At 36.4% G+C, this 242478-nt stretch overlaps 9 protein-coding genes and 1 long non-coding RNA gene across 29 annotated transcripts; 5 read left to right on the forward strand and 5 right to left on the reverse strand.

The window, feature by feature from the left end:
- Positions 1-1673: 1673 nt before the first annotated feature.
- On the forward strand, positions 1674-32696 carry LOC147763324 (uncharacterized). The gene is made up of 3 exons (XM_087004713.1): positions 1674-1770; positions 23470-24268; positions 29460-32696. Exons 2-3 carry the CDS (start codon positions 23476-23478, stop codon positions 32105-32107), a joined length of 3441 nt encoding a protein of 1146 aa, XP_086860839.1. The 5' UTR covers positions 1674-1770; positions 23470-23475; the 3' UTR covers positions 32108-32696.
- Positions 32697-33489: 793 nt separating this feature from the next.
- Positions 33490-36993, reverse strand: LOC106161890 (small ribosomal subunit protein uS2-like). Its single transcript, XM_013538961.2, has 7 exons — positions 36912-36993; positions 36121-36285; positions 35453-35658; positions 34979-35137; positions 34544-34672; positions 33998-34138; positions 33490-33813 (listed from the first exon to the last, which is right to left on the reverse strand). Exons 2-7 carry the CDS (start codon positions 36251-36253, stop codon positions 33634-33636), a joined length of 948 nt encoding a protein of 315 aa, XP_013394415.1. The 5' UTR covers positions 36254-36285; positions 36912-36993; the 3' UTR covers positions 33490-33633.
- On the forward strand, positions 36833-48845 carry LOC106161893 (protein N-terminal asparagine amidohydrolase). 2 transcript variants are annotated; one of them, XM_087004715.1, is made up of 11 exons: positions 36833-37119; positions 37444-37567; positions 39852-39954; positions 40389-40454; positions 40941-41049; positions 41341-41414; positions 41702-41755; positions 42156-42209; positions 43256-43356; positions 43731-43844; positions 48094-48845. In XM_087004715.1, the coding sequence occupies exons 2-11, from the start codon at positions 37484-37486 to the stop codon at positions 48262-48264; spliced, it is 930 nt and encodes a 309-aa protein (XP_086860841.1). In that variant the 5' UTR covers positions 36833-37119; positions 37444-37483; the 3' UTR covers positions 48265-48845. The 2 variants fall into 2 exon arrangements, with proteins under 2 accessions (XP_086860841.1, XP_086860840.1); XM_087004714.1 differs by having other exon boundaries at positions 36835-37068; positions 48094-48844.
- Positions 48846-50058: 1213 nt separating this feature from the next.
- Positions 50059-177830, forward strand: LOC106156262 (uncharacterized). 18 transcript variants are annotated; one of them, XM_087004704.1, is made up of 41 exons: positions 50059-50078; positions 78504-83148; positions 104178-104294; positions 107298-107493; positions 109572-109646; positions 109872-109937; positions 110327-111541; positions 118396-119543; positions 133205-133359; positions 135423-135584; positions 137988-139390; positions 139661-139825; positions 142178-142378; positions 143305-144138; positions 144719-144860; positions 147005-147101; positions 150655-150843; positions 152817-153531; positions 157679-157852; positions 159560-159807; positions 161474-161560; positions 162462-162557; positions 162886-162912; positions 164245-164476; positions 165180-165337; positions 165890-166057; positions 166368-166504; positions 166694-166841; positions 167057-167202; positions 167564-167720; positions 167983-168155; positions 171926-172038; positions 172215-172384; positions 172790-172947; positions 173236-173549; positions 174010-174143; positions 174827-174982; positions 175483-175641; positions 175873-175994; positions 176256-176411; positions 176647-177830. In XM_087004704.1, exons 2-41 carry the CDS (start codon positions 78813-78815, stop codon positions 176731-176733), a joined length of 14736 nt encoding a protein of 4911 aa, XP_086860830.1. In that variant the 5' UTR covers positions 50059-50078; positions 78504-78812; the 3' UTR covers positions 176734-177830. The 18 variants fall into 18 exon arrangements, with proteins under 18 accessions (XP_086860830.1, XP_086860827.1, XP_086860823.1 ...); XM_087004701.1 differs by lacking the exon at positions 50059-50078 and adding an exon at positions 55695-55857; XM_087004697.1 differs by lacking the exon at positions 50059-50078 and adding an exon at positions 70954-71126.
- A 630-nt stretch (positions 177831-178460) lies between these two features.
- Positions 178461-184861, forward strand: LOC106156257 (uncharacterized). The gene is made up of 3 exons (XM_013531441.2): positions 178461-178738; positions 180328-184194; positions 184429-184861. Exons 1-3 carry the CDS (start codon positions 178620-178622, stop codon positions 184847-184849), a joined length of 4407 nt encoding a protein of 1468 aa, XP_013386895.2. The 5' UTR covers positions 178461-178619; the 3' UTR covers positions 184850-184861.
- A 3162-nt stretch (positions 184862-188023) lies between these two features.
- LOC106156258 (furin) lies at positions 188024-200241 on the reverse strand. The gene is made up of 16 exons (XM_087006901.1): positions 200047-200241; positions 199416-199521; positions 197585-197662; positions 197273-197383; positions 196704-196814; positions 196351-196403; positions 195366-195451; positions 194837-195015; positions 194137-194346; positions 193871-193971; positions 193317-193420; positions 192786-192918; positions 192361-192568; positions 191851-191947; positions 191141-191287; positions 188024-190233 (listed from the first exon to the last, which is right to left on the reverse strand). Exons 1-16 carry the CDS (start codon positions 200112-200114, stop codon positions 189998-190000), a joined length of 2028 nt encoding a protein of 675 aa, XP_086863027.1. The 5' UTR covers positions 200115-200241; the 3' UTR covers positions 188024-189997.
- A 2664-nt stretch (positions 200242-202905) lies between these two features.
- Positions 202906-208302, reverse strand: LOC106156259 (uncharacterized). The gene is made up of 6 exons (XM_087006410.1): positions 207032-208302; positions 206100-206267; positions 204947-205057; positions 204576-204759; positions 203729-203867; positions 202906-203493 (listed from the first exon to the last, which is right to left on the reverse strand). Exons 3-6 carry the CDS (start codon positions 204959-204961, stop codon positions 203367-203369), a joined length of 465 nt encoding a protein of 154 aa, XP_086862536.1. The 5' UTR covers positions 204962-205057; positions 206100-206267; positions 207032-208302; the 3' UTR covers positions 202906-203366.
- Positions 207153-227882, reverse strand: LOC147763325 (uncharacterized). Its single transcript, XM_087007160.1, has 8 exons — positions 227763-227882; positions 227451-227557; positions 226989-227106; positions 226098-226399; positions 225616-225801; positions 224909-225000; positions 217214-217357; positions 207153-207392 (listed from the first exon to the last, which is right to left on the reverse strand). Exons 1-8 carry the CDS (start codon positions 227798-227800, stop codon positions 207153-207155), a joined length of 1227 nt encoding a protein of 408 aa, XP_086863286.1. The 5' UTR covers positions 227801-227882.
- Positions 227883-228979: 1097 nt separating this feature from the next.
- On the reverse strand, positions 228980-235469 carry LOC106156260 (uncharacterized). 2 transcript variants are annotated; one of them, XM_087006273.1, is made up of 9 exons: positions 235374-235469; positions 234798-234881; positions 234407-234535; positions 234118-234243; positions 233861-233907; positions 233559-233647; positions 232894-233078; positions 230211-230325; positions 228980-229189 (listed from the first exon to the last, which is right to left on the reverse strand). In XM_087006273.1, the coding sequence occupies exons 1-9, from the start codon at positions 235395-235397 to the stop codon at positions 229050-229052; spliced, it is 939 nt and encodes a 312-aa protein (XP_086862399.1). In that variant the 5' UTR covers positions 235398-235469; the 3' UTR covers positions 228980-229049. The 2 variants fall into 2 exon arrangements, with proteins under 2 accessions (XP_086862399.1, XP_086862400.1); XM_087006274.1 differs by lacking the exon at positions 234118-234243.
- LOC147763326 (uncharacterized) lies at positions 230708-232158 on the forward strand. The gene is made up of 2 exons (XR_015333145.1): positions 230708-231278; positions 231774-232158. It is a non-coding gene; the product is annotated as an uncharacterized LOC147763326 (long non-coding RNA).
- Positions 235470-242478: the final 7009 nt, after the last annotated feature.

The following is a 242478-nucleotide window of genomic DNA, read 5'->3' on the forward strand; positions in this document are numbered from 1 at the left end:
CCAGTTCTCAGTGGTGTTAGCCCCTCCCCACTGGTTATCAGGGGCTGGGGCAGTACCTGCTGCTGACTGAGTGGGTGCAGACCAATCATCATTAGTGGCAGACCAGTCCTCTGTTGTTCCACCATAACCACCTGACATAGCTGCTGGGGCTGCAGGAACACCTTCAGTGGACCACTAAGGTAACAGATCAAATGTGGAGAATATAAATGTCAAAATATTTATTATTGAGCATTTACTGGTGACATTTGATAAATACTGAAAATCTCTATTGAATGAGTGTGTTGCTGCTAGATACTACTTCAGATACTACTTAACTTACCTAAGTGAAACAATTACTACAAATAAAATAGCTATCACTAAGCTATCATCTCACTTTAAAAAAATTGACTCTTGTACACATCACACCAAAATTGATATTTTATGAATGTATGGACTATCATCTCAATTTTAATGCCATTCTCCAAACACATCTTAGACAAATCCAATCCCGCCATCAATTAATGTTCACAGAATGTCTTTCTAAAAAATGTACCTACCAACTTTTAACTGTAATAAATATAACCAGCTGGGGTAGACTTACATCAGCCACCTTGGCGGGGGCTCCCCCAGGGGTGGGGGCATCAGTCCACTGTTCCTGGCTGTACTCTGGCCCAGTAGAGGGCAGGGCAGCAGCAGCAGCTGTGGCGGCAGCTTCACGGGCAGCCTGCTCTTCTTTCTCAGACTGGATGAAAACGAGATGGTATGTTACAGGAAATTAATGCTTAGAAAGGAAGACCCCTCCCCACTTCTGGATTTTCCTTTCCACCGGCATTTCCCGTAATTCAGTATATGATCATTTCATAAAAGGTCCCGCATCTTTCTAATGTTGCTTTCACACAAAGGGGACAAATCTCAACCCTAAAATTTCATGAACCAATAATGTTAAAAATGAACTATTATTGCGATCCACCATTCCTACATCACTGTAGTCATGTTACAGAATATACAATATTGAACAAGACAGCAAAATTGGAAAATATACTGATCTAAGCAAAATCCGGAGCACGTCAGTGTTATAATTCTTGAAAGGTTTCGATGCAGGGCAATTGTTTCAATATGATATACAGGCCTATGAAAACGTCTTTGTGAATGACGCAGGAAAAAAACTGTGAACATAATTATGAATATGGAATGCGGTCTTTTGCAGAGTCCATTTTCGTTCATAATCAATACTCGATAAGAGCAACATAAGACATTAATTCTGTATACATGTACATGTATGTTGATTAACTACACTTTCAGCGCGATGAATGGATCATAGGCAGTCAACATCAGAGTATCGTGTTAATTCAATTATAACAATTACCCATATTTTTCCAGCTTTAAGATTAAAAGGGGTTAATCAAAGTCCCTGTATCCATTATATTTAGATGAGGAATTTAAGAAAGAGGTATAAGAGAAAAATGGGCCAAACTTCCCTTTTATCTTTATACACATTTGCTCTTTGTAAGAATTCATAGCAAAGAGCAAACTATTTACCCATTTCTATGTGATTTGCAAGGGGGAATAAAACACTTGTTATTCAATCCACTACTTTGTTCAGGGACTTTTGCGTTACGGGACTTTTCTTGACTGTTATTGATTTTTCCGTTTCCACTGCTACGGCGTTAAATTGCGCAGTTTAACTGTTAGTTGACAAGTCGTTCGTGTTCAATTCAGACGATATTAGGGAGAGAAGAAAGATTCAAACTTATCTAAGCTGAGGTTGTGTGGCAACAAGGACGATTTCTGGTAAGTTCGTCAAAGATCTTTATCAATTTATTTCACTATCAACTGAATTAGGAAGAGGCCTTTCAACTAGACTATTTTTGTGTTGCTGGGATATTTTTGCTTGGAAAGTCCCAATTTCCACACATCATAAATTTTTTCTTGACTTAAAAAATAGGCTACAATTATTATTATTATGTTGTTCTTTCAACCCTTTCGTAATCTATAGATGAACTACACTTTTTTAATCCATGCCGTCATGCATCGACTTTCGGGAACATGTCTGCAACCGCATGGAACATGAAACCCTATAGGCCTAGGCGTTAAGACCGATGTTTTATGTTTTCTGATGTACAGTATAAGTGCAAACACGAAAACATAAAATGGGGAAAAAATAACTATAAATTTTTACAAACCGGCAAATACAATTCATCTAGGACACTATGTGAGGATAGCGCTTGCGGAGACATTATATATTTAATGTATTCTATAAATGTCATTATCATAACAAATGTATATTCCTATTTTAACAGCTATAAGGTTAAAAGGGGCTATTGATACTCCCTGCTAACCATGCTATTCGAGTAACAAAAGTGGGAAAGATGTAGGTGAGAAATACGGTGAAACACATTTTTGTTGGCTGGATCTTTACACGTTTATTGTCTTCATGTTTTCATTGCGTGTCCTGCTAAAAAACAAAGCATACAAACTTCAGTGTGCTTTGCAAGGGTGAAATAAAACACATCCTATTCAATCTAGCACACGAACGAAACGTAGTGCCTCGATATGAAATCAGACAACTTTTGTGTTTTTAATCTCCAAATACGAAAAAAAAATCAATTAAGCTAATAAATAGGCTAACGTTAAGAACGTATTATATCGTTTGTTTTATATTAATTATTATTTAAGATCATAATAATAAACAAGTCGCATTTCGATGTACTCCATGCTATGACCTTTATGTAAAAATAGCAATTTTTACGAGATTACAAATTGTATCGCATTGTTTGGTTCCATTGCCTCGCTTTCAAAAATTAGAACAGGCGCTCCAAAATCGTAAAACGAAGTTAAAAATTTTATATTGGCCGAGTTCCCCCACTGTTAAGAATATCCTCGAAGCATTATCTGCAGTTAACCTTCCTACGATTTTCAATGTATTTTGCAATATAATTTACAATCCTCCAGATGAAGAATTTTATTAATCAAGAGTGGGGGAGGTGTGAAAATCCCCATTGGGGCCACATATAACACTATAAATACAATGGGAATCCCCTTAAAATGAAGGTAAAATAAATGTTTTTCTAAGGAATTCAGACGGATTTACTTTTTACAACATAAAATCAATAGAACATTTCTTATATAAACTTTCAAAAAGACACCAGAGAGGTAATGAAATAAAATCAACCAGACGGTAAACACCGGCAGGCTTTGTCAATTTCACCAACTTGTTCATTTCATAGAAGTAGAGAAAATTCTATGTTCATTTCAAACAGCGCACGTTTCGCGCATGCGCAGTCGTTTGAATCCTGTGCTATTCAATCCACTGCTTTGTCCTGAGCCTTCTGGGTAACGGGACTTTTTTTTACTGTTATTGATCTAGCGGTTTTTCCACTGCTGTGACTATAATTGCGCAGTTATTTAGCAAGCCTTTTGAGTACGGGTTAAACGATATTACCCGAGAAGGCGGAAGGTTCCAATTTATCTGAGCAGGGGTTTTGTGACAATTGTTAACGGGGTGAATTTCGGGTAAGTTCGCCAAGGACCTTTATACAATTACAATATTTTTACCATCAACTGAGTAAGGGAAAAACAATGGTGGCACGCATGATGTCAAGGTCATTTGTTTTTCTCGGCTTTTGATGAAATGAAAGGAAACGTTAGCCATCTGCTTATTATGTAATTCGGAGTTAGCTCCTTCTTATTCCTCACGTTCCTCTCTAGCAACCAGCTGCGTCTGTTTAAGTACAGTGTGGCTTCAAACTGTATAATATGGCCCTACATCTCTTTCTAGATGTAATAGTACCACTACTCTTCGAAATTAAACCCGGGAGAGGAGCTTTTGTTGGTAAAATCTGCTTCGCATAATCAATGGCGAATTTAGGGGGTGTCGAGGGGATCCTGATCTTCCTTCGATTTCTGAAAAAAATCCAATAGTGCCCTCTTGAAATTGGAATTTTGACTAGTTGAATCATAGTTCTAAACCGTACCAAATGGTTCCGTTTGCCCTCTGAGATACCAAATTTTTTCGAGGAAATTCAGCGGGCCTGAACCCCAGACCAAGGGGGGTGGGGTGCAGAGGGCGAGGGTCAGCTTCTCATTCGCAGCCTGGCATTCCGAAGAACTGCACCCCCGTCAAATAATCCTGGACCCCCTCCCCGATCAGCATCGGTGTGCACATAATACTGCTTATAAAAGACTGTACTCCCCAAAATATCAGGGCTGCTGCAAATTTGCAGCAATGCAACAATAGTCAAAAGGATTGTTCCACCCTCAGTTTTATGTGCTTGTAATGTATTTATAGATGTTCGTATCACAAGACTTAATTCCTGTGAATGGTGATTTTCATTCCAGACACCATAACAAACGTGAATAATGGTATAGAAAACATAAACTAGAGGTGAAGTTGTCCACATTTATTCACATTTATGACATGTACCACCTCAAGTTCGATGTTTCACTGCCATTTACACAGAGGTGAAGAAATGCCCTTTAAATTAAAAAGACCACCAAATGTCAAGAAATTTACACACATTAAGCATTAGGGTGTGCTCGTTGAAGGCCACGTTTGTTAAGCCTTTCTTCTGGTCCTCAAATCATTTGTGGGGTATTGTCCCATGTTTTCTTAAAAGCTTGGCGGAATTGGTCCAACCTATTAGACGTTTGGTGGTCCTCTGGATTGCTAACTTCAATTCATGCCACGTGTGTTCAGAAGGTTTATTATCAGGAGTCAAAGATGGATTCTCCCGTCTCAAACCATTGTTTTTCCGCAACAAATCACTAACCGGACAAAAATGCAAAAAATGTAAATGTGCTGTCATGATGAAGCCTGGATCATTCCTGAAGTCACTTCTTGTAGATGGAGAGAGGTATCAGTTGAGAATGTCAGGTTCGGTGACCCAGGACTACCAGAACTTGGTCAACCATCACTAGGAAAAAGTTGATTTTGGCGAAAAATCAAGGTATTTATGCCTTCGATGGTCAAATGAGGGCCCGTAGACATGTTGCAGAATGCTTTTTAGAAGGTGCATACAGGATAATATTGCCTGAAGTGTCAAGTTATTCCACGTTTGGAGAGCATTCGAAGCCCATGGTTTTAGTACATTGTTCTTTCCGGAACAGAACGTTATTGGAGGGGGGTTTTCACTGTAATATTCTCAACAAATGTCCCTCCAAAAGTGTCACTTGCAAAAGGTGATTTCATGAATACTGCAGGCGTCATCACGGAAATGCACTTGCACAGTTCTAGTATCTTGAGTGATTTGTTGCAGAAACTCAGTGTTCTGAGGATTGAACAACCATCCTTAAGCCCTGTTATTAACTCTACTGACCATCTTTCACATGAATTAGAGTGTGCAATGCAAAGAAGAACCAAACCCCTAATTATCTAGGCCAACCCCCCTCTTTTGGAACAATGGGACAATATCCCAAAAAACCGGACCGTTACCCTTGTTGAAGGCAGGTCGCGCCGCCTACATAAGGTAATTACAGTACGCGGTAAACACAGAGTGACACGCTAATAGACGAATCATCTTTAAGAAGCACAATCTAATGCTTAATGTGTGTACATTTGTTGACATTTGGTGGTCAATTTTTAATTTTTTTTTAATGGACATTTCTTATCCTATGAAAATCACAGTGCAACATCGGATATGCAGGGGTACCTGTACATGTACATATTGAGGGGGTACCTGTAATAAATGTGAAAATGTGAATGAGTGGTATAAAATATGAATATCTATCTATTTTATATTTGCTGTACCACTAATTATGTTTGTTATGGTATCTGGAATGAAAATCACTACTTATAACAATTTGCACCAGTAGTATAAGAAAAACCCGGACAGTTCTTAAAAAGGATTGGCCCTGAATGGCCCTCTAAATATATAGTTTTTTTCCAAAAATAAAGATAATATGTTTTTTTACTTCACTAAAAATGAGATGTTTATATTGGTTAGAATAGTTGTTGTATACACAAGTTGTTGAAAGGGAGGGGTTTGTTTTAGTTTTTCATTGGATGAACAAAAAAGACCCGCATTTGTACTTATTGATCTAAAAAAGAGAGGTGGCATTGTTTGCGGTTCAGTTGATGCGGCACATAGTAAACAAACAAGGATCGCTAACAGTCAGGTGAGACTATTGTAATGCACAAAGAGAGCAGTATGCAAGCCAAATACTTAGAGTATTGTGATAGTGTGTGGTTCGCAAACACTTAATAGATTAAAACCTCCCATTTTATTGAAGTAAACTGTATTTGAACGATAGCATTGATTGAATGACACTATGAGCCAGGCAGTGTTATAGTAAAGCAGTATTGTTTGCTGGTCAAGCAGCTGTTGTAGTGGTTTATACGCACAGCCGCATTGAATATTATTTTGATTCATATGAAGCTTTCCCTTTATTTCTAAATGATCACCTTAGTTTGTACAACAAATAAAACAGTATTGCACGTTGTAAGTGTACATAATCTGTTAAGCACAAGGTGTTTTGGTGACAAAATTCAAAGCATTTTTAACAGTATTTTTATGATTTAAAACAAAATATTTTTATAGTACGATTAATAGATCATGATAGGAACATAGCTGAATAATGTAAAATTAAATGTCTAAAGGTGCAGTGGACACACCGTCTTCTAACACTTTACGTTTGCAATAGAAATAGGAGAAGGCGTCCCGCCTCTGCACGTAAGAATACATTGTGTTATTGAATAACCTGATGCCCCTGTTTATACCACTACCACTCTTTCTGTTTAATAAGACGTCGAAATATTTTGTTTTATCTATAGTATTGCAAGTCCTATTTACACCCTTGCAGCTGAACTTGGATTTTGTCTCTTCTCCGTAACAGTAGTAAGTCTTACTGCAAAGACCAACGATACCGTCACCAATCCACTCGGCTTTGAACAATCCAGGCTTTCTTTTGTCAAAGGCCTCGTGCTCTGGCGTATCAGTGCGAGGAAACCAAAGATGTTTTTCTTTTTCATACTGCTCACGCATACCAGGTTTTACAACGTCTTCTAAGCTGTCCGCCGAATCCGTGTCCATTTCACAATACTGGAAATCAGATGGATCCACAAACTTCAGCATGAAATCGTAATAAAACTCTAGCATGCGCAGCTTGGCATACTGATACACCATGACCCCGATTTGAATGGGTAAGTCGTATTTGACGACTTTTTTGTTTAGTTCGATCTCGTATGTGCTTTCAGCAATTTGATCTAAACGCCGAAACCTGGGGTCGTTGATCTTTCTAGAGGCCTAAGCTTCACCGCAATATTGCACATCGCGGTGTTTGTCTTTATTGGTAACCGTTTTACCGTACCCAGAATTACCAATGAGCTTCATGGTATCGGCAACGATGGTCTTTGTTTTGTCTTTGTCCCCCTCTCTACGAGCATCACTCACGGCATTTCCAAAATACTCGAAGCAGGCTTTAGGTGTGTACTCGACAACCTGATAGATTCGGGAGACACGAAGACCGTGGGTCAGATACCATTTAAGAAGGGGTGTGGCCAAAACGATTTTTTCTCCAAAGAAACTACAGATCAACGATTTTCTAGGGGTGCGCATGATATTATTTTCCTGGGCAAAATTTTCCATGTATGACCCAATGTCGTCTCGGGTAATCGTGGTGTTTTTGAAAATGGGAGGCATTTCGGCAAACATGGCTTTTAGTTCAGAGGGGACTTCTATATCACACTCAACGAACCCAAACAACTTATCATTTCGAACGGCGTCTAAAATATCGTCGAATTTGAGTTGATATTTGTTCTCAGTTGGGAGTGTGTATTGTTTTACAAATTCTTTTACTTTAACGTTGTCCCGTTGAAGTCTTTTCCATTCACACTCCCACATTTCAACCAGATTATACCTTTGTTCTCGAATGTATTCGCTATTTTTGTCTGTTTGGATTCGCAGTGAGGACATAGAAACCTTTTTGGTATCATTCATAACTTTATAGGTGCCATCTTTGTTTTGATTAAGGTGGCAACGGTGGCCGTGAAAATAACACCCGTGGTATTGATACACAGTCTTCGTTTTTCGACAAAATCCATCGACAGGTAGTCGGGGGAGGTAGCCTATGCGTTTTTCAGTGCCGTTGAACTGATGTCGGATGTTTACACCATCTGAATGGGCGATCCAGTCTAACCACATCGTGGCCTCTCTCCCACGTGGATGGGAATATTCACGTTTATACCCAGACACTTCGTGTCTACGTATGAACGTCCCCGTGGGCATAGGCTGCATCAAGCACCACAAGTAAAGAGCATTAGCATCGTAGCCAATGATTTTCTTACAGAGCTTTGGTGCATCTAGAGTGGCTTTTCTGATGAAGGTTTTATCCTTCTCGTGGTGACGATGGAATATAATACTGGGACCGCCCACGATGGCATTTTTCAGGAGGTAGTGGAGATCGCTGTTTTTGTCATCACAAAGAGTGAAATAAGCGTCTCCTACGTTTTGAAACAGGTACTTCAATGTCAAACCTGGTACACTAATACCATCTTTAAACATATCTATACCCCTCTCAAGGTAGAAGGCGAACATTTTAGTCACTGCTTCCAACATCGGCTCAACGTCTTTGTTGTTATACCAGGTGAGAAAGTCGCGCATTGTTTGCATGTGGTTTTCATGCCAAACGCGTTGACACAATGCATAATCCTCCTCACTTATGTCATTTTGTTTCAACTGTGAGAAAAATGCTTCGCGTGGAGGGAGACTTGCACACTCAAGTTTGTCTAGGGAGTCCATCCATTCATAAGGAAAGAACCCCTTGGATTCTTGGCACTCGAATGCCTTTAAAAATTGACTATAACTAAACCCTGGAGCTAAGAAATTTCTAATATCTAAGATTTTCAACCTATCCGACTTGAGCACCATGAAGTTATTGTTCCGCTTTACAACAAAGCGTATTTTTTCCGAATTTAACAAAAGCGGGAAAAACAACGTCTTTATGGCATTCAAGTCATAGTGTCCACTATTAAACCCTAAAACGGGTAACTCCTTTAAATAATTGCTAAATTTACCACTAAGTTTTGATAAATAATGTTTGTTTTTCAACTCGTTTTCATCCTCTCCCTCGTCCTCGCTGTTTTCATTTTCTGATCTCTTTTCCAAGTCTTTTTCTATTTTTTCATCTAGAGTTTCAAACACCCTAGTAAACTTTTGTCTTTGAATAGTTTCGGCTGCGCGGCTTATGTCTTGTAACGTATCAATGATCCGTTGCACAGCTAGCAATGGCTCACCATTGGAAATAATGCACTCAGGTTTGGTGTACCCGGGTACATTGCTACACACACTGACACTCAAAAACTGGTGTTCGTTTTCCAAGTGAAGTTTTTTTGCTGTGACCAGGCTGCTGATGTTTCGGCAACAGACACTCAATATCGAAGGTTGCCCTGTATGGGTAATATCTGTCTTTTTCGGGGACCACGATGCCTTCATCTTCCAACTGTTCAAATATTGTCTGTTGGGGTGTGTAAGCTTTTCCAGGGAAGCGGTGCTCGACGATAGCTTCACATGTCCGTTCGTGAGCATGTAGGTTACCTTTGTGCTTGAACATTTTGTTGCATTTTGAGCAGCAAAAAGACTGAGTGTATTTCCCCATGTCACGTATGTACGAAAAGTGATTTTCATACACATTAAGCGACATGGTTTCCTTGTTCGCACTCAGCGATCGACGCACAAGTTCAGCAAAAGTCGCACCGTCTTCTGTTTCCTGCAGCTCGTATACCGTTATGTTGACTTCGAACAGCTTTTCAACTCGCTCCAGTGGGTTGAGCGACACACCCTCAAATCCTTTTATCTTGCACCTGGTCTCAGCTCTGTATTTTTCAAAAAGGTGTTTAGTGGTTTTTTCTAGTTGAAATACAGGCCACCCCCTGTGCAAGGCTAAGCAGCGGAAAACGCACAAATTGTCTTTATAACAACCATTCTTATCTCCTTGCAGTGCGACCAAACCCTTGTTGTTGGAGATAAAGTTCGGTAGAAGGCCAGCGCTGCCGATCGGATGACCTACTAGCTTGGTCACGTAGAACGTAACGTTAGTGATCATCTCTACTATCCATCTGGAGTTGGGTCTCTCCTGCCGGGCGCACTCCAAAATATCCCTGACAGTAATACGCTCGAAAAAGCCGTCTAGATCGTCTTTGTTTTGGATCAAATACGGTTCTTCAAGGAAACAGTGATTGTTGCTGCTGGGGTGATAATACCGTATTTCCCGTGTCTCGCTGTTTCTTTAAAAAAATCCGTAAGACACATTCAGCTTAAAGACAGTCTTTTGGTCTTTAAACACGGCAGCTAACCCTTCTCGAAGATCGTCAGGGTTAATAGAAGTCAACCGAAAGTTGTACCAGTCTTGTAATTTGTTTCCCCTAGAGAATCGAGTGCGGATGCTACTCCAATGTTGCATGTAGGCGTCGCGTACAACAGGCTCAGTATCAGGAGGAAGAAGATCTTCAGGCATGCTGACTGGATCAGGGGAAAGGATATTCGCAGCGCCATACCCCATTTGTAGTTTTTTATGAACGATGCTGGATTGAGAATCTGCTTTTCTTTTGTTCGAGGGCCCTGGTTGCGGATGAGCTTCAGCCTGGTGGTTTAGCCGGCCCTGTGGGGTGGCAAATACTTCGGCACACTCGGGGCATCTTAAGGTCGGTTGTTTTAGTCTGGTCGAGTGTAAGCGCATGTGACGAAGCATGTTGCTTCTGTTCCCAAATCCTTTTCCACAAGTAGGACATTTAATGGCATTTTCAGTGCTGTGGCTGATGCGATGCTGTTTAAGTTGATCGAGGCGACTGAATTTTGTCCCGCAGATATCACATTCGTGGGTTTTAAAACCGTGATCAACACCTTTATGGCGGATCAGATACTTCTTCAGGAGAAACGTTTTCTGGCATGTTTTGCATGTGTAGACCATGGTTGCTGCAATGAATATATAACTTGTTATACATACCAGATATAGAACTATGCACTCAAATATAATTGGCTAATGCAAAAATAAATGATCTATATATTGCAAGGAGCAATCCTATTGGTTGATTATGACATCATTCTAAAATTAGATTTATTTCTGAGGCATTTGATTGGTTGAAATGATATGATACTGCAATTTGATTAATTGATTATGACATAATATCTAAAAATAGATGTGCTTGTGAACATTTGGTTGAAATAACATGTAACTGCAGAATGTCACTCATTCTAATGTTTTATGATTGATTGTAATAAGACGATACTGATTGGTTGTTTAAAAACAGATATTTTCTGATTGGTTACTGAACAGAGTATTAAAACAAACGTTTTAGTTACATCAGACAGTTAAAGAATGGATGACAGTGAAGTATTCACCGATTGTGCACCCGAAGACAAGCCCTTGTTTTTTGAAGTGCCTTATTGTAGGGAAAAAGATAGAGTTCTGAGTTTTCTAAATTGGCCTGGCAAATTATTAATCAATCCTATACCTTTAGCCATCAGTGGGTTTTACAGGGACCCAAATGCCCGAAATACAAACGACGCGGTCCTTTGTTTTAATTGTCGGGTCAGTCTTAGCAACTGGGACCCATTGAGGGATGCGGCTGACATTGAGCATGAACGCCACAGTCCACAGTGTACTATGAATACAGTAGAAAAAAGATTGAAGAATCCACTAAATGTTTCACTGACGCCCGAAAATAGACACGAATTGGTACAGTTGTTTGTCGCACATGAAAAGAAACCAAACTACACACCCAGTACAGTGAAAACACTTTTAAACATAGGCTTTGATGAAGTAGACGGAAACCCCGTAACACCATTTCAAAAAACATACACTCTATTTTAAAAATGCAGTGTTCGAACAGGTGAGCTTCATTTACGCAAAACAGTTGAAATAGGAAGGATGAAAAGAAGACACACTGATAAAAAGAACCGTAGAAGTAAGGGGCACGCGGGAGAAGACCCAGGAAAACTCTATCATAACCCTGCTAGTCTAGAAAACACGACAAAACTGAGCCATGATGCACGCAAAATTAAAAAGTTATTAGCCAAACGAGGTGCACAAACAAGGAAGCGATTTCAAGCTGACGATAAATGGCAAGTGGGTGATCACAACATGGCAAAATATAATTGCTTGTCAGCATTGCTTGATATATTTTCAACATACGCATGGGCCGTTGACATAATCGAAAAGAGCAGATCAATGAAAAGAGTGCACCCGAAGATAAATAGACCATTACCCCTCAATCAAATGCTGAGACAGAATTTACAAATAGGAAATTTCAATCACACCCTAAACAGCAAGGGATAGCTTGAAGTCTGAAAGAAGTTGAGAACTAAAGGCCACGTTAGTGACTAAGCATTAACACTACGAATATGACCCAGGCTTCAACCAAGAAAACAAGTAATAAAAAGAGAATTCGAATTTAGTTTAATTCGAAAAACCGATAGGGTATTTAGTTTGTGTGACTACCAGAACTATATTTATATCGCAAAACCAAGTTTAAAAATGTATAAGTATCTGCAACTATTTAGTTCAACCCGAAAGGGTATTTATAGTTCGTGTGACCACCATAACTAATATCACAAAGTCGAGTTTTGAAAAAATATGCAATCAACACAATGTGTATCTTGCTTGGGCTCAAAGGTGTTTTGTGTAACTGCATCGCTTCACCACCGTGTAAATAACACGTCGTACGGGTATGCCACATTACATTTTAAAGTGTTAAAACGGGTCTAAATATCAACAGAAATGTAAAATGCAGTTTCGAAAGCATGAATAAATAAAATTGATCTAAAATTATATAATGAGTTTTGTAAAATATAAAAACTGATTGTGGTTTCAAATGTTTAATTTTGACAACAAAACAAATGTAATATGATCTTAACAGATCAAAACATAAAAATCTCCATGGTAAAAAAACTTAAGCGAGCTACATTGTACATGAACAGAATTTTAAGTGTCCGAGGAAAAATATTTTTAAAAGGTTAAAGATTAACAGCAGAGTTGAAAATAAATCCTAACAATCGTTATGACCAGTAAGCATTCTTACATAAGTTGCTTATTTTATTTTAACTTATAACTGTTGTTGAAACAAAACTTACGTTTTATGTTTGAACGTTTTTTCATTTCAACTCTAATTTTAGTCCCCTTCTAAATTATTAACTACGAACAATCTGAGGTATAAGTTTTTACTTAATTTTAAGTTTTTTTTAACGCTGTGCATGTTCAGGTTATAATTTATAATCAACTATTATTCCACACATTGCCTGGAAAAAATGCTAGTTATAGAAATTAAACATACATTGATTTTCTATTCCTTGCTATAATAAAAAAGAACCTACCTTGTATCAAAACTTAAATATTTATCGAATAATTGGTCCTTCCTCTACTGCCTGTGCGTCTTGTACTGTTCGCAGCTGTAGTATGCTGTATGGATAAGCCCTGTCCCAGACCCCGGTGAAGTTGATTCCTGGTTCCTTATTCCTTATTCGGTTACTTATTCAAATGTGAAGTTGGTTACTTATTCCCGGTTCCTTATTCGGTTACTTATTCAACTTTTTTATGTTTTTTTATGATTTTGATGCTAGAATACCTGTTTCATCATACTAGCACCCCCTCTTCATCTAGATGACACCCTAAAAGTGTTAAATATACCAATAAAAACACAAAATATAACCCATTCCTTATTCAAAAGTCCTGTTACTTATTCGGTTACTTATTCCTTATTCGGTTACTTATTCCTTATTCGGTTACTTATTCAACTTTTTTATGTTTTTTTATGATTTTGATGCTAGAATACCTGTTTCATCATACTAGCACCCCCTCTTCATCTAGATGACACCCTAAAATTGTTAAATATACCAATAAAAACACAAAATATAACCCATTCCTTATTCAAAAGTCCTGTTACTTATTCGGTTACTTATTCCTTATTCGGTTACTTATTCCTTATTCGGTTACTTATTCAACTTTTTTATGTTTTTTTATGATTTTGATGCTAAAATACCTGTTTCATCATACTAGCACCCCCTCTTCATCTAGATGACACCCTAAAATTGTTAAATATACCAATAAAAACACAAAATATAACCCATTACTTATTCAAAAGTCCTGTTACTTTATTTTACTATTCTCGAGACAGAGAATTAATCATGAAACGTCATCCATTGCTAGGCTACTTTGTTCTTTTTGACAGATCATCGCCAGCTGTGTTTGTTTACATCTGGGGTCAAGGTCAGTCAGTAAAATTTTACAATCAGGTATTGAATTGTCCGAATGCGGTGTGCCATATTATTGACCTCATACCGCTTGAGAGATATCATGATTAAAATGTTATTTGTGCAATGCCGTTAAGATGGCATGCACGGGGAAGATTAGAGCCGAGAAAATCTACACCGTGCATATTTTCAATGTACGGGCGCCCTTTTGATTTCGCCCATAGGCGGCCATAATCATCAACAGGTTTATACTACCTCTCCTTTCATAGTCACCTGCCATCAATTTCCGTTTTAATCAATAATTAAAACCGGTTTTATGTCTTCCCTTGATTAAATACTGTTTATTTATCAATTTTACTATTGTAACATAGCCTTATTTGCAGTTTATACACTTAATTTCTCACACCCTTCTAATTCATCTACTGCTTGTATATTCTTGTCTCTTCAAAATACTGTTAATCAACCTGAAGTTGAATTACAAAGAATTTCCTAAATTCATCTCCTTTTGTCTTTTGGATTTTATTGTGGGTTTATAGTTAGTCATGTGGGTGGGGAATCCCCTTTCAAAGCGAGGTTTGGGCTCTGGCGTCATAGTAAAAATGGGCATCATTGGATTTATATAGTTAGTCTTTAAGTGCTTTTTTGATCTCATATTTTATGGATTTAAATGGGAATCATGTCATAGTGTACCAATCAGCAGGCAGCAAGTCCACGGATGATCATTGTCACAATGACGTCAGAGCCTAAGCTCCTTGGAAAAAAGTAACCGAATAAGGAATAAGTAACCGAATAAGTAACAGGACTTTTGAATAAGGAATGGGTTATATTTTGTGTTTTTATTGGTATATTTAACAATTTTAGGGTGTCATCTAGATGAAGAGGGGGTGCTAGTATGATGAAACAGGTATTCTAGCATCAAAATCATAAAAAAAACATAAAAAAGTTGAATAAGTAACCGAATAAGGAACCGGGAATAAGTAACCAACTTCACATTTGAATAAGTAACCGAATAAGGAATAAGGAACCAGGAATCAACTTCACAGGGGTCTGTCCCAGCTATATAACGAGCTATATACACACGTCTGGGCTTGTTTCTTCACATTCAGCAAGCTTGCCCAAGCATGTTCCTGTTTATTCAAATGAAATCAGCTGTTCAACAAACAAATTACCGGTCAGATGAGATAAGCCTGGTTTCGGCTACATAGCGTTCAAGATCATGTCCAGGCATGTTCTGTTTGCTCAAGTAATACACACAAATACTCCTTTGGCCATTTAGCGTTATTCAAAGTGTTGCTATTGTAGCACATATAAACGCGTAACGATGGTATTGTCTCCTACTATAGTTGCTACGCGAGGAAGAGAATACAATACATTCCACTTATTCATGCCATTCTTTACTTAATCCCTCCGCATTCTCAAGTTCCTTCCTGAATATCAATTACCAGCATTACCAACATATTATCTGGGACCAACTTAATTACGAGTTCTATATCTATTTAGGCCTACTGCTTGTGATTTTATTCTTCTGCAACTACAGGTAGATTTGATTTATAGGCTTTATTAAGAATTTATCTTACACACCGGTACGTAGGAATATAACTATAATTCGGTATTGAATCATAAGACTACAGGGCAATTAAAACTCAACTCGTTAACTACTATATAACTACAAGATTTCACATTAAACTGCAACATGACATCTTTAGCTGAGCACGATCTTAACATTAACTCTATATTACATTTTCACCTATGTAATTCGGAGTGCTAGATGGGGAGAAGCCATCCTCATGTCAGAAATTTTTTGAATAAAGTAAAATAATGTTTACTGAAGAATGTCACAGACTAATTGAAAGTTTTGTGAAGCACAGCTCAATCTTGTGTAGAAATTAAAAAGTTATAAGTTTAGGTGACATAAACCTACACAAACCCTCCTATAGTGACAGTTAAATCATCTGAAAATATTATCAGACAATCTCCATTTACAACCCAATGATCAATCCATAGATAGTTTGACTCATTAACTTCACACACTTTATGTTTAGGAAACGTATTTGCACAATGTTTATTGTATTCTTGGTTAATGTGATTAGTTTAAGTTAGAACAGAGGTTTGCTCACAACGGTAAAATGGTGATAATAAATTGCTATACGTCACATTAAATGTTGGATGTGACTGAGATTTTATCTAAAAGCAATAACTTTTGAGCACGGATACATAAAATATGTACATTTATTTTATCGCGTTGTTAATCCAACAGAATGGTGTGTAACAGACGCATGTTTGCAGATCATAACAACTTACAAGGTCGACGTGAAAGCTTATTACATAACTCTACTTGTGTTATACCTACCTTGGCAAGCTTTTGCTCTTTACCTAAAGTCAATCCTGCTCAACAGTTAGCACATTAGATGTGATGGTCATTGTAACAGAGAGTGTGTCAATTACCACCTTGTGCATAGAAATGAAGAATACTAATAAAAGTACATTTCATCCATATGACATGTGTTTTCTTGAATTTATGGTTCTATAACATGACTAAGCAGACAAAAACTACACTGTTTTAATGCGATCTTGTGTAGAAAATTTCTTGTGGCACATTTTCATCGGTTCGTTTTCTGATTTTCAAAGATGAACAGAAAAAAAAAGTTGAACTTGAATAAAAAAAAATATGCTGATTCTTATACTAAAGGTGAAAATACTTCTGCATATTATGTTGGTGTTTCATTTTTACAAGGAAACACTAATTTTCACAGTCAAACAGGAAAAAATACCGCACTGTTTGACTTATATTTAACAAAAAAACATCTACATTGGCGTTTTATTTTGATCAGGAGATTTTCTGGTATTCAAAGCCGAACAGAAAAAAAATACTGCACTGTTCAACTTTAAACAGACGCAATAACTGTTGTTTCTTGTATTAAGGAGAAAAAAATACTTCTACATATGACACTATTCTACAGATCAGACAATGTAAATCATAAATCGGCGCATAGATCTTATAAATAAGAATCATAGGTTAAATCTTTGTCCCTGAAGAAGGCAGAATAGCCGTAAGCATGGGAATTATACTTTTAAAGCAGAATAATTTTAAAGACGTATTTAAATTTTAACTTTAAATTTAACAAGGAAAACACTTATGTTCAAAGATGGCCAGAAACAACTACAATGTGTGACATTAAATCGGTAAAATGCTAACTTCAAAGAGAAAATTTTCATTTTATTTTAAAGAGGAGAATACTCCCATATTTAACTTTGAATTGAAAAAAAAAAATGGTATGAAGTGATGGTTGCAGCTACAAAAGGTCCCGCTCTGAACAGATTGTTTATGTACACTAACCACCTGCATTAGTGATTTGCATGTTGTAAACCAAGGCGTTTATTTAGGGATAAAGAGTCGGGCGGCTTTAGATGAATCAAAAGTATTTAATGCGGCGTTTAAGTGCGTCTTGGCCTAAAACCCCACAGATATTTCATCCAAGTGTGCGTATAGACCACTACAACATGTTGCTTGACCAGTAAACAATACTGCTTTTCTATATAACACTACCTGGTTCATAGTGTCATTCATTCAATGCTGATCAGTCGATCATTCAAATGCATTTTACTTCAATAAAAGGCAAAGTCAATTTACTGAGTGTTTGCGAACCACTCACTATCACAATATTATAAGTATTTGGCTTGCATACCTCTCTTTATATATTACATTAGTCTTACCTGTGTGTTAGCGGACCCTTGTTTGTTTACCTCTATGTAACGCATTCAACTAAGCCGCGTGTCGCCTCTCTATAGACCAATAATAACGCACGTCTTTTTGTTCATCCAATGAAAAACTAAAACAAACCCCTACCTTTCAACAACTTGTGTATACAACAACTATTCTAACCAATATAAACATCTCATTTTTAGTGAAGTAAAAAAACATATTATCTTTATTTTTGAAAAAAAAACTATATATTTAGAGGGCCATTCAGGGCCAATCCTTTTTAAGAACTGTCCGGGTTTTTCTTATACTACTTGCACCTGTGATGTGATCATTTATAAATAAAAGCATATGAAACTGGAGGTGAGACAACCTTTTTTTTTTTCTTGCAAACTCCTGCATTCTCTTTACCGCAATCTTTAGTTTGCGGAAATATTGCTACAATATTGCTACAAACTTTTCATTTTAACAAGGGCTAGGGCTCTGAATGATGGCACTGTCAGCAATTAGGTGTTGTTGTTTTGTTTTTTTTTTCTTTTTAACAACTTCTGCAGCATCTGTTAGTGATGTCAATAAACTGGCAGGCCTTGCTCCGATATATTTCCACTTTCCATGCCTCATCTGGAGGGCAGAAAAAAATAAGTTTACAATTCTTTTTTTTTTACAATAATTTAGGTCAATGAAGGGTAACTTGCGACAACCAAATTTTCCTCACTTAAAAACCAGGCAGGTGCCCAGCATCACCTGTCTAACATAGATGAGGTTTATTTACAGGATCAAAATAATTGTCAACTCGAAGGCTGTTGTCATAACCCAAATATACAAGTGTACTTATATACAAATATACAAGTGTACTTATTTCTTATATGCTTTTTGAAAAGGAAATGAAACGCTTGTCATTTACTTTGCTATCGATCGCTGTGTTGTAGGGCTATTTAGTAGCTGGGTTATGTTTATCGTTTAGGGGTTTCATTGACATGGCAGTTTTTTCCACTGACATGACTAGATATTGCGCAGTTAGATGACAAATCATTCTAGTCCCTGTAAAACGACATTTGGGAGAGAAGCAGTTAGATTCCAAATTAGCTGTGATTTTATTGCACCAGAAAAAATTGACGGTGAGTTCACAAAGGACTTTTAAATTAGGTAGAGGTGGGAGTTTACTTGTGGAAGATAGAAAATACAAAATAAAATCTGCATTTGCTAGTTGCAAAGAACTCACCGACATTCTGGTCTCACCCTTTATCTTGCACTAGGTAATAATGGACTGGTCACCTCATCACCAGAAAAGCTGGTTGAACATCCTACATTCAACAATAAAGGGGCCTCTATCAGGTTTCACATCTTATTCATATAGGACGAGGCCCTAGCGACATTTTCTAGTTGCATGTCACTAGATCCATGTCATTATTTAATAAAAGGTCACGGGATGATGTGACAGGACCATAGGGTTTGCTGAATCTCCCTTTGTTTTTATATTTGTACGTTTCCAATTCGTGGTGTAATTTATTCACACAGATCTGTTCATACATGTACATGTAAGATCACATTTCTGTATACTGGTAACTGTATATATAATAAGGAGAAAACGCGTTTCGCTACTGTAAACGACCTGAACTGAAAGCATTTTCCCAATTTTTATGTACAGACACAGATGTGTCTGTACATATTGCCATCACCTGCGTCTGTCGTCGCCGATGCCGATGCCGATGCCGATGCCGTGCACTTTCCTTGTAAACACGATAAGTGGAGGGCAGTTTTACTTTTTGGCTTTATATTTACAGAGCTCGTGAATATTCATAAAACGCAGGTCAAGTTCGAAAATCAGCATGATCGGGCCATTATTGTAGAAGTTATGCTGTTTTTTCACTTTTCAGCATTTTTTTCACATTTCCTCAGATTCAATTCTTAGGCATGTTAACAGTCTCATTATTAAACTAATAAGATACGTAAAAGTTTTTGTTTGATATTTCCTGCATCTTTACAACATTGTTAGTTGATTTTGTAAAAATGATGGTAAACTTGTTATCGTGTATTGTGTAATAAAGTTTCAAAAATGGAAATAAACTCATATCATTGCAGTTTGTCAGATTCAATCATTCAATATGTTCAGAATCTCAGAATGGAAGAAATTGGACATTTAACACTGCTTTATTGATATTTTTCCCATCTCATCAATTTTCTTATTTGATCATATAAAAACGGCAGTAAACTGTTAATTTTGTTTTATGTTAAAATTGTTAAAAATGGGGAAAAAAAACATTTCAGAACAGTGCTGTCTTGTTTACATTTTGGCATTTTCAAGTTGTGACTTTGAAGTTCCATGGGCCTGAAGACCTTTGCTAGTCACATTTTCTGAATATCCATGATACTAATATTTTATGGTCATTATGCTGTTAAACATTATGTAATATTGCATCAAAATTTGAAAAAAACCTATTTTGGGCACTGCTCCAATGATGACCATTTAAGAAAAACCATGTCACTTACTGTTCTCAAACAGTACAGTAAATATATATATATATATATATATATATATATATATATATATATATATATATATATATATATATAGATGTGTCTGTATACATATTGCCATCACCTGCGTCTGTCGTCGCCGTCATCGCCGGCCCCGGCGCCGTGCACTTTCATTGTAAACATGATAAGTGGAAGGCAGTTTTACTTTTTGGCTTTATATTTACAGAGCAGATGAATATTCATAAAACGCAGGTCAAGTTCGAAAATCAGCATGATCGGGCCGTTATTGTAGAAGTTATGCTTTTTTTTCACTTTTCAGCATATATGCAACACTGTTAACACATTCCAAGGAAAAGCGATAGGCCTGTTGTCATGAAACTCACAGGAGTAATCAGTCTTACTAAAACGCAGGTCAAGTTCGAAAATCGGCATGATCAGGCCACTATTTCAGTAGTTATGCTTTTTTTCACTTTTCAGCATATATGCAACACTGTAAACACAATATACGAAAAACAGATAGGCCAATTGTCATTAAACTCACAGGAGTGGTCAATCCTGCTAAAACGCAGGTTGAGTTAAAAAATCAGCATAATCGGGCTATTATTTTAGAAGTTATGTTGTTTTTTCACATTTCCTCAGATTCGATTCTTAGGCATGTTAACAGTTTCATTATTTAATTAATAAGATATTAAAAGTGTTTGTTTGACATTTCCTGCATCTTTATAACATTGTTAGTTGATTTGGTAAAAATGATGGTTAATTTGTTATCGTGTATTGTGTAATAAAGTTTCAAAAGTGGAAATAAACTCATATCATTGCAGTTTGTCAGATTCAATCATTCACTATGTTCAGAATCTCAGAATGGAAGAAATTGGACATTTAACACTGCTCTATTAATATTTTTCCCATCTCATCAATTTTCTTAGTTGATCATATAAAAATGGCAGTAAGCTGTTAATTTTGTTTTATGTTAAAAATTGTTATAAATGGAAAACAAAAACATTTCAGAACAGTGCTGTCTTGTTTACATTTTGGCATTTTCAAGTTGTGACTTTGAAGTTCCATGGGCCTGAAGACCTTTGGTAGTCACATTTTCTGAATATCCATGATACTAATATTTTATTATTAAAAATTGATGGTCATTATGCTGTTAAACATTATGTAATATTGCATCAAAATTTGAAAAAAACCTACTTTGGGCACTGCTCCCATGATGACCATTTAAGAAAAACCATGTCACTTACTGTTCTCAAACAGTACAGTAAATATGTACAGATGTGTCAAAAATGTGTCTGTACATATTGCCATCACCTGCGTCTGTCTTCGCCGTCACCGGCGCCTTGCACTTTCATTGTAAACACGATAAGTGGAAGGCAGTTTTACTTTTGGGCTTTATATTTACAGAGCTCATGAATATTCATAAAACGCAGGTCAAGTTCGAAAATCAGCATGATCGGGCCATTATTGTAGAAGTCATGCTTTTTTTCACTTTTCAGCATATTTCACATATTGGCATTTTCAAGGTGTGACTTTGAAGTTCCACATGCTTGAAGACCCATGCTAGTCACATTTTCTGAAAATCCATGATACGTATATTTTATTATTAAAAATTGACGGTCATTATGCTGTTAACCAATATGTAATATTGCATCAGAATAGAAGAAAACAATTATGGGTGCTGCTGCCATGATGACCATTATGGGAAAACCATGTTACTTATGATTGCCAAATGTTCAAAAAAGAAATGCAGGACTAAAATGCAGCCTGGGTTGGAAAAGTAGTCTAATTGGCTTCTTTTTCTGGAAGTTATACATTTTCAAAGTGTGAACTTGAACTCCCATGGGCCTGAAGCCTTATGCTTGTTACACGTTTTACTTACATTGGTATTACCTGTTGAGCATAATTAAAATTTGATGTTGAATTTGCAGTTTAACATAATGTACTTTTGCATCAGAATTGACAGTAGCCTATTTTGTGCATAGTTATTTCCTGCTTTTTGTCTGTACATTTGACAGCTTTGCTGCCTTGTTTCTCTTGAAATACAAGAAGTCACATTTATTTCTCTTTTAAGTAAACAGTTATGTATTTTTCTAACCGATTTTAAAGATGGCTTTTCTCGATCGACCATTGATTTTCAATGTAAAATATAAGAGTATTTTTCTCTTGAAATACAAGAAATCAAACCTTTTTTGTTTAACGTTTAACAGTGCAGTACTTTTCTTAAAAGCTAAAAAGTGCAGTATATTTCCCTTCATCTTTGAAAATCAGTCTTTTACCTTGTTCAAATGAAACATCAACATGATATGTAAAGGAAACTTTTCTGTAGGGCAAGAAAAACAGTGTCAATTTAAAGTTAAACAGTGCAGTGTTTTTTCTGTTCATCCTTGAAAACCAGAATGTTTTCTTTGTTTAAATGAAACGCCCATGTAGAAATTTTTTTTATGTTTAGTGCAAGAAACAACATCTTTTTTGCTGTTTAAGTAACGCATGTAAACCACTTCTACTAGATTCTTATATGACTCAAATAAATTTGACTTGCCAAGGGATAAACTGAATAGATCACTCGATCAGCCATAAAAGACCTTTAGACTGCTCCTTTCTTTAAATTTTTGGTTGTAAATTTAACCTACTTTCCTGCCCCTTTGACATACAGCTTAGAATGCCAGCAGAAAAATCCGTTCAAACATCATTTTGGGGTAAAATTAAACAATGCCTTTTGGTAATTCTCTTAGTTATACTACTTGAAACTATATGCTGGCATTTGGTTGGTTTTTGTGACAAAAAATGACTGCATGCATCTGTAAAGGTTAACAATGCAGTATTATTTTCTTCTGAATATTTCCTAATGAAAAGACAACATGAGAGATGTTCTGCAGTGGGTCATGTTTAATTATTGTAGTTTTCGTCTGCTCAGTCATGTTATAGAATCGTTAACTGCATACTCAAGGATACACAGATATTAAAATGTACATTTATTAGTACTTATTAATATACAATAACCTCTATGCACTCGGTGCTCTTTGCAAACTATAAAAAAATACGTTTTCTATAAATTATCAAAGAGTTTTATTTTTTGAGTTTAATTACAAAAAAAGCTTTATATCTCAAGTTTTACTTTACTTTGTATTTCAGGTCACGATGCAGTACTACGCCAAGTTAGGGTGTCTTCTCATTGACCATGGAACAGAGGGAATCAGAAATTACTTCCGTAACCACATACTACGTGGACAGACACCACAGCAGTTCTTCACTACAAACAAGACACACATTGACAATCTCCATCATGGAAGACATGGGTGCAAAAGACTTATCAACAAGAGGCAATACGATCTGATCTTCCCTGCCAGTAATCAGCCGCCTGATTTGAAGGAATTTGACATCACCCTCATCTTTTTATTAATTCGACAGTTCCAAGTGGGGAAAATTCGTCCTAACGACCCAATTTGGGATACTCCAGCAAAAGCTACAGGTGCCCCACAAGACATGCAGGACATCATTCTTCTCAAGTTTGAACGTAATTCACTTGCTCATCGTGAATCAACTGACATCAGTCTCAGTGACTTTGAACAGAAGTGGACCACCATCTCCAGTGCAGTATTACGCCTTGGGGTGTTGACTCCGACAGAGATACAGCAGTTGAAAGACAAACAAATTGAACCTGAGAGGGAAATGTCCTATCAAATATACATCTTACGTGGCTTTCTGGAAGAGATGGAAATGCTAAGGTTGATGCAAAATATGGTTGTGAAATTAGACCATATGTATGCAAAGTTGGAGGATTTGTGTGAACGACAAGAGACGCTAATCTACCATAACGAAGTTCAACAAAATTTATCGTTCCAACAAACAACCCTTCACGTTGAACACCATACCCATCACGTGCATACAGAGGTACGTCCAGAGAGGAAACCAGAACAGGACATTTTGTCAGGTAATTATTCTACTTATAATGATCTTATTTTTATTAAAACTGTTATGCTACAGGGTCATGTATATTTATGTACAGACACAGATGTGTCTGTACATATAGCCATCATCTGCGTCTGTCGTCGTCGCCGTCGGCGCCGTCATCGCCGTCGTGCACTTTTACCGATAACACGATAAGTGGAACACCGTTTTACTTTTTGGCTTGAAACTTACAAAACTGATGAATATTCATAATCCGCAGGTCAAGTTCGAAAATCAGCATGATTTTCTGAATATCCATGATACTAATATTCTATTATTAAAAATTGATGGTCATTATGCTGTTAAACATTATGTAATATTGCATCAAAATTTGAAAAAAACCCTATTTTGGGCACTGCTCCCATGATGACCATTTAAGAAAAACCATGTCACTTACTGTTTTCAAACTTACAGGAAAGAAACATGGGGCTAAAATACAGTTTCAGTAGGCAATGCAGTCTGTTTGGTAATTTTTTCTGGCAGTTAACAGTTTTTTGTGAAAATTTAATTTCTCACTTATTGGCATTTTCAAGGTGTGACTTTGAAGTTCCATGATCCTGAAGACCTTTGCTTGTCACGTTTTCTGAATGTCCATGTTACTAATATTCTATTATTAAAAATTGATGGTCATTATGCTGTTAAGCATTATGTAATATTGCATCAAAATAGAAGAAAACACAATTTTTGGTGCTGCTGCTATGATGAGCATTATGGGAAAACCGTGTTATGACTGTCAAACCTTTAAAAAAGAAACACAGGACTAAAATGCAGAATGAGTTGGGAAAGCAGTCTAATTGGCTTCTTTTTCTGGAAGTTATACATTTGAGTGAAATATTCCTTATCTTTTTGGCATATTCATTGTGGGACTCGGAGCTCCCATGGACATGAAGCCGAATGGTAATCAAATTTTCTACATGTCCATGCTATTTATTGTCAATAATCAAAGATTGGTGATAATTATTCTATAATTTATTATGTAATGTTACATCAAAATTGACAACAATATTTTTGCATTGCTATTGCAAACATTATGAAAAGAAAACTGTGTTACTTATTATTATTTTTAACTTACAAGTATGATTTTTAGGATTGGCATGCAGTTCAAATTAGAAAGCCAGGTCAATTGGGTTATCATTTATTATTGAATTTATGCAATTTTGTGTGAAATTTTCATTTTTCTCATTCTGGCACTTTCTAAGTATAAACTTGAACTCTGATGGGCCTGAAGCCTTATGCTTTTACTTTCGTCGTTGTTACCTGTTGTGCATAATTAAAATTTGATGTTGACTGTGCAGTAAAACAATGTATTATTGCATCAGAATTGGTAGTCTCCTATTTTGTGCATTATTGTTTTGTGCTTTTCTTAAGATGTGACTTATGGGCCTGAAAGACCTTTGAGAGGGTCAGTCTGTTAATATCCCTTGGGTATCACGTAGCTAATTTCTGAGTTATAAAGTCATTTGCCTAATTGATAGGCCATTAAAGGAGATTACATAAAGCACACTTGCTGATATTTCCTTGTTAACTCCCAAAAGTTAAGCTCTCTGCTAGATTAATAATAAGGAAGCAGTGATAATTATGCAGGTTATTATATATATATATATATATATATATATATATATATATATATATATATAATCAAAGATTAAAAGTTTGAATGGCAGCTTCATTGAAATTTTATTTACCTCAGGCTCTGCCTAGGAGGTTATATTTTCACCCCTGTTTGTCTGTCATCAACATAACTCAAAAAGTTATGGACCGGTTTTGCTGAAATTTTCAGGAACTGTCAGAATTGGGCCAAAGAGGACAATGATTAGTTTTTAGTGGTGGTCTGGCTCAATAATCAACAATAATCAACAATTGCTGCCTTGGCAGAGGTCTGCACTCTCGGTGGTTTTCTAGTTTTGTTAGGTTTTCCTTTACAATTTTTTCTCAAACACTTGCATTTGTGACTTTTAACTCTCATCCGCTTGAGGCTCTGCACATTTTCTGTATTTCCACATAAGCAATTATATTTTGTTTTTTATGTCTTTAAACATTATATAAAATTATTTTATGCACTGTCATCATTTTTCAAATATTGAGACTTTCATCATGTGACTATAGTCTCTCATGGTCCTGAAACTGTAATCTTATTGAAGGGGTGGATTGAGACCATCTTCTGGGTCTTCTTGAAGACAGGTTATTAAGTTTATATTGACTGGTATCTATTTTTTTCTGTTGGAAGACCATCAAAATGGAGGATGGATTAACATAGATACTTTGGAATACTGTCAGAAAATATCTCAGTGTCCGCTCCTGTTATTGACCATGTTACCTGTTGTGCATGATTAAAATTCAGTGTTGACTGACAGTGCTATTATAAGCATTATTTATTATTGCATCAAAATTGACAAAATGACCTTTTTTTGCATCTTTATTTTCTGTTTTTTGTCTGTACATTTGACAGCTTTGCTGCCTTGTTACATTAGTTATGACACAACTGGATTACTTCTATTTTTGGTTAACAGATACAATGGTTTTACTCCAGTCTGTATGTGGACTAGGTCTCACCCAGTCTATATACCTCTACCTGACTCTTCAATTTTTATGTACAGACACAGATGTGTCTGTACATATAGCCATCATCTGCGTCTGTCGTCGCTGTCGTCGCCGTCACCGTCGCCAGGTCAAGTTCGAAAATCAGCATGATCGGGTCACTTTTAGGGAATTTATGCTGTCTTTTCACTTTTTTCAGCATATATGCAGCACCGATAACACGATAAGTGGAAAACCATTTTACCTTTTGACTTGAAACTTACAGAACTGATGATTATTCATAATACGCAGGTCAAGTTCGAAAATCAGCATGATCGGGTTACTTTTAGGGAATTTATGCTGTTTTTTCACTTTTTTCAGCATGTACCTGTATGCAGCACCGATAACACGATAAGTGGAAAACCATTTTTCCTTTTGACTTGAAACTTATAGAACTGATGAATATTCATAATACGCAGGTCAAGTTCGAAAATCAGCATGATCGGGTCACTTTTAGGGAAGTTATGCTGTTTTTTCACTTTTTTCAGCATATATGCAGCACCGATAACACGATAAGTGGAAAACCATTTTTCCTTTTGACTTGAAACTTACAGAACTGATGAATATTCATAATACGCAGGTCAAGTTCGAAAATCAGCATGATCGGGTCACTTTTAGGGAATTTATGCTGTCTTTTCACTTTTTTCAGCATATATGCAGCACCGATAACACGATAAGTGGAAAACCATTTTTCCTTTTGACTTGAAACTTATAGAACTGATGAATATTCATAATACGCAGGTCAAGTTCGAAAATCAGCATGATCGGGTCACTTTTAGGGAATTTATGCTGTTTTTTCACTTTTTTCAGCATATATGCAGCACCGATAACACGATAAGTGGAAAACCATTTTACCTTTTGACTTGAAACTTACAGAACTGATGAATATTCATAATACGCAGGTCAAGTTCGAAAATCAGCATGATCGGGTCACTTTTAGGTAATTTATGCTGTTTTTTCACTATTTTCAATATAAATGCAACACTGATAACACAATATAAGAAAAACGGATTGGCCAATTGTAATTATACTCAATCAATCTTAGTCAATCTTAGTCAATCTTACTAAAACGCAGGTTGAGTTCGAAAATAAGCATTATCGGGCCATTACTTAAGAAGTTATACTGTTTTTTCACATTTCCTCAGATTCAATTATTAGGCAAGTTAACAGTCTCATTATTTAACTAATAAGATGCCTAAAAGTGTTTGTTTGATATTTCCTGCATTTTTACAACATTGTTAGTTGATTATGTAAAAAACATGGTAAACTTGTTATCATGTATTGTGTAATAAAGTGTCAAAAATGGAAATAAACTCATATCATTGCAGTTTGTCAGATTCAATCATCCACTATGTTCAGAATCTCAGAATGGAGGAAATTGGACATTTAACACTGTTCTATTGATACTTTTCCCATCTCATCAATTTTCTTAGTTGGACATATAAAAATGGCAGTAAAATGTTTATTTTGTTTTATGTTAAAAAAGTGTTAAAAATGGAAATAAACCCATTTCAGAACAGTGCTGTCTTGTTTACATTTTGGCATTATCAAGGCATGACTTTGAAGTTCCATGGGCCTGAAGACCTTTGCTAGTCACATTTTCTGAATATCTGTGATACAAATATTTTATAATTAAAAATTGATGGTCATTAAGCTGTTAAACATTATGTAATATTGCATCAAAATGTGAAGAAACCCCCATTTTGGGCACTGCTCCCATGATGACCATTTAAGGAAAATCATGTCACTTACTGTTTTCAAACTTACAGGATAGAAACATGGGACTAAAATACAGCTTCAGTAGGCAATGCAGTCTGTTTTTTTTTTTTTTTTTTTTTTTTTTTTTTTTTTTTTTGCAGTTAAACAGTTTTTTGTGAAAATTTAATTTTTCACATATTGGCATTTTCAAGGTGTGACTTTAAAGTTCCATGATCTTGAAGACTTTTGCTTGTCACATTTTCTGAATGTCCATGTTACTAATATTTTATTAATAACATTTGATTGTCATTATGCTGTTAAACATTATGTAATGTTGCATCAAAATTTGAAGAAACCCCTATTTTGGGCACTGCTCCTATGATGACCATTTAAGGGAAATCATGTCACTTACTGTTCTCAAACTTACAGGAAAGAAACATGGGTCTAACATACAGCTTCAATAGGCAACGCAGTCTGTTTGGTAAATTTTTCTGGCAATTTAACAGTTTTTTGTGAAAATTTAATTTTTCACTTATTTGCATCTTTATTTTCTGTTCTTTGTCTGTACATTTGACAGCTTTGCTGCCTTGTTATTACTAGTAGGTTCAATGACACATAAATGTACATACATATACAAACCTCCATGTGTAGTTGTACACATGGGCATTAAATACACACCAAAAAAATGTAGATCTATCCTATTGTTCTTCGTGTTTCATTTGTGCAGTAAAAGGGAGCTGCTGAAATGTTTTTTATGCTAATTATTTACAGAATGTTTCTGTTTTTCTTTTGCATATTTAATCAGGAACTCCCAGAGCTTAATTCAAATGTCTATATACTCAGTAACACATATGCACACCCACGCACTTATTACAATTTGACTTTGTTTATTCTTCCAGAAAAACAGCTAACATTGCTTCAAAACCACCTGGCAGAAAGATACAACCGTGAGATGAGCTGTGTGCAGCGGATCCCCTGGGATGATACAGACACCATGAACATTGATGATGTGTTTGTAGATCTGTCTCTCATCCAAGAACAAAAGGAAGGTGGTGGCGTCAAAAAGGAATCACTCGAGTCTTACCAGGATATCTTCAAACCAGAAATAAGACGGAAAAGAATCATTGTCAGAGGTAAAGCTGGGTGTGGCAAATCAACAATTGCTGCAAAAATTACAGTTGATTGGGCAAGGTTTAAGATTCAGAGTTCAAATAGAAGTTCATCAGAAATATGTCTCTATAGCAGAACAAAATGCCCCAAAACAGAAGAGAGTCCTTTACATTATCTTGAAAATATATCTCTTCTGTTTCTTATCAGGTTAAGGTTTCTTGACAAAGACCAGACTCTGCTTGAATCAATCAAAGATCAGCTGATTGACCCATCCCTTGAAATTTCAGATGAAGCTCTGCAAATGTACATGCATTCTAATGCTGATAGAATCCTTATCATATTAGATGGTTATGATGAATATAACATAGATAGTGCCAACCCCCAGAATAACATATCCAAACTGATAAAAGGGGAAACATTTGCTAATGTAACAGTAATTGTCACTTCACGCCCATGGAAAGCACATGAGTTGTCCAAACATAGGCCCACTGACGTGCATGTAGAAGTAAAAGACATGTCCCAGTATCAAATGAATAAATTCATCAGAAACTACTTCACAGGTAGAGATCCAGGTCTTTGGTCTGTTTTGGAGTATGTGGAGGAATTCCATCTATCCTTATCACCCACCCCATTACTTTTACTCTTTGTATGCATTTTATGGGATATAAAAACTGCAGAAGAAATGCCCAATTCCCTCACGGCACTTTATCAAGAACTTGTAACCCTACTGTCGGACAGATATGTAGCCCGTCAAGAAAATCAAGAAACTGCAGAATGTTATCTAACAGAAAAGGCAAATATTATCGGTAAAATGGCTTTAGATGGACTGCTTTCCGGTAACCTTACCTTTGATGAGACTAATTCAAACATTAAGGATTTAGGGAATCAGATTTTTCACACAGGTATCATGTCTCGTACAAAACTTAGTAGCATTAGGAGAAAGGCTCACATATCAAGCTACTCATTTATCCACAAAACTGTGCAAGAATATTTTGCTGCAAAATACATGGTTGAAAGTTGTAAGGAAGTCTCTCAGTCAGAGTCAATTAAGACATTCTTAAGCCATGTTAACTGCTGGGCAAGGTTCGAAGATATGATAAATATCATACAATTTGTTTGTGGACTGTCTTCAGAAGTGGCAGCAGTGATCTTTTCTCATTTGCATAGCCTGGCTGACAAAGATGCAGATTTTAAATCTGCATATTTTGGATTCCTTAATCCTACTTTTATTCATCTAATAACTGAAATGTTGACAAACAATCGTGTTGTAGCCCGTGAACATATGCAATGGCTGAACCATCTCGAAAGTGAAGAGATCCGTAACATGCATCCCCCGATAGCAAATTGTATATTGCAATTCGCTCATCAGGTTACAGAGTGCAGCTTTACTGGCGAAGTAGATCTCAATGTTCACAAATTACAGTACCACACCATCTTCCCCTCTTTGAAGAGGCTGGAGATCATTGCTGAGTTTAATGAAGAAAGTTGTCGTAATTATCAATGTGCTGATCTAGACTCAAAGTTCTTGTTAGGTAGTCCCATAGACCGTTTTGAAGTGTTAGAAGGCTTCGAATTTTTACTGTCCCTTGAACCTCCATTTCCACCTTTGGAGGAGTTAAGTATCCTCGGTTGCCTTCTCGTTTGGAATTTGGTTGATTTGTTCCAACTGTTATCTACGAAGAGAATGGTCAACCTTATTTGTCTAAATCTGGAAATTTCAAGTATGACTGAGTGCTTAACGTGTCCGGCAGTAGGTAGGAGGTCCAAACCTAAAATAAAGGAAAATGTAAGAAATAAAACAGACCCATTCATAGTTACAGTACCTTTCCATCAAGATTACAGTCAACACCATATTTTAATTGACACCCTTTGTGACCTGGCCTCACAGCTGAAGCATTTGCCCAACTTAGAACGACTTGGACTTAGGAGTACTGATATAACACCCGTAGGACTGAAGTCACTGACAGACAATTTGCATCATGTACCTAGGTTGCATGATCTTGACATTTCTGGTAATTCTGTACACATGGGTTTTGTTTCCAACATTGACGTTCCAACTGTTATGACAGATCTTTTCCGTAAACTCCAATCAATGAACATGACACGTTTAAATATACGTGACTGTGACATTGGATTACTTGGTGACATGGCACCAGCAATGAAAGCTCTATCAGATAATCTTAAACAATGGAAGGAACTGTGGTATTTAGACATTTCTTATAATTCCATAGGGGAAAGTATCTCTCATCTAGTCGAGTCGCTGAATAGCACAGATCTCCCTCTTCTTGAAAGATTGTATGTTGCTCAAAATAACATGTTGAGTAAGTCATTGCAAAACGGACTTGCTGAAAAACTAAAAGCAATGCCAGGCTTGAGGCATGATGTCCCAAGTTCGATTTCCCTTCCTCTTGCATTATCAATTACTCCCGATGAATGATGTGTTTCGTAATATTGATCTAACTGTTAACTGACTGACCGTAATATTGATCTGATTGACCATCTTGTTCCCCTGAAAACTACCGACTACCACAGGCGAATCCTTCCACTTTACGGACCTATCAGTTTTACAAAGAAGAATTTCCCCCTCTGTTAAAGACGTACATGAATCAGTCATCAACAAATCTGCATGTCTAGTTTAAACTTGGACCCATTCTGTGTGAGTCCAAGGTTATCTCACACAAGAGGTGTGTATTGGCAAGTTTCCTGGTTTATTAGAACTTCTTTGAGAATTTGGCTTTATGTTATGTTATTGTATATACACATGTATATATACTGTTGCAGGTAATTCTGTTCACTAAAGCAATATCGGACAAAAAGACGTGCAATTTTAGCAAATACATGTCAAAATGCTTTGTAAATATCTATGTACATATAATTTAATCTTCATATTGTAAGAGTTCATAAACGTCATATGAAACAATTTTATTTGAAAGTGCATATATTGAACATTACTATGAGACGTATACTGTGTAATATTCCATAATAACAATAACAACAGAATTAGTAATAAAATTAACATTGTCAGTAAATAGCCGTCTTAGAGTTACTCTCATATACGCCTTATTGGACACTGCAAGATCCCTGTTGGTTTTTTTGGAAGGGGAAGGGAGCCGAACTCAATTTTTTCTTCTAAATACCCCCTCCCCATCACTGCCTTCATGTGAACAGAAATTACTTCTGCCATTATCAATGCGCAAGCTGCAAGATCCACGCTTTTTTTTTTTTTTTTAAGTGGACGGGAGTTGCATTCAATTTTTTCTACCTACTCATCACTGGTTTCATGTAAACTGAAATTTGTTGTTGTTATCAATGTACAAGCTTTAGTTGACGAAAGAAATCCCAACTACAACATTGAGTTATTTCTTCTGATGACACTTTCTGTGCATGGAAGCTTCTTCGAAAACCTGTCACAATCGATTTTAAGCAAATTTCATTTAGTACTTCTTTATAAAAATGCAAATAATTACATAATAATTACAAGCCACGTAAATGATAATACAAGCTTGCAGATATTAACTGGAGAGGGACTGCATGCAAAACATGTTGGGAGACGCTCTCACATTCAAATTTAAAACGACCAAACGAGTAACAGGGAATCCATAACTTGATGTTTATTGTTTAGTTTTAAATTTATCAAAAAAAGGTAATGCGGCTACCAGTCGGTTGCACAAAGTTCAAATATTTGACTGAAGTCGCCGCTTTTTTTTTTTTTTTAATACACTGCCTTCACATAAGGACCATTCCACGGTAGTGCACCGAAGAATATTTTCCATCCTTTAACTATAAAGTCCAGGCATAGCATCAATAACACCAAACAACTCATTTCATTGTTCTCTTTATTTCTCTGTCCACTTAAATTTTTTCTATAGTCCTTACAGTAACAAGGAACTTCTTTAAAGTCTTTCCAAATCTCGACAGTTAATAATCTTCACAGCGTTCCCCCATACTGTCCACTAGACCATGTTAACCCCAGTTCTCAGTGGTGTTAGCCCCTCCCCACTGGTTATCAGGGGCTGGGGCAGTACCTGCTGCTGACTGAGTGGGTGCAGACCAATCATCATTAGTGGCAGACCAGTCCTCTGTTGTTCCACCATAACCACCTGACATGGCTGCTGGGGCTGCAGGAACACCTTCAGTGGACCACTAAGAAAACATTAAATGTGGAGAATATTAATGTCAGAATAGTTATTATTGAGCAATTAATGATAAAATGTGATAAATATTGGAAATCTCTATTGAATGTGTTGCTGCAAAATTCGTTCTTCAGATGACTTATCATATCATAAATGCACCATCCAACAATACAATTAAGTTATGTTAGACTTACATCAGCCACCTCAGCGGGGGCTCCCCCAGGGATGGGGGCATCAGTCCACTGTTCCTGGCTGTACTCTGGCCCAGTAGAGGGCAGGGCAGCAGCAGCAGCTGTGGCGGCAGCTTCACGGGCAGCCTGCTCTTCTTTCTCAGCCTAGAGGAAAAAAAGATGGTATGTTACAGGAGTTTGACCAGAGGATGCTAAGAACCTAAGACCTGCCCCCTTCTTCCTGTTTTTGCCCTTTTCTAAAATTCTATATAAAGGCCAAAAACTTTTTAAACCCTTTACCACACAAAGGAGGGAAATCTCCAGCAATGTTTAATCTAATCTATTATCTCAGCTTAATTCCTCCATCAAGGCAATCAATTACATAATGTTACACAATTCATAATATTAACAAATGCAACAGCTCTCTTCGTGTTTAACTGTTATCAGAACAGATACAACAGATATTTGTAATTTTTAAAACAACACAAATAAAACTGAGAGATTTAAACGAAAATCAAACAATATGTGAGAAGTACCAAAAAACTTTTCCAAAGTGTTGGGAGTCATTACCTCTTCTGGGTCCCTGTAGAAGTAGAGATCCACCATGACATCCCAGGGGACATCACGGCTGATTGTGCCACGCAGACGCAGGACTTCACGTGCCAGCAACCACCACATCAGACCAATAGAGTGAGGACCCTGGAAATATTACATTTATCTTTTATCAAATTAATGATTTTGGATTTCCAAGTATGATTTTCACATCCTAATTACAATATTTATCTTCACTATTCCAAACTATTCTAAACCACCTCTCACACTTCCTTTCAGTCATCAGAATACAATTAGGAGACAGATATGAGGAGTTACAATGAAATCATTTAAAGAAATTTCAAGTTTTGAAAAAAAAAAAGGCCTCCTCAAGCAATGTTCATGTAACAAGCAGTTAAATCATTAACATCTCAAAACCTAAATACTGTAGACTCATTCAAACTTCAGATGTACCTTGTTGTTGCATGGGATGGCAATATCCACATATCTCAAGGGGGAGTCAGTGTTACAGAAGGCAATGACAGGGATGTTCACATAGGAGGCCTCAGTGACTGGCTGATGGTCAGTACGTGGGTCTGTCACAACAAGGAGACGCGGCTCACGGAATGCAGCCTTAAATATAAAAATACATTCATCATGAGATATTTTAAATGTCAAAATAAATAATTGATTAATTTTAACGTTTTTTTTTCAAATGCAGTCAACTTAACAGAAATTGTTTGAATCAAGGGTTATTATGTATCTAGATACTAAACAACAAGAGTGGAACATGAAGGTTGAGTACATTCACAAGACTTTGATCCACAAATGGAGACCCCAATGCATTTGACTCATGTTGTTTGGCCTTATAAGTAAAGAAAAACTGTTTCCTCATCCTGTTTCACAGCAATAACTCAAAAGACCAATTGCACAACTGTGTTTCATTACCTGGATTTGGTTAGTGAATGTTCCAGGGGTAAACCTGCCAGCTACAGGGGTGGAGCCCGTGGCCGAGGCAAACTTGAGCACTGCTCTCTGGCCGTAGGGTCTGGCCGAGATGACGCAGACTTCTGCTGGGTTCTCAATGGCTGCGATGGCACGGGCAGCAAGCAGGATCTTCTCCCAGGTCTTCTTGATATTGATGATGTGAACGCCTGACAAAATGATTTAGATCAGCACAAATGAATTAAGTGAGAAAATTCAAAATTGTTAAGAAATCCACAAGTTTCATGTACATGTGCAGGATTCAAAAGGACAGCAGTGTCAGAAATAAACTTTTTAAACCCCTATTTTGTTTTTCTATCCTTCTAGGTACAGATCAAACACTCACTTATTATCCAGTGCTTGTAAAACTATAACAAATGTGAATTTGTTGAGAAACCTTTCTGCTAAGTATTACTTGCTTTTTCTATTTTTAAAGGGAATTTATTTACAATTCTGTATTTGCAGTAAGGTCCATGTGACAGCAGCTCTAAAGCAAAAAGATTTTCCTAAATATATCTAAAACCTGCAACATATCTAACCAGGTTGAAATCCAACAAAAAAAAAAAAAAAAAAAATTATTATAAATCATTGGCTAATAATGAGTGAACTTCAACACACACAAACACACTCACCATCAGGTTTGCGTTTATAAACATACTGCTCCATCTGGAAGTCCACATTGGTGGAGCCAAGATGAGCACCACTGGCTAAAAACTTGGTGACATCGTCTTCTTTCAAAGCGAGTACGTCTAGACCTCCAGACATCGTGGGTTGATCGGTGAGTTACGGTGATCAACCTGAAAGTAATTACACCCTATGTTAAAAAACCTTAAAGTAATATAGTTAAACTACTAATATATTTTATGTAGTTGTATGGACAGGTGTTGAAAAGCAAAAAGACAATCCACATATTACTGGGCATGGGTGGTGGGGGACATCACTTCTCAAATGAGAGATGTCCCAGGCTAACCACGCCTATGACCTAAAATTTAGTTTTTCTCTTTAACTAGTAAACCATTCCCTTTAGATCACTTAACGCTAGGGCTATTATCCCATTCACAAATGTCATCATAAAAACAGTTGTAATGCCATAATTGACACGTAGAGTTTAACCAAAAAATATATAAAAAACCAAATGAACTGGAGGACTACAATTTGAAATGTGCCACAGACACATCTCTAGCAATACTTGTGTTTTTAATGTTGCCATTTTTCACGTGTGCCGCTTAGCTTCAAGGCTTTTCTAACATGTGGCCGAACTCGGCTGTCAAGATACTGGTTATCACAAAAAGTTAGGGTTAATTTTACAACTAAAACAAACTGTCACGAAGGGCAAAGTTTTCTTATTTGTTGTCCACTTAATGGGATATTTCCAAAGCAGTCAAAGCACTCGTTTATTTGGGTAAACTCTGAGAGGACTTACAAGTAGGCAATGCCAAATGGAGTGTCCACCGGAAAAGGAAGAGTGAAAAGTGCGGGGTTTCTCACAAGGGCATTCTCAATGCGCACGCGCAGTGCGTAAACGGAAGTCGCGTGGGAAAGAAAATAGTAAGGAGGCTCGTGCTACTCGGGCATTCGTGGTAAGAATTACATCTGTTACCGCTGCAGTTTGACTTATTATATCTATGGCAGTATGTCGATTTTTTAGTAACGATGTTTCTCTATAATTTAAAATTCACACTACAAGTTTAAACATAAGTGTAAATCTAAAAGCAGTGTGTGAAATCGTTTGTTTACCTGATCCCGAAGCCATGAACTTGAAGGCAAAATGGGAGTGTTGTCGCGTTGAACATAATGAAACCGCGACACCTTTTTTCGTTTTCCTCATTCCTGAAGGCTACATTTAACTTGCCTGTAAAAAAGATTGCTTAGTATCTACAATGTGATGGTAATTTCGTGCATAGCAATTGAATTATATTGGGCCGTACTTAGTTTTGTTATCACTTTCACTTTAGGTTGGAAACCATTTTTAGAAACAGTCGCCGTGTTGGTCTCATGCCATTGTTAATCAAAGGAGGAGCATTAAAACGGGTTCCATCTTGTATACGAGATTTTTTTAATAAATACAATCATTTTAAGGTGAGTACTGTTTCTGTAGTTGTTATAGTTCTTTAGTTTAAACAATGTTTTGTTATTGTTATTTTGGAAGCCACCGTAATCTTTTGTGCAAAGCATTTTTCCCAATCGGAAAAAGAAAAAAAAATTAATCGGTTTCAATTTCAGGAATAAGCACATTATTTCCAATAGTATTGATAACTAAATTGAAAAGATAATGAGTACTGGAGAGAACAGAGATACGTACCTAGTATGGCAGGCCGCAGGGGTTGTTACAAGGAATATGCCAGTACTTCTAAAAACCAACTGTTGTGTATCTTTAAATCACTCTGGTTGGTGCCTTAGAAAGGGATTTGAATCACTTTTTTGGCACTTTTCCCTTAATGCGAACTAATCTTTTTAAAAACAATGCATTATTGCATGTTTTCCATATTATTTATAGATTTATTTTTGGTCCCCATCAAAATTCATTGCTCATCATTGAACATTGAATCTATTTCAGTGCAAATGAAGTTTTAAACAATTAATATTTAAGAGATAACAACTGTTCCTTGTGGCAGGAAAAGTGTCATAAAATGAATTTTTCATCAAGACAGTCACATGTGCTGGTGTTAAAATGGAATTTATTATATTTCTATGAGTTGTTTACAGTGTATTTATGGTGGATTTTAATCTGTTATGAAGAATTGTTATCCCTGTAGGTGATTTAATGTTAATTATTGTTTTATCAAAATTTTTTTTATTGTGAAATTGGTCTCCTATGAGTCTATGACTTAAATAAAAATAGCAAAGAACATTTCGTTTATTTGAATAATAATTTTATTGCTGTGCAGATAAATAAAGAATTCCTAATATAAATTGAAAAAGATATTGGTGCTTTACATTATGTATGCTACTCATTCCTTCATTGTGTACTATTGTACATATTGTTATCGAATATTGGGAACAGTGAGTTGAAAACAAATGTCTACATTTATGAAACCAATTTTGACTCCAACAGATGAGTGAAGAACTGGAAAAAGTGCAAGAACTAAGAACGTACCTACGAGAGCGTTACCTAAGAGCCATGAACGCACTGGCTAGACGACCTATCACAGTGACTATGTTTGAGAAAACAATTGTGAATGCTGTTTTTGGCAGCAGTGATTTGGATGGACTACTACTACAGGTGACAGATCTGGAAACACCCACTGGAACTCATCCAAACGGACTGCTGAGGACCAGTGACATTCTATCTATTAATATTCATCCTCTCCAGGAAGAGAAATCATAACACATTGGTGACTACTCTAATATGTTTGCCAGGGAAGCTCATATAATTAATGGAAGACAATGCAGCATATCTTATTCAGTTCAAATGTGGCATTCCTGTGGATTCAGCAGAGCTTAAATAAGAATTTAGAATGAATATGTGCTACAAAAATATTTTGTATTTGTGTGACGTGCCAGTTCAAGTTAAAGAATTCTCAACCCAGTTTGTGAATTTAAAACATTAATGTTTCTGATAAATTTTCTTTGTTCATTTTATAAGGATCTTCTAAAGGTCAGATTCAAATATTATTTCTAAATATTTCATATCCCTGATATTGTAAATTGTAACAATTTTTTTTAAATTTCAGTATTTTTATTGAATTTGAGTTAAACTATTAATATATGAAAACCTGTTGGTTTCATAAGACAGCATATTAAGATTCATAGATTATTGACTGAAAAATATGTTCTGTGAAAGGGAAACATTTCTTACTACTTCTAGAACTACAGCTGTTATGAATTCTGCAGAGTTTTCTAAATAAATGGATAGCTGAATTTGTAAATAACTGTGTTCTACCAGTGCATACTTATTTTATCAACTCTTCTCACTTCTGTAATATTTCATAAACAAAGTCCAAGGTAAGGGTATTGCAGGTTTACAGTTATACCAGGTATAAAAATTTGGTTTTGACTTGAAATCCTGCTATTCAAAGTAAATCTAAATGTTTCTACCCTTACCCTTTCCCCTTTTAGTGCTGGATCCCCTAATAGCATTCATGAATTAATGACAGTTTTTATTGGGGAGGGGGGGGGGTAAGGTGAATATTTATCCCCTATTGCAATTTCAGCAAATTGAATGAGGTGATGGTTTTAGTCCATTGTGACAGTTACAATATCATGAGTAGGATTTCTTCTATAAGGAGCTCTCTTTGTAATTTTTCTGTATTTTACTTGGTGTGTGTCTGTGTGTAGGGGGGGGGGGGGGGGTGTCCAAAACTTTTACCGCCATGAAATCCTGCTCATTCTACCAGAATTATGAAGTTTTTGATTGTTCAAGGATGAGGTAGTTTCCAAAAGAAGTCAACCAGTAAGCAAGGTCGGAGCCCAGGGCTTGTTGTATGTGCTACAGAGAGAGTATGCAGGAACTGCACCAGAGGATGGTGAGTGCACAGGATCAGGATGACCTCAAGGGGTGGATGTTTTTGATGGTGATGTTAGTTTATCTGTCTGTTAGCAACATGATGCAAAATGTTATGGACTGATAGTGAAGAAATTTTCATGATAGGTCAAAAATGGGTTAACTTGAAAGTGATTAGATTTTGGTGGAGATCCTTAAATCAGTTAATGATTATATATGTATAGTCTAGCAAGTTAATTATTTATCTTGGCAGAGGTATGCAGTCTGTGATATATTGACATGATGATGGTGATGATGTTTGAGTTGATGCAGATTTCATTTTATTGTGAATCTCACTTGATCAGAAATTTTTTCACCTTAATAAAACTCTAGGCTTTAATTCAGCTTCTGACAAATATATTTAATTAGATGAATGTGTTCTATCAAACTTCTATGTCATGCTCCATTATGTTTCAGATGTGATATCTGTCCTGGGTTCTGAAGATGCCACTACATGCCACATTGTTATTATAAGGCATACAGGTTTGTTTTCCATTTGATAAGCTTACTACAATTTCTTTCACTTGTTTATATTTTGTAACTTTTACTCCTTGGGACAAAGTGAAGTAATAAATTGTAACTGTATTTGATTTTCTCCATTTAAAGGTAAATTATATTTTTGTAATTTAAAGATATATTGCTACAGTAGTATACATGTTAGTGGTACTTAATTTTGAGAATAGTTGATGTTATGGTATAAATATTTTTGCCGGACTTCTATTAAGGAAATATTAAGGAATGGGAAATTTTGTGAATTGTGCTGCATGTGTTATGGACTGATAATGACAAAATTTGCATGAAAATGGGTTAACTTGAAAGTGATTAGATATTGGTGATGATCCTTATATCAATTAATATATATATATATATATATATATATATATATATATATATATATATATATTTATATATATATATATATATATATATAAAGAAATGGATAATTTTGCATAATATCCATGGTTCCAGGTTCTGGAGCCACGTCTCTTGGACACTTTGATGGCTGTGATACTGAGAGGGCTGTCAGAGACATGGTCAAGTTGGTCACAAACCTCTCAGAAGGAAAGATGAATGGAAGGTACAGTAAAATAGTGATTAATGTTTGAGAAACAAATGATGTCTTTACCATATTTGTACCATCTTTCAAATTCTCACTTAAATTAAGGCAATGACTCTTATGTCCAATTAAGTGGTGCTTCCCAAGGCATGAAGGTCCCTTTTGATGGAAATTAAAATGTAGAAAAATTTTGTAAGATGGTGAGAGTTGGGTTTGCAAACTGTCCAAATAATGAATGCAATAAATGTATAAGATGTCAGAATAGTTCTGTGAAGAATTCGGATAAATCTGATACCACCGGGGTTATTTCAGGATTGAGGTACACATGTATGGTGGCTTTATTGATGACCGGAATACCTCGGCAGAGCTGTCATTAAGTTTGCTTGGTAATGCTAACCAGCATAGTAATTAATCACTTGATAAGAGTTATTTGCTTTCATTGGTGATCAAGTTTTAATGTAACTGAATTTATGATTTAAAAAAAAATTTTTTAAGTTTTTTGTAAATCTAATGTAGTTGAATCTCAAAGCTTTAGACATGGAGTTAAATTGAAGAAATTCAATTGCAAATGCAACTGAGTATTAGCGTGTATGACATCTTGGTTTCTAGATGTTTTATTCCATTAACTCCCTTTTAAATCATCAGATAACTATCTTGAAATTTTGATTTTTAGATGCACTTCACAAACAACCAGAAGATATCCATCTGATGACTGCTTGCATAACAGGTAGGGGGGAGCATCTGCAGGAGCATATTTTCTGTTAGATTATAATTGTACATCTGATTCTGTACAATGATGATATGCTGTTTTCCTCTTATTTCCGTTTTGTAAAACCCTCAAAGTAGGATATGACAGTATGGATAGGTTTATAAGCTGGTGAAAAAAAACTTTTTTTATTCTGTCCTCAAAATATTTACTGTCAATTTATATCAAATTTAATCACATTTATCAAATACATGTAACAATAGAATGATTTTTATCTCATTTTCTTAGTTAGAGGACTCAGTGCTTGTATACATTATAACATTCAGACTCTAACAATTGTTAAATGTGGCCATAAGCTGCAAATGCCTGTTTAATTGACTAAAATGGACTATATCTTCTCATTGAATGATTTGGATTGCAGATCTTAATGATGAAGTTAGAGGTGGAATTCACTGGCCAGTGTTCTATGGAGTGGGTATGTGTTCCTGGAGCTTGTACAAATTTTAAAAAAATCAGAATGAGCATCATAAGTTGAGACAACCCAAATCAACTTGAAAAATAAACTGGCCCCCGTTTCACAAAGAATCTTAAATCCGTAGTCGACTAGCTCGGGCTGGGTGACCTAGCTAGGTCGACTACGCTGCAGTCGACTTCAAAGTAACAGTTAAACATTAGCTTGTCATGGAACACTGCTGACGGACGTCTAGCGGTCAAAAACTTAAATCCGTAGTCGACTAGCTCGGGCTGGGTGACCTAGCTAGGTCGACTACGCTGCAGTCAACTAGGAGTGTTTCACAAAGATTCTTAAGTGGTTTTTTTCTTAGCTGCTAGTCGACGATGTCTAGCCTCCTCGGGAGGAGACTTAAGTCTGCAAGCTCAACTGAAACTCGGTAAATGAGAGCATACACAAAAATTTGGAAAGAACATACCTCCTTCAAGATATTGTGTTATAATATCCTTGAATAGCACTGACATTTATGGAATATTGAAATAAAAAATAAAATGCCACTTCACCCAGCCGATCGCGTGTTTGTTTATGTTTTTGGTCACTAGACGTCCGTCAGCAGTGTTCCACGACAAGCTAATGTTTAACTGTTACTTTGAAGTTGTATCGAAGTTAAACTAATCAATAAAGTTCGAAAATAAACTTTGTTTGTGTTTTGGCTGATTTTTATTGTTGATAAACGATCATTCCCGGTCGAAAGAGGCCATGAAACGTCATGTCTTGTGAAACTTTAGAAATTTTACACCTCCTTTTCTTGAAGAGTTTCTCATGCGTCGACTATGCTAAGCACACTAAGCTAAGACGTTAGAATCTTTGTGAAACACTCCTAGTCGACTGCAACGTAGTCGACCTAGCTAGGTCACCCAGCCCGAGCTAGTCGACTAAGGATTTAAGATTCTTTGTGAAACGGGGGCCTGTGCTGATTTGAAAATCCAAGAAAAGTTATTTCTTTACTGGGTTTCAATATTTTGTGATGAAAAATAAGAAACAACTTTAATTTTATATTTAATTTCCAGCTGTCAATGTGAAAACTGGAGAGACTTTCAAAGCGTCGTTTCCTGACAAAGGTCCTGATATTCCCCTGAGGGCTGGTACCCATTTTACAGGGATGGAAGAGGTAGAAATTATACCTTTTGCATTCTGTGAATAAGAAAATTATCATACTTTTTTAAATTGGTTTTTGGTGTCATTATGGATTTGTGTCATTGTAATTCTAATAAAAATCTGTCCCGTAGTATATATAATATAAATTATTTGTAGATAAATTATAAATTGTTTAAAAAAAAACAAACTGTTTACTGTTTAAGTATATTTGTTAAACATTTACATTTTTATTGAAACATTATTATTTTAAGACAATTTTGATGTGGCTGTATCTTTTTATGTCAAGTTCAAATACTCAGATGAACTATTATGCATTGCATGCAATGGGATGATAGTAAGATGGAAGAAAGAATACTAAATCACATAAAAGATTTACAAATGTTTCAGATGATGAACATGTATGACATGGAAAGAAAACTTTTAAAAATTGGTCCATTTTCTTACGGACCTTTTCCCTACATTGACCGCTTACTGCTGCTACCAGATGAGTACTACAGGATGGTGAGTTTCTTTTTTAATTTCACAAAAATCATCTTTTTTATAAAAGAAATAATTTTGTATCATTCAGATTTCTTTTTTGTCATTGCAGTTATAATGAAGATTTACTGTGTAATTTTTACATATAAATTATACATTGTTTGCAAATGTACAAATCTTACAATTACAGTGCTATTTAGATTTAAGCTTCTCATCCAGAAAAATGATGTTCATCTAAACAAAATAGTGTGTACTGCTATAATGTCTTTAAATAACAAGGCAGCAAAGCTGTCAAATGTACAGACAAAAAGCAGGAAATAACTATGCACAAAATAGGCTACTGTCAATTCTGATGCAAAAGTACATTATGTTAAACTGCAAATTCAACATCAAATTTTAATTATGCTCAACAGGTAATACCAATGTAAGTAAAATGTGTAACAAGCATAAGGCTTCAGGCCCATGGCAGTTCAAGTTCACACTTTGAAAATGTATAACTTCCAAAAAAAGGAGCCAATTAGACTGCTTTTCCAACTCGGGCTGCATTTTAGTCCTGTATTTCTTTTCTGAACGTTTGGCAATCATCAGTAACATGGTTTTCCCATAATGGTCATCATGGCAGCAGCACCCAAAATTGTGTTTTCTTCTATTCTGATGCAATATTACATAGTGGTTAACAGCATAATGACCGTCAATTTTTAATAATAAAATATGCGTATCATGGATTTTCAGAAAATGTTACCAGCATGTGTCTTCAAGCCCATGGAACTTCAAAGTCACACCTTGAAAATGCCAATATGTGAAAAATTAAATTTTCACAAAAAAAAAACTGTTTAACTAGCAGAAAGCATTACCAAACAGACTGCATTGCCTACTGAAGCTGTATTTTAGTCCCATGTTTCTTTCCTGTAAGTTTGAGAACAGTAAGTGACATGATTTTTCTTAAATGGTCATCATGGGAGCAGTGCCCAAAATATTTTTTTCCAAATTTTGATGCAATATTACATAACGTTTAACAGCATAATGACCATCAATTTTTAATAATAAAATATTAGTATTATGGATATTCAGAAAATGTGACTAGCAAAGGTCTTCAGGCCCATGGAACTTCAAAGTCACAACTTGAAAATGCCAAAATGTAAACAAGACAGCACTGTTCTGAAATGTTTTTTTTTTCCATTTTTAACACTTTTTTAACATAAAACAAAATTAGCAGTTTACTGCCATTTTTATATGATCAACTAAGAAAATTGATGAGATGTGAAAAATATCAATAAAACGGTGTCAAATGTCCAATTTCCTCCATTCTGAGTTTATGAACATAGTGAATGATTGAATCTTACAAACTGCAGTGATATGAGTTTATTTCCATTTTTGAAACTTTATTACACAATACACGATAACAAGTTTACCATCATTTTTACAAAATCAACTAACAATGTTGTAAAGATGCAGGAAATGTCAAACAAACACTTTTACTTATCTTATTAATTAAATAATGAAACTGTTAACATGCCTAAAAATTGAATCTGAGGAAATGTGAAACAAGACAGCACTATTCTGAAATGGGTTTATTTCCATTTTTAACACTTTTTTAACATAAAACAAAATTAACAGTTTACTGCCATTTTTATATGATCAACTAAGAAAATTGATGAGATGTGAAAAATATCAATAGAACAGTGTCAAATGTCCAATTTCCTCCATTCTGAGTTTCTGAACATAGTGAATGATTGAATCTTACAAAATGCAATGATATGAGTTTATTTCCATTTTTGACACCTTATTACACAATACACGATTACAAGTTTACCATCATTTTTACAAAATCAACTAACAATGTTGTAAAGATGCAGGAAATGTCAAACAAACACTTTTACGTATCTTATTAATTAAATAATGAGACTGTTAACATGCCTAAGAATTGAATCTGAGGAAATGTGAAAAAACAGCATAACTACTAAAATAGTGGCCCGATCATGCCGATTTTCGAACTTGATCTGCGTTTTAGTAAGATTGATTACTCCTGTGAGTTTCATGACAACAGGCCTATCAGTTTTCCTTGAAATGTGTTAACAGTGTTGCATATATGCTGAAAAGTGAAAACAAGACAGCACTGTTCTGAAATGTTTTTGTTTTTTTTTTCATTTTTAACAATTTTTTTAAACATAAAACAAAATTAACAGGTTACTGCCATTTTTATACAATCAACTGAGAAAATTGATGAGATGGGAAAAATATCAATAGAATAGTGTTTAATGTCCAATTTCCTCCATTCTAAGATTCTGAACATACTGAATGATTGAATCTGACAAACTGCAATGATATGAGTTTATTTCCATTTTTGAAACTTTATTACACAATACACGATAACAAGTTTACCATCATTTTTACATATTCAACTAACAATGTTGTAAAGATGCAGGAAATGTCAAACAAACACTTTTACATGTCTTATTAGTTAAATAATGAGACTGTTAACATGCCTAAGAATTGAATCTGAGGAAATGTGAAACAAGACAGCTCTGTTCTGACATGGGTTTATTTCCATTTTTAACACTTTTTTTAACATAAAACAAAATTAACAGTTTACTGCAATTTTTATATGATCAACTAAGAAAATTGATGAGATGGGAAAAATATCAACAGAGCAGTGTTAAATGTCCAATTTCTTCCATTATGAGATTCTGAACATAGTGGATGATTGAATCTGACAAACTGTAATGATATGTGTTTATTTCCATTTTTGACGCTTTATTACACAATACACGCTAACAAGTTTACCATCATTTTTACATAATCAACTAACAATATTGTAAAGATGCAGGAAATGTCAAACAAACACTTTTATGTATCTTATTAGATCAGTAATGAGACTGTTAACATTGCCTAAGAGTTGAATCTGAGGCAATGTGAAAAAACAGCTTAACTTCTAAAATAATGCCCCGATTGTGCTGATTTTCGAACTCAACCTGCGTTTTAGTAAGATTGACCACTCCTGTGAGTTTAATGACAATTAGCCCATCTGTTTTTCTTATATTGTGTTTACGGTGTTGCATATATGCTGAAAAATGAAAAAACAGCATAACTACTAAAATAGTGGCCCGATCATGCCGATTTTCGAACTTGGCCTGCATTTTAGTAAGATTGATTATTCCTGTGAGTTTCATGACAACAGGCCTAACGGTTTGCCTTAAAATGTGTTTACAGGGTTGCATATATGCTGAAAAGTGAAAAAACAGCATAACTTATACAATAATGGCCCGATCATGCTGATTTTCGAACTTGACCTGCGTTTAATGAATATTCATCAGCTCTGTAAATATAAAGCCAAAAAGTAAAACTGCCCTCCACTTATCGTGTTTACAAGGAAAGTGCACGGCGCCGGCGCCGGCGACGGCGACAGCGACGACAGACGCAGGTGATGGCAAAAAAACAGCATAAATTCTACAATAATGGCCGGATCATGCTGATTTTCGAACTTGACCTGTGTTTTATGAATATTCATCAGCTCTGTAAATATAAAGCCAAAAAGTAAAACTGTCTTCCACTTATGGTGTTAACGCTGAAAGTGCACGGCGACGGCGACGGCGACATGATCGGCGACGGCGACGACAGACGCAGGTGATGGCAATATGTACAGACACATCTGTGTCTGTACATAAAAACAGCATAAATTCCCTAAAAGTGACCCGATCATGCTGATTTTCGAACTTGACCTGCGTATTATGAATATTCATCAGTTCTGTAAGTTTCAAGGCAAAAGGTAAAATGGTTTTCCACTTATCGTGTTATCGGTGCTGCATATATGCTGAAAAAAGTGAAAAAACAGCATAAATTCCCTAAAAGTGACCCGATCATGCTGATTTTCGAACTTGACCTGCGTATTATGAATATTCATCAGTTCTGCAAGTTTCAAGTCAAAAGGTAAAATGGTTTTCCACTTATCGTGTTATCGGTAAAAGTGCACGACGGCGACGACGGCGCCGACGGCGACGACGGCGACGACAGACGCAGATGATGGCAATATGTACAGACACATCTGTGTCTGTACATAAAAAGGGTTAAAGGTTCCATGAGTGATATCTCACTGCCTTTGTTAATGACATTTGTTAGTGTCAAGTCACATGCCAGTGATGACATGGATAAAATACTGTATCATGTATGGTATGTTTACAGCCCCTGATTCTTGAAAATATTTGAATTGGACAGGATAAGACAAAAATCAATAAATTTTGTTCTGTTATTTCTCAGTTTTTAATGATTTTTTTAGCATCTCTCCACATCTCCAGCCCAGGAACCTTCAGGCTTTGAAGCCGATGTCAGGAAAACTTTGGAGCAAATCAAAAACCACCCAGACCCCATGAAAACAGTATTCATTGATGGAAAACCTAGGTTCTACAAAAAGGAAAAGGATGGTAACTGGGTCAGGGTCGACGGATGAAAACCTAGAATGTGTTTCGTTGAAATGGTTTCCTACTTACATTAGTGTTAAATTAATTCTATATGGAATTTCAGATAATTTTTCTCTGAAGTGAAAGTGTACAGTGTGCAATATATGAAGTTTTCATTCCAAATTAACTTTTGACATCTGTTATTTGCCCTGTCAACTGTATATTCTGTGCTGGTTTTAAAAAAATATGTTTGCATTACATATAACTTTTTGTTCAGCAGAAAACCTCAACATTAATTTACTTTTTCTGTTTACATTCATTGACAAGGGATAAGTGAATTTTATAATAATGCAAGTTTTGCTGGCAAATATTTATTATTCAAATTGGAGTTTGAAGTTATGTTTCTCTTAACCATGTATTATGTTCTTAGTGTGTGGTGTTGGATAATATAATGAAGTCCATAATGTTGATTTTGCATACAAAACAATTGTTATTAAAATAACTATAAATAATTTTTGATAACTGTTTTTGTCTGTGTTGCTCATACTGATTTAATGTGATTTTTGTCACTGAGTGTAGAATAATGCTCAAATAATATCAATAAATGATCAACTGACTAAAAAGAAAGTTTTAGGTTCAACTGACTGCTACCTTATATCTTACATTGCAGCTGTATATTTCCCTTAAAATTTCAATTTAGTTTAACAATCAGCAGCTATATTTGGTATAACTACAAAACCACCATGTTCTTTAGATGCCTGCCATGTCACTTTCTTCTGGAAAAAAAACTCACTTCAGACTGAACACCTGACTTTCATTCCTCATGTGCTAAAGATCCAACTAAAATTAAAACCTTTAAAATATTGGTTGTACAATGATCTCTTTCTTAATAATTAATCCATTGTATTGGGTGGCTGTTGACAGGTATAAGGGGGCAGGGTATGGGAATGGACCACAGCACAGTGTAACGTTTTTTTTTTTTTTTTTTAATATTAAAACTTTTTATGTATTTTCCAAAATAATATTTTTGGGACATGCTGGTGGCCTTCTTTATTGAATCCTAAGTTTAAGGAGTGACATGTCCCAATGAAAATATATTACATATGATGATGGCAGTTTTTAAGCCAGATATACCTAGTGTTTTGACCTTGTCAAAAGTCTGGTCATAATGATAATTTGATAAATATTGTGAAATCTCTTTAGAATTCTTTCAATGAAATTAATTATTTTAGGCTAGTAGCAGTATTTGTATGTCAGAGTTAGCCTTGGTATAAGTTATTTTACAAAAGTGCATATTAAACAGGTGTTGTATGATTTTCCAGGTAAGTTAATTTTATAGTAAAAAATTAGAGCTGCTGCACCCTGTGAAAATCTTATTATCCCATCAGGAATGTTGACCAATTTAACAATTGACATAAAGTGTATGAATTAATACAATCTGTTGCCTATAATATGTTAATGTCTTTATCGTGTGGGACTAATTTACATGATTATAGTTTCTCTACCTGGTCGCCATATGTGGTGTATGATTATTCTCCGAAGCACTTTGTAGTTCAAATTGATAAGTAATAGTACGTAGCTGGCTACACTTTCAGGGAGTTAATATAGGACAATGGACTTTAATACAGTCAAGTGCTGATTAATTTGTCACTGGACTCCCGCTCACTTTAGTAGGGTGAACCTGAAGAGATAATGACACCATTGTGGTTTTAATCAGTTTCAAGATCATTTAATTGTTATGGGGAGTAGAACACTCTGAAGAGATGTCTATCTGAATGATACTCTGCTGTACTAGTGTAGAATAGCATTGGAGAGCTGCAAACCACTCCCCCAAACTGCATGTACCATTGGGATAACATGAGAGGTAAATATTACAGCATTTCAAAATATTACCCAATTGTTTGCTCTGGTCATATTTGAGATATTTGCCGTTTACTGTAGTGATAGTTCTGTTGTGATGAGTGAGTGTTAAATGGACTAGAGGGTATCAAGGAAGGAATTATTGTGCTTCATTTACCCTTAGTATGTGGTCCTCTGTTCGATGTTGAACTAGCAGTGAAATGAACATGATTGAAGTGTAATGGGAAACTGGTAATGAAATGAGGTATGTAATTCTGAAGCTGTATTTTGCTGGTGTCTTTTTGTTATTACAAGGAAGTATTTGGGAGTAATTCACTCCATGTAAAATACAGAGAGAATATGCAGTTCTACCTGTTAATATACTAATGGAGATATATATGTATGGATGAATGACATTACTATTTCCGTGTAATGAAATTTTATAATATATAAACAGACTAGACTGTATGGACTTCTTGGACCTAGAATTTGGTCTTTTTGATAGTTTGCAGCATACGTATCTTATTTTTAATACAACCCTTTTTATTTTTGGTGAGTTGAAATTTTAATTTTTTTCTTATAAAATTATGCTTTGCTGCCAAAATTTTGATAAGAAAGTTATTTTCTAGTGTCTAATTAAATAGGTGAAATTTTTTGAAGGGTGGTATAAATATTTGAAACTTTTTCAAATGATGACTTTACATGATTGAACAGGGCATATTATAACAAACCCTGAGTACAGAGAGTCAGTGAAAAATTCTAGTTAATGCAGCTACACTGTGGCTTTGTACACCAACATCTAATCTCCATACTCCGTTACACACCATAAAGAAAAGAAGAACCACTTGAAATACAACACATTTAGAGTACACAACCTTAGTATGTAACCAGCAATAAAGAAAAGGAAAGGCACCTGAAATGCAAAACATTTAGAGTACACATTTGGAGGTTTATGTAGCAAGCAGGCAAGTTATTTCTCAAAACAGCGGCTCACTGTTTGCAATGTGGACCTGAATATTGTTGATGTCTGTTTGTAAACAAGAGGCTGGGTACAGGCTAGCTCCCTCAGGTGAGAGGTTCTTGATCTGTAAGTATGAACTGGGGCTTTTTTTAGATTAATATTACTGTTGGAGATTTGAAATTGGATGGATTCTTAACTGTAAACAGGAGATCTCTTATTGACCAGTGATTTCAAGTACAATGCACTGTGGGGTCTGTCTGTCTGTCTGTCTGTCTATCTGTGGAAGGACTCATTTTCTTATTGATCGTACTGTATGTCCTTAAGCCCATCTGATAATTTGATGGAGATGATAGGTTTAAGGCTTGTTGTCAACTTAATACCATTAGTTTTTATCTTAAAAAATCTCCTTAAAAGCTCAGTGCATAAAAGTGAAAGACATACATGGTTTATACGAAGTCATGTAAGTAAGTTCAGTGCACTGACACTTGCATGTATATTTCATTCAATATCACACCACGTCTAACAGCATAATGAAGGTGTCAACCTTGACAGATTGCAATCAGATTTGGGGCACATCTCAAGTGATGGCAATTCAGGTTGAAACCTTTTGTAAATGTTTCAGAATTGAACAAAATTTATCAAATGTGAAGAGAGATTTTTAGCAAAATGGGTGTAAGAAGGTCCTGACCATGTATGTGTCTTTTCACTTCAAAAGTGATTTCATTAAGAGATATATTGACTGCATGGAACATAGCATAAATATATGTCTGTAATGTGAAGATACATTCATGTGAGGATGTAAAACTAAATATGCTGTCATGGTATATACCACAATGTGGATCTCCCAGGTAGAATGGCCATATAGAATGTAGAAGTACATGTATTTATGTATACAGTGCTGGTCTCAACCACAAATCAAGGTCAATTAATGGCTTAATTAGTCCTCAAAGATGGACTATGGTCTTTGGCTGTTGAGTCTTAATTCAATCCATTTAGGATATGTCCATCTCTGTATAGCAAAATGTGTGAAAAAAATTGACGGTTATATTGATTGGCACATCATTGGCATATTGCTGTGTTAAAGAGGTAGAATTCTGGCAAATGGGATACCATCCAAGATAATGAACGAGTGTTTATGTATTCCTAAGATATGCTTGGCCAAAGATCTTGTTTATTTATAACTAAATACCTAACATTTTCATAAGAATATATTGGCTCAATTAACATGCTTCTGTATAATGTATGCTGCCTTTGATTAATTATGAACAAAATATATTTGTCTGAGAAAATGAAAAATTAAAACTGTTTACTTGGTTTTGACAAGCTTTCTGCGAAAGTGCTTTTGCTCTCAGGCAGTTATCATTGCATGAATGACAGTGCACAAGCTCACTGCCATAACCTTAGTATATGGGACTGTCAACGAGGAATGACAATTCAAGTGTAATGTTTTTTTTTTTTTTTTTTTTTTTTTTTTTTAATTAGTCTGATGTGATGCTGTGGTAAAGACCGATTTTTGAATCTTGGAATGGAAAAATTATCAAATGATTTCAAATGCTCCATTAATTATAACTGCGAAGCATTTACATTATTTGAGATGGAAAAAATAATATTAATATTTATATTTGTAATTTAATTTATAAGTATTTTTCTCATGTTACTTTCACGTGTGATTTGCTTATTAAGTGGTGATAGTAAGAATCAATTAATATGGAAAAGCATTTTGTAGATTTGTTTTATGCTGGTGCTTTTTATATGCTACATCAACGTCTATTACTCTGTATATAGCTTCAACAAAAGAAATGTTTTTGAATACTCTGATATCACACTAATAGTAGACTTTGTACACCCTCACCATCTTAAGCTTCTAAATAATATTATATAGAATACATGTTATTATAAAATTTTTCATCAGTTATCAAGAAGGTTATTCTCCTAAGGTAGGTGTCAGTATTAACATTAAGCTACTGTACAGTTATATGAAAGCTTTGGTACATGTAAATTGTATGCTATTATATTCTGAGGCTGAAAATGATTGTGCATTGAACTGCCTAACTCATCAATTTACAGGATTTCTTTATTACTTAATTAGAACCCAGTAATGTCTAGCGAAGTAATATGCCCAGATCACAGTCAACTTGCTCGCTTGCCACTATTGATGATATTGCCTTCGTTAGCCAAGGGTTTTCTTTAAGTGAGGCGTAGCTGTCAGTTTGTCAAGATGAGTTTCATATTGTTCTAATTCCCACATGCTTCATAAGTTGTGTCATTGACTGAATGTCTGCAGGGTCTGTAGTCGTCAGACGACATTATTGACACAGGGTACTTCATATTTGGATGCAGCCCCCACATCAAAGAATGCAGTGTGTGCATTTCCAGCCATTACTGATAATGTGCCAAGAGAGATATGGGAGAGATAACGTTGCATTAGAAGATGAGCTCCATTAGCAGGAAGCAAATACTGCAAGATTTCTCACGACTAAAAACGCTTTCTTCGTTTATTTTCTGACATTGCATCTATGGATAAAATTACCAGTGTTTTACTACTGTGCTGCAATGCAGACAAGGTAGGAAGATATTGAATTTGAGAAGTATCAAAGGTATAATGTGGTTGATTTTGCAATTGATTTATCAGTTTGAGATATAAACTGTAGCATCCATGGGTCATGGCACAGATGCGTTTCTGCTGTGTTAAACATGGTAGTACAGACAGAGTAGGGGAAAGTGATAATTAAGTGAAGAAGAACAACTTCTGTAATACTATATGGAAAATATTAGTTGGTCAATTCTGTAATTATCATATGATTCTGAATTTCTACATCCAAAGATAAAATCATCCACATCAAAAAAGTGTTGCGAAAAATCTGACAGTATGAGGAATATATGATAGTATAAATTAATCTATATAAGCTATAATTTTGTAGCCTCTATAGGGTAATTTTATGACCCCTATGACATGATGGCAACATAAATACCCCAATATTAAACATGGCCAGTTTTGCCATCCTTGCTACATGGATACATGATTAATGAAGAAGCCTGTATCGTCATATTCTATGGGTTTCAATAATGTGGAATATTAATTAAAAATGACCTGGTCAGTGCATGCAGAGTGTGCTGTTTGAGTTAGTGAGTTCCATACTCAATAATTACATTGAAGACTAAAATGTCTGTGTTGCCATAGTATAAGTCTAACAACACCTGCTCCTCATAGAAGGTCTCATTTATATAAATACAACTGAGGTGTGATGATGTCTTATATGTTATAATACATATAATTTTACCAGGTTTATGAAATATGGATTCTTTTTCTTGTTCGATTGTAGTTTTCAATGGAATCAGAATACACAGAATATATAGAAAGACTGGCTACTTCTGCTAATTGCATTTAGAACATACCCAGGGTAATTGTCACATGACAAGGTTATGTTAGTGTGGATATCCCTGGACTTGGTGGTGTTTGCCAAGATGGAATATTGTGCCATTTGCTTCAGTCACCATGTGCTCAGAGAAAAGTACTATTTAAGGTTAAAGAGAGGGGGTGGGGTGGGGTGGGGGGGAATAACTGACCCTCCATACTCTCCTTTCCTATCTCTAGTGAAAAAAAGGATTTCCTAAATTTTCAACCCTTGTGAAGCAGTGGAATACCTTTTTATATAAATTTAATGGTAAAATGATGAAAATGTTGAGTGCATAGCTGTAACTACTGCCATACATTACCAATGCTATCAGGAATCTCTGCTGCATTTGTTCTAATCCTAACTGTTCTCTCTACTGCATTGTGATGCATGTGTTCTGTTTGTTAAAAATGGAGAGAAACCTTCAGTGTTTTACTACATGGAAACCATAAAATATTATATTAACTCAGCTCAAGCCATTGATGTTGATTTAATTCACTCTGAAGTATGTATGCAATATCATATAGTTGTGAACCTAACTGCGTCAAGTGCCATGAACAGCTGTTGACCATTACACTAATTATGGTGATGTTGTAGAGGTTTCCCAAACAAAACTGCTGTAAATCAGTAGTCAGTAAACATTGAGAATGATCTTTATACTTTATAAAAGTTAAGTACACTTCAAATTAAGATTTTCAAATATGGGGGTGGTTGTAACAATAGTGTCATAATGTTGGGCTCAAGAAAATGTCCTCAGACAGATTTTTTTTCAGTCAAACCAATAGAAATTTTCAAAAAAGAAGGCTAATATTTAGCTTAAATATTTTAAGTCTAAAGATCCATGTGATGTGCCATTGTTAACCCAGAGTAATGAGTAGGTCAAATAAGGCACACATTGTGGAACATGGTTTGCAATATGGAACAATAGTTGATGAATGATATGTCATTTTAGCTTGCAAGTTGTTATCTTACGTTTTATCTTATCATACTGTTCTGCCTGCTTCGTCTCTCCCGTTCTTGGATGTACCAGGTGGAAATCATTCTCAGTCAATAAATCAAGACATTTTCTATTTGTTTTTCTTAGGGAAAGTTATTTCTGTATTGTGGGTGTAACTTGAGGTTGAGAGCTTTTCAGCTTATCTACTTAATTCTCCCTCTCCAGATGCACAGCATATCAGCAAATAAGAGTTCATCCTATCTCTTATGCAGACAACAAACATAAAAGCTAATAGTCAAGGCTAGCAGGTATGTACAAGTCATCTTCATTGGCCTTGACACTTGGGGTGGTATTTCACACAGGAGTGTTCAGACTCTCTGAGCAGCCTGGTGACCTTCAGTGTATGTGTGTAATGTGATCTGTGCCATGTGACATAAGCTGTATATTCTGGGAGCAAGTGGCTGGCTGGTTCCTGTCCTTTGTTTCAGACAGTTGGAGGGAGTTTTGTCTGGTAAGAAACGTGCAAAAGTGGAAGCATGTGAAATTCAGCGAATCCTGATGGGGATGTGGAAACTTTACAGACAGACTGGTTCCATTTTAGATGAATTTGGCACCAGTTTACTTGCATTCCTTCTGAGTTCAGATTTAGAACAGCTAGTACTGTAGTGTTTTCTATGGGCTACTTGCACTCCCTATTGCAGCCTATTTCAATGTATATGTGTTATCTTAAGGTAATATTATAGCTTGGCTGTCTGTCAAACAACAGGTACCCCAGAGAAGGAGGCACTTTGTATGTACACAGGGGAAGATTGTGTGGTATGAACAGCTTTAGGGTCCAGTAATATTCCAATGTTTTAGTAGTGCATTGCCATCAGGCTCTTGGATGTGAACTTGATATTTGTTTATCTGGCGAGTTTATATTTTTTGTTATCCTTACCACAGTGAGCCAATTTTCAAATTAATTCCCCAATTATAGAATGTAATGCAGACTTGGCACCAATTGGTGTAGTTTAAACAATGGACTGCAGGGTAACTGAAAGTCAGGAATTTGATTTTTTTTCTCAACATGCCATTTGCTTAAACTTTATTTCTGTCTAGTAAATTGAAGACTTTGGAAAATAATTTTATGCAGCACGTAAATAAGTAGTAGTACTGTAAAAATTATCAAATTGTCAGAGTTAGCAACTGGGTGCTTTTAGCATGTGAATTCTTCGAAAGGAAGTAAATATGTAGAGAATTTTTTGATGATGTCACTCTTTAATAAGAAAAGTTATAATGTTTGAGGCCAAAGGCTGTCAAATACAAATCAATCCATTACACTTGCTTACATGCTGGCAGCCTTTGATGCTGAGAGTAAGAAATAGGCTACTGGTACTGGTAGTTCTCTCGGAACTTCTTTGCTGATAGTGAAAGCTGTCGCTGTAATGCACCACCAGCCATTAGTATGGCCGCATGGTTTTGCGCGGCGTGTGAATTGAGGTTCTAAATGGCTGTCACCTCCTGTTCCAGCTTGCAGCCTGCTGGGTGGGACCCCGTTTCTAATGTCATTAAAAGTTTTCCTGCCAGATGACACACGGAGTGGCAATAAAACTGGTGATTGGCACATAGTTTAGAAATGTTTATGTATGTCAACCTAGTTCATGACATGTAAGGTGCACAGTAGCAAGTATGTGAATATATCTAATATGTAAACGTGTACATATTTATTCATTTATTGTTTTTGATTGAAACTACTGTCACATTTGCAGACACCATCAATACCATAAAGGTTTCCAATATAGGGCAACGTTTCAGTAAAGTCGCTGACATGAGATTGGAAAGATTTTTTTTGTAATTTTAACCTAACTAGATGTTAACTGAGTGCAAAAAGAAAACGGGTTTGCGATTTATTTTTTATTGCCACTAAAACAGTAGAAGCCATTCACATAACATGTAAAAAATCCTTTTTTCTCATGTGCCCACTGGCACATATTTTGGGAGGTGAACTGTGCCTATTACATAAACTAAAACAGTTGCAGTTTTTCATCGTACTGCCTCCCACTCGGTGGCAGTCATTGGGATTCTGGAAAATTTACCAAATTCTTTTTCCATGATGAAGCAATACTGCTTGGCCACAGATACATAATTATAGAGATTCTTTATTGATTATCCCTAAATGGCATACATGTTCAATGTGTAACAAAACGATTATAGTAGAAATAATTTCTCTTGAAATTTATTCTTTGCCATTTCTGCCAATGAGGACATTGACAAAATTAAAGACTATAAAGTCCTGTTTCTTATTTTGTAAATTTTGAGATCTCATTATGGAGATGGAGACTGGTGAATTTCACCTATAATGATAGAAATTAGACATTTAAACCTTGGAAACTATCCTTATTTTCTCAACAGTTTTGAAAGGAAATGGGGCTTAAGGGAAAATTGGTGAAATCCCTAGGAAAATAGCAATGATTATTATAATTTTTTTTTGTGCTGTGCCAAGGCTAAACATGCTGTTGCACATTTTATGCCTTTAGATTTCCTATTTGAACTTCAGAAAAAAGTTGGATCATAATGAGAATATGCTATAAATTGTCTTTTAGTAGAGTCCTTGATAATATCTTATACTGTAGCCCTACTATTAATTGGACCATTGATAATCATAAATTGGTTTATCTAATTGAAATCACATGTAAATGTGTGAACTGCACTTCTCAAATTCTAGCATGTAGTAAGTGCCCTGTGTGAGGTTACAAGGTAATTGAATTCATGTCAGGTATTATGCAGAAAAATGCAGCAATGTTTCTGATTACAATGTTTCTCAATTTGTTCTAGGAACATATTGTCGGAGACATTTAATAATTCATGGACGATGTCTATAATTTCAAGTCATAACTTTTATTATTCTCCATAATACATTGTGTCAATTTTGAAGAGGCTGAGTAAGGCTTGTGTACCTGTCGCATTAAGAAGCCAGTGATAAGAAGTGCATGAAGCCATTGGCTGGAGTATGTACTAAAAGTGTGTAATATTGAATAGAGAATCAGAATGTACCTGAGCAGGCAACGAGTTCACATTAAACGATTGAAACTGGTCATTTTTGTCAGTGTGGATTTCCTCTGTAGCGTCTAGACGTAAAGATTTCGACCGCGAATCTGGAAGGCTATATACTAAAGCGTTATCCTAACTAAGATATCCAACGGTGTCCGCATTTCGAGCTCAAGTCTAAATTACGTTTATATCTAAAATTGCGTGGTTCCGGACACGTTTTGGCGTCGCTCGCCAGTTAAATTTTTACGTTTCGCAAGAGGAATATCTGAGCTTACACAATGGCCGAGGGGATGCAGCAACTCGTGGAGACGCTGCAAATAATTGCACAGGACATTCAAGGAGGGCATGTGCGTTCTATCAAAGAGAAGAGAATAGAAGAGGCGGCTAAAGGTATAACAGTCTGCGACGGAGCGGTGGTGTCGGAGGTAAGATCGTACCTAGACGACTTAGAGGTAATGTATGCTTCTTTACATGATATTGTCGGGGGAGCAGTTAAATTGGTAACGAAAACGTCAAGGGGGGCCCTCAGGAGGGAGATAGAGAGGTTTTTGCAAACGCAGCCAGAAAGGTTGGAAACCCCGTGGAGAGTTATTAAAGAACACATTCAACGTTCTTTTTTGTCTGCGAATGAATCCGAGCGCCTTAAATCGGAATTGGAGGTTTTACGTCAAGCATCGTTCGAGACGTTGTTGGAATTTAATAGAAGGTTTAGGGAGGCGGCAAGTCGCGCGTACGCCGCTCCACGTGGCGCGGATACGGAAAGATTTATAGTAAGAGCCTATACGCGCGGATTGTTGAATCAGCAATTGGCTGAGGAATTAATTGTCAGGGGCCGACCTGAGACTCTGGAGGCTGCCATTCAGTGGACCGAAAACGAAAATTGCGGGAGAGAAATCTTTAGGCAAATGACCACGCAGGGTCACCACGCGCCGCAAACTAACACCATCACACAAAACAAATTCGCCGAGAAAGTTTTTTCACCCAGAGTAGAGGAAGATATGGACATATCTTCTGTTAACGTGGTCAATAAAGATACTGCACTGCTTTTATCTCAACTACAGGAAACCTCTAAACACATACAACAGGCACTAAAAGCACAGGAGCAAATGCAAACGCGTATAGCAAAAGTGGAAACGCGCGTATACAACTCCCCAAACCCCACTCCAAAATCGCACAAACATACACAGAGGCCACACCAACAGTCGCGTTCGCAGGGAAGTTACAGTGTACCGCGAGGGGTCCGAGATAATACTGGCAGGCGTGAGGAGAGTACGATACGATGTTTTCACTGTAACAAACCGGGTCATAAAAAAGCGGAATGTTACCAACTCAGACGACAGAGGAACCATTTAAACTAGTTACGGCAGGCGCTATGACCAAACCACTAAGTTATAGATTAGGCGTTTCACTATCCGTTAGCGGCGTGCAGTGCAAAAGTTTGATTGACAGTGGTGCCAGTTGTAGTTGCCTGCGTTTAGACATGTTTTTAAAGATCTGCAAAGCAACGGGTAGAACGTGTTTTTTAGAGAAGACAAACGAAATTTACAGTGTGTCGGGAGAGAAACTCGAGGTCAAAGGCAAAGCAAGAATAAAAATTGACGGGGCCAGCATTTTCGAGGTAGTAGTGATCGCGAATATTGAGCATGAAATGATACTGGGGATCGATATTTTAAAGAGCGGGAACGCGGAAATAAATTGTGTACAAAAAACAATGGTTTTCTTCGGCAAAGAATGGTCTTTGACCGACTACGGACGGCCAGGTCTGATCGCGGAAATAGTTCAGTTGCCACCGTCATCGGGAAATGACGATATTGACGCGATGATCAACGAATACCGCGACGTATTTAGTTCTACCGAGAATCCCCTAGGCAAATGCGACCTGTTGCCGATGATAATCGACACCGGAGACAATAGACCCGTTCAACAACGAGCTTATCGCGCACCACTAGCAAAAAGGGAACTCATAGAAAAGGAAATACAAAATTTGCTCGATAATGACGTGATTAGGCCGAGTCACAGTCAGTGGAGTTCCCCGGTACTTCTTACGCCGAAATCGGACGGTTCCATGAGATTTTGCGTCGATTACCGCAAAATAAACGAGATAACAAAGGTCGATAGGTACCCGTTGCCACTTATCAGCGACATCTTTGACAACATGGGAGGAGCGGCGTATTTTAGCGTCCTGGACCTGAAACAGGGGTTTCACCAGTGCACGTTAGACGAGGCAGATATGCATAAAACCGCTTTTATTTGCCACAAAGGTCTATTTGAATACAAACGCGTCCCTTTTGGTTTGGTTAACGGACCTAATCACTACCAGAAGCTGTTAGATCGCGTTTTAAACGGCCTTATTGGGAAGTCGGTGTACTGTTACATAGACGACTGCGTGATTTTCTCGAAAACAATGGAGGAACATGTCGAACATGTGCGTCAGGTTTTAGAAAGATTCCGCGAAGCTAACCTCAAAATCCACCCAAAGAAATGCGAATTTGCCAAAGGTGAAGTACATCTCCTTGGTTACATCATAAGCAAAGACGGGATTCGCAGCAATCCCGACAAATTACAACCAATTAAAAACATGCCGACGCCGCGGAAAGCGAAAGATGTTAGGTCCTTTTTAGGCACCTGTAACTATTATGCGCGTACGGTCCCTGATTTTGCGAGAGTAGCAGCCCCATTGTACAAACTAACGAAGAAAAACGAGCGATTTGAGTGGAGGGAAGAGCATCAGAGAAGTTTCGACAGATTAAAAGAACTGCTGATGTCCAACAAAGTGATGGCACACCCGCGAATAAACGAGCCGTACAAACTTTACACAGACGCTTGTAATCACGCGATAGGCGGTGTTTTGGTGCAGACGGACGAGCAAGGGGAAGATAGAGTGATTCAGTATGTCAGCCACAAACTGTCACCTAGTCAACAAAGGTATTCTACCATCGAAAAAGAAGCTTACGCGGTTATGTACAATGTCAACAAATTGCGACCGTATTTGTGGGGCGCGGATTTGACCATTTACACCGATCATAAGCCCTTGAAAGCGCTATTTTCTTCTAAACTGCAAAATGCGAGATTGCAAAGATGGGCGGCAATTTTAGCTGAATACAATCCTAAAATTGAATACATAAAAGGCGCGAAAAACGTGTGCGCGGATTTTTTGAGTAGACTCCCATCAGAGCGCGAGGAAATAGCCATTATCGACACGGAAGAGGATTGGGTGGATCCAAGGTCATTTCCGGATAGCATGGCTTTACATAACATCCCAATTGAAGCCGATGGGTTAAATGTTGATGATATAAGACAACACCAAACCGCGGAATTTCCGGCGGAGATAGCTGAAGCCCAAAACGAAGACTCAGATTACGAAATTCTCCAAGGGATTCTTTACTCGGTCAGACCACCTAATCCGACAGAGCCCGATTATCCGCGTTTATTGCTGCCTAAACAGTTCAGAAACAATATCATTGACCGCTGCCATAAAGATGTGGGACACATGTCCGTTTATAAAACCCTTTGTCGTGTCAGGGAATGTTATGTTTGGAAAGGGATGAGGAAACACATTTCTAAATGGGTAAAACGATGTCCGACTTGTCTAGCCCATAAAAGCACCCCCCAAAGAACGACCCTAGGTGAATTGCCAATGCCCGCTTACCCATTTCAAATAGTGGGAATGGATTTGATCGGTCCGTTTCAAGAGTCACCAAAGGGGAACAGGTATTGTTTGAATGTTATCTGTCACTTAACAGGCTGGGCCGAAAGTTATCCCATTCCGGACAAGTCTTCAAAAGCAGTCGAATTGGCTTTAGCTACAGATTTCTTTCCCAGACATAGCATACCAGAAATTATCATCACAGATAGAGGGAGCGAATTTAGTGCGGGGGAATTTCGCAATTATCTTCAAACAATGGGTGTAGATCATAGGCGGACTACAGCTTATAATCCCAAATGTAATGGCAAAGTTGAAAAATTTAATCAATGTTTCAAAGGATTATTGGCCCGCCTTGTTAACAACAATACTCGCACCTGGGAAGAACAGATAGCTAATGCTTTGTTTGCTTACAGGAATAGCGTTTCCTCAGTGACGGGTTTCACACCTTTTTTCCTAGTTTATGGCAGGAACCCAAGGATGCCATTGTCAACATTGGTAGGTGCAACAAATAATCACCATCCTCTGAAAGGTCGGCTTAGTGACCTATCGGATTCTTTAACGGCAGCCCGAGATAATCTTCAGGCAGCTAGACTTGAGAACAAAAGGCGATTCGATGCTAAGGCGAACGCCAACAAAATAGAGGTAGGTGATTCTGTTATTATCTTCGCACCTGATAATGTGACGTTCGGATCTAAGTGGGACCCGATGTGGACAGTGACTAGACAAAGAGGCAATGTCTTCTGGGTAAGCCACCAGCAGACAGGTAAGTCACGTGTGGTAAACAGGGACAAATTGAGACTCGTGGACAGGGGTTTGGCGTGGGATCAAGTAAGACCACGTGCCCGCCGTGTATTTAAGAGACGACCCAACCCAGTAAGAGCTGAGTTGCAACTTGGTACCACGCCAGTCAACATCAACGCTCCCAGGGCAGAGGTCACTCAGCACGCGGCGGTAAGTAAGCCCGACAGGCGTAGACACATAGCCGACAGGGACGAATCCGAGCTACCGGTAAGTGTTACAGGTGAGTCACAGGCAGCTTCACGCAGGCCGACACTGCATGCAAAACGCACGCACAACACCATAACACGACACCATACGCCTACGCATTCACATAATACCAGGTTTAGGAAGCGATGTCTTCAGGCGACGGAACAGGGAGACGCGCTGTTGTCGCAGGTGGAAGGGGACGAAACAGGGGGTCCCCAGCCAGTCAAAATGTCAAGGATAACCGACAGTGGGTCGGAGGAGCATATGGAAGTCGACTCCATACAGAAATAAGAGGATGGGTTTCTAAAACGATAGTTTTAGGTTTATTGTTTTTGATTTTAACTCCAGGGATAAAAGGGGAGTTACAGAAGCTACCTGATGGTGTCCTAGTGACCCAGAGGCAGCCATTGAGGGTAACGAAAGCCGTATGGACGGTATTGGTAACCATAGATAAACCTCGGGTAATGAGGGAGGAGATTATGGATCGGTTCGGCAGCATTGAAGCCGAGTTGCGTAGAGCACGAAGGGGGGAGTATATCACCCCAGAGGACAGGGAACAGTGGCGACAGAGGATAACTAATAGCCTTAACCTTTTCTACGAGTTAGAGGACTCTCAAGCGGCCGTACCAGCTCTGGCCAGGGCGGGTTCGGTCGGTCCGGGCGAAGGGCGTCATTCGTCTCGGACAAAAAGAGGGTTGTTTGACTTTGTGGGATCGGCGGCTAGTTTCCTTTTTGGCATCAGCACGGACAAAAGTGTTGACCAATGTCGTAAGTTAGTTCAACAGACAAGACAGGAAGGACGCCAAATAGCCCATCGGGTGGGTATGTTGGCGACGGTAGTAAATAAAACAATCAATACATTAAACACAAACATACAACACCTTAACTCGGTGCAACATTACTTAAGAGAAAGCGTAGCTAATCGTATCAACAGTCTCATCCAGGGATTAAATACAACGCAGAAGAACTTGACCAAGTTATTGGTGGCGTTCAATATTGAAAGAGCGGTAAGTAATTTTGAGAAATATATAGATCATCAGCGGGAAATCTCGGAAAGATTTCATCGACAAAAGATGTCCCTGGAATTAGGTAGGTTGACGGAACTATTATTGCCACCAAGGAAACTCAGGGAAATTCTATTAACGGCAACTTCCGGTAAGGAATTGAGATTTATTAATGATTTATTTTGGTATTACCGTTTTCTCACTGTTTCACCCATTCATGATGTTGACACATTAATTTACAGGGTTAACATACCATTGACACACAGTGCTCAATTTTGGCTTCACAACATCCTCACTTTTCCGGTGCCCTATAATTCAAGCGGGCTGTCAGCACATGTTCAATTACCTTACGAAATGGTAGGCCTTAACCCCAAAACAGGTCAAATATTTTTTCCCGATTCTTGCATAGGTGAAAATCCAGTCATTTGTGCGTCGGGTCCCTTTTATAAAACGGGTTTAAAATGTGAGCGCGCAATCATAACGGGAGACGTAAAACATAGGGAAGCGTGTAACATTAAAATATCTAAGAAATTAAATAAAGGAAAAGCAACAGAAATTAATCCCGGTCATTTTGTGATAATAAGTTGGGGCGAAACGTTATACACAAGGTGTGATAATTCGGAAGAACATTCCTTAAAAATCGACGCGGGTACTTACTTGATTAATGTCGATAACGGTTGCGAAATACAAGGGAATGATTACACATTACCGGGCATAATTCATCAAATCGGTAAGGTCGAAATTCGCCCTATTTCTATAAACATGACTAAAAGGTTAAATTTGAAAGACATCATAGCGGAACAAGACGCCATCAAACTGCTTAAATCATTTGATTTAAAGGATATGGCGCTTGAATCTACTGTCCCATTGCAGAAGGTTTTGTGGGAAAGGGAAGACCCCTGGACAAAATGGGTACCCGATCAAGATAATATTTGGGGCTACCTAGGCACGTTTGCTTTGGTTTTTCTGGTACTGGGGTTATTAGCGTTCCTCACAAAACGATATTGGCTAATGAAATGTAAACATAGTATTTTTCAGAGAAAGCGGAGAACGGACGAGGCTAAACTGCAGACGATAGATGAAACCAGCCAGGAAGCAACTGCGAGTCAGTTGACCGTAGTGCAGCCTAGCGCACCTCCGTTGGCTGAAGATGTTGTGTCACTGCAGACTGCAACGGGGAAACCCTTTCGCGCCTTGTACTCCAGAGATCCACTGGGGGTTTTAAAATATAATGATATTGAATAATTTCTTTTCATTTGTAAAGTAATTTTTTCTTTACATGGCGAGCTCGTAATTAGATTCATTAATATTAAATCATGTAAAAGGGGGTTTAGGGTATATCTAGCAAGAGCGGGTATACCCACCCCGCAGTTTGTCACGTAAAATTATGAACTATCACGAATTACTTGTGGGGTAGATAACCTGATTGGTGTAATTGACGCGAACAAATTTTTTTTTCTCTTTTTCCGTTACGAATTGCAGGGCCCAGCGACAGAGCGATTCCGGTACACGACGCTAACGACTTTCTTTTTTATTTCCGTTAGAAATTGCAGCAACTACACAAAAGGATGACATATGCCGGCTTCCAATAATTGCTTTCCATTAAACCTTCATTACTTTCATGAAATTCACCATGCAATGTTTTGAGTGTACTTTTAGTGCGCAAGGAAATTCCCATTTCCACAGACCAACCACCATGTTTGGACAGATTTTAATTCGGGGGCTACGATGTGACAACGCCAGAGTGTGTGAATTGGTGTCGTCTGTGACCTACGCTGCACTCCGACGGTCTTCATCCCAGCTGCAAGTCTCTATTATCATCAGTACTCCGAGCGTCATGGTGGGCTACGATTCGTCTGTGTTCGGCTGGACGTCGTCATTTCGCATTGGCTACGCGCAATATATATAGACTCTGATTATAACAAAAGACTCATATTCTAGAAGGAATGAATTGTTAAAAGCAAATGGTCGAGAGACAACTCGATAATTTTTTGTGCTGTCTGAGCATTGGATAAACCTATGTCCCTCTTCCTAAAATGAAAAAAAAAAAAAATTAGGGAGAGGCTGGCGCAGCCGGCTCTCAGCACCGTTTTACATTTGCTCCACGAGGTTGCTTGCTCTTACTCATTATAATTATAGAAGTATTGAACATCCTTAAACCATATAGCGTACCTATGAACATGATGCGGACGACGTCATCATCACTATAAACTGGGAATCTTTCAATGCATTTACCTTTTGGCGATAATGCTTATGTTTAAAAATATTGAAGTTTGCACTGTATATATGTTTACGGAGTTGATAACATTTCTATTGTAATACCTATCTCTCAATGTATAATATTTTAGACTGTTCTTTATATTGTTACTTAACTATACCTATTCTGGTGTAAATATTTCATTCTGGTGTAAATATTTCATGGCACATAATTTCAACACACTGCTTACATTATTATTAAAACTTAAGGTACATAATATAACCCATTTAATGCAGTACATATTAAGAAAGAAAAATGTCATAAATATTCTATTTTTCTTTGTTTGGGAAAGGGAGGAATATGTCGGAGACATTTAATAATTCATGGACGATGTCTATAATTTCAAGTCATAACTTTTATTATTCTCCATAATACATTGTGTCAATTTTGAAGAGGCTGAGTAAGGCTTGTGTACCTGTCGCATTAAGAAGCCAGTGATAAGAAGTGCATGAAGCCATTGGCTGGAGTATGTACTAAAAGTGTGTAATATTGAATAGAGAATCAGAATGTACCTGAGCAGGCAACGAGTTCACATTAAACGATTGAAACTGGTCATTTTTGTCAGTGTGGATTTCCTCTGTAGCGTCTAGACGTAAAGATTTCGACCGCGAATCTGGAAGGCTATATACTAAAGCGTTATCCTAACTAAGATATCCAACGGTGTCCGCATTTCGAGCTCAAGTCTAAATTACGTTTATATCTAAAATTGCGTGGTTCCGGACAATATGGCAGAAGGGTTTTTGAAGGAAATGGGTAAGGGGGGAGGAGGGTAGAAAAGTGACTCTCTTATCTAAAAGAAACCAGGGCCAGATTGATATTTTTTTGCCTACCACATGGCAGGGAACAATATCCTTACGACACTTTAAAAGACTGCCGGGTAAACTCATGCCAGTTACTCATTTTTGTTTCCAATCTTATATGCCAAGATTGGGTCACAATTATGCAATTTGGCATGAAATTGTACCAAGGCCCTACACAATCAGGATTGGTGTGACATGCCATGTCATCTTATACCATGTTATCACGTGTAGCAATGTTCCTACTTACCTCAGTTGATGTGTTACACATGGAGGGATTAGTTTTCGATTAGTTTTAGATAGCTCCCGAACAGATTTGTTTTCATTTAAAGGGATGTTTACGTTTCAGTTTCCACTCAGACTGGTGCAGAATAGGCAGCATTTGCCATACCATGTGAAGCTTACCTCCCCCCCCCACCCCCTACCCCCCCCCCAAAAAAAAAAAAGAAGGGGTGGGTGGAAGGGGGGGTTTGAAGGCACTTTTGACATATTTGACATATGACATATTTGACTCTTATATATTATGACTTTTATATACTTAATCATAATACTGAATAAGATTAGGGGGTAGAGCATGAACAAAAGTGGGTAAGGGGGGTGATAGAAGCAGAAGGTAAGGAAGAGGTAAAAGTTCATTCAGTATACTAGTTTTGTTTCATATTAGATAAGGAAATAATTAGAACAGAAATTGATGTTGATGTTTCCCATTTTCATTAAAGAAACAAGTCTGGCATGATTCAACTGTTGATGTTTGCATAGCTCACCCCCTGCCAAAAAAGGCTTAGTCAGTCTGCATCACTTTGGGCAGGTAATAGAGGCTGGTGTTTTTGCAGTTACCCGCATATTACTTCAGCAGGAGAGAAGACATTTTTCAGAAAGTGAGTGTTTTATGTTGTTTGTTATTATGTAATTAGCAGTGATGATATACTGGTACTACTCATACTAGGTAGATATGATCAGTAACTGAGCAACCCATCTTGCAATATGAAATCTTGATTGAAAGCAAACAGACCTGTGTTTGCTCTAGATCTGGTTACTTCATGTTCAAAAAGTGAAAAGCAAAAAAGGTTTGCAGTATTTATAGCATGGCGTGGTTCTCATTCTATTTCAGTACCTTTATCTTAATTTGAAGCTTTTCTGAGAGAGGAGTTTGAGTGTAGTATGATAAAAGAAGGTTGATACCTGTTCAAGCGCAGTTTTCAAAATATTGTGGATAAAAGAGGTACAGATCCCTTATTTTCATATTTACAGTTTCAGAACTGTTGCCCGAGGTTATAATTTTCTGCTAGTTTGTTTTCTATCTCAGATCTGTTAGTTAGGTAATGTGTTCTTGCTCTTCCATGCACTGAGGGGTGGAGGGGGACAGAGGGGGATACCCTAGTGGGCAGAGGGGGATACCCTAGTTTGTTATAAATTGTATTGCAATTTATTACAATAATACATCCCTGATATTTTTTTCCTCAGGTTCAGTAACCAGCTGCTCTCATTTTACAGGATTCCCACTGAAATTTGTAAATTTTGATACAGAGAATGTCTGGGAAAGAATGCTGTGGTTGCTTTCGTTTTGTTAGCTGATGACAGATGATTGATATTCATGGATGACATAGATTTCTTCACACTTACAAAGCAAATAAACAGGATAGAAATTCAATTAAAATATGTTCTGTTTTATATTTTACTTATATTAATATTATGTAGAATATAACTTGTAAACTGGGCAGAAACGATCTGATCTTTTTTTCAGATACCAAATTTCTTAGCCTTTCAGACTGGCTTTATCCCATGACTAAAACTGTATTGAGCCATAAGGCTTGTTTACATTGGAGATGGGTCCACTTAACTTAGTACATCAACTTGCTGCCTGATTACATTCCAAACCTTTAAAAGGTAATCTAATCTATCAATTACAGTAGTGGATGGGGGTGGGGCAAAAGCGGGATTAGATTGGCCTCTTTTGATTACAGTGTAATCCTTTGGAAGTGCACTGTCTGAGCTGTTCCTTCTCTCTAAATTTTTCTTAGGCTTCTGAGCAGAGAGGTACAGGTGTGTCCAAAAATGGTCTTTTGGTCAGAAAAAATCTAGTCTGAATCAACTTTTGATCTGCTCCTAGTACCTGTAACTTCTCTGCCATTTCTCAAGTTAAGCCAACTAATTCTGAAAAAGTTTAACCTTTTCTGAAAAAAATCCTTTTAAAATTGAAGCATGGTTACAGGCCTGGGCCTAACTCAACTGTAAGGGAGCATTCCCAAAGACTATTGAAATTGTTGCGTCTGTCCAACTTTTACTAAGTACAATTGATTTAATTGAATGACATGCCTCCTTGAGCAGCTAGGGGATAATTGAATCAGGGTAAATTACCCCCTAGCTGAGGCATGTCACTCAATTAAGCTGATTCCATTGATTGCAATTACCAAGAATCCCTCTGCGGAGTTGGACCAACCCAGCTAGCACAATAGGTGTATGGGAATGGGGTATAAGATGCCTCTGTAGCCAGATAACTGAAGGTTTTTTACTAAAAAACAGGAAGAAATTGGATTGAGATATTGAATGACCATAAGGTGATCAGATATGATCCATAATGTTCTTCACCTTATTTGTCTTCAATGGTACGACATATGATTATGTCTAAAGTCTCGGAAATCAACATCCATCAAGGCTGCATCTGACATTTATTAGGGTTATAGCTACACCTTGTGGTCTGTTTATGACAAAACTTGTTCACTCTGAGAAGTGTCTGCCCAGTGCAATAAGATGAAAGATAACAGATGGTGATCATGCTGTGAGCGTGGCATTTTCAGGGTGATTTGTTCTGATTCTTAATTTCATAAACTAGCTATATATAAGATCGAATTAAAAATGTTATACATTGAGTTTTGTTCACGAAAAAAGTCAACTCCTTTAAATGAGAGTTTACAAAAAAATTCCACCCCTATCCTAGACTTATTTTATTATGTTATTATCATATTTTAATGAATGTTAAAATAATAGTAAAATAAAATAAAAAAGTAATTGAACCTTCAAAGGGAAGATATTATAATATAATATGTCTGATAATGTTTATTTTGAAAAAAAACTTCTAAATATTGGATGTGGCATAGAACCTGCCCAGTGCAGTGGGTGTCACCTGTTTGTTTCTAGGTTTTCAATAAAGTGTCTTCACAGTTAAAACTTTTGAACCCAGGCTGGTTTCATGTCTTTGCTCTAGGAGTTTTTATGTTTCAGCTGCTGTGGGGGACTGGTGATTCTGCTGCAGTTAATGTCACCAATATCTAAATACCTCATTCTTCAAATTCTCACACAAGGGGACTTGTACCAGTAAGGTATAGATAAACAATCCATTTTTGTTGAAAAAAAAGTTGAAAAGAACCAGGGGGTGTATTGCTGGGTGGCAACATCTCACTGAACTCATGGTTACTTAGTATCAACAAAAATGGTGTCTGTTTAGATAAGTTTTAAGGCTTATGAACTGGTACAAAACAATTTGGCCATACTTTTTAGACACCAGCTGTATGTGTTTTGATTTTTTAGAGCCCTGATCCTGTGAATATTAGATACATAAAGAAAATCCTAGAATTTACCAAGAATAAAAACAGCACATAGCTGGTTTTATTATTTTTTTTAATCTTAAACTAAAACTAACACTTAAGCTTAAAGCAGTAGATGTCAGTGGTCCCTGGGTTGCCCTCAGGGGATATGGGGGGTAACGATGACCTGGGTATTAAACACCTCATCCATGAGTATGCTATTATCAGGGGGAGGAGGTAAAAATTTCAGGTTGGTTGCAGGTATTGTTAGTTTTGTCAGCTACGTGATGGCTATGGGAAAATGAAGGTGTTAATGTGGGCCTTGGTGTACAGTAATAGCAACACTGGTGTTGGTGTAGTTAGTAGTTAGCAGTTATGTTCTCTGACCTCTCCCAAATCAGCATTATGGAGTGCACACCTTAGTGTTGCACAGGTGTTGTGGTCTTCAAATGAATGCCCAGTGTCCAGGTAAAATGACCGCCTGTTTACTGAATGTAGACATATGGGAAAGATGTTAAAGTTTGTCTCTTTAAGGGTAAGTCTTTTTATCTATAATATTTTTGTCTCTTTGATAAAAAGGTCCATATTGTCCCTGGAGGTATGTGTTAGAAATAGTTTTGTAAGGAAGGTGGGGTTGTCAATTTTGATTAGTATGAGTACTAATAATAAGTTACAATGATGGCAGGTTCTCAAATCTAATGGAAGAGAAATGAAATTAAGTACAAGGAAAATTTTTTTTTATTGGCACTGTTGAATTTTAGTATGATCTTAAAGTATGCAATGGGATTCATCCTAAATATAAATGAGAGTGTAGCATTCCAAGCTGGTCAGAAGAATTTATTTTCTGAAGGAATCTTTTTTTTCATCAACAGTATTGTCAACAGAATGATTTTAACCACAGAGATATTCAGAAAATAACTTTCCTGAATTCTTTTAAGTCCCAAGACTATCTCAGTTCCTATTACCAGTACCCCTGTATAATTTTACCAAATCAGTGATGGAGAGAGTAATTGCCAGGTAGAGGAAAGTCAACATCAGTACTCAGAAACTCAGCGTGGTTGGCCAGTGAGTGACCCCACTGAATGCTTACACAGCAAATGACGGAACTGAAACATGTTTGAAAGCCCATGCTGAGCTGTACTTACATTAGGTAGTAGAACATGATCGATTTGCACAGAAACTTCTTGCATCAATACTTTACTCTACTTAGGATGCAGGTGGAATATGGGAGTGCATTAAACAGATTGGTGCTAGGGGATGGTAATATAGTCAACTTTACATTCTTTTAATGGTGAAGAGTTTCATTAGAACTTGCTATGTAATTTCTGAATTGCGCCCAAGAATTCTGATTACATCTTGGATTACTGACTTGTTTCATAACTTTTAATCTTTCCAACTCCCATCTGTGGAGGTAGTTTTGACATTTCATAGTCTCATCTTTCTTTCAATTAAATGTGTGAGAAGCAAGTTATTTTTAGTGAGGAAAGGAGATGGGATCTGCACCAAAAGAAAGTGTCATCAGGGCTTGTGAGAACATATGCACCAAATTTTCCTTTTTTTTTCTTTAAATGTAAATGATAAATCCTTTCCTTTCTTTTCCTTTCTGTCACCATGTCACCCTGGTATAATGACATCTCTACGGATGTTTATCAACTTCCAACATTTACATGTAATTTTCAAAAATCATCTGAAACTCTGTGTGACAGTATCTCTTAAGTCTTTAGAAGAATTCTACATTCCTCTCCCAATGACATGTGGCAATGGTAAGTGTTATCAGGCAGATGATTATAGCTCCACCTTCTGTGGTTACAGTTTGGTCCCTGTTGTCATGCCTTTATGTCTAACATGCTGTCACTGTGGATTAAGGATTTCTGCACTAAAATGGCTTACTATGAGAAAATGATGAAAAAAAAAAAGACTTCTGATATAAGACATTGTAAAGTGGAGGGTTTGTTTTTCTGAGTTTTTGCACCGAGCTAGTAAGAAGCTCTTGTGAAATTTTAAGCATTCCAAAACAAGCTTTACACAAAAACATTATTAAGCAATTACTTCACAAATTAAAAGAACAAATGAATAGAGGGGGGGATAGTTGTAATTCCTATCAAAAATACTTAAAATTTTCTCCTTTTTCAAACACATGATATTGCATCAAGCAAAGCAATGACTACAGACATGGCCATTTTGATAACCAGTCTATGATAACAATCAGACATACTCTATCTGACAGACACAGAAAAAAAATGTGTTGAAAGTAAAATTGTTTCTTATTTTTCTTTTAATTTGTGCATTTGGTAGAGAAAACCATTTCAGCAGCAGGCCACAGCTGTTTGCTTGCAAGATGGCCACAAACACTGAAGTTTTCTCTGCTGCAACCTGCAGGATTCCTACAACTCATTGCCAGACCAGCGAAAGTAAAAACAAACCACAGATAAGATTAAGTCAAAAAAGTTTATATTGTTTAAGTTTCAGTTGACAAATGAAATACGATATCCTGCATCTGCCGCTTTTTAGTACCATCACCATGGAAACACTTTATCTTTGGGGAGTATGCTGGCAAGAGGGGTATGTGCGTGTGTGTAACTCTCCTGTTGATTGGCTCCAGATTGCATAAACTGCCTTGTTTGTGTGGCCTGGCAGTTGTGTTTGGATGGTGGAAGGGAGCAATATTGTTCTAAATTGGCCCAGGCGCTGCTCAGAACACAGCAGTTGGCGGTGCTGACCCGTTGGTGAAGGCCTTTGCTCATCCTATTGTTTAGAAAGTTGTCAAGGTCCAAGGGAGCTTGGTGTATACATATATTTCATACCCCTGTGATTGACTACCTCAACTCCTGTGTGGTTTTGATGGTTTTATGGACAGAAAAGAATGCCAAGTTTGTCTGACATAGCACTGCAAGAATGCCCAGTCAGTCGGCACCCATGCTGCTGCTGCTGCCAGTGAAATTTAAAACAGCATACCCTCTCTCCCTCTGGACTATCTGTTGCTGTCAGTTCCACCTGAGCATGATGGGATCAGTAACCATGGTATCAGTAGCGAGAGGAGGGATGTAAGCACTGCCTCTTGGTTCTTGTACTGTTGTTGTAACAGTACTCTGGCAAATGGGTAATCAAGGCGGTAAACCTGAGGATTCTAGACTTCAAAAACCAGCTTCAAAGGCATCAGTTCACAGACGGGTAAGTGGAGCTGTGTCTCACCTGGCCACCCTATAATTTTCCAGTCCAGTTGTAGTGATTATAGCTCTTCCTTTCAAAATGAACCATAGCATTTACTGTACATGTATGTTTGTTCATGGATGCTGTCTTTGGTAATATTGCTGATATGTAGAGGGTTATTTAGTTGTGCATGTATTCCTAGATGGGATCATTGGGTCTGGCTAAATGTCTTGAAAAGTTTGAGGAGTAATAATAATTCTTAAAAGAGTCCATAAACTTAAAATATTTGAAATGCACCTAAGGTCTTCCAAGTTTATCATTAAGGTTTTATTGCTGAAACATGTTTTTTCCATTTAGTTTTGGCATGGGAGTCTAGCGAGTTTCCTTTTGTTTTCCGCAAATGGTTTGCTATATCTTTATAAAAAATGTGCTCAGAACTATGTCTTCAGAGTTCTGTTCTCAAGTGACTGTTTCCTGCTTATTAAGAATGATTTATATCATAAAATAATACAAAAAGAAGCAGTTGTACATTTTCAGGAAGGGTAGAGTACTGGTAATGGGGCAGTAAATGTTAGGATTTCTTGGTGTGGCCACTACACAGTATATTTTAAAATCTATAATCTGCATTAAAATATGATTAAAAATTTTAAAACTATGTAACTGAGGCACATGGTTTGTATTTTATGATGCAACAGAAGCATCAAGGGTTAAGATTAATAAGCTGGAATAGTTAAAGCCTAATCCTTATTGTCTTTAGTTAAAAAACAACTTAAGTATCAAGAAAATCTTGTCATTTGATGTCTTTCTGCTTTCAAACAAAGCAGTTTCAATTAAATGCCATGTCTTAAATGATTACAAAGTTTTGAAAATCTAATTGTATTGGAAAAATTAACTCTTTCATCTGATATTGCATTTTTGACCAATTCACCATTTTGATGAGAACAAAAAACTGTCTGAATGCAGTTCTCAGATAGCACATCTTGTCTTAAAGTTACAAAGAACTTAAAATATATGCCAAAATGGCTATAAACCGTAACTTCAACACCTCTGACCTTTCTGTGTTATTAAGATAAGCACCGCTCACCTGTCATTACACATCTTCCTATATACTTTTCACACCATAAGGGCCAGTGCTGGAACCTCAGGTACATACTTTTCTACATTATTGAAGGGTGTAGACTTAGGTAGTTATTTTAAATCAAATGCCAAAAAAAGTAACTGATGGATGATTCATATTGGGAAAATCTTGGGTAAAAAATTTTGGGAGGCTCTGATAGTGCAGGTATTTTGGGTATTTATTTGTAGGTGATGATAGTATTTAGAATTGAAATATTTCTGGAAAATTGACCGAGGTTATGCATGTTTATTTTTAGTGAAAATGATATATTTTAAGGGTTTTAGGATGAAAATAGGTTTTTGATGTAAGTATGGTAGGCTGGAGTGTGTGTGTGTGTGTGTGTGTGTGGGGGGGGGGGGGGGGGCACATGTTAGGATCATGTAAAAAGATAGGAAATGGCTCCTTCATTAATTTGAACCAACAGGAAATAACCCTTTTTACAAATATACACAGAAAAATCTGCTTAAAAATTTAAAGTGTTTAAGTCCTGGATAAATTTTCTGAAAGTTGTAAGTGAAAAATGAAGATAAGCCATATGGGGGTTGTTCATCCAAAGTGAGTGACATGACAATGTTAAGGTGACTGTCTTGTAGCTATATATGTATAGGTACCCATTGCATGCTTGTATACATTATCATTACCATGCTATGAGGCCAAATTTTTCATTTCCGTCCAGCAAAACTAAATGGATAGTACAGGAAAATCATTTTGAGTGGTAAATTTCAGTCCATGATGACTTGATTTGTAAAATTGTTGAGATAAACACATTGCATGTTTGTTCAATTTAGATTATTCCTGTATGAGAAAATTTGAATGCATGGGTCTTAGATCTGACCTACAGAGACCTGCTTTGTGGCTTAATTTATGGTGTCAAAATGGAAAAAATGCTTATAGCCATATAAAGTGTTGGCCAAGTGTGAAAAAGTCACCTCCTGAAGTTAGGCAAGTGCAAAAGTTTTTTAAAAAAAATTTAAATTGTTATACTTAAAACAAATGGCCCTCTGGGAACCATGAATGCAAGATGAAAATCTCATTGAACCAGGATCGAAAGCTTAATGAGAATTTGTTTATTCTGACCACTTCAACACACTCCCTTTTTCACAGCAGGACACATTCCGAACAAACTTTCAATATTTGTATTTTTGATTTAATCAGCTCTTCTGTGGGGGATTGGTAACTTTACTATCACTCTAAACTGGAGACAGTTGGGAAGATTTTATCAACAGGCAAGCAGAACTGATTGACATAGTGTATATAATACTCCTTCTGGGTGGTAGCTATGCATCATGTATTACAGTAGTGTGGATAGGTACCCAGGCATGTACTAGTACCAGTACACTGTTCATATCAATCCACGTGGCTATTTCTCAGGAGATCAGAATCCGCTTGGGTTGATTCATGTAGCAATTAAGCAATGGATTGCTTGATAACCTGTTGTAGGTTAATTTTAAAACATTTGTGTCATCCAAGTCTGTGAAATAAAGAGTCCTTTTTACATCATAAACAAGGCAATTGAGGGAGTACAGTATTAACTACTCTGTACCTATACTAAGGAGATTGTGCATTTATGCTTATGGAGACAGTTACTTTGTTATATGATCATCATAAAAGGTCTTAATTGATTCAGAATTCATGTACTGGAGTTAATTGTGACGGAGCCAACCCTGTTAGCATAACCACAATAATATACAGTGTATTTGACTTCTATGTAAAAGACTTAAGTGGACACTTTTGGATCCACATTCTAGCAGAAAGCAACAAGAAATTGATATACATCAGCCATACACAAGACGGATAATTATACATTCTGAAATTGGCATCTATTGTTTTTTTCTGATCCTTATCATCAATAATTGTTTGTACCTGTACATGTTAGTGATCAGTGTAAATACAGTAAGTTTAGGAAGATGAGGCCAAGTACAAGTAGCACTTATTTTTTTATATAACAAGCCAGATAATGATACATATGTATCATTGTATGGGGCACTCTGCCAAAAATGGCAGGTAACGCTATATGCCTACAGTTAATTCACTGGTTACTATCCCATTACTGAAGATAATCAGGGTGGGGGAAGTATTTGAATTAGTTTAATACCTTGAGGTAGTGGATTCTTTAGTTATGATTTCACACAGTCAGCCACAGTCTGGCAGTATAGTTGATACGGTATATTTTATATAGGACTCAACTTTCCATGTGCTTTTGAAGTACATTTGAATATAAAGCATGTATTTTACCTGAAGGTTTTAAAGGTTTAAGCCATGTAATTAATGAATGTCAGGACCCTGTTGAATCCTACAAAATCAGTTCAATATTGCAAATCTAATACTTTCCAATGGTGGAAAAGTTAAACAAAGTGTCTCCATTTTGCCGGTACATTCTGCTACAGGCGCTAAACCATTTAAACTGTAGGCCTGGAAGTGTGGCAACATTTCATATGTACGTAGAGCCCAAGGCTAACTTTCAGAATGCAAATGTGAAGTTTTATAGCAGGTGTTTGGTATGCAATTGTCTAGAGATAACTAAATAACACACAACACAGAACAGGGGTCTTCATAACTGGTTCAGCTCTCACCCTCTAAGCATGGACAGATTTTTGGGGTGGAGAAAGCCAAACAAGTGGAAAGTGGTAATTTATTTAATTGAAATCATCTGAGACTATTAACTTTAAATTGAATTCATTTGTGATTAACATTAAGGTCAATAGAAGGTGATGGTTAAATTTAATTAAGTTCTTTTAAGTAGGTTAAGAGACTGTGCCTTCTCCCCAATAGATACTCTCTGGGGTATGAGGTAAATTGTCCATTAAAGGGCAGTCAGGTACACAATAGGGTCAAACAGCCATGGTAAATTGGCCTTGGAAGCATAAATGACCCGAGGTCGCGGTGATTATGGCCCAGCTGTCCTGTGATCTTATTGTGACTGATACCAGCTAATGTTAACTTGGAAAATTTATTGACCGGTGGAGTTTGTCAACATGCAAGTTTGAATAAAGCAAAGGTTCGGTCCTTTAACAGTTTGACAGAGGTACATGTGCTGGAGTTGATGTACTTCTGTTTGTGGCCTCTCTGTACATTAAGCAGGTGAGATGATAAGGGACGGAATCAGCTAGATATCATCAGCTAGGCCAGTCAGCTTGGTGGAAGGCACACTGTATCTCACGGACCAGTTGTGGTGTTGTCTGAGAATGTTATTCTTCCCTTGTATGATGTGAAAAAAAAACAGGATTTGAAATATGAAGAGGTTATTTATTTTTAAAGATTTCATTGTTTTGTTTGAATGGCAGTATTTATCTTTCATTGTTTGATTAGGGGCAAGATGAGGGTTACAAGAGCACAGTGTTACCATCAAGTTCCAAAGTCTGAAAAACATTTTTTTTCTACTGTATGAACTTCAATCTGTTACAAAATAAGTGCATATATTATCTTGTGGATAACATATGTGAGTAAGTGTAGGAATTGTGTCATTAATGAATGAATACAGCTATTTTGTATTCAATTGAATGTTTCCTTTTAGCAAAACTGCATTTTCATATTTGGATTGAATATGTGCTATTTTAGAGATTACACAACATTGAAGATTTATTTGTTGGTGGTTTGGTGATTATTTAAATTTCATGTAATTAACCTTCAGAAACTTTTTTTCAGCATCCTGGGCACTATCGCCATGACAGAATAGGGCATCCTCCACAAAATGGTTATCGTGACTATGGTCGATACAGTTACCATGACAACCAAGCTCAGTATCTAGCTCCTGACGGAAGGCGTTATGTTTATGGCCCCCCGAATCAGCCTAGTCACAAGAGGCACAAATTACCAAAATCAGACATAGAAGATGCCCGTTATCAGTCACAACCAGCTATTCACTTAGGTGGACCAGCAGATCAGCATCGATACTCCCAGGTAGACCAATATGCAAGTTTTGACCGTAAACCATACTATTACTCACACACTGATATGCATGCAATGGATAGGAGAAATGATCTGTACTGGCACCAGGCTGGTCTCCTTCCACCTGTAGATAGTAAAACAGCCACCAAGAGATCTCATCCTTTATCAAGTGATTCAGATATGGATAGTAGTGCAAAACGTTTGTGGCCACAGGATCAGCGTGGTGGGATTCCTCCACCAAAACCACCCAGGCTGAAAGAGCATAATCCATCATCACCAGCAGCTTATCGAAGGGAAGATAAATCACCATCTCCGTCCATGAAGAGAAGGTTTCAATCACCTTCGCCAACTCGCCATGGTGACAGAAGGTCACCCAGTGGACGACCTCCTTCTCCAAAGCGAGGCCAGGTGCCCAGGAGCCGCAGTGCCGATATCAAAGAAAAAATGGATAAATTTGCTGAATTACAACGGCGGCGACGTGAATTAGACACTGCTTCAGATGAGGCAGCACCAGCATACCGTCGAGGTCCACCTCAACCCTATCATCCAGGTCCACCAGATCCCAGCATGCCTGATAACTACTATCACCCCTCAAGTCCATATCATAACTACTGGAAGCAACACCAGTACATTGATACTGACTCAGAGTTTGAGGAGGTGCTTAGACATAACATGGACTACAACATAAGGTATGGTGCTGATGGATATGGGTATAGACCACCAGTGAGGAGGAGGGAAGATGAGTATGTTCATCTGAGGCCACAGAGTTATCCAGCCTCGGCCAGGCCTGGGGAATTACCTCATGAGAGAATGTATAGACCTGAAACAGATTTGGAGGCCCCACCCAGACCACCCCCACCAAGATACCCACCAGATGCTACCTGGGAGAGGGGTGGCGAGCCCCCTTACAGAGGTCATGTGGCCCGTTCACATGACTCAGATGACATTTTATTTGATGATTATAAAAAACAGCTGCAGGAGTTTCAGGCCATTCATAAAGCAGAGATGGGACCTTATGTGCAATTAGAGAACAAGGAGAACCAATATTATGGTTATCAGCCTGCTGCTTCCAGTCAGAGGTCACTTAACTTGACAGATGATCCTCCTGAAATCAATTATCAAAAAGAACTGGAGTTATTCCAAGAGAGTCAAAGACAGCAGAAACAGTCCCCTGGTTCAAAAAATTATGATGATCCTTATTCATCTGAATTTCAGTCAAGGCCACTCTCTTCTGAAGACCCAAGAGCAGAATTATATAGCAAACCTAATAAATTCAGAAAATCAGGATTACCTGATCCAAGACAAATGCCCCTAGGGGAACTTAGTGTAGCTATTCCTGGAGAGTTACCACCCACTTCAGAGGAAAGAGAAAACCAGTATCCTTTGGAAACAGCAAGATCCTTTGATCAAATGGATTATGTAGAAACTACACCAAAAACTAAAGGAAGAAGCAGGGATAGCTATACATATTCAGTCAATCCCCCGCCAGAAGACCTTAGAAGCCCTCAGCAGCTGGATTTTGTTGAATCTCTTGATGATTTTCCATCACGCTCCCAGGAGATTCTTGTCGTAGATAGGGAAGGGGAGTTGTACACATATGTGGAAGATGGTTCTGAAGATCACGGAAAGCTTCTTCCTGTACATACAAGGCAAAAGAGCATGTATGTGTATGATCCATCAGAAGGAGGAAAAGGAACCCATAGAGTACACCCAAAGAACAGACATCATAGGGATCCCTCAAATGTTGGAGAACTAGACCATACTTATCACAGTAGGAGTGAAAGTGAAGCTGAAATGCAGCGTATTTGGCATTACAATCTTGTGTTTGGTGACGAATCAAAATCAGAGCCTCCACACCAGAATGGGAATCACAGTCCTTTTCAGCCAATCAAACATGACCGTGATGGTTCCATCATTGAGATTCAGTCTCCCAGCCAGCAAGCCGTCAAACCTCAACAGATGTATGCTCAGAAGGTAAGACCTGTGCAATCAGAAGGTTATTCTGGACCTATCTATGTATTGGCAGCCAATAAGAATCAGGGGGAGATGCCACCTGAGAAAAAAGAATCGTCAAGAAAGGTGTTTCAGTCGCCAAAACCAGCTGCCAAAGTGCCTTTGCAGTCCTCTGAACCTAAGCAAACTTCTAAGGATTTGGGTGTGTCTAAATCAAAAGAACCTGTCCAAGAGGTAGACAAGAGCAAAGAACTAGCCAGAGAGAACCAAGAACCAGATGAGGTCCCTCGAGTTAATATTGCACAGATTAAAGCAAGTCTCATGATGGCAGCTGCACACAAAGACAATGTATCTGATGCCATTGATAGTTTCAGGAAACTACCAGATGTTGAAGAACAAGTGTTCCAAATAAAATCAGGAAATATAAGCCATAAGCAAAAAGAAACTGAAAAGGAAAGACCTGTGCCTAAACCAAGAATCTCAGTTGTTAAAATGTCCCCTGCAGATACATCTGACAAGAAACCTTCCAATCATTCAACTGGTGCCACAAGTTCAGCAACAAAAGAAGCTCAAAAATTAAAGCTTATGAAGTCAAATGTGCCAAAGTCTGAACAGTCTAGTCAGAAGGAAAGGAAGCCAACTTCTCCCATTGAAGTTGCAAGTAAAAAGATTGACTCCATTATATTTGGCCCTTCGAATCTAAAACACAGAGCCAAGGTATCGGATGCCTTGACAGAACTTGAAGAAATGTATGACAATCTTGATCTGAATAATGATGCTATTTTAGATGGTGCTGCCAGAAGAGATTACGTCCCCTTCAGAAGTCCGGACAATTTAGCTGGATCTGATTCAGGGTCAGGATCTGCAAAATCAAACCTCTCTGCATCTAATTTACAAAAACATCAAACAAAAACTGAACCAGCAAATCAGGGTTCTGGTAATCTGGAGTATACTAAAAAATGGCTCTCTGATGACGAGGTGAAGGCCACAGAGTCCAGACATGACAGTGGGTATGCAGAGCAAGAGGACATAAGCCCCAGAGGGGATGTCCAAGGAAACATGGTGTTCATAAAACCCATGCCTAGAAAGGCAATGGAGAACTCTAGTGATGATAACAGTAACAAGCCTCAGAGCAGATCTGGGAGCTACTTGTCTTTACCCTCTGGGGTGTCACCCAGTGTATCTCAAGACAGTTTATCTCAGAGATCACGCGGAGGATCTCCAAGAGCGAGAGCAGTTGTTGCTGATGCAGTTTTCGATGACATGAGTTACAGGAATGCTCAACGATCAAACACTGCTCAAGTGGAATGCCCGTCACCTAATACTCCTTCTCCAACTTCGGCCGATTATTTACGACCACGTCACACAGAGCCTGCTAGAGCACGCATGCGTCTTAGACCAGAACGAGAACCAGATGTTCACCATGATGACTTAGCATATCGCAGATTGCGTAGGGATGTGTCCCCAGTACAAGCAAAGCTACCAAGATCAAAATCATCAAATAAGCCAGTGGTTTATGAAAGTAGCCTTAGAACAAGGTCTTCTTCATTGGGGGAAATTTCTTATAATGTGACAAAAGAGAAACCACCAAGGCCAAATAGTGGTAACTTTGAGAACAAAGAAAAGAAGAAGTTTGAACCCAAAAAACCTTCTGGAACAGGGGTGGCCATGATGATAGAACTGTTTAACCAACCAAATGCATCAAAAAGTCTTCCTGATTTGACAGATCAGTCCATGTATAATGTTGAGTTGAATTCTTATGGCGACATTGTGTCAGATGAGGGCACAAAAGAAACACTTATTCAGAAAGAGACTCATAAATCAGTACTCACTATGGCACCATTAAAAACTCAGACCCCTCGCACTGTCAAACAGCGCAATGAAAAACGAACGAAGCTCATTAAAATGCACCAGTCAAAATCAGAAGAAAAATCTGAAGATGATGGGTTTGATCCAAAGCAGTACAAGTGGCTTGTACTGATGAATGCTCCACGCAATCCTGTTCATCCATGGCGAAGGTTGAGAGAATCCAGTCCTCTCAATAGTAGAACAGAAAGTAAAGAAAGCATCAGTTCTGTTGGATCAGAGGGATCACATGGTAAGATGATGTCACATGAAATGAGGGAGGGGCTTCCTCGCTCTTCAAAAACTTTTCTCAAGTTCAATGGGCCCCAGTATGACAGCTGCTCCTCAGATGACGAGATTCTCTCTGAATATGACAACACTCGCAGGGTCTCTCTTAGGGTACGTTCTCACAGTACATCTGATCTAGGTGCTGACGATGGGAGTGAAACACACCAGAGCTTATTTGAGCTGGTGCAGCTTTTTGAAGCCAAAATGAAAGCCCAGCGCCAAGCGTTCCGTAAAGAGATCAACCCAAGGGATGCACGCAGTCTGAGGCAGATGTATGGTTCTGATCCAAGTCTGACCAACAAACGCAGTAAGCAAGGTAGTGTACGATTTCGCTCAGTTTTGCACGTGCACATTCAGTAGCTTGCAGCGAGGGCTAATTGGATTTACCCTAAATTTTAACCTGTTACTGTCATGCAGTATTGTTATTATTTTGAAAAAAATTAAGCACGTTTTTTGATGCATGAAAATGATGTTTGGGGTTGTTCATTATGGGCATTTGATGTAAAGAGAGCATAATCTGCACTATAACCAATCACCAATTAAGGTTGCACTTTTTTCTCTAACCATTACCAAGTGGCTAACTGGGACACATTCAGATAACCAAAATGAAAAAAACGATAGGATTGTTTTACAACTTTATCTTATTCTACAAATCAACTCAATAATTAAGAATTTTATAAATCTGTTAAGTTATGATGCCAGACTTCAACAAATGGGCAGCTCTTTTTAAGTAACAGATGTTTAAAAAACTTGAACAATAAACATTATTTTCCTACCCTTTCTTTGATTTAAAGCACCATGTATCTGCAACACAAAGGGTGAAATTTATTATTTTTTTTTTTGGTATGTTGATATAAATAAAAAAGGAAAGAAGAGTATCAAAACATGCTTGCAAAAGTTTTTTTTTCACAATTGCCGAATTACTAAGATAAGGGATGATGTACACTCCCATTTTAGAACACTTTATTACATTTTAAAGAAATATTAAAACAGTATTGTGTTTACATATGGGTTAGGTGACTTCATATTATTATTAATAGGAATGCCTTGTTAAATGATTTACCCTAAGACAACACTATGATAGCTGGTGAACACTTAATATTTGAGTGGAAATAGAAAAGAGTACTTGAATTTTATACAGTGTACCGGTAGAGTGTATAAGTCTTATTTTTGATAGATGAATAGTTATTGTTAATGTCGAGTATTAATCTTCAATACAGTGATGACTATTGTAAATCTTGCTTATCTTGGACTGCGTCTCTCTGTATTAGCATACTCGTTAACTTGGTATGGTGGGGTATCATGCATACTGCTCATATGGCTTACTTCCTTAACCATACATTATTTCCAGTTTTAACCCTTTATTATTTCCCAGTATATGCTTGCATGCCTAAGGAATTGAAGACTGTACATTTTGTTTATTTCATTGTCAGCTTATCATGTGAAGCTAATGGTTTTTATGACAAGTTATTTATTGAATTTTCTTTTGGAAATATTTTTCTTTGCACGTAAACATTTGGTTACTAATCCCCTCTTTGTGAACAAGGAGTTTATAATTGATGGAAGTTTACAATTGTTTCTACTTATCTGCATTCAGTATGAGGCCTGTAGCCTTCTGTTTAAAATGGGAGGGGGTCTCTTTCTAAAAATGTGGACCCCTTTACCCCCTTAGTTGACCCAACTTTGGAAATGGCATAGAATATGGATCAAATTTTGATTAAGAGCAGACCTTTTTTGCCAAAAGGGTGATTCTTTTGACTCTCCCCCCAAACACCCTTGACTACAGACCCGAGTCTAAGGCTTCGTTCACATGGAATGTCTATTTTCTAAAAATCTATTTTCTATTCGCGCTACTTTATGATCACGGTCTGTGCTCTGAATATCCCGCCGCGTAATTACTGGCAGCGCGAGCCAGTTACTTGTAGTAACTTATAGTAACTGGCTCGCGCTGCCAGTAATTACGCCGCGGGATATTCAGGGCACAGACCGTGATCATAAGACATACCGCGAATAGAAAATAGAATTTAAAAAATATACATTGCATGTGAATGAAGTCTATGGCTGCATTCACAACTAGATGATCCATGGACTAACAGATTGCCTGCAGGGATTACATGACAAGCTTTATAATTGGTCTGCCATATTGGATCTGCCGATATGTTAGTTTTCAGATCAATTGTGGTTGTGAATGGGGCTTATCAGGGCTAATGAATTTCTGCATGCCTTATTTGGTTCGGTTAACTATATTTTCTAAACCTTCACATCAAAAATACATAAACAGTCATGACTGTATCTTTTGGGTAACATTTAGTTAACCCGTTTTGTGTTTATGATTCAGATTTTAAATGTTGTGCAAACTTCTGTTTTACCTATGTCTTTTTTGCCATAAGGTTAAACTAATAGTGCAACTGCTTTATTCAAACAGATGCTTCCCCCTCTAACGTGTGAAAAATGAATTTTTTTCTTAATTGTTAAATGCCTTAAACTAAGAACAATTCACTGATTTTAAAATATGGCTCCATTTCATTCATAACATCATAATTTTCATAATGATGTTGGACTTTACTTAATTGTGTTAATTAAATAAACACTTCATTTAAATAATGTAGTGAAGTTTGTCATGACTTTGATCAAGTGAAAGTGTTTTTTGGGCTCATCGAAATGACAGTTGAACTTCTGTTTGAATGTTTGGAAATTAGAAAACACATGAAAAAGATTATTTATAAACTGTACGGAGAATGTACTGCTCCCAACCTGTAGATAATAAAAAGTATCCAATTTGGACTTTTTCAGGACGCACCGAGGAAAGACCAACTTAGTTGTTCTCCATATTGATACATATAGAACTAAAATCATTAAAGCAGCTTTGATGTGGATGATAAGGCTTATTGGAGCTTCAGCACTGGTTAAATAATGTTTTGTTCCATTTCTAATATGGGTTATTTTGCCTTATTGCCTTATATTAATACCATTGTATTATGTTTATATTTACTAATTAGTTAAATTACAAGGTGCTGAGCAGCAAAAAGTAATGCAAAACATATATCATCTTTTTTATTTGTGACAATAATTTTAAAATCCAATACTCACATTGTACATTTTACAATTATTTTTGATTTGCAATGCAGGAACTATTTACTAGCTAGGTTTTCTCTTTTGTCATACATTTTTTAGAATATATATTCTTTATCTTCAGTTACAATACAGAGAAGCGAGTCTTCATAAGCCTTGATTTTATTTACTTTGTTGAATTTATGACAAACATGTTGCTCTCTGTGGATGTGCAGAGATGCCCCTGTTAATTGACAGTGGGTAAAGGAATGATGAGAAGGTATAACCAATGGGATATGAATATAAGGTAGAATTTGTATGTGTAAACTTCTGATATTTCTGATATGTGAGACTTCATAAACAATGTTGCCTTATTTGGGTTCTTGTTAGTGGTTTCCATATGTATAAAAATTAATCAAATTAAACTAAAAGGTTTTAGGAGAGAAGCATGAAAGGGTGTCTTTTTTAATACTGTTAAAGTGACATGATTTTGATGAAAGATGGGAATGTTTCAGCACACCTTTGTTCAATCATATATTAATACTTATATATATCATGCATGAAAAACTTAATATATATCATTCATTTTACACATTTTTATTTTATATTACTTGTTTAGTCTTTAAAAAAATATTGGTATGCCAGTAATAATAATATACTGTTAAATGTACATATGCTCATTATTAATCAATATGGTAGGAAGTTACAGGTGTATTTGCTTTTGCTGTAAGCAATTTTAAGGTCGGTTTTTGATCTGTTATTCTTGATATGAGGTGAAAAGTTAAAAAGGTTCTCAATCCATATCATATATCTAGTGGGCAAAAATGTATGTCACCTTGCAACAATATCCATTTCCTGGTTTCTCACCCTGGTGCTAATTTTGGTGTATGTTTGTTTGGAGAATAGTTAAAATATTTTGGTGCAATATTTGAAGATTGAAATTAAGAAGTGAGATGGAGTTTGTAAATTCTTCTAATTTCATATTCTATCCTGGGGTTCTTAAAGCATGTGCATAATTGATACTTTAGCAATTAGATATTTTGGTATGTATTTCTCTGTCTAAATAGTAATTCTGGCTCATGAAGATCATTGCCTTTGAAAGTTTCAGCCATTGCGATAGTGCAGATTTGAAGTACATCCAAGCACAATCATTGTCATTCAGTGCATGGGACTTGGAAGTTGAGGACTGAGAATACTTTTTCAGCTGTTATTGAAGTACTTCACTCAATGAAATGTATTGTACTCAGCAGCATTTTTTTATTATTTGCTAATGTATATTCAGATTATTAAAGCTTTGAAACTGAAGATACTTGTTGTTCTGTTGTATGTATGCCATTGCACCTGTATACATTGAACCTACTATAAAAGCTGTCACCAATTTCCCCAAATATTTAGTTTAGAAAATTTCCTGAAAATCCTTTTGCCTTACATCTACTGAATGGAAACCAGCTATGATGTGCTAACATTAGAATAGCTAGATTAATTTATCCTTCAAATTTCTCTCCTTTGCACATTTTCAGGCAAAACTATATTCAATAAAATGTAAAGTTCTTCAAAAAATCACATTGTTTTATCTTATTTTCTTATTCATGTTACAGGTGAAAAACTGACAACATTTGCCTTTTGTGAGAAAGTGAAATATTTGTACTTTTTGTGTCTGTTGTTGGATGTAGATGTTTTTACTCAATATTGTGTTGTCTACTTGTATTTTCTTTTACCTGCTTGTAGTTCATTCACTAGTGCTTACTATGAAGCTAACATTGACCATGCAAAACATTTTTATTTCTCTGTAGAATTTTAGAATTACAATTAACATTTGAATTTTGAGTGAATTTTAATTTCCATAAACTTGAGATGTAGTGTGTAGTGTAGTGTTTAGAATCAAAGTGTAACAGCATGATGGTAGATAGGTGCAGTGGGATACGTACAAGAGCTTCAAGGCCGACTAGTTTTTTTTTTTTTTCTAAAATGTCTCCAATGATGCTACAGACAGATTTTCATTGTTAATACTTTAATGAGTTGTAGTTTTGCTGTTGTTTCAGGAAGGGCTAAACAGCTTTAGTGGTGCTTGGTCAAGTAAGAGAAATTTTTACCGTTGATTTTTTTATTTAATTCTGCTGCATGTTGCTATGGACACAAACAAGGCTTTACATTGTTTCATAAATGATTTGTGCCGTTTTGGAAAGAAGCTTCACATTTGTATGTGTTGACTCTAGGAGGTTTTGTTCTTTTTCTAAGATATTTTAATTTGTTAATGGTTTCAGTCTTGACTGCTGTGAATTGGATGTTCTTTGTTGTCAGCGTTAACTTAACTGTCTGTTTCAAAGGTGTTGCACACATTGCTAATGGCTAAAGTGTTGTGGGGATGTTTCCTAACATTTGTGTTGTCAATGTCTGCAGGATACTGTTGTTGCTGAAGTGTCCCATTGTTTACTTGTTTGATACAGGTGTTGTTAGGTCTGTTGTCCTGATTATGAGGTGTTCAAATTTGATGATTTGATCGTTTGACAAAAAAGTAATTGTACCTTTAATAACAATTTAAACTACCGTAAGTTTGTTTGGGATTTGTTCTTTTAAGCCTGGAAGTGCTGCATTTTGTGTTTGGTTTCAAATGTGGAACAAGTAACAAAAATGTAATAAAATCCACACATTGCATGTCAGTGTCAGAAGATCTTGGGGTCATGGCAGGTTTTAGATGAATAATAAAATGAAAATTAACTCAAAAATTAAAAACTTTTAATCAAAATAAAAATATAATAAAAAATGTAAATGAAAAAATAATTTTGATTTTCCTAACAAAGGAAACAAAAAGAAGACAAAAAGTATATGGATAAAGCAACAAAGAAAAATCACTGATATTTCAAGGATAACCATCTCCCAAGATGGTGGAATGTTAGGAAATAACAGTCTGGCTGGCCTCTAAGTGTTTTCATATCTCTGAAACCTCGGCTCCAGGGAAAGGCATCCTAGCTAATTGGAATAAATGGGCTGATCACAGATCTTGTGTTTTAGCAACCTTGCTTAGAAACATTGGTTGGAAACCAGCTAGTTGTGTTTATAAGCCATTTGGTATTTCTAGGAGGCTGGCAGACGTCCATATTTTTGGGTGTGTTGATGGCACAATTTCTGGGAATATAAAGGTCCATGCACTCAATCTATATCAGGTGTTGCCTGTCTAAAAGCTTTCTTTGTTCTTAAACTTTTTTACGTTGTTGAGAGGCTGGATATTATGGCTTGTGCTGTCGGTAACATGCCCAGTCACTTATCCAAATTTACTTAAGTAGCCAGGTGATTGCTTTTAACATGGTGTATAAATGTGGAACCTCCACACGGTTCTTGTAGAACAAGATCAAAAAGATTTTATACTAAATAGAATACAATAATCCAAAACATTTCTTATGTAAATACAGTGAAGTGCAATCAAATGAAGAGGGCAGATTTTAAACAGTCAAATAAAAACTTTATTTAAGAAATAAATACCAAAGTTTTATCATCATACAGCACAGTATTGGCCTTACTTTGACAGTGTGCCAGAAAAAAATTTGTGTAAAATCTGCATTTGTTCTTCCATCAGCCAATACCCTTCCAACACACGACATATTTGCAAGATGTCTGTGGTGCATATAGTCTCCATCGCTCTACAACTATCAAACTACTTCACAGTTTATCTGACATTTCAGATTTTTCTTGAATTAGCATCATAATATATTAAGTTTCACTTCATTAATTATACAGCAGCTGGAATTTTTAACATTGCTTTCCATCGCCACCCCCTCCCTGCCACTATACGGTGCCAGGAGTGTTCAAAATTTAGTATTGATCAAATCATATTTATTCTCAGGTGTCTCCCTGTAATAATGTAATCCTACCAAAGTCATACTTATCTTTCACAATAACAGCAAACTTGAAAGGTAGAATTAAATATGAAGTCAAATTTTAGAAATAAAATAAACAATTTAATAAATAAAGACAATAGCAGATACACTTCAGAATGCACGATTTGCATAAAAAATTTCCTCTTAAAGTTAGCAGCTAGCAAATTGAAGCATTTTACTGGTTTATTTACAGTAAAAGTTTTTCCAATTTGCCTCTCACACATTTTACAACCTGATAAATTAAGATTTAGTGTTATAGGATACGAAAAATTACAGCTTTTGATGATAAATATGGGTGTTAGCCTATCTCAGAATTGTTGGGGTCATTTCATGGCCTAAAACACCCATATATGAAATTAATGACTTTTTGATTGTGTAAAAAAGAAAATGGGATCAGTTAGGTAACTTTTGATGATTTATGTTATGCACACATTTCATTGAACATTTTTTTGTAAAATCGCTGACTTAGACATGGAAAGGAAGGTATTATCTTCTGATATGAATATAGTTACAAACATATGGTAGAACGAGGTGTCAGTATTATCCTTTGAAGTAATGCAGGTTTCAGGTAAACAAGGTCTATTTTTCTAGTTATAGGCTATTTAGACCGTAACGCTCGTTTGAAATCAAAGATGCAAGCCGGGTATTACCTAAAAGAATGGAATGACTCTTCAGATAAAGAAAATTTATAGAGATGTTCGTTGCATTTTACTAAACTAAGAAGAGAGATGAAACACTTTTGCCACTTTTGAAGAATAATTTTATTGTGACAGAAATCATTTTGACTAGCAATATATAACAGGTTAATGAATGTTTTTGTCTGGTGGCTGAATTGATCTGGATCTAAACAGGATCGGGTCTCAGTTTAAGTCTAAACACACCTAGAAATACTCACATTACCATTTAGTCAATATCACTTCATTATCTGCTTCTTTATCAGACACATATTTCAAATCTGGTGACAAGAATGCTCCTTTGAAATGGCACCTTGAAGGCTGTGCATGGTTGAGTTAAAGCAAGGAGATGCCCTCACAGCCCAGCAGGTGAAGTTCACTTTCTGAATAAAGAACTTGCATTGCTAAAGCCCCTTTTACACTGGAGGGCATCCTTTCTGCATCTCGCAGTATGGCCCCATTTAAGAGTAAAAAAAAAAAACTTTCCGTTGACAACTGGCTTATCATCGAGCATTCGTTCTGCAACCAACGCGATGCCAGTGCTTCCTTTTTATGACCATAGCGATGCCAGATTCATGGTCAGACAAAGGATGCAGAAAGGATGCCGTCCAGTGTAAAGGGGGTCTAATGAACGTCCAGGAGTTATTCACCCAACCTGCCACAACTCATATGCTATAGCATTTTCTCATATATCATATGAAATTGTTTAAATTACATTATACATTTTGCGCAGTTTTATCTCTAAGTGAGTCCCCGGTTCAAACTAACTAAGAAATGTAAAGAAATTGATTGGAAATACATTATGGACAATAATAACCAAATTTCTGAATGTGATCCAATAACCCATCCGTGCCACATATTAAGGATAAATTCCTGGCACAATCTGATAACATGTATGAACATTACCTGATTCCAGTAATCTTTTTTTTATCAAGTCTTGAAGATGACAAAAATAAGTTTACACCTGTGGAGCTGCTGAGCTCATACTGAATGTTTTCACCAGTGTCTAAAATAATTTGTCTAGTCAGAAGAAAAAGAGAATAAATACCATGTACTTTTCAAAGACTTTACCACCAGCAATTTCACGTTTTAATGTTTTTTCTGAGAGTGCCGAAACAAATAATACAGTTGAGCCAATATCTCACCTTATCTCATACCAAGTCCTCATATAAATAATAATAATGTTAAAAAAACAAGGCAGTATCTTTGAGCTGGTCCCTAATGAACTTCTGCATTACCTGGCCTGTGTGCCGTTCTCTGTGGGTTCCCCATCTGGCAGTATACATCAACAGCGTTCTCAGCCTTCACTGAGTCACGGCACAGATGCAGGGTTTTCCTCTTTTGATTTCCAACGTCAGGTTCACCAACACCACCACCACCAACCCAGTTTGCCAGAGAGTTCAGAAGTCATTATCAGCGTTTCTTGGTCTGTGGAGTTCAATCGACCCCCTGTCCCTATGTGTATAGGTAATCTCCTGCCCAGTAACTGGAAATCACGGCTGGATATTATGAAATTGATGTGGGATGAAATGGTCTATTAAGTAACAGAACCACGTAGCCATGTGTAGACGAGATGGTCTGACAGGATTTCTACTTTGATCTACAACTTGAGACAAGCAGTTTTTGCACCATCTTAAGCCAGATATTCATTCATCATGTTTTATGACAAGAAAGGTATGGCATGTTACTACAACTTTTTAACAACAGCTATCACTGTTATAAATCATACGGTACATATAGTTTCTAGAGCAGGCTTGAGTAAAACTATATTTAATTAATCACCTTTTAGATACCTGCTTTCTTAACTGAGCATTGGCTAACATACTTCATATGGACAGGAAAGTTTCAAACAAATGATTGATGGATAATTTAAATTCCTCTCCTAATTCTCAAACCAGCAATATTTTGATGCATGAATGGATATTATACTTTACCACTGAAACAAAAGTTTGTCATAGATGCTTCAAGTATTGAAAATAATGTACTTAATGTTAATTTAATTTGGCAGATGCAGATGCCATTAGTGAAGCAAATATCACTTTAAAGCATGCGCATGGCAACAATTTAATATACATGAACATCTCTTAATTAACAAAATTCAATTTTATAGTGATCTTGCTTTTATCATTTTCATAATCCTTTTTAAATGTCCTTACAAAATGAACTCTATAAATATTCAAAGTTTGCCAGTGTTACATATATGGTAAGGATCACATTTTCACAATTCTTGGTGTTAAGAGGTGTCAGAATATGAGCCTTGCATCTTAGCGTAACCTCTACCTTTTATCTGACTGCGCAGACTTTTTCGGCTGTTAGGTTGCCTCTCGAGATGTGAACCATTTCTGAAGTAGCTCCAGGTGGAAATGCAGCACTACGAGAGGAATAAATAACATAAAAAATGAGGGTAAAAAACTAAAACATCCAGGAGCAGTTTCTGCAGGTGCTGGAGGTGTTTTTATGGGGTTTGCCATGCAGAGATTACATGCATGTTTTGTTAGTCAGTGGCTAATGCTATTATGGCATATATTATAATGATTTGCTTCCTTTCAATAAATTGTCGATATATCATTTATTATAAAAAAAAATGGTTTTGAGAGATTCCAAGCTCATCTACGCACACTAGGTCACCGAACTCCCTAAATCTATTAGTATCATTTAATGGTTTTATAAGGCTCATAAATTGGTGAAACTTATAATTTTAGTTAAATTTTTTAAAAAATGATTCTCTTGAATTTTAACAGCTTAAACGTCCTTGCAACATCTGTATAATGCTAAAGACCCGTGATTGATGTGTAAGTGCTTTTGATATCTTGACCATTTTGATTATCATCATTCCGCAGAGTTTTGTAAATGTCAGTTGAACACTGGACACCACAAGAAGATGCTCTCCTAACCTTTACTTTCTAAGTACTGGATGTATTGATTCAATCCCTCCACTAGTGCCAAAAAAGAAAAAAAAAGAACAGCTATACCCATTAACTGTATTTATATTTTGTTTGTTTGCTGCTTTTGCGTGTGGAATTCAGCATGTAAACATACATCACACTTTTGATTTCCCCAAGATGTCAGAGAAGCTAAACATGTATTATTAGCAGTGATATTCTGGAGGGTCTATGACTTTCTGTTCCTGTAATTTCTTTTTTATTATTGAATGTACTGCTCAATTCAAGTGAATGACTTGCTATATTATGATCGAGGCATGCAATAAAAATGTTTTATTAGTAAAGCATTACTTAATGGAGCTTGATCCATGTTCCAGTGCTAAACATTTACACCTGCTTCTAACTATCAAACAACAGCATAAGGACTATTTCTTCAAATAAATGAAAATACGAACTTCACATAAATGCAATGCTTTAACTAAGAGAAGAAAATAACTAAGCCTTCCTTGCAGTTTTACTTCTACATAAAAATGCTGTTTATATGAACAAGTTTGAAAGCAAGAGTAAATACATAATCATCAAGAGTAAATAGATAATTACTTCACATTTGATACCCCCTTGCCATCTTGATGTCTGAATTTGCTTCAATCAATTTTTGTACCCAAAAAAAATTAATTAATGGGAGATATGACATACTGCATTCAGCTGTGGGCATGCTGGATAAAAATATCAAGAATCAATGAGAAGAGTTCCCAAAAACATTACTTGGCATTTATGACCTAGGCCCGTTGAGGTTGTAATTTTGAATGCCCAAAAATGATACAGTGCTCATCGTACAGTAGCAGGACGCTTCATGCGTTAGCACTGATTTGCGGTTTCTAATATGTTATGTGCACCTAACAACGTTCTTTCGTGCGTTAACACAAATAATGCATATATGTGAATAGGAGCGCTAAGCCCCGCTTTAAACGATTAAGAAAGAAAATGAGTCGTCGTCCTTGTTGATTTTTAATATTTTCAACCCTGTTTTTTTTCTTGACACCCCTTCTCCACCTGTCTATCACACGTGGTCTTGGATGACAAGTGATCGCGGCGTCACGTGCTGCACTTGTCCCTTTTGTTTACATGGGAGTTCTTTGGGGAAAGGAGAACGGAATTATTCCTGCTGCGGGGACGAGCAAGAAAGTGAAGGGGGAATTTTGAATATCGAAAATGTTCTTACAGTAACCGTTAAAAACATCGCTTGATTTAGCAGTGTAGCTATTCTCAATAGCACGCAACATCTAGAAAATTCACAGACGCTCCGTGATTTGATGATCACGCTGTAATTTTTAAGGTAAGATCGTTTAGAACACTCGTTGATTGATTTTGAATCTGATGAAATTGATGAAGGGTTACTGCATACTCGGCATACGGTTAACCATGAAAATAATTAGCAGTACGTTTTTCTCAGGTCTTTCCCACAGCACTATACGTATTTGAGACGCAGTCGTATCATACTCTTTTCTTTTTGAAAAAACCTACTTCCAAGAGCTTGCACATTCCACCAAACCGCTGTCCTTCACTGCTTCAGGTGAAATGCTTTTTGTAGAAAAAGACATACAATCTCATGATCTTTGCCATAATGCCTTGAACAATGACTTGTCTAGCCCCAAGTGGAATGGTTTGAAAAAATGCGCGTTATAAATGACATGTGCAGATACGGTGCAACGCTCTTAATGTATTTAGAGAATTAATGGCCAAGTTTAGTACATTTAAATACTGTGAATGTAATTACTGCTTGCACAGATTAGTCTGTCACTGCCACATATAAAATGGATTGCTTGGTAAAGCGAAGAGTAGCGGCGTTTGAAGGTTAGTTACTTTCTGGTCATTTCAAACCGCACTTACCCTTCCACATGGTATGTCTGTTATGTCAATGAATCAGAGTACATGTCCATGTAGTACAGTGGATGATTAGAGAAATCTTGAAGTCCTGTGTTTATTCCCACCCTTTTGATGTTGAAACATGGGCCTGCAATATTGATTGAGTTTCCTTGTAGGTGAAATCCTGTTTATTAAAAAAAGCCAGTTTCTGACCTGTGTCTTAAGAAATACAGGGACTGGGTACAGTATGGATTATTGCCTAGCGTTATTGTTCACAGTGGCCAGATTAGGAAATTTTGGAGATCTATGGGTTTAGAGGGGGCGTGTCGATAGTCTGAAGGTTCTTTGGTCCGAAAAATGGAAGCATTTTCATTGGTTTTTTAATCAAGGGTTCATTGGTCCGAAGGTTCTATAGTGAACATTCGGACCAATGAACCTTCAGACTATTGCACCTTCGGACTATTGCTACGGCCCTGTTTAGAGTATCAACTTGTTTTGGTGATTATACTCCAGTGCTCACGAATATTTTGTACAAATGAAAAATTGGTTTCATTCCAGTGGTTTATTTCTGAACATTAAAAAGCAATTAGGGAACTGTTAGGTAATTTGGTCCTGAAAGAGTACATGATTTGTAGTATTAAATGAAACACTCCTGCTTCTGTTTAATAAATTAACACTGTTCTTGAAAAGGAACTTGGTGCAAACTTATATCGTCAGTTTTCACTGTACTGTATTTAAACTGTGTTCTTCATGGAAAGCAAGGATAGTGAGTTTGAAAGTCAATAGAAAATGTATCGGATTGTGTTGTGCATCAAATTTTGAACTTTGGGACATATTGGATGCCAAAGAAAATGGGATTGTTTTTATGTCACTATAAGGTTGCTAGGTAGTTCTGGTACTAAATAGGTACGATCAGATGAATATGCTATATAATATAAGAACCCCTCAAAAGTATATTAGAGGAAGCCTTAATAGCATATAGCCTTGAGTGAATCCGTAAAGAAAGTAAATTTCTGTTCTATGGTCTGTTTGCTCTTTTGAATTAAGGTTAATGTAGCTTAGCATCCTTATATTTATCTAAAGCATCAGATTCAGAGAAGTAATGATACAGTTTAAGTTTTCACATAATTATAATTAAATCATTTTATTAGGATATTAACAGGCTTGATATTTTTATCAATACTAGTACATACATTTTTGACAATTTATCTGCTGTTTACCACAGATATAAGATATTTCCCCCTTAGTTCTGTGCCATTCATAATATTACTACAGAAGAAAATATTCCGACAGTGTCCGATTAAAAGTAAGTAGACTTTGGCTGCAATTTGTTGATTTCCTTAAAGAAAATACTCATTTACGGAGGAGCCTTTAGCTAATGCATATTTTCTTGTTGCACTCAAAATCAACAAGTTTCTGCGTGGGTCATATTTATTGATTCAACTTAAGAAATGGGCTGGGAGTGTCAAGACTATAGCACAAAGGCAGGGGTATGAACATGAAATGAGCAAAGAAATGTACACATGAAATGTACATGCAATATACACACGTGGCCGTGTCAGAAACCATATCTGGGATAACAGCAGCCTGTTTTCTTCACTAACAAAGTTCTGAATGCAAATAATTTTCAAAATTGAATGCATAGTTTGACTTGGATATGAGAGGAAATCTTCTGCAAGGGAAGTTAAATACTGATTGCTTTGTTCACTCTCTCTCTCTCTCTCTCTCATTTAATTTTATTCATAGAGATACCCTTATAAACAATAAAGGCAACAAACTTTTCAAAACATTCTAATCAACATTTCAAGTATAACTTACAAAAACATTGTTTTGACAATTGTAGAAAATTACTGATTTACTAATTCTTGTAATTGCATATAAGTGGGCATATTATGTATCTAATAATCTCATACAGGTATCACATTTTACTGTCATTTTATCTAGTATTTGAAAGCCCCTGTAACTTAATAATTGATATATTGGTAAAATCAGACTAAGGAAGCACTATAACAAGAAATTTGTTTTTAGATATGTATCAAGGGGTATGTTGTTTATATTACAATATGTGAAAGCAAAGATGAGAGTTTCTGATGTTGAAGATGTATTTTACTAGAGGCCAATGTGCTGTACAGTATGTACAGTATTTCTATGGAGTAATTATGCTGGTTTTGTGGGCATTAGGGAAATTAATTTGTCTGCTTCATGTTTGTATGCATACACCATCTTTAGTCTCCACTAAGTGCCAACATTTCTCCTATTCAGTGAAAATTGACAGTTTTTATATGCAGTTTTTTCCCTTTTATACATAGGAAAATGTGTCTAAAATAATTCAGTTTCATTATCATGTATCCCTGTATAGAAATACACAAAATACTTTATGGGCCACTATATTCACAGTCAAGAGTTTGTCACTTTCACAAATTTTTCATTTTGACCAAATCCGTGATATCTTGGTAAGAGTAGATTTATTGAAAATAAAATAATGAAGCCAAAATTATTAATTGTCTTTGCTATACTAGACCTAAATGTATGTTCCATGATTGTGTGAGCCTGTATATATGTGTGTGTGCGTGCATGCATGTGCGTGCACCCTGAGAATTTGAGGATGGATGATGACACTCCTGTAACAATCATTATTTATGTTGAACCAAAATTTAAAATGGAATCTGAATATTGGAGTGTGCTAGCTAGAGTTTAAAAACATCAGTTTTAAAACTGTCTTCATTTATATAAATAGTAGATAACCACAGCAGTGCTTGCATGATAAAAGCCAATTCCACTTCCTTTATTAGGCAGAACTTGTGCATTGTTGTAGGCTGATAAGCAGAAAATAGAAGATGGTCTGTCTTCGTGTCCTAGATCATTAATAGTGATTGTCACCAAACCCCTGTGTCATCTTGCAGGTACCATAGAAATCTATATATCACATTTTAATTGTTATTGGTGAGTAACCTTGTGCACAAGGAGTAACATTAGAGCATATGTTGTTGTCTTTTTGAATATAAAGGAGCAATAGAGGATTACCATTAATAAGCTTGATAGTCTTTATTATTACCAGTACATTTGTGCCCCTGGATTAATTGTTTGTAAACCACATCCAAGTGGAAAAACTACTTAAGAGAAGTATATGAAACAGATGAATATGCCAGTTGTCTGTGTGAGGTAAGTTCTCATCAAATAGATTTATTATTGATGCAACTAATGGCAACTGGCGGACTGCTTATCAGAATTTACTTAATCGGGAGGTTTAACGTGAAGGTGTCCCTGATTGTGGGTTTTATGCTGGTGAAATATGTGTGTCTTATATTAAGTAGTCACAAAAGAAGTCTTTGGTATGCTGACTGAACTGTTTACTAAAGTCTGAAGAGGTTTAAGCAGAATTTCGCACAAATATTTGTTGTCAGTGTACCACATGTATATCGAATTGCCAGTTTTTCCAAAGAGGAAATTTAATTTTTGAAAGGCAGATGCATGTATATCAAATTGCCAGTTTTTTCAAAAGAGGAAATTTAATTTTTGAAAGGCAGATGCAGCAAGATCCGTTCAGTATTACTAAGATATCTCATTCTAGGTGAGGTGTTTAAATCCCGAGTATACATGATTCTAGTTGTTGAATGACATTCAGGCTTCACTACGGTCTCAAATTGGACCAAGTCTGGACACGCCTTGGCTTATCACATACAAGCTACATATAGATAGGCCACAGGATATTCTAAAAAGATAAAATGGAAGTGAAGATGGTGGGTTATTGACCTGCTTTCTCCCTATTTTCCCAACCAAGTGCAGCTCGCCCTGTGGAGTAACCTGTGGATATCAGATGTAAGTGCACAGCTGTAGATGATACCTTGTTTAGTGGTATAGTTTTAATGTCCAGCTCATATCTATGGCAGTCTACCTGCTTCTATTTCAATTGGTATTGAGAATAGCTGTTTACTGTAGTCTGTTTGGGGTTTGACATTTGCTTTAACGTGTGGAAGTTTGGGACAAATTATTATCAGTTTGACATGAAAAGTTTTACACTAATGTTGATGTTGTTTTAAGTGTTTGTGCATGTGTGTGTAAGTGTATGCAAGCAGGTGTGTGTGTATATATATATATGTTCAGGGGCAGATTTAGGCCGTCTTCTGGGTCTTCCGGAAGACGGTCAGATTTTCAAGTTTACATTGACGGGTATCTAATTTTTTTGTCAGAAGATGGTCAAAAATTGAGGGTTGATCAATGAAGATGATTTGGAAGCCTGTCATAAAATATATCTGGATCCGCCCCTGATGTTTATGTGCTAGCAAAGTTTTATAAATTGGTGGATGAAGTTAAAGGGGAGACTTATAGATTGGCATCATAATATAGATGGTAAAATTTCCTTAGACATATATCAATGGAGTAAATCATAAGTTCCTAATAATTTTGCAATGCCAGTAAATGAAAGATTCATATTTGTCTTTAAGAATTTAATTGAAAGGCACTTTTCTAGTATTGTAGTGTTGGCTTTATAACATCTAACTTCTATCCTGTAGGCAAGGGGGTTCGGGGAGATACAAAAGAACAGCTTTTGTGGGTAGAAAAGGTTATCTCTGAATCTGCTGTAGGTTCTTGTTGGTCCACTTTATAAAAAAGAAAAGAAAAAGAATCCTTTGTGAAATTGCTGGCTACAGACAAGAACACTCATGGATTAGACAGCATTGTAACTATTTCTAACCATGAGAAACCTATCTAATCACTCTTTTGCCCCCCCCCTCCCCACACACATACACATGCACACACACACACAGTCGGCAGACACTGTCATTAGAAATGGTATCGACGAAGTTGTCTTTTATGGTACGTAAGTTAATACAGTAGTAAGCTGTATACTAGTAACTAATAGCTTGCATGGTAATGTTGCTACAATCTGATAAAAATCTGTGGCCTGAATTTCAGTTTTCACACGGAGATGAAACTACAAAAAAAAAAAAAGAAAAGAAAAGACATGCTTAGTTATCATGTTTGCAAGGTCATCTCTACAACTCTGTCTACACCAAGAGAGTTTCCGTCATGCTGATCTTGGGTTAGGAGATCCAGATTTCTATCTTTTCCCAATACCTCAGGTGTTAGTCAGGGTTTTGCCACAGTATCCAGGTTAATTTGGTCTTCCCAGGCAGCTTATTTATATGTTAGGACAAGTGTTGTTCCTAGTTTGTGGTCAGCATGGTGGATATTATGGCAGCAGGGAGATAGAAAATGATTCATAAAGCAAACAGAATGTTGAGATAATTTTTTCTGGTATACCAAGACCATCTAGATGAGATATTAATGTACGAGGATGTACTGTATACTGAAGGAAAACTCTCTAAGATGATGGGTTTCATGATCTTTGTTATGGAGCTTGATTGCTAAGTCTCCATTTCTAAAGACACGTTTAAACTTGGCAAACAACACTGTGACAACAACCATAATCTAACAATGGCTTCTTTGGACAGGGTTTATTGTTCAGCATCATTGTGATACAACATTGTTTTCTGACTAAGTACTTTGTTCACTTACCAGTGAATAAATTTCTTGAGAAAGCCCCAAGACAAATCTATGAACCTGTTTCCTTTATCATTTGGAAATTATGTAGCTGAAATGAGTTCTTATTAGGTTATTGTCGGCATTTGTAAAGTCAATTACAAAATCAATAAACTCATTGAACTCACTTGACCAGGCGTCAGCTCCCCCCCCCCTCCTCCCCTCCTCAATCAACAAAACCCAAACCTTTATCAATAATATGGCACAAACATTTGTATTGCTTTGCATGCATTCCTCTTTTGAAAGACCTCTCCGTCCTGTTAAATCACTAATATTATCCAACAGTTCAATTGTGGTCAATGCTTGAAAAGTGATTGTGGTCATTTCATTGGGAGTTCCCACAGGCTTTAACCCATATTTGTTACTGTAGACCCTGCAAGGGATATCTAAAGTTAAATCAGGCTGTAAAGAAATGACCAAATCATAGTTTGGCTATAAAGAAATGACCAAATCATGACCAGGCTGTAACGAAATGATCAAATCATGGCCAAGCTATAAAGAAATGACCAGACTGTGGTGTCCATTGCGTGGCCAAGTTAGATTAAGACAGTGACATAGTCTGGTTACTGTGATAAATGACACTAAGACATGAAAGCCCAGATGGAGGTGGACATGGGAAAGTCTTGAGGTGAAAGCACCTGTATCTGAAGGTATCAAAACTTGTTGGAATACACTTCCTCTGGCAGGATTAACAAGCAGCAATATAAAAGTTATGTCAAAGGATGTATTGTAGTCTATCATGGTGTGGTTTTTGCAAAGCTGTGGTTATAGCTGCTTATGTTTATCTTTATAGTGCTGTTTGGTAAATTTAGATATAATTTTATGCTGGCCACCTGAAACAGGTCTCTTAGTGGAAAAGTGGAAATAAATGTTAACAGACTTTTTGCAGCATTATTTGTGATCAGCTGGATTGGAATATACGAGGTATGTTATGGAAAAACTATGTGAGATTTTATTGACAAGGAGCATAGAGCATCTTTCAGAGGATTTATATACCAGTAATGATGTCCTCCAGTACCTTCTACTAACATCAGAACAGGATTTATTGCCATTAATGGAGGGGAATGTTTCACAAGCTTGAAGTAGTTATATTCACTTGTACAGCGTGCATTGTCATATGCTCAGACATGCTACACATCCACACAAGCACACACTCATACCTGCTCATGCACCCTTACATGCACATACACGCATGCATTCACACGAAAGCACATGTACACAGTTTTTTTCTGTAGGTTTGAAATTTACGAGAAAAAAAGATATCCCTATGTTATGGTTTTTGTGATTACTAGTAAAAAGGCTGCATCATAAAGAATAAATTGATATCAACACAAATCTTAATTATGACTTTTATGAGAGACGGGTATTGCAATTGAAAACATTAGTCATCTAAACAATGGAAGGGTTGTCATAGGACATTTATTGACACAAAATTATAACAGGTAGAGTCATGTTATTGATAACCTAATTGTTGAATTACTATACCATAATGGTGTGATAACAGATAACAGGCCACTTGTTGGAACTGTTAGACTTAATTACTTAATTGCTGGCTGAGTAAATGATTATACCTTTGTCACTGGCATACCTATGCTGGACCTGTTCAGACAGGATAATTTTAGACCCGACCTAAGCTTGCTGGCAGTATAAATGGACTAGACCTGTAAGTTTTCACTAAAACTCTTATCCAATCACCTGATTATGTGATTAAGACATATTTCTGGTGTAAAGTAATCCTGGTTTGAATGCGACTTAAATCTCAGTGTTGTTTGCCTTTTGTGAAATGTTTTCCCATCTTTTTTCCTGAGGGGTAAGTTATGACATAATGTGACCACTTCAGTGTGGAGAAAAATTTCACTTGCAAATCCTGTTGACTAGACTACAATGGATTGAATATGTAATGGTGACAGCACATTTGAATGGGTCTATTCAAAGGGTTTGTGACATGAAATTGCTTTCAGTGAGTGTAGGGTCATGGAGAGAGGTTAGAAATTCCCACTGGCACTGTAGTTTGCTGAGTAGCACCATTTCAGACAGACAATTACAAGTGACAGAACAGTAATTAAATTGTGTTGGTAAGTAGTGACATTTCGTTTATATGGTTTGTTATTTGGGCTTGGTGGATATGTGAGTTTCTAAATTTATAATTCTTTCTCTGTTTAAGAGACTTATTTGTGAGCTAACCAGTTTTTGCATTCAAAGTAATAAGGCAGTGGTTCAGAGTTGATGGTAACTGCAATTAAACTTCTGTCCACAGCATGTAGTCCAAGCAATCAGTAACACAAATCATGTACTCGGACATCATTTTCTATTCAATTAAACAGTCCCAATCCCCAGGTGCAGGTTGGGCTACCTGTGTGTTGTTTAGAATGCACTAGTTTGTCTTTGTGATCAGGCTGGCCTCGTGTTATACTTGTTTACCAGTCAGGTGCCATTGTAAGCACTTACTGGCGTGTTGTGGTTCATTACACTTTGAAAATAAAGTCACCCTGCACTCCTGTGCACTGTCTTATTTCTCCAGTACAGAAGGTGGGTGGTCACAGTAGCTTTATAAGAAATGACTGAAGTGTTGTCAGCTGTAGTGTATGTTATGCATTTAGGGCACAAAGCTCTATATACTTAACTTTATTTTGAAATTACACACACACGCACGCACGCACACACACACACACACACACACACACACACACACTAGAGAACTATCCAAAATTGTCAGTTTTACACATTTAGAGAATTCTATTCATATTTGCCAATTATTGTGATTTTATAACTTACATTGTAACACAACAAAACCAGGCCTTGTATAGATTTTCTTTATTGCAAATTTTATTCTTTGTCAATTTATAACAGAGATACCCTTGCCTTGACTATAGAGCTATGTGACAAGCATTGGACTTCACTGCACCATGTTACAAACCTGATGTGATAAAACATTGCAGTCAGTGTCAATTTACATGAGAATAACATCCATCAAATCAGATCTGACTGTTAAAAAAAACTAGGCCCAAGTTGTGGAAGTGGTGTGAAAGGCAGTGTGTCTATCTGCCACCAGTTGACCTGGGAGGAATAACACACCGCGCTGATCAGCCATGCGTGCGTGCAGGGCACATGCACATGGAATTGAATTATAATTGAAATGCATTGACTTGACATTCATTTTGGCTTCCATCATTTTGGCAAGGTGGCTGGGTGGTATACAGCCTTCTGTGCAGTCTGGGACTTAACAAGCCTAGGGTTTAATTTATGTGTGGGAGGAGGGGGAGATTATCACTAAAATGATGAAAAACGGTTTTGATAAATATCTTCTCAATCAACAATTCAAAAGTGCACTTAGCATTTTCACCAGTGAAATAAAAAATGGATGGAGATATGGGGATTTAACACATCTCTTCGATATGATTATTAAATTTTGTTAACTTTGGTAGTAAATAGAAAAGTAACTTTTATTTACAGGGCGCCGCCGTTACATCACTCGTTCTGAGTCTGAAAAATACTCCAGCCCTAGCACTGGCTACGACAGCGGCTATTTGCGTTCCAAATACGTTTCAGGAAGTGGCGACTACAACACAGGTAAGGACGGTGTGTGCATGCATGCATTTTTTTGTGTGTATGTGTTTGTGTGAGCATGCATGTTTGTTTGTGTGAGCATGCATGTTTGTGTGCATGTGACTGTGTGTGTGTATTAATAAGATCACTCTGCACCCAGGGAAGTAGTAAGACAACATATTTACACATGTCACAAAAGAAAGTTATTAATTTATTCTACAGTGGAGACATAGGCATGCATGGGCTGGTGTAAGTATTATGGAACACACTTCTACCATATGACTTGAAAAAAAAATAAAAGTGAATGTGGTTTGATAAAACTGTGATGATTTTGCAGTTGTTCTTTTGTTTTCATGTGCTTTTCAATGATTCATGTGCTTTACAAAATATTTGGTCTTTGAGGGATGAGATAGAAGAGGCCTTTGATATTAGCTTCAAGTTTGCCTAATACATGTAGATGTTCTGTGTTCCATTTTATCCAGTAATGTTCACAGATATTAAAACCATAAATAAGGTGAAGCAGTGAGACATTCAAAGTAAATATATATATTAATTTTTAAGAGTTATCCAAGTTATGTCATTAAAAGTTGCATGTAAATTGTGAACACTATGTCCAACTGCTGCTGTTATTTGTAGGGTTTTAAGCAACTGTTGTCAGTAAGTATTCTACATTTTAACGCTGAAGTCAGCATGAATGATCAATATTTATTCAAGGTATGATTTCGTAAGTAAATATCCAAATGCGACAAGCAGTACATAAACGGTGTATGCTGTCTACAGGCATGAAGTCTTGAAGTGTATCTAAGTTTTAGGTAAGATCTGTTCTATTGTGCAGGTGCTTGCAATAGACGCATTTACACCTGGACAGACTTAGATTGGAAATAGACTGAATGATGTCACTAGATGACCAGATAACATAGGGATTGCCATCACACTATATAACTTAATGTAAATCCAGTGTAATGCAATCTGGAGATTTGGTGACTCAATGTAGTCAAGTTCTGGTTAATGTTAGACCAGGTTTGAACATGCCCTGTGTCTGTCCTTATGTGTGTTGTGAAAACCCTCTCATGGCTCATTTTGAAGGTGGTATAGGGCCTTGTATGTATGCTTTTTATTACCTCATATTGAAACCACAACCTTTGTTAAGATGAGAGATCCTTTGTTAATTAAATCTGCTTCTCAGACAGATATTACTCACACCAGTTTGCACATCCGTATTTATATAAATTGACTACTTACAAGCTAACAAAGGCTCACTGGAGATGGAGATTTGACACGTTCAGGTAAGTCACCTGGTACAGGTACATCTCAGGTAAATGTACACATAGCAGTAAAGAATAGCACAAGACTTCTAGTCCTTGGGACTTTTCCATTAATAAGCAAAGAAATGGATTCTGAAAAGTACACTCAAAAGAAATGCTAATGCAGTTGAAATGATATTTGTTTTGGTAAAAGGAAAAGGAAATGGCAGTACTAGTACAATTAATATCTGTTGCACATTGCATCTTGCTCATTGAGGTAAGTGTATTGCATTGGGCTAATGAATTAAGATAATTGCCCTACAGGTGTGAAACAATATTTGTGCAATTTTATAATGGACCATGTATGTAAATAAGTTTAAGAAGTATTTGAAAATTGTAAATTAATTGTCACACCGTTTGTAAAATGTTTTTTTTTCTATGTATTTTACATTCCTTGTACTCTGTGTTATTGACCTTTCACTCCCCTCCTGTAAGACTAGTACCAGCTTCTGTTCAAAGCACCCAATTAAAAAAAAAAATTCTTTTGCATGAAAGAGGTACTATCCTGCATTTGGCAATAGCTAACAAATCTCATCCTCCATGCTAACTGTACTATCCTATTTTTTCAGAACTTATTGTATTTACTGAGTCATAAAAGCATACGTACAGTTGCAAACTGAACTTTTTCTTTTTTAAGAACTTTTAAACAATCTTTTAAATTATTACTGGAAAAAACCTGATTTTGGAAAATACAATTCATCAGTTTTGTTCAAATTTAGTGAGTGAGTGATTGTGGTACCTTTAAGGTTGATACAGAACACAATGAACTGATAGCAGGTCATGACGAAGACTTGGTAACCACTCGTCCCCAGCGTCTTTGTCAAGTTTTATGTACGACTAAAATATCATGTCCCTAAAAAGATATCAAGTTTTTTTGTCAGACCAGCTATTGACTATAGAAGGCAGGCTTTGACAGTAGCCTTGTATAAACAAACTGCTAACAAGGTACTTTTATTCCCAACCTAGATAATGAAATTCCCAAGCTAGATAATATAAAAGGAAGCGAATGTCTTGTTAGGATCTGTTTGGAATATTTGTTATTCTTTTTCTGAGTAGAGGTGCCAGAGTGTGCAAGTGAATCTATTTAGTTTTTTGGGACCAAATTTTCTCCAGAAAACAGTTAAGGTTTATGTTAGGTGACTTATCTGGACTGTGGTGTTATCTTGTATTATCTACCTAATATTCAGTTGTTTTTCAGTGAATGACATTCTTTTCAGAATAGCATTAAGATAAATTGGCAATAAAATTTTCATCTTGTAGTATAAGATAAGATCTTTGCTTTACAATAGTGTCTTATGACCTGACGTTACAGTTTAGAGCAGTAATTTCAAGGCAACATGCACAATCCCTGTTTACATCGTCTTCTGATTGACTGAGACTGATTTGGGTTTTATCAATGCACAAAGTCTTGACGACATCCTGTCCAGGTTTTTCCTGCCAAATAAACATTTACAAAAAAAAATAATAATAATAATAATAAATACTTAGCTGTTTTCTCCTATTCAGGGATAATTGTTCAGAAGGAAATATCAAAATCAGGTACTTTTATTTTAGGGCTTTTATCATTTTCAGTCTTGAAAATCAAGAAAGATAAGTAGCTTTGAAGCAAACATAGGAATTGTGATGATGGTATATTTTAGAGGTGGATTATGGATAGAATACCTTTAATCAAGAATGGAAATGAATTAACTCACATTATATAACACTGTCTTCATATTTTCAGGATCCAGTCTAAGAACTCCATACATCAATAGAAGTCATACGTTTGATGTGGCTGACTTCAGCAATGACAGCACCATGAGCTCCAGATACAGCAGTTACGATACTGGCAGGAGTTCTCGGGGGTCTGGGCGATCTTATGATACATCTTATACCTCTTCCAGGGGGACTGAGCCTCTGTCCTCCGCTTCTAGGTCAAAGTAAGTTATCTGTTAGGACATTTAGACAGTTTTATATGTTGTAGACTTGCTTTAGAATTTATAAATGACTGGGTATATATTTTTATAGTAAACTTTCATCAAGTCCTAAACATTTTCTTTTTTTGCTCATAAAGGAATATTTCACTGGTTTTTGCCAAAATTTCATTGCCTTAGTTTGTTTCTGTTTAAGCCAATCCCTGGATAGTTTACAGCAAGTAAAGAAAACTAATATAGAAAACTTTTTTATTATTATAGCAAAGTAAAAATACAGCTTTTCCTATCATCTTACCTTGTGCTCTTATATAATGCAATATTTGACTATTGAAAAAGAATCGGATAGGAATTGGTTAAGTTGCAACAAGTATTTTGGATTAGAGCTACAAACCAAAAAAATGCTTCAGTGTGTCACCCATTTTTTAATAAAGAAAATAAGCTTGACACCTGAATATAATTAGCCATTAGATGATTAGGTTCATGCATATATTGTAAAAGGTAAAGCTAGCTTCTCATGCTAGATTTATATTACAGCCCTTACAAACAAAGTTAATTTTTTTAAATACAAAAATGGATATTATGTCACAGTGAAATGTTTTTTTTTAAATTGCATCACAAATATCTTAAGACATGCTATGATTCTTATTTTAGATGACTAATGCAGAATTTTATATTATTATAATATGACGTGACAAATATGTTGCAGAAACATAAAGAAACTTAGGATATTTTCCCCGCCTGTCTAATCTCACCAATTATCCTCAAAATTGCACCATTTACCTTATGATGTTACAAGCTGTACAAAAAGTGTGACCTATTATTAGGAGAGAGGTACAAGTAAAGTCTGGGTAAATGGCTTATCCTCAGCCAACCCAGATATGGGTAAAAGGCCAGTTCACATCAGGTGTAACTTAGCCTCTACCAGGTGTCCTTATTGTTGAGATCTACAGAGCCTACAGAGGTAAACATTTTTGTACAGAATAAAGCAAGTTTTATATCTGATGGGAATTATGTGACTTGAAATGCCTTGTATCAAGTACATAACCTTTAAAAGATGTTAAAGAAAGAAGGTTATAATGACCAAAGAATGGTGAAATTTGGTTTGGATAACTGCAATAAAAATTATCAGGAAAGTGGGTTTGGATCTAGTGTTTGAAGGTACAAAAATAGATTTGATTGGGTATAAAGTAAAAAGTTTCAAATGGAAGATAAATATCTGGTATGTTAGGCACTTTGCACAAATGATTTAGGGTTTTGAGACCGTGTTTGGGGAGCCATATTTGATGTGTTAATGCAGTGACTTATTCAAACCAAGTGGTATTTAAGTTGGAAATGATGTGAGAGGGTCCAGAATACCTGTGTTCACAGAATCTAGCAGTCTTGTCTGACAGTAAAGGAGCTTCTTGTGGTGATAGTAATGATGTTCACAGGTGTAACCCTGATATGGTGCCAAGCTGGGGTACTGTAATTGTGACTTTCTTGTTTCCATTTATACACTATCACAGGTATATTTAACATGGAGCAAATATGTTTGTGTTTGGTTTTGCCCAACAAACAGAGTTTTGTGTAGCAATTTTTTTATTGTTGCCTTTGCTAAGGAGGTTGTTTTTGCCAAGGAGGTTGTTAATTGGTTGTTAGTTAACAGTAAACAAATACTCAGAAATTGATAGGTGGATTTTGAAATAAAAATTCAAGATAGGTCAGAAATAGGATAACATAGAATTGATTAGATTTTGATGGTGATCCATTTATTACTCAGTTCATAAATATTTAGAATTAAGCTGCCTTGGCGGAGGTCTGCCTCTGAGTGCTTTTCTAGTAATGTATGTAATTCTCTTACTCTATTTGTGATCATGTCATATTGTTCATCAGTAGTTTCCATCATGTTTTTCATGCCTGGCATTCTTTCTTCCTCAGCTTGGTTTTCTGATGCTTACCACACACAGGCTACATGAAACTTAACCTGTTTGATTTTTTGCTGAAAAATACTTCTGAAATACATCTGCTTATGGCCCTGATCATCTTATTTAAATGAAGATGTTTGTAATATAAAATGAACACACATTTTGTTTCTTTTCTTCCAGGCTGAGGGCTGATGGTTCCAGTGGCTCATCCAGAAAAATAAGTGAAAGTGTCACTGAAAGAAATGGATCTAGCAGGTAAAATTGTCTCTGTGAAAATTTAAACACCATAATCATATGAAATAACAATTCTGATGTATCTGATGTCCTATATATAATTCCCTTGCAGTCTAAATAAAATGATGAGTCATTTTGCTATAATTGTGCTGAAAGGATATTGCTATTTCAATTGCTACATATATTTGATATTGAGAAGATTAAGAATGTGTTTAACAATTACCATATGTTTTTCTTTCTCTTTAGGTTGCGACCAGACAGTTCTATCAGGAAGAGCAGTGAAAGTGTCACAGAGAGAAACGGATCCAGCAGGTAAATAAGTGCATGAAAGAATGAGAAATTTGGTCCTATGATATTTATATTGATGAGATGATGATGTGTGTTCTTTAATGAATTCATCTGGAGCCATTATATCTATATGCTATTGTGTAATTGAGTCTCTGTCTAAAATATACACGTCTTAGGATCAGAATCAGACATTTGGCCAAATTATTTTTACTTTTTTGCATATGAAAGAATCCATATGCCTAATTTACTTTTACAAGAAATATGATTTTAGGTATTTTTGATATGCCCAATGTATGTTGTAGCTCGTCTTTGCAATTGCTGCATTGCATTTTGGTAAATTGTGTTAGTAGTTCATGATTGAGTTTTCACAGAGTATGATTGTGTTTTCAAAGATTGTGATTGTGTTTTCACAGATATTCAAGGCAAGGATCTACAGACAGTAAAGATTCAGACAAGGGGTCAGATCGCTACAACTGGAGGTCAAGGATAAAGGAATATTCCACAGAGCAAGATGGTGGGACAGGGACTGGGACGCGAAAAAACAGGTCCACAGTAACCCCACCAAAAGAAACATTATCTTCAAGACTTCGAGCTGCCAGAAATTCCAAGTCATCTTCAAAAACTGAAGAAAGTGCTGGACCAGAGAAACAGTCCAGTTTTCTAAGTTCTCGACGACGGCAAGCTGAATCGAGTAGAACGACAGGAAGCAGCAGTGCTGATGTTTCCAAGAGTTCTCGGGTTTCTCCGCCTTCTTCTGGCACCAGCGAGAGCTTGGGAACTCGTTCTACACGGGCATCACGAGGAATATCGTCAAATCACGAGAAGTCTACAAAGACTCGTGTTGGATCTTCGCATTCTTCTGTTGACTCAACAAACGAAGATAGTAAAGAGAAGGTTTCCAGTACATCATCTTCACAGAGGTTGTCTTCACAGCGGAATAAATCTAGGCCAGTTTCAGAAGTTGCTGAACATAATGGACAGGTGACATCACTGAAAGATAATGCCAAGACTCAATCAAGAACAGCGACCACAACTAGACGTGACAGAATTAGCGACAGAAAATCTCAGGAGTCAGATTCTTCCTCTGATGTTGTAAAAAATGAAAACACTGTCATGACCAACTCTGAAAGCCGTACAGAGAGGAGGTCACGCTACAAAGATGAAGGTAAAAAGCCACTTTCTGAGGACTCTGATTCTAAACAAACAGTAGCATCTTCAGTTAAACATGGCAGCAGCAAAGCCCAGGAGTCAAATTCTTCATCAGATGTTTCAAAAAATGAAAAGCCAACACTGACTGAAGCAGAAAAAACTACATACTTTGACACAGAGAGCCGAGCAGAGCGAATGTCTCGCTATAAAGAAGAACGTAGAAAGCAGCTGGCAGCTGTGTCTACAAAGTACGGACCAGAGACAACGTCTTCCAGTGAACCTGAGGCAGGTCTGCAACCTTCCTACCTGCGATATTCTAAACGTTGGAAAAAAGACAAAGAAAAAGAGGAATCAAAAGAAGAAAAACCTGCAGAAAAGTCCACAGATAAAAGCGAGATCACTGCCCAAGAAGACACACTTGAAGACAAGCCTGATGAAAACCAGAATGTCAAGGTTTCAGTGTCCAGCGAAACTGACAGGTTTGTAAAAAGTGTTTGAGAATAAAATCGTACATGATTTGAAATTATTGAAGCTCATTATTTTTTAGGTTGTTTGGGCTTCATTTTAATGCAGGGAGACAAAGTTTCTTGTTCCAACATGATCGTTTCATTTTCAGCCCAAACTTTGTTCCATTTTGAATATCTAAAATTTGTCAATTCCTAGATTATTTAAAAAATTTAATTTTTATACAAACATCTTAACTAGAAAATGGAGTGTTATGTGAATAGAGAAATGAAAATTTTCTTCTGACAGATGTCTACTAGGTTTTAAGCAGGGGTGAAAACATAACCTCCTTGGCGGAGGTAATAAAAAATAAGAGAATGAAAAAATTCAGAAGTTCACTGAATAGGTAGGGATAATAACCGCATAAAGCATGTACAGTGACTTCTATATCACTTTGAACTTCCTTTAGGAAAGCTTGGCAAAAAATTATGAAACGAAATGTAAGGAATTTAATGAGTGGGCTTAGACATTTAACTGATGTGTCTAGCACTTAACGTATATCTTTTAAGACACTCAGGATAGGAATGTGAAATTAATGTTTAAAAAAAATTGAAGAATTCAACGAGTAGGCCGAAATATTTTGCTGACTCACCTGCTTGCATCAAGCTAGTAGTGTGATTAATTCGAGAAAATTATTTTCCATCTTTTTTTTCATTTACCTAATAAAAGTCCTATGCATTAGGCAAAAACTAGATAAAGACCAGTGGGATACTGTATCTGAAATGAACTGCTGTGCACTATTTTTAACCATTCAGAGATGTCAAAAGATATAAAAAGTCAGGTGAGATACAGGTGCACTAGCTAATTAAACCAGATCCCCACCTCTCTACTGCTGTGCCTATGTGATTAGGAAGCAAAGCACAGACTTGCTTCATACTTGCTGCACACATTACTGGCAGTTTATATCCCCCCACCAAGGAGGTTGTTTTATTTATTTATTTATTTATTTATTTATTTATTTATTTATTTATTTATTTATTGGTTAATAGACTAACTTAAAATGTTATGGATTGATTTTGATAAAAATGTCAGGATAAGTCAGAAATGGGCTTATTTAGATTTTGGCAATTATTTATTAATTGATTAATTTACAACAGTGAGAATTAAGCTGTCTCAGGGTTTTTTTTTAGTGAATTCCTTGTATTAAAATTGCTTTTATTTGCTTTCATTGAACATCGTTTGTTTGCTTTTATGATGTTATTTACAAGCTATAATGTTTTATCTCAAAACTGCAATAATGATAGAGGCTTGTGTACAATGTCATTTGGTAGGGTAAAAAATTGGATGACAATTCTGTACAATGAATATTTCAGTCAACTTTTTTGGTTATCTTTAGTTATTTATTCTATAAAGCACAGCACATTTAACATCATGCTAAATTGCATGTACAAGATGAAAAAGGTGAAATATTGTTGGATGGGATTAGGGAGAGCACCTTTACCATCAGAATCTCCAGAATGTTTGCTAATTATGTTCTCCCGACTCCCCACTGTGGGTAGTTTTCTGCCTGTCTAAGCCTCTGAAATCTGCCTGTAAATACTAATGTTTGCTGCTCACTTACAGCACGGACTCCCCTTCACAAGGTTAATGGTAGTAACAAGCGGTGAACCACATCTACTTGGGGAGTTGTAATTAATCAGATGTGACTACCTGAATGTTACACCTGGATAAATAGGTGACAGGTAGCAGGGAACATGACACACGCGTCCATTGCTGAGGCAGAGATTTAGTTGCTTTTCTTTTTTTCTTGGCTTGGTGACTTTTTCTGCCTGCCTGCCTGTCTTTCTCACTTCAGGTAGCAACAGCACCGTATCCCATTTCAAGTGGGAGAACATTAAAAAGAAGTCGAGGCAAAACTCAGTTCTCCTAAAGCTTAGTTTGCTGTGTAAGCCCTCGCTGAGTTAACCCTCGCAGGCAGTTTACTATTAAACCAGCCAGCTAGGAGCAAAGTAGATGTTTATTAGTTGTGAATGTTAAAAGACTTGACCTGGGATTGCTAGCAGTGGATTTTTTCTCTGAAAATAACTTATGATGTGAGCACATGAGATACTAGCTGACTGTCTGCTAGCAGAAGAGGACTCGCAATGGGGCACTGGTAACTATGATTTCCTCTGGAGTGAAGGTTGGCAAGTTGATAGGAGACTCGATATGATGATTTGTAGCTGATGGTGGTATTTATTAAACAGAACAGACAAAAAATGAAACAGGAGTTGTGTGTGATTATTTAAGACCATCTTTCCTGATCATAATATATAGTTATTGATGGGCTTTACTTCTTATGTAAAAAATAATCATCACAGTTGACTTTAGAAAGTGATATACTGTTGTTTTATCATAACAACTGTAACATGCAATGGTAGACATGATATTTATTCTTGATACTTACTACAGCAATCAACCCAAAGGAGAAACATAATTATAAATCACTGTTGATAGTTGTTAAAAATGACGTTGACATGTTAAGTTGACATCTTTATTCTTCACTAGATAGCCCCTATTGCTTACTTTACACATGGTTCTGTTTTTATTTGGGGACAAGTTATTTGTAGCATTTGTATGTAGCAGTGTCATACATGGTCTACACCAACTTGTGCATGTAGGTATAATGGTAGTATTTTGAACTTGATGCCAAGTGAGATCATAGTTTTGATTAGTGTACAGAAAGGACTTAATATTTTAGTTTAGCAGGAAATAAGTGAAAAGTTGTTTGCTGCTCACTTACAACACGGTTGATGTTATGAGAGATTTATTTATTATTTTAATTTAATGAGTTTTTAAATATTTTTATTCATTTATTTATTGATTATTTTCATCATAGATTTTGCAGGGCAGTTTGTTCTTGTTGTACCTAGATAGTTTCTCCTTTATTTCAACAGTCAAATGGTGAATGTTTTGGTTTGTGGTTGGTTAGTTAGTGACAAAGTTGGTCTTATTTCTCATTCAACTGCCTTTCTGTTTGTGCTTAGGTATATGTTCAGAAGCTTTAATGAGTTCAGTAAAAAAAGTTTTTATTTTGAAACTTTGGTGGCAACTAAAACGGGCATTGTTTCATGTTTGTGAACTGTAACAAGAAGTTTACATTTCACTTTGAATTTTTTTAATGTTCCATGATTTATCAAAAGTCCAAAGATGCTCATTTTCCCATAGGTTCAAAAATAACATGTAGCAGATTGTGGATTTTTTAAAAATTTGTTTCATAAATCACTGTTAAGATAAAAGATATTGAAAAAAGATATGTAAAAAAAATCCAACTTTTCAGTGTCAAATGTTAAACACTAGCTAATCCAGCAGGAGTTCTCAGCAGTTGCTGCTGCCAAATTGCACATAAAGCAACCACATGGAAAATACACATGGTTCTACATGCTGAAAACCGTTTTCAAGTATTATACACAGGTTGACATGATGTGTGTTTGAGCTGGCATTGTGGAGTGTGCATTCATTCCAGTCAGTTTCTTTGCATGCTAAAAGTCATCTGAGAAGTTTTGAGAGTCTGATAGCTTCTAGTTTTTGACAACAGGGTTGGTAATAACTTGCTGAATTTGAACAAAGCTGAAAAATACTATTTTAGAAAATTTGTTATTGCTTTCAGAAAAATATGGTGTGAAAAATCCTTAAGCTCTTGTCAAAAATTAATTTTTTTGTGATAAATTGAAAATACAAAAACTTGAAAATCAAGAAAAAAAATATTAGTAAGGAGTTTGAAAATTGTGATTAATTACCGTATCAGATGGGGTTGCCCTGCTTGTTGCAGGTTATATTCTATTATATCAATTTCTACCAAGAATGCCTGATGTTTGCTGATTACAGCTATTAACTGTCTTATCGGATTTAAATGTTATTTGAAAGAGTTGAGTAGAAGGTATGCCTCATCATGGCAGTATTTTATGTTAGGGTAATTTTTTTTCAGCTGGTTATTTTGCTGTAAAATCCTGGCTTCTGTTATCCTTGGTTACGGGGAAATGTTGAAATTGATTTAAAAACTAAAAAAGAAAGAAAAAAATGAAGACAGGGAAGCAGTTAGTATGTTTACCTATTTGAGTATATAGGCGGTGGAGGGGGTGGGGGCACTTGTTATGAAATAATTCTGGAGCATCAAATTCATGTGGGCTTCACCAGTTTTTAATCCAGCCTCCGAGGAGAAGAATGAAGGTATGAAATTTTTGATACTGCTCTCCAGATACTGGTCATCAAGACACAAACAAGGCTGCTATGGAAGTACTGCCTAAAGTCCTATTCATAACTTGTAGATCAGATGAAAAACAGAAAATGACCTTTCCAGCCATGTAAATCGGGTTAAAAAGGATCACCATCTGTTTAGCTCCCATGTTAAGTAATCTGGCTGCCTGATGAAGTAAGATTGCCTATTTATGATCTAATTTAGACCTATTGTGAATGTGATCCACCCATGCTCATGACTGCCTTTATGGACCTGTTGCTGTTCCTATACATGTAAACACAGCTGGACATTTGCAGTAATAACCCAAACTCCCTTTCACTGGGTTTTGTAGTTCTACCATGGACTAGGTCAAGGGCATTTTCATTGTAGTCTATCATGTCAAACCACAGGTATCACAGCTGTGCATATTTCTAGTTTTTCCAATTATTTCTTTTATGGGAAAGCATGCTAAGAAAAATGTTGTTTTGTAGTGTTCCTGTTATTCTTTAATATATAATATGTACATTAGCAATATGGCCACTCCCTTGACCTTATCAATATCAGTAGCAGTCATCAATTTGAGTTGATGTCATGTTAAAGGAGATCAGAATTTCAGTACAATATAAAAGTTATTTGTCATATAGAAATTGCCTTTTAAACTAAAACAGTATTTTTTGGGAGTCAACCAACATGACCTGTATTATTCTCCTTATAAACTGGTTCTTCATGAAAAAAATCTTCAAAGCCACTTTGAAGGGCAATATGTACAAGGAACATGTACAAGGCAACCCCAAGGCCAACAGCTGGCTGATGATTTTTTTTTTTTTTTTTTTTTTTTTTTTTGATTTAATTATTATTTTTTAAAATATCTCACAGGACAAAAATGCGTACAAAATTTGCCAGTAAAAATATCTGTGATCATCCAGTGAAAAAAAAAAATGTGGCCCTGATAGGTAAATAATGGACTGTGTTAACTGTGTATATATCTCTGTCTTCCTCAAACCTTCAAGGACAACAGTTGGGTTCTTCCATTACATTACAACAAGGACTGTATTTTAGCAACTTAATCGATCCCGTTTTAATGGCAGTTGTATTGAGTTACTAAGTCGTAATAAGGTGTAATCTATCACTCTGATAGATAGGACTACACCCCAATACACAAACCTCCAAACATAAAAAAGATTTACAATAAAGTTCCCATTCACAAACTTTTAAATTTAAACCATCATAAGATTCCAAAGAAAGTGATCTGATTACAGACTTCAAATAAAACGTGTTTTCCATCACAGACACATTTTCTTTAATTGCACTGTTGCGCCTGTTTATATCCCATGGTTTTCTGATTAAGCAGGTGTCCGCTTGAAAATTTGCACATTGTGTAAATGCTTGTCTGTGATGATATATTTCAAACCATGGAGGTCCTTCCATGACATGTAGTCTTTCCAGATTGTTCATGTGTTTTGTCCAGTGAACATTTTTGTCCTGTGGGGACTTTTGATTAAACAGGTGTCTGTTTACGCATGTGCACAATGCGAAAATGTGAAAATGTTCGTCAGTTGAGATATCGTTGTTGTTGTTGAAACCCTGGGAAGTATTCGTGTACTGGTGTACTGGCAGCCTGTGATGTATGAAATGTCAGCTTTCTGCTTGACTGGAGCAGAGAGAGGGTGGAGTTTTTTTTTTTTTTTTTTTTTTTTTTTTTTTTTTTTTTTTTTTTGATGGATTATTTGAAGTGGCCAAATTTAGTATGAATAAATTAAGCATTCATTTACTTTGATATGATACTGAGAAAATTTTTTTAAAAGACCTTTTGTTAATTGATGTGTATGAAGGATGAAAGGATTTATTTGTATGGACATTTTAATCAACCATGGAAATTTAATTTAGTCAGGAATACTGCAGATGTTTTCCTAATATTAAAAAATTCGATTTACAGGATTTATTTTTTACATCTCAAGAATTTAACTGTGTATAATATGGCTTAAATAGTCTGAACTAGACAAAACAAAACTGCAATGTTTAAATTTTCTTAAAACAGCATGAAAAGGTCTCATTGAAAGCGTGTCTAAGGAAGGAAATGATAAACCTTTATAGCTCTATATATTTTACCATTTACTTGATAGAAAGGGGAAAAATGAGAATTTACCAGATATACTGAGATTAACACCTGCTTCTACCTGATAATAGCAATATGTATTAAGAGCTGATTTAACAACCACCCCTTAAGGACATAATAAGTTTATGGTTGTATGAACTGGAGACTTAACATGAAATTAGTAGTTTTTTGGTCTTGGCACACATATTGTTCTGTCAAAAGCAGTTGATAATGTTTCATGAATATGTATTTTTGATTAACCCTTGTATGGTGCAAAGAGCTCTTATTGTGATTTATGCCTAGAAGTAACAGTGGGAATTCCATAGGGAAATATACTTAAGTTCTGAAGTCATGAGGCATAGTTTTATATAGCTTTTCATAGTGTAAGAAATATTTGAGTATCTTTGTATTAGATATAGACTTATGCATAACAAGGACTGATACATTAAATGTCCTCTTTTCCCAATATGTTTTTGAATGGTTAAATCTTCCAAAAACTGATGTTCTCTTCTCCGCTAATATAAAGATATTATCTGTGTTTTACTTTTAATGAAAATGTAATATTTTCCTTCTTTCAGTTTAAGTACCAAAAGCGAAAAGGCTAAGCGCACAGCAGACTCCTTAGTTGAATCAAGAAAAGAAATCATAGGAAGACGCAGAGCAGACGACAAATCAAAATCTTTCATCCTTGAAACCCAAAATGATGACTATTCACACAAAAACCTTGACGAGGAAGATAGATTAGGAAAAGAGGAAACAAAAGTGGTGGGAAAACAAAACAAAGATTCTGTTTCAGAAGACATCATCCAAAGATCTTCCATTTCTGATAAGACATCTCCCTTGCCAAGCCCTTCTGAGGAGAAAGGACAGATCTCTTCTTTCAGAAGTGGATCTATCGGGAGGAAGAAACCTGTGGACAGTGACGTGCCTTCTGCCTTGAATTCCCACAAGATGGCACCAAGAGAGGAGCAAGTGATGGAGGAAGTCTCCTTACCATTCAAAAAGAGCTCTGCCACGGACACACCCAGTTCATTTGACAAGACCTCTCCAGAGCAAGGTCCAGACAAAACCTCAAAGACAAGTTCTCTTGAGAGAAAAACAGATAAGAGCAAACCATGGATGAGTTCTCTTGACAGACAGGCAGATAATGAGAGCAAGTCATCTCAAAATAAGAAAAGTGACGCACCAGTTAGGAAGTTGTCAACGGAAAGAGAAAAGGAGAAAGATAGCACCAAGTTTTGGTCTATTGGAAGAGAAGCAAAAAAAGAAAACATTGATATTTCTGGCAATAAACAAGCGATCACAAAGAGTGACAAAAAGTTGTCTGAGAGAAATTCTTCTGTAGAAGGTAGTAGAGAGAGTTTGAAGACAAAAGACACATCCAAAAAAAGCAATACAATTACCAACAATAAGAACCTTATTGAAACACACATAACTCCTAGAGCTGAGAGTGCTAAAAAGCCACTTGAAAAGAGCATCTCCGCAGATGGCAGAGACATTGTAAAAGAAAAAGACACTTATAGCATACCAGACACACAACATTCTACACCTGACAAAAAAGCCAGTGAGAAAGATGAGGTGGTTCCCAGTGCTACTTCACCCGTAGATACTGGTAAAGAAAAGAAGACCAGGGATGCAGATGGTGTCCATCGGCATGTGAAGACCAGGAAGGACAAGAGTGAACAGCGTAAATCAGAATTAAACAAGTCTGAAGACTCTGTTTCTGGTAAGTTTTTCTAATGTGTTGTCATAAAAGGAAATTTACTTGCCTATTGTCAATTTTTTTTTATTTTAAGTGCATTTTTTATTATACAGTCTTGGAAGATAATTCTTTAAGTAATGAATTCCCTTGTGAATCTGTTAAATGTCATACCCAGACTGAAGCCAATGGTTCTGTCCATTGGAAAGGTTGTTAATTTCCAAACCTGCAGGCATAAAAGCCATGGCTATGAGAAGTATTTTCACTCAATATTTTTGAGTCTGACCTTTCTTACAGATGGGTTAAGAAGTGTTGAAATCCCAGCACTGATTGTGTGTGTGTGTGTGTGTGTGTGTGTGTGTGTGTGTGTGTGTGTGTGTGTGTGTGTGTGTGTGTGTGTGTGTGTGTGTGTGTGTGTAAAAGTGTGCATGAGTTTGTGTGCATACACACATTAATTTTTTAGAGTTTTTTATCTTTCAATTTTTATGTTGTTACACTTCCTTTCATAGGTGTTATAAAGATATTTTTATCTCATATCACTGGCTGACTGATGTTTAAGTATTATGGATTTCTCAGAAAAGAAGTTTTTATTTAAAAATTGTGTGAGTACTTGGATGCCCTCCAGTTCCGAAGCTTGAGGTAAAGATTGAAATTGCAGATGTTAGCTTTTCTTTGACATGATGATGCTTAAAGTTGCTGTTTTATTTCAACAAAATAGCCCAATCAAAAGTCAGCATTTTTTACTGAATAAAAAAAGGTGTGGATATCTGTTTGTTAATTTGGCATAACTTTTGCAAAAATGTCACTAAACTATGGTTAGCCAAATGGCAAGCAGGCTAGCAAGGTCAGGTGAGGTAGAATGTGCCCATAGCAGACATGACACAGTTGCAGCAGGCTTAGTTTTTTTTAAACCAGTCTGATTGCAGTTGTTGTGCTTCATTCACTTTGTACCCTGTACACAATGGGGACTCTCAGATAGGGGTGAATGATACCACTTGTACAAAGTTCCACTGCTGAGATTTCTTTCAAATATTTGAATAAAAAGAATTTACTTTTGTTAATGCCAAGAAGAAAAAATGAGACACGGATTTAATTTTCAAAGACATATAGATATATAGATGTATTTCATGAAAGTTCTACAGGTTTATTTTTACTCAAAGTGGACTTAGGTATTCAGTATTTAAGTTTAGACCAACTTTTCTCTTCAGACGTTCATTTAAGGTTGCTTCATGTCCTGTTGTATAAACCTGACTGGATTTCTCCTAGTTCTGTTGTATAAACTTGAACTGTTTCACTAAGCTGTTCCAAGTTCTGTTATGTCACCTGTACCCGCCTTCCACAAAAAAAAACAAAAAACAAAACGTAAATGTTTTAAAAAACCCTGATGTAAACCTGTTCCCCTGTGTGGGTACCTGATGTACCAGGTGTGGTGGGTATAGACCTGATGTAAACCTGTTCCCCTGCATGGGTACCTGATGTACCAGGTGTGGTGGGTATAGACCTGATGTAAACCTGTTCCCCTGCGTGGGTACCTGATGTACCAGGTGTGGTGGGTATAGACCTGATGTAAACCTGTTCCCCTGCGTGGGTACCTGATGTACCAGGTGTGGTGGGTATAGACCTGATGTAAACCTGTTCCCCTGCGTGGGTACCTGATGTACCAGGTGTGGTGGGTATAGACCTGATGTAAACCTGTTCCCCTGCATGGGTACTTGATGTACCAGGTGTGGTGGATATAGACCTGATGTAAACCTGTTCCCCTGCGTGGGTACCTGATGTACCAGGTGTGGTGGATATAGACCTGTCACCGTGCCAAGGTTATCTATGACAGCATTACCTGCCTTTAACACAGTGGAGATAACAGTAGGAGGTCAGGCCAGGTCGGGTATGTTTTATACTTAATGGTACAAACTTTTGCTAGGTTTTGTAAATCGCAGGCGTAGGTACCAGGTAAATAGTCTGATAAAAGGTCACCAAGGTGTGTGATGTTGATACCATGTTGTTACTGTCAGCCACCATCCTGGCCCTGCATCAGTTACATCAGATGATGTAGACCACACAGGCTGCTGCAGAAGAAAGTCAGTTTTTTTCTTGAAAGTCAGATTTTTTTTCTAGTTGAATGTGATCTGTTATCCAGAATTAACACTATTTTAAAAAAGTTTTGTTTATTGTACAGAGTATTCTGTTCTATTTTGAGTAACATGATAACCCACCAGTGATATCACTGTGATAAACTGTAATACTGGTGTCCCAGAAGTTTATTACACAAACTGTTATATTTTCCACATGGGACACTTGTGTATCACCCCTCCCATGACTAATGGAGGTCTCTCACTCTGTGGTGCATATATAGTCTACCAGGGGATCAGCTGAAAGATTTATGTTCTTAACCAGGGGAGCTTATCTCAGGTAGAAAGTGATGACAGGTAAGGATATTTTTGTTTCAAATTACGTCACCAAAGCCAGTCTAGTTAATTATCAGGTGCACTGCCTGAGTCTAACCAACAAGCGGACGGCCTGGATACACTGACAGATTTAACGCAGAGATTTACAAAACGGGCGGAGGCCTTTGGTTTCTAAGGTAAATCTTGAAGCTACTTTAACACACTTGGGTAATTGACAGTGTACTGGGGTAATTTATATGTCTATTTTGTGTCACTGTTGTCACAAGGTGTAGGTGTGATTTATTATGGCTCTCCACGGGACAGAAATAAAAGGTCTTATTGTCTGTTTGTTGGCGTGTCCTGTGTCAACATCTTGGACCTAACTGATACTTAACTTAGTCTTGAAGTATTGTTTTATCTCTTGACCGATACCAGGGTCTCAGGATGAAAGTTTGGTATGTGGTATGTATGTATTTATACACGTACATTTTTTTACTATAGAATGACTGTGAACAGGGAAGTGCCTTGTGGGTCCTTTTGTTAAAATCGTGACTTTGAAGAAGGTCAGGTCACAAATTCTTTAGACACAAAAGGAATATCTAGTATTGCTGGGTATTTTTAGAGGTTGATTTAAGATTTTTTACCTCTGTGTTTGGATACATGGGGAATGTATTAGGCACCCTGACCAGAGGAGCTGGAGCAGGGTTAGGATCACTTTGCCCATGTATATGTAAGTATAGTGTACAGTGAAGGTGCTGATCACACCCCTCAGCCATTACAGTGTATATAGTCCTTCTGTCTATTGCATCAAACTGTTAACTAGGAGGTTGGGCTTTACCTGCTTGTGGAAGGTATGACTATGGAAAATATGTTGATTTCTTTTGCATTGGAGATTTTGTTATTGATATCATTTACTAGGTTCTTGATTGGTTTTGTATAAAAATTAGTTATTGAGTTGAGCAGAAATAAAACTAGATGCAAGTGAACCCAAGAAGTCTTTTTCATATAATGGCAAGATTAAAGTGAAATATCATTTGGCCCAAGGTTAGACAATGGTGATAGTTTAAGATTAATGTTTTTGAAGAAAATATCAAATTTATAAGGATGAAACTAAACTTTGAAAACTGTGATTTAGATTCATGATTTTGAAAAAAAAAACCTAAAGAGATTAATTCAAAAATGAAACTAACTTGATTTAATTTTGAGGAAAAAACATGTTGAGGAAAAAAACAAATGCATAAAAAAAGATATTACTCCAAAGATGAAAACCACTGATGACTGTGTTTGTGATCAGGTTGATAGTTATCTCTCACCTCCCGTGATATTTGGCATTTATACCTTGTTTTCTGTTCCCCCTGCATCCTTCTGGGTCAGTAATTTTGTGAGGAAAGAAACAGGAGTAGATGAGTTCCTGTAGAATAGCCTGCGGTTCTCCCTGCTCCTATTCCACAGTATGGTGTCTGCGGTTACAGGCTGTGTATACACATAAATATATATCATCTCTTTGTGACTGTCCTCAACAATAGGGAGGATGCACTTAACACCATTCAACGCAACAAAAACTCTCCTGTTGTTTGCAGTAGTAAGAGGCGGTAGTAGACTCAGTGAGCTTCATTGATGGGCTATTGTATTTTGGAGGCGGAACCAAGATGTGTATTTTGGGTCCATAAGCATGGGAAATGCCTTTGTGGCCAGAGATGTGACTGGGACGTGTGTTTATTAGCGGATTATGCAAGTGCGGTCAACTGACTTAGTTTTCCGTCCAAACACTACATTTTGATTTACGTAGGAAAACATGCTTGTGAACTGAGGAATCTTTTTCGGGGGTATTATTATTCATGTGTAGCTGACTAAGTTGGGTTTCCAGTACTTAGTGTGCCATACAAATACCAAGTCATGATTTGTGGCACAGCTTACCTGTGAGCCTGAATCATAACTGTTACAGCACTTTATCACAGATTTTGGAAATACAACAGACTTTTTTTCTTCATCTTTTCCAAACAGTGGCTTTAGTTTTTGGAAATTGGTTATTAACCCAAGGACCATGTCCCACGGATTATGAAGGCGTGTCGGACATTATTATAGCTACTGAAGTTGTGTTTTGTGATGGAGAATATTTCTTTAAACAAAAATTCACAGAGGGTACAAGTGCAGCTGACTCAGCCTTACTTTCCGGTATTATGAGGTATTAAGAACCACTTCATAGACTGAGAAAGAGAAACTGACTGACTCAATTAATTCTTGGATGCCGAGGTTAGGAGTTGTACCATAGTGAGCTATACTTCTAAAAGATCAACTGGCTCACCTGTGGGGAAATCATTAGGATGAAAAGATCCTATGTTAGTAAATAAAATGGCATCACAGAAATAGACTTAGTCCAAGATACAGAAGATGGAGCTGGATAGAGTTGCATTAACCGTTGTTTGGACTTTCGTTTTGGCTATTTTGGGTGTTTTGGTATGGTTTGTGAAAGGTTAGTAGATGCACACACATGAATACATGCATGTGCACGCATGCACACACACACACACACACACACACACACACACACACACACACACAGCTATGTAGGTAGGCTTTATCCTGGTTAAATACACTATTAAGAGCATGAATATAGTATCACAAAGTCTGTTACGGGACATGCTATAACTTAAACTGTGGAAATTTTAAGTCTTAAACAGTCTTGTTCACTGTAATCATGTTACTACTAACAAACATTGTCATCACGGTGCCATATTGTATCGGAAATTTTAAAATCACAATCAGGGTTATCTGGTGACATGGGGGAGGGTGAGGACAGTCTTATGAAATGAGTCTGTCTTGGTAATAGAATATATACACTTCAGACCCTTGTCATCATCCAAAATTTTTATTTACTTTTTCATAAGTTTTTGCTAGATTCTTTAACAATTAATTAATAATTTAAAAGTTGATTGATGGAGAATCAGAATTCAAATTATCTTATTCTAAAGCAAGCCCCAGGTTTTTCATGCTTGAACATGCTCAAAATCTTTTTCATAAGTTTTTGGTGAATACTTTATATGTACAGTAAGGAAAAAAGCCTAAATTCTATTTTTCTCTCTAGATGTAAATAAGAAGTACATCCTGTTTGGAAGGCTATATTTATTCTTGGTTTACCTGCTCAATCTCCCTGGTATTCTAGTAACCCATGAAGTTTGTAAACACAGCTCTCTCTTTACATGATTACTGACTTAAAAAGGAGGGTGTTTCCTTCTTAATCAAATATCAGGTGCTCTCCTCTGAGATATATGGGCAAGTTCTTTTACTCTAATGGATAGGGCACTGGTAAGTTATGTTACCTCACTTGACACAAAAATTATTATGGACGTTTTACATTTTAAAGCAGACTATTTATAATATATTTTATTTATTTGTATCCTATTTCAATAAGGCCACACTTTTTTAATTTTATGGATGACATCCTGCGCGCGCACGGATTTTCGCCCGTTCTCAAAAAAAAAAAAAAAAAAACAAAAGCCCCCCCCCCCCCCCCCCCAGCCCCCAACGAAGTCGGTTGTCGCAAACGTTGTTATTGAATTTGCAAGGAAATGAGCTTTCTGCGCATGCGTATTTTCGCCACGTGGAAATGCGGCCACTTTGCTGTCAAATTCATCTCTAGGATTACTTTCAAATTACACAACAATAAAAGTCATAAAGAGAACGGGCGCCATCGTTTTGGATTGGTATGCCATTGATATTGGGCATGGAGATATCACCTTTTTACAATTGTGCGAAAGGCTGGCGGCGGCCGAAACATTTCTGTGACATTCTGTATAAAGCAGCACATTAATACCAGGTTTTCTGTAGCGAAAAAAGGGTCGACAAGGGCGTCGAGGTATTTGGTGGGCTGAAGGTCGGACAGGCCACCTGACAGTTTAGCTGCTTCGTGTGAGTTGAAGTTGACAAAATGGCATCGTCTGAAATGACCTTTAATAGATTTGGTAGTATTAAGCATATCTTTGCATCATTTTTTAAACATTTCTGTGAAGTGTTCAAAATGTTTTAATATTCTGAGAATACAAATAAAGACACACTGTTTGATTGATATTTGTTTTATTGATTGCTATACCAAATGAATGCATGAAATAACCTTAAATAGATTTGGTAATATGAAGTATATCAATTCATGACTTTTTTTACATTTCTACGAAGTATTCACAATGCTTTAATATTTTGAGAGCATGGATAAAGACATATTGTTAGTTTGATACGTGTTTCTGTGGTTAAATTTGTGTTTCCAGCTGTGTACTGACAGCATTCCTTTACTTAAGCAGTTTTTTTTTTTGGACTGTTTTTTTTTTTTTCGCCCTCTCGCACCGATTTTGGGGTACCCAGAGGATGTCATCCATAAAAATAAAAAAGTGTGGCCTAACATCTTTTCAAAAATGGACAATTTTCTCTTTCTGTATATTGATGAAATGAAGGAACAGGGTGATAACAATGTCAAAAGTTGGGTTCAGGTCAATTTTGTCAAACATCTGTCATAGTGATAAACACTAACATCAGGAAGTATACATTTAATTGCACCCCGCCCCCCTTATGTAGTCTTTCTATGACCCCATTCCCATACCTGGATCAATCTAGCAGGATCGACCCATCTCTGAGAGATTTCTCGCTAAATTAAATTCAGTTTAAGTGGCTCTGATGTCTGGCACACCGACTGAATCTGTTAGGGGGTAATTAACTATTGTTTAGCTGCTTCAGTAGGCATGCCAGACATGTAAGCTGCTTAATTCGAATGCAATTTAACAAGAATCCCCGCGGAGATGGGTCGATCCTGCTAGATCAATGTAGGTATGGGAATGGGATCTATGATCCCATGGTTCAGTATGATGACGGGGTAAATGGAGTGATTGTTTAACAGGTAAGATTGTAAGCAAGCTACAACACCTGGAAATCAGAACTAAATCATTAAACTAAACCAATCTGAAGCAGTTTCAGGCATGTTATGCAGTATCAGGTCCCTTATTACTAGTCATTTGTGCAGCCATTTTTAAAAAATTGAACAGATTTTGTCTATTTTAGTGCAATCATAGTTGGATAAACCCATGACCTAGGGCATAAACCATGCCATGTTTTCTTTGATTCTTTACAATAAATGGTGACATTAATTATATGTTGGTCCTAGTGGTAACAGACAAACTTCAGTAGCTTGTTTTTTGTATTTGGACTAAGTTTTTAACATTGTTAAGCTCTCTAATTTGCATAAGATTTGAGGTGGGATGTTGTAGTTGTCTGGCCAGACATGAAAAAATGAAGTTAGACAAGTTGAGAGCAACTTCTTATGTTTTTTTTTTTTTTTTTTTTTTTTTCCGCAGTTTGTTTTATACTCCAAAGGTATTCATTAATATATGTTACCATTTTATCATTAATTCCAGCTGGTTTGTAAGGAAATAGCAAAATGCAAGGTGATCCATGCCTCTCTCAGGACTGCAAAATGAGTGTTTTCAGTGCTTTTTATGATGCTATCAATTTTAGGAAGTTAATTTTCACTTACGTGATGTTCTCAGTGAAAATGAGAATATTAATGTCATGTTAAGAAGTAGAAAGAGGGTTGGTAGACTTAATGGCCTGCAGACACGCTAAGACCAATCTTAAGAATAAATAAGTTGAGATGAGAAGCAGTTTATGATGTGACTTGCGAACATTAACCAATTCTTCATATGATTACCTGTAGTTTTTTTAATAGAACAGAACTTAATACTTGGTAGATTTCTCCCTTTTTTCCTTTCTGAAAAAGATAACATCTGGTGTGTAAGAAGCCACTGTGAATATTTGATCATATGTGTCTCTTCGAACCTACCACAGCTGCTCTCGGAAAAGTCCAAGCATTCAGCGGAACATCTGTGTACAGAAATATTTATGACGGGATGAAGAAACATCCACGATATGACAGCGCTGTGTGACTTGCTCGACTGGTTGAGGTGCGGGAGGAACTGTCCATGGGGAAAAGGATCGTATATCTCCTCTATTTAATGTATTGATTAGGCAAGCAGAGGTCTAGGTACTGGCTTAGTGAGAGGTGTGTTTTAGGTACTGTATGACCACTTGCTTTGAGCTGTCCTGTGACAGCCTGTCAGACCATAGAAGTTCTTCATGCAAACCTCACCTGGTAATCTTGATACATTGTATCTGTCACTGGAAGAAGTAACTGCAGGTATTGATTGGTATGATAGTCTGGCTGATGTTCAGGTAATCAGAGATCGGAGATCACTTAATGAAGACGGTGACTTTTTATGAAGCCATAGGATATCTTGCAAACTTAACTGCAATCAAGATCTGTCCCCTGGGAGTGATAGTTCCACTATAGGTATTGATCAGTTTGCCTGTTGATCAGAAATGAAGGTTCTGTCAATTATGAACTGTGTGGAACTCTTCCATTAGCCTGGACAAGATCAAGTTGGAACACTTACACTCACTGATAACTGTGGAAGATATCTCCACATGTTCAACCATTAAGACAAACAGACATCAAGTGAGAATGAAACGGGAGACGAAAGGCATCATACTGCTACATTTTAATGTAAGGGTTTTAATTAATTGATGCCACACAACGATTATTACCCTGAATGGTTATTCATCAGTTGCCATTTTTACCCCGAGAGTTTGCCATTTTTCATCTGATAATCTGTAGCAGCATTGTATGCCACCTGCTATGAGATGGAAAAAATATACAATAAAAGGAATCGAGTATTGATTGTAAAGACTATAGAGCAGAGTTAGGTTACATGACGGCTATCCAGACTTGGAAATGATTTCTTGGAGCTAGGGTTAACGTACAGCAAATGTGAACTGCCAGGAGACAAAAACTATGTGGAGAAACCAAAGAAGATTGACACAGCCAAGAAACTAAGAAAAAACTGGTGTCCATGGTAACTGTGAGATATAATATATTTGTGCTTAGAGTCGAATTGTTGTTTGAGAAAAACCAAGGAAAAATACTAACAGTGAAGAAGCTTCTTAAGCATTTGGGAAAACTTCAAGAGAAATTTTAGGAAAAGAGAGAGCAGGAACAAGTCTAAGGAGGCTACAAACTGAAGAACAAATTGTACCAAGAAAAATGATGCCCACTTATCCAGGGCCATGTTCTGTAATTTATGTATCTACCTACATTTGGAGGCCAAGTAAGCAAAGTTTTATCTCTCTGTGAACACCCAAGTAAGCTTTCAAATTAGATTTCCTCTCTGTTTCCTGCTACTACAAAAGCAGGGTTGGCAATTTAAGTGGTCACCCTTATCAATTTTATAGATAAATTGTTAATGAAAAAGTTACAAGCTAAAATTTTTACTTTCTAAAACAAACCGATAAGGTTTTAACTTATGGTAAAGCAATTTTTCATAACCCTCTGTCAGGCTCGCCGTGGTATAACGTGTCTGTTAACTTAGTTGAATCCACAACTTGCATCCTTTCAAATCCAGTGGTGCATGTTTTATCAAGTTGCAGGAGTTCACCTTAAATGTGGTTATTGAGTGATGCTGAGTAAAGTGTTAGGATAACAATACTGCTGTCTTACCACTTTAGGAATGGTTTTATATAAATGTGTGGAAGTATGTGTGTGTGTGTGTGGCTACAATAAATCTTCTCTATGTACTTAGGTTTAGATTAAAAATTGTATCATAATTTATTTAAATGTGCATTTTTGTATGGCTTATTATTGTACATTTTAAGTTATGATAAGATATGGGTAGTGTTGCCCCACTCCAGGTCATTTGGCAATGAATCATGATATTTCTATGGATTATCACACACATGCATGCACGTGCGCCCACACATACACACGGGCGCACACACACATTGTCCAAGCATATTTAATTCTGTGATGTTTTACACACATTCTCTGATATCTGCTAGTATTTTCTAATTCTTTAACAGAGTGGAAAGAGTGGTTATGTAGATTAAGGTGGAGTAAGCTTGTATAATGCTGTCACCAGATGAAACATAAGGTTTAATGATATTGGACTTGCCACAGCTGGGAGAATTATGAAAGCTTCTCTCTTGTATAATATCTGTCCGTCTCGATTGCTTTAAAAAAATAGCATTTCCCAATGCATCTAACCAAGATTTTCATTTTACCTGTAAGGAGTGAAAAATTGTACAACCATGAGCAAGGTCTTTTAAGGGAGGGACATTTATGAGCAGATTGAGTATTTTAATGATACAGTAGAACACAGTTTTATTTATTCATTTCATTCAGAAATTCCGCCTTCAGCTTCCTTTTTCCAGTTTGGATCAGATATTCCCTCTACCATCAAAAACGTTTTTTGTTGTTGAAATGCATTTATAACAGAATTTCTGTAAATTATATGGTAGAATTAGGCTGACAGAGAAGATGATATATTCAGATATGTATACAGGGCATAAGTGACACATTAAATATGACCCTGTTCATTAATTTTGTATTTATATAAACAAAGACTGGTTTAAAAGATAATAAACTTTTAATTTTTTAAAATAAAGTTGTGTCCTGAGTAGATCCTAATTTTTCTGGGATGTACCAATTGTCCCATATTGAACAAGTCATTTTCTTGTCCCATGAGAATTTAAAAAAGATTTCTCTTTGTTTGACTCTAATCAAGCCCCTTCAGTAATTTTTTGTCTTTTGAGAAATCAGAGATGATGATGAATATTGCATAAGTGAGTGGTGATTTATTCAAGTGAAGGGGATTATTCAGTGTGTAAATTTATTCAGCACTGCAGGTAGATTTGGAGTCCAAAGCAGTGCACCCTGAGGCTCAGAATCTTTCATTAATTTCCAAACCAGGAAACGGGGAGGTGTCTTTTTTACCCTCTTACAAGCACCAACCTGAGAAATGGCATAGAATCTATGTAAAATTTTGATTCAGATTGGACCTTACTGTTCCTGCCTATATGTCCATGCTAAAGCAGATCACCCTGAATGTCACAATCTTTTATCAGTCTTATGGTTATTGTCACCAGAAGCAGTAGGCTGTGTAACTCAGGGTTGCAGTATAGAACTGTGTCATATCGTATCACAGTGAGTAATGAGGCGTGATGAGTTGACTGTGTTCAGGTGGCATAAGGAATAAGCAGGTGTGTCTTTGCAGGGTTTGTTTCAGTTCACTAGTTTGAACATGGTAGTGAAAGAAGCAGGTGATTTTAAGGACATGATTCTGTGATTTGTTCCTAGAAATGTGTCATGGCATGGAATAGAGGCAGAAAGCAAAGCTGGACACAATCCTGTGAAGTTGTGTGTTATTAGGTCATGATTCCAAGAGGTTTTCTCATTTCTCATCTTTTTTAAACAACTTGGATTACTCTGCATGTGGAGACATTTGAAATGAATTCTGAGAGGATAAGCTGCGGAAAGATTGATTCCAAAATATACTCTCATAAATCTCAAACAGTGGAAGATTTATTGTCAATTATTTAACAATAGGATGTCTGCATTAGATGATCCTATGGCACAAACGAAATGCACTTCTTGGAGAAATAATGTTCATCAGAGATCATTGTCTTGAAACCCTTAATATACAAACCTGTGTTGAGATAGTTATCAGCAGACAAAGTGTTCATGTGACTAATACTGGAAGTCTGTCCTGGAAAAAACCAATATACACCTTATACTGCTTCACAGAAAAAGCTATGACCAACAGACAATAGAATGATCTCAATAGGTAGGTAACAAACCTGATGGATGGATCAGAATTATTGAAGGTGGGTTTCATCTGAAAGAGGTGGATGAAGATAGATAAGATGGATTCTTATTTCCAGGTGCCTGATTTAATTCTGTTTTATCTTTGTAAAAGTATAGACCCCAGACTCAAAGAAAAAGGACAAGGGTATCAATGTTATGTGGTGCATTTGGAATTGCCATCTTGATTCTATAACAAAGTCAAATTAATGTGATCAGTTTAATTGATCCCACCGAACCTCCCTCTTGCACCTTTAAGTTTTAAAACCATTTAGAGGTATACTGTCTGGGATTTTTTTTTCTGCCAAATAACATTTTCTTAAAAAAAACAACAATTTTTCTCCTACTCGTGAATCATTGCTTAACCCATCCATGCACTTGGACTCGATGTTTTATATAATCACTTATGAAATAATTTTATTATTATTATTATTATTATTATTATTATTATTATTATTATTATTATTATTATTATTATTCAGTAGCAAATAAATATACAATCTTACAGCTTTTGGCCTATGAATCACACACACACATACACTTACATACTTGGACTCTCTTTCTCTCTCTCAGTAAAAAAAGGTTGAACAGTAACAGTATTGTATAAAAGGGTACAAGCAGAGATTGGCAATTCATGTTGTTAACCTCTTATGAAATAATTTAGTTATAGTAGTCTAGTCTCAGAAAGAAATACTGACATCAGGCACTTTTGTTATAGAGGTTTATCATTGTTAAGGTCTGGATTGGGAAAGTTAAGTAGCTGTAAATATGCAAGATCTGTAGAAAAAATATGACTTTGAAGCATTAAAAAAAACTGTCTTAGGATCAAGTAAGTGACTGTTTGCCCCTGAATCCTCTTATTTTTGTGAAATAATTGAAAAAACTGCTAACGGAAACCACGACAGTTGAATTGGTCTCCTTGGAAGAATTTCATTAGAGAAATTGTATTACGTCTGTCAGTTGACAAATGGTGCATCTCGTGGGATCTGAATTATTTCTGCATCAGCTGGATTGTCTGGAACAGACAGACTCAGACACACTTTGGTTGCTAGCCTACTATTTTAATTACCAGGTACAGCTCGAATGTGTCCCTGAATAGTGGCAGTCAAGAATTGATAAGACTGCTGGGGTAGGCCTAGCCTGCTAGGGTAGTCGTAGCCTGCTATGGTCGCTGTAGCCTGCTAGGGTTGCCAATCTGTATTCACTACACACACATGATATATTGCAGGGTGTATGAGTGCTAGCTCTGTTGTTCTTGTGATTTGACATGTGTATAATCCATGAGCATAGGTTTCTTTAACAATTGAATTACTTTCCCTGCCATCTCTGGTTTATTAACAATAGGCCAGTATCTGTACCACGGCAATGCCAAAAAATCACTCGCTTTTGCCAAAGATTGTAGATGTAATTCTGCGTGAATACTACAGAAGCACAGTGGTACAGTAACCCTTATGACCCAGGCTAGGCTAGCAGACTGGGCTTGACAGTACACCTTTTGTTTGTATGGATTTTAATAATAGACTTCAGAGAGTGAGCTGCAGTTTTCCAATCAGGAAAGGACTGTCAAATTCTCCATTTTATATCTGCCACACACAGACATCTGATATGTAAGTTATCCTTTCTGTTTGTAGATTTGAGTAGAAAAGGCAGTGATGACAATGAGGCCAAACCACGGAGAAGGGTAACGAGTCAGCAGGCGAGAGGCAGCAGAAATAAGACGCAGCCAGTGACCACAGAGGAGCTGCAGCAGGCTGAGAGTATCAAGGAAGAGAATAAGGCTGAATTGGTAAGGGGAGTCTCATTAAGTAATATATATATATATATATATATATATATATATATATATATATATATATATATATATATATATATATATATATATATATATATACAAAAAATAGTGGAAGTAAATTGGGAAGGGTTATTGTCTGTAAGGCCTGAAATTACAAAATGAATATTCATAAATAGTTGATATTGCTAAGGATTTAACAAAGGCTTCCATGGTCTCTCTCGTCATTTCAAATTTTGTCAAATTTTTCAGTTTGAAAGGTTAAAAGGGTTTCAGCAAACAAGCAATTCAGAATATTTGAGATATTGTAAAATTCTGGTTAAAACCCTCTACACAGTTGTACATGATCTAGTACAGCATATTGATCCTTGCTCCAATGCATGGCCCATGTATTAGCTTAAAGCATTGCATGTCCCTTTGATGCAAACTATGAAGATTTAAAATTGTTTGACAGATGATCTGCGGATTATCACCCCTTCTATTCATTTGCTATAATGCTCTGAATGATGCTCCAAACCAAGCCTTTGCTTTGCTGCAGATTTCATTAATGCGCGTATGGTAGCTAGATCAGTAATGAAATTGACGAGGGAATTGTCATCTTGTCATCCTATTTCATTTGAAGCTTGACCCAGAAGGAAATCACTTCACAAAGCATGTTTTTAAAAACGCTAATTGATGAGTCAGCTTTGTCCTGTTTTTGATTTTCCGACAGAGATGAACACCTGCTGTGTTTACCAGCTGTCACCAAGCACAGGTACATGATGGAAATTGCTCAGTTTTGATGTACAACCAATTCTGGCTATTTGAAGGCATGTCTGGAACACAATAATGCCATCCCAAAAGTAAATAATTGGTTAGCTTTGATGATTTATTACTTTATTATGTGAAGTGCTCATCTGTCAAAGAATAAAAGAAATTTTGCAGGCAGCTTTTTATCCCCCCCCCTTAAAAAAAATAGAAAGAAAAAAGAATATAATATATTTGTCAACTTATACTGAAACCTTGAGTATTCTAATTTATTCATTAATTTTGTCAGCTAGGAAATGAGGGTATCATTTCAGTTGACAGTGAAGGGTTTTAAGAAAATGGGAGAAGCTTAGTAATTTCAGAAACAGTTTTCATTAAATGTAAACAAGAGTGAAATGAACTAAAAAAAAACAACTGTTACAGAGATTTGCTCTAATCAGAAATTTACTTTGTCAGGACAGTACAATTATCGTATAATTAATGATGTCAAAATCATATGTTTGATTTGCTCAGCTGTTGAGAAAAATTTGTATTATTGATTTCCATGCTAAAAATTCAAAACATTTTCAATGGCAGGTGCTTTATGTAAATTGAACTTAATCACCAGACTGGGAATAGAGCCACTATTGACACTGTACATAAGACAGTGATGGTGGGCAATCTCTGTGAACTTGCTAGCAGTGACTACAGGAATATGGGTTGAATAATTACAATGTTAGCTATTATACCATACATAAGATATCATTTTGATCAACATAGGGGACCCGGCGTATTGATCAATTATGTTGTAGCACTGGCTGCAAGGTGAACAGAGTGATGGCAGTTAAGTTAGTGCAAAATTGTCACAGTTTGTAGTTGAGCAGTCACACAAGGTTCAAGTTAGACTGGTTCACAACTAAAATGCATCAGCACAAAGCAACATTGATTCACTTTGATATAGATGTGGGAGGTTCAGTGAGGGATCTGTAAACAAGAGTGAGGGGGGAGGGGGGGGGAATCAGGGGATTTGAAAGAATTGCCCCTTTGTCCAAAAATGGCCTGTTCTCAATCAAAATTGGATCTAGGCTTCATGCCAATTTTCAAGTTGGTTCTACTTAAAGGGTAAAAAAGGTTCACTTTTTCAAAAAAAAAGCACCTCGCTCCTTCTGAAGTTGTTCCCTACGGGGTGGTGGTCTCTAACCATCCATACTACACCACAGACAGCTCAATGTATTATTGAATTTTAATGTGTGTGACTTGCCTCAGTGCATGATATCAGTGCATGTTGTTACTGCGTCGTTTACCCTTGTTTTTCTCTCCTCTTGCCTTTGCAGCCTATCTATTCAGACGCCCCGCGCTCCTCTAGCTTCCATCATTTTTCCAAGTCAATCGAGGATGTGATGAAAAGGCTTGAAAGCAAAACCCAAGCAGACGCCAACCATGTTGGCCCTCACAAACCTCCTGCTGAAGTTCAACACATGATTAAAAGTCACAAGGTAATTTTTAACATACCGCAAGAGACTGCAAACCAAAGATTATTAAAATGATTGGAAAATTTTTTTCAGGAATAAGAGAGTTTGTGTACTTGTGGTATGAGTTTTAATGATCAAGTGCCACAGGTAAATATGTGGTTGTCAGGAAAAATTAGATGTAAAACAATTTTTGAAATATGTCAAATTTTTGTGATTTTTTGAAACTTTTGAAATCATGATTAAGGCCATTGCAGTATTTCAACAATCTTAACAGCAACCAGTGGGGACAACATTAGTGTTGCAAGTAATTCAGGTGTTCAAAGTTCTGGCTAATTATAAAACTGTAGATAAAAAATTCAACAAGATCATGCATAGGCTTTTAGATTCCTATGACAGCCAGTGATGTGTGCCCCCCGCATGTGCTTCTGGTCGTGTTCACAATTGGATCAACTTAGATGCGAAATAGTCATTGTAACAACATTACCAGGTCACCAGTGCATGAAGAACCTTATGTCTTGTCTTTTAATTCAGTGTGAAGTAATCTGGTTACCTGAGGGTGGTATTAAGTCTATTTCCACATTTAATTTATTTCCAGTTGTGAACATGACATTATCCAGCACGAACTCAAATGTTTCTAGCATGTTCTACTCAGCTGTCTTCTGTGGTATAATATTATACAGAAAGAAAGTGATACTGATGGTGCCATTGTTCATTCCACAAATAGAATATGTACAGGAAGAGCATTTCCATGTTTCTGTGAATACTAGGCACTGTGAGAGGGGGCCATGCAGTTTTGCTATGGTTCATATCATTGATTGTTCACAATAGTTTCATGTACCATTTAAGGTTGTATATGTTAAAGATAGAAGAAAGCTAGCAATTTGTTTCACAAAACTTAATTGCTCCTCTTTCTAACAATACAGTTATAAGTTGTGAGATTTTGAAAGGTAGGTGGGTTGAAAACATATAATTTTTTCCTCATCAATTATTCATGACTTGAACTTCTGGAATTGAATAAAAAAATAAAAAATGTTCCAATAGTCATAGTTAGGCCTTTTTAACATGGAGAAGTACATTTTAAGAGCGTATTCAGAACAGCAGACTAACAGATCCATGGATCAAATATGGCGACCCACTAAAAAGCTTGCCACTTAATTCCTGAATAGATTCCTCATGGGGATTACACAAGCATTTGAGTGGGTTGAGTATATTTGATCCACAGATCTGTTAGTCCACTGTTCTGCATGTGCTCTAACTGGACCAGTCCAGTTTGAAAGGGCTCGACACATGTTCTCTGCAAGTTTGCTTCTCCTGGTGTGTAGTTAAGTCAATATTTTGGCCATGTCAAACACACGTGTGTGTTGGGGGTTGTGGGGGGGGGGGGGGGGGAGTTGAGTGACAAGCTGTGAAGTTCCCTATCTCTCAGAGTGGACTGGTACAGATAGATGAGTATACCATATGAAAAGAGCCATTTAGTATTTCAATATGCAAGCTCTCACAACAGAGTTCACTTCATCAGAGGCAGTACACACATGTTGAACCTGAACAGGTCTCCAGGGTTAGAAATTAAGTGGCAGAAATAATTCATTAGTCCAGATATATTGCCTGTTAATAAGGAGCTGGTAACAAATCAATCATGGACGCTATGGCAAAATTGCGTAGGAGAAGTAAGATCAAGTTGCTTTATTAAATCTGGGTAGTGGTTTGGAAACCTGTCTGCCATTAGATTGAGTCTGCATCAGAACTGGTCACTTGTGATAAGTACCTGCTTGCTGTAAACTTTAGATAAAAAAAATCTTCCACAATTTTAGCTTTAGATTTGTAATGAAATATCCATTATAACTGATGAAATTTTGCCTCATAATTCTCCTTGGTAATGGCGATGACATAAAAAATATTTTACTTGATTGATTTGGTAAAGACAGCGCTTCCCTTAATACAATTTATCAAATGCCAAAGATGTGATGCAGTACATAAATGTCATAGTCTCTTTTGAAGTATCATAGAAATTATGATCAATCAAGTCTTCTAAGTCACCTTTTTTTTTCACCGAGGGGAATCTCAGAAACAGTGGTCTATTGGATTACAAGTTTTGGGTTGCAGTTAATTGATTAGATTTTGAGAAAAAGTGCAATATTACAGTAGAACCCGTATAAAAAAATCACAAAACCTTTAATATAACTTAAGGTAGCATGTTCTCTATTTTCATACAATTATATTATATATTTAATGCCTGATATGGATAGCTTGTGCATAATTTACTGTTCAGAGTTGGCAACCCTGGGCCTTTAATTACTGGAAAATTTTACTTTATTACCATATGCCTATATAATGCACTTTGTGAGCTTGTTTACTGAATTAGTTATGCTTATATATGATTTAGTGGCTCATATAAATACCTGATTATAACATGTATGGATTTTGCAGGTTGAGAATACCATTGGAAAATTTGCCAGAGATATAGGACGTCCAAGTCCAGAGAGGGATGCGGAGCATGAGCCTTCACCGCCAAAGAAGATCAACACAGGCCAGAAAGACATCCATGTCTCAGACTTGGTGAAAAGATTCACAAGCACTGGGACCAGCTCTGATGTGTCCAGTTCTGATTCTGAACCAAATGCCACAAAGGCTCCTCCCAAAAGACTAGTTTTACCACAGAGGTTTCGACCCCAAGATTTCTCAAGCAGCAGCGACGATCGCAGTTCTGCTGAGAGAGAACTTGAAATCCCCAAACGTCCAACAAGATCTGCAAGTTTTAGGGAGAGAAAAAAGGAAGCTATGGGTGACCAAGATGGTGAAAATGCTCCATTTCAAAGGTCTGCAAGCTTCAAGACCGGTCATTTGCGAAGACAATTTGCCACAGAACAGACAGACAAGCCTACTGCGGAATTAGCAAAGATCTTGAAAAACAGGAGTAAAGGCATTGAAAAGCATTCAGAAGAGGGGAAAAAGAAAGTGCTAGACTATGAGAGGAAGCTTGAAGAAGCCAAAAGAAACAGTAAAGATCTAGAGGAGTCTGAAGGCTCTGGTGCAGAACAGGTCAAATCAGTGATGAAGGCCAAAGAATTGCTGGAAAGCAAAATGACTGTTGGTCAGGAACCAGAGCTGCCATCTTGTGTCTTTATTCAACCAAAAGAAAAGATGGAGCCACCAGTACCTGCACAGAGTAGCAATGTCACAGCTGTTAATGACAATGACACTAAACCTGAAGAACAGATAAGACCCTCTTCCATTTTGAAACTGAGAAATTCTTTTGAGGAAAAGACAGAGCAGCTTCATCCAATTCTTAAGCACAAGTCGTCTGAAAATCAGGAAACGTCTGCCCCAGCCAGCAATACCTCTGAACAGGAGCAACTCCCACATTCCATTCTCAAACATGGCGTGAAAGAGGACAGCAAACCAGATCCCCACTCCATTCTCAAACTTCACAAGGAGGAAAAGCAACAAATTTCAAAAGTCCAATCAATACTGAAAAGCAAGGATTCTACCGAACAAGATTTGGAAATCCCAGAACCAAAACCAATTCTGAAACGACGGGAAAGTGATCCAAAGTCTGTTCTGTCCAGCTCAGATGAACAGGGCGACATCAAACATCCTTCCATATTGAAAAACAAAGACCATGGCGGGGAAGAAGAACCTGAGGTGAAACCAATTTTAAAATCTTCTCTGTTGAAAAAAGCCTCTTCCTTTGGAGAGGCAGATGCCGAGACTGAGTTTTTATGTGCTCTACGTGTACGACGTGAGGAAGAACAAGCAAGTGATACCCAGAAACCAACAGCTCCTGTTGATGTAGCAGCAGACGTTGTCAAGGAAATTGAAAGAGTTAGAATGTAAGCAGTCATAATGGCTTTTGATTCTCCTCACACATGTCCAGTGGACCTGAACTTAGTTATAAAACATTAATGTTTAGTTATACATTACACAGGCATTTAATTCCAAAGTTTGCATGATTTCAATGGAGAGTTTGGTATTCACATTAATGTATAAAATGTCTGAAACTTCCTAGAAATGTTTGCCATTTCAGTGGAAGACATGATGATTGAAAGTATTGTGTTTTTTAACTTGCTTAATGGCATTTTTATTTTTCCCCTTTTTCTAAGGCTTGAGAGAAAGGAAAAACAAGGCTCAGATTCAGAGGAAGAAGCTCCCAAATCTGTCTTTGAAATCCGTTCTCGACTAGAGTCTAAAATTGAAGAAGCCAATTCTGGAGTTCAATCAAGATCTCGATCAGGAGGGGTGACGCCAAATAGGCATGGGTCCTTTAGGTAAGATATTAATTTTAGACACTTTTCCTAAAAAATTTGTAGGAAAAAATATTTTATGTTAAGTGTTAAGTAAGTTTAAGCTAAACTCCCCTAAATATGTTTCATTAGAAGCTGAGATTGCTTGAAATAGTAAGTAAAGAAAAATGATGTTTTAGTCATTGAGCTATGCATTTTGCTGAAAAGATTTGACATCGGTGACTGAGTGAACAATGAATAAATACTAAATAAATACTGGCCATAACTTAATTCAAGCAGCAGACAAAAAAGTGCACATCCCATCTTAGCCCCAGTCAGGGTAAAATTTTACCTGTGATCTTAGTATTTCACTGTGAAGTTACCTCTCAGAGAATTGTCACAGCTGACACAATGGTGTTTGCATTGTGAGCTCAACTAACACAATGCAGGCAGCAGGCTAGAGTTCATGGTACAATTTATAGATACCTTGATGCAGATTATTCTATCAATAAATGAAAGACTTCTAAGGATTGATTGACTTAAATTGAAGAGAATGGTCGGTGTTTTTTTTTTTGTTTGTTTGTTTGTTTGTTTTTTTTTTCTTTTTCCAAGGAATGGCTTTTGTCTCAAAGAAAACATCAAATAATGTCTGGAAATCAATCCCAAAACTTAGTCGGTGAGTTAAGGCTGGTAAACCCATAAAGCAAATGTCAAACACTGAAATGATGCACATAAAATGCAGGATTGCACCAGTGCCTTTCAACTTGACCTATAATACCCCCATTTAATATGAGTACCTCATATTTAAAATGGCAGTCCCAAAAGTTTCCCAGACACGCCTTTTGGGTTTTCTTCTCAGTTTAACATCTTCTGCTGTTTTTCTAAACCATCTGATTGATGTTTATTGCTGTGCAGCAGCAGCAGATAGGGTTAAAAGTGTGTTTTGGAAGGACCTAATGATTTCCCCATTGATTAGCTGTCTGAGTTAAAGTGGAGTAACTCTAGACCAGTCTCTGTATGCCTGCAATCTGATCATTTACGTCATTGATAGTCAGATTTTTTTTTATAAAAGTGCACAGATGATATAGCACAAGTGGAGCACATAGGACCAAGGTCATGGAGTTCGGTTACATGAATATTGCAGAGAAAGAATAGGTTATCCTTGTAAAGTGCTGTGTACATGAAAATGTATCATTATAACAAAATATAGCCTATAATATGACTGCTCTTGATATGCTGTACTATTGGGGTGTGCAACCAGCAGTATAAACATTTGAATCATTTTCTTGCTACGCTAGTGGATATTCCAATATCACAGTATGTATTTCATTCTTTTTTCCTGAATAAGATAAAATCTCTTTCCATTCCTTTTATTACATCTGTACATAATTTTCTTAAATCTTTGTGTAATTTGGTTCGATCCCCAGTGACATATTTTATATCCCAATCAGTAAAAACATGTGGCAGAATATACCCCAAGTTTTATGGCATTGCTAAGGCACCATTGCAAAAAGAGATTGTTTGAACTTTCTGTGAAATTGTCTGAACCATCTGGTACATTTGGTGCACCCTATTGGCCTTTAATGTCTGCATTCTGGCATCTAACTGGGTATCTCATCCTACTTCTGAAAGCAACACTTGAGACTATCATACCTGTGGAAAGTATCCTAGCTGTAGGACAGGTACATTGAGGTAGGTCAAACTGTTGAAAGCACAAAGGATTTTAAATACTCTGTATGTTTTCTTTTTCAAATGGAAAATGAAACTACTTTTATATCTCATTATTGGTCTTGATTTGCAACATGATTGAACTAAGAAGATTTTAATGATCAAATTTAACAAATATTATGTTTAAGTAGGCTCAGTTTTCATATCAAGGTGTGGGGAAGTTTGGGAATGGTACTGCCGCCGGAAACGTTTAGGGCAAACAATAAAGATTGTGTGGTCAGAAGCAAAAATACTCTTGTTTTCTTACATGGTCTAAATTTGAGAGAAAAATATCCTCAGGAGATTAAAACACCTCTGTTTGATAAGATTTGTGTTGGAAATGTAATGATGTTTATCTGTTGCTATTGTCCGTGTATTTTTTCCTAATTGACATACTGCCTTGTATGTGTTTATAATTCTGTTCATGATTTTCATTTAATTAAGTTCTTATGACTGGTTATGTACATTTTCTTCCATGCTAGAGTGATTATGTTCTTATTATTTTCACTGCAGTGAATGCAGTTGGGGTCATGTTACAGAAGTTTTTACCTTAACCAAATAATTATATTTCATGTTTCTCACTTCTTTATACAGTATAAATTATCCACAGCATTTGATAAACATCATATATCTAAGTGTGAGCAAAGACCATATTTTCAGTGATTAATTTTTTGGGGGGTTCTCTTGCAGATCTTCTGGCTCCACCACCCCTCAGTTTGAGGCGCAGTCTGGAATTAATATGGAGGACAAGCTGATGGAACGCCTGGCAGGGGTTGCAGATGCTTCTAATGCCGCAGCTGCAAGGAGGCGACGCTTTCAAAGGAGAAGTCACGACGACTGGAGAACACGCACACAACCTATAACAGAAGAGGAGGTGAAGGAGGCTGACAGGTAAGATGTGTGGGGAATCAGTGTTTGTAGCAGGGTAGTATGATTTGTAATCTAAGAATGTCAGTTTCTTGTTTCGTGGGACACAGAAATGATTTCATCAAGTCCAATTCTTCCTGTTATTTTACAATAATGCCAAAGTGCTTTATATTGCCACCATAGCCATTTCTTTTTTTGTCTTCCGTTTAATTCTGGAAAAAATTAATATTGTACTTTCCAGTAATACTGCCTAGTTTGTTACACATTAAAAAAGTAGGTAAAAACGTGGATGTTCTATGGAGTACTTTTTATTTAAAAAAAAAAGCTCACTATTTTGTTTGAAACCTCAACTTCCCATCACTATTTGCCTTGAGTAAGCCTCTCTAGCTACTGATAAAAAAAATAATTGAATAAAATGTAATGTGATCTCATGTCAACAAATGTCCAAGTGGTAGATGGTCGGTGAAGTTCATGTTGATTTATTACTCAATAAGCAAAAGTATTACGTACTTTTTTGTTTTCACACAGATGTTACTTATGATTTATATGGCTTTCATTCCTGTAGGCCACAATGCTAGCGTTTGTAGAGAAAATTTATGGTGGTATATGTAAGCACCTGCATTTGTGCAGAAATGTGATAAAATTATTGATTCATAATATAGACATATGTACACCTGCCATTGATAGTGTGGAGGATAGAGAATTCTCCATGTCTTAGATGACTCAAACATCCCTTCCTCCATGACATCACACCAGAAATACCCTCATAAAATGGCCATCATACAAGTACACTTTGGGGGATTTTATGACAGCATCTTTCAAATTACTGTGGTCATAAAATCACTTGATATTGTAGTATAAGGACTTATTCATTATTTTGGGTGATTTATGATGCTTAAAGTACATTCTGATTTGGTTTATATTATATACGTCCTTGTCTCTCCTTTCAGTCTGCCAACTGTTATTGCCTTTCGAGCAGAAGTGACAAAGCAAGCCTCGTTAAATGTGTTCCAACAACTGAAGAAGAAGGAAGAGGTCAAGCCATGGGTATCCCACGAGGCCACCTACAAACCAGGAGATAAACTAGAATATCCCGAGCCTCTATCCAAAACCTTGAAGAAGCAGAAAAAGAAAAAGACCAGCAGTGCTGAGAAGCGGCGACAGGGAAGATACAAAACCCTGCCCATCACTGGAGAAGAGCTCAGTGCTATACCAGAGTACGACGTACTGACTAAGACCACGCCTGCAGTGACTGTACCTGAGCTACAGCTTAGTGTATTTAAAGGACCATCCACGGTGTCTGCTGTTCTTCCCACAAGACCTTTGAGACAAGGCACCACTCCAGTTAAACAACAAGAATCTGGTATCTTCTCTTCACCCGAGTTGGATTCATCGAGACTAGATACCTCGGAATCTCTCCAAGGTGACATCAGTGACAGCGATGTGGATAGGTTAGTGGCTCTGAATGCAAGAGAACTGGAAAATTTACAAGATCTTGCTTTGGATTACGATTTACCCGATGACGATTCAGCTCGCATGAGCGTTTCTGTTAAAACTACAATATTCAACAAGCTCACCAAAGAACAGATTGAAGCAGCAGCCAAGGAACCAAGACACAAGGACATTGCACCGCCAGCTCGATTTGCCGAGAAAAAAAGGGTTCGACCCAAGACGCAGCCTGTCACAGAGGAGGAAGTCAAAGTGGCGGCCAGGATGAGGCAACCAGAAGTAGTGAACAAAAAGAAAGAAGAGACTACGTCAGATTCAGATGAGGATGCCTCGAGGTAGGCTTCTTTTTCTGAGGGCAGAATGGAGATTTCTTACCCCCTAAATGTTTTGCAGTTTCTATTTGGATCTTAGTTCACCCAAGTATTGATCTGGATTGATTTGTTAAATATTGTGATGCATAAAAATATTTGTAAGTAAAAACCTTACAAAAGTATAACCTTTTGAGATATACCCCCTGTATGCTCGAAATTTGATGCTCTCGAAGCATTTTAAATCTCACATCTGACTTCATTGAAATGATAGGAACATTCAAAGATTCTCAGCTATTGTGAATATAGTTCCTGTTTAGATGTTTTTACTGTTCCAAAATACCTTTTCACAGTGAAGAAAACTTCTTTAAAAATTATTCTTGAAGATTTGTTTATATTCCTTTTAATAAAATAATTCTGTACCTGAACATGAAAGATAAAGATTTATTTAGCAAGTAAATTATACAGGTATACATGTTTGTATAATGAGAATAGCAAGCCATGTCAGCATCCACATAATATATCACAATTGTAAGCCAATATCCAATAAAAAAGAAATAATGTTGTAATCAGGGCACAATGTCACTGCTTGTATATTTTCCATCAGGTTGAGTCTGGCAGAGAAGATGAAACTTTTTTCACAGAAGATTGAAGAAAAGAAGGAACCAAAGAGCAAGAAACCATTGCGTCCTGATGCGCCAGTCACCAGGCGGCGAATGAGAAGATTGGGTTCAAGGTTTAAGACACAGGTGAGATACGTAGAAATGGTAAAAAGATGTATTAGTTATATATTGTATATAGTGGTTTATGCTGACCTGGTTAGACACATCTTGTAAATGGGACATTCCAAAAAAAACTTCATTATATGAGTCATGTCAGTGGTGCACATATTTTGTGTAATATTTGCATAATCATGACATGCCCCATTATTGTCTATAATACTATAGTACACTCCAATATGAGAAGTAATAAGCAGTTATCAAAAAGTGATAAAAACAATAATGCAGGTATTACACATATAGTATGTATATCACTGATGCAACTCGTAGAATAGCTTTATTTTTGTGATATGACTCAAATATTACCATGATATTTGAGGGGTAATGATTGAAATGGGTTTAGAAGTAAAATGGGTTTAGTTAAGTTAATGAAAATGTACTTTTAGTGAACACCTATTTCAGGTTAAGGTATTGTTGCTTTTCATGGGTGTCAACATATAGACACTAATGTAGAGTACTAAATGCCAAAGTTTAAGCCTTAGCTACCAGAGCCAAATTTTGACATTTTGCTCTTCCACTCTTCTATCAAGTTGTTGGTGACATACTATCTTGATACATCTATATGCGCCAAGATCATTCTGCTAAAAGGTTTTGTAATGTGATTTCATTATGTATTCAAGATAAAAGTAGTGCTGTCTTTAGTTGGTATGAGCAAGTTCTCACCAGATTTTCTCTAAACTACCATATCTCTGACCATGGTTTTGAATTTAGCTTAGCCAAAGAGGTACTCCTCCAAGGTGTAGCTTAAATTGAAATATTTCAACATTGATCAATCCCTTAATTCATGAAAGGTTAAACCTGAGAGTGGAGTAAGTTATAGACCTACCACCCATGATGAGTGAATCTTAGGTTTCTGTTTTGATTGAATTTATTTTGTGAAGTGGTTTTCAATCGGCAAGAATCTGTGTTTTTGTAGACGGGTATATCATTAGAGTGTTATGTCATTAGCCTTGAAGCCATGTTAAATTGTAAGAGGGGTGGAGGGCCTTGGCATGAATGAGATTCAAAAATAATTGATGAGATTGATATAATCTTCTATATTGATAATCACTCTGAGATGAGATTTTGATTGATTTCATATTGGGTAGGTTTGAATCCAAGGTATACCCTGTGTTTTTGTAGCAGGGTGTATCATTGGAGCTCAGTCGCATGCCCAGCAGCCATGGTTACCTGGTCTTTGTAAAGTTAGAGATGAGATACTTTATAATGGACTCCATTTCCCTTTCGTGACCAGTGTAAGATGACACTGAAATTTTCTCAAACGGTGAGGAAACATAAAAGGCCATTAAAGTAATTCAGAGCTGGGTTATTGCTACTCCAGTGGAAGGAGATCGGGCAGTTACTAATTCATCTGAAGGATGGTCCTCTGTCCCAGTGAATGGCATATCGCATTGGCCATCACCAGCTTGACCAGTTTTGAGCCAGTCTTGAATTAGTTCTTCACTAGTTCTTGCAATCAGCTTCAAAATTGATTGCAGTTATTTTCCAAATCAAGAAAAGCAACAGTTACTGTTAACTCCTAGTACTTGAAGGCACTAAAGCAGGTTTTAACTGGTTTTCAACCAAGCCAGAATTCTGCCTGGTGTCAACCTAGCCCAAAGGAAGTGGAGATGGACCCAAGGTGTCACCTTCTTACCCTCCTAGGACGGATGGCTACCCAAGAGGAAAATTTCTAGTTTGGTTGATGATCTGACCCCTGATGGCTGAGGGATAGGAAGTTCACTGAAAAGGTGCAACTTACACCTCAACTGTTTTTAAGCGGCAAGGTTATTACCAGGGTTTGGAGATAATTTGGCAGAGGTACAAATATGTAGCTGTACCAGTGCCTGGAGGTCAGGGGTCTTGTGGATGGGGGGCTATCACTGGGGGGGGGGGTATCTATGTGACTGTCACATATTCAACATTGAGATATGTGTTGATTTATGAACACAGAATTTGTTGAGTTTGCACAACAGGTAGACAGTGGCAGAGGTAAATGGAAAGCAAGAGCTCTGAAGCACTTTCATTTATATTTCAGCTCTGGTTCAGTTTACATGTGTACCCCCTCTGATACCCTCTGATGTGACTATATATACACATATTCACATATATATGTAGTTTCTGTTCTCTTCCAGCCTGTTACTTCAGAGGAGGTAGAGAAAGCCAGCACTTCTAGGATATCACCCTTGGCCATTACCTTCATCAAGCCTCCAGATCCAGAAATTCTGGCTGGTAAGTGGAATAGAGAAGTATACCATATGCCCCCCCTCCCCCGTCAGCAGCTACAGGGGGGGGGGGGGAGGTGGAGGAAAGTAGATCTTTGTTGCTTTACTCTATCTTGGTAGGTAAATACATAATATGAATTTGTTTGTATATGGGTATAAATATTTTCACAGTGATTACCTCTTTTCATATCATTTATTTGAAATGACAAATAAGCAGGCTTTAGATATATGATTTAAGAGACCTTGCAATTATTGTCTTAATATAAAGTAGAATTGTTTTTTAGGCTGCTAATATTCATATAGTCTATGTCTGAACTTGCATAGGGTTATAGATACATAGGTTATGCTTAGTGTGTGGTTATTATTTCAGCAAGATGGCAAAAGATAATTCTTAGCCATAAAAAATGCCATGACCTTTTGTCACCTGTCATGTCATCACAGGTAAAGGTACTTAAAATGAAATGGTGAGCCAAGAAAATGATGGCAAAATGATTTCATGTTAATTGAGACAATGCAAGATTTAATGTTGGGATTTATGAAGGAAATGTATGATTTATTACTAGTAATTTATGAAAAATGTTACACAAGGATATTCCCCATTATACATGTACACGTGCGCACACTATTGCCCTTAAAAAAAAAACCGCAGGACTCGAGTTCTGGCTGATGCAGCTTTGCAAATAACAGTCCTCATTTCTCCAAAATACAGAAATTTTCCCTGTTAATTACTAAGATTCCACAGCCCAGAGAGGAAGTCTGACATGTAGACCTGCCAATGTAAGTACAGTTCCAGTTGTTATAATATCCTTTTACCATCTGGATATCCATTCATCACTATTATTTGACCCAAGTTTTGGTATAATAGGAGGAAGGAGCTGCTTCCTTTACAAATTAGGCACTTATTTCTTTTTCCTCCAAAACTTACTTTGTATCAGAAATATTACATTTTGGGTTTCGTACGTCTTTGTATGTTGTATTTGTATGGGAAACAGCAGGGTGGTTGTTCAGTATTTTTCAAAAGCATACTCCATGTAAAAGGGCTGCTAGTTATCTCATACATTTACCAGCCAATCTGTCAAAGTGAATGGCCATGGTGGGGAGTTTTTCCCCTTGGCTATTCAGGGCAGTGCAGCGTTCTCTCAATCTTCAGCAAACATTCTTTTTGATGTGGTCCGTGGCAGCCAGCTAGGTGTACTTCTTTGGTTACCTCTGAAGCAAATTGGCCAAAATGTTCTTTGTTTTTAAGGAAAATTATGTTTTTATAGTAGTTTTTTTCCGAGATTGATGAGCTTTATCAGGAGTTTTAAATAAAAGATAATTGGTGGTTTGTGATAACAGAAGGGGATAACTTATTTCAGCTTCAGCAGATCATTTCCCACAATAAAAAGTTCAGTTGATTCAACAAGAAATAATCATCCAGTTAACTAATTCTGTGTGTATGAAACCTCAGTAAATGTAAAGTAAATGTTAAATCAAGCATGCTTATCTAAAAAAAACCTGCCTTTAATCATAAAGTTCAGTTTCAGTAGGAGCATTTCATTAGTAATGTCCAAGAAACCAGTAGTAATATAACATTAACAAAGTAATAAACCAACTTTCAAGAATCAGATCCAAAACAAAAAAGACAAGGATCTAAAACTGCTGAGAAAAAAATTTTAGCATAGACCCTTTTCATATTGCATGGTACAGTTTTCTGTATGGCATCAGTTTGAAAGATGAACAACGTGGTAGACTGGTTATTACAGAAGAGGGTCACCACATAAACAGAGCTCCTGTGTTCAACACGACCAGTTAACCAGATAGATAACAATTAGAATATAGGGCTTGTGAAAGTGTGTAGCCCCCTTTCCCCAATTGATCATATATAAGGATTGATAGTACAGAAAACTTGTGCTGCTGGACGTGAAAAGGATCTTAATTGACAAAGTTAACAGGGATATTTTGTACTGGTCCAGGACCTTGCAGCTTACATTTTATCACACTGTTGTACATGGGGTGGGTTTTTTATTTGTCCTAATTAGTATGCCCTAAGACACCCGTTATAACAGTGACAGGAGATGATGTGCCAGAACAGTAAACTGGGGGCCGCAGGCATAGTGTCTGGTCAACATGATCAAAGCCTACAATGTTGAGACCTGTAGTCCTATCTTGTTAGTAATTACCAGCTGGGGGCAGAAAAAAACAGCATTGCACTCAGTTGACCCCGATGCACATGTACCTAAGAGTGAAAAATTTCCAGCAAGACTAATAAAGTTAGTAAGCTGGAGCTTGAAGGGATTATTTATTAACAGCAAGTGAACTGAGAACAAGTTTTGCAGCTGGCGTGTTCTAAATAAATAGAATGCCTATCACTTACACGTATTGAACTGATAGTAAATTCAAGGTGTATGGTTTTACTTCATTGTAAATAATAGGAAAACATTTTATCTGTAAATTCCAATAAATGATAAGATAGTGTGAGTAACGCCAGGAAAAAACACGGATGACGTGAATCACCTTCCACTCTGTGTGTACATTGTGTTAGAATATTTACCATCTGAACCATAATTCCTTCCACTTTGAATACCATTTGTTGTTCAATTTAAAACTACATCTGCCATGAAATTCGGAGCTTTGCAACATTTACCACATCTCAAGCAGTCATAGGGGGTCACTATGGTTCATGGTCCCTCCATTTCTGGGTGATTGAAAATGGAAGATAATGAATAGATTATGCGTGCGGAGCGCACTAATGCCATCCCGAGAGCTTACGTGAACAAAAGCCTTTCTTTTGACAAGATAGGCGTAGCCTAATGCAGCAGGAAACTTGTAGTAATGGTTGAATGACAACAAAAGTTTTGTCCAACTCTGGTTCCTCGGCCATGAAAATCAAGGTGTGTCTAGTCAAGGACAGTTGAGATGGAAAAAGCAATAGGCATCAACAGAGAATCAAACCTAAGGTTTATTTGTCTGATGTCTCTGATAAGAAAGAATTCATTCAGTTTCAAGTTTGAAGAAGTCCTGTTTTTCAGTTTGTATAAGTAACGTTAAGGTCACTATCTTTTGTTGGGTGGAAGATATCTCTCAAAATACATGGCATGATATGATATGACAGCTCTAATTAATAATTTTAATCAACCTATGGTTCTGCCATACATTGTTAATTAAAATTGCAATTTATCTACGTCACATTTTATATTTGATTGTCATTATAAGGACCTCCTCAACCTGTTTATTTGTTACATGTTTTTTTTTGTTTTTGTTTTTGTTTTTTTTTTTTTTTTTTTTTTTTTTTTTTTTTTTTTTTTTTTGTTTTTTTTTAGGAAAGATTTGAAATAGAATATTTGTAGGGAATAACTTACCCAGCAAAGACATTGTACATGTACATTATATGCTATTGGCTCATATTTTGGCTTGTTTGGAAATATGCTAATTAAAATGATGAGTGAAAATGGAAACATCCTATCACCATCCATCAGATCTATTAATTAATTAATATTGACATGTAAGTTGCAGTGATTTAATATTACTGTCATTATAATGTATTAATGTGTAAACTTTATTTTCTCCTCTGTCTTCAGGTCTTCCATTGAGTGCCCAGAGGGATATTATGGTCCAACACGCTGGAGCAGTTCTCTCTGCCCCCAACTCACAGCCCAACTCTCAGCCCAACTCTCAGCCTAACTCCCAGCCTAGTTCCCAGCCTAATTCACAGCCTGGTTCACAGCCTGGATCAAGAAGAAGCTCCATGTCAGATAACAAAGCCAAAGGTATTCTTTTTCTGCTGCCTACATGTATGTAAGTGTATGAATACTACTAAAAAAAGCAAAATCTTTTCAAACTTTTTGATTTGATTTGTGAAGTTGCTTATTGTTCTGACTTATTTTCATCAAAAAATATATGCTGTCAAGAAAGGGAAATATTGGAGGTGTGAACATCTCTTGGGGTCAAAACTTACTCATATGGTTTGTTCAGACAAGTTCTAAAATTGCCCAAAATACATGTATGTTCAAATACTAAGTTGAAACTGATCTGAACAGGTATGTTGATTAACTTAAGTCAGGGTAGAGATTCTGCATGCTGTAATGCAATCAACATCATTAATACCTGATATGAACTATTTGTTAATTGACTGTACATAATTGAATGAAAACATGTTGATCTTCAAATCTGAAGAGAGTATGGTTGGAAGTTTATTTGCTGTATAGAAAGATTAGGCAAGTCAAGTTACTCAAGTTGAAAGTTAATTCCTTTGAGTATGGTGACTTACATATGGAAACTGAAACAGCACTGTATTTACTCTTATTATATTAATTAATAAACAAAGGGCCTGACAATGTGGGAAGGGGTACTTGTAGAAGAATTGTAAGTACCCTTACCTTATACGTAGAATTGGTCAATTTCAGGGCCATATCAGGACTGGCCAAAATTGTCGACCCCTGTGAAAGACTTATATTAATTGATTAATGAGCACCTGTTGTGATAGCATAGGGGGCAACCTGTTAATACCCTGGTCCTTATTGCAAAGGAATGCCATTTGCTTTAAGCAGATCATAATGGCACTTGTGCCTCAGCTTGCTTACATAACACGTCAAACTTAGTAATTTCTTAAGGAGGGGTTTTGTATGGAGTAAACTAGGTCACGCTTGCTCAGTGGAGGACAGGTGAGAGACAGGTAGATACATTTGGCATATACTGTTAGACATGTTTATCAAGGTAAAGGACGATTTGGTCCAATTCCTTCATGATAAATTATAATGAAATTTCATGTTTGCCTCTCTAAGTAAAACCTGTATCAGTTTTATAACCGTGATTTATTTACACTGCATATAAACATAGGACTGTGTAGCATTGTATGGGATACCCAGCCCAGAGTGTAACAGTATAGTATCCTAGTTTACAGTTCAATACATCAATGGTAATCTAACCCAGGTCTTTAGTAATACAAACCAGCTTTAAGTCTAGAGATTGAACTAGTGCCTGCTCTTCCATAGTGTGTGTAGGCTGGCCTAGAAATGATCCCAGTGAATACATGGGTTTATAGGCTCCAGTTTGCCTGCCACAGGAAAGAAGCTGGAAGTGGCAGCTAGTGGCCTGGGTGGAGTAATGAAGTAGCTAAAGGATACTGATGTGGCTCACTCCTAGGTCAGGAACATAGTTATTATACAGTGGTTGCTGACTGGAGCCCTGGTGGCTCTACTTGTGAGTAATGTGTGGTTTGCTTAAGAATTTCAGCTGATGCTATGTGTCATGTTATTACACAGCAGTTAATGTTGTGGGCATATTGTCGCTGTTGGTGAATTATAACACTGGAGAGTGGAGGGAAGGGTTTCAAAGACACTTAGGAAGATATATATGTGTTACAGTGGACCAGGGCTATGACTGAGAGTAATTTACGGTTGCTGTGAAAATGTCTCTAGACCAGTTAGCTTTTGGCTCATTCTAGGTACATTTCCCTTACTTGCTAGCAGAAGCTGCATTCAGACAAATTTTAAGATATAACAGGTTGAGGTTCATGTGGTGTCACCAGAAGGAAAACTGATATCACCATTGTAAGTGTTTGAAGAGCAAGGTAAAAGGGCCTTGCATGGAAAGAGGCATCAAGGAAAAAAAATATATATATATACACACACACATACACACACACACACACACACACACACACACACACACATATTGGACTAGAAGGAAAACATGTTGTTTATTACATGATAACATACTTTTTTTTTTTCGCAACCTCCAGGTGTTTTAGGATCCAGAGAGTCATCCATGTCTGAAGAATCAGCCAAAGAAGACCCCAGACAAATTCTGAAACAGCTTGAAAAAGAAATAACAGCTGGGAGAGATGTTAAAGGGAAGAGCATCCTTAAGGAGTCTTCCAAGGGTGAAACAACCACCCCGGAGACTGGGAAAGGCATCCTTAAAAGTGCTGCACCAACAGCGACCAGTGCCTCTGAGGACAGAATGATGGCGCCACCGTCAGCATCAGAAATCACCAGAGGGATTCTAAAAAGTGGTACAGAGAAAAAATCTGCAGACACAGCCTCCAAAAGTGAAGTGGCTGAACCGAAAAGCATTCTGAAAAAGGACAGCTTGAAAGAGACTTCACCTCCTTCTGCAGCAACAGAACCTGAGAAGGGAGTTCTGAAGAAAGAAAGCTCCTTTGACAAGTCCAAAGGTCACATCAAGAGCATACTGAAACCAGACTCCAACTTTGACAAATCCAAAGAATCGCTGTCGCATCCAGGTGTCGTTCACAGCAACGGTACAGAAACCAAAGAGGAAGATACGTCATTGTCAGAGTCTGACCTGGATACTCTTGTGCAGGAAAACAAAAATGATGTATCTGTTGTAAAAGCCGGAGACCTGGATGACATCATTCAAGCCAACGAGCACGTGAAGACCCCGAGTAAAGACACTCCACCCAGTAAGAGAAAGGAAAGGAAGGCTAACGAGAGGTAGGTGCATGGGTAACCATGCTGATCAGTATGCATGTTTATATATATATTTTACATTGTTAAGGATCCGATTAACAGGGTGGCTATCTTCTAAACCGGACAAGATTTACCAACATTTGCATATCAATAGAAAGCTTATTTCAACTGCTTTTCATTCCATATCCTTATTTTATTATGTAATCATTACATAAGGAAATATAACACTTCATAGGTGTTCTCAGCATGATCTTTTTACCTTAGTAACTAGAAGTCCACTATGCTCAAGTTAGTTATGATTAGATACATTGTAATTAAGCTGATATTAATAACTTCAAGAAGGGATGGGAGTGTTAGCTTTTAGGATATGACTCTTTGTTACTAAAATATCCATTTGTGTGGCCTTAATCTATTAAGTAAAAATATTTAAACAAAATGCTAGACATATTTTTCATGCATTCTTCTGGTAAGTATATTGAAAATATGATAATAATCAAAACAAAACAAGATCAACACCAATAGTAAAAAGACCCCTTCCTTTTCAAAGGTTTAGGTGTATGATAATAATCTATTCAAAACAGAAACTTTGGCCAGGTCTCAGTGTGTTGTGAGTAAACATGAGGTGCTAGTGTTAGTGTGTTTGTAAAGTTGAGTGAGTACACACTGTTCTCACCTTTGGTGAAATGTAATAAGAGAGGCGTTAGTGGTTACTTTTGACAGGACCCACTTCACCAGTGACAAAAATGGATTATAATCTTGAGCTGAATCTTAACCACTCCATTTTGATATTTTTGTCTGTAATGATTAGATATATAATTTGGCTGTTGATGACTAATGAAATGGATAAGGAAACATGCATTATGAATCCTTGTGACCTAAGTATGTACTTGTCTAGTCTTTATCTATTTCAATGATAAATTGACTAGATTTTATGTATTTGCTTTGCTTAAAAATATATTTCGCTAGATTAATTCAGGAAGTTTTGCTATCACATCAATGTGACATGGGCAAACACCATTGTTGAAAACAGTTCAACCTGCCATTTACACAGAAAATTTGGTTTATTATAAGAGAAGTTTTCCCCCAGCAAAAAGATAAAACTCCCCATGGATGGACATAAAACACAGGCCAGTAAGAACTGGACAATCAAATATCAGGCCCATAGCCAGCAATTTTAAAAGGGTTGGGGGGTCTTTTTCTGAAAAAGTTAACATTTTACCATGAAAACTTCATGTACCTAGAGAAAATTTTACCCATAGGGGACCTTTTATCGTCAAAAAGGGGGGGTTATTGCTAACCCCCCCCCCTCCCCCCCCGATCCCCATGGCTCCAGGCCTGAAATATATACAGGGAAGATAGGCTCAAACCAAGGGTGAGATAGGAAAGAGGCTGGTTACCTTTTACATATTTGTCATGATATGATATCGCACAACATTTCATATAACACCTAATACAGAGGATTGATCTGAAAGTTCTGCTCACAGGTAGGCATGTTGGGGGGAAAGGGCAGGTGTGAATATTTTAGGGATTTATAAAACTTAGTAAGTTAGTAGGGTTTTCATCAATCACTTTTAAAAAATGCTGTTTCTAAGAAATATGCCATAGATGGAAAGCCTGCATCACAACACTTTGAAGTAAGTAGATCATGAATTTTTAATAATTTGTCCTATATTTTAAATTCAACTGTTTTGCTTTCTTTACAGTACTACAAAGATCATGTTAGATAAGACCATTGAAGTTTACAATGTTGATGTCAGTATTTTATGTATATTGATTTATAAGGACACACCCATGCTTATGACATCATGAAGGACAATAAACAAAATAAAACAAAATCAACATCAATTGGTATAAATGCATCTTCCCTTTCATAAAGTTAGTTGTGTGATAGTAATCTGGATTTACTTTGACAATAATAAAAATCATTATTGCCATAGAATATTCTTTATGTTAAAGGAAACAAGTATGTACGAGCACACAAAATACAAGAGTTAATGTGTGCATTGATTCAGGAGAACAAAACAAAATTGTATTTATCTTCACATTAATGAAAGCTTAGGGTTCCATTGAACATTGAGTATATGAATTGAAACACTTTTGTTGAGACATAAAATGTGATAATTTTATTCAATGCACACCAGGAATAGAAATGTGAAAACTCGAATACAATGCTGGAAAGACAAGCCAATCAGTTTACGTGACAACTATTCTATACGAAAACTAGAAATGTGCCTTTAGTCACCTATATTAGTGCTATCATATTACACCTACGTATAAAGGCTGACTGACAAAACGCAGTTCCTAGCTATATATAGTAAACACAAATTTTACAAAGTCGGATGTCTTTATCTATAAATCTGTAAAATGTAAACTTGCCTTAGAGGTGACCCAGTTAATCGGGTGTCTGACAGTTATAATAGTCACTGCAATGATATTAACATAGATAAAGGAGAGAGATGAAGAGACATCAGGTAAGTTTTCTGTTTTAACTACATCAAAAATCAGGTGTGGGAAGGCTTAATCTTCAGGTTTCTTTGTATATAGACTGGAAATTTTACTAACTTGTTTCATCAGACATCTTGATTGATTAAACTGCGATTTAGATGTTTGAATCACAGCAGGGTGGTTTTGTAATACCATTCTCTGTACAGTAGAGGTTCTAGTACCTAGCCTTTATAAGTCAAAAATCCTTAGCTGATCAGTCCTTTGTTTGATGACACTGAAAGTCTTCCAGGTTTCTTGAAAACCGGACACATTTGACTGTTGTATTTTGCTCCCCCCCCCCCCAGCCCCGACCCTTCAGTATAGAACTGTGCATTTCCTGATTTTTTTCACTTTCATGATTGTATTACACACTAATGCCATATTATCAATTTCCTTTTTAACATTGTTTTAAAGCATTTCAAAGACTTACTGATTACATTTGGTGCCTGTGTATCACTGGCTTTATGGATCATTTAGCACTTTGTGAGTACACTTTGTGAGGGGGGGGGGAGGCAGTTAGTGGGAATTGAAAAATGAAAGAAAATATCAGATAACTTGCCATTAAGATGTCATTGACTTAGATAATTATTGAACTAATGGACATAGAAATTAATTGTTCATTGTTTAAACCAAAAAACTCTGCTATCTCCATCAACTTGATATCACAATGGCTTTCTCATCACAAAATGAGATCATTCTGTCAGGAGCCTAAGTGGTTCTATTGACTTTTTGTTCTAATGATTCACTGTGGCTTAGAGAAATACAGCAGCTGCTGCAGACTACCAAGGTAAAAAGTATATGGTCTATATAATCAAGATTGTCAAATGATTTCTGTACATCTTCATTTGAGAGAGAAAGAGAGAGAGAGGTCTGATTTCTAACTTAACCCCAGTCAATGTTGTAAAGCATGTAAGTTTGTAGGGGAGACATTTTATTTTGTATGTGGTCTCTTTCTTTATGTGTAAAGACTATTACAGATCAAGACTTGCATAGTATGATAAGAGAAACACCAGCCTTCAGTGATAATTCATTCACATGAGTGGTTGGACCTGGTTACTGTCTCAGGAGCTGGTCTCTATACATGTAGGTGTTGAATTCCAAATAGAGATTATCAATAAATATCTACATGTGGAGACACACGCACACTCTGAATGCTGTATGCTATAGGCTCACATGAACAGTTTTATAACTGTTTGATAACATTGAGGCCATTTCCGAGAATACATGGAAGGCGTTACTTGTTAAACCACACTGAGCTGCAAAATTTCTCAAATATAGGAATATATAGTTCTTTCAGTGCAATATTGTATGCGTGTCAGTAGTCTCATTACATTGTATCTGGAGGTATGTATAAGGAAGCCATCAACCCTGTTCTGTGAGTCATACACAGATAGACTGTTAGTTATATACCTTCTGGCCATAGCAAGGTTAACAACAGAGCAGTTCTATAAAATGCATTGATCTTTTATTTATCAGGTTGTAAATAATACAGTGATGCCTGAAAACAGGAAGTTTCGGAATAGAAAATGTGCAGTATGTTAACTCTGCCAGGATAATTAGATTTGTATTATGTATATATTTTATATATTTGTTCAGTGTATTTTTCTTGGTAAATGTTGAATTTTGTAGATATTCGGTTGAATTAAGCTAGATAATTATGTTTTTAGCGTCTTCTTTATATTCACAGGTATAATACTTTGGGGGCATCATCACCTACGCCAGAGAAATCTCCCAAGAATCAGAGAAAGATAAAAAGCTACACACAGGAGCGGCACAAAACCCAACCCATCACGGACGCTGAAAAGGAAGAAGCTGAGAAAGAGGAGGAGGGTCTAAAAGTCGGCTCCTCTATTAAAGAAAGGTCAGAGAAGTAGCTAATTTTTTTAATGTACAGACAGTTTTGTATGTATGCTCAAGTAACCATTCATACAAGTCTCTATTTTGACCCATTCTAAATTAAAGTATAATACTTGAATTGTTCTAAAGCATCCACATAGTAGTCGTGGCATCAATTTTTATGGGCAAGCTCTGTGGGTACATTCCCAGTGAAACTATTGTTCTATATAGATTGATCTAGCTTATGGAAATTAATAGTCACCTTCTATATGCTCGAGGAGGCATGTCGTTCAATTAATCTGATTGCATTCAGCGAGATTCCCTGGGGAGTTGGATCAAGCTACATAGAAGAATAGTTTCATTGGGAAGATGCCCTATGTCTCTAGACATATAGCCATTACTTGTCCACTGGGAACTACATTGTAATCCTTCAGTTTCCTGTATCCTAAAGCAATGTAATTGAGTTAAGTTGTGTTGCATGTTGGGAGGGAAAAATGATGTAGTGCAGTGCTTAGTCGTCACAACTGTGCTTGAAATGTGCCTGTTGCCTTAAGAGAAAATAGCAGAAATAAAGAAACAAGGTTAGGATCAACTTGACGAAGCACTGCAGTTCACCAGTTAAAGAATCAATGGTTAAATCTGTGAAATTCTTTGCTTAATTGCATTTGGAAATCTGTCTTGACTCACTTGGGCATGTTTGCCTCCAAGATAGCTGGCAAGTGTTGTTAGTTAACATGTGGGGTTTAGGTGTGTTTAGACTAGGACTTCTTTAGACAGAAAATTGGTCTAGCTTATACCAAGATTACTAGTTTGCCCTGCATTGACACTGCACTCTTGCCAAATGCCAATCAAATTTGAACTGGGCTTGGGAAATTTAGTGAAATTATTCAGTCACTGGTCACTATTTCTACTTAAGACTAATGAATTCTTAGATCTGCTGTCCCAAATGACCAGTTGCCTAAAACTTCGGAGAGTTGCATTGTTATTTTTCTCCTTTCTCTTAAACTCAGTGAAAGGAATTTAGTTTTTTGTGTTTCAAGTTTGAAATTGCTTTTGAATTATCTACTTTTTGAATGTTTTTTTTAAATCTGTTATTGAATGCATATGTTTGCATATGGTAAGGCACAAACATGGAATGCAGATAGTATCTACATTTCTTGCATAATTTATGTTAATGAGGGCAAATTTTCAAGGCAGTTGCTTTAATATTGTATTTGTTGCATGTATGTCGAGTTATATTTCAGCTGTTGTCTCTTTACTCTAGCATTTACAAAGATAGAAGCTTGCATATAGGAATACCACACTTAACAGTTGCACCATTCTGTGGTATCAGTGACATGGCATTTACTTCTTGTTGTCAATTTAATTTAAGCAAAGTTATTAAAATATTTTGTGCTAAAAGTATAGAATAGAGAAAGTTTTTTTAGATATATCTAAAAGTCCATCTGGGTATTGCTTTATGTCCTCTCCCTCCCATCATGTAGAGCGTGGTGCTTGCATATTAGTCTATTTTAATATCCATCCACTTCTGTCTGCCTGTTTTGTTGCTTTCAGATCTTGAAGACATGGAATAAGAAAGATTTTTCTTGTAAAATTGGACCTGGCAGTCCAAGAATAAATTCAGTTTTCAGAATTATGATCCATTTCTTGTTTCATGGTACAAAGGTCTCAATCATGTCAATATTTCCCTTCTTTGTTTGTATTTGTAAAGATCTCGTTTTCTCAATTTCAGACTTGCCTTCCTGAAGAAGAGTGGCGATGAGGCATGGAAGAAGAGGATAGGGAAAGATGTCAGCGGGGAAGACTCCCCAGTCAAGCTGCGCGACAGACCAGCCCGCCAGGGTCTTGATGTCAAAGAAAACACAGGCAGCATTGCAGACCGCCTCAATCAGATTGCTAAGTCATCTCAGGGATGGAAAGACCGAGTAGAGGAAAAAGATGTTGACCAATTCACAGTGGAAGGAAAAATCAACAAACAAGGTAGTGTGTGTGTCTATGTACATGTAAATTTTTTTTTAATCATAGAAGAAATTGAATTTAATTTCTTTGATTAAAATGGTGTATACACAGTGCAGTTTTATATATGTATCAATGGAGATACATAGCATTGATGTGAGATGTAGTACAAATTGTATTTTGGTTCTCAAGTAACACTTTTAATTCACCACATTAAAATACATTAGGTGGTTTTGAACAAAAAATACATGACACACAGACAAATACATACTGTAGATATATTGTTTGTCCTTACATACCAAAATTCTGAACAAGTTTTCATTCAGAAAACAAATAAAGGATTCAAAATTTTTGATCACTGTAATTAGCTGGTTTTCATGTTTATAAATAATCATGATGCTGTGCTTCCTAGTTTCATCACAACATCATATTTCATGTTCAAGACATTTAATAGAAATTATATTAGTGTTTTTGTTATATGACATGTGAACACTTGGAAATATAATTGTAAATGGCAAGACACATGAATATTGCCACATTGTTTCTTGTATTATTATCTTGTGCTATATTCTCTCTGACTGAAATATTGATTTTATTTTTACAAACATGAGAAGTGTAGATCATCTCTTTTCTTTGTATTTTACATCATTTGGTATTTCGACGAGTACTTGCCTATTTATTGAAAAATTTCTGTTGCTAGTCTTTAAGATGTAGACATCAGTATCAGTTTGAAGATGATTTTGTTTCATTTGTCACTTCATTAAGCATGTTGTGTGCACAGAAGCCATCTTTGGACTGGTTTTAAACAGTTAATGGTTCAAAACTTTCCCAGTGAATTCATTAGGAATATTTATCTCTGAAAACAGTTACAAAAAGATCTGCATGAGTAGCAAACTCTGAAATCACTGGAAGATTTAATCAGAAAAAAATAGAAAGATGTTTTAAACATACATGTTTTAGTCTAAAACCAGTCTGATAGTGGCTGTAGTTTCCACAGGCACTGTGTTATGATAAATATAGAATATATTGCACATAATTTCAACATTCACACTTCTCAGAAAGACATAGAGAAGCACACTATAGTTCAGGCACGCCTTGGGTAGTAATAAAGCATGTGGTATATTTCAGCTACTCAGTTGAAAATTTTTTAAAGAATTTTGTTTTAATTTTTCCAGGTTTGATATTGAATACTTCAGTATTTGAATTATTTTAAAGATACACAGGCCCATATTATTTTTATTGATTTGGTTAAGTGCACAGATCAAGAGTTTGCACTGAATAGAGCTTATATAATTTACTGGGAAAGATGTGCACTAGGCTGGGATCTGGCTAATGGAATTGAAATGTGTGAAGATGCATGCTTAGACTTATCACATTGGGTCTAAAAGCAATATCAGCCAACAAGCTTAATTTCCAGCCGTAAAGTTGTCAGAGACTTAAGGAATTTGTACTGTGCCGTGAACAGTGGAATGACTCGAATATTAGTTTGACTGTTTGATATTGGGTTTTAGACCTAATCACACAAGTTTCAAACCAGTCTGAAATCAGTTTCAGATAATTTTTTGAAAAAGTGAGGCTAGCGCATAAAAAATCATCTTAATTTTCTTTCCTTGATTCAGGTAGACAAACTTATTGAGATTTTGTTCTGCATGATGTTTTACTATCTAAGCATGTATTTACTTCTGCCCAGGATCCAGACTTACTGTTCACGACAGTCCGCTCCTCCAGCGCAAGAAGAGATCATCTCCCAGAAGCTCCTCTTTTAAGTTACCCAGAGGTAGATCCACATACCGTCCTCGTCTCATCCAGTCTCGTCTCCACCTCCTCCTCCTCCTCCTCCTCCCTCTGTTCCCTTCCCTAATACCTGTGTTATATCTGTAGAACCTCTTCTTTGGTCTGTTCAGACAAGGACATTTTAAGACTGAAAATTGGGCATGGGTTACAACTTGCCTATATTGATGAACCAGGGTTTCTCCAGAGACCCGAGTGGCAGTAGGAACTCTGATATCTGGTTCATATCAGATTGTGCAAGTTGGACCAAGTTGCAGTCTTGAATAATCCTTGTCTGAACAGGTGTTTTGTCTTGTGGATATTTTATGAAGATTTTTGTATGAGATTACTTAATGAAATATAGAAATCAAGGTTCATGTTAATACCTTCAAATATGATTTTTGGCATGCTCTCTAATTTATTATAGAAACTCATGTAACAGTCAATGGTAGATTATATTTAATGTTGAGGCATGCCTTTTTGTGTTGAAAGAATATATATGCTTATAAGTAAAGGAAGAAATTGTTAATGATGTTTTTAGAATGTGTTATATGATATGTTAGCAATTTTGATTTCAGGGTAAATACCTTTTATTGACATATGGGCTTTCGTTAGCATATTAATGTGTTAAAAACAATAGTTGTAATATAAATTGGTTTTAAAAATTAATATTTTTTCTGTTGGTGAAATTTTCTCAGCAAACATAAATAAACACACATCTCTGCTGAGGTGAAATATGCAGTTTATAACAAACATTCAAGATAATTTACTTCTGCTTTGTAAAAAATATAAAATGTTTGATCAGTTATAGAAAATATCTATTGACAAGCACATTAATATGCTAGGGTTGCCCCAGTAAGCATTCATTGTGTTCATATATTATTGAAAATTATCCCTGGGCTTTTCAGAGAAGCAAGACGACTCCCTTGCCTCTTCCACACCTCGGGCTCCGCCTGCCCCTGGGGCGTTCAAGCTTCCTCCCCTACCCAAGCATACTCCTCGAGGTAATTTACAGGGAAACGGCAGAAAATTTATCATTATTATTATTATTGGTGTCATTGAAGAAATAGTGAATGATGAACTGCAGCTTTTACTACCAGGCACAACATGCTTTGCATTTTGTTTTGTTGTTCAGCATTGTTGGTTTTTGTAGGTGTTAACATTTTTCACAATTTTTTTCCACAAAGTTCCAACATAAATTTCATATTGTGTTACATGAATGCTTCCTAGTTTTACCATATTGCACTTATAACTGACAACAGGGCCTTGTGCTTCTACTGTATGTTGTATATCACCTGCATGATTCTGTATGTTTGTCTCATTTCCCATAAGCTTCTGATGACGCTGAGGATGAGGAAGGTAAGCGTGTGTGATGGTGATGGGGATTTTTTTAGGTGGTGGAGGGGTACTTAGTATGGTGATGGTGGTAACTCTGAGAGTTTTAGAAGAGCTTTTAAAGCTACTCAACAAAAGTTAATTGAGATGTGGCCAGGGTTCAGTGCAACTTCTCAAGTAGGCTGAACTACGTAAGGGTGTAACAAGCTCCACTTTTCAAGAAAAACCTTCACAAAAGCAGATGACAAATTAGCTTCTCTGAAGTTATTATATTTTGTTCCGATTATTATACTGAAATGAAGTCAATTTTACAAAATCCATTAGTTCTTTTTACTGCCCAACATAAATTTTGTTTTAAATATTGAAATTAGTCATATAATTAAAAGTTCTAGTTCTTCAATACTGTTTGATTTTCAAATGAAGAAAAAGAACTTTGCTTGAATCGGGTTGCTTTTGTTGACTTTTCATAGCTTGTGAATTCTCCCTGAAACCTTTATTCAAATTTTCCTGCTTACAATAATGTACCTTACAAAACATGAAAGTCTTATCTGGCTTTTCAGCTAGTATTTCATAACTAAACTAACTCTAAACTTTAAACTATATTTATAGCATTGTCATTGGACATATGTTTTTGCCATCTGTTGGCAAAATTCATACTCCTGTATTTATCCATAAGCCTTTTCTGTGTTGCTTCTTACCTGTCCCCCTTTTCTCCATTTTTTTGTTGCTCTCCCATATTGCTGTGTAGTGACTGAATTAACCGTGTGAGTCCTTGTTAGGAGCAGGCATAGTTAGATTAAGCACTGTGAAAGAAGAGTCTTCTGCCACTACTTCTGCTAATACTAGAACTGCTACTACTTCTACTAATACTGGAACTGCTACTACCAGGCAGGGTAGATCCTGCAAGGTTCAGTTTGTTGGGTCTTTGCAATGGAGAGAGACAGAAACAGGTGTGAAATTTTTAGTAAAAATTACTGTCAAAATGGGTGATGGACTTTTGTCTATCTTTACTGAATTTTTTTTTTTCATTTAGAAGTTTAAAGCAGTGGAGGGAGTATCTATCCCTCAGTTAATTTATCCTACCAAATCAGTTTAAAGTAACCAAAAGATCTTATAGAATAACATTAATTTGAAAAATTTTTTGTCACAAGTGCTGTAAGTTTTATTTGAACAATTCTGGACCAGGATGGAATGGTAATATATACATTTGTATGCCACCAAATGTATGTCATAATATATTAGGGTATGTAGATATTAATTTTGACAAAATATGCAAGTACTCTGTTACTGTAACAATCTATACAGCATTCCCTTTACACTATGTGTATTTGTGACAATATAATTCATTATTTACAGGCAAACTCCAGAAATCATTCACCGTAGACGACCCAGAGCATGCTGCCGAGCAGCATAAGACATCAGAGATGGGGGTGGAGGCCAAACAGATCAACAAGGTGCAGGTGCCCCAAGCAGACGATGAAACTTTTGACGCATTTTTCCAAAAACCAGCTCAGACTAAAGAAGATTCTGAGAGTGTGAGGGTGTCTGTGGATGATTTTAATGAGTTATTTATGGATGCTGGAGAAATGTAAGTTGCTTTCAGGAAAAAATGTTTTGTTTTATTTGCATGCAGTAAATATAAGTATGAACGAGTAACAGACCAACAAATTCCTGCATTTGGCAGTGCCTTGTATGCAGTATGTATACATCTTTGTATTGTATCGTTGACTGTGGTTATTATAAATCCAGTATGGTTTATGTAATATGATTAATCTGTAGACATAAAAAGTCACTTGCAGATGTTTGATTTAAACACAATTTATGTCATTGCGATTCTGTATGTTCTCTAATCTTGTTTTGTCTTCACTTCCAAATCTGAATATATTGATCCACAGGACATGCTTGTAATCCTGTAGGCTAACTGCTATCAATAGGAGTTCCCATAAGATCTCTTCAGATATTTTGCCTTAAGATATGTCCCAAAGAGATACATAGTTTTAAAGCATATCAACATTAGAGTGTTCACACAACCTCATTTGGAGCAAAAACATATTTTGGGATGATATCTAGTTTAGTGTTAATTTAGTTTTGTGTGAACAGTGATGGGAATTGCCCGTGACAGGTTGCCTGGAGGCCAGTTAGTGTTATAACCTGATCTACAATATTGTCATCATTTTCTAGCTATCAGTAAAAGTTGTAAGGTCAGAGTCTCTTTTGGGTAGAGCAATTAAGGCACATATATATAAGGACTGAACACTGCACAACACTGACTTATTTCTCTTTATTTCCAGATTACAAACAGCAAAGAAGGCTCGTCCACAGAGGCGCAAGGCAGGATCGAAAAACCCGCTCAAGTCTCTGGCTGCCAGGAAAGACATCCAGTCTGAATATATCGAGATCAGGACAGACGTCGCTGATAGAGAACTGAAGAGGGTAAAGAGACAAGCAAGTATGTTGAATTTCATTTTGAGAATCTTTGTCAATATCTTTTTCTTTGTCTGTTTTTTTTTTTTTTTTTTTAATCTGATTTACAAATTTTACCACATTTGTTAATTCTTCATAAGGATCCTAGGAAGACAATTATGAAAATGTGTAAAATTTTATAAGTTCATGTACAAATATTCTCCACTTAAGTACTCATTTCATTTTCTTTAAACTTCCCTCCATTTTACATTCAGCAAGATAAAGATAGGATTATGATCAATATACTGGAGTTTGTTTTACATGAAGGTCTGTATGTTTTAGCCTTATTGCAAGGCCTTCTTCAGGTAAATCTGAGCTGTCACTAGTGTGGGGACATCCTGCCCAGATTGTCACCACTTAACATCAATGGCAGACCAGCTTCAGTTCAAGTGAAAAAGATGTTAATTTTGATAATGCATAAACGTAGTGACCTCCAGTTTCAGTGGGAAACTCCAGTATGATATTAAATTCTTATAATTCCATCTTAGATAAAACAATTTGATGAATCAACACTTTAAAGTTTGCCATTATTTAACAGTTGCCTCAGAAGCAGGGTTAGCAGAAGCAGCCCTGGCAGGTTTAGCCAGTACAGAAGATTTTGCTAAAATTGCCCTGAAGAAGATGAACCTGTCCCAGGGGGCTGTGACCCCAGGGGGTATGGGCAGAATGGATCCCTATAAATCTGTCATGCTACTACAAGTGAAAGGTAATTAAAAACCTCCAGGGATTTTTGTATGAAATGAAGTATTTGTTTTCTTGGTATGGATACCAGTTCAGATTAACTTTTGTATAGATGTGAATTGGTGCTATGGAAGTAAATTAATGGAGAAAGAAAGGTATATTAGGCATTTTAAATAAAAAATGGAAGTAGAATGGCCGCAGTTTGAGTGAATTATGTTTGAAGAGTTGGCCAAAACATGATTTTTCTTTGGCAGGAATTCTGTAGTTTTACACACATTCTTAAAAATCTACAATAAGAGTTGGTTATGAGCAGATGAATCATTTGTCCCCTGCAGGTAGGAGACATGTTCAGACGAGGCTGGTGGAACCTTGTCCGCTGTCAGTGAACAGTGGCGACTCCTTTGTTCTGATAGTGGATGGCTCTGTGGTACACTGGACGGGAGAGTATGCCAACGTCATCGAGAAGGCCAAGGTTAGATTTATTTGCTTTTTCAATCCAAGTAACTCATCAGAAGTAAAAGTAGTAGTAGTGTTTGTGAATGTGAAAATGTATTAACCAACCTGACATCTATGACAGTCTCTTGTATCTTACACAAATAATAATGACATTAATATTAACAATAATAATAGTAATAAATTATTTCTTTTTCTCCATCCCCAGGCTTCAGACATTAGTACTTACATAGTCCAGAAGAAGGACCTGGGATGTAAGAACGCCAGAGATGTGGGGAGTGTGGACGAGAAGAAGCAGCACCTGGGAGCCGGGAAACTGTTCTGGAAGACTCTGGGAGGCCAAGATGAGTACACCAGTGAGTGAGATGCTGGTTAAAAATTCATTGAAGTTTGTATATTGTTGGATACAAGATCTGAATCAAATATTTTTGAAAGAAAAGAATATATTTTGTGACTCATAGTCAAGTTGTTCTAAGTTGAAATTTAGAGAGAGAAATAATGAGAGAGGGAGAATTAGAGGGTGCGTAAGAAATTCAATAATTATTAATGATAAACTTCTTGAAAACTTCAGTGAGTGGTCCCCCAGAAGAAGATGAGATCTATGAGCAGTGTATGGTGCAGACCAACATGATCTACAGGTTTGAGGATGATTCACTGGTGCCGTACACAGAATACTGGGGGAATGTCCCCAAGTATGAGATGCTCAACCCAGACCAGGTAATACTGTACACAGTGTGGTCTTTGGATGAAAAATTCCTTCTAGTGATTGTATGATCTTTAATGATTTTATTGGTTTGAAAAAGAAAGCTGTCATAGGAAGTCATATAGTGGTGTGGAAGGGATGGACAGTTTGTCAGTGGAGATATTTTATGTGTAAAGAGAGTGATTGAATCTTGATGTACATTGTTCTCATTGGTTGTTTCATTTTGGAAATATTTAAAACATAATATTGTAATGAAAATGACATTTAAGAGAAGCAAAAAATAAACTGCTTAACATTTAGTGATCAGTCTTAATTTAATGAAGGCACACAATTGTGTTAAACAATATGCTAACAAACTTTAACATCCATTTCCAGATCTTTGTGTATGACTTTGGCCCAGAGATGTATGTCTGGCTGGGCAAGAACATGCCATTTGACAAGAGAAAGATTGCCATTAAGCTCGCCAGGCAGATTTGGGACCAAGGTTACGATTACTCTGAGTGTGACATCAACCCTTTCTCTCCTCTCAGAAGTAAGTGTGAGAAGTGGATCAAACATTTTAATTTTTCAAGTACCAAGACTCACTCTTTGTTTCCCGGTTTCTGCAATTTGAAGAAAAAATCATAAGATATTTATGATTTGATTTTCTCAACTAAATCAAATTGTTTAAAAGATATATGTTCAATATAAGTAGTATCACTGTTTAATAAGTTACAATGTGCATGTGAATTAGATTCTACCTTTGAAGATAGTAAAACATAACAAAATATGTTAATCGTAAAAACATTCTTCAGGTGAAGAAGATGGAGGGGCTCCAGCCAAAGCTGATAAACGCCCAGACTGGTCACTGTTTGGGAAGATTACTCAGAATATGGAGACCATTTTATTTAAAGAAAAATTCCTAGACTGGCCTGATCCTGCTAGAATTATCACAGTAAAAGGAGCCGACACAGACAGTAAGACTAAGGTACATACTGTTACAGTATTGACATTATCAACTGTTGTGATACAGTATTTATTTGATAATTAGCTATGAAAATGACCATAGGATTGATATTAAGATTTGACCAAATAGGGGTAAAGGATTGTTACACTTAAGAAATGTGTTTTAAATGAAGATTTATGCACAACATCTTTTTTTAAGGCACAGTCATATGGTGAAATTTAGAAATTAAAGATGAAAATTTTTTCAGCTGGGGTAAATTAGATAGAAATAATTTGGCCTGCAGTGGCAGTGACAGAAAGGGTAACTAACAGGAAACCCTGGTATAATTGTACCACCAGCGTTAGCGCTGGCGGTACACATGGTTTCGGTCTCGTCCGGATCGTTCCGCCGGCTCCGCCGGCTCCGCCGGTTCCGCCGGCTCCGCCGGCTCCGCCGGACGGCTACCGTTACCGCTTCTCCTCCTAGACGGTAAGGCCCCCCATACCCATCTCATGGATTTAGGTCACCTATAATCTCAACTCGTTCCACGTAAAATTTGGGCTTTGTCGGTATTGGGGTCTGGGTGTGGCACTCATTGCAATGCACCCTTGTCTAAAAATGGCAAAATTAAATGCTAATTATCTACCCTACTGAAGGAGTTATGGGAAAAATTTCTATAGACGGCTTTCCAAAAGTCATATGTGTAGATTTCAAATATACCCTTGGATTTGACCTTTGACCTTTACTTCAAGGTCAAATGGGCCAAAATTTTCAAAAAAATGAAATTTTTTACGAAAAAAAATTTTTTTGCCCTGTTATTCAGACACCACACAGACTTAACCAATAATATTATTGGAAAGTGTTACCCTTCAGGTCATCTTTCATCTCCATGAATTTGGGGTCAATCGGTGCATTTTCACGGGAGTAGCGGCCATAAGATACCGAAACTGAAAACTGTCTCTAATTCGGGAACCGTTAATGCTAGAGACCCATTCTTTTTTGCATTTTGTAGAGCAAGTAAAGCCCAACACTGGAGGTGGTCTCGGTTTTTTTGTATTCCATACGGTTTTCGAGTTACGCTGTATCAAAAAGTACATATTGGTGGTAAAAGCAAAATGTGCAGTACGGTAATGGATAATAAATTTTGAACTCTGGAAAAATAAAACATTAGGCTTGGCAAAGCAGACAACTTGTGTTCAAAAATGACATTATTTCATCAAATTTGAACTTCTGAAACTTCAGAGCACCTCTTATTTCAAGAATTTTGACCAAAATGACATTTTCTTTATTTTAATTAATTTTTTCTGTACGAAATTTAAGGCACATTATGGTAACTCCAAAATTATAACATTTAGTCCCTTATATCTCCAAAACTGGCAGAGATAGGTCTATAGTTACTATTGAAGTTGAATAGGAAGTCATATACTGGCAATCTATATGTGACCTTAAAATTGACCTTTGACCTACTTTTCACCATGAACTGAACTTTGCAAATTTTTCTTCCCTTTTATCTCCAAAACTGGCAGAGATAGGTCCATAGTTACTATTGAACTTGAATAGGAAGTCATATACTGGCAATCTATATGTGACCTTAAAATTGACCTTTGACCTACTTTTCACCATGAACTGAACTTTGCAAATTTTTCTTCCATTTTATCGCCAAAACTGGCAGAGATAGGTCCATAGTTACTATTGAACTTGAATAGGAAGTCATATACTGGCAATCTATATGTGACCTTAAAATTGACCTTTGACCTACTTTTCACCATGAACTGAACTTTGCAAATTTTTCTTCCCTTTTATCTCCAAAACTGTCAGAGATAGGTCCATAGTTACTATTGAACTTGAATAGGAAGTCATATACTGGCAATCTAAATGTGACCTTAAAATTGACCTTTGACCTACTTTTCACCATGAACTGAACTTTGCAAATTTTGCTTTCCTTTTATCTCCAAAACTGGCTGAGATAGGTCCGTAGTTACTATTGAACTTGAATAGGAAGTCATATACTGGCAATCTAAATGTGACCTTAAAATTGACCTTTGACCTACTTTTCACCATGAACTGAACTTTGCAAATTTTGCTTCCCTTTTATCTCCAAAACTGGCAGAGATAGGTCCATAGTTACTATTGAACTTGAATAGGAAGTCATATACTGGCAATCTAAATGTGACCTTAAAATTGACCTTTGACCTACTTTTCACCATGAACTGAACTTTGCAAATTTTGCTTCCCTTTTATCTCCAAAACTGGCAGAGATAGGTCCATAGTTACTATTGAACTTGAATAGGAAGTCATATACTGGCAATCTAAATGTGACCTTAAAATTGACCTTTGACCTACTTTTCACCATGAACTGAACTTTGCATGTAAAGCCCAATACTGGAGGTGGTCTCGGTTTTTTTGTATTCCATACGGTTTTCGAGTTACGCTGTATCAAAAAGTACATATTGGTGGTAAAAGCAAAATGTGCAGTACGGTAATGGATAATAAATTTTGAACTCTGGAAAAATAAAACATAAGGCTTGGCAAAGCAGACAACTTGTGTTCAAAAAATGACATTATTTCATCAAACTTGAACTTCTGAAACTTCAGAGCACCTCCTATTTCAAGAATTTTGACCAAAATGACATTTTCTTTATTTTAATTAATTTTTTCTGTTCGAAATTTAAGGCACATTATGGTAACTCCAAAATTATAACATTTAGTCCCTTATATCTCCAAAACTGGCAGAGATAGGTCCATAGTTACTATTGAACTTAAATAGGAAGTCATATACTGGCAATATAAATGTGACCTTAAAATTGACCTTTGACCTACTTTTCACCATGAACTGAACTTTGCAAATTTTGCTTTCCTTTTATCTCCAAAACTGGCAGAGATAGGTCCATAGTTACTATTGAACTTGAATAGGAAGTCATATACTGGCAATATAAATGTGACCTTAAAATTGACCTTTGACCTACTTTTCACCATGAACTGAACTTTGCAAATTTTGCTTCCCTTTTGTCTCCAAAACTGGCAGAGATAGGTCCATAGTTACTATTGAACTTGAATAGGAAGTCATATACTGGCAATCTAAATGTGACCTTAAAATTGACCTTTGACCTACTTTTCACCATGAACTGAACATTGCAAATTTTGCTTCCCTTTTATCTCCAAAACTGGCAGAGATAGGTCCGTAGTTTCTATTGGACTTGAATAGGAAGTCATATACTGGCAATCTTACTGTGACCTTGAAATTGACCTTTGACCTACTTTTCACCATGAACTGAACTTTGCAAATTTTGGTTTCCTTTTATCTCCAAAACTGGCTGAGATAGGTCCGTAGTTACTATTGGACTTGAATAGGAAGTCATATACTGGCAATCTATATGTGACCTTCAAATTGACCTTTGACCTACTTATAATCATGAACTGAACTCTGCTAATTTCTTTCTCTTTTAACTCCAAACCTGGCAGAGATAGGTCCATAGTTATTATTGAAGTTGAATAGGAAGTCATATACTGGCAATTTACTGCGACCTTGAAATTGACCTTTGACCTACCTTACGATGAACTTAACTTTGATTGTACCATTTTAAGTTATATATATTTTTTGCGTATTTTGAAAATTCTTGTTGATTGCATTTTTATAGCTTGTCAAGCATAAGACTGGTGGCTGTGTCCCTTATTTTGTGTATGTGGGGGTCTATACGAATGCGCTTGCTCCAGCTGGTGGTACAATATTCGGAGGCGGTATCGCCTCTCTGATCCTCTAGTATTTAAACAAATTTTTTACATGTATTTCTTTTTTCCTTTTGCTCCTGTAGAATGAGCCAGCTGTAGAATTGAAGGCATATGACGCGGCAGTGATGGTTCCTCTAGACACCTCTCCTGTCACCCTGTGTCTGGAGGGACAGAATGTGGGGCGTGGCTTAAACTGGTAAGTATGGTTATATCACCCTGTGTCCTTAGGGCAAGATTGTGTGTAACATTAATATGTTTATATAGATGAGCTAAGCTATTTCTTAGAATGGTAATATATATCAACACTGAGTAACCTTCCATTAACCAATTTAATGAACTTTTGTCTAAATTAAATTCCATTCCATTTCCCAGGGCTGAGGAATACGAAGGTTTGTGGAGAGAGTATGACATCTTGACTCTTGGTTTGGCCATGTGGCATATTCTGGAGTTTGATCATTACCAGCTGCCAGAAGAGTGTCTGGGACAGTTCCACAACCAGGACACCTACGTGGTGCGATGGCAGTTCTTAGTGGGACAGAAAGGTAAGGGGTGATATCAGAAAAAGGTTGTCATCTGTTTTGTTAGGCACTAAGAATAAGGCCATTATTTTTCTTTAATCTACACAGTACACTACCACATGTTGATTAAAAAAAAATGGCTGCTTCATCTTCATCTTTTATACTCTGTGTATAGGTACAAAGGGACATGTCTTTTGTTTGAAATTCTTGAATATATCTGTAGTTAAAGTTATAAGCTTTGAAACAATATAGCTTCATATGTCTAGATGCAACAACATGCATTATGATAATCCAGGTTCTGTTCAAAATTATGCCTCTGTTTGCCTGTTGAATTCACTACATCGGGTTTCTTTTGGCTCAAGCTTGGAACATTGCCTTTTCCTATTTTATCAATATCATTTGCATAACAAAGTATCCTTTCCCCTGCAGGCATGAAGAACCTGAAGGGAGGTGTATCTAACAGACAATCCATGACAGGCCGAGAGAGGTGTGCGTATTTCTTCTGGCAGGGCAAGGGTTCGACAATCAGTGAAAAAGGGGCCTCGGCTCTGATGACAGTGGAGTTGGATGAAGAAAGGGGACCACAGGCAAGGATTTGAATAGCTTATTTGTGATGCAATTAATTTTTGGTTATTTTCAATGAAAGATTTCAGTACTTTTGATCACAATCACTGTAGTTTAAAAGATATATTTGTAAGTAAATATGATGGGATGTAAATATGATATGATGTCTATTAACATATATATATAGCATATACTTGAAATAGGCAGACATTTTACAAATATTTCATTTAAGGAAAGAATTGACATCTGTTTTAATTCATTAAAAATTCAGTGGTGGTATATTAATTCTGTTTGGTACATTGTTTGTTCAGGTACGGGTGACAGAAGGCAAGGAGCCTCCAGCCTTCCTGAACTTGTTTGAAGGCAGGATGATAACATACATCGGCAAGCGCGAGGACGAGTCCACCAACACTCAGGGATCATGGCGGCTTTACGCCATAAGAGGAGAGCTGGAAACTGAGACAAATTTGGTTGAGGTTCCAGCAAAAGTAGAATGTTTGCGTAGTCGATCTTCCCTCCTCTTGCTAAACATAAAGACTGGGTATTTGTATGTGTGGCATGGGTGTAAGTGCACAGCCAATACCAGGAAGAATGCCTTAGCAGCTGCTCAGAGACTTAAGAATAAGTAAGTGTGGTGGTTTGTTTTTATGGTGTATAAGTGGAGAATGGATAATTGTTTTAATCCCAAGAGTCATTACTTTAATGTTATTATCCTCAAAAAATCCTGAAAATAAAGGGATTCAGAATGTGTTGAAACTGTTTTTTGTTGTTGTTTTTTTTATCATTGCAATATTGTATCAATTTTCTTACACATTTAAAAAAATGCCTTGTCACTTGAGTGTTGATAATTCATTACTTATATAACCTCTGCTGTGGTTTATAATATGGATTAAGTTGTTTATCAAGGTTTTATGTCATGTTGTATTTTGTGTATATCAGACATTTTCCTTTGATTTGGATCAGAAATCAAGTTTGTTCTCGACAGTTTTCTGCCTTCATTGGCCCCCAGACCCCTCAGTTGTTACTGGCCACTGAGCCATTTCTTCCTACTTCCTGTTAATTCTAAGTTTGTCTCACTGTTCCAGGTGCCCAGTGGAGGTGGGTCTCCATGAGAAGGCCTCCATCGTGATCACAGAGGTAGAGGAGGGCAGTGAGAAGTCCAGCTTCTGGGCAGGCTTGGACTGCAAGGACAGGGACAAATATGACACCTTGCTCAAATGTAAGCAAATGTTATCAAATATAGATAAACCAGTTAATAAGAGATTAAGTTTATTTTTTGCTGATAGAAAAACTGTTTGGTTTTACTGAAAAAGATTGAATATCTTAGTTTATTTCACCTTATTGACTCAGATTTTAGCTTTTTATGTACAGACACAGATGTGTCTGTACATATTGCCATCACCTGCGTCTGTCGTCGCCGATCATGTCGCCGTCGCCGTCGCCGTGCACTTTTAGCGTTAACACCATAAGTGGAAGACAGTTTTACTTTTTGGCTTTATATTTACAGAGCTGACTATTATTCATAAAACGCAGGTCAAGTTCGAAAATCAGCATGATCGGGCCATTATTGTAGAATTTATGCTGTTTTTTTTCACTTTTCAGCATATTTTTACATTCTACTCTATTTTTCTTTTTAACTTCATGCAGAACAGGGCCCCATTTGAAGATACAATTGAGCCAAGTAACTAAATGATTTAATGAAAAGATTTGACAAATTTGTGAAAAAAAAAACAAATTAGATAGGCAATGATCTCTAATTTATTATGCCTATGTGAAGCCACATGGCACCCTTACCTGAAGGTATTTATTGTAAATTATCAATACATCATCCAGTTTGTCATTCCATTTTTTTTCTGTTTTGCACATTCTTAATATAATGAGTTCAATCTCTTTCTTTTCAAGCTCCAGCCAAGTTTGACTACACCCCCCGTCTGTTCAACATGACCAGTGTAGCAGGAACATTTGAGGTGTCAGAAGTGCTCAATCCGTGCAGACATCCAGATTATGTGTCAGCATTCCCTTTTATACAGACAGATCTCTACAAACACTCTCAGCCAGGTTGGTGTGCATCTCAATGTCTGCTTGGTATACAGGGGTGGATCCAGAGATATTTTCTGACAGTCTTCCATATTGACTTTGTTTTATCCTTCTTCCATTTTTGACTGTCTTCAGACAAACAATCAGACGCCTGTCAATGTAAACTTGAAAAATTCTGACCGTCTTCAGGAAGACCCAGAAGTCAGCCTCCATCCACCCCTGGTATACATTGTAACTGTTGAGTCGGTGCACAAGTTATAAAATGATAGTGATATCAGCTAGTGATTGAGAGAGGAAATTTTAATAAAAATTTTAAAATAATAACCTTTTGTGTGTACCAGAGGGGTCAATACAGTATTATTATTATCATCATCATCATCATCATCACTGTTGTTGTTGCTGTTTATAATATTGTTTTAATATAGGTGTATTTTATACTGTACAGAGGACCAATTTTACTTTTGCTTCAGTTTTATCATAAACACCATGTATTTTCATCCAATGTGTTTTTCCCATTCCAGCATTGTGCCTTATAGACAACAAGACAGAGGTATTTCTGTGGCAGGGCTGGTGGCCCGAGGGGACAGAGGAGGACGAGAACGTCAAGACAGGGTCGGCTCACGCCAGGTTTGATGTAGACAAGAGACTGGCCATGGAAACAACACTGAAGTACTGCAAAGGTAAACACATACACACACACACACACACATTAAGTACTTCAAAGGTAAAAATATTCAGCATGTGTGCAACTTGAACCAGAAAGTCCTACACATTTCAATTCCCAACATGATAAAAAAGCAATCAACCTACATGATAAAAGAGCAAAAAGGGGGGTTTGGACTGTTCTAGAGTAATTTTTATTAAGAAATTTGTTATAAATCACTTCATACATGCAATTATTCTTTCTTTAGAATGCAATCCCTCTTCCCCTGCCAAAGCCTACTTGGTGTATGCAGGACTGGAACCAAAGCATTTTGTCAATCTCTTTCCCTACTGGGAGTACAGGGAAGATGTCACCAGCCTGAATTTAAAGGTAGGTGGAGACCCTAACAAGATGAGCTTTACTGTCAGTGAAGTGAATATAAGAGGATATGGGAGTATATTATTTAAGGAGGTTAATTATTATTATGTAAAGATGTGTGTACTACTGTTAGTATGCATGTCATTCATTATTGTAAGTTATTATATCATATTGTTTATTTTTCATTACTTCTTACAAGATCATATTTAGTTTTTCTCTGTCTGTTTCTCTTGAAATACTACCCATGTGACACATTCCGTTGTTGACTTTCAGGAGGGCTTCGTGGATGGTCAGATGGACAATATGGAGGAGTCAATGACGGAACTGTGTCGAAGCCGCTACACCATGGTGGAACTGCAAGAGCGCCCTCTGCCATCAGGAGTAGATCCTCTGAAACTAGAATCTTATTTGTCTGATGAAGAATTTGAGGTACTTATAAGTTAAAAATTTATTCATGTTTGATCTGTTAGCCATTTGTACCCATTTTTAGACATGATTAGTTTTCCATTTGTAAATCTCTAATATTATGTCAAAATGACTTATTAATTTAATATAGATCTTTAGATTATTGAACAGAAGGTTGTTTCTTCTTCTTCTTACTGATTTATCTTGTGATGCTGGTCAATATTATTTTTGGTAATTTTCATTTTATTTTAATTCACAGGAAATTCTCCATATGACAAAAGAAGAATTCTACAGTTTACCAAAGTGGAAACAATCAGATCTCAAAAAGCCAGCCGGATTGTTTTAACTGCTGAAATATTTGTGGATAGAGTGCAATACAAATTTTCAAGACAAGAACAATGATATGAAATATTTAACAAATTTTCCTTGTTAAGCTGTAAGCAAGATAATGTGAAAATAAAGTTTTGCTCAAGACAGATACTTAAAAAAAAATGTATAATTTAAAAATTTTCAAAGGTTCTTAAAACTCTGTTAGTGATGGAAAGGAAGCCTTGAAAGAAGGTAGAACAGAAACAATTTCTTCCAACATAACATTAGGTGCTCAAATCCTGTCTTCATTTTTTCTCATACAAAGCCTAAAATATTGAACTTTTCTTGTAAAGTCTTAATTGACCTCTTCTTGATGACCTTTGTTTATATCAGTTGTTTTCTTGTTCATTTGTACAGTTAATATATTGTATCATTATTTTTTTTTTCCATGACAGTGGTATACTGTATAGTCTCAACTGTGATGGTGGAATGGTGTTGTTGCCATGGTTACCAGTGTTAGTGATATATTTCATAGCAACAAGAAATGTACACGTGGAACTATTAAAGTTTCTGTATATATGTCAGAATGTAAAATATCATGTTGAACGCTGTATATTAATCATTCATATTCTCACCTTTTTTGTCCTCACGTCTCTAAAAAGTTGCTTTTTCTTCTCTGTGTTCCCTGCTCTTATGTATAGCCATTAGTCAAGACAGTTAACGTTAAATACTTGTAATTATATATATATATTTATATATATAAGAATTTAAACTTATAAGGTATTATTTTGTACATAAAATCATCCATACAACATATTATACTTTGATAGAGGCTAGCTGGTATTTTCCTAACTAATTTCCTATGAAGGACATGATAACAGTCACTTTTGCTCTTTAAATTGAAAAGCTCTGGTGCAATGGTTTCTCTGTGTCATTCCTCTCTGATACAGAAAATAAATTGTTATACTTTCATGTATAATTTAATCAAAGGGAATTGCTTTGAAGTAACACTCATTAAGCTCCTGTTGTTTAAGAAAAATTGAGCTCATTAGGAGTCTGTTACTTAGGTTGTAAACCAATTGTATGTTTCTATATGCAAAAAACTCTTTGCTAAATAAAATATGCTATGCAGAAGTTCACTTTATTCTCTTATTCCTTGTGAAATATTTATTTTGAACTAGGGTAGATATGCCCACTGCCAAAGAATCAAGACTGGATTCTCCCTTGTATTTTGGAGAACTTGGGGGGGGGGGGGGGTTATTCGCCTCTACTATCAGCTTGGTGAGCTTCCGTGCCGTGACACCAACTTGATTAAAGTTGGCTAAGTAAAGGCATAGCTGAGACATTGAATACTTTGACTGGATTAACGTCTATCTTGCTATATGTTTTTCAAGTTCATTCTAATATTTTATGAAATTTATAAGATACGGAAGCCCCCCTTAATCATCTTTGCCACTGCACCATTATGACAACAAGGAAGGACTTTGATTATTGCTTTGTTGCTACACGTGAGAAACATTATCAAAAATGAGCTGTATCTACAATAGTATGCTGGTGGAGGCTTTACCTTCGACATTGTATGGTCCAATGATAAGACAAAACTGACCCCCCCCCCCCCCCCAAAAAAAAAAAAAAAAAAAAAACAGCTGTTCTATCTCTTCCCTTCCTATATACTTGGTATGTACAGGCATAATTTGAAAATACCATTTTTTATTTCAAATATTTTATTACAATATTTGTTAATTTATTTTTGACATTTTTTTCATTGTTCTGAGCTTCCTCACTTTTGATTGTGACGTCATTTCCTCTAGTCCGGAAAACCACGCAACGACTCGTTGTGACGTCATTGCTATCATAGAAACCGCACTGTCGAAATGTAGATATGCGCGTATTCAAAATGTTGCAAAAAATAATGCAGAAAATATGCCTTCCTGGCTAAGAAGAGCCTGGAGAAGAGTCAGTTGTTGTTCTTCGGGTTCGACCCGAGTTATAGAGTTCAGGAGACCAGACTCCGTAACCGAGAACAATGAAAAACTGACACAGTAAGTATTGCTTTCCGTTGCTCTTACTAGAGACTCCGTATCTCCATATATTACGTTGCTTCATCACTCTCAATGCCTGAAAGTAATGAAAGGGTGCGTATTATATAAATATAACAAAGTTTATCTAACATCAATTCAATTATTATTTAGGCCCATTAAGTTGAAAGAAAATTAAGGTCAGGACAAAATCTTCGATATTTCACATTTGCCTGCTTTTCTCATAGTTCCGAAAAACATGCACTAGAGAACTTGCATACAATGGATGTGTTAGATTTCTCGAATTTATCTAAGTAAAAAAGTTACAAATGCGGATCATAAATTTAGAAAAGGTGTAAATGGTGTAAATTAGCTTGCTTATAGCAACTTGGTGTTATTTCATTCAAACAAGAGGTCCTTCTGTACAAATTAAGCCGATATGATTTTAACCAAGATATCAACCACGTATGTACACATTTGCGAATTTTTCCTATACCTTTCTTTTTGCTCTTTCCTTTTTATATATAATTAGTGTTTGAAAAAAGTTTTTATTTTTTCAAGAAAGAAAGTGACATGAAAAAACACGGCCGTGAGGGGCTAAACCTAACTTGCATGCCAGGCTAATTCTTTTTGCTCTGTCATATATATATATATATATATATATATATATATATATATATATATATATATATATATATATATATATATATATGTTTTTATCGAAGATCAAATGATCTTAACGTTGTCAAATACATCTTTTAAAAAGAGCACAGAAATACAAAGAAAAGTATCAGTTATTTCCTATGTACAACTGGTATGAACATTTCGAGGCTTAATGATATTGTCTACTTTCGCCCAAAACTCCTTATTTACTGCCTTACGTACATTCTTTTGGGAAATAGATAAATCTTCAGTATTCAGTGACTAAATTAGTTAACATTAACACATATGGCATCTTACGGGCAACGTCATAATTTCGATTTTGGGGTAAAAAATTGAAAAATCAGTTTCTCAAATTTCTTTATAATCTGAGCACCCAGGATCACCGTTTCAACGCCGATTTAATGACACCATTTAGTACTCTACAACCCTGCCAGCGATTTTTCTTAGAAGTTTTCGTTCAGATTTTAATCGTTGATAAAGCAAAATAATGTCTTTGTTTAATGAAAATCTGTAATTTGGCCCTCATAACACCATAACAAAAACATTTAAACCAAAATGACGGCAAGGAATTGTAGCCTATACATTCCCGGTAAACTCTGACAATTTTCATGATAAAATTTTGTTCAGGGATGAAGTTACGCCCCATACCGATTACTATCATATCTCAAAATAGAAAGGTGTTAAATTGATGATTTAAACTTTGAGCTGCCTATGCTTATACATGTACATTGCAACGAATAATATAAATGCCGACATTTTACATTTTCGAGGGTTTTTTACTGTTTTAAATCAGCACAGAAATAGATACATTATTGAATAATTAGATGCAGAAAAAACTTCATTTTCACTATCTGGATAATAATAAAGAGTTAGTTACAATATCCTCAATAAGAATTGCTACTTTTTTTTATTTTTGATTTTTTTGAAAGTTGTTTTATTTACTTTTATAGAAAACCTGTAGTTGATCCTTTGCCAGAGGTCGTCCCAGGTCTAGTACCATCCCCAGAACCTAGGACCCAGCAAAGTGAGAAACCAGAAGGTGAGGCTATCCCTCCACCGCCTCCCTCTAGAACACCTGAAACACCGGGAAATGCGTTCCCTACACAAACCATGGACACCACCAGCGAGACTGTAGCGAGCGCAAATCTGCCCAGGGAGACCGAGGAAGAAGTTTCCTGTGGATCAAGTGGCAGTCCCGATGAAGTAGTCACCGTGTCTGTGTCCTTCACTGAAACCCATGCAGATGACGCTGGAAATCACATTGGACTAGAGGACACTTTTATGGCTGACGGGATGAGCGAGATAACCACAGCTTTTCACGGTACCTCAGATATGTCACTGCCCACATTCATTGGACAGGAAGACATGAAGCAAATGGTGGAGGTACAGGTGCAAGCCGTTCACCAGACCACCTCAGGAGCCTGCACTGAGAGCAAATACAGCAGCTCACTTCAAGACGCTCCTGAGAAACCACAGCCAACAACCGTGATCTTTGTGTCACCTTACACCCCTGAGGAAGATGACACATTGCCGACTCCTGTATCTAATGAAACACCAGGCCCCGTCAAAGTAGACGTGTCTGGTTCTCGATCTAAAGTCTCGCTTTCATGTGCCACTCACAGTGGACCTGGGTGCATGAGACAAAACAGCGGCGCCAGCGACGCCATCATCCGTGAGGACCCGGCAGCCTACAGCTCTCCGAGCGACGTCTCTGTCCTGTCATACATCAGCGATACACCTAAGGCCCGTGCTTACATCAGCTCAAGTGCAACCTCCATCTTGGAGGTATGGGGCGAGGAGAAAGAGGTACCATCTCCCAATTCAGCTGAACCTGGATCCAACATGGATAAACACGGAGTAATTTTTGACGAAATCATTCCCTTCCGCTGCCCATCTGACGACTCTCTTGTACCAAATACCGACAACACACCTGCAGTAGGACAGGGAATTCACACAATTGGGAGCACTATCTTTGAAGACAAAGTCATTCTTGACAAGGTTGTTCCCTTCCGCTGCCCATCTGACGACTCTCTTGAACCAAATTCCGACAACGCACCTGCAGCAGGGCAAGGAATTGACTCAAGTGGGAACAATCTCTTTGAAGGAATCAGAAACGAGCATCAGAATGAGAAAGAGGTCGCACTCCGAACACCGATTGCATCAAAGTCGCCCGATTCAGCTAAACATAGACCCAGCATGTATAAATATGACGAAGTCATTCTTGACAAGGTTGTACCCTTCCGCTGCCCATCTGACGACTCTCTTGGACCAAATACCGACAACGCACCTGCAGCAGGGCAGGGAATTGACTCAATTGGGAGCACTATCTTTAAAGACGACGTCATTCTTGACAAGGTTGTTCCCTTCCGCTGCCCATCTGACGACTCTCTTGGACCAAATACCGACAAAGCACCTGCAGCAGGGCAGGGAATTGACTCAATTGGGAACAATCTCTTTGAAGGAATCCGAAGCAAGCATCAGAATAAGAAAGAGGTCGCTCTCAGAACACCGATTGTATCAAAGTCGCCTGATTCAGCTAAACCTGGACCCAGGGTATATAAATATGACAAAGACACTGTTGACAAAATTGTTCCCTTCCGCTGCCCATCTTACGACTCTTTTGGACCAAATACCGGCAATGCACCTGTAGCAGGGCAGGAAATTGACTCAATTTGGAATACTATCTTTGAAGGAAACAGAAGTGAGCATCAGAATAAGAAAGAGGTCGCACTCGGAACACCGATTGTATCAAAGTCGTCTAGTTCACCTAAACCTAGATCCAACATGGATAAATATGGCGAAGTCAATATTGATAATATCGTTCGCTTCATACATCCATTTAATGATTCTCCTGGACCAAATACCGACAAGGCCGCTAAAGCAGCACAGGGAATTGATATGAAAGTCATTGTTGACAAAATCATTCCCTTCCACTGCCCGTCTGACGACTCTCTTGGACCAAATACCAATAGCCCACCTAAAGCAGGACAGGAAATTGGATTATTTGGGGACACTCTCTTTGAAGGAATCAGAAGCGAGCATCAGAATAAGAAAGAGGTTGTGCTCGGAAAACCGATTGCAACAACGTCGCCTGATTTAGCTGAACTTAGATCCAACATGGATAAAAATGACGAAGTCAATATTGGCAAGGATGTTCCCTTCAAATACCTGTATCGATTTAATGATTCTCCTGGACCAAATGCCGACAACGCACGTAAGGCAGAACAGGAAATTGACTCAAGTGGGAACACTATCTTTGAAAACGAAGTCACATTTGACAAAATTGTTCCCTTCCGCTGCCCATCTGACGACTCCCTTGGACCAAATACTGACAACGCACCTAAGTCAGGACAGGGAATTGACCCAAGTGGGAACACTGTCTTTGATATCGAAGTCACTGTTGACAAAATTGTTCCCTTCCGCTGCCCACCTGACGATTCTCTTGGACCAAATACCAACAACACACCTAAAGCAGGGCAGGAAATTGACTCAAGAGGGAAGACTGTCATTGAAGAAATCAAAAACGAGCATCACGGAACACCAATTGCATCAATTGCATCAAAGTCGCCTGCTCCAGTTGAGGCTGAGGTAGAGGAATCCAACAGCGACAAAACTGATATCAGCATCAAAGAGGTCCTTGTTGCCTTCCACTGTCCATCTGAAGACTCTCCTGTGTCAGATATCAACAAGGCACCAAAACTAAGACCCGATATCAGCAGCAGTGATACCTCTATTGTAGAGGTAATCGGGGAAGTGGACACACACGTACATCAGGCCAATGAAACAAGAGTCGTGTCCATAATAATACCTAACATGCAACAGTCGCCTGATTCACTTGAAGCTGAACAAGGATCCGACAGTGACAAAAGTGAATTAAGTATCCCCGAGGATCTTGATTCCTTCAGCTGTTCATCTGATTCTCGTGGGTCGAATACCAATAAAGCCCAGACATCAATACCCGACATAAGCCCAAGTGATACCTCTATTCCAGAGGAAATCGGGGAAATACAGGTGGACCAGAACAAAGCACCAAATATAAGACCCGATATTAGCACAAGTGCCACCTCTATCCCAGAGGATATAGGGGAAGTACATGAACATCGGTACGTGGATACGGGCGGTGGATCCAGGGTAAAACCCGCCGCATCCATGTTTCCAGATTCAGTTGAAGCCAAGGGTGGAAATTCTAGCGACAGAAGTGATTCAACCATCCCTGAAGACCTTGCTGTGTTCAGCTGCTTGTCTGAGATTTCTGTTTTATCCAGCAGCAAAAAGACCTCAGTAACAAGACCAGACATCAGCACTAGTGAAACCTCCATCTCAGAGGAAATTTGTGGATCCTGTGAAAACGTCCAACATTATACGAAGACTGGTGTCGAGTCGCCTTTAACACCAGATGAATCGCACTTGCTTAATACTGTGAAAGCGGTGCCAGTGTCAGACAGCGACCTAAGCATTATTGAAGACATCGCTCCATACAGTTGTTTTTCTGAGACGTTCCTCTCGACTGGAATCAGACCAGTTACTGAAACATCGATTTTAGAGGAAATACACTCCAGCGTCTCATCGGAATCTAACCAGATTGAAACTGTTCACCAAGAAGAGAACAGCTTCCAAAATGGCCGTGATAGAGCCACCAGCGTCATATCCCAACCTGAGGAAGAAATCGCCGTCGGAAACACAGCTTCCAGGGAAAACAGCAGCCCAAAATCTGTTTGTGGAACAGACTCTGATTCAAGTGTTTCTGAAATAGCTTTATCGCCGCCTTGTTCACAATCAATACTTAACCGTGGGGTTGTCCAATATGAACATTTCAGGTAAGAGTCTTATTTCTTATACATAACTATGATAAAGTGTTTGTAGATGCAGAACGGCGTGAAAATAAACATTTGATATTTTAATTCAACTTTTTATAGTATATTTTGCTTCATCATGGTTTTATCTTTTAAAATTGGTGGTTAAATAATATTATATTTATTACTTTAAAGTTCAATGTGCAATACTAAAAGAGAGAATCAGTTGGGTTAAAAATGTTCGTTTTATATATCCAGATCGGGGGCCACCGCCCAGACTCCACCCACATTGGGCAACGCTCATTATAGTCAAGATTCAGGCATTGGGAGCAACCCTGCCTCGGCCCGCCGCACTGGCAAAGCCTCAAGTGGCTTCGTTATACCTCGTGCGTACAAAACTACGCAGCGTCTTCAGCAACGCCTTACAGCCAGTAACAACCACGTGACAGTCAAACCTCGAGCTGTCACACCAGCCCCCAATGGTGTAGAAAATAGGACATCTAGACGGACAAATGAGGGAAAGGGCAATGAAACAAGGAAAGTGCCCAAAGGTTCTCGGCCTACCGCCGCACATCATCGTCGACGCCGTAAGAAACCAGCAACACCTGTACAGAATACAGCTAAGCGTGCTCGAGAAGCCTGGGGAGAAGAGGGCTATTTATCTGATTTCGAGGACTGAAATTTCAATTTTACTACGTTTTTCTTTTTTTTTTTTTTGGGGGGGGGGGAGGGGGGTAAAGGTAGGGGGGGGTTGTACATATTTTTAATATTTTCATTGAGTTTTTTTAAATTAAAAACTTCACATTAAGATGCAATTAAATGGTCAAATGATAAAAATGTATAATATGAGAAAAAAGTCATCGTAGAAAAAATTAACGGGAAAAAATCAAACATATCTTAAGAACAGATTATCCATCACTGCGCGATTTTGATTTTCACTGATATACTGAATGTTTTAACCAATTAAATTTTAGCATGATCATGTCTTTCTTGCCTTAGGTAGTGCAATTTAAGTGCACTTAATACGGAAGACATCAAGTCTACAAAAGATACAGATTAGTAACATGCCCTTAAAAACAGAAGTGGTACTATTAATTGGCACTGATAGAGCTAGGTGTCGGAAGGAGTGAACTACATCCTGAATTAATTTGGGTAGGAGCGGTTCAGCCAGTCTCCCATCCCTTAAATTTCTTAACGTTGGCACTTCGAAAGAAGATATGAAACGATCGTCTTCTGCTAGATTATTTAGAAAAGCATTCATATTAATGGTGTCACCACGCAGTTTTAGCTCTCTTAGTCAAACAAATATATATATTGACTATATGTAACTCCTTGAAATTTTTGTCTTATTTTTTTACCTGTATTAGTTAGTGTAGACTCAACCTCATACATCAACAGATGAGGCATGTCGGTAAATGTTCACTTCACTTGTAGCGGTTTACCTTAATGTTCCTTTCCCTAATCCTCATCTTTGGATAAAAGCTTTGAAATAAAAAAAAAATCTTCTATGCTTGACACACGACATGAACTGTCGTTTGGGGTATTGAAGTAATGTGAGGACCACCGATTTATATCGATTTCTTTTAGCCAACTTTATCGACATATTGTACTGTTCAAACGTTTCGATCATATTATTATTTTTGAGTAATAAAAAAGATAAAGCACTGTCGATCAACAGACAGGTCATGTGACACGTTCATTTCAGTATATTCCGCCTGTGTAGTAAATGTTTTAAAATTGACCTGGAAGAAGAGCTTTATTTATTCTGGTTATTGTTGCACAGTGACGATGCATGGTAAGTAAAAGGGAAAGAGAAAGTACATGTATGATAGCACAAAATCGTATTTATCCTATTTTGACTTTAATATATGCGTTGAACAACTTGAAAACACATGATGACTGTACAACAATATTTATTTTATCTTTCATTTCACACTTCTGAAGTATTACAGTTATTACGTTCAATTGTTTAAGATATCAATTTTATCAAATATTGTTTTTATCTCTATATATAATAAAATAGTACCACCAATAACACTGCAATGAATTACATTCACCAGTAAAGAAGTAGAGCACATAGATCAGGAATATTTAATATACGATGAAAAGTATTTGTAAATTTTCATTTTTTTTTTTTTTTTTTTTTTTTTTTTTTTTTTTTTTTTTGACCAGATAATAAATCACTTTTGTGTGAAGTGATTTTGGGAATATCGTAATTGTGTCAGGAGGAAAATGAACTGTTTTAGTCTCATCTGCCGGCAATATATAAAATCACCACAGGACGTCTTTAAGGTGAAATGATTTAAAAGTATTTTTGAGAATCTGATACTGCTAACAAAATAAGTAATGTACATGTATGTTACTTTTCATCATAGTACACTCATGGAAAATAATGAAACTATGCATGTATTACCACCTATACTGATGAATAAACAAAATGATAATATCGAATCGGTATTTCTTCTAGACTTTTGAATGACAACTGTCAAAGTGACAAACTGATATAAAAGACTAGAAGTAGGAGCACAAACAGGGTAGACTTCCAATACTTCAAATAAGATCACCAATTAAGTGCCCCTTGGATTATAAAAAAAAAACTAACTTTAAAACCCTTTAAATAAAAATATGCTTTATTTCTCAAGCACCACAAATATGCCTACTTTTCTCGTGAATAACATAATATTTTGTCTTGATAAATCATGACCAAATGCAGAGACCAAATTGCCCCGAGCCAAGTGGTCCAACTATAAGATGTGTTTGTCTTTGGATTGTGGCCATTTTGATGCTAGAATGAGCTACATGCTAACAAATGGACATTCAACTATGAAAATTGGGCGACAGAAATGAAAAGGCCAGACTAGGGAACAGAAAATCAAGAGAAAATAAACGCATGGAAAACGTCGCAATACATGCAGTTTCTATGTGAGCGATACCAGTGGCTATAGAACTCATAGCACTGTAAGAGAGAAGGCAGTTTGTACTTTGTTCAAAGATCGGCATGAAACGCTTTCAGCAAAGTCCATCTGCAGAATAATCTGCAACAGTATGCCCTTTAACAGTAACTTTTGCTTTGTAGGCATTAGTAAAATATCAATACGTTGTGTTAATCCAATGTTTAAAACAATGGTCTCGGAAAAAGAAAATGTTTGATTTTCAAATCTAAGTGAAAATAATATTTTATTTGATTTAATGATTTCAAATGCCACAAAATCAATCAAAGCCTGTAAGAATAGAAACTCCGACATTGGCATGCAGACCTTTTATCGTGTTATATAGCACGACAGACACCGATTGTGTTGAAATCGTGAATTGGATATCTGTTGTAGTTATATTTTAATTTTAAAATGTTATATATAATATATAATATTATAACATAAAAACCAAGATGTATTTAGGTCTAAATGTGTAATACAGTATATCTGCACGTCGAAGAATCAAAGTCAATCGCAAAAAATCATTATAGATTTTTTTAACTTTGTGGGCTCTGAAAATGGTTGTTTCTCCCCGTGTTTGTAATCTAAATATCAAAAATTTGAAAAAATATCATTCCAACTAATGTTTCGATGCATATTTTTTTTTTAATAAAGCGTCTTCAGTGTATTATGATGTTATTTTTCAGAGATGTTAAATAACATGTATTAATCGACCAGTTAATTTACTACTGTTTTTATAATTGTTTCATTCTACATGTATTTGACCAGTTCCTTGGAAGGAAAACTTGGATGTGCTTTGTAATTTATCTGGCACTCTTCTGATCAGCCTTTGATTGCGGCATGAGAAAAAAGGCATAGTAGAGACTGCTTTTAATATTTTAATGATTTGTCATTAAAATGTAAAATGCACAAAGAGCAGATTAAGCGTAAACTACATCTTTATTTTTACCCTGGTACATATATGAGATTGTTATGGAAACATTTTATGTATCTAGACAATAAAGCTTGAAATTACAATATAGGTCAATTGGCTATTTTGCATAGTCTAAAAGGATTCTCGTCCAGGCTAAAACGCATTTTGTAGAGGGCTAAATCAGAACGGAATGTTTGTATTTTTAAATTCTTAAAAGTAATAAAAAAAGCTACAAGTGCTAGTGCAGTACATATCACATTTGCCACGCGTCTCAGGTGGTACAATTAACAGTCAGGTAGTTTGATTGAGTCCAGCATTACCTCTTCCTTGACATGCTCCAACTATATATATATACTACTTTACGACTACTATACGTGTTCATTTACATACCCATTCAATATATAGCGTACGGAATACAACAGTGATCTACATTTGGCATTCACTGATTTACTATATTCTGTTTGTAAGATGTATGGCTACTATATTCATTGGGCACGTTCGTCAACAGAAAAAAGAAGCAACACTTCAAAATAATCAATTAATTGCAAGCAACGCTACTTAATCTTTATATAGACTAAGAGATTTATGAACGTTTTTTTTATTCAATTGCATTTCAATATATGTACTCCCCTAGCAAAAAAGGTGTCACCCCTACAGCAATTATGTACATTGCTACAAAGGTACTCATAGTTAAATGCTTCTATTGCATAGCAACTATGTACGACCGATGATCGTGTAAATTGGGAATGTGAGTAAAACAACGTTGAGCTACCTAGCGTAACCACTAAAACACTCCAACACTAACATTTTTTAAATATGCGGTTCCTACATGTAAGTGTGAGGGATTCAGTTTTTCCAAGTGGTTGACATAGGAGGGAGTTTTGACCCGCCGAATTGCCACAAGGTTGGGTTAGTCCTTGATAATTAATCAGAGGATTACACAACATCATAACCTAACAGGCACAATGGGCAAGATTGCCTAGGTAAAGCCGACAGAAGGAAACCACACCAAGAGAAGAGAGAATGTCAGTACGCTTTCCTCGTAGAAAACGTTTCATGGCATAAAGGAAGGTGAATGGATAACTAAGGTATAACTCTGCAAACAAAAAAATCTCATACTATCTTTGCACCGTGCTTGGAACGCCATCACTGTACAAACATTACATACCTTTTTGACTCTACGCACCGAAACGTCAGATGTGTCCTCCGACCCACATGACTCTGTACAAAATACCAAAATGTGACTTTGATCTTTTCACTATGGTTAACTCATTCATTAATTGTACAATCAGTAAATTTTTGTGAAAAACATCCCTTTATAAGTTGAATTAAGAACATTGGTTTATTACATGATTTTCTGTTTCAATTCACGCATTGCGTTAGGGGGGACACTTTTTTGCTAGGGGAGTATATATCTAATTATTTTCTAATTATTTTGTCAAATGATTGAATATCTTAATATAATATCTCAAAAGAACAATAATAGGATCACATCAGTTGTCTTTCAAATTGTGACAGCTACCTCTTAATGTTCATTACCTCTTAAAAAAGTGACAGCTGGCGGAACATCGTGTCTGTATGTCCGGTGGATAAAAAAAGCGGGGAACCAGAGACTGATTTTTTTATCAAATGTTTCGTCTAAATTGTAATCCAATGGAATTAAACTTCACAGCCAAGAAATTGTTCAAAGAGTACACTAAAAGCGAGCTCAATGACTTTGATTCAAAATGCTGGAGGGGAGGGTCCTGGAAGAGGCCAATTACGATGAACATTTTGCATTTTTGCAGAGGATCGACTTGTCGCTTTTACTGAGACAGTAAAACTTTTATCTGGTATATTTAGATATTTCAAAAAGAGTGATAGTGCATTGAGTTTAGCTTAATTACGAGAAAAGAAACTTAAAACATTTTAGGAAATTAAGACAAAGTTCATGGCATCTTTTTTATCCATGCATATCATATACATGTATGTTTGTCACATTTTAGCACAGATAACGCTCAAAGTAAAAACCGTTTTTATTACGACTAAAATAATTACCCACACTCCCGTATAATATGCATTTTCCATCAGGAGAAAAAGGCATTTTATAAAAGGTGACTGCTTTACAACCTTCAAAATAGGTACAATCTTCTTTGCACGTTTTAGCATCAAAGCGAAGGGTGGTAGTGATCTTGGAGTCTGGTGTACTGGCAAACCCCTTCTTCCAACAAGTTTTACCTAAAATATTTAAAAAATCGTCTGAGTTATAAAATTGAAGATTTACTGGCAGCGAACACCACAGGTAGGTTTCAGGACATAAAGTCTGCCGGGGTCAGTTTAAAAACAACATTTAGCATTTAAAAACATATAAAATACGTTTAGTATCTAAACGCGTTTAGAAATATACGTAAAAGCAAAACACGCGTGGAGCTGCTTAACACATTCTGCAGCATGCTTGGATACTTTGTGTACCTCCTTGCTGTAACTTGTGACTATTTTTAATATGCCTATTAAGTAATGACCAAGATAACAAATAACGTTTTCATGAGGTTATCAGATGGTTAGATTTTGGTTATGGCACAGAATAACTCTATGATAACGTTATATGTAATAACTCCATGATAAAGAATGTCCCAGCTGACGAAAAGGTTATGGTATACAATAACTTGTAGAAAAATACGAAAAACGATTGTACAAAATGTTACAATAAAGTTATCTTGTTGAGTATTTTAGCGTTTTTAAAACATTCTGGAACAACATTATAATTATAAAAATGTTTGAAAACGTGGATTAGTTCAAATGATTATTAAGACATTTATTTATTGTCATCATTAATGATATATTTTTTTGCAACAAGCACATTGTTAAGTACATTATGAAATACCCTGTGTAGGTTCCAAGTTCCACACAACACTAATCCATATCTGTTTTGATATAAACCTCCCATGGTAATACTTAGTTGCGTTTGAGAATGTTACATGTAAAATATCGCAGACACGTATAGAATTGCATCAAAACCTTATGCTTTCAACCCGTATTTCAACACCTATTTTACTTAGGATTTATGCAGATGGTGATTGTGGTTTTATCATTAATTATTCTTATTCCTGAACCCATAAAAATCTAGACATTTACGTGATATTACCTGTTTTGAATGGATCCTTTGTTGTAGGTTTCTGTGTTGTATTTACAGCTACATTTAACTGGCAGCTTGTAGGAATATCGTTGGTATTGGGGTCCATGGGTTTTCTATCCATGCCATATAAATGTAGTTTCATGGAATGAAGATAACCTTATTACAAAGAAACAAAGGAAAACAATGAAAATTATTATGATGTATACAAATGAAACGCTCAGTGAAAACTCAGTCCAATCAGAATGATGAAACCATTTAGAAAGCCTCTTTGCAACCCCACAAATGCACTATGCACTATTTGTTTTGATATTTATCTTTATGATATAACATTACGTAATTTTAATTAATTAAACATTATCTAATGCTATATGATTAGTAACACAATTCTTTACTAGAGGGGCCTTTCAATGACACTATATTTGTGCTTGTCCTTTACTTATTCATTCGCTTGGGTTAATGAGGAGACATAAAGTACTACGGTGTATGTGCCAAGTCCTATTTTAAGGAATAGATGATAGAGTTTTAAATAACTTGAACATTCCTTTGTTTGAGAGGTGAGTGTTTGATTCTTATAAGTAAATCTAACAGCAGAGGGACGAGTATTGTGTATGACATGTTAAGGAAACTAACCTTTAGATTTAATTGTTGGTTTAATCAGTATCTTTAGTCACTGTCGAAATAAGCTGAGAAATGTAAAATTCTAAATACTATCCCCTTACCTTGTTCTCCACTCTTGCTAGAATCTACTATATATAAATTCCAATGTTGGAAGTCACCGTTTGTGACTGCTTCTCCCCAAAACTGAACTGATTTGACCTGTAAAACACACTCACTTATTAACTGCCATCGTATGTGCTTTTTTTAGTTTAAACAGATCCGTTATTTTCAAGGTTTGGTGTATCCAAGCAAAAAGCGTAAATCACTAGTGTAACATGCCCTTATATGGGTATTTTCACATTCATAATCTTACCAAATATTTTCCAACATTGATAGGTTAACTGCTATGTAAATCCTAACATTTGACATACGGTACAAATTGTTACATTATCCAATGTTGGTCTATTTAAAATCTGTGCAAGGTCAATTAACTTATTTAGATCATTGGAGTTACTTTATATTTCTTGGAAGATAGTATTACAAAAGAATGATGAAAAGGTATGCATTAGTTATAGTCTATCCTAATGCATGAGGTACTGTATATCAAATTGGTTTTTAAAATGTAAAAATACCGTGATACTCAGGTCTTGAAAAAAGATGTCGTTGACACGCCCTGGTAGCAGCAATCTTAAAGTGTTGGATGGCGATACAAGATGCATTTGTATACGGCCTCTTTTTGGAAACGTCAAGTTAAATTCTACGAGGACATCTTCAAGGAACTGTATGTTACACTCCGACGGCACTTTGAATTGGACAAGTCTTTCGGGTATACCTATCGGCCTACAAAAAACCAGCATCGATTTTACAATTTATTTTATTTCCTTAAGTTTCTACAGATATCTCGTTTCGACAGTCTCGTTTTGTCACCTTCGGGTTGTTTTTTAACTAACCTGAACGTTAAAAAATTTTCTATAAAAATTTTCTAAAAATTTTTTTTTATATTATTGCACTACGTGTACGGTATAAATTAATTTTGTCTTATTATGACACTACTTACCACCATTTTATATTGGGTTCCACTACACAATGTTTCATTTCTTTCCAGCCTCCAACAGACCACCAGTTATCAGGGTGTGCCATGTTAATTAAGCGATCAATGTCTAGTTCACCAAACCCAAATGTTGGTGACACTGTAAATATCAAATTGAAATTCGTTTTGCAATGTGTAAGGATGTCTGACACGTTTTACAAGTCTTACTGTTGCAGGTCCTCAAGTTGTCTTCTTGTGATATTCGTCCTCACAGAAGAAAAATAATTCTGGTTCATAATGCACTAAAATATTTGATGACTGTGACTTAATTCAAAATAATTGTAATTTGAATATCTCCACTTTTAGACCAAATACTTGCCTGCAAATATTCGTCATCCCATTTGCTTGAATTACAATTTATGAACTGAAAATTTTGAAATTTTTTTCTTACGGCAATTTTTCAAAACTTTCTCAAATAAGTTCGGTTCAAAATATTTGTAAGCAAATGTTACCTTTTGTGACCCTATATTTGTAAAATGTAATAAGTGTTCTTTTAACCTTTGTAGCCAGCAGCATTTTCTTCAAAGTTGTTCGGCAGGAGCCCATCTTTACTTCCACTCCGTGCAAGAAGATGCTTTATATCTCTCCATGTTAGATTTGGACTACAATATCAATAGTTATTAACGCAATTAGGTTAATTAATCCAAAATCCTTTCATAAAAGATGCATTGTAATGATAAATACCGCAGCAATGGTGGTAATATGCCTAGTGAGTAAACCTATAACACAACTTAATAAATGTTTTCTTTTCTAATGCTATCATTATGTTATCGTTCTATTAGCTTGTATTAAGGCCATAATGACTCGACCAACTTGACCCGACCAACTTGAAAATAATTATGAATTTGTTTTTGTTACGCACATCGTGTATATATTAAGTGTATTGTGGGGTTTGTAAAAATTCTTTGTACTTTCTACTCAAGTTTGAAATAAATTATCTATCTAGTTTGTTTACAAAAGCGGTGTGCGTGCGTGCAAACTTAAGCTCCCCTAGTGTGTGTGTGTGTGTGTGTGAGAGAGAGAGAGAGAGATCACAAGTAAAATAAACACACTTCTCTTCCATGACTAAAGCTATCGCTCCAGACGCCATTGGCACTGCGGCTGAGCACCTGGAGAAAGACTTTGTGCACTTGTCTGTACCAAATGTAGTCACCTGAAATTTTAAAGAAAAATGAACATCAAAGCTAACACCAACACATAGCATGAAGAATGTACAAGCTCGCAATCATTTACAAAAGACACGATACCATATATCAAGAGAGAGTGAAAGATCACTGACAAAGACAGAGAAGCTATACATCTGCCGGTATATACGTACAATTTCCGTTCCCCCTGTATTTTGGGATGGTGCTGCAGCAAAGGTTGCAGAGCAATTTTCACCAGACTTCAGCATACGTTTGTTTCTGTCCACAGCTGTAATGCCAAGGGTAAACACTGAGTTGGAATAGCCATCGTAAGCGCAGCTGTCACCGGTAGGCCCTCCGTTGCCAGTTCCCCACAGATACACCGAACCTTTTCCATCACGTCCCTGAAACGTGTCATTAGTGTCATAAATATATATTCTTAAGAATAAAGTGCAAAATTGCTGAAATGTTAAGCCTTCCTAAAATAGCATTAAATGGCTACAATGTTAGTTGCACAGTCTTGTAATTACAAAATGCATTATGCTTGGAATGGTTTGTATATTTGAAGATGAGAATATTGTTTGGAAAGCATCAGCTGTGCATTTGCAGTTTCTATAGACCTGCATACTTTATAGACCTAGAAAATCCTTAACGTAAACTAAACCCCAGTTTCATCAACGCTGGATAAAGCTATCCTATGGATGTTCATTGGATAAAATCGCTATCCTCTGGGCAGTTACCCTGAGGTTAGTAGCCGCTTTAACCGAAGGATAGCAATATCAAAGACCAAAAAAACTTTCATAATTTCCATACACATCATCATTTCCTTGAGGTATTATTTAAATAATTCATATGGTGACAACATCGCGTAAGTTCAAAATCTCGATCTATTACCAGTTTCGTTCCCTCCTCCAAAATATCTAGTACAGGTTTTTTTGGTCCACCAACTGAAATCCCAGAGTTGCTTATTGTCCAACTGTTACTATAAATGTGGATGTCCTTTGGCTTGTAGGATAAGGCCTCCATTAAATGCGTAGTTTTAAGTGTACTTTTTTGACCGAATACACGCAAATCTGAAATAAGTATTAGAGAAATTAATTCAATCATCAGTCATTTGAGTGCATTATAATAACTTTTACATCAAGAAATATATACAGAACAATGATTTATGCATAAAATTGATGAAGGAAAAGCACAGGTTTGGCTACAGCGCACAGCAGCACGATTCAATCGGAAATTACATATTTGTTGAATCAATATTGTAAATAGAAAGTCCAGAGCCGTGTATTTTACAAAAAAAGTGCCACGTTTTATTTTAAACAATGGAATTAATTTAGGGTTCAATTTTCATGGAAAGTTACATATGATTCCATTAAAGTTACCAGTGACTGACAGGAAAAGTGACACATTTAACACAGCCTACCAGCAATGGAAGCCTGAGGTGCCACTCCAATTCCGCAAAGATTGTTCGATTTTGCCGATGCAACTCCTGCCACCTGGGTGCCATGACTGAAATGTAAACTAAAGACTTAATTTTTATTGCGATGATATTACACTGTGTACCATGTCAGTAGTTAAGTTAATTGCATGGTTCTGTCAGTACATATAATTATTGACAGTAATTCTCTCTCTCTCGCTCGCTCGCTCTCTCTCTCTCTCTCATTTTAATACCTTCTGATATCACAGGGGCCCCTAGTATATAGCCATTATAGCCTGTTGCAAAATTGAAGAAAACAATTTTGTAACAGCATACTAATGGCGATCCCTGGGGTCATTTAACCACTAACTTGAAAGCTTCACCTGAACATACATGTAGATATTTTTTAATTTCTTGGTATACATATCTTACGTGGTACATCAACATATAGACACGATTATTTGTAAGACTCGACAAAGACTTTACTTCCTACGGCGCTTGAGATCATTCTATGTCAACCGAAAATCGCTTGTAAAGTTTAACTGGGCGATGATTGAGATGTATTGACACTCTCTTTCACCGTTTTATAAGGTAGTGCTACAGCAGGAGACAATAATCACTAGTTTGTTCATGCCTACCGGTATGTCATCAATGTCATGACAGTCAGACTACGGTAATATTCAAAGCAAACTTTACACGTAGCAAAACCATTTTTCTAACAGCAACATGAATTTCTATGAGCACAATGGATTTTATAATATTATATTTTTTAACAACAGCTCACATTAATTTTCATGTTATTATCTCATCTTATCTTAGTACACACAGCGCTCATTACCAACTCCTACAAAATATACCAATCGCCAAAAAAAACAAAAAAACAACAACTATAATTCCCCTGTCACACATTTGCACATAATTACACTGAAATATCTAAAACGCTCCAAGTCATGTGTACGTGCGTGCTCAATAGAAACGTTTTTAAACCTACCTTCTTGACTGAACTGGAACATTACCCCAGAAGTTTTTGCTCAGCGCTCTGTCCTTTAGAAAGATTAATAATAAAAGCTTATAAATAAATAGATGTTCAGTTTTTATTTAAAAAAAAAAAACTTGTGACATACGCTTATGAGGAGAGAGAGAAAGAGGGAGAGAATAGCTGCCAATATTTACTTGCACTGGCAGGTCCATGCTATCAAGAAGGGCGGGAGCATGTTTCTGCTGGCCATGGTTTACATCTTTCCTTGACGGGGATGGTAGACTGAATCTAGCATTTTCTGTTAGAAAAGGGAGTCCGACGTTTTTTGCTGGAGAGAGAGAGGGAGAGAGAGCAGAATAACTTACAACCGATAAATCAGGATGGTCCAGTACACCATTATCCAAAAGCCCAATTGTCACCCCTCGTCCAGTGTAACAGTGTTCCCATCCACTCTTTGCATTGAAAGGCTGTTCACTCTAAAAAACAAGTAACTAAATTCTTTTCATTTCTGAAAATTCAAACAATAAGCGTTTTGCAAATCAAGGCAATTCCAAGGTACGTGTAACCGCAAACAACCATTGCTAATCTTTAATTTGCCGTGCATGTTAGCTAAAGTCTCTCTCTATCTAAACCAACTTCTGCATACTTTGAACTTGGTAGTTTAAACTTAGTTTACAATATGCATGTACATTTGCCTACAATTCTAATTGCAAGGCAACGACCAACGCCTCCAGTTTCTTTTCAAGAACTTTAATGGAAAATATTTTCATTGTTTCATCTGTGTCCTAAATACTCAAAGAGTCACCGAAGCTCCATTTTTGCTCGAACATATGAAACAAAATAGTTAATATAAGAAATTGAAATTGATCAAAATGACGCAGTAAGATTACCATTGTATTTTAACAGTTTTGAACCATTTGGCGAAAATACTTACCAAATACCACTTTTGTGTTCGCCACATTGGATCCTTTATGGTTTCCCAAGTGTTAACATCTGCAGACAACAGGGTGTACATCTCTTCTGTCTCGTAATCTACCCATTTCACCTAAATGTACAAATTAATAGCAACAGCAACAGTTGCCTTTTTAATATTTGCAATTAGTTCCTTTTAATAGTGAATATATCTCTATGTTGCAACTGAGATAAACTGTTGTCCACGAAGCCACTTTGAAAAAGAAAATAAATTATTTGGTATTTTTAAAAATAACATGCTATATAGTTTGAACTACATCCAAAAACATTTTACCTTTGTATCAGAAGCTAGTAAGGTGAGGGAGTCGCTGTCTTGGTTTTTGTCCAGAAATGAATAGTAATTACCGTACACCTGAATAAAAGGTTAATACACACAAATGTAACTGTCTAACCCGCCTGTTTTAAACTTTTAACAACACAGACACAATACAAGAGAATAACTTCTCCTGTTTAAAACAAATAGAAATAACATCTTTTAAAAACATGATTAAAGCAAATATGACAATACCAGTAATATATCACGTATAACGCATTTATGTCTCAGGCCAGATTGAAATCCAGTCAGATTAAATTGGATTTTTGATTAGATTTAGGCCAATTTTAAATCGGCTTAGACCCAAACAAAATGTCAATACTGCCTAGGCGAAATTAAAATCTGACTGGACAAGATTTAAATCTATCTAGGAAAGTTTGAAATTTAAGTATTAAAACAGATATAATTAGTGAAAATCACCATGAAAAAAAAATAAATAAATAATACATTATATGCTGATTATAATAAGCCAAGTGTATTTTTACTATTTCGTAAAAACATTTATTTAATGTTTCTTTTGTATTATTGAAATTTTAATCTTACTTAGTCAGACTTTAATCTTGCTTGGACAGGCCAAATTAAAACTTCAGTTCTGTCTAGTTCATATTAACTATATTTACATATTGACGGATTTCAATCTGGCTTGCGACATGGCCTGTAACACACACACACACACGCGATAAAACAAAACCCAAATTATTTATTCACATTGACAAGACCATTTGATCAAAATATATACTCCCCTAGCAAAATGTGTCACCCCTACCGCAATCATGTACATTGCCACAAGGATACCCATTGTTTAAATTTTACTATAACACAACAACTAGACAAACAATCATCGTGCAATCTGGGGATGTTAGTAGTAGGTCATTGGCTTACCTAGCGCTAAGCGTTATATAGTTAAAATACTTTAATACCAATTATTTTTAATATGCGGCTCCTAAGTGAAAGGGATACTTTTTTTTACATAGAGGGAGTTTTGACCGCCGAATGGTTTACTGAAAAGGACACCAGCCAATAACTGGGCAATGATACTTAGCGTCTTCAGAATGTATGGACGCGTAAGGGTTTGGGGAACAGATGGTAAGGAGTAACTATTGCGTAAGCGAGCTGGCAGTGGTCAACGGGAACCTTAACACAGAACGTTGCATACTAGAAGAGAATTCTGTCGAGAATATCTTTTGGGACCATGATCAACCATTTATGCTTAAGCATGATAATGCTACCCCACGTACAACTAATGCAACAGCACTCTGGTTATATGAGAACCAGATTCAGACCCCAGTGGCCGGTCCTGATTAGAGTTCATTAAAAAACATAGAGAATTAAAGCTTGGGATGTCTTCAGAATAATGGATAACTGAGGGATAACTCTGAAAACAAAAATGAAGTAACACCTTCTTTGCACCGTATATGGAACGCCATCAATTGCACAAAGGTTATAGAACTTCTTGGCTCCACGCACAGATGCGACTGGTGCGTCCTCCAATCCAGAAGATACTCAAAAAGTTCTAAAATATGACCTTTTTAAAAACTATGGTAATTTATTCCTTGGTTGTACAATCTGTAAGTTTTTGTAATAAAATGTTTAAAAGTTGAATAAGGAACATTGGTTCATGACATGATTTTCTGTTTCATCTCACGCATTGCTTTAGGGGAGTATAGATAACAGTTCCTTATTTTAAAAAGGAAACTCGGTTCTGCAGCATTATTTAAAGCATAAACGTTACCAGAGCGATGAACACTTTACAAAACGCAATTTACTTTTGGACAGAAAAGATTTGACAAACCTTATTCATCATGTCCAGTCCGTATCTTTTTGCAAAATCCTGAACCTCGGAAGCACTTATGTCACTTTTAAATTGAACGATCAGTGTCCTCTCGTCCTCAAATGACCTTGAATATTAAATCAAACCGATATCTAGTAAGCGTAAGTTGAATATTGCCGTTTTGCGCACCAAGCTTAGTACTCCATGTTCATATCCAAAAAGAAAGTGATAAAACATGATGATGGACTGTCAATATTAGTACCGGTGTAACGAAACTGGGGGTCCGTGTTACAGAAAGTCCGCCCTTTATTTACTTATAATGGTTAGGGTTAGCCTGACCTAAGAGGGTCAAAATCTAGGGCGAGGCTTACCTGCTCAAACAAATAGGAAACGGACAATATGGGGGACTCTCTGTCACGTTACACCGGTGTTCAACTTCAGCTGTCACTGTAACAAGCCAAACTGTCCCAGCCTAAAGCATTTCGATAAAACTTTTAAAATGCCCACATGTGGTAAATAGCACTATCATAAAATCTTCGTATTTACAAACATAAGGTACATTACAATGTCTTCATGATTGTTTATCATTCGGCTAGAATGAACGAACACAGATAAGTATACTTTCCAATTATCAAAATAATTTAGTACTCACCTCGCGATACCTTGAAGCGTTACAAAAACTAATATCAAAATGTGTGCCTTCATCCTTCTTCTTTGCATCTGAACGCTGTTAATACTGAACGCTGGCGACGTTTTTTATATCCGACTACTACCTGGTTGTGGTTACACAGTTAGCCAATGGAAACTCGCGAATCGGCGAACATGATAAGAGGGCGCAGGGTCAATACTCAAGGCAGGTGTCAATTTTGAGAATGCACTGCAGTCTAAGATCATAGTAAAAGACATGAATATGTATCCAACACTATTCATTAATATTTGACCGCATCAAATGTGTGATGAGATTCAAATTTTAAATTTCTAAGGATAGAAGATGTAACAGCATTGGGTTTTGAATAATAAAACAAATCTTCAGAAAAGAGAACGTATGCTACCCTTTTTACCTCTTTAAACTTCTAGGTAGGCCTACTGACAGATCCTAAACCCATACCTCAAATCATGTTTACAAACACACCGTTCGTTTTCTTCTTGTTCTTATTCATTAATCTAGATAGATATCTGAAATGATTTATTTCTGAATTAAACACCATGCACTGTTATCAAACCAACCTTACTTTGATGGTATGCGATGTTGTCCTCTTTTCACAGCCATCTGTTCCTCCTTGTGACTAGCTGATCGTGACACAGAAATGAATCTATATTAATTTTCTTTACCCGGTCTTCAATTATTTCGAACAAGTTTAGGCATATGAGTGAATGTCCACAATCGTCCAACAGTAAAATCCATTATGATCTTGATAAGTTGGAACTCAATTTTTAGTTACTGTCAAACGTTGGTATCTTAACCTAAGATCTTTCACAAAGAACTGACCCCGATGAGTTTATCAGTAGAGTCATATAGCAATTTTAGGAATTGAATTATCTAGTATTGAAAGTGCCATGTGTCGTTTTCAGAAATTCAGAGCTCTGAAACTTAATTTAAATGCTAAATGTCAGTGTCCTGTGCTAAATAATAAGGACAAAAATGCACAATCGATGACTGTAAGAGCAGATAAATTTCATTTTATTCCATTCCTAGCCTTTCACGTTGAAAAAAAAACAACCATATACTTGACCAAAAATTGCTACAAACCATATAGTTTGCAGAATACTTTTCTTTTAAAAAGTCACAGAGTTGCTTGGTGCTTGTAGGCCTACTAGGTACATGGACATCAATGCGTCAGCCATATTGTTGCCATGGCAACCAACGGGCCAAAAGGGACTGCCACACTTGCAAATTACTGGCGGTGCTGGCACATAGGCATTCATACTGTATGTCTACCCAGCTGCTATGATGATCATATGTAGGTATTCGATGTTTTAGTGTCTGGCGTATCTGGGTAGGTGCATTTCTAAACGTTTTATATGAAAATCCCAGTTTACATTTGCCCTGCAGCATTGTGCGAAATCGTACAGATACACGGTCTCCATAGCCTCTGTAATTTTTTCAAGTAAAACTTTTGACAATTTCTTCACAAGCCCATAGGCCGAAGCGTCATGTAGAAGACATTGTACAGCTACCGTACGGTCATTGTTCAGTCATTGTTCAGTGAACTTGCAGTGAGCGTGATTATAGTCAAACCTGTTTGTGGTTTCTTTCCATTCCTTTTTTTGGTGGTTTAGGAGACATAACGATAGTGAAGATGCTTAAAGCCTTAGAGTTATTCACTTGCATAAATTTGGAAATCGTAATTTTCCTTAATCTGACCAAATGGATGAAAAGAAATTATCGATCTTCAAGGAAGCCGCACGCACGGAAGACGTACGGCAACTGCACTGATTGGTACAATCACTTTTCAACAGAAAAGGCCAATTTTCCCCCGTGACCTCCAGATCATGCCAGAGTAATGTACTGTAAACGCACTCGTAGCTACTTAACCTGTCAAAAAAAATCGTATGGAATATCGCGGTGCCCGTGTCTAGGTTCAAACTTACTCCCTTTTTTAAAAAAATCCAACCCTCGTCATAGCAAAAAAAAAAAATGTAAAAAAAATTATACAACTACAGAAATTATAATCCCAGTCTCTGATTGGAACATATTTATCTACGGAAATGAAAATAATTTCGTCAAGGATATAGCAGAAATACCCACCCTGTTTACGTCTTTTTCTTTTCTTTTTATCGTATTGTACATTGATCATTCATTATAAACGAAAACTCTCAATTTGCTGACTGATTTTTACAACTGTACTTAAATAATTTTTGTACTTCTCTCATTTTTTTTCTGAAAAAAAGGAATATCGGGTATATCTTATTGGCTAATAACAACCGATCAAATATTTAGCCATTTAGGTTGGATTAATACACAGACACGATAGATAAAATTACTAATTGATAAAAAGGAATTCTTGCAGATGTTAAAAATAAAGATAAAGCTCTGTGGTACTATTGAAACGAGTTCAATAACTAGATGTTTGCCTGTCAGCTTTTAACATTAGACTTATTATAAAATAACACATCTTTTCATGTAGTTTTGATATTTGAGCTGAGGGACAGAATCATCTTTCCGTTTAAATGATATGACCATTTGGTTTGGATTGTTTTTCGTGTTTTGTGCATATTATGAGCTCCAGGAACATGTCAAGTCGGCGATCGAATTGTCCAATGATCTCAGTGACTGTTTGTATCGTCCATATACTTGTGTGTGACATGACACTTACTGGGTGGTACTTGTGGACCGATCATCATAAGGACAAATCAGTAATCATTAAGAGGATTAAACATGAAGTTCATTTACTAAACTGCATATACAGTATTCATGCGAACTGATATAATTGTAAAAAACATGGATAAGATAAGATCCTCAAATGCATACCCTCTTTCCTCATTTTATATTGAACTCAAAACACAATGCTCTAATGAAACGTTTATTTTCTTACAATTTTTTTAACAGAAAACTTTTATTGGATTATTTAGTCTTTGTTTCTTTCTTTATTGGCTATAGAAATGGACAAAGGCCTTGGCATTCAGTACCAACGTTCTGGATATACAGAATTTGATTTAAGATACATCTATGCATCATTGCAAAAGCAATCAAGTAATCATTCACGAAATTCAAATTGCGGGATAGAATGGGTTCAAGAGTTCATTGAATCCGAGAAAAAGGCACCAATTCACCCCGGAGAAAGCAGATAATGAATAAACTACATGGATACAATACTGTGTGTGTACTATAAACGCTCGAATATTTATCTTCAATTCCAACAAACACTGTTCTCAAGATTGAAACCATAGTTTGTAATCAACTTACGTTCTACGCAGAATTACACAACAGCATCAGTAGACGACGAGAAATAATGTATCGTTATCTGGCGATCAACCGTGAGTCAGCTCTTCGCAATGAATACATTCCGACATGCGACGATGATAAGGACAGCACAAGCAGGAGACAAACATGACGTTCCGTATGTGTGTTCTTTGAAGCACCTTGCAGGATTCAGTGCTGAAATTACAATTAAAATAAACACGTAAAAGTAATTGCCATTCATTACAAACCAAATGATAAGTAAACAATTTAAAATGTAAACGTTCTTTTTCCTCAATCAAAAACTGACTGCAAGGACCACAGGCTTCAGTAAAAAAAAACTTTTAGTATCTTTGTGTGGAAGGCAGTCAAAAAGTAAATAAGTTAAAAGACTTTTGTTAATTATCAACTTCTAATTTAAAAAAAGACGTACCAAAAGTTTAGATAGTCACAGGTGTTCTTATTAACATAAGCATACTTCCATGCAGCAAATTGCCCCCCTGAACACTGTGCATCAATGAGCTCTCCGTTTTGCCTCTTAACTCTTTTTGTTTTGTCACTCGGTTCCTCCTCTAGAAAAAAAATACAAAAAACGTCACCAACTTTTTGTGAATGAAGCACTGTCATCATAATGACTTATATTATGTACATCACCAAAACCGCTTGGAATGTCAAGTAAATTTAGGAAATTAGGAAGGAGGTGGCAGTCAAACATTATTTGGAACTTTTAAAATTATGATTATTTGGACCAAGAGTGTGCCTTGTCTCCTCTTCTCAGGAGACGGAGGGGTGGGTTGAATAATCCGACATCTACATGTATTATGTGGGAAAGGGTGCTATCAAAATCCGTTATGATAAACAGTACGTATCTAAGTTAACGACTCAATTTAGCATCTGGCATACAATTGGGATCTACATACATAGCGTATATTAAATTAGACGGCGCATTCATTTGGATCTTATATAGGCCTAGTATCTTTTACGTTGTTTGTGATCTATGGTTTTGGTATTTAGAAGCAAGCCTTATGTGTTGCAGACCAACTCCAGCGTTACTCTTGCGTTTTTCTTGTTATTGTTGTTTTCTAGCTGTAAGTTTTTCTCCATTGATCTCATTATCAACGATTTGGCGTATTTATATCAAAAACGTAACGCATCTTAAAAGAAACTTGCTAAATATCATAATAACTAAATGTTCATCAAATTTGGGACCTTTATCTAATAAGAAAAACTCTAACAAGGGGCAGCCGTATAATTATAGAATCAGGTGCACTTTCAAATACCTTCAAGAAACTCGGCGTCAGCGGGTAGCTTTTCAAAACGGTACACTGGAAAGCCTCTTTCAGCAACGAAGTTTTGCATCTCTTTCGGCAAAAACTGAATGTTGGTGAGCGGCCCATCAGACAGATAAAACTTGCGCAAGACATCGATTGTTTCGTTGCTGTTCATCACACCATGTGCACTAGCCTGTATTGAAAATAGAGGAACACTTGAAACGTGTAGACAAGCAGTGTATAAATATTACACAGTTAAGAACTCATCTGGTCAAGCATATTTGCTATTTGGGGCATACATGTATATTGTGTTTAGAAATCGTTCAGTTGTCTCCGATATGTAGTTGAAGTAATGCGTAAAATATTTAAGTGGTACAAACCCAAAGTTTTGCCATTCCGATTTCAATGTGCTCAGGATCAGCATAAATCGAACGATCCAGATTTATTAATTGGCACTGTTGGCTCGCTGGTAGGCAAAGTATTTCGTTTCCCTGTAAATAAAGCTTTTCATCAAGTTTTCCGTTTACCTTTTTTTCTTTTTTTTTTTTTTTTTTTTTGAAAATATACTGTAACATTAATATAAAAAAATTGGCCAGACCGAAGTAAACACTAAATGATATACATTTTATAAAAAATATAATGCATTGGCCAAGGTTTAGATATATTGATACACTGGCTATATACAACATTGGTCAAAAAGGTTGTCCCAACTTCAGTATCATGTGCTTTTATTTATAAATGATCACATCATAGGTGAAGATTGTTATAAATAGTGATTTTCATTCCAGATACCATAACTAACATGATAAGTGATACAGAGAATACAAACTAGCGGTGAAGTTAATACCGACAATGACAATGATTGACATTTATTCCGTAATTTAAGGCCTCCGACCCAAAATACATGTCCAACTTCACCATAATTTTCTACTAGTAGTAATGTAATTATGAACACCGAATAAATATGAACATATATTCATAATTGTCCCTTTTTGAAAATTTTAAATGATTGTTAATGTTATAATAGTCACGTTCTTAGTCAAAACTGTGAATTAAACTCACTTCAATAGCAACAAAGCTTTTCTCGTAATGCAAATGCACTAGTTAAAAATCTTGCTAATGAGAATATGCCATCCGTACTAATGTCAGACAAAATCCAAGTAAATGAAAGTTCATTTTTACTGTGTTTTGTCCATAAGTACTGTATCTATCCCTCAAATCGCTATACAACGGACACAGTAGTAGAAAGTGTATCTCGTTTTCTACAGTATGAAATCTACGGTCTTTTTCTATATTCATGTGGCGTCCTTTTTCAATCATCAGACTGTTGCTTGAGCAGCGAAAATTTGATAAATCACGTTTCTGTGTATAAGACAGTGGTAATGACAAATATCTTTCTGGATTTAGAACTATTTATACAGTTTGTATGATGAGCACTTTGACGATGAGTTTATATCAGCAAACGTCTTTTGTAATGCACAGTCTGTCACTCGTGTTGTGAATTGGTTCATAAACTCATTAGCATCTCCTTACTCATCCACGATCCAGGCATAGCCGAAACCATACTGGAAAAGGAGGTGTTTTACATGGGTCGCCCACGTCGTCCTTCCTGCGGAGTCCAGCTGATGCAACATGATATAGCAATGTCTTGGGTATCTCACTGAAGGCATAGATGTCAATCTTGTCCAATACTTGATGCACCTGGATATATAAGTTACGTATAACGGTATTCTCCCACATTCACTTAGCGCCATAAAATTTGTAACGTTTTGATTCAAACACGCTACTCGTTTGCAGAACTGGACATGAGTCCGTTCTATTTTTGAGTACTGCTGATAACCCCATATCTCAAGGGCATACATACATTTTAAGAATTGGTTTTATTGCTGAGTCAAAGAGTTTAAAGGCTTCGTTGTGGTGGAAAAACCCAAAATACGACTGGTATCTCATTATCGCATTTACGGCCTCGGAGGCTTACATTCCAGCTGTTCAACAGTTCTAGCCCACGACATGCAGGTTGTGAAGATTGTGCCTAGGTATTTGGAGTTAAAAACCACCTCGATTTCGCGACCCTGCAATGTCCACTTTTCATAGTGTCTAAGGGGTCCACCCCTCCGAAATACTATTATTTTAGCTTTATCCAAATTTACTTTCAAATTAGTCGCTTCAACGAACACGGTCTGCCCCTTCTTAATTGCCTCACTTAAAGTTTCTATTATAGCTGATGCAAAGAGATTGCTATCGACACGAGCAAACAATACCGGGTTATGTATCAACTGCAACAGAAGACTCGAGTAAAGGCAAGTCAAATATTAGAACAAAACTCTGAAGAACAAATCAGGCTTAGTTTTAAAACACGTATAACAATTTTATTTGATGATAATAAGTCACGATCAACAAAAGCGTAGTTAAAATGGAAAATTTTAAATAGCTAATACATCAAATAAATATCAATGTCTCATTACCTTTATTACATGTGTTGCTAGTTTAGTAGCCTGATGCACGACCTTCTCTCTCAAGTACCGCTAGAATCATCTTCTTTAGGTGATTTATATATTTATTACTGTATAATACACTTTTCTGCGTTCATATGGTCATCTCCTCGTCTATAACGTTCATGTGGCGCAGGTCAACCTTTGAGGGACGTCCACTTCGTGGCTTATCTGCAATACCAAGCCCTTCGTCGTATTTCTTTAACGCATAGTAAATGACTTGTCGCGACACTTTAGGGCCTTCATTTTCCATTTGTGCGGTTATGTTTTTAATTCGCACCCCTTGTTCTCGGAGGGCGATGATACGCAGAGGCACGTAATCGCTAAGAGGCACCTTGAAATTGTGATGATTTGGAAAATTTGAGTGTCGATTTATACCGTTCACTTGGCAGGTGACACGATGGCATGGAAATCAGTGACATAAACAGGTCATATTAAACAAAATACTTATTGGCCATTTAGGAAGTCCAGATACACAAACAATCTTGTTGACACGTGTCAGTTGATTTAATATTATGTGCAATTGATTAGTTTGGATTGAAGAGCGTCATCGCAATGTTAACATTAATTTTAGACGACGCGTGTCACACAGTAGTGATTATGTAATAGTCAGGGCTTAATCACTGTGTTTACCCAGCATGAATAAAGCTAACCTGAACTGATTGTTAATTAATGTGAGATGACACGTGCCAACCAGTGAAGTTAGCCCGAGAGATTGTAATCCAGTTTTTTAAATTAATTTCTTTTGATGCGTTTAAGTATGAAGAAGGCTTTTGGTTAAGTTTGGGCTTTAGATCGTAAAGATGAACTATTCCTATCGTTTTGAATTACATATCAAACAATGATAGAGAAACAGTTCCTACTTTGTGTCCTACAGAATCAAGGAATCAGTCTTTCGGCCGGCCACCCGTCGCCTTGTCAAATAAAGAAATATTCGAAATTCGACAACGGGCCAGTTCCCCAGGCAACTTTTGCGTTCAGTTGATGGGAAGGTTGTTTACGATTGATGAACGAATACGAAAGGACAGAAATGTTACGGGTGTAGATGAGAGAGATCCTATATGCAAATATAGACTGAACTATATTAAAGATATGGCTAACAAAATGTTTATCACTGAAACAACTGACAAGTCTTTTTGGAAAAAATGCATTTCGTCTATGAACAAAGCTAATAGAAATATAAGGACATACTATAAAAATAAATTTCAATCTTGTTAATAATATGTATATAGGGAATACAGTTTAGAGCCTAATAAATATTACATGTACAAGTAGTGTTTTATTTGATCTTTAATAAATTCATTTATTAAACTCTATGTAAATTCAATCAATTCATAGCTACAATGTACACGAAAATTGCTGTCATCACCGAATCTTTTTGGTAAAGCGTCTTTTAAAAATCACTGTTGGCAAGTTCTTATTCTTAAAATCTCCGTATCAGAGTAGAGTGATCAAAGTAGAGTGAAGCCACCGCGCATTAAAGGTCAATTAACGCTTGGACGAACACTTAATTGCGACCACGCTCACCTTCGATCTTTATCTCAGCGAGCTAGGGTTAGGCTCTTTTGTTAGCAGAAAGTTTGTCACGATAATTGCCCGACGGGCAGGGTATGGAACTATTGTTAACAGAAACCAAACAGCGTATGGATGACAATGTTATTCCATAGTTACCGAGCCAGGCCGTCCGTACAACCCGCAGCGACCCGGAGGGTAAGTAAGGGGAGATTCCGGCGGCACTGTACATCGATTTGAATACCGTAAACATTTTGCCGTCTTTGCGTATCCCTTCGCGTACTAAACTGTTCCAGAGCTTCGTATGAATGCAATTGTCATATGCTTTTAAAAAATCGACGAAGAAGACATAAAGGCGTCCCTTCCTTCTTGTAATATATTTTGGTTAATTGCTTGTAGGTTAAAGATGTTGTCCGTTGTGGTAAATATCCTTTCCTGAATCCCGCTTGCGCCTCATCAATGACATCATTACTTTCTGCCTAAGTTGTCTAGCTGTTGCTTAGCACTTTAATGAAGACCTTACTTAGGCTGTTCACAACAGTTATCGCTCGGTAATTATTAGGGTCAGTCTTAGACCCTTTTTTATGAAGCGGTGTAATTACACCAGTACACCATTCCCTTGGAAACCGTCCAGACGACAGCAACGCATTAAATAGTTTGGTCAAATACGGCAAAACAATGTCAATCGTATATTTATACATTTCAATGTACGCCCCATCAACACCCGCTGCTCGTGCGCTATGTAAAGAATACAGACTTTCTTTAATTTCCTCTGCACTTATCTCCATATCAAGCGCTTCAGTTTCTCTCTCATGTCTAATATTTTGAAAAATACTTTGTCCAAGCGTAGGCTCATTATTTATGTTCTCTGTGGAGAATAGAGACATAAAATAATTATATCAATAATTGATTGAGACACGATCAGAATCCCTACTGTCAGCTTGCTTGTTCGCTTTCTTTATACACGCCCAGAATTTACTAGGATTTTCGCGATTGTCAATCAGTTCATTTCGGCGTTTTCTTTCTAGGTCTAAACGCTTTGATCTGCATAAATTTTTAAAGATGCACTTGGAGTCTAAATACTCTCGTATGTCAGAGTCGGCCTTAGTTGATCTATATCTGCGTAATTGCTTCAATTTTTCGTGCTTTGGACTAGCACATTGTGCATCCCACCATTCCGGCTGAGTACGACGTCGTCTCCTACTTTGGTCACGTATCATACACTTGCAGCTGTTTGAAAAAGAGAAACGAATTCACTCTGTAAATCTATTACATTTGCGTCCGTTACAACATTGGTCTTTTGTCTAGGAAGCTAGCAAAAAGATCTTTGAATTCGTTCAAAAAGATATCTCGATTTGCTTCGACCCATTTACAGGGGGTATACGTCGTTAATCCTCATATCCTCATATCCTAGTTGCAAAACACAAGTAACTGGAAAATGATCGGATTAATCCAAATCGCCAACATTAAAATCTTGAATTGGAAGTAGCTCGGTTGAGGCTGAAATATAGTCTACGACGCAAATGCCATTGTTTGCTGTACACGTTATATTTCCCTCTTCATCACTGTAGCAACCATTTAAAATGTGAATATTCCTCGTGCAACATAACTCCAGAAGTGACAGCCCAAAGTTATTGACCTCGGTATCACAGCTTTTACGAGGTGCACAAAATGTGTCACCGGGGTAGTCAACTTCTGATCCGAAGATGTAATTGACATTATCCTCTGGAATATAGTCTAGAAAGTTTTTAACACGCGCGTTGAGCACCCAAACCCAATATAGAGGTGCATTTCACAAGTTCAAGTCTCAAAAAATGAAATTGAATGAATTCGATGTATTATCCAATTTTTTAAAACTTACATGTGTATAGAACAAAAATCCACAAATGTCCCAATTTTACGCCCACGCGTTTCTGTTTTGTAAGCAAATAAATTGATAGCCGTTTAAAGTGAAAAACGCGTAAGAAAGAACATACGTTACCACGGAATCGCCTGATATAAACACGATCATTAGTTGAGCGCTGTGGAAATTTGTGCAAGCTAAAACACTATCAGAACCCTATGAGTCATTAATAATGGAAAAGTGATAGGAAAATACATTTAAATTGACCAGATCTAGGAAAATTACTTTCAAACTAAAGATCATTTTTCTTTACAATGTCCACGTTGATGACTCTTTCAATAGCAGTAATTGTCAATTAAATAGGGAATTGAAAACTTTGTTACCTAAAAGTTATCTACCACTGGTCATATTCGTCGTGAATTTAAAACTCATTGACAGTTTCAAATTTTGGGCGTATTAGTTACAATACCAACTACGCCTCGCATCCTTCGCATACCGTAATGTAACGTATGTTCCACAGCCATAGAAAAGATACGGGACACGAGTTTAATAAATATTGATAAGATATTTTTTCGCTTTTTTTTCGTAGAATTTATTGAGGTGTTTAATAGTAACTCAGACATCAAAAGTGATAACCTATTACACAAACACGATCCGCGTATCAAACGTCCTAATCATTTGCATGTAAAGAAATACAGATCTAACCTACCACCTCTTTAAACGAAACCTTTTTCAACACACCTATAGGTTTTCCAATACAGCAGAGAATTCGTTCAAAATGAGCTTTACTATCCTCCCTGAAAGGTCTAAATTGTCTTGCGGATTTCGGCACTTTTGGGAATTAAAAAAATGTATATATGTAATGTTTGTTCCATCTATAAAAAGTAAGTGGCTCACAAAATTGTGTTTTTAAGTCTTTCCATTGAGTGAGTATAAGAAACAGATATCATTTTAGAGTTCAAGGGTCTCTACGGTCCTTATCAGTCGCTATTTAAGACAAATTATAGGCTGCATGATTTCTTGTAAAAGTTTCCTTGAGATTTCTTAGATGTTCATATTGTGTTTTTACTCTGCCAACGTGCTCCATGAATTTTTTATTTTGGTTACTGGCGCTCTTGGGCTCTACTATAGTCGTCTCGTTCAAAAAACCGTATACAGCTTGCCTTTTATTCCTGCTACTCCCATCCGTCGACCTTTCGACCAGTTCATCCCCTTTTCGCGAGTTCTCGACCAAAGATTCCGGCAAATGCCAGTAGCAGCGGAAAGAAATCTGAGACAACGGTACGTCAATCTTCCCAGCCACTATATTATGCACAATTTTCATCTTACTTCTTGGTGTAACTCGTTAAACTTTACCCACTGTAGCCAAAAAAACATTTTCTATAAGTCATCATATTTTTAGGATGATTAATCTTATTAAATATTATATGTATATATAATATTATTTTTATCCCTAAGGATAAAGGCAACAATTTGCTACATTGTCATTATTGCTAAAATAATTAGGGTAGGGGGGTTATAAAATAAAAGCCGCCTTGTTTGACCAAATCTTGAACAATCGATATTCTTTGTTGCCTTCTTTTTGTTATAAATAAGACTATGAAAGTTTGTGGTACACTGGGATGGAGGAGACATAAAAGTAATTGTTTCTGCACAGTGTTAGCTTGAGTGCATAGCCTGCTGTATGATGCGTTCTGTCTTAATTTTGGGGCATGTGGGAAATTCAGGTGGTTCCATATTTCGTCTTCTACAATGGCTAAACCGTTGCCGGATAGCATTCTCCCTCTTGCTTATGGCATTAACCTGTGATTGTAGTTCTTTATTAGTCCATTGTGACTGCCTACAGTTTCTTTTCAATCGTTTCCACGTTGTGACCACCTTGCACACACAACAAGTGGTGATTGCTGTGGACTTGCCTCGGCAACTACTATAGGAGCTAGGAGCTCTTCTTTCCTTTGGTGATGTCTACGTTTTCGCGATTTAGACTTCGCATGCCTCTTTTGTCTTTCACGACATTTATAAGGAGGCGGAAGGTAGGCCTACATAGTATTTTGAACCCGTTTTCTTTCGCTTCCAAATAAGCGTCACCCTCATTTCTTTTTTACGAGATCGATATTTTTTTCAAATCTCAGCTCTTGTTTTCGCATTTTTCTGAAATAATGATGTTCCGTTCGGTATCAATGTATTTGGCACTGCGCTCACTGCGCTCTTTGGCGATTATTTTTTCCTTGCATAGTTTTGTTTGACATTTATTTCCGTCTTTGACATTCATTTCTGTATTTGAATTTAATTTTTTATTTCGACAAAATCATTCACTTCGCCTACATCGTTACTGAGGATTTTATGGATTTATTTACACTTGTAACTAACCTCATCTAATCTTTAGCTCGAGCAGACGTCAGAAAGAACCACCTGACATCTCAAACAGAAGCTAATTTTTCTTTCGGAGCCAGTTTCGGGCACAAGTAGATTTTCACTGGTAACGTATGTTCCGGTAACGTATGTTCCAGGCCACCTAATTTTTATTTTCATAACGTGTTCTTATATATTTTGAAGTGATTCGATCATGTTAAATTAAATATGACGTAAGGACGTTTTTTTATAAATATTTAAACCGTAACTAATGGGGCCTGCGTCATAGCTTATACTAGGTAACGTATGTTCCCTAGGAAAATTGACAAAATGTTTCATTTTGTACAAGTACTTGGTGCAAGAGAAAACAATGTTTTCTTTTGCTGACAGAAAAATATATCGTGATTCCATGATAGTTTGACATTTCAGATATAATATTTGGAGCACGAGGGGAGAAATAATTTATTAAATGCTTATTTTACTGTCGGTAGGGTGTATTTTCCCCGTTTTTTTAATATTCAGTGACAGGCAAACTTAAGTCGCTAAAAAACAATTAACTGCTCTATACAGAAGCTTTTCGTAATTTTTTACAACGTTATACTTGTAGGAGATAAATTAAAGAACAAGACCCGTGATGATTGAATTTTCAAAGTGATTAAAACGCTTCAACAGATAACCGTTATGCATTTGTGACAGTAACGTATGTTCCTTTTTGGGGTTAGATGATGAATTATTTGTTATTATTCGTGGTTCCAGGAAAGTGAAAATTTAATACAAACTTCTTTATGTGGGACCCTAAAATAATCAAACATAGTTTGTAATCTGTGCACTACATATTTTTAGAAACATGTCTGTGACATCGTTTGCACCTCTATATTGGGTTTGGGTGTGAGGTCACCAGCCACAATGAATGAAATGTTACCAAGATCAGATTCAACTAATGAAAGTTTATCATTTTATGCTTCAATTCCGTTACTGTTTTGTTCGTCGTATGATGATGAATGCTCGGGTGCTACATTTGTAAAGATTATTACGGTGTTTGATTGTAATTTGCTAAGTCCTTTCTCTATCAATAACAAGACACAATCTTGAAATTCACTGTATATACGTTTCACCAATCCTGATTTTATAAGCCAATCCATCACTAACACGGTCACACCCCCTGCCCCGTGTTGGCTGCGCGAGGATTTTCTTGGGCTGTCAAGATTTATAAAGCATGGGAATACTTGTATAGCTGTCATTTTGCGTCTGCCATGTTTCATTTAATCCAATTAAGTCAAATTTCTGCAGAAATTGGTAAATTCTACATGGTTTCGGCTGTTTCACAATCAGGGGTACAAAATAGGGGTCACATTGAGAGAAAAATGATCTCTGATACATTTGTTTAATTCTTAAACATATAAAAAAAATTACATCTTAACTATGCCATCCACAAATTTTAGAACACAATATTAAGTACTTTTTGTGCTACGCTCAAATAAACAGAACGCCCCTTAGGCTATGATCTGGGGTTACGGACACTACACATTCAAGTAACTGATGCTTTTGTAACTGAAATATCATATTGTTTACCAGTTATTTTTGCCAAAATTCTAATAAATATCAAAATAAAGATATAACAGCAGTACTTTAACCAAAAGGATACAAGTACATGTATTAATCAAAAAGTTTTTTAGAGAAACACCACACCACGTTTTTCAGTGGATGCTGGAGCTTGGTTGTGTGTCATTCAGTTTGACTTTCATTCACCAGAATTTAATTTAAACTTTTCTTTCTGTTGCTTGACCTTTTTTATTTATTCTTTTTTTTCAGTCTTGATTCCTGTTTTTGGAGTATTTTCTTCTTTTTCATCTCTCGTTAATTTGCACCTCTTGTTCTACTGTTTTCAGGATTGTTAGGTTTCTGCTTCTCCTTGACTCTCTGTCAGTATTTCCTAATTTCTTCTTTTTACTTTAGTCTTTCTTGCTGGGCCAGCCTAGGATCATTCTTCTTTTTTTTGCTTCTCTGTTATGTTACGTGCATTTAACGTCTTCCTTACATGCTTCAGCAAGATTATTAGCATCTTTACGGATATTAGCTCTTGACGTCTTTTTTTTTTTTTTCAAATTATTTTTTGCTAACAGTAAAATTTTCAGGATCCCTTTTTCTTCTCCTATTTGGCTTTTTGTTTATTTTCATCCATATTTGATACTTCATTCATTGAGAGTATAATAAATGTACTGTTAAATATACATGTATTGAAGTGTTCGTACCCCCTCAAAATATATCATATACATTAATCATAGAATATTAATCCATATACAGTTTATTATTTTGAAATTAGCTTTATTTGGCAATATATTCAAACCAATATTGTTCACTTTGATTGCAAAGAGTAGCATCTTTACTGATATTATTTCTTTGCAAAATAATCAAACTTTTTATTCATACTTATGACATCGCGGCGGATTTTTAGTAGCAGGGTTTTAGTATCCATGTCCATGTTCTCCTCCTCCGAGTTCTGGGAGTCGAAGTCATGTTCAGAATCTGGGGATCTCCTGATGATTTCCGTGTTATCATTACGGGTTTGAGACGAACCTCCACGGCCCCCACGTCTAGTCGATCCGCTTCGTGATTTTACTCCGGCCATAAACTCCAAATTAAATAAGCTCTGGACTGTTGGTGTCGCCATAAAATGTCGTTTAACTACGCCAAACTTTTCTAAAGACTGTCACTCTCACAACATTTGGATATATAGCAGTAAAATGGTACGATGGATGACCCACATACGCTACAACTTTCGTGTGTACAGTTATTATGTAATTCGTAAGATGAGTAGATGTCGTAGCGCCAGGCTAATGTCGACAGCATCAAATTCACTTACTTTTCGGCCGATATTCCGTTGCCGTTATTTGGATCTCAAAGTCTTCACAAATTTGTCCACAGTATACATCATTTATCTGTTCAAATTTGCAATTCTTGCGGACAACGTTTCACACCCCGCCCGACCTTGTACATTACTTTATTGTTTACTTTGTTTTATGGGATATTGTTCCATTCTTCCTAAAGAGCTTGGGGAAGTTGGACCAGATTATTAGGAGTTTGGTTCTCCTTTGCATTGCACACTTCAATTCATGCCACAGATATTTAGTAAGGTTGATAACATGCCTCAAAGGTGGTTGCTCTATCCTCTGAACATTGGGTTTCTGCAACAAATCACTCAGCAGACGAGAGTTGTGAGCACGTACATTTGCAAGATGACGCCTGCAGTATCCCTGAAGTCAACTCTTGCAAATGGAGTGAGATATTTTTGAGAACGTTTCAGTGAATTGCCCCAATAACGTTCTTTTCCGAAGAAACAATGCACTAAAACCATGGGCTTGGAATTCTCTCAAAACCTGGTCTGACACTCAGGCGATATTATCCTGCACAAACCTTCCAAAAAGCATTCTGCAACATGTCTACGAGCCTTAATTTGACCATCGAAGGCATACAAGAAATACCTTGATTCTGCAGTAAAACGAACTTGTTCCTAGTGATGGTTGATCAAGTTCTGGTAGTTCTGGGGTCACTGAACCTAACATTCTCAACTGATACCAAATTTCATCTGCAAGAGGGGACTTCGGGGGTGATCCGGGCTGCGTCATGACAGCCCACTTGCACACAGTTCTCATGTCTCATATTTGTTGCAGAAACCCAATGTGGCTGAGGCTGGAGAAACCATCTTTGAATCCTGATAATAAACCTACTGAGCACCCGTGGCATGAATTGAAGTGTGCAAGCCAGAGGAGAACCAAACCCCAACTAGTCCGGACCAATTCCGTCAAGCGTTTTAGGAATCATGGGGCAAAATCCCACAAAACAGAAATGTTAGCTTTGTTGCAGGCGGTGGCGCCGTCTACAGGAGATAATTACAGTACGCGGTAGCCACACACGCTAATAGACACGTGACCTTTAACTAGCACACCCTAATGCTAAATGTGTCTAAATTTTGTGACTTTTGTTGGTGTCATTTCAATTTAATGGGTATTTCTTTACCTCCGTATAAACGACAGTGGAACATCGGATTTGCGGGGGTACATGCAATAAATGTGAATAAATGGTATTAAATACGGATATCTTAACCGCTAGTTTGTATTTTCTGTTCCACTAATCATGTAAGTTATGGCATCTGAATGAAAATCACCATCCATAGCAATTAACTCCTATGATGTGATCATTTATAAATAAAAGCACATGAAACTGGGGGTGGGACAACCTTTTTGACCAATGTTTTGAATGAAAAGAATTGTTACAAAATTATAAAAAGAGACAGTAAACAAAAGCATGGAATTAGATTGTGATGAGAAGGACTATTCTACGACTATTTACTCACGTGTGTTAAAAACAGGCAGAAAAACCACAGAGCAGCAACAGTCGCTTGATTGTAATATTGACAAACGTTCATTCAGACCCACATTTATACTTACAAAATTAAAGTCCTGCATCGAGTCCATGGCCATGGCATTGTTGTGCTGTGGGACATGGTAAATGACTTGCCTTTTTTCTTTGTTCACATCAACGAGTTCTAAGAAAGGCGTTCCTTTCTCATTGATCAGCACTCCAAATCTCTCCTACGATTATAAGTGAAATGGAAAGACCATGATGAGAGTATAAAATAGGCAGTATATTGATGACCTTCACTTCAACTACATGTACATTGGTCGTTTTCTAAACCTAAACCACTTTACCTACATGTACCTGAGTCTTGCTAGGGCCACTGGGCGCTCCACAGGCTGAGATACAAAACAAAGTGAATGTAAGCACTGCAAACATTTTCATCTTTGAAATTGCGATAGCGGTGACCGGTTGTTTTCGACGCATAATGCTTTGTCCACGAGCATGCGACGCATTTATAGCTTAAAAGAGGAAGCAAAATGATCTTATTGGCTGTAGATAGTTCACGGAGGGGTACTTTGGCAAGTACTTATAAATAAAAATGATACCACTGTTACCAGCACGAATACCTAAAAATAGCTACTTCATAAATACAAATGCACTCAACTGAAAACCATGTTTTGAAGTTTTGCAGGGTAAAATGTCATTACTGTGTCAAGGATTTCTTTGGTCCCCCAAAAAAGCTATCAGAAACTTTAGAAACGGTTACTTGATGTTACCGGCAAAAGCGTGAATTTAAGACTCTTTTCGATTGTTTTCTTTCTAAACAAAAGACTTAATTTAAAACCGATCTTAATTTTCCCAGAGAGTATTATTCACGTTATTAGCGTTTTTATAGTAAACAATCGCTTAAGGTTCAACACAAATTCTACAAAAAAGTAATTCATTAGAACATAAGTCAAACATGCAAATTCTTTCGGCTCTACACAAAAATCTCATTTTTATTCAAATAATTACCAATCGTTTATTATCATATGGTACTAGGAATTTAAAAATCAATCAAAGTGAGAAAAATGAAACACAAAGAAAACCCAAACTAAAAGTTATCGAAGAATGCATTTAAGTGTAAGGGCTTGTTGAAGGTGAATTTTAAGACGCGCAATTTTCCACGGGCGAAAGACTCGATCTTCTTCTGTTTTTGTCGTCATTGGTGAGATACCGAGTAAATGAACCCTGAGCTGATCAGAGATAACTTGACACTAACCTCTTCACTAAAGCCTATCTTCATCGTATCAAGTTACATCTGACCACATTCGCTTGCCCGCACCGCCCGCCAATCAAATTTAAAGCCCGCCCTCAATGACTCATTGAACGATCTAGCCAATGAACGCGAACGAGTCAAAGCGCGCTTTGTTCAAATCCGGACCAATCAAAGATAAGGCTGAATATCAGGGACTTGCCGTAACCTGTGGGCAGCACGCAAAATACATCATCCCTTAGTAGATAATGATGCAGGGCCCCAAACTGCTCTGGTTTCAATTCCGATATACTCATATTTTGCAAAGAATCAAGAGACAACTTAACACATTCTTTTACGTAGTCACTCGTTGGAGACACCATGCTTATTTTTGTGTATGGTTATGCGGACGCAACGAAATACAAGTTTCTCTTTGGACATAATTCTGGACTTTCAACCATTCAGCGTTTTCACCAAACTTTAGTGAAAAATTTTGAAACATGGATTCGATTGGCTTATATAAACTAGGTCAAACTATTTTCTTCAGAGGTAACTTAATTGACACGATAAAGATAGGCTATAGTGAAGAGGTTAGTGTCAAGTTATCTCTGAAGCTCAGGGTGAGTAAATGCGGCTTTGATAAAATAACATCTGATAGTGCCTGCGCACGTGCGCTATACTTATGACTTCAACAGGGACTGTTAAACAATTTCATCAGTGCCAACAGAGGTGGAACAAATACGTTGAGTAGCATTTGTTAGTCTATGAGAGTTGCACAGCCTGTCTGACAAATTACAGTATGAAGGGTCACATGTGCACTTCAGTTTCCATTTCAGGCGTGTGCAGATGCTGTCCAGCTAATTCGGGTTCCCTCAGGGCCCTAAAACAAAATCAGCATGGTTGCTACTTTGGCAACCTTGGACAATTTTCAATATCTAAGATTGCTGCCAATTTCCGTAAAAATATATACCCTGTGTAAATAAAATACAACTTCCTCAACCAAACTTTGCACTAAGAATTTAATAATAGGAAATTCTTTACCGTTTGGAGCCATCTTGGTGCCATTTGATAAATCAAAAATGGTCGTCAACTGTAACAGAAACAGAATAACAGAATTTTTCTCTAAGCATGAATGAAAACATTGTATTTACTTTTCAGATATAATCCCAAATGCTTTGCTGTTTTGTATCCCAACTTTGAAGGTGTATGCAACTTCTGAGCTTACTTAAGGATTTCCAAGTCCAAAAGAGAAATTAACAACATTGAAATAAATATCGTTTTCCATTGTACATTTTCTTGAAATTTTGAATTATATCAATTTCCAGTAACAATTCTGAATATTACCGGGTGTTACATCAGGTTTTGATCCCCATGAATGAAGTCGGCATTATATTGTAAACTACCTGTATTTCAGCTTATTTGTGCAATGGAAACATGTTTATATTGTTCCCCATTCGATATGAATATTACACGAACAACATTTTAAAAAATTTTTATTTAATTGATAAAGTGCATCATGAAGAATATGTAGCAGAGATTTCAAGGTTTCCCTTCAACTGTATTATAATGCTAATGGTGAAATTTTGGATGAACAGTCACTGTTTCTTCTGTTATCAAAAGAGAACATTGTCAGCATCCTGTCTGTGGGACAGTGGCAAAAACGCACAAAAATCCGAGTTTCCAGAGGATCAGTCAACTTTGGCCAAGGTGTAGTCCTAAGAAAACACATTTGGCCCAGCAGAAGAAGCACTGCATGGAGGTCGAAGCAATCTGGCGTTCCTTACAAAAAGGTATTTGATGATGTCTACATTCAAGTTCTTAAGATTGTCGTTAATTCTATAAACTTAAAACTGATCAAAGCATGTCAAAATCGTCTGGTTGACCTTGTTTTCTTATCAAGGCAGGACCTGTGCTGCGAATGATTTTAAAAAAATTTGATTTATATTTTATATCTGTAAGGTCATAAAATTCAGTGGCGGATCTAAGGGGGTGCCAGGGGGGTCCTGACACACCACCCACCCACCTTCGATTTCTGAAAAGAAATCACACCATTGGTCCCCAATTGAAATTAGAATTTTGACTAGCTAAATCATAGTTCTAAACCGTACTGTTATAGTGAAGATTGACGACAACAGTTTGGAGCTTTCGAACGTTAATTCACCGACTCACTTTTTCACAGAATCTAAAAGTATTTATACTCTATTTTCCCAACGCATTTTCCATTCTCAAGTTACAAAACGCTATTGACAGTAATTCGGAAAATATGGAGATCCAAAGTATTGCTTTTAATGATTGTCGTATGACTCAAAATAGGCTATGGATTTGTCTTCAGACCACGTGACCTCCATTGATGGTTATACTCTGTTATAATCTCTTAAGAGATTTTAACAAAAAAAAACCAAACTGTTTAGAAAAAACAGGAACTAACTTTGAATTTGGTAGGTATGGGAAAATTGTTGTTCACTCAAGGAAAAATCGTTTTTCAGCAAAAACGAAGAGTCATTATCCCTTTAAAACAAGGAGGTTATGTGTTTGGTTCCATTTGTCTAACTTTCAGTTACTAGCTGGTTTTTAATTAGATTTGAAGAAACTATTGGAAGAGAACCAAGTAACATATAATTAATTTTGGTGGTGATCTATTTTTTTTAATTTATTAATTGTTTTGCTGTTAGCCACATAATGCAAAAATTTATAAGGGGTTTTTAATGAAAATTTCGGAATAGGTCAGAAATGGGCTAGATTTTGGAAGCGTTAAATTTATTCATTTATTCATTAGTCAATTGATAATTAATGATTAGAACTGAGATAAAAAATCCAATAATTGATGATTAATAATAATTATGAGAATAAAGGTGACTTGGCGAAGGTCTGTGCCCTTTTCGGGTATTTCTATCTGTTATTGTATCTGTAATTATCTATAACTTATATTATAATTATTATCATTTTTATTATTATTATTAGTTAAATAGTTAAATTGATTTATTTTCGTGACAATGCCGAATATATACAAATATAATACAATAATGTAAATATATAAGTAACGGCCCAGCCCTATGGGCTTACAAAGTCACCGGTTACCAAACATTAGTTATATAGAAGCTTCTTTCTTTATTATCATTATTATTATTATTATTTCACCTTTTGAAGAATGCAAATATCAGTTAAGATTCACGCCTGACTGACATGCAGAATTTTGAAGTACGTAAAAGAGGGTATAACATCTCCACAACACTGCTGGATGTAAGAGTTTGATTTTTTTTTTTTTTTGGTAATTCTTTTAAATTGGTAAATTTGATGGGCCATTAAAAGTAACAAAACTTCACCAGTTGCATATACAATTGCATGTATTCTCATCATATAAGCACATTTAACTTTTTTATTTTATTAACATTAAGCGAGCGAAAGAATTGTACGTCCGAGTGGACGTAAACTAGCACCAGTCTAGGGATTTTGAAATAAAAAATGATAATTATTAGATTTATTTGTTCTCATAAATAAAACGTAAACTAAGTTTTAAACCTTCCTTACTGTCGTTAGCAGCAAATTTTTCAATCGATGTAGTTTATTTTTTACTAAAGTGGGAAAATTCCAACTTCTCATTGAACGAGTGTGATGTCCAGAAATGTCTGGGATGTTTATTTAAGATAACTCAATAAATACAGGGTTACCACTTAATATGGAATATTATTATTATTATTATTATTATTTTTTTTTTTTTTTTTTTTTTTTTTTGGCGAGTAAATTTTCTAAAGAATATTTAATTTCTCTCTATTTTAAATCCAAAGCTGAGTTGTCATTCCATGTGTAGCCAGGTGTGTTACCTAATTACCACACAACTCTCGAAACAATTGATGCATGCAGTTGCATGTTCTGTGGTCAGAAATGTGAAGGGTGGTCTTTTCGGCAATTTATGCCCTTGTATAAAAACGCATGGGTTTGGTCAATCTTTGGAGTGTGTTAAGAGAAGCAACAAAGGGATCACTCTGAAACTTGACAGGTACTTTAGTGAAGATATGGTTCGACAGCTAAGCAACGCAGCTTACTATGGGATTCTTGCTGTCAGAGAAACGGACAGCCATTGCCAGGTAATTCAACATTTATCAGGAACCGTTTGTAAAGTCCTCCAAAGAAATGCTGCCACAGAGTTACCTACTCCAATACCTGGACCAGGGTGTCCGCGTATCACAACAAGAAGACAGGATCACCTTCTCCTTAGAGGACGCCGTGCTGGTCGTACAAAAAACAACCAGTGTCCTCAAAAAAGAGAGACAGAATGTCATTCAAACGCCCGATTCAAGGTCCCTCGTGAACAAGAGAATACTGCAAGCCGGTTATTTTGCACGAAGGCCAGTAGGGAAACCACTGTTAACAGCAGGTCAAATACAGCGACGTCTGCAATGGGCTGGAGACCACGTGCGTTTGCAGCCAAAACATTGGAATCACGTCGTTTTCAGTAATGAGGCCATATATGGATTTTTTAGTGTTGATGGTCGAATCCGTGTCCACCGACGTGTTTGAGGGGCATAAAACGATGATTGTGTACTGCCTAGGGTGCAAGCAGAGGATGGTAACGTCTCTGTTTGGGGAACATTTCATGTCAGTGCCCAGAACCAGTTGGTTTTTCTAGGAGGCAATCTCATCCAGGATTCCTACAGAGACATTCTACAGCAAACAATGCTTCGATTGGTAAGAGTCATCTTCAGGAACAACTTTGTGTACCAAGACGACTGCGCAACCCCACATCGAGCCCGCAGAATTACTGTTTTTCTTCAAAACCAATGAGTTCAGCAACTGCCCTGGCCTGCAAACTCTCCAGATATGTACCCAATTGAAAAACTTTGGGCAAAAGTAACTCACAAAATTAATAGCTATGGTCATCGGCCGGTAAATAGTGATGAACTGCGACAGGCAAATATCACTGCGTGGAATGATATCCCCACCCAAACGTGTCACAGGGTATGCCAGGTAGGATGAGGGCGCTGCAAGTGACTGCTGGAGGTCATACCCGCAATCACTGACTTTTCATGATTTACTGTAGTGAGTTCTTTGACTGTGTAACATATCACTGTCCGGAGGCTATCATTATCTTTAATATCTAAGCTTAAAGTTTATACTGACATCAAACTGTTGATATGGTTTTCCGGGTGTGTTCCTTTCTTTTGAATGGCATCTTATGTCAGATTTGATATCATTGACCAAAATATCTCACAACAAAAGACTGGATGTTTTTATCACTCAGTGACATACTTTTTGGATGAATGAAGCCAAAAATAATAATCATAATCAGCACTCAAAAAATAACAAAGGTAAAAAATATTCCATATTAAGTAGCAACCCTGTAGCTTGCTGCCACTTTTGCGTTGTCGCCGGATTTTAAAACTTTGAAAAAAAATCTTTTTTTGGCGCAGGTCATTGATTTTAGTTATTTGATGTTTTTAGTAATATTTGAGCCATTGATAATATCCTCAAATCATTTTCTTCCATTATTAGCAAAATGAAATGGAGACAGGGCCCATTCAATGTTTTAGGCAAAACACGACAAAACTGCATTCTTTTAGAAAATAATCGTTACCACCTTGCGGTTGAGGACAAAAATAAACGTACATCTCTTTATACATCCTAAGTGCAATGTAAAATTTGTTCTCATTTATAACGTGCGAATATTATCCAAAAGGGTTGTTATTTTTAAAACTTTCGTTACCAAAATAGCATTAAACCTTCGCACCACTGAATACAAAAATTTGCCATACTAGCAAGGCAAAACTTTTAAAATGTGCAACGTTTTACTCAAAAAGCCAGATTTATCACTTTCTGTCACTAGGGACTTAGAAAATATACATGTAGAATTGGCGAAAATATCTTTCACCTTATTTTTCACTTTTCTGTTTTGTTCAAATGGACCTTTGTATTGAAAAAAGTGATAATGAGTTTTATGACACTTCAACTCCTAGTGGGAATAAAAAAACTGTTCATTGTTCCATAACATTTGACAATTACTTTATTTTCCAAAAGCCAATTTTAATTATTTTACATTTTTTGCAACAAAAATACAAATTCTGGTCATGGATACTTTGTACTTTGCAATATCATTATTGTACAAATAATAATACTATTCATAATAATAAATAAATAGTGCAAAAAAGCAAAAAATATTAGCATTAGGGCTTTCACATATGTCCTTTTTATTCCACTTATATATTGCCCTTTATTGACTTCATTATAGTGTATAATTGTCATTTATCTTTCCGGGTCCTGTTTTTTGTGTACACTGCAAAGGAAACGATAATAAACATAAATATCCTTATTACTTGATTTTGGTACATTCAGATTTATTTTAAGGTACAAATGAGCGAGCAAGATTTCATGTAAAAAACATAAATACTGGTATTTACTTTGATTAACCCTTTTAACTTCTTACTTCTCTGTCATTTAACAAGATAGTTGGTATCAAGTAAATGAATGATCACTATTAGGTAATCTGCAAAGTGCATATTACCTAATATGCAAAGTGCATATTAGGTAATATGCACTTTGCAGATAGATTATTTACCTTAATCATTCTCTTGTAGCACAGATGTCCAGCTGCAGATACCACCAAAACCATAACTACAGCAAATAGAACCACAGCAACGACAATAGTACCTGCAGAAATAATTCATGTATTGAAAATAAATACAACTTGTCCATTGGTACAACTGTTTAATACCAAATCTATATTCCAAAAGATGAGTTTTTTCTAAAGCAATTCATAATTAACTACCCTCATTCTTATGCGTGCAGGCTACAAAGGCTCGTATTGGCCAGGAAAGTAATAAAATGACAATATTTTGAAAGCATGGGCACTACAGTGTGCTATATCCCTGTTAGCGGTTAGAACATGCATTATAACAGAAAATGGGCAGTATACATGTTAACTTATGTTGTGATACATTTATTCATTGTGTTTCAATAAAACTTTTATCAGCTAGCATGTAAACTGTCCATTTATCAAAAATAAAAATGAGCTTATTTATAATAATCTCTTCCAAGAGATCACAAGTAAAACTCCCAGACGCTTCATTTCTGTATTGCGTTTTAGGACTACATGCTAAGCTAAAAAAATATTGAACGTTGCATTAAAGAGCCATAGATAATACTATAGACTAGTATGTGGTGAAATATCATTGAATTATAGGTGTATTTTGAGATATATGAAATCTATATATCAATACACATGTTAATCAGTAAACCTTATCCCTATTTACCAATCAAACATACCTGTAGTCAGTTGAAAAAATCCATCCGTAATAGGGCACCAAGTAGAACCAATGCATCCTGTACGAGGTGTGGAAGTGAAGGAAGTGGGTAAAGAGGGGGGTGGGGATAAAGGTCCTGGACTTCCTTTCGTAGTATGGATGTAATTGGACATTCCATGAATAGTTACACGCAGCATATGGAAGGCACCTTTAGAGAAAAGAATGCATTGTCTTATTGTTACTATCATTATACCCCCTACCCCTAATTTATTTATGATGCACGAAACTTATTTATCTGAAATAATTTTCAAAATCTTTTTTCTTTTATACCGGTTTTCCATTTAACCTCACAGAATCTCAGTGTAAACATGAATTAATGAACAAACAGAAATATCAGCAAACACCTCGCCTACATTGTAGGTATGCAAAACCCCATAAAATGTTTTGTGACTTTTGTGTTACATCTCAAAAAAAATGAGAAGAAAAAAACCACAGAATACATACCACTTTCAGCACCTAAAGTGTAAGGCCCATCTGTGATATTGATTAACCAAGTCCCTCTTGGATCCTCACCCCAAAAGTGCACACTTGTAACAACGATGTCCAAATAGTCTCTGTAATCGTAAGGCCGCCCAGGAAGAAGAAGAGATTCAGTGCCAGCAGGGGATTGAAGAGTCATAAGCATTTGGCCTGAACTTTTGTAAGCCACTGCGAAATCAACCTCCACATGCTCAACAAAGCTTATTCCACACGAAGAGGTACCAATATTGTGATTAATTCTCAAAATTCCGGGAACTGCAATACGGCTGAAAACAAATTAATAAACCTAAACATAAACTTATCAGTTTTAGTCTGTGCACGCCCTTAAAAACGCCACTACTCGTACATGTACATGTATACATGATGGCCTAGGCCCAATTCATGAACGTCTTTTAATTAAAATTAATTTGAATTAGTGGCATTTACACTGTTTCATATTCAAAGGTATTCCAAAATATTTAATTCCTCCTATATCAATCAAGATAAGACATGCTTTCGTCCCACATCATAAAGTCCCCCATTACCATATGTTAACATAGCAAATCCTTAGCACTGTAATCGTTACATAAAGTGCATTGAAATATGAAATACATAAAATATTTAAATGTATGAACAGCTTGGTCAATTTCAGAAAGAGTTATATTTCTGAAAAGTGAGCCGTTTTAAATTCCTCAGGTGATCTTACTTAGAAAATAGTAGAGAAAATATATCATATGTTTATTCGGAATGGATCTTTTCCCGAAACCACCTGCCTTTTACGTGTACAGTTCATTTAATCAACAGTGATTCCAAAATACATGTAGCACCCAAGTCCAGAGACATCATTTCACTTGCCAAAGCAAATTACTAACGTACCTTGTATTATCTACATCAAATATCACACAGTGCTCTACATTCGGTACATTTTCCCAATGTATTGCTGTACTGACAAGTTTCCCGACGTCTAATAGTCCGAAACCGTATGCCCTGGAAACTGATGAAGATAAAAATTTATATGTCACTTCTTGTTTTAAATGTTAAAACATTTTAAAAAATGACTCATCTTAATGGTGAAACGTGTGTAGCACTCATACATGTTATAAACTACGTTTCACATATTACGTATATATAAGAAATTCATTTCTTAACATTATTCAACTTTCACCGAATGTTGTGTTTGTTTATGCCTTATATTCAGGCATATAAAATAAATAGATGAAAGAACTGCAGACAGGCGACGTGATTTGATACGTATAAGTCATGTTTATTGCACATGCATAGAGACTGAAAACAGTATCGGCTACTTCGTAATTGTATTTCATAAAAATAAGAACATACTTCTGAACCCTGCGCCATTGGTGAAAAAGTCATTCGGCTTGAAAGCCACGTCACTGTTTGATGTTCTTGTTAAGAGGTGCATGATATCCCTATATGACAACCTTGAGCTGAAATTGCAATAAGATACAGCGTGGCCCTTTGATCTCGATATCATGTGGACAGACTAGATACACAATGTTAAAACTGACAATGCTGGTGCATACACATTACTGACATTTACACCGATATTGCCGTTACAGATAACAAAAATACCCAATGGGACCCTCGGTTAACCATTTATGAAGTGCATTATCATAATATGATATAACATACTTGGCTTGGAGGGCGAGGGCTATAGCCCCGGACACCATTGGTACTGCAGCTGATACTCGACCAAATGTAGTTGTACAACTTCCATGTGCATCAAATGTGACCTGGAAATTTTATAGTACACATACCTAATGTAATGCAAAATTGACAACATTATCAATGGTGGCTGATCCGGGCGCTATTGCCATTACATTTTTATCGAAGTTTATTTATTTTGTGTTCAATCAACATTTAGGTCTACATGTATAAAGAGCAGATGTCTGCAAAAATCAATTTTTATGGCAACTGCTCAAAAATAGATTTCCTTCTTTTTTGATCTGTAACAGACCTTGCATCTCAAACCACCCTCTCAAAATGCTAGTTACGATGGTTACAAGTTAAACGTGATTTGGGGACAAATCGAGAGAGAGCTGGAAACCATGCAATTGGCAGATTTTGTAGCCTTTTTTACAACATGAAATCACTGATTTTAAAAACTGGTTCAACAGTTCATAAAGTAAGTTTTGTTTAGTTCCAAATTGTCAATCAAAAGTTCGTTGTCCAATTTGCAGTCTCAAACGAATTAAAAAAAAGTTACTTGTACATTTTTTTATTTTTGAAAACGTTTAACGTACATTTTGTCCAACTTTTAAACGTTTACAACCAGTAGATCCGCAGACTAACTAGTCAAATATGGCGCTGCCAACTTGAAAGCATTCCGAGCTTTAATTGCTCTTTCCTTGCTCGGACGGCGCCCTTGGGAGACGGGAATTCATTTTCAAGTGCGCGCCATATTTCAATTTTTATTTGATCCACGGAACAGTTAGCCCGAGAATCAATCGGTTATGAACACGGATTAAAGGTTCTGGAGAGGCACTATTCCTATGCTTCAAACTTGTATGTGGTGCATGTGGAAACAAACCTGCGGCCATATGTCAGTGGTTTATCCTTTAAAGTAGGATAGTTTACATTTTATCAAAAAATATGAAAATCCCTTCATATGTTTTAACCCAATCAAAATTACATATTAAATATTGCCATTGACCATGAGACGATGGCTTGTAAAATCAGCATACGTGTTTCTTCATTTCAGGACTCATGCTTTAGTCAGGATAAACAATTTCACTTTTCAATTTCACATCATGAGTAGGGTAGAATGAATGAGTTGATTCATTTATCGATATAATTGAATAAGCCTACAGATAAAACTGTTTGGATGATTTGATTGATTGAACGTACTTTCCATATATTGCACTTATTATGCAAAGGTTAATTTTCACCATGATAACCAAAATGACATTGTTCTTATGATCAGGTTATTGGTAAAGGAACATGAGGTATGATGATGCTTACAATCTTTTTAGTTGTCTCTGATGAACTTGTAAAAGCTGACACCAGTATTGATGGACATAGCTCCGCGTCCGGAAGTCTTGTCAGACCATGGAGTACACCTTAATGTATGAAAAAATTGCATTTCATATAATCTGACCAATAAAACTCTTAAATCTTCTACAATTACGAGCCATTGCAAGCCGCAATTTTAATTGCATCTGTACTTAAAAGCACTTCTTAATTAACACTAACCTAACAAGTACCAACTATCATTAACTGGGTGAGCTTCTTATGTACGGTTTTTAATTAAATACAACACAACCATTAAAAATATAACGCTGCACATTCTTCCTAAAATATAGAGGGGGAAGATTCTTAGATTTACATGTACATGTAGATGTTTAGATGTAGGGCGTGATTAAACAGCATCAGACTCGTAAAAGAGGAAAACTGGCTATTTTGATATCGTCAAACATGTATGATTTTCAAGGACATTTTTAGTCCTTGAAAAAATTATGGTTATATTGCTGATGACGGTTTCCAGAATTATCCTTTTTCCTGGGGTAGTTTCCTATTTTTTTCAATGGCAAATACAGGTAGGTGCTGTGCAATGAAATTATAGGACGGTTCTACCGATTTTCTTAAAAGCCCTACGTTTAGATTTCATCACATAACTTTGAGTGCTTAATGGGCCTTTGTAAACAAGGCCACCTAACTCGTTTTAAAGACTTTATCAAAATCTGTAGCATTGGATTGTGTTCGGAAATTTTTCAATAACTACATCGATATTGGTTTATTTATCTACAACGGTCATGGATTTATACACCAAATCAATTGCTATCTAAGTCCAATTAGGATTTTTGAGGCAAGGTCGAAAACAAAAAGAACAGTCTGATGTATAAATAAAGAATGAAAGATAGAACTCAAAATATTTAGGGTATTAAACCTTAAAAGTTGCTATTGGTTGACGATATATGTCATTCAAATGAAAATTTACTAAATACTCCATACATGTTTAATCATGTGATCCCTCCTACATTATTGTAGTTTTTATTTAAAAAAAGCACTTACTGTGATAAATTTGAAAAGCCTCTTCAAAATTGATGAATACATCAAGTAGTTTTGTAACTAATTACTTACCGGTGACAACGATGGCATATATGGTGTTGGCATACATATCATAGGAGCAACTATCCAGAATTTCTGCACTATTACCGCTGCCCCACACGTACAAAGCCCCTTTCTTATGGCGGCCCTTTACAAGATTAGAAATTCATGACTGTATTCAAATGTACTTTTATATCCTTTAACAGATATTACTTTTTGCATATTTATCTCTAAAACAGTCATTCTTTGCTAGTGGTGCACTGCGGGGGGACCATAACAAGAATGTTATTTAAATTTAGATAGCCGACCAAATTCTCATGACATCGTTGTGTATGTTTCAATAACAAATCAAAGAAGCTGCATGAGCAAGGAGGATATTGTTATAAAAGCAAAAGAAGAGAAAAAGCAGAAAATATATCGAAATTACCCTCAAAATGGCGTCTTTTTTTGTGGAATTTCGACCCTACCTCTATTTAGGAACAGTTTGTTTAGGGTTTGAATGAGTTATTGAAGCAGGGAATACGCCTACTGCAAGAAGATATAATAAACAGAATGTGCAAATGGTTATTTAAATAAAAATTTATTTGAAGTCACTGAAAAATGATCACAAAATTAGCTTAACTTACGATACATGCGGTGTCCCACCCCGATGAAAATTTCATCTAATCCTATCTTTCCGTATTAAAACTGTTCAATCGTCCAAAGTGGTATTTCGGTTAGTTTGTGTCACGAAATCCATGATATAATCAGTTTTCTTAAGAATTTCACATTTATTGCTCAGCAAGGTCGATTTTTCTTCACCGCGTCCCAATATAACGTTCGCAACGCTGCAACTTCAGAGATCGATTCTTATCAGACGACTTTAAAATGCCGCGTGAAAATTATACATCGATAGCGATCTTCTTCCATACTCACTAACTGATGACGTCTACACACGAATGGCTTCTTTTACACACTAAAAAAACCAGCTCAAACTGGCGGGTGGCCCATTCTGATAACATGGCACGCAATGACGCTGTCGAGATAGGATGCAGGGCACAGGTGTAATTCCCTCGATTTAACCGTCACAGTATTGTTTATTGGGATCTTCTTTGTATGAAGGTGAGAAATAATGAGTTTCGTTTCATTTTTCTTCAATTGTTTCAACATATTTGTGTACCGATTGATTTTTACCATTCTATAAGTAGGGTGACTTCGTCTGAACTTTCGTTTTGCGTCTGTTTCACATGGGGGACTAAAGGTCATATTGAACATGGTGACGCGGTGATACCGTATTCATGTTCTCTTGTTCTCGAAAACTCAATCATCGAAATTGAATTACTTTTTTTTAGTTTTGTCTTAAATTAAGCTGCTACACTGTATTCCGTGCGTTTAAAATTTAACCGTCTGTAAAAACAGCAATAATGGATTACTAGCAACACTTACGTTACGCAATGAAGCACCGAAAATGGGTGAAGAAAATGTGTCTCAGTAATGCGTGTTTGCCACTCATAATGCACTGTACTTTGTTTGAATAAGCAATAAACTATTTGTGATCTTAGGTTATCCATTGTTCGTTATCAGAGTTAACAGATTCTTTGTGTGATTTTTTTTCAGAATCCCAAGAGTGGATGCCTTAGTGAGCACAGAACAGATATCACCATTGGTCTACATATGTCAGGAAGAATGTTATAATTATGAACTTTGTGTTACACTGAACTTCATTTTGTTAAGTTTTGTATTTAACTGAACTTTATTGTGTTAAAATAATAATAAAAAAATAATAGTTCTGATAAAAAACTACAATCTGGAACATTCTTTAGATCAACTTTGTTCAGTGTGTCCCATATGACAGAGTTACAGTAAATAAAATATGTGCATTATTCCTCTGTGTTTGTCAATTCCATTTTAAAAGCATGTGAAAGTGGTGTGCCCCTCATGAATGAAGTGTGTATGGATAATAGCAAAAATATTGTTATTATTTACATGATTATAAAAAGTTTTTGTACCCGCGTCAATAACGTTACCGTGACCCACATATTCACCATTTTTATTAATTATGAAATGTGGATTAAATTCTTCAAAACCAGTTTTGAAGCATTGAGACAACACCCCCTTATGATTTAAACTAAAACTGAAAACATTCCATTAGACTTTCATTAGTTTGTGCAAAATATATTACCCAGGGTAACGCGTCTTGGATTTGGTGGGTATAGCTGTTCAACTCTCCTGTGTGCCCTAAAAAGGGCAGCTGCTGTTTCCCTTTTTATGAAATGATAAACTGTGATGGTGTAGCTATCACATCGCAAAATTACAGCTTCCCAGAGAAAGTTTGAAATTTTCGGTCAAATTCAACATTTTGTAACCACTAGCAAAGAATGACAGAAAAGGAAATTTTTTTATTCATGGTTATGCCGCACTGTAAATTATTCTACGGTTATGGGGTATGCCTAACTGAAAAGACAAAAATCACTCCCATTAAAAGAAGTACTGAGATTCACTTTTTCTGTTGAAAGTACAATCGTTAATGCTAGAAGCAATCACAAATACATGTACACTCTCTCTTTTATTGTCTCATAAGTATAGCGTCCACAACTAAACAATGATGTGCTACCAGTCAATGGTGCTTTGCAGCTACACGTAGCTACACTACCAATATATTTGTAGATATCAGTTAGCACGGATAAGTTGTTTAATCAAATCTTACTGTTAAGTACTTAGGAGCTGGCATATTTACCTCTCTCACACCATGACTTAGAGCCCTTTTAATAATCTCTGGGAGTCTGTTGGCTATAGTACCGCTTCCTGACGATACCCAGCTATTGCTAAATATCGAGATTGAATCTAGTTCATGCACGAGGGCTTGTGCAATCTCGTCAGCCTTTAACGTGCGCTGTGCAGAATCACTTAAAAGCTGGATATCTGGAATCCATGGACAGCGAACTTAAATTACATTATTTTTTAAGCTGTAAGACTTAAAATATCCATGATGTTACTTTTTTCTTAAGAAATATGATATTTTGATTTAAAAGATTTGATATCACCGTTTTAAGGGCGTTAGCAAGACAGGCAGACATAAATAAGCAAACTTGAGGAAGTTGTGAAAACTATTTTGTTTAATACCTATAACACAACATGCATTCTTCAAAACTAGTGGTTTACAGATAACAATTATGGTAACGAATAACTGCAAAGCAAACAGGGCTCTGTGTTTATAATACTGCCATCTTCTTATATATGAAGTACCGTCATTGCTCCAAGTAAAGTGCGTTTGTGTATGCGTTAGTTAGAACACCTAGTATGCCATAAATATGCTATAAATTAAAAAAAAAACTGAGGTATAAACACACTAAGGGTCGTTTAATTTTTAAAAACTTGCCGACATCTCAAACATAGACATACCTGCAATTTTAGCATCTGGTGCCACTCCTATTCCACATATTTTATTGATTTTTCCACTTAAGACTCCAGCAACTTTGGTTCCATGATCTCTAATAAACAAGAAAAGGCACAAGCATTAAATGAACTGAGCATTCCATGTACAGGGACCTCGCTGAATCATACTGTAAAATAACAATAAGGTTGACTGATAATTTACTGTTACATGGGAAAAGGCTACAACTTTAAAATAGAAGCGCATAGTGCTAGGCCCATTCAGATGGTGCACTTATCATTTAAAATAAATAACCTTTATTAAAATTTACCTTCTGCTTGGGGTACTATTTAAAAACGAGACGCTAAGACTTCTAACCTGTAAATATTTTAGAACACATCTGAAAACATACACACAATACTTCACGCAACTCCAACAGCCTGTTAAACTAGGAATTAAAACATAAAACATAAAAGGAAAACATATTGCATGTGTATTACATGAAAAAGTGTAATTTTAATCCATAAAATTTTATCTTATATCTGAACCATTATTTTAAACAATAAATTAATTATAGCTCTCCCTTACAACATTCACATCTGGATTATCCACGATCCCGCTGTCAACAACGCCAATAACAATACCTTCGCCAGTAAAACATTTTGACCAAGAAGCCATTACATTCAGATCATAGTCATTTTTATCTGAATTGTTCTGCAAATAACCAATAGAGGTAATAGAATATTAAAAAGTGACATATATGTAAGGTAAAGTATGTGTTATTTTGTGAACAAGTTCTTCTTTTAAAACTGATATTTCATTGAATCCTTACGGTTTGCTAAGCAATTATTGTAAAAATGTGTCCATGTGTGCTTACCAGATACCACTGATCAGGCCACAGTGGGTCGCGTAGAGAGATCACAGAGCAGTTCGAATGCGTGGTAGATGGGGAAGAGGCAAGGAGTTCAAGTTCAGGCATGTGTGTTTGTTTTTCTGCCCATCGTATCTAAAGATGCATTAGAATAAATTAATCGCATTATTTTGATTATATTTACATTCACAGGAACTCAGGTATGTTCCAGTTTTGAAAAAAAAATCACGTATGCGTACATTAAAAGACTTAACAGTGACCAAATATCATGCTGTGTTATCAAGAAAGTCATATTAAGCACATTCTATTTTATAATCAGGTTGATTTAGATAAAAATGCTTACTTACTGGACACAAACACTGTACATCACATAAACCCTGACACCATACCAACATACCCTAAGATCACTGAGTATTCTCTGTTGCAGTAGTGTGTCTGACTTTCCATTCCCGAAGTCAATGCGAAAATGGTTCCCAAACATCTGAAATATAATTCATCACCTAAGTAATTATAATGTAGAATAATTATCCATTTTCGATTTTCGTGATGTCAGTATTTTTTCGAATTGATTGGCCCAAGTCGGTCTTTTGAACGGTGACATATAACATATATTAAACCACTGTATGTCGGAACACATGTAATACTAATAAAGGTAAAGAGTAAAAGACGTTGATAATTACTTGTGGTACAAGACGTATACTGACTGTGCGCAGCATATTTAAAAGCTTATAATTACTATATTTTTGTTGATTTAACAAAACACCTTATTACCACTTTTTGAAGTAGAACCATTCTTATTTGCTACTTTTTTCAATACCAAAAGATCAGATCACAGTTATGTACTCTGTGTATTAAAATACTGTAAGCGGCCTAGAATAATCAAAGCAAAACCAAATCCCGTGTGCTTACAAGTATAAAAAAATCGTGATTTGGTTTATAAAAATATCTGTTGACTAAACACTTCAAAATGTACCTTTCTAACACTTTTTAACTTCATCTCCTTTGCTAGAAGAGGAATATGACTTTCATTATGTAGTTCAATCACCCATCTGGATGTCCCCACTTTGCTGTAAAATAAGTGCAATCTCGTGGACAGTACATGGATGACAGATATCAAAAATATAAAAATATAAAACAGAATTAGACAAAAATTTCCTTGATATAGGCCTATTATTATTATTATTATTATTATTATTATTATTATTATTATTATTAGAAAATCAATACACAGAACCATATATAAATATATATTGAAAGTAAAAGTGTTTTTCCTGTATGAGTATATATATATATATATATATATATAATAAAAAGAAAAAAAGAGCAGCAGCTATTTTGCCCCGACAGGTTACATTGCATCTTCAGGTGGTTATATATATATATATATATATATCTTAAAAAAGAAAAATTCCTTACCTTTGAAAAGTGTTTAAAGGGTGTGTTTGTAAAGAATTAAACAGAAATGTCCACAAAATCCAGTGCAAGTTCCCCATTCTGCAAAACAACAAAGAACACTAAAAATGTGCCAAAACACATATCTTTCTGAAGCATATTTATACATGAAACACCTGACTGTAGCAAACGCAACTTTTATATGCTATGTGGCATAAATATGTATGCAGGGTCGTAGCCTCGGGGGGGGGGGGGGGGGGGGGCAGGGGGTGCAGGGGGGGTAGCTGCCCCCCCCCCCCCCCCTGGGATGTGAGGTGCAAAAGAATGATCGCAAAGGTAAAAAAAATTGCAAAGTTGGTATCACTTCTGTGAGAAAATGCACTCATGGCCACTAGACAATCATGCAGCAATCTGTTTACAAAGGTGTACTGTTGTTAGCCAACTCAGTTCATGCCAAAAAGCTCACCCTCCCTTAGGGAGCTATGCCCCAGGCTGTTATCAGGTTATTGTTAACCCACACTTTCTGACTTCTGATTGAGCACTAAATAACAGTTAAAATGCACCAGAATGCAGTATTATACATAGAGTTTTAAAAAATTTTCCACACCGTGGGAGGACACCCCCTCCCACACTCTCGCCCCTCGGGGGCTTCGCCCCCTCATGTCCGCTTACTGCCCCCCTGGCATTTTGCTCAGGCTACGGCCTTGCTATGCCTGCCACACAGCATACAAAAGTCACTGTTTTTAACATGGGTCACTGTTTTGGGAATAAAAGAAATCCTTACAACCAAATTTTGTATCGACATGTTATTTTTGACCTTTATAACTTAAACAATGAGTATTTGTGCAAGCGACAGACGACTTGGCTAAAAGAATCCTTGCAGCATCCCTTCAGAAATGTCAGTTCAATGGGGGAATCATGGGCATTAGAATTTATTTGTTATATATTCCATTATAATGCACTTAATACGTTTCAATGCACTTAAAAGGTTGATATTGTAAAATTTTAAGAATAACAATACTAAAATTATGCAAAGTCCGTTTTAAAGTTTAAATACATTTATCGTAAAAATTTTTAAAAATGCATTTTTAGGGAATCTAAAATTGTCCTATTTCAGTTCTATTATAAAAGGGCAGTTTGCTCTTTAATTTTCAGACGTGACGTAGTGATTGAGTGATTTTGGATATTGTGTCAGTGGTGGGAAATAAACAAACGGGGATTCAAATAAACTTGAAATTGAAGGGTGTTCTGCAGTTTGCAGAAACAGAAAATATGGTGTTATGATAAATATCCAAGATTTACATAAACATGTTATGAAATAATAGAAAAGTGACATCCTCTTTTTAAAGTTATTTTTGAAAGAGTGATATTGTATCATGATACTGAAAAATTTATGTGTAGGAACTATAAATTAGGCCGACCGGACAAATTCATACAAAGGTGGAATATGCCTACCCAGCCTATACAAGAAAAATAACAAAGAGGGAAATAATTTTCAACACTGATATGTTGTAAAGTAATTAAACCAAATGAAAGAGAATGACAGCGATCGCATCCAGAACAGCGGAGTAACAGATTCGCGGATCATATATATATAGCGACCCGCTTACAAAGCTTGCTGCTATAATTCTCGAATAGATTCCCCCACAGGGAATACGCAACAAGCATTCAAGTGGGTAGGCCATATCTGATCCGCGGATATGTTAGTCCGCTGTTATAAACGCGCTCAGAATGTTGGTGAAAGTTGCTACTCTATCCTGTGGTATATTGTTCGTGGTTCTGTGTATTGATTTTCTAATAAATATTGGGGTATAAATAGAACTGCCCTGTCTCCATAAATTCATTTATTCCAGAGTGGTTGAATATAAATTTGTAGTAAAATGAAATTACAGTACCACTACTTGGTTTAAACTGACAAATAAGAGCTTCAGTTTATATGTTTAAAAATGAAGCAGTATAATTCCAAATACGTTACTCTTTCTGTGTGACACTTAGAACCTTTTGATTTTGATATCCCTTCGTACGGCCACCTGTACGTTTCATCATCATCTGAGACGGGCCACTCAACTTAAAAGTGAACATTAAAGTCACGTCAGTGACGCATTCATTTTGTGCAATTTTATTCATAATTTTAATTGCCCCATAATTTAATTGTCTTATATTACAGTACCCCTCCATTATGGAAAGAAATCAAAAGTAGTTAAAAGTAATAAATAAAATAGTTATGCAAAATTACACAAAATGTTCAAAGGTTCACTTTTAGTGGATTGATCAAGATAATACACGAATGCAGTGCTACGATGGAGTTAATTGATCACTATATTCAACCTCGGTGGAATTGTCACTATTTTACCTGATAACCTACCCATTTAGTTATAAAACGATGATAAAATGCAGTGTCGTAGTGATTTTTGCTGCGTATTTGTACTTCAAACACAAAGAAGGGTGAATTTAAGAAACGCCCATTTGGCTCAAGCATTGCGAATGTTTAAAAGAAGATACAAAAAATGGTATTAGTCCGGTGGCTTAAGGAAAAAATCGTGACAAGGAGGATAAAAGCACCAAATTTGGCATGTGGTTTTGACATTCTAAATCAAATTAGAGCCGTTTGGTCAAAAATTCCAAAATGACCGCCAATTTGTGAAATTTTATAGAAAGATATACATACCTATGTTGATTTTTATCAAATAAAGTGTTTTCTACATCCCTATTACCTGTTGTATGCATATATGTCAGATAACAAACGATTGTCCTTGTACTTTTTGAAAAATCCAAGATGACCGCCGTATGGCATAGGAACATGTGCCAACTAGGAAGATGCATTGTCCACTATCTAATCAATGTTGTTTCTGAGTGTTTTCCACATCCTTATTACTCAGATAATATATTTCTGGTGAGTAACTAACCTAAGCATTACGAGAAAATCCAAGATGGCCGCCATGTCAAAAGAATACTAGTGTACACATTGGGCTTCTTCTGCCAGAGAGATATCATATGAATTAATAAATAAAGTTTGTTTCTGAGTATTTTCCACATCCTTTTAATCCATATAATATATATGTGATGAGAATGTTATGTGCATCCTTAACATTTTGAAAACAAAACAAAATGGCAGCCATTAGCCATAAGAGGTGGGGTTCAGTTACGTAATGTCTGCAAGAGATAGGCTTTCCTTAAAATGAAGCTTTATTCAGGTATATATTCAGTTTGTTTTTTCAGTGTTTTCATATCATTATTATCCCATGATACACATCTGTTAGGTAATAAATGTGTATATTTGATCATATGGGGAAATCCAAGATGGCCTTATTTTCCCATGGGAAAACTGGTGCATTGGATTTTATAAGTACTCCAAGGCAAATGAAGGTAATCGTGATATTTTGTCAAAATACAGGGTAAACACTTGTTACCCACCAGATAGATATATATCAAAGTTAAAAAAAGAATGTGGTAAATACCGAGAACAAAATTCATTTTTGAATCCAGGCAGTAGTTGACTGTATTCCTATTGTGAATTGCAGCAATCTTCGATTTTCTCAAATTCGTAAGATGCACACTTGCTACACACCATGCAGATTTATATAGAGTAAGGTTAATAAGAATGTCAACATGTTTGGACGTCAAAAGGCTTAATTTCATGTTGGAATTAATGTCTGAACTGTTCCATTAATTGACATCCATGTGCATTTGAATGATATATTCCTATGACAACTGGCAGCTATCTTGGGTTTTCCCCGAATAGTACTCAAGGATGATGCACTTTCTACACTCACTCACTCAGTCTTTCATAAGGGTAAAAATAATGTGAAAAACACTTTAAAACAATCTAAAGTTAACAACATTTAAAATGTACTCAGTGTATCCCTGACATTATTTGAAGTATGTGTGCGAATATTCTTATGACAAAAGGCAGACATCTTGATTTTTTTTCCAGAATACCCAAAGATAAACACATGCTACAGACCAGGTATACATCATAGGGGTAATAATAAATGGTATAAAACATTTTTAGAACAAACCTATGGCAATGTAATTGTATAATTAAACATATGTCTCTCTAGCAGCAATTGAAACCCACCAATTAGTCAAATTGTAGCCATCTTGGATTTTCTCAAAATATCCAAGGATGCACACTATTTACCCACCAGATATACCAGTATATCAGAGGACTAATAAGGATGAGCAAAGCTTGAGAAGCAAATACAATTTGTAATAAACACTATTTCACCCTGGTAGTAGTTGAAAGCCATGGACGTACATTTGAAATAGTATTCCTATGGCTAATGACGGCCATCTGGGATTTTCTCAAAATGACCAAATATGCACATTTATTACCTGCTAGATATGTATCACTGTATAATAATACTGTGTCAAACACTAAAAAATAAACTGAATTTGAAAGTGGATAATGTTTTTCCTAGCTGGCATTAGTTCCGATCGACCCCTTGTACTACTAGAAATTTCCTTTGGCATATAGCGGCCATCTTGGAGTTATTAAAAATGACCAAGAATACATGTTAGTTAGTCACCACATACATATTATGAGGGTGGTAAGGATGTGAAAAACACTCAGAAACAAACTTAATCTGATAGTAGAAAATTATCTTTCCAGTTGCCATTAATTGAACCCCCGTCTACCGGTACTAGTATTGCTATGGCACATGGCAGCCATCTTGGAATTTCCCACTTGCTAGTTACACATCACATACATATTATGTGGGCAACAAAGAAGTGGAAAAATCGCAGAAACAGACTTAATTTGATAGTGGAAACATATCTTTCTAGCTGGCATTAGTTGTGCCCTTGTCTTCCTATGGCTGTTTCTATGGCATATGGCGGCCATCTTGGATATTTTCAAAAAGTCCAAGGGAATTCCTTTGCTATTTGACATATATGCATAATATGGGTAATAAGAATGTGGAAAACACTGAGAAAATACTTTATTTGATAAAAATCAACAAAGGTATGTATATATGTATTTCTATAGAATTCCACAAATTGGTGGCTATTTTGGATTTTTGACCAAAAGGTAAAATTTTTCCGTGGGCAACGGCTCTTATTTGACTGAGTATGTCAAAAGGTACCTACACGCAAAATTTGGTGCTTTTATCCGCCGTGTTTCGATTTGGTCTTTTTTTTCCCCTAAGCCACCGGACTATATGCGATGCACGTCTTGGCGCATATGTGTATGTACAAAGCACGGAAGAATAGTATTTTCAACATCCATGGATAGAACCTTAAATGAAATAATGCAAGGCACATTCAATCAACACGGGATATTAAGTGCATAAATACGATAGGAAAATGTGTAAATAAAACGTTAACGCGTTACTGGATAACCGTGGCATAAGGAATATTGATACAGTGATAAGAATGTGATAAGACATTCACAGACTGCTGTTACCAACCAGCAAAGTGTAAAAAAGTACATTAGGTTTCATAAATCGGGGGCCAGTCACATTGCTCCATTTATATTGGCTCTGTTCCAGAAAAGTACATTAAGTTTCATAAATCGGGGGCCAGTCACATTGCTCCATTTATATTGGCTCTGTTCCAGAAAAGTACATTAAGTTTCATAAATCGGGGGCCAGTCACATTGCTCCATTTATATTGGCTCTGTTCCAGAAAAGTACATTAAGTATGATAAATCGGGGGCCAGTCACATTGCTCCATTTATATTGGCTCTGTTCCAGAAAAGTACATTAAGTTTCATAAATCGTGAGCCAGTCACATTGCTCCATTTATATTGGCTCTGTTCCAGAACGCTTAATGCTTATCTAATCGTTAAGGTAAACGGAGCTTCGTGACTGTCAACCAGCTTCAGTACGATTAAAGCTGCCGTCACGTGTGTACACTGTTGACGTGATCAGACCGCCGTATGAAAATAGGATTCTATTTCTCAGTAAAACAGGAAACTGACAACCCAGCCCACGTAAATATATGGTCAATGACCCAGTGAGGAACATCATTAGCTCCAACCCCCCCCCCTCCCCCAACTTCCCAGGAAAGCGAAAAAAACAGAAATGGTCAACTCAGCCATAATAAAGCAATAGGGAAGACCGATATACGATTAACTGGGTATATTTCCACATTTCATCTATAGAAGCACTCAACATGGCCCTGACTCATCTTAAAATTTGATCTTATGATGTACTTGCTCTATCAGCTCTGTATAATAGAATAATGCGTCATTAGAAGACAGAAACCATGTAGTTGGGAGAGGCTATAGCATTGATAAACCGTTGAATCATCACTGCTTATTATGTAACTGATAATAACAGACACAAAACTAAGAATTGTGCACATATTTATACATGTACATTTCAAAATATAACAAAATGCGCCATTTTCTAGTATTCTTTGGAACAATTCATCTAACAGTAAAATTTTACAGAAAAATATTGTTGTGAAGACATTTCATGGGAGGCGCCAACACAACCCAATGAAGGGATAATGCATGACAAAACAGTCAAGAAAAGGGACAGCTGGGAGTGAACCTACATGTAGTCTATTTAACTCAATCTCTTAGAAGTCAGGGTCACTATACCCCTGCGTTTTTATAGGGTTGTCAAGTCTGCATACGTCTGTATTCCACGCATTTGTAGTCTATATTACGAACATTTCGAATGATATATTATTCTATTGATTATAACAGGTTATACAATACATATGTGAATACTGATACT

The sequence above is a fragment of the Lingula anatina genome, chromosome 2, assembly GCF_051362555.1.
Source record: "Lingula anatina isolate TDL-2025a chromosome 2, LinAna3.0, whole genome shotgun sequence".
In the NCBI taxonomy this organism is placed as follows: domain Eukaryota; kingdom Metazoa; phylum Brachiopoda; class Lingulata; order Lingulida; family Lingulidae; genus Lingula; species Lingula anatina.

Bases quoted from the DNA above. Each gene is read 5' to 3' on its own strand.
- LOC147763324 (XM_087004713.1), top strand. From the start codon at position 23,476: ATGCAGTACTACGCCAAGTTAGGGTGTCTTCTCATTGACCATGGAACA. The intron at 24,269-29,459 runs GTAATTATTCTA...TTATTCTTCCAG, and splicing joins AGAACAGGACATTTTGTCAG to AAAAACAGCTAACATTGCTT.
- LOC106161890 (XM_013538961.2), bottom strand. From the start codon at position 36,253: ATGTCTGGAGGTCTAGACGTACTCGCTTTGAAAGAAGACGATGTCACC. The intron at 35,138-35,452 runs GTAATGAAACAC...TTTATATTTAAG, and splicing joins CATTCACTAACCAAATCCAG to GCTGCATTCCGTGAGCCGCG. The intron at 33,814-33,997 runs GTAAGTCTAACA...ATGTTTTCTTAG, and splicing joins CCCCCGCTGAGGTGGCTGAT to TGGTCCACTGAAGGTGTTCC.
- LOC106161893 (XM_087004715.1), top strand. From the start codon at position 37,484: ATGCCATTGTTAATCAAAGGAGGAGCATTAAAACGGGTTCCATCTTGT. The intron at 39,955-40,388 runs GTGAGTGCACAG...ATTATGTTTCAG, and splicing joins AGGAACTGCACCAGAGGATG to ATGTGATATCTGTCCTGGGT. The intron at 40,455-40,940 runs GTTTGTTTTCCA...CCATGGTTCCAG, and splicing joins TGTTATTATAAGGCATACAG to GTTCTGGAGCCACGTCTCTT.
- LOC106156262 (XM_087004694.1), top strand. From the start codon at position 73,688: ATGGGTAATCAAGGCGGTAAACCTGAGGATTCTAGACTTCAAAAACCA. The intron at 142,379-143,304 runs GTAAGATGTGTG...CTCTCCTTTCAG, and splicing joins GAGGTGAAGGAGGCTGACAG to TCTGCCAACTGTTATTGCCT. The intron at 172,385-172,789 runs GTAAGGGGTGAT...TTTCCCCTGCAG, and splicing joins GTTCTTAGTGGGACAGAAAG to GCATGAAGAACCTGAAGGGA.
- LOC106156257 (XM_013531441.2), top strand. From the start codon at position 178,620: ATGCCTTCCTGGCTAAGAAGAGCCTGGAGAAGAGTCAGTTGTTGTTCT. The intron at 178,739-180,327 runs GTAAGTATTGCT...TTACTTTTATAG, and splicing joins AACAATGAAAAACTGACACA to AAAACCTGTAGTTGATCCTT. The intron at 184,195-184,428 runs GTAAGAGTCTTA...TTATATATCCAG, and splicing joins GTCCAATATGAACATTTCAG to ATCGGGGGCCACCGCCCAGA.
- LOC106156258 (XM_087006901.1), bottom strand. From the start codon at position 200,114: ATGCAAAGAAGAAGGATGAAGGCACACATTTTGATATTAGTTTTTGTA. The intron at 199,522-200,046 runs GTGAGTACTAAA...TTAATATTCAAG, and splicing joins ACGCTTCAAGGTATCGCGAG to GTCATTTGAGGACGAGAGGA. The intron at 197,384-197,584 runs GTAAAATGTTTT...TTGTACATTTAG, and splicing joins TACTAGCTTCTGATACAAAG to GTGAAATGGGTAGATTACGA.
- LOC106156259 (XM_087006410.1), bottom strand. The intron at 203,868-204,575 runs GTATTTGAAAGT...TTTTTTTTCTAG, and splicing joins TGACGCCGAGTTTCTTGAAG to AGGAGGAACCGAGTGACAAA. The intron at 203,494-203,728 runs GTACGTCTTTTT...TTGTAATTTCAG, and splicing joins TGTGACTATCTAAACTTTTG to CACTGAATCCTGCAAGGTGC.
- LOC147763325 (XM_087007160.1), bottom strand. From the start codon at position 227,800: ATGGTGTCCGGGGCTATAGCCCTCGCCCTCCAAGCCAA. The intron at 225,001-225,615 runs GTATGTTTGATT...TTATTTCTGCAG, and splicing joins ATTTTTTCAACTGACTACAG to GTACTATTGTCGTTGCTGTG. The intron at 207,393-217,213 runs GTAAGTATAAAT...CACAATTTCAAG, and splicing joins CGATGCAGGACTTTAATTTT to GTGCCTCTTAGCGATTACGT.
- LOC106156260 (XM_087006273.1), bottom strand. From the start codon at position 235,397: ATGAAGTTAAAAAGTGTTAGAAAG. The intron at 233,079-233,558 runs GTATGTCTATGT...CATGGATTCCAG, and splicing joins ACCAGATGCTAAAATTGCAG to ATATCCAGCTTTTAAGTGAT. The intron at 229,190-230,210 runs GTAAGTAATTAG...TCATACATTAAG, and splicing joins ATATGCCATCGTTGTCACCG to GTGTACTCCATGGTCTGACA.